This window comes from Rhinoraja longicauda, chromosome 31 (genome assembly GCF_053455715.1).
Source record: "Rhinoraja longicauda isolate Sanriku21f chromosome 31, sRhiLon1.1, whole genome shotgun sequence".
Lineage (NCBI taxonomy): Eukaryota > Metazoa > Chordata > Chondrichthyes > Rajiformes > Arhynchobatidae > Rhinoraja > Rhinoraja longicauda.
In genome coordinates this window covers 28,792,857-29,079,379 of record NC_135983.1, presented here as the reverse complement: position 1 = coordinate 29,079,379, position 286,523 = coordinate 28,792,857, and the positions used below count along the sequence as shown (strand labels likewise).

General features: G+C 45.7%; 9 protein-coding genes across 28 annotated transcripts; 3 read left to right on the top strand and 6 right to left on the bottom strand.

Annotated features, from left to right (window-relative positions):
• Positions 1-6,063: 6,063 nt before the first annotated feature.
• On the bottom strand, positions 6,064-38,994 carry prpf4 (pre-mRNA splicing tri-snRNP complex factor PRPF4). Its single transcript, XM_078426496.1, has 14 exons — positions 38,831-38,994; positions 36,325-36,558; positions 34,411-34,597; positions 32,859-32,943; positions 30,452-30,531; positions 26,705-26,798; positions 23,769-23,863; positions 20,113-20,171; positions 18,391-18,514; positions 14,777-14,866; positions 13,425-13,547; positions 11,516-11,623; positions 8,919-9,037; positions 6,064-7,345 (listed from the first exon to the last, which is right to left on the bottom strand). Exons 2-14 carry the CDS (start codon positions 36,485-36,487, stop codon positions 7,152-7,154), a joined length of 1,521 nt encoding a protein of 506 aa, XP_078282622.1. The 5' UTR covers positions 36,488-36,558; positions 38,831-38,994; the 3' UTR covers positions 6,064-7,151.
• Positions 38,995-39,307: 313 nt separating this feature from the next.
• Positions 39,308-41,690, top strand: cdc26 (cell division cycle 26 homolog). The gene is made up of 2 exons (XM_078426039.1): positions 39,308-39,432; positions 41,287-41,690. Exons 1-2 carry the CDS (start codon positions 39,352-39,354, stop codon positions 41,458-41,460), a joined length of 255 nt encoding a protein of 84 aa, XP_078282165.1. The 5' UTR covers positions 39,308-39,351; the 3' UTR covers positions 41,461-41,690.
• Positions 41,691-45,722: 4,032 nt separating this feature from the next.
• Positions 45,723-95,030, bottom strand: slc31a1 (solute carrier family 31 member 1). Of its 7 annotated transcripts, none has more exons than XM_078426468.1 (6): positions 94,911-95,008; positions 63,694-63,871; positions 58,330-58,482; positions 53,900-53,972; positions 51,635-51,803; positions 45,723-50,773 (listed from the first exon to the last, which is right to left on the bottom strand). In XM_078426468.1, the coding sequence occupies exons 3-6, from the start codon at positions 58,438-58,440 to the stop codon at positions 50,572-50,574; spliced, it is 555 nt and encodes a 184-aa protein (XP_078282594.1). In that variant the 5' UTR covers positions 58,441-58,482; positions 63,694-63,871; positions 94,911-95,008; the 3' UTR covers positions 45,723-50,571. The 7 variants fall into 7 exon arrangements, with proteins under 7 accessions (XP_078282594.1, XP_078282599.1, XP_078282595.1 ...); XM_078426473.1 differs by having other exon boundaries at positions 63,771-63,871; XM_078426469.1 differs by having other exon boundaries at positions 94,916-94,989.
• Positions 95,031-102,436: 7,406 nt separating this feature from the next.
• fkbp15a (FKBP prolyl isomerase family member 15a) lies at positions 102,437-173,948 on the top strand. 7 transcript variants are annotated; one of them, XR_013549196.1, is made up of 31 exons: positions 102,437-102,529; positions 112,762-112,871; positions 118,126-118,204; positions 123,165-123,234; positions 123,671-123,745; positions 125,684-125,782; positions 128,287-128,436; positions 129,056-129,124; positions 129,713-129,856; positions 131,467-131,609; positions 132,787-132,835; positions 134,343-134,459; positions 136,470-136,566; positions 137,441-137,535; positions 139,041-139,143; positions 142,751-142,860; positions 144,323-144,427; positions 145,108-145,202; positions 146,418-146,520; positions 150,426-150,458; positions 155,711-155,882; positions 156,301-156,437; positions 158,998-159,153; positions 159,786-159,938; positions 160,858-160,950; positions 162,135-162,257; positions 164,404-164,511; positions 165,544-166,667; positions 168,097-168,214; positions 168,849-169,006; positions 172,932-173,908. XR_013549196.1 is itself a non-coding variant. In XM_078426149.1 (30 exons), exons 1-30 carry the CDS (start codon positions 102,474-102,476, stop codon positions 168,924-168,926), a joined length of 4,155 nt encoding a protein of 1,384 aa, XP_078282275.1. In that variant the 5' UTR covers positions 102,437-102,473; the 3' UTR covers positions 168,927-173,948. The 7 variants fall into 7 exon arrangements, 5 of the variants coding, with proteins under 5 accessions (XP_078282275.1, XP_078282274.1, XP_078282276.1 ...); XR_013549195.1 differs by having other exon boundaries at positions 168,849-169,166; XM_078426149.1 differs by having other exon boundaries at positions 168,106-168,214; positions 168,849-173,948.
• lrsam1 (leucine rich repeat and sterile alpha motif containing 1) lies at positions 173,615-218,039 on the bottom strand. Of its 4 annotated transcripts, none has more exons than XM_078426156.1 (25): positions 217,999-218,039; positions 212,317-212,373; positions 210,325-210,369; positions 208,554-208,631; positions 204,808-204,876; positions 204,025-204,109; positions 202,515-202,636; positions 199,545-199,635; positions 196,473-196,603; positions 196,035-196,064; positions 195,012-195,134; positions 193,844-193,983; positions 192,488-192,532; positions 190,846-190,916; positions 188,348-188,447; positions 187,242-187,329; positions 184,429-184,503; positions 182,692-182,772; positions 181,577-181,672; positions 180,455-180,553; positions 179,362-179,493; positions 178,739-178,808; positions 177,976-178,148; positions 176,718-176,864; positions 173,615-174,991 (listed from the first exon to the last, which is right to left on the bottom strand). In XM_078426156.1, exons 3-24 carry the CDS (start codon positions 210,346-210,348, stop codon positions 176,739-176,741), a joined length of 2,049 nt encoding a protein of 682 aa, XP_078282282.1. In that variant the 5' UTR covers positions 210,349-210,369; positions 212,317-212,373; positions 217,999-218,039; the 3' UTR covers positions 173,615-174,991; positions 176,718-176,738. The 4 variants fall into 4 exon arrangements, with proteins under 4 accessions (XP_078282282.1, XP_078282279.1, XP_078282280.1 ...); XM_078426153.1 differs by lacking the exon at positions 217,999-218,039 and adding an exon at positions 217,587-217,987; XM_078426154.1 differs by lacking the exons at positions 182,692-182,772; positions 217,999-218,039 and adding an exon at positions 217,587-217,987.
• Positions 218,040-219,030: 991 nt separating this feature from the next.
• On the top strand, positions 219,031-224,544 carry rpl12 (ribosomal protein L12). Its single transcript, XM_078425781.1, has 7 exons — positions 219,031-219,216; positions 219,578-219,651; positions 219,751-219,849; positions 222,560-222,641; positions 224,093-224,179; positions 224,281-224,393; positions 224,478-224,544. The coding sequence occupies exons 1-7, from the start codon at positions 219,180-219,182 to the stop codon at positions 224,481-224,483; spliced, it is 498 nt and encodes a 165-aa protein (XP_078281907.1). The 5' UTR covers positions 219,031-219,179; the 3' UTR covers positions 224,484-224,544.
• Positions 224,545-225,933: 1,389 nt separating this feature from the next.
• On the bottom strand, positions 225,934-233,918 carry pole3 (polymerase (DNA directed), epsilon 3 (p17 subunit)). 5 transcript variants are annotated; one of them, XM_078425954.1, is made up of 5 exons: positions 233,844-233,918; positions 231,022-231,096; positions 230,432-230,517; positions 228,238-228,356; positions 225,934-226,381 (listed from the first exon to the last, which is right to left on the bottom strand). In XM_078425954.1, the coding sequence occupies exons 2-5, from the start codon at positions 231,085-231,087 to the stop codon at positions 226,197-226,199; spliced, it is 456 nt and encodes a 151-aa protein (XP_078282080.1). In that variant the 5' UTR covers positions 231,088-231,096; positions 233,844-233,918; the 3' UTR covers positions 225,934-226,196. The 5 variants fall into 5 exon arrangements, with proteins under 5 accessions (XP_078282080.1, XP_078282083.1, XP_078282084.1 ...); XM_078425957.1 differs by lacking the exon at positions 233,844-233,918 and adding an exon at positions 233,432-233,451; XM_078425958.1 differs by lacking the exon at positions 233,844-233,918 and adding an exon at positions 233,226-233,244.
• Positions 233,919-237,003: 3,085 nt separating this feature from the next.
• On the bottom strand, positions 237,004-256,609 carry LOC144608446 (uncharacterized). Its single transcript, XM_078426220.1, has 11 exons — positions 256,450-256,609; positions 254,305-254,482; positions 251,958-252,033; positions 250,407-250,528; positions 249,431-249,533; positions 247,744-247,901; positions 245,902-246,118; positions 244,954-245,053; positions 243,090-243,166; positions 241,481-241,625; positions 237,004-238,535 (listed from the first exon to the last, which is right to left on the bottom strand). The coding sequence occupies exons 1-11, from the start codon at positions 256,607-256,609 to the stop codon at positions 237,409-237,411; spliced, it is 2,463 nt and encodes an 820-aa protein (XP_078282346.1). The 3' UTR covers positions 237,004-237,408.
• A 9,359-nt stretch (positions 256,610-265,968) lies between these two features.
• Positions 265,969-275,420, bottom strand: LOC144608445 (uncharacterized). Its single transcript, XM_078426219.1, has 7 exons — positions 275,406-275,420; positions 274,433-274,486; positions 273,820-273,876; positions 272,239-272,289; positions 269,682-269,729; positions 268,005-268,081; positions 265,969-266,071 (listed from the first exon to the last, which is right to left on the bottom strand). Exons 1-7 carry the CDS (start codon positions 275,418-275,420, stop codon positions 265,969-265,971), a joined length of 405 nt encoding a protein of 134 aa, XP_078282345.1.
• Between the last annotated feature and the right edge of the window lie 11,103 nt (positions 275,421-286,523).

Genomic DNA, 286,523 nt, shown 5'->3' with positions numbered 1-286,523 from the left:
TGTATAGTCTCTTCTTGAAGACTAGATAGCATGGAACAAAAGCTTTTCACGGTACACATGACAACGATAAAGTAAACTAAAATGGAATAAATGCCGGAGGTATATTTGATGCAAAGGGAATGTTGGTCTAATGGTATCAGTTTTGTTTCATATTCAACAGAACATTGCAGCCTTTCTCAGAAATGTTGAAGGACTGGAATGACTACGTTTGTATACACTGGAATTTAGACGGATGAGAGGGGATCTTATCGAAACATATAAGATTATTAAGGGGTTGGACACGTTAGAGGCAGGAAACATGTTCTCAAGTCCAGAACAAGGGGCCACAGTTTAAGAATAAGGGGTAGGCCATTTAGAACGGAGATGAGGAGAAACTTTTTCAGTCAGAGTTGTAAATCTGTGGAATTCTCTGCCTCAGAAGGCAGTGGAGGCCAATTCTCTGAGTGCATTCAAGAGAGAGCTAGATAGAGCTCTTAAGGATAGTGGAGTCAGGGGGTATGGGGAGAAGGCAGGAACGGGGTACTGATTGAGAATGATCAGCCATGATCACATTGAATGGTGGTGCTGGCTCGAAGGGCCGAATGGCCTACTCCTGCACCTATTGTCTATAAATGGTCACGTGTACTGTACGGAGGATGTGGCTGCATGGAGCCGAGTTTTACAATTACACGTTATTTAGATGTAAAACAAATCACAAGTAGAATATTTTGGAAGCGATGTTTGAACTAATCCTATCATTGTATATGAAATGCAGCAAGACGCGAACATGAACACCATGCAGTTAGAGATAGAAAGTGTAAAGTCAGCAAAACTGGCAGCAATGGCTCACTATGGGGAAATATTAAATCGCCTTCTTTGTTAAATAGAGGGACATATTAGAAAATATTCTTAATAGCAAAAGTTGAAGAATTCAACTGGGCAGCATGGTGGCACAGCAGTAGAGTTACCGCCTCACAGCGCCATAGACCCGGGTTCGGTCCCAACTACGGGTGCTGTCTGTACGGAGTTTGTACGTTCTCCCTGTGACCTGCGTGGGTTTTCTCCGGCGCTCCAGTTTCCTCCCACACTCCAAAAATGTAGAGGTTTGTAGGTTAATTGGCTTTATATAATTGTAAATTACCCCCGGTGTGTGTAGGATAGTGTTAATGTGCGGGGATAGCTTATCGGCGCGGACCCGGTGGGCCGAAGGGTCTGTTTCCGCGCTGTATCTCTAAACTAAAAAATTCAAGAACAAAGTAATTTGCGTATCCAAGTATGCAAATCATTTTAAACCAGCAGGAAAAAGTAATCCAAACAGCAATGGTGGGTAAACCGGTAACTTAGTCACAGGATGAGGTAATGGCACATGGCAGGCCACTGCAGGACCTGCAGGCCTTCATTAAGGACATGCAACAGATTCAGACATCCACTGTGTGTACAGTGGACTCCACAATTTGAGATTTGTAATAGAAAAAAATCATATGTGGTTAAAGTGCACATTGTCTGATTTTATTAAAGGGTATTTTTATACATTTTGGTTTCACTATGTAGAAATTACAGCTGTGTTTAAACCTAGTCCCCCCATTTCAGGGCACCATAATGTTTGGGACACAAAGCTTCACAGGCGTTTGTAATTGCTTAGGTGTGTTTAATTGCCTCCTTTATGCAGGTATAAGAGAGCTCTCAGCACCCAGTCTTTCCACCAGTCTTTCCATCACCTTTGGAAACTTTTATTGCTGCTTATCATCATGAGGACCAAAGTTGTGCCAATGTAAGTCAAAGAAGCCATTATGAGACTGAGAAACAAGAATAAAACAGTTAGGGACATCAGCCAAACCTTAGGCTTACCAAAATCAACTGTTTGGAACATCATTAAGAAGAAAGAGAGCACTGGTGAGCTTACTAATCGCAAAGGGACTGGCAGGCCAAGGAAGACCTCCACAGCTGATGATCCCCAAACACCAGTCCGACAGATCAGAAGCACTCTTCAGGAGTCAGGTGTGGATTTGTCAATGACCACTGTCCGCAGAGGACTTCATGAACAGAAATACAGAAGCTACACTGCAAGATGCAAACCACTGGTTAGCCACAAAAATAGGATGGCTAGGTTTGCCAAGTACTTAAAAGAGCAACCACAGTTCTGGAAAAAGGTCTTGTGGACAGATGAGACGAAGATTAATTTATATCACAGTGATGGCAAGAGCAAAGTATGGAGGAGAGAAGGAACTGCCCAAGATCCAAAGCATACACCTCATCTGTGAAACACGGTGGTGGGGATGTTATGGCCTGGGCATGTATAGCTGCTGAAGGTACTGGTTCACCTATCTTCATTGATGATACAACTGCTGATGGTAGTAGCATAATGAATTCTGAAGAGTATAAACACATCCTATCTGCTCAAGTTCAAACAAATGCCTCAAAGCTCATTGCCCGGCGGTTCATTCTACAGCAAGACAACGATTCCAACTATACTGTTAAAGCAACAAAGAGGTTTTTCAAAGCTAAAAAATGGTCAATTCTTGAGTGGCCAAGTTAACACCTGATCTGAACCCAATTGAGCATGTCTTTTATATGCTGAAGAGAAAACTGAAGGGGACTAGCCCCCAAAACAAGCATAAGCTAAAGATCACTGCAATACAGGCCTGGCAGAGCATCACCAGAGAAGACACCCAGCAACTGGTGATGTCCAATAATCGCAGACTTCAAGCAGTCATTACATGCAAAGGATATGCCACAAAATACTAAACATGACTACTTTCATTTACGTGACATTACTGTGTCCCAAACATTATGGTGCCCTGAAATTGGGGGACTGTGTATAAACACTGCTGTAATTTCTACATGGTGAAACCAAAATGCATAAAAACGGCCTTTATTAAAATCTGACAATGTGCATTTTAACCACATGTGATTTTTTTTTCTATTACTAATCTCAAATTATTGTAGTATAAACTGTGTATAAACACTGCTGTAATTTCTACATGGTGAAACCAAAATGTATAAGAATGGCCTTTATTAAAATCTTTATTAATGTCCCAAACATTATGGAGGGCACTGTAAGTCACCATTTAGCGCATGTGAATAGTGCAATAATAAGGAACTGCAGATGCTGGTTTATACCAAAGATGGACACAAAATGCCAGAGTAACAGAGGGACAAGCAGCATCTCTGGAGAAAATGGATAGATGATGTTTTGGGTCAGGACTGAAATCTCCAGAAGGGTGTTGACCCAATACATCACCTATCCATGTTCTCCAGAGATGCTGCCTGACCCGCTGAGTTACTCCAGCACTGTGTGAAACGTCGCCTATCCATGTTCTCCAGAGATGCTGCCTGACCCGCTGAGTTACTCCAGCACTCTGTAAAATGTCACCTATCCATGATCCCCAGAGATGCTGCCAGACCCGCTGAGTTACTCCAGCACTATATCCCATGTGAACAGTGCCTGTCTATACAATGCTGATTGATCTGGACTTTGTTTCTCTCTTGTTTTTTTAATCAGACAGCAAGGACATGCTGCTCTGCAGACTGTAATAATATCCATTTATATTGAATCTGTAGAACTTTGACCAAAATTGTAATTAAAGATACTGCAAACAAACTGGTTGTGAAGGTAAATTAAAGAATCATTGGGTTCGAAAGACATTGTGGACCAGGGCATCTTCTGATCCTGATAACTATGGGGCCATTTTACCCAGGTTTGTACTTCACGTTGAGCCACGGTGACACCTATAAAATGGTCAGTGTAAAACCGATCTCAAATAACATGGACAGGTAGTGTACTCAATGCTCCATTTTCGAAGGGGGAGTTGGGTGTCGAGAACAAAGAGGAACCCGGTGTGGTGGGGGGGGGGGGGCACTGAGAACAAAGAGGGACCATCGGGGACTACACTGAAGAATTTCAGCATGGCGGCGCAGCGGTAGAGTTGCTGCCTCACAGCGCCAGAGACCCAGGTTTGATCCTGACTACGGGTGCCGTCTGTATGGAGTTTGTACATTCTCCCCGTGACCTGCGTGGTTTTCCCCCGAGATCTTCGGTTTCCTCCCACACTCCAAAGACGCACAGATTTGTAGGTAAATTTGGCTTGGTAAATGTAAAAATTGTCCCTTGTGTGTGTAGGATAGTGTTAGTATGTGGAGATCACTGGTCGGTACGGACCTGGTGGGCCAAAGGGCCTGTTTCCACGCTGTATCTTTGTAACTTTGTTGGCGCCCTTTACATGGAGACTCTTTGTATACTTTGTGTACGGTGTGGAGAACAAAGAATCTCACCGTGACATGCCACATGTGATTATAAAGTATCGTTCAATCAGAGTTCAATCAGTGTGGCAGAGATCAGAGCCCACACTGGGTGTCCAGGGGCTTCCTGCAGGAAGAGTGAAAGCTTACACACCCTTCCTCCAGCTGATGACGGGGTTTAAACCTGCACCAGCTTTGTGGGGGAAGGAACTGCAGATGCTGGTTTAAATCGAAGGTAGACACAAAAACCTGGAGTAACTCAGCGGGACAGGCAGCATCTCTGGAGAGAGGAATGGGTGACGTTTGGGGTCGAGACCCTTCTTCAGACTCTAGTCCCTTCTTCAGACCCGGTGGGCTGAAGGGCCTGTTTCCACGCTGTATCTCTAAACTAAACTTTACAGATGCACTAGAGAAAGTATTCTGACGGGATGCATCTCAGACTGGAGTGGTTACCACTCTGCTCCAGGCCTCAGAGAGCAGTGAACACAGCCCAGTCCACCACAGGCCTGCCACTTCCTTCCATCCACTCAATCTTCGCAGTACGTTGCAACAGGAAGGCTGGGAGTATCGACAAGGATGCCAGCCACCCTGGCCGTTCCCTTTGCTCCCTTCTGCCTTCTGGGAGAAGATACTGGAGCTGGAAAGCTCAGACCATCCAGACTTAAGGACAGGTTCTTTCCCACTGCTGTTAAGACTCCTGAAATAATCTCCTTCCCAGAGGTGCAACCACACACTCGTCCCCTTACCTCTCCCTCGTTCACTTATTGTACTGTCAGATTTTTGCTCCTTAATCTTGCACCATTCAACTGCTTTGCCCTTAACGTTATATTTATTGTTGTATTTACTGCATTGCTACTGTTTAATCTGAGCTTCACGTCTACAAGGAATTTCACTGCACCTTGGTGTGTATGACAAAGTCGATTAACTTTTTCTACAAAGTTCTGGTTACAAATTCCCATAATTACTTTTTGGAAGAAAAATCGCAAGGGTTCTTCTGAAGGGTGTAACTACATGACAACAAAAGTGCCTTGGTAATCTTGGACAGTGAAAACATAATTAAAAGCTAAGAGGTTTGCATGAACATGTTTAGCAATGCATTCCAACTGGAATTTATGAATAGGTGCTACTGTGTGACTTCATTTATCCGCGTGTGTGTGTGTGTGTGTGTGTGTGTAGAAACATAGAACATAGGGACAGGAACATTTGGCCCTTTGAGCCAGTATTGCCATTCATTGTGATCGTGGCTGATCATCCACAATCAGTAACCGGTGCCTGCCTTCTCCCCATTTCCTTTGATTCCACGAGCCCCTAGAGCTCTATCTAACTCTTTTAATTTCATCCAGTGAATTGGCCTCCACTGCCTTCTGTGGCAGAGAATTCCACAAATTCTCTGGGTGAAAAAGTTTTTTCTCACCTCAGTTTTAAATGGCTTCCCCTTTATCCTTAGACTGTGGCCCCTGGTTCTGGACTCCCCCAACATTTGGAATATTTTTCCTGCATCTATCTCATCCAGTCCTTTTATAAGAGTGTGTGTGTGTGTGTTTGTGTGTGTGTGCGCATATATATACAGATATAGATCTCTACATATATATACACACACACAATTATGCAGAAATGTGTTACAATCTGAAAATTAACTGAAGATTGGGGGGTGGGGGAATTTACAGGCAGAATAATAAATCAGCTCCAGAACCTAACCCAGGGGTTTGGATAGTTAGTGTGTCTGTTGTGTTCAGTGGGTGGAAATCATTCAATCTGATGCACCATCTCATGGAAACAGTTACAGAGAGAGTTATTTATCAAAATATTTATTAAAAAGCACTGCTCGCAAGGAGAGGCTGGTCACTCACATTGTTAACACATTACTCAAAGATTCCAGAGGTACTACTCTGCATTCCACAGACAAGCAGAACACTGCAGTTCTGGGTGGGAAAAAACAGCAAATGCTGGTTAAAATCAAAGGTGGACACAAAATGCTGGAGTAACTCAGTGGGTCAGGCATCTCGGGAGAGAATGGGTGACGTTTCGGTGCGGGACCCGCCCCCTCCCCTGACATCAATCTGAAGAAGGGCCTCAACCCGAAACATCACCCATCCCCTCTCTCCCGAGATGCTGCCTGACCCGCGGAGTTACTCCAGCATTCTGTGTCACACTGCAGTTCTGGCTCACTTCCAGAATTAGCCGTACACTCGTCTATGGTGCCTTTAAAGTCAGTTAACCTTGGACACCAACACCTTATAAACCAGGGGTTCTGCTTTTGTCACTTTTAAGCACTCGGCAGAAAATGAGAAGACAGAAGACAGATATTACTTATGGAAATGGAGATATCATTCAACGTCTAATTCGGAGTTCCTGCTTAATTTGGTTTAGGTTAGAGATACAGCGCGGAAGCAGGCCCTTGGGCCCACCGAGTCCGCGCCGACCTGCGATCCCCGCACATTAACACTATCCTACACACTGTAGGGGCTATTTTACATTTATACCAAGCCAATTAACCTACAAACCTGTACGTCGTTGGAGTGTGTGAGGAAACCAAAAATCTCGGAGAAAACCGATGCGGTGCGGTCTCAGGGAAAACGTACAAATTCCGAACAGACAGCACCCGTGGTCAGGATCGAACCTGTGTCTCAGGTGCTGTAAGGCAGTAGCTCTACTGCTCCGTCACCGTACCACCTAGATCTCCAGGGGCTTGTAGAAGAGGACCACTCATTGACATCAACTACAAATGACCACATTTTTTATTAACTGAAAAAGTCCAACAGCAAAACAAGCCTATAAATGACAGTGATAAAATGCATGACCAGAAGACCAAGGGAACGACTGCCCATCAACAAGTTGGCAGCTGGTGTCCAGCGGTTCGGTCATCTGATGGACAGAGATTACCTGACCCTCTCTTTCGGGTGCCTTACAGTCAGCGCTCTGCTCGATTTGGTCTACTCAGATGTCCAGAGCTTAAAGGTCCTGTCGTAGGAACACGTGGCAATCAGCTGGCCGTTTGGTGAAATGTCCAGTCCCATCACTTTGCCTTCGTGGCCGGCCATGGTTTTGAGCGGTGACCATCCAGGGTGGCTCCATATCTTTGCCGTGTTGTCGTAGGCACCGGTCAGCAGATAATTCCCATTTGTGGCTGCAGGGAGACACAAATCAGCACTTAGTTGTATGATGGAACAACTAATTAGCAGCAGAAAGGAAACTCTTCAAAGTATAATGAATCATAGAGTCACACAGCGTAGAAACAGGCCCTTTGGCCCAACCTGCCCCAAATGTTTCAATAATACGTTGCGATAATACCTGCATCAACTACCTTCTCCGGCAGCTCGTTCCATGACCCACCACCTTGGTGTGAAAACATTACCCCTCAGGTCCCTATTTACTCCCAGGATCCAAGATGGCGCCCAACCCAGGCAACTCTGTGCTGGTCACAGAAGTGGATCTGCAATCACTCATTATAATCACTCCTCTTTTAAACCTCTCCTCTCATCTGCACACTGTGGACGGCTTGATTGTAATCATGTATTCTCTCTCCGCTGACTGGTTAGCACGCAACAAAAGCTTTTCACTGTACCTCGGTACACGTGACAACCTTTCCCCCTTTACCTTAAACCTATGTCCTCTGGTTCTCGGTTCCCTTTCTCTGGGCAAGAGACTTGCCAATCTATTCCGCTCATGATTTTATACATCTCTATAAGGTCACCCCTCATCCTCCTGCTCCCCATGGAGTTGAGTAGGGTTTACCAACTGTCCCGTACGGGACCTCCCTTGTCCCGTATTAGTAGGGTTGCCAACTTCCTCACTCCCAAATAAGGGACAATGGGTGACATCACTGCCCCGCGCGACCTCACCCAGCCAGCGGCCACGTGCTCCCGCCCGGGCCGGGCGGCCGCCATTGGTGGAACGGGAGCATGTGGCCGCTGGCTGGGTGAGGTCACATGGGGCACGGGGCGGTGACGTCACCTTGTCCTGTATTTGGGAGTGAGGAAGTTGGGAATGAGGAAGTTGGCAACCCTAGAGTAGAGTCCCAGCTGGCTCAACCTCTCCCTGTATCTTGGGGCCTTGGGGGTGTTGGGATATTTGTAACATTCAGCATTCCAGAATATCCCAGAGCCGAGCGCGACCAAAAATCCCATGGGATTTCAGCACTTCCTCAACTTTGTTTTGAAAGTTCCAATGGAATCTACTCTGACCAAGGTGTGTATTCCGCATCTCAATCACTTGCTAAAAGTTAACCTTGGTCCTGCTAGTTCACCTTGAAGTAAAAAATCACATTAAAGTTGTGTCCTCTCGTTACCAACTCTTTTGACTAAAGATGTACTTTATTTTCACCATCAAAGTCTAAATACGTTGAACATGTTTATTAAAATCTCCCAGTCTTCTCATCCCTGAGAGTGGCGCAGCGGTAGAGTTGCTGCCTCACGGCGCCAGAGACCCGGGTTCGATCCTGACTACGGGTGCTGTCTGTACGGAGTTTGTACGTTCTCACCGTGACCTATGTTTCCTCCCACACTCCAAAGATGTACAGGTTTGTAGGTTAATTGGCTAATGCAAATTGTCGCTAAGTTGTAAGATGGAATTAGTGTATAGGATGATCGATGGTGGTCGCGGACTCAGCGGGCCGAAGGGCCTGTTTTCATGCTGTATCGCTAAATCTAAAGTCGCTGGTAAAGTTGCATTGGTGTGGGCCTCCTGCGTCTGATACTCACGCTGAAAGCGGACAGCTGACAGGAGGTTGTGGTGCGCTGGGATGGTGTAGATACATTTCCGCTGCCGTAAGTCCCAGACCTTGCAGCTGTTGTCTCCGCTTCCAGTTGCTGCGTGATACCTGAAAACAAAATCAGCTTGCTCACAATGAGGCCCAACAGCAAGCAAATAACCAGAACAGGGAGCTAGCTCGTATGTTGAAAGACTGGAGCGACTAGGCTTGTATACACTGGAATTTAGAAGGATGAGAGGGGATCTTATCGAAACGTATAAGATTATTAAGGGGTTGGACATGTTACAGGCAGGAAACATGTTCCCAATGTTGGGGGAGTCCAGAACCAGGGGCCACATTTTAAGAATAAGGGGTAGGCCATTTAGAACGGAGATGAGGAAAAACTTTTTCAGTCGCAGAGTTGTGAATCTGTGGAATTCTCTACCTCAGAAGGCAGAGGAGGCCAATTCTCTGAATGCATTCAAGAGAGAGCTAGATAGCGGAGTCAGGGGGTATGGGGAGAAGGCAGGAACGGGGTACTGATTGAGAATGATCAGCCATGATCACATTGAATGGTGGTGCTGGCTCGAAGGGCCGAATGGCCTACTCCTGCACCTATTGTCTATAACAGCTCCCTGTCAGAACTGTGGTGATACATCCTTATTCATGCCTCATTAACGGGGGTCCCTTTTGTTTGTAATGCCATTACCGATAGGGCATCTGATTACTTGCCCCTGTACACAATGGTCTGTGACTGTAGTGTGACACACAGCAGCACCACAAGAATTGGTAGTTTATCAAAGGGTTACGTCAAGTTTAGAGTCCCTCTAGGATACAAAGTGAATCATCAAAAGCAGCACAATAGACAGAGACAAGTAGGACAGTGGTACAGCTGCTGCCTCCACTGTCTGTATCTGTGACTCTGCCCAGACTATATGCCCTCCCTGTAACCTCAGGAGATTCCTCCTATTTCCTCCCATATCCCCAAAACATGTGGGTCGGTGGGCCGTGCAAACATGGAACTGCAGATGCTGGTTTACACAACAGGGCACAAAGTGCTGGAGTAACTCAGCAGGTCAGGCATCATCCCTGGAGAACCATGGATAGGCGATGTTTCGGTCAGGACCCTTCCACAGACAGACTGTGGAGAGTGGAAGTTGAGAGGTCATGTTGCAATTGTATAAGAGACCGTATTTAGAGTATTGTGTTCAGTTCTGGGCACCATGTTATTGGAGAGATATTGTCAAGCTTGAAAGGGTTCAGAAAAGATTTACGAGGATGTTGCCAGGACTAGAGGGTGTGAACTCTAGGGAGAGATTGAGTAGACTGGGTCTCTATTCCATGGAGCGCAGGAGGACGAGGGGTGATTTTATAGATGTGTACAAAATCATGAGGAATAGATCGGGTAGATGCACAGAGTCTCTTGCCCAGAGTAGGGGAATCGAGGACCAGAAGACATAGATTCAAGGTGAAGGGGAAAAGATTTAATAGGAATCTGAGGGGTAACTTTTTCACACAAAGGGTGGTGGGTGTATGGAACAAGCTGCCAGAGGAGGTAAGAAACAGGTACATGGATAGGACCGGTTTGGAGGGATATGGACCAAGCGCAGGTAGGTAGGACTAGTGTAGATGGGACATGTTGGCCGGTGTGGGCAAGTTGGGCCGAAGGGCCTGTTTCCACACTATCACTGTATGACTCTATGGGAGGGAGGGGATAAAAGCTGGGAGAGAGGAGAGGCAGGACAAAGTGTGTTAGGTCAAGGGTGGACACAGGCGAGGGTTTAAAAAAAAACTAAAATACACACACTTAAAGGTGAAGGGGAAAAGATTTAATAGGAATCTTAGGGGTAACTTTTTCACACAAAGATGTGGTGGGTGAGCTGCCAGAGGAGGTAGCTGAGGCGGGGACTATCACAACGTTCAAGAAACATTTAGACGGGTATATGGATAGGACAGGTTACGAGGGATATGGGTCAAACACAGGCAGGTGGGACTCGTGTAGTTGGGACATGTTGGTCGGTTTGGGCAAGTTTGGCCGAAGGGCCTGTTTCCATGCTGTAAGACTATGAAATCCATTTCTATATATTGACATTAAATTCTGCAGGCCACTTGCAGCTCATCTTATGAATTTCCTTTGCAATTTCTATTTAGTACACCACGTTTAATGTAAGGGTTAAAACAAGCTTTCTGCTGCATGGTGCCAGGACTCGAGTTCTCTAGACCAGGCCACTGTAAAGGAGACATGGACCGGAGTGCAAAAGAAAGGCACGAGATTAATTGCTACCAGTCAAAACATGTATCAGTTGTTTCTTCATCATTGATTAGAATCCTTCAAACCTGCTGATGGAGCATAATCTGACGTTTCTTCATCACACCTAATCCAGTAAAAAATCATTCATGTACACTGACAACAAAAGTCCTTTTTGTAATGAACCCTGAGGAACCCCATGGAGAAGTTTGAATAAACTTCCCTTAACTGTGCTGCAGTCCCTTCTTTAAACAATGTGCTACCCATCCTTCAAGTTTACAACCTTTCATGCTCTCTCGTATTCTTCCAAGTTATATCTTGTCAAATACTTTTCTGAGGTCCATGTCCGGTTGTCTTACCCATTGGGAGAGAAGCAGATTCCATAGATCTCCTTCAGATGTCCCTCCAGGAACATGATGCATCGGCCCGTCCGTAGGTCCCACAACCGTCCAAAGGCATCGAGGCCACTGACCAGAAGGAGAAGAACTCAAGCATAAACCACATTAGGAATATTCCGATGTGCACCAAATGTGCCAATAATAACAAAATGCCCACCCCTCCTCAAGGCAGAAAGTTTGGAAAATATTCAGCAAGTCAGACAGCGTTTATAGGACAGATGGAGTCGGAGCAAGGATTCCAGTGGATCTCCACAGTAACCCTACTGTCAACCACATCAGATATTTACTTTTTCCTCTACACTCCTTTCCCCAACTTCTCAGCACTTCACCACCTGACTTTGTTTCTCCATCCACAGGTGCTACCCGACTAAATGTTTCCAGCATTTTCACATTTCTTTTTGATTTTCAGCACCTGCAGTTCTTTGATTTTCACGTCTGTCCACATGTTCTACTGTCTCAGGATCGTGTAGACAGACCCCTCTGCTCCTCTGCAGCTGAGCGCAGCAGTACTGCATCTTTATAGCTCACACTTTATTCATCCCTACCCGCTCCTTGTTGGGTTATCCTGCCGAGATACTCACAAAGTGCTGGAGTAACTCACCGGGACAGGCAGCATCTCTGGAGAGAAGGAATGGGAGACATTTCAGGTCGAGACCCTTCTTCAGAAGTCTGATGAACTCGACCCCGAAACGTCACCCATTCCTTCTCTCCAGAGATGCTGCCTGTCTCGCTGAATTACTCCAGCACTTTGTGTCTATCTTCGTTTTAAACCAGCACCTGCAGTTCCTTCCTACACCCTAGACACTCCCCTCCATGCTCCGAACGGTTTGACCTTCATGTGGAAATGGAGATATGCTCTGTAAACAAAGAGCATTCCTCACAACAAAGAGAGTGGAAACAGTCCCAATGCAGAAAGGAAGTTTTGAAAAACAGTGCACTGGGTGAAGCACATGGACTAATAACTTCCTCCACACCATCCCTCATTCAGCCACCATTTCCAAATGCACTGTCACAACTTAGCACAAAAAAAGTTTAGAAAACAACAATGCTTGACAAAAATACAATGGTTTCAGTTGTGCACATCACACCAAGTGGAGGAGATGGTCACTCGAATGAGCAAGTTAAAAACTGAAGAATGCGTTGAATATGTAATAGAAAAGAACCAGTCAAATGATAATTTAATTCAAATAGGACTGCATGGTGGCACAGTGGTAGTGTTGCTGCCTCATAGCGCCAGAGACCCGGGTCAGATCCTGAATGTGTGTGCTGCTTGTACGGAGTTTGTACGTTCTCCCTGTGACCACGTGGGTTTTCTCTGGGTGCTGCGGTTTCCTCCCACACTCCAAAGACGTACAGGTTTGCAGGTTAATTGTCTTTGGCACAGATTGTAAATTGTCCCTAGTGTGTGTAGGATAGTGCTAGTGTACGGGGATCGCTGGTTGGCACGGTCTTGGTGGGCCGAAGGGCCCGTTTCCATGCTGTATCTCTAAACTAAACTCTAAAATGCTGTTTCATTTTCTATGCACGTGATGTGATTCAATTATATCCCTGAATTGGGGAAAAAAGGATAAGGAAACTTAAACATTTGAAAGTTTTCAACCAATTCCATGGACTATTCCAAGACTGAAGATGCAGAAACCAAAAAGGTGTTAAGGTGCGGTTGACAACGAACCTGTCACTAACAGTGGGGATAACAGTCTGACTAGCACACCAATGCCAATGGGAAAAACCTTGGTTACACTGAGCCACTGGAGTACAAAGACAGCATGCAACAAGGAAGGCCCGGCTTTCCCAGTTCACATATGTAGCAGGATATTGGGTTGGATTGAGTCCCTGAAGATTGGAAGGATTAATGGTTGACTCTACTCACCCGGTTCCCACCAGAGAGCCATCACGGTGGAAGGCAATGTCATAGACGCCCTTGCTGTGCCCTTCCTGGTGCAGGATCTCCTCCTGGGCCTGCAGGTCCCACAGTCGCCAGGAGTGGTCGTAGCTAAACAGCAGAAACAAAGGTCAGGTACCACCATGCGCTCTGGAACCACTGCTTTCCACGGTGGTGCAGCGGTAGAGTTGCTGCCTTACAGCGAATGCAGCGCCGGAGACCCGGGTTCCATCCTGACTACAGGTGCCGTCTGTACGGAGTTTGTACTTTCTCCCCGTGACCTGCATGGGTTTCTCCGAGATCTCCGGTTTCCTCCCACACTCCAAAGACGTGCAGATTTGTAGGTTAATTGGCTTGGTAAATGTAAAATATAAAAATTGTCCCTAGTGCATGTAGGATAGTGTTGTTGTGCAGGGATCGCTGGTCGATGCTGACCCGGTGGGCCGAAGGGCCTGTTTCCATGCTGTATCTCTAAACTAAACTAATCCACGTCTTATTTGCAAAGTAAGGAAACAACTGTGTGATAAGTAGAAACAAGCAACTGTAGGTGTTAGTTAAATACAATACAACACAATACAATATATCTTTATTGTCATTGTACAACGAGATTGGGAATCACAAATTGATGACTCTCATCATCTTATACCCCTCTGTAAGATCAACCCTCATCCTCCTGCGCTCCAAGGAATAAACTCAGCAGGCTAGGCAGCATCGCTGGAGAACAGGGATAGGTGATGTTTCGGGTCGAGACCCTTCTGCAGACTGATTGTGGGAGGGGGAGATAGAGAAGGAAGTGGGAAAGTGGAGAGGCAGGATCTGCATGGCAGGTAATAGGTTGACACAGATTTTAATAGGCAGTTGGTTGGAATATTTCGGGTTGGGACTGAAGAAAGTCTGAACAAAGGTACTTTATCCGAAACGTCACCTATCCATGTTCCTCAGAGATTCTACCTGATCTGCTGAGTTACTCCAGCACTATGTGGCCCATTGTGTGGTAGGACAGAGTGCAAAAGCCGCCACAAGTGTCTGAATAAGAGACAATGTTAGCGTGTTAGCACAAGAACATGGCATTTAGCTGGGCATGTGGCACCAATGTGACAGCCTGACACACACTGGAGTGTTTACACCGTTAGTATTTATATGAAAATGATGGGAACAGCTTGATATTTACAGAACATGAGGTGGTGGAAGAGAAAGCAAAGTCAAAGCCAAAACTCAATCCCATGGGTGTAAATCCTGGCAACTTTGACACTTCATGGAAGTCAGACAAAGTTAAACTTCTGATGCAAGGTTTTCATTCAATGTTAATGTGAGTAATAGATATAATAGACGTGACTTACCAGGTGGTCCCCAAGAACCTGCCGGATGGATGCCAGGCCACTCGAGCCACTCTCACCGTGTGCCCTTCGATGTTGGCTACTGGCTCATCACTGCAAAAGATCAAAGCATTGGGAAATATCTGGGGAACTTGCACTCAACAAAGACGTGCGTTTTTAGAGTGTTTTTCGCAATTGTTGGACGTCCTAAAATGGCTTACAGTCAACAAAAGTTCTTTCGCAGTCTCCATTGTAGGAAATATCGTAGCTGTTTAGAGCGCACAATGCTCCCAGAAACAATGAAACAGGTGACAATGATCTGTTTTAGTTGCAAATTCAGGACTAAAGAGGGTCAGGTCACCAGGAACGCAACTCCCAAATGAAATAGTCATACAGCGCGGAAACAGGCCCCTTGGCCCAAGTCCCTGCCTGAATTTGGCCCATATCCCTCTAAACCTATCCGACCCATGTACCTTTCTAAATGGTTTTTTTAAACGTCGTGATAGTACCGACTTCAACTACCTCCTCCGGCAGCTTGTTCCATACACCTACCAACCACTGTGTAAAAATGTTGCCCCTCAGGGCAGCATCTTTCCACCCTCACGTTAAACCCATGCCCTCCGGTTCTCAAATCCTGCACTCTGGGTAAAAAGACTCTGTACATTTGCCCCATCTATTCCCCTCACACACGAGTAATCTGGGATCTTTCATATGCATCTTGGTGGGGAGGTGGGGATCACAGCTTCCCGTCTCATCTCCAGTGACGCGGCATTCCCTCAGCGCTACACTGGAGTGTCACCATGGATTATGCCATCAATTCTCTGCAGTGCAGCCTGGACCTACAATCTGCAGATTCAGGCGAGTGTCACAAGTAGGTTTAGGCTGACAACTGAGGCTGAAGCACATGTTTTGTATAAACACATTAACCCGGTGCAGGTTAAAAACAATCAACAAACACATTCACTCAACCGAAGATAGACACAAAATGCTGGAGTAACTCAGCGGGTCAGGCAGCATCTCTGGAGAGAAAGAATGGGTGACATTTCGGGTCGAGACCCTTCTTGAGTTACTCCAGCTTTTTATGTCTATCTTCAGTTTAAACCAGCATCTGCAGTTCATTCTTACACATTCACTCAACCTGCTGGAATCAACATATTTAAATGTATTGTGTAAGGAGGAACTGCAGATGCTGGTTTAAACCGAAGATACACACAAAATGCTGGAGTAATTTCCAGCTCGAGAAGATGCCTGTGGCCATCATGTTCATAAGTTCATAAGAGTCATCATGTTCATAAGTTCTCGGAGCAGCAGAAGGCCATTCGGCCCATCACATCTACTCTGCTATTCAATCATGGCTGATCTAACTTTCCCTCTCAACCCGATTCTCCTGCCTTCGCCCCATAACCCCTAACTCCCGTACTAATCAAAAATCTGTTCATTACTGCCTTAAAAATATTCATTGACTTGGTCTCCACAGAAGGTCTGCAGCATGAATCCCACGGATTCACCACCTTCTGACTAAAGAAATTCCTTGTCATCTCCTTTCTAAAGGTACATCCTTTTATTGTGAGGCTGTGCCCTCTGGTCCTAGACTCTCCCACTAATGGAAACATCCTCTCCACATCCACTCTATCCAGGCCTTTCACCGTTCAGTAACGCCAGGGGGAAGTGTTCTCTAACTGAACGAACAGTGATATTAATACAGAATTCACACAAATATGACAGTTCCTCACACACGATTGAGTGCAAATTCATTGACACCATTCAAACCTCCAATTTCAATATCAAATCTGGCCGAGAATACACTACAGGCAACACTGGGTTAGTGCGACATGTTATATTGAATGCTTGAAATAGACCAATAAAAGACGTGTAGAAAACAAAACTGCAGATGCTGGTTTAAATCGAAGGTAGACACAAAATGCTGGAGTAACTCAGCGGGTCAGGCAGCATCTCTGGAGAAAAAGGATTAGTTTGTAGGAAGGAACTGCAGGTGCTGGTTGTTAAGGGTTGTGAAGGAGGGTTCCAACCCAAGGTGTCACCTATCCACGTTCTCCAGAGATGCTGCCTGACTCGCTGAGTTACTCCAGCACTCTGTGAAACGTCACCTATCCATGTTTCTCCACAGATGCTGCCTGACCCGCTGAGTTACTCCAGCACTTTGTGTCGATCTTTGGCTGAAACTATATTTGAAATACTGTGCACTGTTTTAGTCTTCTTATTGAAGGAGGGATACATTTGGCTATAGGCAATGCAGACGTTTCACTCAATTCATTTTGAAATAAGTTTTTTTTTAAAAAACAAGGAAAGGCTGAACAGAATAAGCCTGGAGTTTAGAAGACTGAAAGATGGTCACGTTGAAACAAGATTTTGCGAGGGTTTGACTAGGTAGATCCGAGAGGATAGTGGGAGATTTGCACCATTTACTGGGATGGAAATGTCGAATGAGGATGTACAAAACTAGTATAAACGTACAGTCTTGGTTTAGAAGTCAACCACACAAAACTGACATGAAGATAAATTTCTTCCCTCAGGCGGGTGTAAACCTTTGGGAGTTTTCGACTCAAGAGCGCTATGGTTTTTAGTCTTGAAGTAGATTTAAGGCTGAATGTGGGGGGAATCATGTATCGAATATTAATGGGGCAAGGCAGGAAAGTGCCAAGCAGTTGATGCCAAAGATCAGATCAATGTTGATCCTACTGAATGGTACAGTTGCCTGTGGTAGGCTCATATCCACTCCCATTTGATTTGTAAGTAGAACCGTATCTCTGCTCAGGAATTAGTAGATATTTTTAAGGCAGAGATAGATAGATAGATCTTGATTAGAACGGGTGCAGGGGTTATGGGGAGAAGGCAGGAGAATGGGGTTAGGAGGAAGAGATAGATCAGCCATGATTGAATGGCGGAGCAGACTTGATGGGCCGAATGGCCTAATTCTGATCCTATCCCTTATAACCTTATGACTAAACTCCAAAGTCAAACTCTTCAACCTATGTGGCATAACTGGATTGCAATAAGTAAAGTGGTTGAATATTAAATTGTTTTAGCATTTCACATGGAGGATAAATTCCAAACAAGTTCTGTGATTTGCACATTCAAAGGGTAAAGACAGCTCTGATTAATATGGATTATGTTAATGCGTGAGAAGGAACTGCAAATGCTGGTTTACACCCGAAGAAGGACACAAGATGCTGGAGTAACTCAGCGGGACAGGCAGCATCTCTAGAGAGAAGGAATGGGCGACGTTTCGGGTCGAGACCCTTCATCAGACTGAGAGTCAGGGAGGGGGACACGAGAGGTAGGGGAAGGCTACAAAACAAAGTGGAGCCGGCATTGTGACTCAGGAAAGGTGGAGCCAACAATGATCTATTGTTGGCTGGGGCTGAGCCAGCAATGGATTATGTTAATTGCGGGTTTCGTTTAAAAAAAAAAAAAATAGGCATAAGATTATTTTAATGCAGCAGGTGAGCTCAGAAAATAGAATACTTAATCAAATAACAAAGCATGAGGAAGTTGTCTGTGGGAAATGAACACTGCACCTCGAATGGCAGATTGAAAGGACCATTTAAATCCATCAGAATCCCTTTCACCTTGACGTAGGCCAATGCATGGTTAACTTGTTTGTGAAGATTACACACCTTTCCAGATTCCAGAGCTTCACTGAGCCGTCAGCTGCACACGATGCCATGTTACAGTCCTTTTCGCTCAGTGAGATGGTGGCCTGAGGATGAAACACAATGGCGCCCACATTTGTGCTGTGACCTGCAAGACACAACATCCAGCCAGTCATCACCTTCAATCTGGTTAGCTTCAGCATCCTAAAGTCACCAACTCTAACTGCAGTCTACTTAGAGTCATGGAAACAGGGCCTTCATATCAACTTGCCCACTGCCACCAACATGCCCCATCTATACTAGTCCCACCTGCCTGCGTTTGACCCATATCACTCTTATAGATATGGGTTGGACCTATCCATGTACATGTCTAATTGCTTCTTAAGCGGCATTTAGGCCATTGGTAGGTATCCAGGCCATTTCAAACTCTACTCCGTTCAGGTCCAGTAGTCTTCAGCACAGACATAACTTTATTTGGCAACTCTCCGAGCCTCCCTGGTTTTAGCTCACCAGATTTTAGGTTAAGTTTAGGGAAACAGCATGGAAACAGGTCATTCGGCCAACCGAGTCCGTGCCGACCATCGATCAAGAATAACCTGCATTCTAAGAATACAGAATACCCTGCATTTTTATTATCCAGGTGATCCAAAGCTGAATGTAGTGCAGTGCAGAAGACTGTTCACCAAATAGTCAGCAATACCAATCTTTCAAAGCCCTTCACATTCTTGATAGTACGGGGAGAAGGCAGGAGAATGGGGTTCGGAGGGAGAGATAGATCAGCTATGATTGAATGGAGGACTAGACTTGATGGGCTGAATGGCCTAATTCTACTCCTGGAGAATGTTCGAGATACTGGGCAGTTGTCATTGAGACGGTCGCTTTATTTTTCTTGGGGGCTGGAATGATGGCTTGTCTGTGAAGCAGACGAGACCAGTAGACTGTTGATGAGAGAGGCCCTCAGCAAAGACCCGTGGTCAGTTGATCGGCACCCAATTTCACAACCTGTCCAGGGACTTCATTTAGGCTGGCTGCATTCTGTGAATTTACCCATGTGAAAGCAAAACTGTATCCTGCCAGAGAAGTATGGGACAGAGCCAGTGGAGAATGGGGAGGGGGACCGAGGTGGAGTTACGTTTGCCTGTTGAAAAGGGGTGTAGACGGTGTCAAGCTGATCCAGTGGAGATGGATTGCTGCCAGAGTGAGCTGCTGACTTTGGCCTGTATCCTGCCATGATGTTTAAGGCCCTGCCAGTCACCTGGCAACCTTTGATGACATTAAACCTCCAGCTCCTTTTTGGAAGTTTATCACAAAGGTGGGAAAGGAAATATACTGTCACAACAAAAATACACCCTGGAAAACTATCGCAATACTGCTAAACGGAGATATTACAAATAGTACCAGAACACTCTTAACCTCTCCACTCCTTTATGACGCTCTGTGAAATCTAACATTTAATCAAGCTCCACCCCAAACTGTATTTGTTGGTTGACAACAAATCTCTGTTCTTTGAGACATCATGGTCCAGAACTATTAAGGTGTGCCATGCAATTGGACGTTGGTATTGCTGATGGTCCTTTCTTTATGCAGAGTAATCATCGCGAGGATTGGCGGACACAAACATTTTGCAATCAACTAGGAACAAAGAGAAAACCTCGAAAGCTGTCTAAGAGTGCCAGACGACCTTCCTCGTCTATAGGTAACCTTGAGATTTTGTGGAATACAAGTTGTGGTGTGTGAACGTCTTACCTCTCAACGTACGTACAAGGCTACAGTCAGGGATATCCCACAGCTTGCACAGCCCGCTCCTGCAGACAAGCAAGAACAAAAACATTATCAGGACATGTCATTAAATACACAAATCAAACAGAACCCATTTTTACGGCACGGTGGCGCAGCGATAGAGTTGCTGCCTTACAGCGAATGCAGCGCCGGAGACCCAGGTTTGATCTTGACTACGGGTGCTGTCTGTACGGAGTTTGTACGTTCTCCCCGTGACCTGCGTAGGTTTTCTCTGAGATCTTCAGTTTCCTCCCACACTCCAAAGACATACAGGTTTGTAAGTTAATTGGCTTGGTAAGTGTAAAACAAATTGTCCCTAGTGGGTATAGGATAGTGTTAATGTGCGGGAATCGCTGGTTGGCCTGGACCCGGTGGGCCGAAAGGGCCTGTTTCCGCGCTGTATCTCTAAACTAAACTAAACCCTATAACCATGTGGGCTTCCTCCAACATCTTAAAAAATGGGCTCCTAACGATCAGATGAGCGGTGGAATCTGGGGTAGCATTGATAGGAACGTGGGGAGAAATTTTGTTTTGGCATAGAATTATTGTAAAACTGGTGGGCAGGATTGCATGCTATATTTGCACTGGGCTAACCTAATGAACGGTTTAAGGGGAGAGGGGCAAAGTTTCAAAGATTACACAGAGGGTGGTGGGGGCCTGGAACGTGCTGATGTGGGTGGTGGTGGAGGCAGATACCACAGTGGGACTGAAGAGACTTTTGGATAGGCGCATGGATATGCAGGGAATGGAGGGATATGGTTTATGTACAGGCAGGTAAGAGTTGGTCTTGGTATCATGTTCAGCACAGCCATTGTGGGCCGAAGGGCCTGTTCGTGTGCTGTATTGTTCTATGTTCTATCCCCGGGGTATTGCACTAATTACACCTCTCCACCCATTTATTGCAACTCTGTTATCCATGTGACAGTGAGCAGTGAGCTTTCACGTTAACTAAACTGCCCAAGGCCTGGGCTGCTAAATGATGTACCAGTCTCTCGACTGCCACTTTGCCAAATGCCTTTTGGAAGTCTACCCTCATTACTTCTACAGCGTCCTCTCGATCAACACTCCTTCACATCCTCAAATAATTCAAATACATTTGTCAAACGTGATTTATTTTTCATAAAAGTATGGTGACTAGGTCATTAAAGAGTAAAAAACATATTTCCTAAATGTTTTGATTTTTCCACTTTAATGAGAGACTCTAGTATCTTGACAACTCGAGATGTTACGTCAACTGGCACATCGTTCCCTGCCTTTTGTCTTTCCCCCTTTCTGATCAAAGGAGTTGCATTGTCTGTTTTCCAATCTTTGAGTCATAGAGTCAAACAGCGTGAAAACAGCCCCTTCTCATCACTCCGACTCTAAACAACCCGAACCGTAATGCAAGCAACACATTTGATATGTCATGCTGTTCATTTAAAAATATAATTGAAATAATTCCAACATGCACTTAACGTTCGAAATTCAACATATAGAGTCCAGACGTACAAATTAATCACCAGCTCACTTCACAAGGACAGAGAGAATTTTAGGTGGAGAAAGGTGAATAAGAATTGTTAATTTTGAGCCAGACACAAGGAGGAACTTATCCAGGGAACTAGGGGATGGCAGTGAGAGAGTCATAGAGCGATACCGTGTGGAAACAGGCCCTTTGGCCTAACTTGCCCACGCCAAACAACATGCCCCATCTACACTGGCCCCACCTGCCTGCGTTTGGCACATATCCAACCAAACCTGCCCTATCCATGTAGCTGTCTAGCTGTTTCTTAAATATTGCGATAGTTCCAGCCTCAACTAGCCCCTCTGGCATCTCGTTCCATACACCCACCACTCCGTGTAAACAAAGTTAATCCTCACGTTCCCATTAAATCTCCCCCCCCCCCCCCCCCCCCATCTACTGGTACCTTCCTGGAATTTTGTGTTCAAAAATGCCAAGCACTGGGGTCAGATGCTGGGACATGACGGCTGACAATTTAAAGGAAGTGACGGCAGAGATCCCATTGATTGAAAGTTCTCCAATACTTGGGTGGTCACGGTGGTGCAGCGGTAGAGTTGCTGCCTTACAGCGAATGCAGCGCTGGAGACCCGGGTTCCATCCCGACTATGGGTGCTGTCTGTACGGAGTTTGTACGTTCTCCCCATGACCTGCGTGGGTTTTCTCCGAGATCTTCAGTTTCCTCCCACATTCCAAAGACGTATAGGTTTGTCGGTTAATTGGCTTGGAAAATATTTTAAAAATGGTCTCAAGTGGGTATGGGATAGTGTTAGTGTGCGGGGATCGTTGTCAGAGCTGACCCAGTGGACCGAAAGGGCCTGTTTTACGCGTTGTATCTCTAAACTAAACTTTATTCCGTGTGATTGGGATTATTGTAATTTCCTCGCAGATATTTGAAATGAGCTCAAGATAGACACAAAAAGCTGGAGTAACTCAGCGTGTCAGACAGCATCTCTGGAGAAAATTAGCTTGTCTGTTACCCTGGGGGTGTTGGCAGTGTCCACCACGGTGAAGAATGATGCAAAAAAAAAAACCTTTGTTTAGGACGACACAGTGGTGCAAATGGCAAAGCTGCTGCCTCGCGGCAACAGAGACCCAGGTTCGATCCTGACCTCGGCTGCTGTCTGTGTGCTTACACTTCTCCTTGTAATCATGTGGGTTTCCTCCTGGTGCTCCCGGTTCCTCCCACATTCCAAAGATGTGCGGGTTTGAAGGTTAATTGGCCCTCTGTAAATTGCTCCTAGTGTGTAGGGAGTGGATGAGAAAGTGGGATCACATGGAACTACCATGGACAGGTGGTCGATAGTCAGAGTGGACTTGGTGGGCCTGTGTCCATACTGTGTCTCTAAAACTAACAGACCTACTATTTCTTTGTTCCTGTAATTAATTTGTCAGCTTTGTTCCCCAGAGATCCCATGCTGACCTTAGCTGCCTTCTTCCTATTTATATATCAATTGAAACTCTGACTGCTTATTTTGATATTACACACGCTCTCTCTTAAAATCAACTTTCTCCTTTTACGAGCTTATCTAGTCATCACCTACTTGCACCATTCAGCACGTGTCAGCCACTTGCCTTGTGACTGACACCACTATCCCCAGACGTTACATCTCTCTGCTCCAGTCTGACTAATGCTGGCTCTGAGGCAGAGTTTCTCTCCTTAATGCTATACCACGCAGCCCAGGACTCAGTGCAACGCTTAGCAGATACATAGATATATAGATAATAGGTGCAGGAGTAGGCCATTCGGCCCTTTGAGCCAGCGCCACCATTCAATGTGATCATGGCTGATCACCCACAATCAGTACCCCGTTCCTGCCTTCACCCCAAAACCCTTGATTCCGCTAACCCAGAGCTCCATCTAACTCTATTTTGAATGCATCCAGTGAATTGGCCGATTCTCTTGGACCGATCCTGTTACTGCTATCCACATGCGCCTCTATTACATCTTTGATAATTGACTCCAGCATCTTCCCCACCACCGATGTCAGGTTAACTCGTCTATAATTCCCTGCTTTCTCTCTCCCTCCTTTCTTGAAAAGTGGGATAACATTAGCCACCCTCCAATCTACAGGAACTGATCCAGATCTCAATGTCATAACAAGGTACTACTGCTCTTAAGTCTTACCAGGAAGCCGTAGCCAGAAGCTTAGAGTTGGGGCTGAACTGACAGTAGGAAATGGGACGGTCATCACCAATCTGGCTGCAGAAGTTATTCAGGGCCTGCAACAAAAACAAAGTAAAGACTGATGTGAGCAGACGGTGGGCAGGCAGAGAGGGGGAGCGAGAGGCAGGCAGAGAGGGGGAGCGAGAGGCAGGCAGAGAGGGGGAGTGAGAGGCAGGCAGAGAGGGGGAGCGAGAGGCAGGCAGAGAGGGGGAGTGAGAGGCAGGCAGAGAGGGGGAGTGAGAGGGGGAGTGGGAGGCAGGCAGAGAGGGGGAGTGAGAGGGAGTGAGAGGCAGGCAGAGAGGGGGAGTGAGAGGCAGGCAGAGAGGGGGAGCGAGAGGCAGGCAGAGAGGGGGAGAGAGAGGCAGGCAGAGAGGGGGAGTGAGAGGCAGGCAGAGAGGGGGAGTGAGAGGGGGAGTGGGAGGCAGGCAGAGAGGGGGAGTGAGAGGGAGTGAGAGGCAGGCAGAGAGGGGGAGTGAGAGGCAGGCAGAGAGGGGGAGCGAGAGGCAGGCAGAGAGGGGGAGAGAGAGGCAGGCAGAGAGGGGGAGTGAGAGGCAGGCAGAGAGGGGGAGTGAGAGGCAGGCAGAGAGGGGGAGCGAGAGGCAGGCAGAGAGGGGGAGTGAGAGGGGGAGTGAGAGGGGGAGTGAGAGGCAGGCAGAGAGGGGGAGTGAGAGGCAGGCAGAGAGGGGGAGTGAGAGGCAGGCAGAGAGGGGGAGTGAGAGGCAGGCAGAGAGGGGGAGCGAGAGGCAGGCAGAGAGGGGGAGAGAGAGGCAGGCAGAGAGGGGGAGCGAGAGGCAGGCAGAGAGGGGGAGAGAGAGGCAGGCAGAGAGGGGGAGTGAGAGGGGGAGTGGGAGGCAGGCAGGCAGAGAGGGGGAGTGAGAGGCAGGCAGAGAAAGGCAGGAGGAAGCAATATACCAACTATTGTAAGATCTTTCTTAAAAGTGCAAGATGGTAACAACAGAGTATGCTGTAGGAAAGAACTACAGATGCTAGTTTACACCGAAGATAGACATAAAATACTGGAGTGACTCAGCGGGACAGGCAGCATCTCTGGAGAGAAGGAATGGGTGATGTTTCGAGCCGAGACCCTTCTTCACCCATTCCTTCTCTACAGAGATGCTGCCTGACCCACTGAGTTACTCCAGCATTTTGTATCTACCTTCGATTTAAACCAGCATCTGCAGTTCTTTCCTATATACCTTGAGGAGATTTCACAGTGGAGCAGACAAAATGTGTAGGAACTGCAGATGCAGGTTTACCCTGAAGATAGACACAAAGTGCTGATGTAACTCAGCTGCTTTAGGTGAGAACCAACAACATAAACTTCTCAAAAATTAGCAACATAATTGAGGTGGGCAGTTTTAGATGGAAGTAATGTAGGCCTTCTCTTGTAGGACAATAACTGCAGATGCTGGTACAAATCGAAGGTGTCACAAAATGCTGGTGTAACTCAGCAAGTCAGGCAGCATCTAGGCGAGAGGGAATGGGTGACGTTTCGGGTCGAGACCCTTCTTCAGACTCGACCCGAATCATGTATGTGATAGGCCCTTGTCTTGGACATTATTTAACCTGCTTATTATTCACAAAATGCTGGAGTAACTCAGCAGGTCAGGCAGCATCTCGGGAGAGAAGGAATGGGTGACGTTTCGGGTCGAGACCCTTCTTCAGACTGAAGAACCTGCCTTCAGTAAACATAACATTATTTTGCAATGGAACTGTGGATGTTATTATTACCGGGCAGCTTACAGGGAGACGTTGTTACTGGTACAACATCATGTATGTCATAAGGATGCCCATTATCTGACATCTCTCACATATCAAACAAAGATTGAAAGATTATTCGGAACAATCAGGCCTTTCCACTGAGATAGTCGAAATTAGTTAATTTAGAAGCAAAGAGAATTCAGTGCTGAAGGAAAGGAAGAATATTTATTCCCACTTTTAAAATATCAGGAAACATCCTCAGATTAGGTACCTGAAAGGTTATGTGTAGCAAGGAACTGCAGATGCTGGTTTAAACCAAAGATAGACACAAAATGCTGGAGTAACTCAGCAGGACAGGCAGGATCTCAGGAGAAAAGGAATGGGTGAGGTTTCGGGTCGAGACCCTTCTTCAGAATGAAAGTCACGGGAAAGGGAAAGGATATAGATATACCCAAGACGTAACGTTGCTTATGTATATGGAACGAGCTGCCGGAGAAGGTAGGTGACGCAGGTACTATCATAACGTTTAAGAGACATTTGGAGGGTAGAGGGGTTTGAAGGGAATTGGCCCAAACGCAGGCAGGCGGGACTAGTGAATGTGGCACATTTGCAAGTTGGGCCGAAGGACCGGTTTTCACGCTGCATGACTCGATGACCCTCGAAACCAATCAGAACATTTCCATGCTGGATACAAGAGGCGCTTAGTGGACTCCCCTGTGCTATCCAGTTAGTTATTCCCAGTATCATCTATTAGCGTCGAGCAAAGCTGCAGCGCCCACGCACCAAGAGATTTATTTATGTAGACTGCTCAGTCCATAGTTTATCAGTGGGCCGCATATCAAATAAAGATGAGACGGAGTGCGGGAAGGACATTGACAAACTCGTAACCTGCTGCCAAGACAACCACCTTTCTGGACGAAGGGTCTCGACTTGAAACGTCACCTATTCCTTCTCTCCAGAGATGCTGCCTGTCCCGCCTGCTGAGTTACTCCAGCACTCTGTGTCTATATTCTGTCCATCCCCAACCTGACCACATGCTGCCTGTCCCGCCCGCTGAGTTACTCCAGCCAGCACTCTGTGTCTATATTCTGTCCATCCCCAACCTGACCACATGCTGCCTGTCCCGCCCGCTGAGTTACTCCAGCCAGCACTCTGTGTCTATATTCTGTCCATCCCCAACCTGACCACATACTCACCCTCAAACCCTTGTGGAGTTCCTGTTTGCGAGCCGCGCGGGAAGCGTCTGGCGTCTCTTTATTGGCTCTCGCCTCTTCCAGTCGCTTCAAGGCCCTAGGAAATACAGCACATGAGGAGACCAGTGAAAGCACCCTCATGAAGCAGGGTGGAGGCAGACTGGTGCACACACCACTCTGTGCACACTATTCCAAGTAAGTAGTTTTAGCTTCAATAGAACGTGCTGGAAGTATTCAGCAGGTCAGGCAAGTGTTGATCATTTTCCAGTCACTGACCTTTTATCTGCACTTGGAAGAGTTTTATTAATTGTATTAAAAGATTTAATAGGAACCCGAGGGGTAACCTTTTCACACAGAGGGTGGTGGGTATATGAAACAAGGTGCAGGAGGAGGTAGTTGAGGCAGGTAAGTTGCAGCAGGAGGTAGTTGAGGCTGGTATCATCGCAACATTTAGGAAACAGTTAGACAGGTACATGGATTGGACAGGTTTAGAGGAATATGGGCCAAACGCAGGCAGGTGGGACTAGTGTAGATGGGGCATGTGTGAGTAAGTTGGGCCGAAGGACCCATTTCCATGCTGTGTGACTCAATGACCTGCAAGACTAATTCAGTTTTCCTCTTTCCACATTCACTGCCTGATTTGCCGCACTTTTTCAGCATTCTCGTTAGTTTGTTATCCAGCAGCCTCTTCACTCTGCACCTCACAGTTCCAGCATGGGTATTTTTTTGTGGGAGTAAACCAAGTGCTGGAGTAACTGAGCAGGGCAGGCAGCTTCTCTGGAGAATATGGATATGCGCTATTTGCCTTGTCTGCTCTCCCTCTATTTACACCTCTTTCAGAGAGATTAGCTGCCATTAACAAGGCCTCACCACCACCTTTAGCCGACACAAATCATAACGAGAGAAAAGACAGAGTGCTGGAGTAATTCAGCAGGTCAGGCAACATCTCTGGAGAACATGAATAGGTGATATTTTGGGTCAGGAATCGTAATCGTTAATTTTCTCTTGGTCTCCTCCTTATCGGACATCCCTTTATTTCTCTTTACCACACCCTCGCTGTACTTTAAAAATAGTTTTGTAAATTTGCTGGTTCTGGTGAAAATCATCGACTTGAAACATTAATTCACTGTCTCCATAGATGCTGCCCGACTTGCTTTTCCAGCATTTTGTTTTAATTTTGGTTTCCAGTATCTGCAATTGTTTGCTTTCTGAAGATTGTATTATTGGTCTACAATATTATCTATTAGCTCTATAAGCTACCCAGTAAGATGGTTTAAGTGCCGTGCAGTGTTGTGTATACATAGGTACAGTGAAATATTAGTGCTGGTTATTATATTGTAAATGTCTCAGTACGATGGCTTTAATCGTATGATTGTTGCATATACCGTACACTTTACCAACAAAATGGTGGCGTGCAAGTAATGCCATTTTATAGAGCACTGGCTTCCACACTGCAACACAGTTAGAAGCAAGGAACCGCAGACGTCACCCATCAGTCTGAAGGATCTCGACCCAAAACATCACCCATTCTTTCTGTCCAGAGATGCTTCCTGTCCCGCTGAGTTACTCCAGCATTTTGTGTCTTTTCTTCGGTGTAAACCTGCAACTGCAGTTCCTTCCTACACAACTGCAGATACTGGTTTACCAAGGAAAGATACAAAGTGCTGGAATAACTCAGCAGGTCGGGCAGCATCGGTGGAGAGATGGTGTTTTGTTCAGGGTGCTGTTTGCCACATCTGCAGTCATGAGCTTCAGCTTTTCCACAGTGGCACCACCCAGGTCTGCTCTTCCCATGTCTCCTGCATTCCTCATTGCACCAACGTTAGTACCCGGGTTTCACGGGAGGGGCACTGGGAGGATTATGCCCGGCCATGAAGTTACAGACGGCTGTTACTGATGATTACAGTGCCTCGTGAATGCTCAGCTCCAAGCTGTCAACTTTGTTATGTTTTTAATGATCGTTTAACGATAATGACAGTTTAATGATAATTTTAGTGCAAGGTAAAGCCAGTAAAATCTGACCAAAGATAGTCCAAGGGTCACCAGCGAGGTAGATACTGTAGTAATTCAGCATTGCTCTCTAGTTCTCATCCGACCACAACGAGGGAGCAGTCCTGAACTACTATCTACCTCCTTGGTGATCCTCGGACTAACTTTGATCAAACTTTGCTGGCTTTATCTAGCATTAAACGTTATTCCCTTACCATGTATCAATACACTGTAAATGGCTCGATTGGAATCATATATTGTCCTTCCGCTGACTGGTCAGCACGCAACAAAAGCTTTTCAATGTAACTCGGTACATGTGACAATAAACTAAACTGAAACTGAGAAGTGTTGTACAATGGAGAGCATCCTCAATGTGAAGATGGGACTTCATGTTGACAGCTTCAGTACAGAGGTCACACTAACCTAGGGCTGCCAACTGTCCCACATTAGCCGGGACATCCCGTATTTTGGGCTAAATTAGTTTGTCACGTACGGGACCGCCCTTGTCCCGTTTTAGTAGGGTTGCCAACTTCCTCACTCCCAAATAAGGGACAAAGGGTGACGTCACCGCCCCGCGCCCCACGTGACCTCACCCAGCCAGTGGCCACATGCTCCCGCCCGGGCAGCTGCCATTGGTGGCTGGGTGAGGTCACGTGGGGCACAGGGCGGTGACGTCACACTTTGTCCCTTATTTGGGAGTGAGGAAGTTGGCAACCCTACACTTACCAATGCTGTCATGGGCAAATGTGTCTAACAGGCAGACTGGCTAGATGAGCCCAGGTTGTCCCACACTCCAGTCTGGCACCCATTACCTGTGTGATTATATAGACACAAAATGCAGGAGTAACTCAGCAGGACAGAAGGAATGGGTGTCGGTCTGAAAAAGGGTCTCGACCTGAACTGTCATCTACTCCTTCTCTCCAGAGATGCTGCCTGTCCCGCTGAGTTACTGCAGCAGTTTGCGTCTATCTTTGGTGTAAACCAGCATTTGCAGTTGCTCCCCACACGTGTGATTAAGTTCAGTATCGTACAGTACCGACTGCGACTTGAAAACGTCGAAAGGACAATTCTTTCTACATCATCTCTTTTAATCCCTGCTATTCTAAAACTGCGATTTCATGTATGGAACAAACAGAATGCCTACCTACCTACATAGGACAATTTATAATCAGGTCCACTGTGGGCGGCACGGTGGCTCAGCGGTAGAATGACTGCCTCACAGCACCAGAGACTCGGGTTTGATCCTGACTACGAGTGCTACATTACAGAGTTTAAATGTACTTACCATGACCTGCATGGGTTATCACCGGGAGTTCCAGTTTTCTCCCACACTCCAAAAAGACTTACAGGTTTGCAGGCTAATTAGCTTGGTATAATTGTAAATAGCCCCTAGTGTGTGTAGTATAGTGTTAGTGTGCGGGGATCGCTGGTTGGCATGGACTCGGTGGGCCGAATGGCCTGTTTCCGCTCAGTATCTCTAAACTAAGCGTAAAGATGTGTAGGAAAGAAAACCGCAGATGCTGGTGTAAATCGAAGGTAGACACAAACGCTGGAGAAACTCAGCAGGTCAGGCAGCATCTCTGGAGAGAAGGAATGGGTGATGTTTTGGATCGAGACCCTTAAGCAAAAGGTGATTTGAAATTAATTAATACTGGAGTTCAACGATTGAATGCCTAAATCTCCACATTCTGTTCAAAACAAAACAAAAACGTAGGAATCTTCTGCATTCACAACCAGACAGTTTGATGTCTCTGGACCCACCTTGGCAGGGAAAACCGTGCAATGTAGAGACGAGCAGTCTTCAAGGAGCTGGGACCCTCGTGATACCAGGTCTGCTGATGCTGCAGAGAAATACATGGGAAAGGTAAATCAAACCAGCATCTCTGGATAGAGGAATGGGCGACGTTTTGGATCAAGACCCTACTTCAGACCCTTTCTGTGATAGATGTGTTTTACGAGGTTGTTGCCAGGACTAGAGGGAGAGGTTGAGTGGGCTGCGACTCGATTCCTTGGAGCGCAGGAAGATGAGGGGGAATCTTATAGGGGTGTAAAAAAATCATGAGAGGAATAGATCAGGTAGATGCACAGAGTCTCTTGCCCAGAGTAGGGGAATCGAGGACCAGAGGACATAGGTTTAAGGTGAAGGAGAAAAGATTTAATAGGAATCTGAGGGGTAACTTTTTCACACAGAGGGTGGTGAGTGTATGGAACGAGCTGCCAGAGGAGGTAGTTGAGGCTGGGATTACCCCAATGTTTAAGAAACAGTTAGACAAGTACATGAATAGGAAAGGTTTGAAGGGATATGGACCAAACAGCGGCAGGCGGGTCTAGTGTAGCCGGGACACGTTGTCTGTTGTGGGCAAGTTGGGCTGAAGGACCTGTTTCCACGTTGTATCACTCGATTAGATACAATGCCACGAATACATCGTTAGCTGGCTACAACCAGTTTCACACCACAACATTTTCATACAGCAAGACATTGAAATCGAAGATAGACACAACGTGCTGGAGTAACTCAGCGGGTCAGGCAACATCTCTGGAGAAAAAGAATAGGTGACATTTCGTGTCGAGACCCTTCATCAGTCTAAGAAGGGTCTCCACTCGAAACGGCACCTATTCCTTTTCTCCAGAGATGCTGTCTGACCCGCTGAGTTACTCCAGCACGTTGTCTTTTTCACCCGATCTTCGGTTTAAAGCAGCACTTTTCGGTTTAACCCTGCCATACTCTATCTTCGGTTTAAAACAGCATCTGCAGGTCCTTCCTACACAAGACATTGAAACCGTTCTTTTACATCTATACAGTGATCACAAATATAACCGGCAAGAACCATTTTCTCAAATTTACTAAAATATGCAGCCGTAAGAACTGGAATTCACGTGTCCCGTTTTTAATAACCCAAAACGAGAAAGATTCACACTCTAATTAGAAATGCAGTGCATGCTTATTGATGTTCTGCAGTGTCGGTTTATTTGCATGAGTTTTTGCCTGTGGATAGGTGAACACACTAATTTTAAGGGTTGCCAAGATTAAATGAAATAAACGAATGAGGAAAAAGAAAATAAGGTGCTGGCTCTGCCAGTTATCTCTTCCTGAAATCTGACCATTGAACCTTGAAGACAATTCTCCAGACCATTCAGAAAAAAAAATAAAAGCAACGTGTTCTTTTCCCCCTAAAAAGCTAGCATTGTACACTTGCTTTTCAGAGGGCACCCTTTTACACTCCGCCAAGCCAGGAAGCCGGACAGATTTTCACATGGTTACGGGGCAAGTTTCTTCACACAGAAGACAGTGGGTGTATGGAACGAGCTGCTGGGGGAGGTAGTTGACCCCGGTACCATAGCAATGTTTAAAAAACATTTGGACAGGTACATGGAAAGGACAGGTTTAGAGGGATATGGGCCAAACGTGGGCAGGTGGGACTAGTGTAGCTGGGACATATCAAGGGATATGGGGAAAAAGCAGGAATGGGGTCCTGATTTTGGATGATCAGTCATGATCATATTGAATGGTGGTGCTGGTTCGAAGGGTGGAATCGCCTACTCCTGCACCTATTTTTCTATGTTCTATGTTGGTCGGCGTGGGCAAGTTGTGTAACTCTGTGACATTTCCTCCCTGACCACCTCTAAAACCACTGTGCTTCACGCCATAAGCCTGCGGGAGTCAAGGTCGTCCCATCAACGGAAGACTCGAGGCCCCCGACCGCGGGAGAACAAAGAAGGGAAGAAGTTTGAACTGTTTTTCGCCTTCCATCACAGTGAGGAATGTGGAGGAGTCACTGTGGTGGATGTTTATGTTAAAATGTATTGTGTGTGCCCTGTTGCGTTTTGTTGGTATGACTGTGTGGCAAAACAAATTCCTTGTATGCTGCAAAACATACTTGGCTAACAAAGTATGATTATGATTATCTGTGTATCTCTTAAGTTCACGTGTTTGTAACAAGAGTAAAATCTGTGCTGGTGGTGGGGGGGTGAAAGAACAAGTGCTGGTGTGTGTCCCTGTCAGAACCACACTGCAGACACTCCTAGACACTCACACGCCTCCGCTTTCAGATCATAACCGTTCAAACCACAAGCATTTGCTTATTCAAACATTTCAAACCTACTCGACAATGAATAACAAGTAATGCCACACTCTAGTGCACATCGAACATTTGTATACACAGCACACCTCCTGCCGGCCTTTCTTTGCATCTTCTAGCTTCTCGGTTTTCTTTAAGGCATCAGCACCCACCACAGACAAGATATTCCGCAACCTGAAGAAAGAATGTAGAACAAACTCAGCAATCAGCCAGCGGACAGCAGCTTCTCCAACAAAGGACGTCGATGTAGGGTTGCCACCTGTCCTGTATTAGCTTGGACATCCCGTATTTTGGGCTAAATTAGTTTGTCCCGTATTAGTAGGGTTGCCAACTTCCTCACTTCCAAATAAGGGACAAAGGGTGACCTCGCCCAGCCAGCGGCCACCAGCTCCCGCTCCACCAATGGCGGCCACCCTTTGTCCCTTATTTGGGAGTGAGGAAGTTGGCAACCCCACGTAGATGACATTTTCCATGACAACCAAACTGCTGTGCCGCCAAAATTCTGAAATCACCCCACAATGGCATTCGGTTATTCCAGTAAAGCTCGGCTTAAACAAAGGAGGAAGAAAACTGGAAGTTGCTGCCCCCAAACACTGGGTGCACCCTGACCACTGCAGCACTTTAACAATGCGGTTCCTCCCCGCACTGGGAGCACCCTCACCACTGCCACACTGGGTGCACCCTCACCACTGCCACACAGCAGATTCCCAATCTCGTTGTACCCCTGGGTACAATGACAATAAAGATATATTGTATATATTGTATTGTATTGTATATTGTACCCTCACCACTGCAGCACTTTAACAATGTGGTTCATCCCCGTCTTCCCAAGGATCGGCAATAAATACCGACAGCACCAATGATGTGCAGATCCTGAAAATAAATACCAACAGAACTTTAACTCCCACTAGAGCTACAATCATACAGTGCGAAAACAGGCCTAACTTTCCCACGCCGACCAACATGTCCCATGTACACTAGTCCCACCTGCCTGCGTTTGGCCCCTATCCCTCTAAACCTGTCATATCCATGTGCATATCTAAATGCTTGTTAAATGCTGCGATAGTCCCTGCCTCAGCTACCTCCTCTGGCAGCTCGTTACATACACCCACCACCCTTTGAGTGGAAAACGTTGCCCCTCAGGTTCCTATTGCTCATTAGTTCATAGGAGCAGAATTAGGCCATTTGGCCCATCAAGTCTACTCCGCCATTCAATCAGGCTGATTCATCTCTCCCTCCTAACTCCATTCTCCTGCCTTCACCCCATAACCCCCGACACTCGTACTAATCAAGAATCAATCTATCTCTGCCGTTAAAATATCCATTGACGGCCTCCACAATGAATTCCACAGATTCACCACCCTCTGACTAAAGAAATTCATCCTCATCTCCTTCCTAAAGGAACGTCCTTTCTACATCCACTCAGCCTTTCATTATTCTGTAAGTTTCAATGAGGTCCCCCCTCAACCTTCTAAACTCCAGCGACTATTGACCCACTCATTCCTGAAATCATTCTTGGAAACCTTCTCTTCAGAGCCAGCACATCCTTCCTCAGATATGGGTCCCAAATGTGCTCACAATACTGCAACTGTAGCCTTTCACAAGCTGGCTACTTCCATCGCTAGCCACGTTACACTTCACCTTTCTCGCCGCTCCGCTGGTCCTTCACCGAACAGCGTGATGGGCTCTCCGAGCGCACGCAGACAGGCTTTCACCTCGGCATCGTCCGTGGAAACGTTAATCTGCCGCGCACGCTTTCTGCGCTCAAACTCTGCCAGCACCTCGGCCTGCCGCTCGCTGATGTGATCTTCAACATCGTAGTATTCACCTTGGCAGGGGAAGGACAGACCTTAACATGGCACTGAAACACAACCACTCCACTTTCCCCAGAACTCCAGCTTCTCTCCATTCTATTAGCAGCCCATCTCCCTCTTTAGCCACAAGATTGTGGGTTAAAGATCCAATCCAGTACCTGGAGCACAAGTCCAAGGAAGTCATTTGATAATAAACCAATTTCTCAAGTGAAGGATCCCATGGTTCTTTATGGGAGTAGATGTTTGACGGTCAAAGTTTAGTGTAGTTTAGAGATACAACATGGGAACTGGCCTTTCAGCCCACTGAGTCCATGCCAACCAGCAATCACCCATTCACACTCATTCTATATTATCCACTTCCTACACACCAGGGGCAATTTCAGACTAATTTCAGATCAATTAATTTACAAACTTGCTTTTTTGGAATGTGGGAGGAAACATGTGCGGTCGGTCACAGGGAGAATGTGCACAGTTTGAGGTCAGGATGAACTGGGGTCTCTGGCGCTGCGAGGCTGTAGCTCTATTACCAGCTGCACCCCTCGCTGCTCCAATAACACAAGACAAAAATACCCAATGACATATTGGGTCACAGCTTAAGGATAAGGGGGAAGTCTTTTAGGACCGAGATGAGAAAACATTTCTTCACACAGAGAGTGGTGAGTCTGTGGAATTCTCTGCCACAGAAGGTAGTTGAGGCCAGTTCATTGGCTATATTTAAGAGGGAGTTAGATGTGGCCCTTTTTGCTAAAGGGATCAGGGGGTATGGAGAGAAGGCAGGTACAGGCTACTGAGCTGGATGATCAGCCATGATCATATTGAATGGCGGTGCAGGCTCGAAGGGCCGAATGGCCTACTCCTGCACCTATTTTCTATGTTTCTGTTTCCACAACCGTCTGTGGCAATGAGTTCCACAGATTCACCACCCGCTGACTAAAGAAATTCCTCCTTATCTCCTTCCTAAAGGAACCTCCTTTTATTCTGAGGCATAGAGGATTCAGAACCACTGCAAGCAAATGGGATTCGCTTAGCTAGGCATCATGGTCAGCCTGGACGAGGTGGGCCATATGGACCTTCTGTCCCTCTCTCGCTGCTCCCCCTCTGTGATTTCTCCTGCCCTCCTGCTATACGCCTCTGTCCCTCTCTTCCCCTCCCCTTCCCAGTTCTCCCTCTATCTTCCTGTCTCCACCTGTATCCTTCCTTTGTCCCGCCCCCCTGACATCAGTCTGAAGAAGGGTCTCGACTCGAAACGTCTCCCATTCCTTCTCTCCTGAGATGTTGCCTGACCTGCTGAGTTACTCCAGCATTTTGTGAAATAAATATCTTCGATTTGTACCAGCATCTGCAGTTATTTTCTTACACTACCTGTTTCTGTGATGTCATTAGTGCAATTCTTTAATTCTAACACAATAGAAAAGACCAGAAAAGACTCATTTCTATCCACTGCCTGACAGTGCTGTTTGCTACTCCACCCAAAACCTGAGAATTCTGCCTGCAAAAATTAAATGATTTGACTGAATGGTATCCAGGTGTTTTCATTCACTTCATAGAAGCGATTACCATTATCGTGCGATGTTAAGATGATCTCATTGTGCCCAGAGATTGACATTAGTGAATAAAATCTTTCTAACTGCACACAAGCAATTAAAACCAGCTGATGGATACAGATCAATGAATGATTTTTTTGAGGGACCACATTTTGGAGGTGTTATTGGATGCGACATTCTCAACCACTGCCACTTACCACTGGATATGTTGATGTGCCCAGCTTCCACACCCAATTTCATGGCCTCCCTCCCCAGGTATCCTCCTTCTCCTTTGGAGATCCTCTCTCTCTCCTTCTCTTCCAGGCTTCCATAGTAAATCCGAGATCTCTTAGGCAACGGGATATCATCGTCGTCAGACATTTTTCAAACGGTAGTGTGATCAATCGCCAGTGAGGAAAATGTGCAAATCTGACCCACTAATTTGACCAATACTGAAAAATAGAAAAGAAAAAGCATTTGGTCTACAACATCCCATCTGCATAGTTTCAGATGCAAGTGTGTCAGATGCAAATCTGAATGTAATGATCAGTCGGAACAATTATATCTTTTCCCAATTTGTTTTTCAATCAAACTTAGTTGTAATTCAGGTGCAGCAACAGCACAGAGGGTGGGGGTGGGCTGAAAACACTGAGGGACCCTCAGGACTCCAATGACTACTTTTGTAACTTTGTCAGAACCAGATACTTGGCAACTCTTTGTGTATTCTATGCAAAAACAAAGAATTTCACTGTATCTAGGTACAAATGACAATAAAGTATCATTGAATTGTTGAAGACAGAGTAATTTCCTTCCGAAATAGCCTGAAACATAGAACTTCAGTCTGACAATAGGTTAGAAACAGGGCAAACCTCTGGTTCCTTATATTACAACATGCCGTAACCTGAGCCATACGAGATAAAGGCCCTGCCATTCGCATTATTGAGGAGGGGTATATAATGTTATTATCAGAATAAAGTTTTTTCAGGGACCAAAATGAATAAGGGTAGGGTTCCCAGTCAGCTTTGCTCTTCTCACCAACAGTAAAGGCAAAGTACGAGAAGCAAACGGCAATCCACAGCTTGGTCTTCACCCCGGTCACAGAAGAGGAAGCGTTTGGAAAGATGGGGGGATCTCATCAAACCTACCCGATAATGAAATGTCTAAATTGAGTGGAGGTAGAGAGAATGTTTCCAGTAGTGGGAGAGACTACAACCAGAGAGAAACAGCCTCCGAATAAAGGGATGCACATTTAGAAAGAAGTGAAGAGGAATTTCTTTAGCCAGAGGGCGGTGAAATTGCCATAGATGACGGGATTGCCCTCATGTATGGCAATAATCTCACTGAGGTCTATCTAATAATCTTACTGATATGTATGCAAAAAAAGAATTTTACTGGACATTGGTACACGTGGTAATAAAGAACCATTGGACTGTGGAGACCAAGTCATTGGTAGTTTTAAAGCAGAGGTTGATAGGTTCTTGATTAGTAAGGACATCAGGGGTTATAGAAAAGGTGTCAGAGGTTATGGGAAGGCAGGAGAATGGGGTTAGGAGGGATAGATAGATCAGCCATGATTGAATGGCCGAGTTGACTTGATAGGCCGAATGGCCTAATTTTACTATTCCTTATGGCATTAAGGCAGGAGAATGGGGTTGAGATAGATCAGCCATAATTGAACGTAGATTTGTGTAGGAAGGAACTGCAGTTGCTGATTTAAACCGAATTGATAAGACACAAAAAGTTATAGAGAAAATCAGGGCCCGATATCATCTCCAGGGAAAAGGAATAGGTACTGGCGGTACGGTAGCGCAGCGGTAGAGTTGCTGCTTTACAGCGAATGCAGCGCCGGAGACTCAGGTTCGATCCTGACTACGGGTGCTGCACTGTAAGGAGTTTGTACGTTCTCCCCGTGACCTGCGTGGGTTTTCTCCGAGATCTTCGGTTTCCTCCCACACTCCAAAGACGTACAGGTATGTAGGTTAATTGGCTGGGTAAAAATGTTAAAAAAATGTCCCTAGTGGGTGTAGGATAGTGTTAATGTACGGGGATCGCTGGGCGGCACGGACTTGGTGGGCCGAAAAGGCCTGTTTCTGGCTGTATATATATGATATGATAATGATAATAAGTGAATAGGTGACATTGCGGGTAGAGACCCTTCTTCAGACTGAGGAACTTGATGGACTGAACGGTCCAATTCTGTTCCTATGACTTATGAACCACAAAGGTCAAAGGAATGGGAAGAGGTGAGTGCTTAAGGCACTCCACATAATGTAAGAGTTAGGTATCAGGGCAGAACTGGAGGTGTACAGGCGATCTCAGACAGTACTAGCCCAGGCGGGAGTTCCTAGAGTAGGGAGGGTTGAGAACATGGGTGGAATTAAATAGTAGAATTTAATATAGAGGCTGTGGTTAACAAGGAATCATCATGGATCAGTTCAGAAGCAGGGGTAGCATAAAAACATAGAAAATAGGTACAGGAGGAGGCCATTTGGCCCATCAAGCCAGCAGCGCCATTCATTTCTATCAGGTCAGTGTGGCCAGGCTAATGTGTCGGGCTGAATGGCCTAGTGCGGCTGCTCTGCCCCAGGCTTGTGGTGTGAGAGCGGGGCCCTGCTCACCGCCTCCATTACCCGCTGGAGCCTCACGTCTGCAGACTGGGCCCATCCTTCCCCCCACAGACGCTGCCTCCCCCCGCTGTAACTGCGGCACCTTGTGTCTACCCACCGGAGGTGCCGGCCTGGAGCCCAGCGGGCGGGGGATGCGGGTCAGAGCCTGTGCCCCGGGCTCGGCAGCTCCTTCACCCACAAGCTGCGCTCTCCACGCCGGGTGACAACAACCAGCGGCACCGTCCGTCCGCCTTCGGTCTTCGCGCTCGCATCGCCCTCACCCCGCGGGCCGCCGGGACTTGGTGTTTTCAAAAGTGGACTATATCTCCCGGCGTGCATGGCTCCATCGCATGCGCGCAGCTGATTGGGCCAAGGGGGGCTGCTGGGAGTTGGAGTTCATGGCGGACATGTCATGGCGAAGCCCCACTAGCGCATGCGCGTGGCTGCCCGAGGTTACGCATGGCGCGGGGGCTGACGGGAGTTGGAGTTCTCCAATGTAATTACAGGTGCCGGCGCATGCGCGCCACCCAGCTGGGCCGACGAGGATACCGGGAGTTGGAGGTTTTTGTTACAGTGACTACATGTCCCATCGCGCACGGCGCCGGCGCGTGCGAACTACCGGCTGGGCCTAGCGGCGCGATGCTGCGGCGGAAACCCACCCGGCTCGAGCTGAAGCTGGACGACATCGAGGAGTTCGACAGCATGAAGAAGGAGCTGGAGGTGGGAGCGGCCCGGAGACCCGGCCCCGGCCCCGGCCCGCAACCCCAGCCCGAAACCCCGGCCCCGGAGCGCCGCCACACCGGGGGGAGCCAGGCCGAGGCCCCGGCAGCCCAGTGCCACCTCCCCGCGCTGGGACCGGCTCTGCGGGGCGGGGAGAGGGGGGGTCTGTCTCTGCTCTGCCCAGGATCCACCACCCTCTGGCCCCCCTGGCCCACAGCCCACCACCCTCTGCCCCCCCTGGCCCACAGCCCACCACCCTCTGCCCCCCCTGGCCCACAGCCCACCACCCTCTGCCCCCCCTGGCCCACAGCCCACCACCCTCTGCCCCCCCTGGTCCACAGCCCACCACCCTCTGCCCCCCCTGGCCCACAGCCCACCACCCTCTGCCCCCCCTGGCCCACAGCCCACCACCCTCTGCCCCCCCTGGCCCACAGCCCACCACCCTCTGCCCCCCCTGGCCCACAGCCCACACCCTGTCTGCCCCTCCTCAGATCCAAGTCCCACCACCCTCTGGCTTCTCAGATCCAGGGGCCAGTACCCTCTGCCCCTTCTGGCGACCACAGCCCACCACCCTCTGCCCCCCCTGGCCCACAGCCCACCACCCTCTGCCCCCCCTGGTCCACAGCCCACCACCCTCTGCCCTGGTCCACAGCCCACCACCCTCTGCCCTGGTCCACAGCCCACCACCCTCTGCCTCTAGCCTCAGATCCACAGCCCACCACCCTCTGACCTGGTCCACAGCCCACCACCCTCTGCCTCTGCCCTGGTCCACAGCCCACCACCCTCTGCCTCTAGCCTCAGATCCACAGCCCACCACCCTCTGCCCTGGTCCACAGCCCACCACCCTCTGCCTCTGGCCTCAGATCCACAGCCCACCACCCTCTGCCCTGGTCCACAGCCCACCACCCTCTGACCTGGTCCACAGCCCACCACCCTCTGCCCTGGTCCACAGCCCACCACCCTCTGCCTCTGGCCTCAGATCCACAGCCCACCACCCTCTGACCTGGGCCACAGCCCGCTACACTCTACCTCGGATCAGATCCCTGCTGAGGTCCACCGTGCACCACACTGCTCAGGTCCAGAGCTCACCACCCTCTGGCTCCCAACATCCTTTCATCACCTCCTCATCAATCTTCCTGACTAATTTAAATCCATAAAAGGACACAAAGAGCTGGGGTAACTCAGATGGTCAGGCAGCATCTCTGGTGAATGTGGATGGGTGAGACCCTTCTTCAGGGCCAGAGCGGCACGGTGGTGCAGCGGTAGAGTTGGGTCACAGCGCCAGAGACCCGGGTTTGATCCTGACTACGGGTGCTGTCTGAACCGAGTTTGTACGTTCTCCCTGCGACCGTGTGGGTTTTCTCCGGATGCTCCGGATTCCTCCCACACTCCAAAGATGTGCAAGTTTGTAGGTTAATTGGCTTCTGTAAATTGTCTCTTATTAGAATTAATGTACAGGGATTGCTGGTCTGTGGGCCAAAGGGCATGTTTCCACACTGTATCTCTAAACTAAACTCTCAACCTGAAATGTCACCCATCCATGTCCTGCAGAGAAGCTGCCTGATTTGCTGAGTTATTCCAGCACTTTGAGATCTTTTGTGTATTAGCCAGCACCTGCAGTCTAAGGTCCCTCTGAAGAAGGGTCTCCCATTCCTTCCATCCAGAGATGCTGCCTGTTCCGCTGAGTTACTCCAGCATTTTGTGTCTACCTGTAGTCCTTTGTTTGGACTAGTTCAAATTCATGCCCTTTTTAAAAATCCTCTGTGAAATTGAGAAGGCTCGTTTTAATTTTCCCTTGGCCTCTCTCATTATACGCCTCTTGGAGTTCTGAAAGTGATCTGGTTTTGTCTACAGAATCAGAAGAAGCAGCAGCGCGAGGAAGGGGAAATGGTGAGCTCCAGTGACGTGGAGAGTGCAAACGGAACAAGAGACGAGGCGAAGGTGCGAGAGAAGATTAACGAGCGGATTGGATACCGGCCAAACTCTCACATCAACAAACATTTCTCTTTGTTTGGCAATCTCCACTGACAGATGATAGCCAATATCATCAGAGACATGCATGAAAGACAGAGGTCCAGGATCTGCACCCGGTTAGTTTAGGATTGTGAGCTCAAGGATGTGCAGCTGGCTGTTGGAGTAAATTTGAGGCACTGATGGGGCTATCAGTGAGGATGGTCTTGTGTACGATTAAAACCATGAAAGGCATTAGGTCAGCAACTGATCTGTAAATATTTCTATAAAATGTTAAATATATTGATTTGGATCTGATTTTTATGAAATATAGTTTGATTTGAATTTCAATGGCTTGCTAATCAATGTTGGATTTTACAAACCACAGGATTATTTCACAGGTAGACACAATATGCTGGAGTTACTCAGTGGGTCAGGCAGCATCCCGGGAGAGAAGGAATGGGTGACATTTTGGGTCGAGACCCAAAAGGTTACCCATTCCTTCTCTCCCGAGATGCTGCCTGACCCACTGAGTTACTCCAGCATATTGTGTCTACCAGAGATTTTAACCAGCATCTCCAGTTTTTTTCCTATACATACGATTATTTCACACACTGGTCAATGCGCTGATTGAATTTAAGGCTCTGGAGTTGTCACTGTTTGGATTTTTCAATGGGGTCAGACCTGCACGACCAATTTCAAAATTAATCATAGAAAATTGAGAGGTTGGTTTTGTTCCCTTTACTGAACGTGAGCAATTGCTATTTGTTTAGAAATGGCTCATGTAATCAACTCTGATTATAGTGGGTCAAGGGACTTTTAAAACCAATGGCACTTTCAGGATAACATTTGTCCCCACAAATTAACAAATATGTAAACACCGGGTGAATTTGTTTTGAAGTTAAGGAATTGATGGTTGAAAAGATATATTAATCATTTGGACGAAAGCATATATGACAAGATTAGCAAGTTTGCAGGTGATACAAAAGTGGGTGGTTTTGCAGATAGTGAAGATGGTTGTGTAAATTGCAGCAGGAACTTGATCGATTGGCCAGGTGGGCTGAGGAATGGTTGATGGAATTTAATACAGAGAAATGTGGGGTATTGCATTTTGGGAAGTCTAACATGGGCAGAACCCACACGGTGAATGGTAGGGTTCTGGGGAAGTGTTGTAGAGCAGAGGGATCTAGGAGTGCAGGTGCATGGTTCCTTGAAGGTGGAGTTGCAGGTATAGTCATAGAGTGAGACAGTGTGGAGACTGTTCGGCCCAAATTGTCCACCCCGGCCAACATGTCCCAGCTACACTAGTCCTGCCTGCCTGCGCTTTATCCATATCCCTCCAAACCTGTCCTATCCATATACCTGTCTAACTGTTCCTTAAACAATGGAATAGTCCCAGCCTCAACTACCTCCTCTGGCTGCTTGTTCCATACACCCGCCACCCTTTGTGTGGAAAAAGTTACCCCATGGATTCCAATTAAATCTTTTTCCCTTCACCTTGAAACTATGTCCTCTGGTCCCCGAAAATATGGTGTCAAAAAGGCTTTTGGCACATTGGCCTTCATCAGTCAGAGTATTGAAGTTGGGAGGTCATATTGCAGTTGTATAAGATGTGGTGAGGCCGCATTTAGAATATTGTGTCTGGGCACCATGTTATAGGAATGATGTCAAGCTGGTAATGGGACACAGATAAGATTTTATGAGGATGTTGCCATGACTAGAGGGTCTGAGGGAAAGGGAGAGGTTGAGTAGGCTGGGATTTTTCCTTGGAGCGCAGGAAGATGAGGGGTGATATGGGCCAAATGCAGGCAGGTTGGACTAGTGTAGCTGGGCTGAAGGGTCTGTTTCCACACTGTATCACTGATAGGATTTTCTTCATTGTTTGTCTAAGGCAGGGTTAACTGTTCCCAACCTGTTCATTTCACTGCCTTAAATGATTGATACTGCATTTTGTGTCAACCTTCGGTGTAAACCAGCATCTGCAGCTCCTTCCCACCCAGTATTCAAATTGGTATACTTGTTGATCAGACGGAAATGTCAAAGGATGATGTGCTGGATGCAGAGGCTGGTGTGCTGGATGCAGAGGCTGGTGGTGTGAAAGGCGAGGACCAGGGGAACTCTATCCTCTGGGACACAGAAGAGACGTGGATGAGGGATCCACCCATGACAGCAGGGGGAAAACCACAATTACGAAAGATCCGAGAATGGAAAGCCACATCTTGGAAGCAGATGCAGCAGAGACGGTGAAATTGAAAATAGGGAGTAGTGCCTTTGCAAGATGTTGGGTGGGAGATAGTGTAGTCCAGGTAACTGTGGGAGTGTAGGATTCCAGTAGACATAAACTGATAGTCTGTCCCCTGTGATGGAGAGGTGATAGCCCAGCTGAACGCGAGGTCAGGTGGTCATTATGTGCCCCATGTGTTTGACTCATTAGTGCCCTCTCGTGGTCTAGCAAGTCATGCTGCATAGAGCCGGCAACATCGCCACCTGCAGGCTCCTCGTCAGGTTGCATACCAGCCCGATACAAGTTTGAGAAATCTGCTCATTAAGCACCTTCTCAGGGCAAATAGTAATGGCCAATAAATGAGTTTTGCAATCAATCTCCTGATCTCAAATATACTTTATATATATATATATAAAGTATATTTATGCATTTAGTTATAAATATTTATAAAGTACAACAGTGCTGCACAGCATTAGAGTTGCTGCCTGACAGTGGCAGATATCACCATTTGATCCTGACTACAGGTGCTGTCTGTATGGAGTTTGTACGTTCTCCCCGTGACTGTGGGTTTTCTCCGGTATCCTCCCACATTCCAAAGACATGCAGGTTTGTAGATTAATTGGCTTCGGTAAAAAATTGTGAATTGACCCTAGTGCGTGGGATAGTGCTCGTATACGAGGTGATCACTGATCCGTGCTGGTTCAAGGGCCCATTTCCGCACTGAATCTCTAAAGTCAAATACGTTTGCTAGCCTGTTTGGCCAAGAATGCTGGTTTTAGAGTTGCATATAGGCTTGACCAAACAATATCAAACCAGGTGTACATTTAAAAATCACCAAAACTGGGCAGACCTTTTGTGCGGCACGGTGGCGCAGCGGTAGAGTTGCTGCTTTACAGCGAATGCAGCGCCGGAGACTCAGGTTCGATCCTGACTACGGGTGCTGCACTGTAAGGAGTTTGTACGTTCTCCCCGTGACCTGTGTGGGTTTTCTCCGAGATCTTCGGTTTCCTCCCACACTCCAAAGACGTACAGGTATGTAGGTTAATTGGCTGGGTAAATGTAAAAATTGTCCCCAGTGGGTGTAGGATAGTGTTAATGTACGGGGATCACTGGGCGGCACGGACTTGGAGGGCCGAAAAAGGCCTGTTTCCGGCTGTATATATATGATATGATATGATAATTACTTAAATTGCTATTTAATTTGCCCTAGCTGTCATGATGCTCGAAGACAGAGTCAGAACAAATGGTTATTTTTCAGGCTGAAAAAACACAACTAGTGGAGTTCCTCAAGGTTCAATTCTTGGTCCTCAATCATTTACTATTTGCATTAAGACTTGGAAGGCTAGTAGTTCCCCAGAGCCCGATTCCCTGATCGTCTAGTAAAGTGTTGCCATACCCAAGCACATCCCCAATTAGCAAAGTGTACGGAAATAGTCTACTGAGCCTTACGCACTTTCACAGTCCAATCCGCGCTCTAGTTGTTATGAGCGGTGCTCGATCCAGGCGAGCCCCAGGCTGCTGCACAGCCTCCAGCCATCGCCTTCCTTGGACGTGCAGGTCGACCAGTGAACCCACGTCCCTCTCCTCACCCGCCCGCCCATCTTTTGTGTACCGGGTGTGCCTGTGCCTCCCTCCTGCAGCTGACCTTGAAGGCACGGTACCCTGATTCCCTCTCCTCCTGGCCTTGCTCCAGAGATGCTGCCTGACTCACTGACTTACTCCGGCAATCTGCCTTTCCAATGACCACATGCTTCAGTGGGGGGTGAAATGGGAGGGTTTTGGTCTTTTTGATTCTGAACACTGCTGCACACAGTCAGCCTAATTTATTTGGTAGTTAGAAACACTTTTTTCTTACACTGTACATTTATAGTCTAATATATAGACATAAAATGCTGGAGTAGCTCAACGGGTCAGGCAGCATCTCGTGAGAGAAGGAATGGGTGATGTTTCGGGTCGAGAGCCTTCTTCAGACTGATCATTATCTAATATGCAGGTTAACCTGACAGGCTAGTCTACACATTAGGTATCGGTCACACTTTCACCTGCCAGTGTGGAAGAATGTTCCACAGTTACTATTGAATAAAAGGCTTTGCCAATAAGAAAACAGAAGACATAGTTAAAGATAATAAAAACTAAAACATTTATTGAAAATAAGCACGATACATTTTTCCAGCAAAAAATTATAGTCTCAAAAGCACTTGTATGACAAATCGCTGCCACGGTAACATTGCAACACAAAGACGTTGGAATGGACGGGCAGTCATCGACCTTTGAGAACGAGCCAGACAGAAGAGAAACACAATGCAGGTGTAAACAGTGGAGATCATCGCTCACAGGTTGAGGAGATACCAAAGGCACTGAACTTCACGTGTACATGGAGGGTAAAATAGCAAGAGGCGAGGTAGAGCACCTTGAAGAGAAGATTGACAAAGTGAAACATTTATGAACACATGTGGTACGTTTCAGGCAGATCTTTCACAATTTATTTTCAGTTGGCCGTCCAACATGGAAATAACATGTTTATATTTTACCAACAACTTTCCATCAATGTGTAGGAAGGGACTGCACCAAAGATAGACAAAGGGCTGGAGTAACTCAGCGGGTCAGGCAGCATCTCTGGAGAGAAGTAACAGGCAATGTTTCAGGTTGACATCCAGTTGGGTCTGAAGAAGGGTCTCGACCCGAAACGTGGGCTATTCCTTCTCTCCAAAGATGCTGCCTGTCCCGCTGAATTACTTTCCAACCATTCGACTGAGCCCAACCTTCCATCAATGCCAGTTTTCTTTAAGTACACAGGTGTGAAATGTAGCAATTTACATCAATGTCAAATTTGGTAAACAGTTGCGCAAAAGCAAGACCAACATGTAGAGTCGTTTCAAAAGCTCCCAACGGCTTTTTCCATTTGTCCTTTTGGAAATTATTGCATTTTTAACAATTGTTTTAAGAAAGCAGGTTCTTCCTTCAAATCTTATCGAAACGTATAAGATTATTAAGGGGTTGGACACGTTAGAGGCAGGAAACATGTTCCCAATGTTGGGGGAGTCCAGAACCAGGGGCCACAGTTTAAGAATAAGGGGTAGGCCATTTAGAACAGAGACAAGGAAACACTTTTTCAGTCAGAGAGTTGTAAATCTGTGGAATTCTCTGCCTCAGAAGGCAGTGGAGGCCAATTCTCTGAATGCATTCAAGAGAGAGCTAGATAGAGCTCTTAAGGATAGCGGAGTCAGGGGGTATGGGGAGAAGGCAGGAACGGGGTACTGATTGAGAATGATCAGCCATGATCACATTGAATGGCGGTGCTGGCTCGAAGGGCCGAATGGCCACCTGCTGCACCTATTGTCTAAATCACTTATGAAAATGCTGGATCTGATGCAGGTCGGCGCTGAGTTCTATCCTACACACTCGGGGCAATTTACAGAAGCCAATTCACCTACAAACCTGCTCATCTTTGTGATGTGGGAGGAAACCGGAGCACCCGGAGAAAACTCACATGGTCACAGGGAAAAGGTCCAAACTGCATACCGACAGCACCCGTGGTCAGGATTGAACCCGGGTCTCTGGCGCTGTGAGGCAGCAACTCTACCCGGCCACCCGTTCACGGACCAGCCAGAAGATCATTAGTGAACAGTGATACAAAGCCGCAGCCTGCAAATCTGGGTAATTAGCTAGAGTACAGACTAATGTGAACCTCTATATCTATTCACACCACGTTAGCTAGACGTACTTTATGTCAAGATTTATAAAAACAGATTCAGAAAACATTCATGATAAAGGCAGAAATACTTTGAGAGAATTGATATAGAGGATAATTATAGAATACAAATTGATCTCTCCAGTAAGTTGTTGCAAATATAGCACAGCTACACAAGTCAAAGCTTGGACAGAATAGCATTTTCTATATAAAATCAATATTTCCATCCCTAATTGACTGGGTATAATTTGGTCATCAACAAACTGGCTGGGAATTGTAGTGTTTCAACTCTCCATAGTGAAAACCATCAAGATTTCTTCTGCAGAACGAGAAACAGACTCCACTGCATTTCCACACTTTCAAGTAAAGTACCATCAATAACTTGGATGGATCTGATTAATAAAGTGTGTAGGGAGGAACTGCAGATGCTGGTTTAAACCAAAGACAGACACAAAAAGCAAGAGTAACTCAGTGGGACAGGCAGCATCTCTGGAGAAAAGGAATAGGTGACTTTTTGAGTCGAGACTAGTCTGAAGAAGGGCCTCGGCCCAAAACATCACCCATTTCTTTTCTCCAGAGATGCTGCCTGACCCGCTGAGTTACTCCAGGTTTTTGTGTCTGTCTTCTGATTAATCAAATGTTTTTTTCTCACTCAACAACCTTATTCTTCCTTGGAAGTAAACTTCGAGAGAAAACATGGGTTGGTAAAAAGCTGGACATATTTTACAAATAACAGCACTGTTAAATCCTATCTTGCTGGCATCACCTCCATCAGCATGAGTAGGTGTGGGTTGCAGACTATTTTACTTTGAGCTCTCCTCATTCCAATAGCTAGGATCCCTATACCGTTTTATTAGGAGATGCACCAGTACAACATGTGTAACAAGAGAAGCAAGGGACAGTCAAAGCCATTCAAAACTTAAGAGGACTCCTCTCAGTGGGACAATGATTTGCTCCTCTCCCAACAAAGCCTCATAAACCTGGTTGTACACCGAGTATTTGCAGCAGTTTTTGGAATGATCAGCAGCTCAGTTGGGGAAAGCCAGCCTGGACTCTTATTTCTACTGATCAACTGGGACGTTACCACTTCTTGAATGATGCCGACCTTTAAGTTGTATCTGGTTGGAAGTACATGACCTTGCAACCAAAATAAACACTCAGCGAGCAACCACATTGCCTGCTGCATCGCTGAAGCACGGAGAAAAGTGATTTCACCGGGTGTACAGCACTGACTGTTGCAAGATGGGGTTGGGGAGAAGCCAAGCTACACTCTACCCTGGCTCCTTTACTAATAAGTTTCTACTAATACCTTACTAATAAGTTTACTAATAAGATCAGTCTGAAGAAGGGTCTCGACCCGAAACGTCACCCATTCCTTCTCTCCAGAAATGCTGCCTGACCCGCTGAGTGACTCCAGCATTTTGTGTCTACCTTCGATTTATACCAGCATCTGCAGTTTTCTTTCCTAGTTTCTAATCCTAATGGATTTGTGAAGAAGGGGTTAAAAAAATGCCGATCCAACCTTGCACAACTGAAACAGAACAAGTAACTTTAATTTTAACTTTTTTTTTTTGCTGGAAATTGAAACAGAAGAAAAAAATATCAGAGAAACTCAGCAGGCCAGGCATCATCTGAAGAGAGAGAACATTTAGGGTTAACTGTCTTGATTGAATCTGACAATTTCCTTAGCCAATGCTTCTGATATACAATGGTAGACTTGAAATGTTACTTTGAACTCTCTCCATAAATGCTGCTGGAATATTTTCAACTTTTTTTCCCCCTTCAGTTTAATGGACTGGACTGATCCTTCCTACAATGCAGACCAATTATTTAATGTAATATCATCTTGTCAAGCTTACGGTCGTCACTAATTGATTAAAAACAGATACATTTTAAAAACAAATTCAGAAGGACCGTACATTTATTCCTATTGGTCCCAGACATGCTTTATTTGTGCAAACCCAGCCACATCCAAGAAAATTAAAACAACTCTTCCAGTTCTCCAAATGAGAGCAAATTATAAATTCTCTCCATGATAATACGCAAGAAAAATCCATAAATTCCAGGTGATTCCATACATCGATCTGGAATCATTACAGAAGTTTAAAAAATAATACAATTCCATCAGCACAAGTACAAAATGTTTAGTGAATCGAGGATATCTTCAGAACTAAAGATCACACCGGACTGAACACAGGCTGATGTGGAGGCTGGATTTAAAAATGGCAATCAGATACCTATGACTTTACCCAAACAAATTAAAGTTCTTTCAATACATATTTTAAGGATGAAATGATCCAAGGTACCACACAAATGCTGACTGCCACATGACCATCAGCAATTGTCAAGTCTTGGTTCCATGAGCATTTGGGGAGAGTACATGTGTGAGACTGCCAGCACAGATTGTTGACCAAAGTTTGTAGTAATGCTGAACCTCAGTCACCAAAGATGCACATGTGAGGTGACTACTTCTAATTTATAATCAATGGGATTAAGGCATTGACATTCAATACCAGAATCTAACAAAAATGATTTGCAGAGAATTTTACAAAATTCCATCTGAGAGAAAGATAATATTGTAACTATTTTACAAGTGACTCCAGATAAAGTTATGCCTTGTGGTTTTAATTTGCTCTCACGCTTAGCTCCTTGGGTCAAAAGTGCTGCCGCCTCACCACCAAAGATACTAGAGGAACAAGATAGACCACTCGACCCTAAAAACCGTAGTATGTCATGGCGCCATTTTAGTAGGCAGAAACTTGCAGAAACATTTAAAAAGAAAAATAACACAAATCTGTGAATTGATAGATGAGATATATTCTGCATTTTAATGGCATCATCACACATACTGTTCTCCCACAACACTGATTACACTGCGAGAGGCAGAATGGACGGCGGGTTTTGCCTACTAAAATGGCGGCCGTTCCGCTCCTTTCCGTACTACGCTTCAGTATACGCGATTTCAACGGAGTGGTCCATCTTGTTCCTCTAGTATCTTTGCTCACCACCAGCTCGTCACACGTGAGGCTGCAGGAAGGGCAGCGTTCCTGACCATTAGGACATGAAGCAGAACAAAACTAGTGCAACAATCTTTAAACTGGAGTCTGAACGCACAGAAAGAGTGAGCCATGGAAGAAATTATATATTATATAATATATGTAGATGCACAAACACAGACACCTACACGCGCGTGCGTGCCTGTGCGTGTATATCCATTACTTAGATCGTAGAGTGAGGACTTTGATTCGTTCAGATTCCCCACTGCTAGCTGGCATTAATGGCAGTGTTCTGTAATGTCCACCACCACTGCCTTCTTCCAGCTAAAGAGGAAGTATCCGATACCAGCGCCCAATGCCACAGCGATGCACAGGTAACCGTTGTAGGTCATGAAGACCAGCATGAGGAAGTAACTGATGACCACTTGGATGACGTGCAGTCCAGTCTGGATGAGGTGAGGAATGCTGAGCATCTGCTGCCTGCAAGCATGAAAAGCAGAGTCAGTGAAACGTCACGGCTGTGTGCGGGTCACGCCGGGTCAGCGCAGTCTGGTGCGCCTGTTTGGAAGGCAACAGTCACTGCTTCTAAAGTAGAGACACAAAATGTTGGAGCACCTCAGCGGGACAGGCATCACTGAAGAGATGTCACTGTCCCTTCAACCAGCAATGAACCACTGGACATTTCCTTGATCATCGTCTGCTTTGATCTGTTCTTTTCACACCTTACATTACCCTTTGTGCCCTTCCCATATCTCTGGTACCCCGCTCCAGCTAAAGAGAAAGCCGTGGAAAGCCACTCTCAGTCTGAAGATGGGTCTCGACCTGAAACGTCACCCATTCCTTCTCTCCAGAGATGCTGCCTCACCCGCTAAGTTACTCCAGCACTATGTGTCTTTTTAGATGTAAACCAACATCTGCAGTTCCTTCCTACAGTCACTGCTTCTACATGTGCACTGATTCTGGAAAGTTGTTCATTTTCCGACCATCCCTGATCAGTTTTCCAGTTGCTGTAAATTGAGCCAGATAGGACAGACAGGAACGTCACACAGATTGTACTGCCACCGTCACGTTTCATCTCAACATCCCATGCCCACTGACTGTCTCCAACTACATTCTATCTCTGTACTGCCCTCTCCCGACTCTCAGTCTGAAGAAGGGTCTCGACCCGAAATGTCACCCATTCCTTTTCTCCAGAGATGCTGCCTGACTGGCTGAGTTACTCTAGCGTTTTGTGTCTGGCCCTGAATCTCTCTGCATCTGCAGAAAGCATCAGCCACAATTCACCATCAATATAGTTCTGCGGTTTACAAATCGTGCGTCTCAGCGGTTTCTCTCACTCACCCGACGGTTTTGTGCGTTTCCATCAATATTGTGCCGTTTGGTCCGGGGACGGGCATGGAGTTATAACGGACATTGACCTGCGACTTGCGGAGCAAACATTCCCGACTGATTTTTAGACCTTCATAAATGACCGCAAGCAGGAAGACAACCACGCAGGCTCCAACCATCCCTGTGGAGGCAAGATTACAGAAGAAAGGAAGATTGGACAAATTCTACAGTTTAAAGTTATTCAGCAGTCAGACACAGGACACAACCACAGGAAGATCGGTGCATTGGGATGGGGGGGAAATAGGGAAGAGAAGCAAGAGCATTTCAGTTTTTTTTTTCAAGGAATTGCCTCGAGATTTTAAATGGGATCATTAGATATTTGCCAAAAAGAATATACTGATCACACTTTGCAAAGTGCCTCAGTTATCAGGAGGTTTCCCAATTCCACGATGGTTTAGCAGCACAATGCACAACCCTGACTAACTCCACCCTCAGCCAGCCTAAGATGGACGATTCTAAGAAAAAAGACAAAAGTGCTGGAGTAACTCAACAGGCCAGGCAGCTTCTCTGGAGAACATGGCTAGGTGACGTTTCACAGAGTGCTGGAGTAACTCAACAGGCCAGGCAGCTTCTCTGGAGAACATGGCTAGGTGACGTTTCACAGAGTGCTGGAGTTCCATCCTGTCTCCCGGTGCTGTCTGTGTGGAGTTTGTCAGTTCTCCCTGTGACCTGCGTGGGTTTTCTCCGGGTGCTCTGGTTTCTTCCCACACTCCAAAGACGTACAGGTTTGTAGGTTAATTTGGTTTGAGTAAAAATTGTAAATTGTCGCTAGTGTGTGTAGGATAGCACTAGGATATTGTGTGGGGATCGCTGGTCGGCGTGGACTTGGTGGGCCGAAGGGCCCAATTTCCGTGCTGTATCTCTAAACTAAACTGTTAAGCACCATTTGAATGAATCCTTCACCAACACTATTTTATTCACTCTACATAACAGATGACAACATTCACCTGGATAGGAGGGGCAAGTTACAACAAACAATTTAGCCGTCAACCTTGAGATACGAGAAACCATGTAGGTGGCCCATGCAGTCATCGGAGGACATCCAAGTTGCACACAGATGGCACTGGAGGTCAGGCTTGGACCCAGGTCACTGGCGCTGTGAGGCAGTAGCTGAGCCACTCTGTTACCACTCCCACCCAAGGATGAGTTGCTCAAGGCAGCTCAGTACTTTAGTCAAAGGTAGACACAAAATGCTGGTGTAACTCAGCGGGACAGGCAGCATCTCTGGAGAGAAGGAAGGGTGACGTTTCGGGTGTAGACCCTTCTTCAGACTGACTCCTCTCTCCGACGAGAGTTCAACCTCCTCTCACTACTTCGTCATATGTGATAAGAGCAGAATTAGGCCATTCGACCCATCAATACTCCACCATTCAATCATGGCTGATCTATCCTCCTAACCCCATTCTCCTGCCTTCCCCCGTACTAATCAAGAATCTATCTATGTCTGCCTTAAAAATATCCACTGATAGGTACCATCCGAGTACCCGTCCAAATGTCCTTTAAATGTTATTGTATCAGCCTCTGCCACATCCCTGTCAGCACATTGCAGGCAACCACCACTAATTTACCCCTCGGATCGCTGTTACATTTCTACCCTCTCACCTTTTGTTCTAGATTTCTATTTAGAAATAGAAATGTTCCAAAATTTAGGTTTCCCAGTCCATCTAATTCTCAAAAGAAAATCTGATATATAGGTATCTAAATTTCATGAATGACCACAACCTCTTCCATCTCTGTAAACACCTCCCACATTAGATACCAAGTCCTACAGCATGCTTGCATCTTAAGTTCCTGAATGACTAAACATTGGCGCCTACTCCCCATTGAAGTCGGACCTTTAAACTTAAACTTTCTTTTGACTTTCTGACATCTATGTCACTCCACTTCAAATTTTGTTTGCCAATCATCCACAAGGCATCTTAGATCACAAGTGATAGGAGTAGAATTAGGCCATTCGGCCCATCAAGTCTACTCTGCCATTCAATCATGGCTGATCTATCTCTCCCTCCCAACCCCATTCTCCTGCCTTCTCCCCATAACCTCTAACACCCACACTAATCAAGAATCTATCTATTTCTGCCTTAAATATATCGACTGACTTGTCCTCCACAGCCGTCTGGCAAATATACATCCTGGTATACTTGTACCTGCAGGCATCACATCAACGGATGCTGGCAGTTGTGTAAACTCCCGGTCATCTCTGAATCCAGCACTCACCTCCAACAGAATTGATGAGCAGCCCCGGGAAGAGCAGCGACACGTCTTTGTACCCAAAGTAGAATGTCATTTGCTGGGGGTAAACAATTGCAGAGTGAGACGCCGATTACACCACAAACACAAGTACTAGCCAAAAAATCTCATTGCTTCAGCTCGCAAACACAGTCCCCCAGGATATAGATATACGGTGAGAGGGAGAAAGTTTAATGGAGATGTGTGGGGCAAGTTTTTTTAATGAGCACTGTAACGGGGGCTTGGAATGTGCTGCCAGGGGTGGTGGTGGAAGCAGATACCACAGTGGCTTATAAGAGGCTTTTAGACAGGCAGGTGGAAGTGCAGGGAATAGAGGGGTATGGATCATGTGCAGGCAGGCAGGCTTTAGTTCAGCATTCAACACAATAGTCCCCAGCAGACTGGTTGAGAAGCTGCTGGAACTGGGGCTTAGCACCCCTCTGTGTGCCTGGGTCCTGGACTTTCTCACCACCAGGCCCCAAGTGGTCAGGATGGGGGAACACACATCTTGCTCCCTCACCCTGAACATAGGATCCCCCCAGGGTTGCGTCCTTAGCCCCCTACTGTACTCCCTGTACACACATGACTGTGGGGCCAGGTTCAGCTCAAACTCCATCATCAAGTTTGCTGATGACACTGTGGTGGTGGGCCGGATCTCCAACAACGATGAGAAGGCCTACCGGGAGGAGGTGGCTGATCTGTCACGCTGTGAAAACGGAGAGGATGAGACGGAGTATCTCCCCACAGGCCATCAGGACTGTCAACTTTTATAACTCCAGAGACTAAATTTTGTCTATGCTATAGTAACTTTATTTATATGCTGTAACTGTAATTCTTTTTTGTGCACAATCCGCAGGCATTGCCACTTTCATTTCACTGCACATCGTGTATGTGACAAATAAACTTGACTTGACTTGACTTGGAAGTGCAGGGAATAGAGGGGTATGGATCATGTGCAGGCAGATGAGATCAGTGTAACTTGGAATCACGTTTGGCACCAACATTGTGGGCCGAAGGGCCCATTCCTGTGCCGTACTATTCTGTGTCTATGTTCCAGGATTGATTGATCACATTTTAGCCTGAATGCTTATGTAGTATTTTCCATGTTTGGGTCAGAGTAGAAGTAAATTGCTGTTTGTAGTTTAAATCAACGATTTAGATGAGAATGTGCACGTCATGATTAGTCAGTTTGCAGATGACACTAAAATGAGTGGTATTAAGATAGCGAAGATGGTTATGAAAAGTTACACCAAGATCTTGATCAGTTGGGCAAGTGGGCTGAGGAATTGATAATGGAGTTTACTGCAGGTAAGTGCGAGGCATTGCATTTTGGGAAGTCAAAACAGAACAGGACCTTCACAGTGAATGGCAGGGACCTGGGGAGTGTTATAGAGCAGAGGGATCTTGAAGTGCAGGTATATTGTTCCTTGAAAGTGGCATTGCAGTAGATTGTGGGATCAAAAAGGCTTTTGGTATATCAGTCAGGTTACTGAGTGTAGTTGGGATGTTATGATACACTTGTACAAGCTGTTGATGAGGCCGCATGTAGAGCATAGTGTTCAGGTTTGGTCACTCTGCCATAGCAAGGATGTTTAGTTTAGTTCTGGTTGTGAAGCTAGGAGTGCAGAAAAGATTTACAAGGATGCTGTCAGGACTTGAAAGCCTACCCTATAGGCAGGGTTGGGCAGGCTAGACTTTATTCCTTGGAGCGCAGGAGGCCAAGGGGTGGATCTTATAGAGGTGGATAAGATCACGAGGACCAAATGTGGGCAGGTGGGACTAGTGTAGATGGGACATCTTGATCAGCCGAATGGCCTGTTTCCACGCCGTGTGACTATGTGGCTCTAAGGTTATAATAGGACAAGCTACGACCTCATGAAATGGCAGATATGCTTGAGGGGCGTACAAGATAGACACCATAAATACAAGATAGACACAAAATGCTGGAGTAACTCAGCAGAACAGGCCGCATCTCTGGAGAGAAGGAATGGGTTTTGGCTCGAAACCCTTCTTCAAACTGAAGGGTCTCAACCCAAAACATCACCCATTCCTTCTCTCCAGAGATGCTGCCTGCCCCGCTGAGTTACTCCAGGATTTTGTGTCTATCTTCGATTTAAACCAGCATCTGCAGTTCTTTCCTACACACTTAATTATTACATCCCATACATTGGGCATTAGAAAGGCCATGCAGTTGTGAACAATGATCTCTTCCACAAAGCAAGTGATCAGAGTCCTCAAATATATCAGGTGTCCATAACGTCTTTGTTACATTTGTCTATCAACATGAATCAGCCTCTGTTCTGTACAGGTCTGAGAGAAGTCTGTAGAGGTCTGAGAGAAGTCTGTAGAGGTCTGTAGAGGTCTGAGAGACCTCTGTTCTGTAGAGGTCTGAGAGAAGCTGACAGAAGCTGTCTGAATCACTGGCTCCCCTCTTCCCTCAACAGCCATCATCTCTAGATCCGGAGACTTTCCAAAATGTTATGCTGTGTTTCCGGTTTGCCCTCCTCTTTTTGATCACAGTGCAACCTTCTGAACTTTCCCTCCAACTCAATTCTTTTCTTTTTTCATGGAATTTGAGATTTTTGAAAAAAGCCTATTTGCTTTTATGAAATTATTCATTCAAGTCTGGAGTTTTACTTAAACATACTTTCTATGCCGCAAGATGGCTCTGTGACCAGCTCCTGGACTAATGCCATCCATTCCCAGAACTTGCTCTCAAACTGATCCCCACTTCCAGAGAAACAATAACCAGAACACCAGTGGCCCATCTGACAAATGGAAATATCTTGTGAGCCAATTGTGTAAACTTGCACAGTAGTGTAAACCGAGTGTGTAAACTTGCAGTGTGGTAATAGAAACTGTGCAAATTTCCTTTCTCTCGACCTCGGTTGCTGTCTTTGTGGAGTTTGCACGTTTTCCCTGTGACCTTGTGGGTTTTCTCTGGCTGTTCCGATTTTCTCCCACAACTAAAGATCTGCTGGTTTGTAGGTTAATTGGCTTCTGTAAATTGCCCCTCGTGTGTAGGGAGTGGATGCTAAACTGGGAAAACATAGAACTGGTGTGAAGGGGTGATCGATGGTCGGCGTGGACCTGGTGGGCTGAAGGGTCGGATTCCAAGGTGCAGCTCGAAACTAAACTATGGTGATGCCCTTGTCAACAGTTTTACATTCCTCATATAAGTTAATGGATAGCTTATGGACTTCAATGCATGTGGATGAAATAATTAAGCAATGTCATATGAAAGAATTCATAATTTACAAACATGAAGGCTCCTGGTAAAGTTGATACGTTGGAGGAAGACCCTAATGTTGGCAAGCCGAGGGACTAATATTACTGCATTAGTCAAGCCTCATGGTTCAGTTTCCAGCTCCCAGTGTTGTCCCACCATCTGCTCCTTGTTCCCATCTTCTCTTTCAGATTTCTGGTACCCTATCACTAAGGCTTTCCATTCAACCACCAAACATTGTTTCATTCAGTCACAGTTTTCAGATTCCTGATGAAATAACTATTTGTAGAATGGATACATGTTGCCTTGACTCTGCATGCAGACTCAGCGAGCCACACGATGACAGACAGCAGATTAAAACATCTTTCATTCACATACAGATACCTCACAAGAATTATTAAAAAATGGTTATGAGGAGAAGCTGGCTGGGATCTCAGTAACCATTGCAACCTCCTGCAATACAAACGATTCCCTTCCCCAAAATCAGCTATTCCAGGCCAAAAACCCCCTTACCATCATTATAATTCCATATATAATGGCAGATTATTGGCAGATTTCAAGGGAGAGTTAGATTTAGCTCTTAGGGCTAAAGGAATCAAGGGATATGGAAAGAAAGCAGGAATGGGGTACTGATTTTAGATGATCAGCCATGATCATATTGAATGGCGGTGCTGGCTCAAAGGGCTGAATGGCCTACTCCTGCACCAATTTTATGTTTCTATGTCAACTGAGAGGGTGTTGCAATGCCTCACACTAACTTCAATCCAAATTAAGCTACCTCATCTGCCCAAACTCTTGTGGAATTACAAATGCTGCCATCTTGTTGTATCAGCTGAGCTTTTCACTGTACAGGTGCTCCCTGGGTTACGATGCTTCGACTTGCGATATTTCGATTTTGCGATGGTGCAAACGGCAGCGACTCGTAGCAGGCCTCCGCTCGCATCAGGCCACGTGATCGCGAGACACCGCTCGCCTCTGGTCACGTGATCGCGAGACGCCACTCGCTTCCGGCCACGTGATTACTTGTATTCAATGCATTTCGACTTACGATATTTTCGGTTTGCGATGGGTTTCTCGGAACAGAAGCCCATCGTAAGCTGAGGAGTGCCTGTACAGGTGGGAATAATAAACTAAGTGAACAGGACAGATTGCCTGCAGAGCACGAGGTAACAAGGTTGGAGGGAGTGCTCACCATCATGCCGTGAGAGCCGTGGCTTGGTGCAGCCGTAGAGTGGTGTTCATGGCCACCAGGGTCCATGGACATGCTGCTGTGATCGTGATCGTGACCCATTGAGCCGTTCATTTCCAGCGTGGACAAAACCAGCCCCCAACTCCCCGTGAATACCTGTGAAAGGAAACACACAACATCACATATCTCCAGAAAGCAAAAAGCGCACTACAAATACAAGTTCAAAATACAATAGGAAATTGTATGTGCGGCACGGTGGCACAGCGGGTAGAGCTGCTGCCTCACAGCGCCAGAGACCCGGGTTCCATCCCGACTATGGGTGCTGCCTGTATGGAGTTTGTACATTCTCCCCGTGACCTGCGTGGGTTTTCTCCGGGTGCTCCGGTTTCCTCCCACATACCAAAGACGTACAGGTTTGGAGGTTAATTGGCTTCGGTAAAATTGTAAATCGTCCCTAGTGTGGAGGATAGTGTTAGTGTGCGGGGATTGATGCTTGGCGGGGACTCGGTGGGCCGAAGGGCTTGTTTCCGCGTTGTAACTCTAAACTAAACAAATGAGATGGGGTGGGAGGATGAAAGAGTGACAGATCAGTCAAGCTCTAAATTGACGGCAGACGGTTTATTCCCCACGATATTAAAAGCAGTTAACAGATAGCATGGAAACAAACCCTTCGGCCCACACCGACCATCGATCACCCATTCACACTAGTTCCACGTTATCCCACTTTCTCACTGCTCCCTACCCACTAGGTGCGATTTACAATGAACGTACAAACCGCACGTCTTTGGGATATGGGAGAAAAAGGAAAGCCAAGCTGTCACAGGGTGAACGTGCAAACTCCACGCAAGCAGCACCTGAGGTCAGGATCGAACTGGGCCTCTGGCACTGTGAGGCAGCAGTTCTACCAATCGCACCACTGTGTTGCCCTTACAGAAATTATGATAAGATAAAACTTTATTCATCCCGGAGGGAAAATGGTCTATTCAGGAGAAAACAGGAACCGGGTACTGATTCTGGATGATCAGCCATGATTGAAGGGCTGAATGGCCTACTCCTGCACCTATTTTCTATGTTTCTAATGCATTAATGCTAAGACTAGGATGACCCAAGTTATCACTCTTGCCCCTCTCTTCCTCTCCACACACCTCTCCCCCCTCCCTCCAGCTTGGAAACTGGGGGGCTTTAGAAACGTAATATATTTTGCTCACCTGGGCAAATCTGATCAAACCAACTAAGGAGCAGACCCACATTCTAAATTTTCATCCCAGAGTGCGCAAAATATGCTTGAAAATTGGGCTCACAATACATGGAAAGTTATTTATTTGAAGGAGGGAACTGCAGATTCTGGTTTACACCGAAGACAAGACACAAAATGCTGAAGTAACTCAGCGGGTCAGGCAGCATCTCTGGAGAGAAAGAATGGGTGATGTTTCTGGTTGAGATCCTTCTTCAGACCTTTACAGACCTCCCAACATTTGATTTTACAAATTCAGAATTTTGATGACCAAAATTCAGAATTTTACAACAAAACTCATAATATGGCGGGTAATGCAACTTCTCGGCAAAAAAGGTATGCACGCCAAATGCACGCACGCGTTGTGCTACATTCATGTGTGAAAAACGACTTATTTCCAACAGTCTGTAGTTCTTGGACTACATGTACAATGTCAGGCCTATCATGAGTATATCCTGCTATTATAGAAAGGTTATTGAACAGAGATACTTTTTACAACAAAAATTGTTTTGTCTTTTCTATTTTGCTTTTTCCTTACACATCCCAATTCTCTTGGTATTGAATAAAAGAACAATGGTTATAAAATGTATGACTAAGTTATGAAGGAGTTTCATTTAAAAAACTGCACACACCTAATTTAATTGAAGACATACTTGCTCCAATTATCTTCAACAGCAAATCACAACGGTCCATGTCCCTCCCCACCCCTCCTCCCCCCCACCCTTCCTCCCCCCCACCCTTCCTCCACCCCCCCGACCCCCACTCCCTCCTCCGACTCCACTGCCCCACCCCCATCCCCTCTCAACATCAACGAGCCTCACGCTCCGCAGCGAGGCGAGGCCGGGCCAGAGGCGAGCACAGTGGCGAGGGTGGGCCAGCGGCGAGGTGGGTAGAGCAGCGAGGCCGGGCCAGCGGCGAGGTGGGGGGAGGGGGGGCGAGGCGAGCGGCGAGGCATGTGTTTTGCGGAAAAATGTGAGGCAAAATCGGAATGGCGGAAATGGAATAAGAAAGCGGAAACTTTCGGCCAAATTCGGAAGGGTTGGGAGTCTGCCTTTATTATCTTTTGCAAAACACACAATGGCAAGCAATCTATTTTAACAATCTCTGACAAAGGCCACTCCCTAATCCATTTTTGAGATGAGAACCTTGAGCATAAGATAATCTCTTAAGTTCTGTCTTCCTGACGTTATAAATGGACATTGATTCACCTGTTTGACCAAATAAGATCAGCTTTTAAGCCTTGGAGCACTACCTGACATTTGAAATTAAATCAGGTTTCAGGAGATAGCGGACACAAATTAGATTTAGTGTAACGTGATGATGAGAACAACTGGTTTACAATTGCAACTGATTTGATTACAGCACCAGCCATCCAACGCACAGACAGCCAATAAGCGCTTGTTTACTCAAATGGATTTTAAACAATTGGATTTGGAAGAGCAACCATTCTGCCTCTTTTCCACTCCACACGATCCCATCTTTATAATATTGACGGGGCTTATAATAAAAATGCAGCTTCATTGTTGGGTCTTTGGATCTGTTTCTCTGAAAGTTGGAAACATTTAGGGTACTATAATATAAATTGATGCTAATCTGCAGGTGCTATGAAAGCACTGCGATTCCCTCTCCTCAGACACTTTTGTCTGAGGTTGTACTAAATAATTCCACTGGTCCGACAGTCAGAAGCTCAGGGTTCAAAGCCCAATGTTGGGACTCGAGTGCATGACACAGTTTAATACTTCAGTGCAACTCTTCATGCCACAGTGTTGGTGCATTCCTCTTTAAGATGAGATAGTAAATGAACGTACCCCATCAGACGGATAGAAAAGAAGCTTATTTGAGAGAGCTATACGAGTTCTTCCTGTAGATAGACACAAAAAGCTGGAGTAACTCAGCGGGACAGGCAGCATCTTTGGAGAAAAGGAATAGGTGATGCTTCAGACCGAGAGACAGGGAAAAGGGAAACGAGAAATATAGTCAGTGATATGGAGAGATATAAAACAAATGAATGAAAGTTATGCAAAAAAGTAACGATGATAAAAGAAGCAGGCATTTGGGCTAGGTTAAAACGAGTTACAGACAACAAGACTCAACAAGACGACTTTGAAGCTAGTACGACTTGGGTGGGGGAGGGATGGAGAGAGAGGGGATGCAAGGGATACTTGATGTTAGAGAAATCAATATTCATACTATCCTGGCCGACATTAATCCACATAGAGCTGACTGCATTTACAACAGAGATGGCCTTTCAAAAGTAAATTGGCTGGATGTTGCTTGACAATTGCAAGCGTGGTTCCCAGCAGGAAGTGGGGTCTCATGACTTCGCCTTGCACCTCACAGTACTGCTGTCCTTAGCATTGTTAGACCTTTACTCAATCTAATTATTACGTCATTAAGTGATTTGTGATGCAGGAGAACACACGCACGTTAATGAATCTCAGCACCATCCCAACGTCAGACAGATAAATACGGCACAAACTGGCAGCTTTCCATCAAATACTTTTATGCCTCCGAGTGTCAGAAGCAAAGCATTGTTGGAAAATATTAAACAATATCACTTCATTTAACGGAGATGAGGACAATTAGAACGGAGATGCGGAAAAACGTTTTCACTCAGAGAGTTGTAAATCTGTGGAGTGTTCTCTGCCTCAGAAGGTAGTGGAGGCCAATTCTCTGGATGTTTTCAAGAGAGCTAGATAGAGCTCTTAATGATAGCTGAGTCAGGGGGTATGGAGAGCGGGCAGGAACGGGGTACTGATTGTGAATGATCAGCCGTGATCACATTGAATGGCGGTGCTGGCTCGAAGGGCCGAATGGCCTACTCCTGCACCTACTGTATATCGATATAGGGACTAGAACACAAGCAAAGGAGAACTCAAAGCACAAATGCCAAGGAGTTTGTCTGTGTGCTTTGTTCCATTCATATTTTATAGTTCTTGTTCATAAGTCACAGGAGCAGAAGTAGGCCATTTCTAACCCGCCATTCAATCACGGCAGATCTATCTCTCCCTCTCAACCCCATTCTCCTGCCTTCCTCCATAACCCCGGACACCCGTACTAATCAGGAATGTGTCAATCTCCACCTTAAAAATATCCATTGACTTTTAGCCTTCTGTGGCAATGAATTCTGAATTCAAAATCCTGTGGCAATTCAGCCTTCTGTGGCAATGAATTCCACAGATTCCCCACCCTCTGACTGAAGAAATTCCATATCATTTCCTTTCCAAACTCCAGAGAGTCGAGGCCCAGTGCCATCAAATGCTCATCAGACATTAACTCACTCATTCCAGGGACCATTCTCGTAAACCACCTCTGGACCCTCTCAAAGGCCAGCACATCCTTCCACAGATACGGGACTCATAACTGCTCACAATACTCCAAATGTGGTCTGAACAGTGCCTTATAAAGCCTCAGAATTGCATCCCTGTTTTAATATTCTAGTCCTCTCGAACTAAATGCTAACATTGCATTTGTCGTCCATACCACCAATTCATCTTGCAGATTAACCTTTTGTAAATCCTGCACCAGCACTCCCAAGTCCCTTTGCACCTCCAATTTTTGGATTTTCTCCCCATTTAGAAAATAGTCTACACCTTTATTCCGACTACCAAAATGCATGACTCCAGTTTGCCATGCTGTATTGCATCTGCCACCTTCTGCAGAGTCCCTGCTTTCTCTACACAACCTGCCCCTTCACCTATCTTCGTATCATCCGTAAACTTGGTCACAAAGCCATCAATCCCCTCGTCCAAATCATTAATATACAACATGAAGAGCAGTGGCCCCAGCACCGAGCCCTGCGGAACTGGCAGCCAAACAGAAATAGCCCCCTTTATTGCCACTCTTTGTCTTCTACCATTCAGCCAACCTGTTATCCAAGTTAGCATCCTCCCTCTAATATCACAGGCTCTCATCTTCTATCGCAGCCTCATGTGTGGCAGCTTATCAAAGGACTTCTGAAAGTCCATTTGACTATCCTGCTATTTAGTTTAGTTTTTAGTTTAGAGATACAGCATGGAAACAGGCTTCATGGCCCACTGCATCCACGCTGACCATCGGTCTCCACACACTAACACTATCCTACACACTAGGAACAATTGAGAATCATTATCAAAGGCAATTGACCTACGAACCTGTGCATCTTTGGAATGTGGGAGGAAACTGAAGCACCCGGAGAAAACCCACGTGGTAATGGGGAGAATGTACAAACCCCGGACAGACAGCACCCGTAGTCAGGATGGAACCTGGGTCTCAGGCGCTGTAGGGCAGCAACTCTACCGCTGCGCCACCGCGCCACCCCTTTCTTTTTTTCTATGGAGAAATAGGAAAACATTTACTTCCTCAAAGAATTCCAACAGATTCATCAGGCAAGATCTTCCCTTCACAAATCCATGCTGACTTTGGCCTATTTTATCACGTGCTTCTAAGCAGCCAGAAATCCCACCCTTTATAATGGACTCTAACATTTTGCCAATCACTGAAGTCAGGCTAACCAGCCCAAAGTCTCCCCTCTTCTGCTTTGCTTCCTTCTTGCACAGTGGAGTAACAGTTGCATTTCAGAAGCCTGAAAATGCAAATCAATCTGCATTTTGTGAAAAGTCTTCAAAAGCATCAGCATCTCAGGGCCGTTGGATAACTTTTAATCCACATTTTCTCTACTTTCAGCACCCGGTTTTTATTTCAGAATAGTGCTTCATGCAGCTTTCATCTCGCTATATTTGTCACAACTTATGTTCTCCAAAACACTCCAGACCTTCAGACACTTAAAAACTAATGTCTATACACCTCAAGGCACTGTTCCACAGAAAGCAGCAGGAAATTAGATTGCAGTGCTAGATTCATGCAACTGGAGGCAAAGCAAATGTGCAAACATGGCTTGTTTGTCCTCCCACGTATACAGTGGAAAGTTTCATTCAATTCGGTAGCCTGGAGCGACAAAATCAGAAACAGATCCCATTAAACTGGAAAGCGAACAACTACAATCTTGCCAGAGATGCATTTGCTCATAGAAAGCCTGCACAGATCAGTCCAGAACAATAGGGAGATACAACGCTGATACAGGCTCTTCAGTCCAATGAGAACATGCCAACCATTTACACTAAACCTACATCAATCCCATTTTAGTTTAGTTTAGAGATACATGGCGGAAACAGGCCCTTCGGCCCACCGAGTCCGTATCGACTAGCGATCCCTGCACATTAACTACACACACTAGGGATTTTTTAAAAAACATTTACACCAAGCCAATTAACGTACAAACCTGTATGTCTTTGGAGTGTGCGGGAAACCGAAGATCTAAGTAAACCCACGCAGGTCACGAGGAGAGTGTACAAACTCCGTACAGACAGCACCCTGTAAGGCAGCAGCTCTACCGCTGCGCCACCGTGCCGCCCTGCATATTTTATCTCATTTCCTCCCCATATTCTACCATTCCCCAACACAAAAGTCAATTGATCGATCAACCCTCTCATCGTTGGGATGTGGGAGGAAATTGGAGCAACAGGATGAAACCCACGCAGTCACAGGGAGAATGTGTGAACTCCACCTGGTCAGCACACAGGGCGAGGAATGAATGAAGATCTCTAGCGCTATAAGGCAGCATCACTACAAGCTGCACCTCTGCAACCTAACTGTGAACTGGAGAACTTTCATGCACTATGCATCTTTTTATTCAACCAACCATTCCCAATCTTCTTTAGAACACTAATTATAGAAAGGCTGAGGCAATGCAAATAATAAAATTATTTGCATTGCATCAGTCTGAAGAAGGGTCATGACCCGAAACGTCACCCATTCCTTCTCTCCTGAGATGCTGCCTGACCTGCTGAGTTACTCCAGCATTTTGTGAATAAATACCTTCGATTTGTACCAGCATCTGCAGTTATTTTCTTACACATAAAATTCTGTCTGTTCTCTTGGTGAGAGCACAGTGCCCCACTTAATGCCAAATTAAGATCCAAAACCCACAAACTCGCTGGAGTTTAGAAGGATTGGGGGGGGGGGGGGGGGGGGGGGGGGAACCTCATTGAAGCATACAGAATAGTGAACGGCTTGGATCGAGTGGATGTGGAGAGGACGTTTCTACTAATGGGAGAGTCTAGGACTAGAGGTCATGCCTCAGAATTAAAGGATGTTCTTTAGGAAAGAGACGAGGAGGAATTCCTTCAGTCAGAGGGTGGTGAATCTGTGGAATTCTTTGCCACAGAAGACTGCGGAGGCCAAGTCAGTGGATATTTTAAGGGCAGAGATAGATAGATTCTTGATTAGTACAGGTGTCGGGGCTATGGGGAGAAGACAAGAGAATGAGGTTAGGAAGGAGCGATAGTTCAGCCATGATTGAATGGCGGAGTAGACTTGATGGACAAATTCTGCTCCCTCACTTATGACCGTGAACCAGATGCCAATTATTTTCCCACAGTAATCAGCAACTCCCTCTGTCGTCTTCTAAACAGCTATTGTTGACAGCCCACTAATTATCAGCAGTCAATTCCACATATTTGCTTCCTGGGTTCTTTGTATTCCGTGAAGTGCAGCAACCGTACAAAGTTCCTTCTAGTGACAGAATATGTCAACCATTACTGGAAATAGGACAGAATGAAAGGACAGGACAACGTGCACAGACCTGTGTGCAGCATTAATTTAATCCTAAACATTAACATCCAGACCCTACATTGTTAATGTCTGGTATTTATTCACAAAATGCTGGAGTAACTCAGCAGGTCAGGCAGCATCTCGGGAGAGAAGGAATGGGTGACGTTTCGGGTCGAGACCCTTCTTCAGACTGATAATGTCTGAGTGGCTACTCGATTGGGTGTTGCAATATTTGAATGGACTTTTCAAAATCAAGCTCGTGACCCTGTCTGATCAGTAATGATTCATTCCCCTCACAACCCACACACCTCCTCTCCTCCTCAATATCTGCCACCCATCTACCCAAGGACTTAGCCCCCTCTTATTCTCTTTCCACATAACAATATTAAGATAGGCTGAACGATATGTTTCATACAAGACTTTAATTCTGACTTCAATGCATCAAAATGCACCGTCTGAACGTACGTTTTCATCAAAAGGTAATGTGATGTCACAGTTCGAATGTCGTGGATCAATACCAGTCGTCCAATTTTGGCCTGAAAATTATTTTTAAAATCTTCTAGTGACAAAGTACAGTAGAATGATTTACTAAAAAATGGTGACCATGAAATGCACCAGCAGCTCTTCGGTAAATAGAGTCGTAGAGTGTTACAGAATTGTACAGCGTGGAAACAGGCCCTTCAGCCCAACTTGCCCACAGTGACCATCATGTCCCATCTACACAAGTTGCACCGGCCTGCGTTTGACTCATATCCCTCTAAACCTCTATCCACGTACCTGTCTAAATGTTTCTTATACGTACTTCCCCTGGCGGCTCGTTCCATTCCCCTACCACCCTTTGTGTGAAAAAGTTACTGTACCCCTCAGATTCTTATTAAATCTTTCCCCCCTCACCATAAACCTATGTCCTCTGGTTCACGATTCCCCTACTCTGGGCAAGCGACTCTGTGCGTCTACCCGATCTATTCCTCAAATGTTTTTGCTTTTCATCCCCCCTACAATTCTTCCTTGTCAAACTACTTCAGCTTTGTAGGTGGGCGAGTGTACTGCTCCCCCTCCTTTGTTGCTCCACTAAACTCACTCCAAGTACTTTCTTCCTGCTGCACCTTCTTCATGGTTCGCGCCCCACTTTCATCTACAATTTCCTCCTTTATTTTATCTATCCCTGACACAATATAGCCTCACCCTGGACTTTGAACCCATGTCACTTTGACATAGTAGTTGGCATTCTGGGGAAAGTATGACCTGTACAAAAAGGACGGGTTGCATCTGAACCTGAGAGGAACCAATATCCTGGCGGGGAGATTTGCTAAGGTAATTGCGGAGACTTTAAACTAGTACGGTTGGGGGGAGGGACTCAAACACAGATAGCTAATAGGCAGTGTGTGAGGCAGGAGGCAGAAAAGGGAAACACTCAGACCCAATATGTAGGAGAGAAAGAAGTGAAAAGAAATAAACTGAGAATAAGAAATGATGGGTCCCTTAAATGTGTATATTTTAATGCTAGGAGCATTGTAAGAAAGGTGGATGAGCTTAGAGCCTGGATTGACATCTGGAAGTATGATGTTGTGGCGATCAGTGAAACATGGTTGCAGGAGGGTTGCGATTGGCAATTAAATATTCCAAGATTTCATTGTTTCAGATGTGATAGAATCGGAGGAGCAAGAGGTGGGGGTGTTGCATTGCTTGTCAGGGAGGATATCACAGCAGTGCTTTGGCAGGACAGACTAGAAGGCTCGATTAGGGAGGCTGTTTGGGTGGAACTCAGAAATGAGAAAGGTTTAGCAACACTTATAGGGGTGTAAGAAAGATATAATAGGGGTGTATTATAGACCGCCAAATAGGGAACGAGAATTGGAAGAGCAAATATGTAAGGAGATAGCAGATATTAGTAGTAAGCACAGAGTAGTGATTGTGGGTGATTTCAATTTTCCGTACATAGCCTGGGAATCACATTCTGTTAAAGGACTGGATGGTTTGGAGTTTGTAAAATGTGTGCAGGATAGTTTTTTGCAGCAATACGTAGAGGTGCCTACCAGAGAAGGGGCAGTGTTGGACCTCCTGTTAGGAAATGAGACGGGTCAGGTGACGGAGGTATGTGTTGAGGAGCACTTTGGGTCTAGTGATCACAATGCCATTAGTTTCAATGTAATTATGGAGAAGGTCAAATCTGGACAAAGGGTTGAGATTTTGGATTGGAGAAAGGCTAATTTTGAGGAGATGAGAAAGGATTTAAAAGGAGTGAAATGGAACTTTTTGTTTTATGAAAAGGATATAATAGAGAAATGGAGGATATTTAAAGGTGAAATTTTGAGAGTACAGAGTCTTTATGTCCCTGTTCGGTGGAAAGGAAAGAATAATAATTTGAAAGAGCCGTGGTTTTCCAGGGAAATTGGACACTTGGTTCGGATAAAGAGGGAGATATACAATAAATATAAGCGGCAGGGAGTAAATGAGGTTCTTGAGGAATATAAAGGATGTAAAAGGAATCTTAAGAAGGAAATTAGAAAAGCGAAAAAAAGATATGAGGCTGCTTTGGCAAGTAATGTAAAAGTAAACCCCAAGGGGTTCTACAGATATGTCAATAGCAAAAGGATAGCGAGGGATAAAATTGGCCATTAGAGAGTCAGAGTGGACAGCTATGTGGTGAGCCGGAAGAAATGGGGGAGATATTAAACAATTTCTTTTCTTCGGTATTCACCGAGAAGGATATTGAATTATGTGTGGTAAGCGAAACAAGTAGAGTAGTGATGGAAATTATGAGGATTAAAGAAGAGGAGGTACGGACACTTTTGAAAAATATAAAAGTGGATAAGTCTCCAGGTCCTGATAGGATATTCCCATGGACATTGAGGGAAGTTAGTGCAGAAATAGCAGGGGCTATGACGGAAATATTTATGGCCCACTGCATCCACGCTGACCATCGGTCTCCACACACTAACACTATCCTACACACTAGGGACAATTGAGAATCATTATCAAAGGCAATTGACCTACGAACCTGTGCATCTTTGGAATGTGGGAGGAAACTGAAGCACCCGGAGAAAACCCACGTGGTAATGGGGAGAATGTACAAACCCCGGACAGACAGCACCCGTAGTCAGGATGGAACCTGGGTCTGTGGCATATCCCTCTAAACCTCTATCCACGTACCTGTCTAAATGTTTCTTATACGTACTTCCCCTGGCGGCTCGTTCCATTCCCCTACCACCCTTTGTGTGAAAAAGTTACTGTACCCCTCAGATTCTTATTAAATCTTTCCCCCCTCACCATAAACCTATGTCCTCTGGTTCACGATTCCCCTACTCTGGGCAAGCGACTCTGTGCGTCTACCCGATCTATTCCTCAAATGTTTTTGCTTTTCATCCCCCCTACAATTCTTCCTTGTCAAACTACTTCAGCTTTGTAGGTGGGCGAGTGTACTGCTCCCCCTCCTTTGTTGCTCCACTAAACTCACTCCAAGTACTTTCTTCCTGCTGCACCTTCTTCATGGTTCGCGCCCCACTTTCATCTACAATTTCCTCCTTTATTTTATCTATCCCTGACACAATATAGCCTCACCCTGGACTTTGAACCCATGTCACTTTGACATAGTAGTTGGCATTCTGGGGAAAGTATGACCTGTACAAAAAGGACGGGTTGCATCTGAACCTGAGAGGAACCAATATCCTGGCGGGGAGATTTGCTAAGGTAATTGCGGAGACTTTAAACTAGTACGGTTGGGGGGAGGGACTCAAACACAGATAGCTAATAGGCAGTGTGTGAGGCAGGAGGCAGAAAAGGGAAACACTCAGACCCAATATGTAGGAGAGAAAGAAGTGAAAAGAAATAAACTGAGAATAAGAAATGATGGGTCCCTTAAATGTGTATATTTTAATGCTAAGAGCATTGTAAGAAAGGTGGATGAGCTTAGAGCCTGGATTGACATCTGGAAGTATGATGTTGTGGCGATCAGTGAAACATGGTTGCAGGAGGGTTGCGATTGGCAATTAAATATTCCAAGATTTCATTGTTTCAGATGTGATAGAATCGGAGGAGCAAGAGGTGGGGGTGTTGCATTGCTTGTCAGGGAGGATATCACAGCAGTGCTTTGGCAGGACAGACTAGAAGGCTCGATTAGGGAGGCTGTTTGGGTGGAACTCAGAAATGAGAAAGGTTTAGCAACACTTATAGGGGTGTATTATAGACCGCCAAATAGGGAACGAGAATTGGAAGAGCAAATATGTAAGGAGATAGCAGATATTAGTAGTAAGCACAGAGTAGTGATTGTGGGTGATTTCAATTTTCCGTACATAGCCTGGGAATCACATTCTGTTAAAGGACTGGATGGTTTGGAGTTTGTAAAATGTGTGCAGGATAGTTTTTTGCAGCAATACGTAGAGGTGCCTACCAGAGAAGGGGCAGTGTTGGACCTCCTGTTAGGAAATGAGTCGGGTCAGGTGACGGAGGAATGTGTTGAGGAGCACTTTGGGTCTAGTGATCACAATGCCATTAGTTTCAATGTAATTATGGAGAAGGTCAAATCTGGACCAAGGGTTGAGATTTTGGATTGGAGAAAGGCTAATTTTGAGGAGATGAGAAAGGATTTAATAGGAGTGAAATGGAACTTTTTGTTTTATGAAAAGGATATAATAGAGAAATGGAGGATATTTAAAGGTGAAATTTTGAGAGTACCGAGTCTTTATGTCCCTGTTCGGTGGAAAGGAAAGAATAATAATTTGAAAGAGCCGTGGTTTTCCAGGGAAATTGGACACTTGGTTCGGAAAAAGAGGGAGATATACAATAAATATAAGCGGCAGGGAGTAAATGAGGTTCTTGAGGAACATAAAGGATGTAAAAGGAATCTTAAGAAGGAAATTAGAAAAGCAAAAAAAAGATATGAGGCTGCTTTGGCAAGTAATGTAAAAGTAAACCCCAAGGGGTTCTGCAGATATGTCAATAGCAAAAGGATAGCGAGGGATAAAATTGGTCCATTAGAGAGTCAGAGTGGACAGCTATGTGCTGAGCCGGAAGAAATGGGGGAGATATTAAACAATTTCTTTTCTTCGGTATTCACCGAGGAGAAGGATCTGGAATTATGTGAGGTAAGCGAAACAAGTAGAGTAGTGATGGAAATTATGAGGATTAAAGAAGAGGAGGTACGGACACTTTTGAAAAATATAAAAGTGGATAAGTCTCCAGGTCCTGATAGGATATTCCCTAGGACATTGAGGGAAGTTAGTGCAGAAATAGCAGGGGCTATGACGGAAATATTTCAAACGTCATTAGAAACGGGGATGGTGCCGGAAGATTGGCGCATTGCGCATGTTGTGCCTTTGTTTAAAAAAGGTTCTAAAAGTAAACCTAGCAATTATAGACCTGTTAGTTTGACGTCTGTGGCGGGAAAATTAATGGAAAAGATACTTAGGGACAACATATATAATTATTTGGATAAACAAGGCCTGATTAGAAACAGTCAACATGGATTTGTGCCTGGAAGGTCATGTTTGACTAATCTTCTTGAATTTTTTGAAGAGGTTACCAGGGAAATTGATAAGGGCAAGGCTGTGGATGTTGTCTATATGGACTTCAGTAAGGCATTTGACAAGGTTCCACATGGAAGGTTGATTAAGAAGGTTAAATCGTTGGGTATTAATAGTGAGGTTGCAAGATGGATTCAACAATGGCTGAATGGGAGATACCAGAGGGTAATGGTTGACAATTGTATGTCAGGTTGGAGGCCAGTGTCTAGTGGAGTACCCCAAGGATCTGTGTTGGGTCCACTGTTGTTTGTCATTTACATGAATGATCTGGATGATGGTGTGGCAAATTGGATTAGTAAATATGCAGATGATACTAAGATAGGTGGTGTAGTTAATAATGAAGTAGAGTTTCAAAGTCTACAGAGAGACTTGGGCCTTTTGGAAGGGTGGGCTGAAAGATGGCAGATGGAGTTTAATGCTGATAAGTGTGAGGTGCTGCATTTTGGTAGGACAAATCAAAATAGGACGTACAGGGTAAATGGTAGGGAATTGAGGAATGCAGTGGAACAGAGAGATCTGGGAATAACTGTGCATTGTTCCCTGAAGGTGGAATCTCATGTGGATAGGGTGGTGAAGAAGGCGTTTGGTATGCTTGCCTTTATAAATCAGAGCATCGAATATAGAAGTTGGGATGTAATGTTAAAATTGTACAGGGCATTGGTGAGGCCGAATCTGGAGTATGGTGTGCAGTTCTGGTCGCCAAATTATAGGAAGGATGTCGACAAAATGGAGAGGGTACAGAGGAGATTTACTAGAATGTTGCCAGGGTTTCAGCACTTAAGCTACAGAGAGAGGTTGAACAGGTTGGGTCTTTATTCTTTGGAGCGTAGAAGGTTGAGGGGGGACTTGATAGAGGTTTTTAAAATTTTAAGAGGGACGGACAGAGTTGACGTGGGTAGGCTTTTCCCTTTGAGAGTGGGGAAGATTCCAACAAGGGGACATAGCTTCAGAATTGAGGGACAAAAGTTTAGGGGTAACATCAGGGGTAACTTCTTTACTCAGAGGGTGGTGGCTGTATGGAATGGGCTTCCGGTGGAAGTGGTGGAGGCAGGCTCGATTTTATTATTTAAGAGTAAATTGGATAGGTATATGGATAAGAGGGGATTAGAGGGTTATGGTCTGAGAGCAGGTAGATGAGACTAGGTCAGAGAGAGTGGTTGGCGTGGACTGGTAGGGCCGAACGGGTCTGTTTCCGTGCTGTAGTTGTTATATGGTTATATGGTTATATGGTTATTTCACCTTGAAAATCTTTGCTTAAGATGTTTATTTCAAAAAAAAATTTAAACTATAATTTTACTTGACAGTTTATTGCAATAGTGAGTGGATGCAGCACGGTCTGTGTTAATATCTTGGAGCAAGATTCAACAACATCCCATTTTCCCCATTGTGCACACATAGAACAGTATAGCACAGCAACGGCCCACAATGTTGGAGCCGAACATGAGGCTGATCTCATCTGCCTATAAATGATCCGTATCCCTCTAGATAGAGCTCTAGGGGCTAGTGGAATCACTAGCCTTAGATAGAGCTCTAGGGGCTAGCGGAATCAAGGGATATGGGGCGAAGGCAGGGACAGGTTACTTATTGTGGGTGATCAGCCATGATCACAATGAGTGGCAGTGCTGCCTTGAAGGGCCAAATGGCCTCCTCCCGCACCTATTTTCTATGTTTCTATTCCCTGCACTTCCACGTGTCGATCCAAATGCCCCTTAAACACCACAATTGTATTTGCCTTCAGCACCACCCTTGGCAATGTGTTCCAGGCCCCCATCACCACCTTCTTTGTGACACAAGAGAAGGAATGGCACAAAGAAACCTCGCAGAGTTCCAGCCGACAATTAACCTCGCAGAGTTCCAGCCGACAATTACACCGATGATAGACACAAAGTGCTGGAGTAACTCAGCAAGTCAGGCAGCATCTCTGGAGAAAAGGGATGGGTGACATTTCGAGTTGGGACCCTTGTTCCTTATCTTGTCTGCTAATTTGCAGGATGACCTTGCTATCTGCAAATTGTCTGACTGTTTACTCTACATAATCAAAGATTACAATTCAGAATTAAATTAAATTGGCCATGCTGCGATGTCCCGAAGATGCAAAAAATGACATTTATTTCTTTGTTTCTATGTCAGAATGGGGGAGAAGGAGGGGCTGATAAAAGAGAAAATGTACCAAAACAGGGAAAGAGAGGGAATGGAGAAAGTGAAGATAAAACACTGACCAATAACGTGAAAGGCACTAATGTTATATAGCATTAGCCTAAATAAGGGGTAGGCCATTTAGAACAGAGATGAGGAAGAACTTTTTCAGTCAGAGAGTGGTGAAGGTGTGGAATTCTCTGCCTCAGAAGGCAGTGGAGGCCAGTTCGTTGGATGCTTTCAAGAGAGAGCTGGATAGAGCTCTTAAGGATAGCGGAGTGAGGGGGTATGGGGAGAAGGCAGGAACGGGGTACTGATTGAGAGTGATCAGCCATGATCGCATTGAATGGCGGTGCTGGCTCGAAGGGCTGAATGGCCTACTCCTGCACCTATTGTCTATTGTCTAAAGAAAGATCAGTCTGAAGAAGGGTCTCGACCCGAAACGTCACCCATTCCTTCTCTCCAGAGATGCTGCCTGACCCGCTGAGTTACTCCAGCATTTTGTGTCTACCTTATATAACATTTATTTTGTTAATGATCTGGAACTTATGATTGGAAATGGTAGAACTGTCAATGGCCCTGTAACACCAGTAGAAGTTCCTACATTTACATGTGCAGTTTGGCAATGAAATCCAATGGGTGCTTCTGAATGATACCTGCATATTCTATTCAACTGTTGCTGCCTTCACTGCCAAACAACATTGAAACTCGCAACATATAATTGATTCAAAGTTGTGCAAACTACCCCAGTTCTGAAACATCAAGAGCGTTAATCATTATTAAAAAATACTTGAGAGTTTCAAAATGGTGAACAAGATTATAACTGAACAGATGTTTTTGAACCGTGAATGTATCATTTCCTAATTCCCCCCCCCAAATGCGAATTCAAAGTATCATTTTTAAGTATCACTTACTCCCATTAGCTTAACCCAATTTTTATTTTTGATTTCAGTAAACTGCTTAGTAATACTACAATAATAATTATCTTTGTATCTGCTAGTTTGCGGTGAGAATTCTTCGGTCTGAGTGGCTGTTTAACCATCTCATTGACATTTGCGTTGCTGGATGCTGGAGACTGTACACGGAGCACTCCAATCCAACTTACACACCAAATCAGAAAGCCCACTGCACACAGCTTGTTCCTGCTTAACCTTTGTGCAGATTCGTCAGCACAAACACACTACCTTTGCCACCAACATGGACATTTCAGAGCTAAGCCCCAGATTAATCCTGCCCATATCCTTCTGTACATTAAACGCCCTGAACAGCATCCTCATTACTGTTTTGCAGATGCAAAATCTCTTTAAATCTTCAATGCTGTTTACTTCTAGTCGCTGCACGGGTTGTCATATTCCATACTACACTTCCATGTGTTTTAGTGTAGATAAACACCTTTATGCCGAACATAGCTTTCCCATATCGTACTTCCCCACTTACCCCTCTCTCACACCACTTTTAATGCGTCGGAAAGGCATATTCAGACATAGAAAATAGGTGCAGGAGCAGGCCATTCGACCCTTCGAGCCAGCACCACCATTCAATATGATCATGGCTGATCATCCAAACTCAGTACTCCGTTTCTGCTTTCCCCCCATATCCCTTGATTCCTTTAGCCCTATGTGTTGTATCTAACTCTCTCTTGAAAACATCCAGTGAATTGGCCTCCACTGCCTTCTGTGGCAGAGAATTCCACAGATTCACAACTCTCTGGGTGAAAAAGTTTTTCCTCTTCTCAGTCCTAAATGGCCTACCCCTTATTCTTAAACTGTGTGACTCCTGGTTCTGGACTCCCCCAATATCGGGAAAAAATGTCCTGCATCTAGCCTGTCCAATCCCTTAAGAACTTTATATGTTTCTATAAGATTCCCTCTCGTCCTTCTAAATTCCAGTGAATATAAACCCAGTCACGATCTTCAAAATCAGACCCATTTAAAAACCTTTAATTGCCTAAGCTTATTTGAAACAGTACAACATTCCAACAAACACCTGGGATGGTCTGGATTAACTGCTCAGAGGAGCTGGGGCATTCAGGAGGGTAGTGAGAACCTCCAGGCCAGCACTGAGCCCATGCACAGGCGGAAAGGGAGACAACCACTCAACACACTAACCCATCAGCCACCTCCTGTCCCACACATGGATGAGTCTGTCGTTCCCACATTGGCCTCATCAGCCGTCTCTGAACTCAGAATGGGAAGGAAAGCAAGTCTACCTTGATCCCCAGGGACTGCCCACAAAACAGCTCAACCTTGATAGTAATGTCAATAATTTAATTTAATAATAGAACAAGATGAAAGGGAAAGATGTAATGGGAATCTGAGGGATAACTTTTTTTTACACAAAGGGCGGTCGGTGTATTGAACAAGCTGCCAGTGGAGGTAGATGAGGCAGATAATAGACAATAGGTGCAGGAGTAGGCCATTCGGCCCTTCGGGCCAGCACCACCATTCAATGTGATCATGGCTGATCATTTTCAATCAGTACCCCATTCCTGCCTTCTCCCCATACCCCTGGACTCCGCTATCCTTAAGAGCTCTATCTAGCTCTCTCTTGAATGCATTCAGAGAACTGGCCTCCACTGCCTTCTGAGGCAGGGACTATTGCAACTTTTAAGGAACAATTAGACAGGTGCATGGATAGGACAGGTTTAATGGGATATGGGCCAAATGCAGAGGCTTGGCGAAGTGAGACATGTTGGCCGGTGTGGGCAAGTTGGGTTGAAGGGCCTGTTTTCACACTGTATCACTCTATGGCCCACCAATTGGAAGGGGGGAGGGGTAAACAACTAGATGCCAAGGAAGAGCATTAAAGCATTGCAGTTCCACCGCAGTGGTGAAGACTGGGTAGCATTCACATAACATTGAGCACAAAAGATTTAGAAGTCAACAGAATAACAGTATAAGAAGGGTCTGAAGAAGGGTCTCGACCCAGAGACGTCACCCATTCCTTCTCTCCTGGGATGCTGCCTGACCTGCTGAGTTACTCCAGCATTGTGTGAATAAATACCTTCGATAGAATAACAGTATAGATATGTGGACCAATCTCTAACCCCATGGGTAATAACAAGCACGTAAAACAAGTTGGATTTTAAAAAATCCTACGAAAAACAATGAATAACGGAAATTAAACTGAAAATAAAACTGCTGGAAATCCTCAAGTCCAGCTGGATTTGTGGAGGACAAACCCGAGTTAACATTTCAGGTTAACGACATGAAACTTAATTCTGATGAAAGCTTAGTGTGGTTGTTACAGCATTTTGGCCTCCCTTGATGTTCTGTCTGAACAAATAAAGATACATGCAGGAAGGACAACATGACTAATCCAAAGATAGACACAATATGTTGCAGTAACTCAGCGGGACAGGCAGCATATCTGGAGGGAAGGAATGGGTGACGTTCTAGCTCGAGACCCTTCTTCGTACATGCATGAACCAGGGGAGCAAGATGTTTGTTAAATGCTCTGGAGAGAAGGACTGGGTGATGTTTTGAGTCGAGACCCTTCTTCAGACTATGACTAATCCATCTTGGAGCTCTTGCCACCAACTCTTGCCCTCTCCAACCTCCCTCCTGAACACATATGCAGTTTACATCAGGGCTGAAAAACCAGCAGACATGGGAAATAAGTGTGTGGACACAATCACATAATTGCACAAATTAGAGCTTTCAGATGTTGAAGAATTATGTTTCATATACATGTCCAATGCATATTTACCCCACAATGATACATGTCAAGAGTGTTTTGTTGTCATATGTCCCGGAAATGAACAATGAAATGCTTACTGTGCAGCAGCACAACAGCTACATAAACATAGTGCTCTGTAAACACCACAATAAGCAAAGAAAGTCATATATATATTTTATATATATAAAAATAATAAAAAACACTGATTAATCATTGCCAGAAAGCAACTTGATGAACTTGCCCTGTTCTCTCCCAGACTAATATGCAATGTCTATCTGGAGTAATCGCATACAATCTCCACAGTTTGATTATACTGTTCTCTTTATTCTTATTACAGACTTCATCCTGCACCTCTGGGTCACTGTGGCTCCAGACCAGTGTTCTTTGGAGTTGCCCTTACCTCGGTGCTGTTATTCATGCTTGCCTTTCGCTGCACACCACAGAAATGTCAGCAATGCTGGAGAGTGCCCACATCCACTATGTCATCTGCTGACTGGCTAATAAAGATGCTAGTTAATGTTTACTGAAAGCACACAAGTCAGGATCCGTCATCATCAATAACTCACTAATTTTATTAAAATGCAACCGATGATGCAACCATGAGCCAATGAGGCGAGCAAGAAAAACTCAAAAAGCTTTTTATATTTGCAGCATTTTGATTTTCAGGTAAGAAGGTTACTTTGAGCAGAACGTTGCTACAAGTCAGGAAAACCCTATAGATAATCGACAGCCTTTCCTTTGCAATGATCATGTTTCCATCTGAGAGTGGACATAGTTTGAACAGTTTCTTCAGATGAGCTTTCCCTCCACCCACCCTGTCCCTCAGACTCTGATAGAGAGACAGATCTCACAGCTGGTCAAGACCAAGCCAATTCCAAGGAAACAACAGCAATTTGACAATTCCCTGCCTAAGCAGATTTTTCTTTGTGAATTCAGTATTTCTAATATTATTAAATAAATAAAGGTTCAAAGTTCTAAAGCATTTTGAAGAACATGTTTATTTTTTCATGAAATGCAACATATGAGCATAGGCTTGGAAAGGTTAAAGTCAGCCGGGGCTCACAATCAACTGAAGTCTGAAGAAGGGTCTCGACATGAAGTCACATATTCCTTCTCTCCAGAGATGCAGCCTGACCCACTGAGTTACTCCAGCTTTCTGTGTCTATCAACTGTTACTTCGAGCCTCCCTGCTGTAAAGAGTGCACGTGTGGAGAGATGATGGGCGAGGTCTTAGAGGACACAAGGACCAACGTTGATCAATTTAACGACCTTTTCAAATTTGGATACCGTTATCTAATAATGCTCACATAGCTACTTTGAGATCCTATTGTCCATAGATCAGCTGTTGTCTGTCCTATAATTTTGCCGAAATTTTAAAAGCCTTTCCTTGGATGTAAACTGCCGTGAGAAGTTCCATGGCTGTGAAAATCCTACACAAACCCAAATCACCTCATAACACAGGAACAACAAATCTTTGCCTCAGAAGCCCAAGGGTCTTCATCCTTGCACGGGGCCATAACTCAATATGGCACTGACGCTTCCAACAACACGAGTCTTAAAACTACAGATTATTTATAAACAATGCCAACCAGTTCTCAGAAGATCAAGAATGTTCATGATTTAAGGTTTTTTTTGTAACTTTGGTTGCCAAATATATCTTTCATCTGTTTTTTTTCCTGGTTAAATTAGAATCTGGTTGGCACATCATGTTCCCACGTTGTTCTCATTTATGAACCTCGTTCTGCGCCAACATGAAAGTATGAAGGTCTCCTTTCTGCTGACAATGGATTGACAGGTAGGTCAGGTCAGATCTACAACTGATAGCATAGATTAAATAACAAATCATTGCTGCGTAATTGCTACTGGATTTCAGGCCAGGCTCACTCCCGACAGCACATCTTTGCTCCACACACCAAATATAATTATACATAAAGACCTAACAGCCAATCATTAACAGAAGATTGCAAAGGTCTCATACATAAAGTGATAAAACTAAACCATAATGACACCGCACGTTATAGAAAATTATATTGCAAAGACATATGTCAATGGAGGAAAGGAAGTTAGAGGCCATAGAGTTTCACACACAATAATAAGGCTATTGCAATAAGTTTATTTTTGTTACTGCAAGCTAAAGTACTAAAAGCTGCAGATTACATTGTTTAATAGATTGCACAAGTGTCAATCGAAGTGATACTTGTCGATTGCAATGGGCACAGCCGTTAAAGTAACAACCGCTCTTTAGGAGAAATGATGTCCTATTACTGCACGGAGGTTTCATGGAAACAGGACAGCTTTTTTTTAGATTGTCAATCTCTAAAGGAACTTGTAAGTGGTTGTTTGGTTCCTCATCAAATTTGCACTGTCACCAATTTGGGCCTCTTAACGAAATAGTGTTCACTAATTCATCACTCATGTTATGTCCAATTGATGTTGTGGAAATGTGTATGAAGGAACTGCAGATGCTGGTTTTACACATGGAAGATAGACACAAATAGCTGGAGTAACTCAGCGAGACACACAGCATCTTTGGAGAGAAGGAATAGGTGATCTTTCTTCACCCATTCTTTTTCTCCAAAGTCGCTGCCTGTCCCACTGAGTTACTCTAGCATTTTGTGTCTATCTTTGATTTAAACCAGCATCTGCAGTTCCTTCCTCCACCATTCATTCACTGTTGCTTGGCCACCATCCTGGAACTCCCTAGCTAACCCCGTGGTAGCGGTTTGAGGCAGCAGCTCACCACCATCTTCCTGAGGGCAATTAGGGATGGGCAATGGCATGCTGGCTCAGCTTGCAGCCTGAAGGTCACATCCTTCAAATGAGTAAAAACAAATAGGTTTGCTAAAATGTTCTGTAGTTCTTCTTTTTGACGATGACTTGCTTTCACTGCAGTGTTGTGGGTTTCAAGGTTAATGGAGGAACCACAGACCCTGTCACAAGTGAGACAGGAGTGCTGGAGGGAGCAACTGGGTAGATGGTGTAGGAAATGATGCACTCCTCCTAGTGCATCCTCCTTTTACGCTAGTCATCTGTACAGGGCAGGCGCCTGGGTTTGAGGTTGTTGGTTCTAATGCGATGCTCCTTTTACGCTGGACATCTGTACAGGGCTAGGGCCTGGGTTTAAGGTTGTTGCTTCTAACGGTGCTCCTTTCCCAGCTTCAACGTGGCCTTGGGTCAGGAATTCTTAGTAAAGAGTGGCAATGTTGCTCTTGTTCCAAGGTAGTTTAAAGAACACCCATGAATCATTTTCTCTGTCCACTTGGTAATTTCCTTCTGTTTCAGAACTCAGAACAGATTGTTTCATGAGTCTAGTGTCAAACTTCAAATTTGTTTTTAAAGCGCAATATTGACAAATGTTGAGATACTCCTGCCCTATGAACTGGCAGAGAGCACAAGCAACTCAACATTTGGCTTTGAGGCTAAGTATCTCAGAGCCATAAAAATCTCGTTAATCGTAATTCCACTGCAAGACAGAGTTTCTGCCACCCAACTCCTGTGACCCTGGTTCAATCCTGACCTTTGGTGGTGTGTGTGTGCAGTTGTCCATGACACTGTACGGGTTTCCTTTAGATGAACACATGAAATGGTCGGCCACCTGGCACTTATACCTACCAAACCATTCAAAATGACCAATTCCTCTGGTGCCAGCGCCTCTTAGGGGCGGCACAGTGGCACAGCGGTAGAGTTGCTGCCTTAATGCGCCAGAGATTCGAGTTAGATCCTGACTATGGTGTTGTTGGTATGGAGTTTGTACATTCTCCCTGTGACTGTGTGGATTTTCTCCAGGCGCTCTGGTTTTCTCCCACACTGTGAAGACGTACAGATTGTCAGCAAGACAAAGGAGATAGTGATTGACGTCAGGAAGTGTAGCGGTCCACATACCCCAGATAGCGATGGGCTTCAGGAAGTGTAGCGGTCCACATACCCCAGTTTGCATTGATGGTGCTGAAGAGATGGTTGAAAACTTCAAATTCCTTGGAGTCAATATCACCAACAATTTCTCCTGGACCACCCATACTGAAGCAACGACCAATAAGGCACACCAACACCTCTACTTCCTTAGAAGGCTTCGGAGATTCGGCATGTCCCCTACAACTCTCACCAACTTCTACAGGTGCACCATAGAAAGCATTTTATCAGGATGCATCACAGCTTGGTTTGGGAACATTTCCATCCAAGACTTCAAGAAATTGCAGAGAATTGTGGACGCAGCCCAGACCTCATTTATACCTCACGCTGCCTCGGCAAGGCCAGCAGCATAATCAAGGACGAGTCGCACCCCGGCCACTCCCTCTTCTCCCCTCTCCCATCGGGCAAAAGGTACAGAAGTGTGAAAACGCACGCCTCCAGATTCAGGGACAGTTTCTTCCCAGTTGTTATCAGGCAACCAAATCATCCTACCACAACCAGAGAGCAGCACTGAACTACTATCTACTTCATTGGTGACTGTCAGACTATTCTTGATCAGACTTTGCCGGCTTTATCTTGCACTAAACGTTAATGGAATGTGTTATTGGAAAGACTGAGTTCAATATGCATTTGTGGAACAAGCTGCATTGAGTGAAACAGTTAACATTCATGTCGATTACCTTTCATCACAGCATGACAAGTTAGAGATGTAATAAATGTTGACCTGCACAGAGGAGAAAGAGGTAAATAAAGTAAAGAAGAGGATGGTGACAGGATGGCGACCATGAAAGGCTGAGCGACACAGCAGTTGAAAGAATCTGGCAAAGACCCATGAATAATAAGGAGGAGGAAGACATAAAAGCTGAAATTACCAGAAGGGAAGAGAGAGACATGTGCAGGAAACATGATGGTGAGGGCTATAAAGGCAGGTTATCTGAAACGGCAAATCCAGGGAAAAAACCCTTTCAGCCAGCGCAGTAATGGACCAACAATGCAAGTGGTGGATTGATAGATCGCAGGGATTTGCAGAAAGATAGTGGCTGAGGAGGGACTAAACATATTGTGAAGGCAGTAACTCAAGGGTTGTATTAAATCATAAATAACAGTCCTGAATTTAGTCTCAAATCTGTAATGAATTGGTTGGTTAGTTTTATCTTAGGCAGAGAAGCAGACGAATAGTATGGCATTGCAGTGGTCAGGTGCTGCCTTACAGCCCCAGAGACCCGGGCTCCATCCTGGCAGTGGAGTTTGTACGTTCTCCCCGTGACCAGCGTGGATTTTCTCCGGGTGCTCCGGTTTCTTCCCACATTATAAAATAATCCAGGTTTGTAGGCTAATTGGCTTGGTAAAATTGTACACTGATGAGCCAAAACATTATGACCTGATAAGCCGAAACATTATGGCCACCTGTCTAATATGCTGTTGGTCCTCCGTGTGCAGCCCCATACGCAGCAGGGTGCGATGCACTGTGTATTGTGACACATTCCTCCCTTGACAACCATTAAAATCTTCTGTGACTTGTGCCACACTAGACCTTCTGTCGGTTCGGACCAGACAGGATAACCTTCGTTGCCCTCGTGCATCGAGGGCGCCCAACACCCTGTCTGTCGCCAGTTAGACGCTCCTCGGACCACTGTCGGTAGGTACACACTCACCACTGCTGACCGGGAGCACCCCACAAGCCTTGTCGTTTCAGAGATGCTCTGACCCAGTTGTCTGGCCAGAACAATTTGGCCCTTGTCAAAGTTGCTCAGATCTTTACTCCTGCCCATTTCTCCTGTATCCAACACATCAACTTCAAGAACTGACCGTTCACTTGCTGCCTAATACATCCCACCCCTTGACAGGTGCCATTGTAACAAGATAATCAATGTTATTCACTTCACCTGTCAGTGGTCATAATATTTTGGCTGATCGGTGTATATTGTACCTAGTGCATGAAGGATGGTGTTAGTGTGTGGGGATCACAAGTTGGTGCAGACTCAGTGGGCTGAAGGGCCTGTTTCCGTGCTGCATCTCTAAACTAAAAAGGCTATGTGCCAGCCTGTCACCAACAATGCACCCAATCCCAGTACACCAATCACACACCACTGTTTTATCCCTCCTGACATAATCACCAGCTGACCACACCACCGTTGGCAATTAAATCACATCCCAATTGGAATCACTACTTTTAAGATTATTTTTAAAAAAGTGTAAATTAAAGATTTGAAATAAGACAGAGGCTCCCTAAACTCTTGCAAAATTAACAACCAACCAGAGTTATTAAACGAGTCATTTTTAAAGATAGAACAAATCACCCCGAAGTGCCTTTATTTTAATTCTGTGAAAATCTCAAGGCACTTCACCATGGCCACAGCCCTGTGTACATCACAAACCAACTAAAGATGTTTACTCATTTGAAGCTTTTAATCCCTCAGCCTAGAGAGTTCACCCATCATAAATGAGGTTGCAATGACTGTTTACATCACAAACTGTTACATCACAAGTGTAGTACAATCCCACCAGTCTCAGCAAAAAGGCTGTCTGTGAACAGAACTGGAAAACAATACCAACGGGGCAGTGTGATGTTAGGGCAGAAAGCAGATTCTTTATGGTTGGGAACACAAGCACAATAGGAATGATACTGCCATTTTGCAGTAAACCCTCGTTATAATGGAGCATGGGAGGGAGGGAGGGGGCGGGAGGACTGGTGCCTGTTATAACCGAGTAATGTATTATCATTGTTTAATAGTAGAAACAAATAACTGCAGATGCTGGTTAATATTGAAGAGGAGATAAAGTTCTGGAGCAACTCAGCAATATCTCTGGAGCATATGGACAGGTGATGTTTCAGGTCAAGACCCTTCTTCAGACCCTTGGTCTGGAACTGGGCCTACAATGCAGGTGAGTTGACGGTCCTGGCCTGCGGGTGGCCAGGGGAGAGGCGAGGATCGGCGGAGTCAATGCTCACGGTCCCCTGGCGGTGGATGTGCAAGAAAGGGTTGATGATGCCAGGCGCGGCTGGGAGGTGGCGCAAACCGGGGGTGGCAAGCGGGCAGCCAGGGACAGCAGCCATTGGCTGGTCTGTCCGCTATGACCAAAATCCATTATGAAGAGGTCCATTAAAACGAGGGTTTATTGTACATCAAGTCAGGGAGTAAAACATACATTGAAAATGCAACATACATCCTTTCCAACATTGGGGCATGTACAGGTAATCAGACTGATTATATTTAAGTGTAAAGTTGTACATTTCCAAATGGGAAAATATGGTGAAAAGTTTGTTTGAAAGAAAATGGGGTTAACAGAAAAGATTGTGCCAGTAAGCAGATTCTTGAAGTTCGGAGAGAAAGTTTAATTAAGGAAGTGGGATTGTGTAATAGTGAACAGTGAAAGCATGCTTCATTGAGACACAACTTGGATTTCCCCAGTGCTGGAGTAATGCGAGCAGGTTCAAGCTCATTATATTAAATACAGAAAGCGGCATGGCAAATATAAATTGAATGAGACAGGACAATGAAGTAGCAAGGTTGTGATAAAAATTAAGGGATTTTCAAGAGATCTTAATTTAAAGGTTTACCAATCCAAAACTAGATAGATTATAAGAATGCTCTATCACAAATGCCCAAGGGTGAATGAATCATTTGTGAGGTTTTTGATAAGGAAAATATTAAGAGCAGAAAAGATGACATTTAATGTATTACAGAGCTAGTGGGAAAAACCTTGATTCTTCCTGAACCCATAAGAACTCTTATTCATGCAAATTATATTGCATCGCCAATATTATTATGCCTCGCCAACAGTCTGTCTGTCTCTTCCTTCTCTGTTGTTTTGTTTAGTATGTGTTAAAATGTTTTTAATGTTCTTTAGCTTGTTTTATATGTGTGTGTGTGTGTGTGTGTGTGTGTGCGCGCGCGTGCGTGTGTGTAAACGTTTTAAAATCTCTTACCTCGATGGAGAAGCGGTTTCTTTCCGTATCGTATCCCCGTCCGCACTGCGGCCTAACATCGAGGAGTTGGCGGCCTCTGCTGGAGACCGACTTCGGGAGCTCCAACCGCGGGAGCCTGCGGACTTACCACCGTGGAGCTGGCGATCCCTTTGCCACGGATCGTCCTCGGAGCTCCCACCGCGGTTGCCTGCAGACTTTAACATCATGGAGTTCGTGGTCTCTAGTTAGAGACCGACTTCGGGAGCTCCAGGCCGCAGGAGCTTCGACCGCCCCGACGTGGGGGCTTTGACCGCCGGCTGCGGGAGCTTCGATCGCCCCGGCTGCGGATAGTTCGACTGCCCAGACCACGGGAGAATGAGGAAGAAGATTGGACTTTATTGCCTTCCATTACAGTGAGGAATGTGGGGAATCCGCTGTGGTGGATGTTTATGTTAACTTTTATGTAGTTGTATGTCTTGTTGCTTTTTGTTTTAGTTTGGCTGGATGGTAATGCAAATATCACTGTACCTCAATTGGTACACATGACAATAAACTGACCTCTGAACTTTTATATGTTTCTATAGCGTGCTAAATATTAAACTAGAGTTAAAAGCAACAGGATTGAAGTTAAATTATTTTAATGTACTTAATACTGCTGCCTAAAGTTTCGGCCGCAGGCAACACACGCACTATACCCAACAAAGACACACTTTCTTTTAATAAATATATTCCAGATTAGTCAATTATAGAGAACCTCGGGATTTCACTTAAAACTATCGCTGCATTTTAAATAAAAGTCAGCAATATCTCATTAGCAAAATTATGAAAACTCTCAGGTCAACTTCTAAAATACAAAATACATGGAGGCTTAATGTGGGAAAGGAATGGTTAGCTTTTATTTCATGGTGCTGTCATGTCATGTTTATGTACTTACTGAATGAGTATTTGGGCATAAACAGACATGGGATGGACAATGGGTGACGGTTTCAATCAAGGAAGGTAGACCCGTCCCAGAGCCTGATGTCTGCATCCCCTCCAATAAGCCCCTGCTTCATTACAGACAATTATTGAATCATTATAATTGGTCAAGTGAGATTGGATGGAGGCGACTGGGCTGGAGAATGAAAATGCTGGAATGGCTTCAGGCTTGCAAAAGAAATAGACAAGGGTCCCAACTCAAAAACGTCACCTTTCCATGTTCTCCAGAGATGCTGCCTGACCCGCTGAGTTACTCTAGCACTCTGTTAAACGTCACCTATCCATGTTCTCCAGAGATGCTGCCTGACCCGCTGAGTTACTCCAGCACTTTGTGTTTATTTTTAACAAAAAACATTGTTTTAAAAAAAAATAGCACATGGACAGAACCAATGCAAGTTAGGGAGTTCAGGGACAGCAACCAAACAGAACCTGGTACAGGATGGGACGAGGACCTGAGAGTTTAATTTACATCAAGCGGCAAGAGAGCTAAGTGTTTAATTGTCATATAAGTACATGAGTTGTAGGAGCAGAATTAGGCCATTTGGCCCATCAAATCTACTCTGCCATTCAATCATGGCTAATCTATCTTTCAACCCCTTTCTCCTGCCTTCTCCCCATCACAGCCATACTAATCATGAATCTATCTATCTCTACATTAAAAATATCCATTGACTTGGCCTCCACAGCTGTCTGTAGCAATGAATTCCATAGATTCACCACCTTCTGACTAAATAAATTTCTCTGCATCTTTCTAAAGGTATGTCCTATTCTGAGGCTCTGGCTTCTGGTCCTTCATTCTCTCACTTGTAGAAACATCCGTACATCCTGACAACGGATAATTAAATTCTTACTTGCAGCAGCATACAAGGTTTGTAAACACATAGATAATGCATAATGAAAGTTCAATAAATGTACGAGTAGTTAGCCAGCTAGTCCGAGTGGATTCTGGAAGGCAACACTATTTGTGTCTGCCATGTCCCTCCGTGAATCCCTATTCTAGCTACCCTCTTAGATGGCTCATTTAAAACAATCACAATTCTCAATAAAATTGTCGCCTTGTAGTTACGCTGACCACAAAGCACAATATTTTATTTACCTTGCCTTGAACTTTTTTCTTGTTGAGTTTGACTCGGATGGGGCAATGGCATTAATTGCAGATTTCCTACAAGATGGTTAGTATTGATGACTTGTGCTACAACACGGCACTCCTCTCCTCCACCCCCCTTTCTCTGCATCTGCTAAACACCTTAACTTTTATTTTTCAGATATAATGAAAGACCTGAAACGTTTAGCATTTTTCTAGACCCGCTCCTTGCAGCACTGGCAGTTTCACACTGGATTTCCAGCACTTTTTGGCTGTGTTTTGCATTCCATCCATCCGCTTGGCTGCTCCCATCCTCACTAATGAGCACAGAAAAGCTCACACACTGGAAACTTAGACATCTGACCCTTCATACAATGAAGCACTTATGAAAATACACAAAACACATCTACTTTTTATCTGGTACGGAGATGAATTAATGCTATTACTAAGCAACTATTATTAAGATACATTAAATTCCTGTTTTCAACTTTTCCATTTTTCCCATGCCCACATCCTCGATCAGATCACAACATGCTAATCCACTGGCACAACAGTAATGGGTCACACATTACAATTACACATGGCCCAAAGGCTTGTTTATGCTGAAAAAAAGTTTGCAGTTCCTTTGACCCTCCGTAGTATGGATATTTGATCATGCCAAAGTGCCCAATGTCCCAGGAGTTCACATGACTGCAATTCACTGAATGAATTTAAAAGTGAGTTAGATAGAACTCTAAGGGCTAGTGGAATCAAAGGATATGGAGAGAAGGCAGGCACAGGTTACTGATTGTGGATGATCCGCCATGATCACAATGAATGGCGGTGCTGGCTCGAAGGGCCGAATGGCCTCCTTCTGTACCTATTTTCTATGTTCCGATGTTTCTATGCAGGGGTGGAGAGAAGCAGTGTGATCATGGTATGAGGAATCCGTTTCACATCACACTATCAGCTCAGTCTATCCTGACTTTTAAGTCAGAATAAACCGGAAATCACGAGCAGAAACATCTGGTTTCATTTCCCGAGTTATACACAAACTCCATATTTAAGCAGTTCCTTCTATGCTGAAATTATATTTCACCATTGCTTGCCAAATGTCTCTCCTCCAAAGAAATAAAAGAAATAATTTATTTTTCACCAGCCCCACAGCTAGCTGAGTGAGGCAGCACCGTATCGTGCTGGAAACTCTGCAGCTGCAAGCAAAGACTTTCACTGTGACTTTATCACGTGACAATAAAGTGACTACAGAATTGAAATAAAGTATTCAATTCAATGAAGTATTCAATTCAGTTCTGACTGTATCCTTTTGATCATCTTCCATGGAGGCTGTCTGACTTGCTGAACGTGTATTTCTACATGTCTCCTTTTCATTTCCCATTTCCAACATCAGTAGTTTCTTTTTTTTATTGCTTTGCTTATAATGGCATAGCACCCCACAAGGAACAGTCCAGCTTACCATAGCAGTGAGGTATTTATTCACATAATGCTGGAGTAACTCAGCAGCTCAGGCATCTCAGGCGAGAAGGAATGGGAAACGTCACTCATTCCTTCTCTCCTGAGATGCTGCCTGACCTGCTGAGTTACTCCAGCATTTTATGAATAAATACCTGCGATTTGTACCAGCATCTGCAGTTATTTTCTTACACTACTTATAGCAGAGAGGTAGATATTTCCCTTTCACATCCATAAGCAGTGGGCTATTCAGATCCTGTCATACCTTTTAATGAGATTGAATCTAGCTCCACAGACCACTTTGCCCATATCCCTTAATACTTCAAGAAAACAACATTTAGCAATCGCAGAATGCCAATTAACTGATCTTGTGTGAAATGTCACCTCCACACTTCAATATTTCCAAATTTTACTTTTCATAGAACTGGCACTAATCTTTCTCGGTCTAGTTCTAGATACCACAACTGCTGCTTAACCCTAACCCTAACTTCTGTAGTCAGTTCACTTCAAATCAGTGATCCTATCATCCCCTTAATCTAAATTCCAGGGAATACATACCGAGTTTTCCTCCTTAAAATGTGACCCTTTCTGTTGAGACACTATTCTGATTGGTCTCTCCATTATTCTTTCCAAAGTTGGGATACAGTAACATGGCACCCACATTTCTCATTATTGGTATAGATGCAACACAACCTCTGTAGGAAAGAACTGCAGATGCGAGTTTAAATAGAAGGTAGACACAAAATGCTGGAGTAACTCAGCGCGTCAGGCAGCATCTCTGGAGAGAAGGAACACAACATCTACTACTTTAATTATGAGGATTAAATATGAAGGGCAGGATGTAGTAGCATTTTTATTTATCTTCCGTGCCTGTCCATAGTATTTGAACAAATTTCTTCCTTAGATCCATTTGGCCTCCCATGTAGCTAGCTTTAAACCACCCAAGAATGCCCTGTTCTTTATCTTTGATGTCTTTTTTTCCCCTTTTTTTCCGGTCAATACAACAGATTGACCATACAGTTTTGAAAGTTAAATAGTGCAAAAAAACATTGTATCAAAAAAATAAAACAATATAATCACACATATTTTCTGACCGAAAAAAAAATAAAGGTGTAGGCAGAAGCCAAAGCTTATTATGCCTACCCATAATACTTAACAAAATATAATTTAAAAAAACACATCATAGGTCAGAAACAGATAAACAAAACATAGAAACACACATATAGTCAAGAACCATCATTTCTATCATACCAGTCATTTATCAGTGCTGATCACATATTTTATATCTTTCAAATATAATATTTTTGAACATTTTCTTGAATTTACACATATTACTACACTCTTTTAATTCATTGTTGCAACTATTCCATAAATTTACCCCTTTAACAGTCACACATCTATTTTTCACATTTGTTCTTGCCCTCATTGTTTCAAACATTGTTCTTTCTTTTGCTCGAAACATTATTTGTAGAATTTTAAAGTCTACTAGGTCCATAAATTTTAGGGCATATGATTTCATAAATAATGGATTGGTTGGGTCATTATAAGCAGCCTTATTGACAATTCTTATAGCTCTTTTTTGCAATATAAAGATGGAATTAGTGCTAGTTTTGTAGATGTTTCCCCATACTTAAGGGGTTGGAGAGGCTAGATGCGGGAAGATTGTTCCCGATGTTGGGGAAGTGCAGAACCAGGGGTCACAGCTTAAGGATAAGGGGGAAGTCTTTTAGGACCGAGGTGAGAAAACATTTCTTCACACAGAGAGTGGTGAGTCTGTGGAATTCTCTGTCACAGAAGGTAGTTGAGGCCAGTTCATTGGCTATACTTAAGAGGGAGTTAGATGTGGCCCTTGTGGCTAAAGGGATCAGGGGGTATGGAAAGAAGGCAGGTACAGGTTACTGAGCTGGATGATCAGCCATGATCATATTGAATGGCGGTGCACCTATTTTCTACTTCTACACAGTATGTAATATATGGAATAATGAGTGAGCAATATAACGTAGTGAATTTTGATTCAAGATGGCCTTATTGCAATGGATTTAGACAGTTTTGATTTGATATGTTTTATGTGAGGTTTCCAACATGTTTATGATCTATTATCACTCCCAAGAATTTATTTTCATACACTCTTTCAATTTCTACATCATTAATCATAAGTGTTACATCCAAATTTATTTTTCGATTTCCAAACACAATAAATTTTGTTTTACTTAAATTTAATGACAATTTATTAGTATCAAACCACTTCTTTGGGGTTTCCAATTCTCCTTTAACTGTGTCCAAATGTTGCTTCATGTTTTTCCCCGATCAAAATAAATTAGTGTCATCCGCAAATATAACTAAATGTAACAATTTTGACACCATACAAATATCATTTATATAGAGTATAAAGAGCTTTGGGCCCAACACCAAGCCTTGCGGAACCCCACAGGTAACCTTCATAAGTTCTGAATCAAAATTATTTACTTGAACATACTGATATCTGTTTTCAAGGTAGCTTCTTAACCAGGGGTATGATACGCCTCTAATACCAGATTTTTCTAGCTTATTCATCAGTAAACCATGATCTATGGTATCAAACGCTTTTTTGAGATCTATAAACACTCCCACAGTATATTCTTTATTATCAATTGCAGTTGAAATATTCTCTACTAGTTCCATTAGCGCTAGTGAGGTAGACCTTTTAGCTCGAAATCCATACTGGTATGTTATATTTATCAATAAAGATTTCAAGTCTTTGTACAAATAATTTTTCTAACATTTTTGAGAATTGAGGAAGCAGAGATATCGGCCTGTAATTTGAAAATAAATGTCTGTCTCCATTCTTGTAGACAGGAATGACTTTCGCTATTTTCATTTTGTTGGGAAATGTACCTGTGAGGAAGGATTGATTACATATATGTGTCAATGGTTTTACTATACATTCAATAATATTTTTGACTAGTGTCATATCAATGGAATTGTAATCAGTAGACTTTTTGTTACTGAATTTTTTAACAATATCAATGACTTCATTTTCGTGTACTCCACTGAGGAACATGGAGTGAGTATTTCTATCAGAGCTCTCATGTTCTGGACCTTCCTTGCTACTCGGTTTAGTAATCTCATTTGCTAAGGTAGGCCCAACTTTTACAAAGTAGTCATTAAATTCATCAGCAACCTCTTTTATGTTATTTATAGTTATATTATGATTTTTAACAAAGTAGCTAGGGTAATCTGCTTTCTCAATACCTGTTTTAGTTATGTTATTAATCGCTTTCCATGTTCCCTGAATATTACTTCTATTTTTTTCCAACAATTTGCTATAGTACTCCTTCTTGTTACATCTCATAATGCTTATCAATTTATTTTTGTATCTCTTATATTTATTTTCATTTTCTTTTGTTCTACATTTTAAGAATTTCCTGTAGAGTACATTTTTCTTCTTGCATGCATTCAGCCTGCAAGTCTAGAATGCAATATTACATATTTCTCTAAATGTAACTAATTCACTTTATCTAGTATTTTTATACTTACAACTGCATTGCCGATGATACAAATGAAGTTTTTATACTTGAAAACATGACTTACTCTCCCCTAATCTTGGTTATTAATAAATATGGTGAATAGTTAATACCACCAGCTTCTTGTGAGACACTCAGCAATTAAAGAACCCACTGATTGTCCCTACCATCTCAGCTTCTCTGCAAGATCAATAATTTCAGGTCGTATAACGCCAGTTTTTTATCATCTCTCTCTCAATAGTTTAGCTTTCAAAAATTCAGATGACAGTCTAATAAATCTAAACAGTACTTGTTCCAAGATACAAGCATATATATATGACAACCAAGGGAATTGTGGACTTCAGAAGTCATGAGATTTAAGTTCCCGCCCCAACATTAGTGAGTAGTAGAGTTCAACACCGCTGTAAGTAACAATATTTTGCAGTCGATTTAAATACTAAAGTGATAAGTTAATTTACTAATGTAAATTCTTTCTCTGCAAATTTCACAATGGTCCGGACTCAATCACTCGTAAAAACACACAACGCAGATGGATAGAGGTGCTAATGAAATGCTATAGGTGCTATAGTTATATTTCTGATACGTTGAGATGCTTTTGTTTAAAGATGACAGACTTAAGCTGGTCTTCAGATTTGACTCAGTAAGAAAGTATTCAGTAAACAAAGAATAAATAAATACAGCAGGAAAGTCAAGGTTTTTTATTTACACTGTATCTTGGGAGACCATAGTATAAAGTTGAACAGGTTATCAGGAATCTATTTGTGTGAGCATGATCCATATTAATTACACTCATTGAATGCTACAATGACAAGATTAGCTAGTGCACAATTCATTCTGCACCAGCCACAGAGGTTTATCGTGAGCACAACAATAAGTTTGGAAAGTGCAGGTGAAAACGTAGACTTGCTCAATCCAATTGCATCTACAATTGACAAGACCGTTCATTATCATACCTCTTGAATATTTTGAAGTGATATTTCTGAAACGCAACAGGCTTACGTGAGAAAACATAACGTGTATAGAAACGGAGTCAGTAATTAAATATAGCCTTTAAAAAAAAATCACAGGCCTGAACTTGGTCTGGAAATAAATACTTTCCCTGAATGTGACTGAATTGGGAACAATAGGGCGGCATGGTGGCGCAGCGGTAGAGTTGCTGCCTCACAGCGCCAGAGACCCGGGTTCCATCCTGACTACGGGTGCTGTCTGTATGGAGTTTGTACGTTCTCCCTACGGGTTTTTTACAAGAGCTTCGGTTTCCTCCCACACTCCAAAGACATACAGGTTTGTAGGTTAATTGGCTTGCTATAAATGTAAAATTGTCCCTAGTGTGTGTAGGATAGTGTTAATGTGTGGAGATCGCTGGTCGGCGCACACTCGGTGGGCCGAAGGGCCTGTTTCCGTGCTGTATCTCTAAATTAAAAAAATCTTCCAGAGAGTGATCCTGGGGATGATTGGGTTATTGAATGAGGTGTATTTGATGGCCCTGGGCCTGCAGTCACAGGAGAATGGGGTTGAGATAAAGAAGTCTCCTGTACAGACACTATTCCTATGCAAAAAGATAACACGCAAAACAAGTCTGATTTCTATCTTTTCTCTGATCTGATGAACAGGCCTTCAATTTGTGCTGTTAACTGTTTTGTCCTCCCACTGCTGCCTGCTTTGCCTAGTTTCTTCAGCATTTTCTATTTTTACATTTTAAAAAGTAAAAAAGTAAAAAGCAGTTTGTCCTCTGAAGACATTACATAATCCAAATGTGTAAGGAGAAACTGCAGATGTTAGTTTAAACTATAGATGCAATTTTTTGCGTCTGTCTTTTGTATAACCCAAATCAGGAGAATGTGCAGCTTCCGCCAGCCACCTCAGGCCACCTCTAAAGCAACTTTGCACCACATTCCCAGACTGAAAGCTGCATAGAGGGCAAACGGCCCGTTATGTGGAGAAACATCAAAGGAAATGACACCGGGGTGTAAGAAAATAACTGCAGATTATGGTACAAATCGAAAGTATTTATTTCACAAAATGCTGGAGTAACTCAGTAGGTCAGGCAGCATCTCAGGAGAGAAGGAATGGGTGATGTTTCGGGTCGAGACCCTTCGCCGGACCCATTCCTTCTCTCCTGAGATGCTGCCTGACCTGATGACACCAGGGTGGGCGCTTCGCCCTCCACGTAGTCAGCCATTCATTGCAAGGTCATGAGTTCCAAGAGCAGAATTAGGCCATTCGGCCCAGTCTCAAAATGCTGGAGTAACTCAGCGGGACAGGCAGCATCTGTGGAGGGAAGGGATGGCTGACGTCTCGGGTCGGGACAACTTCTTCAGACTCATTTTGCATCTATCTTCGGTGAATCTGAAGGAGGGTCTCGGCCCAAGACGTCGCCCATTCCATCTCTCCACAGTAGATGCTGCCTGTCCCGCTGAGTTACTGTCTCCAGCACTCTGTGTCTACCTTCGCCGTGTACAGTCACCGGCATCTGCACAGTTCCTTCCTACACATTCAATCTGCCTTTCCCTCTCAACCCCATTCTCCTGCCTTCTGCAACCGCTGACAGGCCGGGGCCTCTCCTGGCCCTCAGGGAGGGTCGCCTTACCTCACCTCATCCGGGCAGGGCCGGGCCGGGCCGCTCCGCTCGCTCCCTCAGCCGGCGCTCAGACCCACAGTGACCGCGACCTCCTCACTGGAGCGTCCGCGCCACATGCACGCCGTGGGGGGGGGACGTGATTACGTCACCGCGCGGGCAGCACGCTGACACCAGGGGCGGGGTTACGCCCTGACGTCACCACGCTGGGCGCTTACTCCTTTCTCACCCGAACGGCATTGCCCACGTGATGCCCAGCGTGCTGCCCGCGTAGTGACGTCAGGGCGTTGCCCACGTCAGCCATCCCTGCCCTCCACAAATGCTGCCTGAAAGAGGAAGATGGGAGGGTGGAGAGAGGAGGACAGAGATGGGGGGGGAAGGAGGACAGAGATGGGAGGGGAAGGAGGACAGAGATGGGAAGGGAAGGAGGGAGAGAGGAGAGAGGTGGGAGGGAAAGAGGGAGATGGGGTGGGAGGTGAGGAGATGGGAGATAGCAAGGAGAGGTGAGAAGGAAGGAGGGAGATGGGAGGGAGAGGTGGGAGGGTGGTGAGGGAGAGGTGGAGAGAGGGAGGGAGAGGTGGACAGAGATGGGAGGGAGATAGGGGATGAAGAAGGAGGGAGATAGGGGATGAAGAAGGATGGAGATAGGAGGGAGGTGAGAAGGGAGAAAGAAGGGAGATGGGAGGGAGAGAGGGGATGAGGAAGAATGGAGATGGGAGGTAGGAGGGAGATGAGAGGATGGTGAGAGAAGGGAGAGAGATAGGAGGGAAGGAGGGAGAGGGAGAGAGGGGATGAGAATGGAGGGAGGGAGGGAGAGGGGATGTGAAAGGAAGGAGAGGGGAGGAAAGGAGAGGGAGATAGGAGGGAGATGGGAGGGAAGGAGCGAGTGAGGGGGGATGTGGAGGGAAGGAGAAGGGATGAGGAAGGATAGAGATGGGAGGGAGAGGGGGGAATGGTGAGAGGAGGGAGAGGGGGGAATGGTGAGAGGAGGGAGAGAGAGATGGACAGAGATGGGAGAGGGAGAATATGGGAGGAAGAGGGAGAGAGGGGATGAGAAAGGAATGAGGAGGGAGATGGGAGGAAGGTGGAGGAAGATGGGAGGACGGAGGAGGGACCCAACCTGAAATGCAATCTATCCATTTCCCCCCTGACCAGCAAAATTCTTCCACCACTTTGTATTTTACTTAAGAATCCAGCTTCTGCAGTCCATTGTGTCTAAATTGTTATTTTAAAATTTGCTTAATAAAAGTACAAAGCTGAAGTTTATGTCTAAACTGGATTATTTTTTCAAGCAGCATAGTGATTTTGGATGAATGACTGCCTCATGTGCTACTGGTGACCATGTTTCTAAGTGTTTAATGTATTGTAATTGTTTTAAAGGAACAGGCAATAAATCAAATGTATTATAAATATGATGCAATTAATTGAGCAGAAAATCATTGAAAGATGACTACAAGGCACAAAATGAACAGACAAATGGTTTTATAATGTAAGAAGGAACAGCAGATGCTGGTTTACACCAAAGATACAAATTGCTGCAGTAACTCAGCGGGACAGGCAGCATCTCTGGAAAGAAGGAGTGGCTTATGGCGAGTCGTAGGCGATGTGCGTTGAGGTAGACGTTTATTGTAAGATTAACAACCGTGACAACCAACGCACCAAACGACAGACAACCATAAATCTTACTGTCTCTCTCGGAGTTCTAAACCAGACTGCTCTGTACCTTTACCTGCGCACCACCTCACCTCTTCTACCAATCAGAGGGTTCGATGGTCTGGACCAATCCCTGTGCCCCTACATGACCCCCCCCCCAGAACCCTCGGCGCAGTACCGGGCAGGTGCCCGGACCACCCGACCGGAGCCGGTGCGGAGAGGAGAGGGAGGCCCCACCGGGGGTGGGGATGGGGAAACCGGCACGGCGGGAGGAGGGGGAACTGACGGAGCCGGAGGCGGCAGTGGCAAGGCGACCGGGGGAAGAGGAGTCCCGAACGGGGGCAGCGAGGGGGAAAACTGCTGTACGGGAGCTGCGGCCGGAGGTCGGCCCCGGCGAGGAGGTTGAGCCGCTGTGACGGGCTGGTCTGGGTCCAAATAGGCAGGCTTGAGGCGGGACACCAAGACGACCTCTTGTCGTGTGCCCACTTCTAACGTGAAGGTGACTGTGCCTTTCTTCACTACCCTGAACGGACCCTGGTAAACCGGCCGGAACGGGGGACGGTGGGCATCGATGCGCTGGAACACAAATTCGCAGTCGCCCAAGGCCGCCGGGACATGTGAAGGAGGATCCCCGTGACGAGAAGCAGGGACCGGGGCCAGGGACCCCACCCGCGCTCGGATTGAAGCTAAGAGTGCTGGCATGGAGGGAGGGGGGTAGAACATTGAGGGAGAACGTCGCCTGGTACCCGCAGGGGCGAGCCATAGACCAGGTCTGCCGAGGAAGCTCCAAGATCGTGCTTCGGGGCCGTGCGGGTACCCAGGAGAACCCATGGGAGCTGGTCGGCCCAGTCGGGACCGGACAGGCGGGCAGTGAGGGACGCTTTAAGCTGCCTGTGGAACCGCTCCACCATCCCGTTGGCCTGGGGGTGATAGGCGGTGGTTTGCTGTAATCAGGACCCGCACAGCTGAGTCAAAGGCACCCACAGGGACGTCATCACTACCTGCTGTTCTAAGACTCCCCCCACCGCCACGCCGGAGGCATCGACGGTGAGGGCGGTGGGGGCAGAGGAGCGCGGGTGGACGAGCATGGTGGCGTTCGCGAGGGCCAGCTTGGCCGCCGCGAAAGCCGCGTCGGCAGCAGGGGACCACACGAGCTCGGTGGGGTTACCCGCGAGGCATTGGAAAAGGGGGCGCATGATCTGGGCTGCCGCCGGGACGAATCGGTGGTAAAAATTCACTATGCCTACAAATTCTTGTAACCCTCTGATAGTGTCGGGGCGGGGGAAGGAGCAGATAGCAGCCACCTTCTCGGGCAAGGGAACGGCACCAGCCTGTGTGATCCGATGACCCAGGAAATCGACTGAGGATAGTCCGAATTGGCATTTGGACGGGTGTAGGATCAGACCGTGGTCCTGCAACCTTTGGAATATGGAGCGCAGGTGGGACCGGTGTTCGTGAGCCGACCGACTTGCCACGAGAATATCGTCCAGATATATGAATACAAAAGGCATACCCCGACCCACATGATCCATGAGGCGTTGGAACGCCTGGGCGGCGTTTTTGAGGCCGAAAGGCATCCGCAGCCACTCAAAAAGCCCGAACGGGGTGATGGTGGCGGTCTTAGGGATGTTTGCGGGGCGAACCGGGATCTGGTGATACCCTCAGACTAAGTCCAGTTTTGAGAATACCGTGGCACCCTCTAGGCTGGCAGAAAAATCCTGAATATGCGGGATCGGGTATCGGTCAACCGTGGTGATGGCGTTCAGACGTCGGTAATCGCCACATGGTCTCCACCCCCCAGATGCTTTTGGGACCATGTGTAACGGTGAGGCCCACGGGCTGTCCGACGGGCGTATGATCCCCAGCCGTTCCAAAGTGAGGAACTCTTCGCGAGCGACTGCCAGCTTATCAGGGGGTAGGCGTCGGGCTCGGGCGAAAACAGGCGGTCCCTCCATAGGGATGAAGTGCACGACTCCGTGCTTGGCGGCAGGTGTGTCGAAACGCTGGACTAGGAGCTCCGGGAATTCAGCGAGTATCGCAGCAAACGGGTCGGAGGTCGTGGTGACAGCCTGGACGGTCGGGCTGGATGACACGGAAACCGAAGGAGCGGGGGGGTCAACGCTACTGGACGACGGCTACAGGCTCTTCCCGCGGACGTCAGGGATCAATGAAAATGCCCAAAGGAAATCCGCTCCCAGGATTGCCTGGCCTACATCTGCGATGATGAAAGTCCAGTTGTAGGTCCTGGAACCAAAGGACAGGGACATGTCCCGTGTTCCGTAGGTACGGACAGGGCTGCCGTTCACCGCAATGAGTGGGGGGCCGGTCTTACCTGATCGCGCTTCCTGGCAGGATGGAGGCACAATGCTGACAATCGCCCCGGTGTCCACGAGGAAAACGGTACCTGTATGTTGCTCAGCAAGGTAGAGGCGACAGTTCTGGCCGATCGAGATTGCCTCTACATTTGATCGGCCGAGGCATTTCCCGAGAATGTGCAGGGGCTTCTACAGTTGCGTGCCGCTGCTCCCCACCGTCTATGAAAGAAACACCAGCCGCGCTGGTGTGTTTCTATGTCGCGGGCCTGTTTCAAAATGGCCGCCGTCGACGTAGCAGCTTAGCGGGTTTTTTGAAAAGTGGCGGGCGGATGGGCGCCATCTTGGCCGTGCGGTCGGTCGCTCACCGGTGTGGAAACCCGATTTACTGAGCCGGGGCGCCTCGCCTTTGCCGCGACCAGTGCGTCCGCCTTTTCTGCGAAATCCATCGGGTCCCTGAAAGTAACGTCTGCTAGGACTACGCGGACGTCCTCTGGCAGCTTCTCGCGGAATGCCTCCTCGAACATGAGGCATTTGGTGTGCTCTCCCGCTAGAGTCATCATCCCCGAGCTCAGGTAAGTGCAGGAGTGTGCTGGCCCGCTGTTGTTGGCTGCGGCTGAAGGTTTTCAGCAGCAGCGACTTGAGGCCCGTATGCTTGCCGGTTTCTGGCGGGTCGGTGACGTACTGTGCGACCCGTGCGGACGTCTCCGACGGCAGGATGCTCAATAGATGGTAGAACCTGGTCTCGTCCTCCTGTACTCCCCGGAGGTGGAACTGTGCCTCCGCTTGGGCGAACCACAGGCGTGGTTGGTGGGCCCAGAACGGGGGCAGATGAACGCTGACTGCGTTCGGCGTCGATGCCTCCCGATGGGACATCTTGGTGATCTGTGATCACGTCGGGGTCACCACTATGGCGAGTCGTAGGCGATGTGCGTTGAGGTAGACGTTTATTGTAAGATTAACAACCGTGACAACCAACGCACCAAACGACAGACAACCATAAATCTTACTGTCTCTCTCGAAGTTCTAAACCAGACTGCTCTGTACCTTTACCTGCGCACCACCTCACCTCTTCTACCAATCAGAGGGTTCGATGGTCTGGACCAATCCTTGTGCCCCTACAGGCTACTATATATCGGCAAGATCAAGCTCAGATTGTTTTGCTGAACACCTCTAGTCCTAGGAGCCCACTAGTTGAAACACCCTCTCCACGTCCACTCTAAGCCTGTCACTATTCTATATGTTTCAATGAGGTCCCCCCTCATTCTTCTAAACTCCAGCGAATATCAGCCCAGCCGTCAAATGCCGTAATCATGTTTTGTCTTTCTGCTGACTGGATAGCACGCAAAGGTTTATCGCTGTACCTCAGTACATGTGACAATAAACTAACTAAACTAAACATTCCCATACTGACCTTTTAGTCCTGCGCCTCCTCCATTGTCAAAGTGAGGCCAAACGGAAATTGGAGGAACAGCACCTCATATTTTGCTTGGGCAGCTTACCACCCAGTATTATGAATAATCCTTCTCTCCAGAGATGCTGCCTATCCCATTGAATTACTCCAGCTTGTTGGGTCTATTTTCGGTATGAATATTGATTTCTCTAACTTCAAGTAACCCTTGCATCCCCTCTCCAAACCATCCACCCTAGTTCTCCTAGTTTCACCGTCCTGATTAATTTTACTGTTTACATGCCTCATTGTCACCTTCCCCTCAGTGGACATTGAACAATTTTACATTTCCTTGATCATCGTATGCTTTGATATGTCACTTTCACACCTTACCCTTCCATACCTAGTTTCCTTCTCACCTGACTCTCATTCTGAATAAGGGCCTTGACCCAAAATGTCACCCATTCCTTCTCTCCAGAGATGTTGCCTGTCCCGCTGAGTTACTCCAGCTTTTTGTGTCTATCAATGGTGGTATTATACTTAGTTCATTATCTTCTGAAGGCACCTGTGGTTCAGCCGAGGACTCCTGTAGGAATCTTTTGGTTCAAGTTCCATCCTAGAATCATGAACAAAACAGACATACCAATCATTGAGGGAGTGCTGTACTGTCTGTAGTATTTCAGGTGAGTTGGTAAACAAATTATTTTAAAGACGATGATCAAGGAAATGTACAATGGCTCTTTGTTGGCTGAGGGAAGAATGACAACGAGGCATACTAACAGTAAAATTAATCAGGACAGTGAAGCTAGTCAGAGAACTAGGTTGGGGAGAGACAGGGAAAGCAAGGGTTACTTGAAGTTAGAGAAATGAATACTCATACCGCTGGGTTGTAAGCTCCACATGCAAAATAAGAGAGAAACAGGAGGGAAGGATGACCGATACAAACTCCACATCGATCACCTGTTCACACTAGTTTTATGTGACCCCCCACTCTCTCATCCACTCCCTACACTCTAGGGGCAATTTACAGTTATCAAATTAACCTTCAAACCTGTAATGTCTTTGGAGTGTATGGGGGAAACCGGAGCACCCGGAGGAAATCCATGCATGTGAATGGAGAATGGAGAATGTGCTAACTTACAGACACACACACACGCACAGACACACACAGACACAGACAGACTGACACACACACACAGACACACACACACACACACACATACTGACACACAGCCAGACACACACAGACACACACAGACACACACACGCAGACACACACAGACACACACAGACACAGAGACAGACAGACTGACACACAGACACACACACACATACTGACACACAGCCAGACACACACAGACACACACACACGCACAGACACACACAGACACAGAGACAGACAGACTGACACACACACAGACACACACACACATACTGACACACAGCCAGACACACACAGACAGACACACACAGACACACACACACGCAGACACACACAGACACAGAGACAGACAGACTGACACACAGACACACACACACATACTGACACACAGCCAGACACACACAGACACACACACAGACACACACACACGCAGACACACACAGACACACACAGACACAGAGACAGACAGACTGACACACAGACACACACACACATACTGACACACAGCCAGACACACACAGACACACACACACGCACAGACACACACAGACACAGAGACAGACAGACTGACACACACACAGACACACACACACATACTGACACACAGCCAGACACACACAGACAGACACACACAGAGACAGACAGACACGGAGACAGACACACACAGACAGACACACACACACACACAGACAGACACGGAGACAGACACACACACATACACACAGACAGACAGACACACACACATACACACAGACAGACAGACACACACAGACAGACACACATACTGACAGACAGACACACACACATACACATACTGACACAGTCAAACACAGAGAGACAGACACAGAGACAGACAGACACGCACACAGACAGAAATATACACATACTGATACAGACACACACACACAGATACACACAGACAGACAGACACAGACAGTGCCGGAGGTCGGGATCGAACCAGTGTCCCGGGGGGAGGGACGGTCGCCGTCACTGCGCTTTGCGGCAGCTGGGCTGCGCTTTGCGGCAGCACGTGACGGGCGGCGGCGCCTGCCTTGGCGATGGCGATGTTCTTCGCTGAGGAGGACGACGTCGATTTCTTCTCATCAAGTGGCGGGTCAGTGTCTCCCCTTCCCTCTCCCACCCACCCCGCCATAACATGGCGCCCCCAACACCGGGAGCCGCTCGGCCCGCGGCTGCTCCTTGCCCCTGTCATCCTTCCCTCGTATTTCCCTTCATAATCTCTGTGTCTCTAATAATAACCTCCTGCTCGCCCTCTAATAACCTCTCAACTACATTGATTATCATTGTCATTATTGCACTATTATCGTTTGTTTTTTTGTGTGCATATATATATACATGTATATGTGAGTATGTGTGTATATAAACACACACACTGAACTTTTTTCTCATTTATTATATTGTTTATAGTGTGCTATGTTTACATATTCTGTTGTGCTGCTGCAAGTAAGAATTTCATCGTTGTATCTGGGACATATGACAATAAAACACTCTTGACTCATGACTCTCACTTCGGCAGTTTACAAGCCAGTGCCATGAATATTGAAGTTCGATACAAAAACCAGAGTAACTCAGCGGGTCAGGCAGCATCTGTGGAGAGAAGGAATAGGTGATGTTTCGGGTCGAGACCCTTCTTCAGACTGAGAGTCAGGGGAGAGACAGTGAGAAAAAGGAAGTGTAAGGTGTGAAAACAACAGATCAAAGAGAATAAAATACAGATATGAAACAGATATGCAACTTTGAGAGGTTGTGCGCTTGAAGATAGTTTTAGGGTCATGACTTATCTATGCCTAATAACGTTGAGTGGGCTTTCAGTGTATCACAATGTTTCATATACATACTTCCACCTACCTGATTGCATTGCATGAGTTTAGACATTTTCTGCAGTTTAATTAAAGGTTAGGACATTTTCTCATACTTGACAGCCATATTGAGATATTATTTGTAGAGTCATACAGCATAGAAACAGGCCGTTTGGCCCAACTTGTCCATGCTGGCTAAGATCCCCATCTTCGCAAGTTCCACCTGCCTGTGTTTGGCCCATATCCCTCTAAACCTTTCCTATCCAGGTACCTGTCCAAATGGCTTTTAAATGTTGTTATAGTACCTGTCTCAATTATCTCCTCTGGCAGCTCGTTCCATACACCCACCACCCTCTGTGTGAAAAAGATGCCCCTCATGTTCCTACTAAGTCTTTCCTCTGTCACCTTAAACCTTTGTCCACTGGTTCTTGATTCTCCTACTCCTGGTAAAAGACTGTGCATTCATCCTATCTATTCCCCTCATGATTTATACATCTCTCGAAGATCCCGTCCCTTACCTTATCCTCCTGCATTCCAATGAATAAAGTCCTAGCTTGCCCAACCTCTCCTTTTAGCTCAGGCTCTCAAGTCCTGGCAACATCTTTGTAAATCTTCTCTGCACTCTTTTCAGCTGAATGACATCCTTCCTTAGCAGAGTGACCAAAAATGAACACAATATTCCAAATGCAGCCTCACCAATGCCTTGTACAGCTGTAACATAACATCCCAACTTCTATACTCAGTACCCTGACAGATGAAGGCTAATATACCAAAAGCCTTCTTGACCACCCGATCTACCTGTGATGGAACTTTCAGGAAACTATGTATCTGCTCTCCCAGATCCCTCCACTCTACAACACTCCCCAGGGCCCTGCCATTTACTGAAGGGCCTGCCCTGGTTTACCTTTCAAAAATGCAAAGTCGCACTTATCTGCATCTGCAGGTAGACTGGGAAAATCAGGTTGGAAATGGACCCCAGGAAAGAGAGTTTGTAGAGTGCCTTCGAGATGGATTCTTAGAATAGCTTGTACTGGAGCCTACCAGGGAGAAGGCAATTCTGGATTTAGTGTTGTGTAATGATCCTGATCTGATAAGGGGACTAGAGGTAAAAGAGCCATTAGGAGGCAGTGATCACAACATGATAAGTTTTACTCTGCAAATGGAAAGGCAGAAGGGAAAATCGGAAGTGTCAGTATTACAGTATAGCAAAGGGGATTACAGAGGCATGAGGCAGGAGCTGGCCAAAATTGACTGGAAGGAGGCCCTAGCAGGGAAGACGGTAGAACAGCAAGGGCAGGTATTCCTGGGAATAATGCAGAGGTTGCAGGATCAATTTATTCCAAAGAGGTGGAAAGACTCTAAGGGGAGTAAGAGACACCTGTGGCTGACAAGGGAAGTCAGGGACAGCATAAAAATTAAGGAGAGGAAGTATAACATAGCAAAGAAGAGTGGGAAGACAGAGGATTGGGACTCTTTTAAAGAGCAACAAAAGTTAACTAAAAAGGCAATACGGGGAGAAAAGATGAGGTACGAGGGTAAACTAGCCAATAATATAAAGGAGGATAGCAAAAGTTTTTTTAGGTACGTGAAGAGGAAAAAAATAGTCAAGGCAAATGTGGGTCCCTTGAAGACAGAAGCAGGGGAATTTATTATGGGGAACAAAGAAATGGCAGACGAGTTAAACCGTTACTTTGGATCTGTCTTCACTGAGGAAGAGACACAATCTCCCAAATGTTCTAGGGGCCGGAGAACCTAGGGTGATGGAGGAACTGAAGGAAATCCACATTAGGCAGGAAATGGTTTTGGGTAGACTGATGGGACTGAAGGCTGATAAATTCCCAGGGCATGATGGTCTGCGTCCCAGGGTACTTAAGGAGGTGGCTCTAGAAATAGTGGAAGCATTGGAGATCATTTTTCAATGTTCTACAGATTCAGGATCAGTTCCTGTGGATTGGAGGATAACAAATGTTATCCCACTTTTTAAGAAAGGAGGGAGAGAGAAAACGGGTAATTATAGACCAGTTAGTCTGACATCAGTGGTGGGGAAGATGCTGGAGTCAATTATAAAAGACGAAATTGCTGAGCATTTGGATAGCAGTAACAGGATCATTCCGAGTCAGCATGGATTTACGAAGGGGAAATCATGCTTGACAAATCTACTGGAATTTTTTGAGGATGTAACTAGGAAAATTGACAGGGGAGAGTCAGTGGATGTGGTGTACCTCGACTTTCAGAAAGCCTTCGACAAGGTCCCACATAGGAGATTAGTGGGCAAAATTAGGACACATGGTATTGGGGGTAGGGTACTGACATGGATAGAAAATTGGTTGACAGATAGAAAGCAAAGAGTGGGGATAAATGGGTCCCTTTCGGAATGGCAGGCAGTGACCAGTGGGGTACCGCAAGGTTCGGTGCTGGGACCCCAGCTATTTACGATATACATTAATGACTTAGACGAAGGGATTAAAAGTACCATTAGCAAATTTGCAGATGATACTAAGCTGGGGGATAGTGTGAATTGTGAGGAAGATGCAATAAGGCTGCAGGGTGACTTGGACAGGTTGTGTGAGTGGGCGGATACATGGCAGATGCAGTTTAATGTAGATAAGTGAGAGGTTATTCACTTTGGAAGTAAGAATAGAAAGGCAGATTATTATCTGAATGGTGTCAAGTTAGGAGGAGGGGGAGTTCAACGAGATCTGGGTGTCCTAGTGCATCAGTCAATGAAAGGAAGCATGCAGGTACAGCAGGCAGTGAAGAAAGCCAATGGAATGTAGGCCTTCATAACAAGAGGAGTTGAGTATAGAAGCAAAGAGGTCCTTCTACAGTTGTACCGGGCCCTGGTGAGACCGCACCTGGAGTACTGTGTGCAGTTTTGGTCTCCAAATTTGAGGAAGGATATTCTTGCTATGGAGGGCGTGCAGCGTAGGTTCACTAGGTTAATTCCCGGAATGGTGGGACTGTCGTATGTTGAAAGGCTGGAGCGATTGGGCTTGTATACACTGGAATTTAGAAGGATGAGGGGGGTTCTTATTGAAACATATAAGATAATTAGGGGATTGGACACATTAGAGGCAGGAAACATGTTCCCAATGTTGGGGGAGTCCAGAACAAGGGGCCACAGTTTAAGAATATGGGGTAGGCCATTTAGAACGGAGATGAGGAAGAACTTTTTCAGTCAGAGAGTGGTGAAGGTGTGGAATTCTCTGCCTCAGAAGGCAGTGGAGGCCAGTTCGTTGGATGCTTTCAAGAGAGAGCTGGATAGAGCTCTTAAGGATAGCGGAGTGAGGGGGTATGGGGAGAAGGCAGGAACGGGGTACTGATTGAGAGTGATCAGCCATGATCGCATTGAATGGCGGTGCTGGCTCGAAGGGCTGAATGGCCTACTCCTGCACCTATTGTCTATTGTCTATTGTCTATTGTCTAAACTCCCTTCACCACTCCTCAGCCCACTGATCATGAATATGCTGCAATCTTTGATAACCATCTTCACTGTCTATGATACCACCCACTTTAGTCTTATAGAGACATTATACGTACATGTACATTTTAGACATTTTCTGGAATATTATTGAAGTGCAGGATATTATACTATAAATGACAACTGTATTGAGACATTGTTTGTAACAAACATTTCTTAACTATTTGAAAAGACAACATGTAAAACAGTTGCAGAATGTCGAGCAGACAACATGACGTTGGGGAGCAATGCAGCTGAAAAAAGGCCCTTCGGCCCACCGAGTCCGCACCGACCACCGATTCCCGTACACTATTCTACACACATTAGGGACAATTTACAATTTTTACCAAAGCCAATTAACCTACGAACCCTACGTCTTTGGAATGTGGGAGGAAACCGGAGCACCCCGAGAAAACACGTACAAGCACCCCGAGAGAACGTACAAACACCAGACAGACAGCGCCCGTAGTCAAGATTGAACCCGGGTGTCTGGTGCTGTAAGGCAGCAGCTCTAGCATTGTGCTCTGTGACTCTGAAATATTCCAGAGTTGGGCAAGGAAATGTCCAGTCCCGCCCTAATTGCATGTAACAACCTTTCTTACAGTCAAGTCAAGACAAGTCAAGTTTATTTGTCACACGATGTGCAGTGAAATGAAAGTGGCAATGCCTGCGGATTGTGCACAAAAAAGAATTACAGTTACAGCATATATATAAAGTTAATAAGTTAATATAGAGAAGACAAAATTTAGTCCCTGGAGTTATAAAAGTTAACAGTCCTGATGGCCTGTGGGAAGAAACTCCGTCTCATCCTCTCCGTTTTCACAGCGTGACAGCGGAGGCGTTTGCCTGACCATAGCATCTGGAACAGTCCGTTGCTGGGGTGGCAGGGGTCCCTCATAATCTTGCTTGCTCTGGATCTGCACCTCCTGATGTATAGGTCCTGCAGGGGGACGAGTGTAGTTCCCATGGTGCGTTCTGCCGAACGCACTACTCTCTGCAGGGCCTTCCTGTCCTGGGCAGAGCTGTTCCCAAATCAGACTGTAATGTTGCCGGACAGGATGCTCTCTACAGCCCCAGAGTAGAAGCAATGAAGGATCCCCAGAGACACTCTGAATTTCCTCAGCTGTCGAAGGTGGTAAAGGCACTGCTTTGCCTTACCCGCCAGTGCGCCAATGTGCGTTGCCCATGTCAGATCCTCTGTGATGTGAACTTCAGGCCAGTGAAGGTAGTTAATATCCCTGTCAAACCTACACACCGCATCATAACTCAAGCACTATTGTCTTGAAATGATCTGTTTAGCAATAGTTCAGCTTCCCAAAGAAAGCTGGACTGAAAACCCTGTGTTTCAACATAATTGAGAGCAATTAAAATTACAATTGTCCAAAACATATTACTCTGTAGACACACATTGAAGAGGAAATTAAACTGAAAATGGAGAAATGAAACAAAAAATAATTTCAATGAAGAAGTGTTAAATAATTAAATTTTGTTCCATGTTTTTTTTAACTTCTTTCAATTTGCAGTTATTTCATGTAAACTTGATTATGATAGTGCAAAACCCACAGTTCATAGAGTAACCCTCGAGATGCAGAGACTTTAGTGGTTCGGACTCTGCCTTAATATGTTGCTCCAAGAGTGGAGTTGTACGATGTGGTTCAAGAAACTGATGTTTGATGGGAAGAAGCTGTTGTTGAATATTTGCAGCCCACTGAGGAAGTAGAGGCATTGGTGAGCTTTCATTGTAATTGCAAAAATGTGCTGAAATCAGACAGATCATCGGGTTTGTGTTTGCTCAGGAACATGCGTGCAGCTGTTGACTCTCCCCACCACTACCCTGCCAGTGAACACTGCACCGTCCTTAGGCTTTCCCATCCTGAGTCAACAATCAGCTCTTTGTTCTTTCCAGTGATGAGAGCAAGAGTGTTGTGCTGGCACCACTCAGCCAGCTTATCAACTTCCCTCCTGCATGCTGACTCTTCCTTGCCAGTTATTCAGCCAATAATGGTGGTATAATTGGCGTTTGAACTGTGTCTGACTGTGCAGTCATGGGTGGAGAGCAGGGGGCAGCACGTAGCACCGATGGTCAGCAAGGAGGAGGAGGTGCAGCCAATCCATACTGATTGAGGTCTGCCGATGAGGAAGTCAAAGATCTAGTTGTACAGGGAGGAGCAGAGTATCAGTTCCCTAAATGTAATGACTAGTGTGGAAGAGTTGATGGTGTTGAACGCTGAGCTATAGTCGAAGAAAACAGCCTGACATACGTTTCCTATTGTCAATTTCCTATTTGTGTGGCACGGTGACGCAGCGATAGAGTTGCTGCCTTACAGCGCCAGAGACCAGGTTCATTCCTGACTATGGGTACTGTCTGTATGGAGTTTTTGCCTTCTCCCTGTGACCATGTGGGTTTCTTTGGGTGCTCCAGTTTCCTCCCACATTCCAAAGATGTGCAGGTTTGTAGGTTAACTGGCTTCTGCAAATTGTCCCCAGTGTGTAGGCTAGTGCTGGTATACCGGGAGATCACTTTAATAAACAGTTAGACAGGAACATGGATAGGACAGGTTTGGAGGGATATGGACCAAATGCGGGCAGGTGGGACTAGTGTAGCTGGAACATGTTGGCCAGTTGGGCCGAATGGTCTGTTTCCACACTGTATCACTCGAAGACTCTATGATTGATTTTTATTCAGAACTGTGTAATTTTGAACTGAACAAATTAAAAGTTGCAAGGGCAAAGGATGATGGGTGGAGGGAACAGAAGGGATGGTTTATGATAGGGTGGAGACCAGGAGATTGAAAGACACCGATGGAGCCCGCTGAAATGGTGCTAAAGATATGTATGGTGAGGTATATATGGACATTAAATTAAACGTGAAATACCCCCAGAAGAGAAAATTGGAGTGCGTGAGTGAGGGAGAGAGAAAACAAAAACAAACATTTGGAAAAATCTCATTAGACTGAAAGCATTAATTCTATATTTTCAACTATTTCCACCAAAATGTTTTGGCGTAAGTCATTTGAATACCATTAGCATTTTATGAAGACTGATTGAAGTAAACTATCTTCATGTTACAAAGAACTCATGATATGACCCAGGACTGGGGTTGTGATAGAATGAAGAATGGGATTAGTATAAATCGGAATTTGATGGTCAGCATGGGTATGGTGGGCTGAAGGGCCTGTTTCTGTGCTCTGTAACTGTGCAATGTGGTGCATGACTGAGACGGGTAATTATCTGAACCTGTGCAATTCAATATTGAATCCTGAAGGCTGTAATTTACTGAGCTGTTACATGAGATGGGCAAGCTTCTGTTCAGCTTTGTTGGAACAATGTAGGAAGCAGAAGATAGAATGGGATAGAAAATTAAAAGTAGGGTAGTAGAGTGATAGGCATGTCAGTTTATGTAACTGTTTTGTGCTGGAGTTTGTCACGTCTGCAGTTGTGTTTGGCATCCAAACTTCCGAAAGAAATGCGAGAGAGTAAAAAGACCTTGAGTTGGAAAACTCCAGTAAATGTCCCATCAGGATTGCATTAAACTGGCTTTATCACAATTTGACACCCTGTTTTAGAAATGTCTATGTCCAGTAAATGTTTCATTGTTTTTTGTATTAGTTAACCAGGGTGATGCATCAAGCCATATGTCTCAGATTTTACTGATTCCTTAGTTATGGGTTGGTACTGATTAAAGAAATTCCTCCTCATCTCCTTTCTAAAAGTACGTCCTTTTACTCTGAGGCTATGGTCTCTGGTCCTAGACTCTTCCACTTGTGGAAACATCCTCTCCACATTCACTGTACCAGACCTTTCATTATTCGGTAAGTTTCAATGAGGTCCCCCCTTATCCTTCTAAACTGCGAGTACAGGCTCAGTGCCTTCAAACGCTCACCTTATGTTAACCCAATCATTCCTGGGATCATTCTCGTAAAGCTCCTCTGGACCTTCTCCAAAGCCAGCACCACCATCCTCAGATAGGGGGCCCAGAACTGCTCACAACACTCCAAATAACTGTTCGCAATACTCCAAATAACTGTTCACAATACTCCAAATTGGCTTGGGTTTAAAGAAATGTAGGAGGCTGAAGCTTTGTAACTTAATGTTCCTCCATTACAGATTCTCCCCGCCTTATGATGCTTTGACTTACGATATTTTGACTTTGCAATGGCAAAGGCAGCGACCCTAGTGAGCCGTAGCTCGCTTCCGGCCACGTGATCACGTGTACTCAATACATTTCAACTTACAATATTTTCGGTTTTCGGATGGGTTTCTCCGAACGTAACCCCATCATAAGTTGAGGAGCACCTGTAGTGTGAGATTCTGAATGGAGTTGTGGTGGTTCTCAAATCAAAAGTGTTTTGTAATACTGGAGTGAACGAAAGCAGTTTAGTCCCATTGTGTTTAAACGTGCCTGACCTTGTGTGCAGCATTCCGTAACTCTATTAAGCGACATCTTGTGCTTTCAATTAGTTTGCGTGCAGGCAGCCATGAGGGACTCCTAGCTCGATGGACTCTTGCATTTCTGTCTTGTTTGTTTTACAATGAGGCTGTTGCATTCTGAACGACGGTGTGATATTTTGTCTTGTCGAGCTGTGGCTCTGTGCTGATATTCTGTGCGATCGTCAGGCTGAGATGCTGGGGCGTTGGAGCAGTGAGGAGTACATGTGGAATGAAACCCATGGGTCAGTATTGAACCAGCCGCTCGCTGCATGTCCACGGAAAGTGCAATGTAGACTTTACTGCTACTGGTGGGATGAACAGTTGGTCTGTGGGAGAGCTCTTTCCGTTTGGTCTTCGGTCTTTGTGCGCGAGACTTGTTCCTGAGCCATCTGTCCTAGCTACACCCGGCTTCAGCAGTATTCTTCGGCTAACTGGGAATATGTAAGCAATGGTTCAAACGCGGATAAATCACAAGCTGCAGATAAATACAGCTGGCCGAGTGAGGACTGCTAACCGGCATGGTGGATATAACATTGGATTAGACTATTTTGACTCAATGCCCTGTAACTATTCTGTAAATTTTAAATACTGTAATAGCACTTGCATTGGTGTTAGTCATCTCTATTGCATGTAGGAGAGGATTATCAGATTTCTTTCTCTTTTGTTTCACAAATCCTGCTTCCTGCATTCGCCTATAATTCCTTATTAGTGCAGTGTTACTGGTAGAGTTGAAACCTCAGACAGATAACAATGCATGCCAAATGTACAAGTTAATTACTCGGCAAAAGTGTTACGCAACCAATTTTAGGCATGGATTATTTTGCAAGTGAATATTTTAACTTCAATTGTCCAGTTACTGCTGTTACCAAGAAATTTAAATTTCATGTCCATTTTGAAGTTTGTCTTGATTTATGTGGGGGAAAATAAAACTGCAGATGCTGGTTAAAATCGAAGGTAGACACACAATGCTGGAGTAACTCAGCGGGTCATGCAGCATTTCGGGAGAGAAGGAATGGGTGACGTTTCGGGTCGAGACCCTTCAGACTGATGTCTGGGGAGGGGGCGGGACAAAGATAGGATATAGTCGGAGACAGGAAGACTAGTGGGGGTATCTTTGTCCCGCCTCCTCCCTAACATCAGTCTGAAGAAGCGTATTGACCCCGAAACGTCACCCATTCCTTCTCTCCCGAGATGCTGCCTGACCCGCTGAGTTACTCCAGCATTGTGTTCTACCTTTGTCTTGATTTAGGTTTCAGTTAGTTTAGGTTTATCGTCACGTGTACCGAGGTACAGTGAAAAGCCTGCTAAACAGTTAGCGGTAAGACTACACATGATCACAATCGAGCTATCCACAGGGTACAGATACATGATAAAGGGAATAACGTTTAATGCAAGATAAAGTCCAGTAACGTCTGGTTACTGGGTCTCTCCATTGAAGCACATAGAAGCTCAGGACCGCTCACTGTTGTTAGATGGTCCACTTGCCTGATAACAGGTGGGAACAGCTTGTCTACATTTGTACTTCAAAAAGCAAAGGCTGTTCATGGTAACACAGGTGAATGATCACCAGCAGCAGATGGGTGGTTGTGGCGTGCGTTCAGACGGGTTGCTAATTCTTGCTCTCTCTGTTCGCAGGGCCAAACTGGCCTCTCTCTTCGGCATGGACCAGGCTACCGCGGGTCAGGGAAACGAGTCGTTCCAGTACACGGCTCCCAAACAGCCAAAGAAAGGGGCACAAGCTCCAGGTAGTAAATTGGATTAGAGAAGTGTAAGATTTTAAAATGATTTGTAATGCAAACGAACATGGTAAGAAAAATCTTAAGAATTTTGTGTCAATCGTTATGCCGGTTGTGGAAGAGGTGTGTTAAACAATTCAGATGTACAGTCTACATTACCAGCTGGCATTTGTATCTATGCGTCTTCTGTGACTGTGACTGTGACTTGTTTGTCTCAGTTCTTCCATCAAAATCTTCATCTGGAAAAGGTCAGCCATTTAGCAAAAATATGGCCGCATAGTGAGAGATTACGTTGCCAATAAGCCTCCGTTCAGCAGTGAGCAGTTGTTTCTGTCTCAGCTATTTGCTTTGAATAGCGGACAACCTCACCCAGCCCCCAGGCTAAGATTTCTATGAAGAGCATAAAAACGTGCGGCTTTTCATGAAAGGTATTTACCATTTTAACTCTGTTTTATGATTTTAATTTGTTTCCCATTATTTGAGAGCTATTTATTGTGCTATTTCCCCAGCACTGCTAACTTTGTTTATTGAATCATTCCAACACAGCCTGGGCACAGGTTCTGATCTTACCTTCATCTTCAATTTTCAATGATTTCCTATTTACCCAGAGTACCTCAAATAACCTTCCATTAACAATAGAAAGGAAATCATAGAAATCAATATTCTAAAGAGAGGGTGTGTAATCTTGGCAACTTGTGGACGCCAGCTGTTTCAGAGATCTTTCAAATTAGATTAGATTAGTTTAGACATGCAGTGCGGAAACAGGCCCTTCGGCCCACCGAGTCCGCGCCGACCGGCGATCCCCGCACACTAACACTATCCTACGCACGCTCGGGACAATTTACAATTTTACCGAGCCAATTAGCCTCCAAATCTGTACGTGTTTGGAACATGGGAGAAAAACGGAGATCCCGGAGAAATCCCAAGTACAAGGTCCATACAGAGAGCACCCGTAGTCAGGATTGAACCCGGATCTCTGGCACTGTAAGGCAGCAACTCTACCGCTGCACCACCGTGCTGCCCACACGATCTTTACTTATTCTCCATATTGCTCCTTTTTCACATTTTTATTCATTTCCCTCCAGCTATTTAGAATCCGCTTGCACCACCCTTCACTACAGATCATGACATATTGCATAAAAATCTGTTTTATCTGCCATGATTTTTTTTTGCCAGTTATTTTAAATCTGTTGCAAGACAAAAAGCAAACAGCCAGAGGAATTCAGAGGGTTGAAGGAAGGAAGTCTGTTTTGGGGGGCGGGATTATCCATGTTTCAGGTCGAGTCCCAGCATCAGGATTCAGTGGCTTGCTGTTGGACAAACTTCTTACATTCAAGAGTCAGATATAGCTTGGAAGGCTTCAAAATATAAATCAATATGCCGTTCATTTTGTAGATTAAATTTTGGTGGAACAGCACAGTGTAGCAGAGTGAGGTTAAATGCAAATTGGAGGAACAGCATCTCATATTTCACTTGGTATATTACAGCCCAGTGGTATGAATATTGATTTCTCTAACTTCAGGTAGCCCCGGAATTCCCTCTCTATCCCTCTCCCACCCAAGTCACACCAGCTTCTCGTTTTCACCTAACAAACAGCCTGTTTCCTTTATCATTGTTACTTTTTTGCGTATCTTGCATTCATTGTTCTTTATCTCTCCACATCATCGCCAATATCTCTCATTTCCCTTATCCCTAATATGTCTGAAGAAGGGTCTCAACCCGAAACGTCACTCATTCCTTCTCTCCAGAGATGCTGCCAGTCCCACTGAGTTACTCCAACATTTTGTGTCTACCGTCAGCATAAATATTCTGCAGTTTCCTAGGCTTTTTAATTCTGAAAGCTGAGGGTTCTGGTTGTGTGAAGCCAGTAGGGTTTAACATAGACACTTTTGCCTTGTGTAACCTTTTCCCCTTTACTAAATGGTCAGGTTTTTGACCCTGTGTGTAAGCATTTAAACACTGGAGGAGTGAACTTTGTACGTTGCAGTCAACTTGGACTGTTGCCATTTAGTGCCATGATTGAACACTCCTTCCTTAGGTAACCCTCCCACGAATTATGACTTTCCAGAAATTCAAACACGTTATATAATTACATATTTAGCCAACGTGGAAGCAGGTGCGAGGTGGAACGTCATTTACTGACGTTTTCTTTGCTGTGGTGCAAAATGGTCAAAGCTATTGATCTGTGCTAGACACAAAATGCTGGAGTAACTCAGCGGGTCAGGCAGCATCTCTGGAGAGAAGGAATGGGTGACGTCTCAGGTCGAGACCCTTCTTCAGACCTGTGCTGTTGGAGAACTGAGTAGAAAAACCACTTGCATTTATGTAAGCACTTTTTCACAATCATAGTCTATGCCAAAATGCTACCCACCCGACTGAAAATTTATGTTCATAAGTTGTAGGAGCAGAATTAGGCCATTCAGCCCATTGAGTCTACTCCGCCATTCAATAGAATCATGGCCGATCTATCTTTCCCTCTCAACCCCATTCTCCTGCCTTCTCCCCATAACCCCTGACCCCTGTACCAATCAAGAATCTGTCAATTTCCGCCTTAAAAATACCCAATGACATGGCCTCCACAGCCTTCTGTGGCAATGAATTGCACAGATTCACCACCCTCTGACTAAAGAAATTGCTCCTCATCTCCTTCCTAAAGGTGCGTCCTTTTACTTTAAGGGGATGGCTCAAAAATACTGAGAGAGATGCAACTCTTGTAATGCAGCAAATGCAGCAGCTAAATTACAATACCAACCGTTTAGGAATCCAATAGAAGAGGATTATTTGCGGAGCTAGAGTGCCCAGTCACTCGTTCCTCATCTTCTCTGGGTTCTCTGCTGCTGTACAATCCTGGAGAGCCCAAGTGGCTTGGGATATTTTTTGTGGAAATTCTCTGAGGAATCTGTTTGCATTCTGTGTTCAGGAAGTGCTGGTGTTCCATCATGCGTCGCTTAACATATATATACACCGATCAGCCAAAACATTATGACCACTGACAGGTGAAGTGAATAACATTGGTCATCTAGTTACAATGGCACCTGTCAAGGGGTGGGATATATTAGACACCAAGTGAACAGTCAGTTCTTGAAGTTGATGTGTTGGATGCAGGAGAAATGGGCAGGAGTAAAGACCTGAGCGACTTTGACAAGGGCCAAATTGTTATGGCCAGACGACTGGGTCAGAGCATCTCTGAAACAGCAAGGCTTGTGGGGTGCTCCTGGTCAGCAGTGGTGAGTACCGACCGACAGTGGTCCGAGGAGAGACAAACCACAAACCGGCGACAGACAGGGTGTTGGGCGCCCAAGGCTCATCGATGCGCGAGGGCAACGAAGGCTATCCCGTCTGGTCCGAACCGACAGAAGGTCTACTGAGGCACAGGTCACAGAAAATGTTAATGGTGGTCACGGGAGGAATGTGTCACGATACACAGTGCATCGCATCCTGCTGCGTATGGGGCTGCACACAGAGGACCAACAGCATATTAGGCAGGTGGTCATAATGTTTTGGCTCATCAGGTCATAATGTTTTGGCTGATCGGTGTTATGTAGGCCGCTCTGGGTAGAGAATACTAGCTGTGCTTGGATGTGATTGTGAAGGTTTCCTCGTGACCTGCCTCCAACCACCTCATCCTCGAGCTTCCATATTCACACACGTCTAACCATTTCCCCAAGTCAGTCAGCAAGAAAACATTGTTGTTAACCTGGATGAATAATTCTTGTGCCAGTCAAGATGCCTTTTATCCACTATATCTGTACCTATTCAGCAAAATATTTTCAAATAAAAACAAGGGGGAGGGGGGGGGGGGGGGTGGGAGACTACATTTGTTTAATATACCCACAATGTTTCTGTTTTGTTGCTCAGATCCAGAGATAAAACTCTGATTCTTTGTGGATCTCAGGGATGGTAGGCCACCACTTCTCTGGAGCTTCTTTTCATTACGACAGATGATTCCTCGCTCACTGCACGTACAGCAGTTTAACTCCATGATTGCATTCCTGCAAGAAAGTAGTACCAGTTCTCTCTTTGTGATTCAGTTTCACAGCCCTTGTAAACATCAGCATTAGGAATGAATCTGATCCCATTTGTTATTTTAAACACTGTAATTAAATTAAAGCGATATGGTTTTGTAATGGAAGCCTGCTTTATTTAATTCTATCTCTGGACCTTAAAATGAGTTCAATCTTTCCCGATCCATTTCTAGGGCTACTATTACCCCTTGCCAAAATTGGATATGCTATTACTGTCTCAGCGTTTGCACACACCATTAATTATCACTTTACGTTTAATTACCTTGGCGATATGTTTTGATTTTGTTTTTATACCGAGTTCACAGCAAAGGTGATCGTGTATCTTCACTGAGTCAGTCTTATAAAGTCTGCTCTGACATTCTGCATGGGACAGGCTTTCTCAGAATTGTTCCTACCCAAGTGCTCCACACAGTTTTGTTTTACAGTAAAATATAGTAAAATCCATTTGTCACAAAGAAACAGCCTCTTTGTTTTTATCAACAGTTTACTTTGTGCTGTGGCTTTGGTTCATTGCATCATTCTACATTCTTCCCTGCAGTGCCAATCCATCAGACTGGTTTGCCTTTGACTGTGTTGTGAATGAGTTCTGTGTGTCCTGCTTCTCAGAGGGTTGCACGAGCTTTCAGGGAATTATATGTAAGGACAAGGATGATAATGCAGTTGCTGAGTTTGGAACACTCCAACATTAGAGCTGAGTGCAACAGGACACACCTAATACACCGACAAGTAGGCAGTTCTTGAAAGGCCTGGATAGAGTGGATGTGGAGAGGATGTTTCCACTAGTGGGAAAGTCTTGGACCAGAGGCCATAACCTCAGAAGAAAAGGACGTACCTTTAGAAAGGAGATGAGGAATTTCTTCAGTCAGAGGGTGGTGAATCTGTGGAATTCATTGTCATAGACGGCTGTGGAGGCCAAGACAATGGATATTTTTAAGGCAGAGAGATTCTTGATTAGTACGGGTGTCAGGGGTTATGGGGAGATGGCAGGAGAATGGGGTTGAGAGGGAGAGATAGATCAGCCATGATGGAATGGCAGGGTAAACTTGATGGGGCGAATGGCCTAATTCTGCTCCTATCATTTACGACCTTATGAATTGGTGTTAAGCTTGATCTGTTGACCTAAGCTCTGATATAAGTTGCTATAATTATTCACTGTAAGATTATAGTTCTACTGAAAGTATGAGCTGTCTAGTTGCAAAGGGATTGTTTATTTTAAATGCAATGTTTTTCTTCTGCAGGCGTGGGTCCACAGAAACCGCCAGCTGCTGCTGGCCCTCCAGCTGTGCTGTTTGCAACTGCGGTGCACGCGTACCAATAGTAAGTGCTTCTCGGAGGCCGGGGTGACAGAGACGAGGGAAGGGAAAGGGAGGGCTGACTGGTTAAAGCTGGCATGGGCATTGAAGCACAGTGTGAATACACTGCAGCACTGGAACGAGCTGCCAGAGGAAGAAGTTGAGGCAGGGACTGGCAACGAATAAGAAACAGTTAGACAGGTATAACATATAACATATAACAACTACAGCATGGAAACAGGCCTGTCCGGCCCTACCAGTCCACGCCGACCACTCTCTCTGACCTAGTCTCATCTACCTGCACTCAGACCATAACCCTCTAATCCCCTCCTATCCATATACCTATCCAATTTACTCTTAAATAATAAAATCGAGCCAGCCTCCACCACTTCCACCGGAAGCCCATTCCATACAGCCACAACCCTCTGAGTAAAGAAGTTCCCCCTCATGTTACCCCTAAACCTTTGTCCCTCAATTCTGAAGCTATGTCCCTTTGTTGAAATCTTCCCCACTCTCAAAGGGAAAAGCCTACCCACGTCAACTCTGTCCGTCCCTCTCAAAATTTTAAAAACCTCTATCAAGTCCCCCCTCAACCTTCTACGCTCCAAAGAATAAAGACCCAACCTGTTCAACCTCTCTCTATAGCCTAAGTGCTGAAACCCAGGCAACATTCTAGTAAATCTCCTCTGTACCCTCTCCATTTTGTCGACATCCTTCCTATAATTTGGCGACCAGAACTGCACACCATACTCCAGATTCGGCCTCACCAATGCCCTGTACAATTTCAACATTACATCCCAATTTCTATACTCGATGCTCTGATTTATAAAGGCAAGCATACCAAACGCCTTCTTCACCACCCTATCCACATGAGATTCCACCTTCAGGGAACAATGCACAGTTATTCCCAGATCCCTCTGTTCCACTGCATTCCTCAATTCCCTACCATTTACCCTGTACGTCCTATTTTGATTTGTCCTACCAAAATGCAGCACCTCACACTTATCAGCATTAAACTCCATCTGCCATCTTTCAGCCCACCCTTCCAAAAGGCCCAAGTCTCTCTGTAGACTTTGAAAATCTACCTCACTATCAACTACTCCACCTATCTTAGTATCATCTGCATATTTACTAATCCAATTTGCCACACCATCATCCAGATCATTAATGTAAATGACAAACAACAGTGGACCCAACACAGATCCTTGGGGCACTCCACTAGACACTGGCCTCCAACCTGACATACAATTGTCAACCGTTACCCTCTGGTATCTCCCATTCAGCCATTGTTGAATCCATCTTGCAACCTCACTATTAATACCCAACGATTTAACCTTCTTAATCAACCTTCCATGTGGAACCTTGTCAAATGCCTTACTGAAGTCCATATAGACAACATCCACAGCCTTGCCCTTATCAATTTCCCTGGTAACCTCTTCAAAAAATTCAAGAAGATTAGTCAAACATGACCTTCCAGGCACAAATCCATGTTGACTGTTTCTAATCAGGCCTTGATTATCCAAATAATTATATATATTGTCCCTAAGTATCTTTTCCATTAATTTTCCCACCACAGACGTCAAACTAATAGGTCTATAATTGCTAGGTTTACTTTTAGAACCTTTTTTAAACAAAGGCACAACATGCGCAATGCGCCAATCTTCCGGCACCATCCCTGTTTCTAATGACGTTTGAAATATTTCCGTCATAGCCCCTGCTATTTCTGCACTAACTTCCCTCAATGTCCTAGGGAATATCCTATCAGGACCTGGAGACTTATCCACTTTTATATTCTTCAAAAGTGTCCGTACCTCCTCTTCTTTAATCCTCCTAATTTCCATCACTACTCTACTTGTTTCGCTTACCTCACATAATTCAATATCCTTCTCCTCGGTAAATACCGAAGAAAAGAAATTGTTTAATATCTCCCCCATTTCTTCCGGCTCAGCACATAGCTGTCCACTCTGACTCTCTAATGGACCAATTTTATCCCTCACTATCCTTTTGCTATTGACATATCTGTAGAACCCCTTGGGGTTTACTTTTACATTACTTGCCAAAGCAGCCTCATATCTTTTTTTCGCTTTTCTAATTTCCTTTTTAAGATTCCTTTTACATTCTTTATATTCCTCAAGAACCTCATTTACTCCCTGCCGCTTATATTTATTGTATATCTCCCTCTTTTTCCGAACCAAGTGTCCAATTTCCCTGGAAAACCACGGCTCTTTCAAATTATTATTCTTTCCTTTCCACCGAACAGGGACATAAAGACTCTGTACTCTCAAAATTTCACCTTTAAATATCCTCCATTTCTCCATTATATCCTTTTCATAAAACAACAATTTCCATTTCACTCCTTTTAAATCCTTTCTCATCTCCTCAAAATTAGCCTTTCTCCAATCCAAAATCTCAACCCTTGGTCCAGATTTGACCTTCTCCATAATGATATTGAAACTAATGGCATTATGATCACTAGATCCAAAGTGCTCCTCAACACATACCTCCGTCACCTGACCCATCTCATTTCCTAACAGGAGGTCCAACACTGCCCCTTCTCTGGTAGGCACCTCTACTTATTGCTGCATAAAACTATCCTGCACACATTTTACAAACTCCAAACCATCCAGCCCTTTAACAGAATGTGATTCCCAGTCTATATACGGAAAATTGAAATCACCCACAATCACCACTCTGTGCTTACTACTAATATCTGCTATCTCCTTACATATTTGCTCTTCCAATTCTCGTTCCCTATTTGGCGGTCTATAATACACACCTATAAGTGTTGCTAAACCTTTCTCATTTCTGAGTTCCACCCAAACAGCCTCCTTAATCGAGCCTTCTAGTCTGTCCTGCCAAAGTACTGCTGTGATATCCTCCCTGACAAGCAATGCAACACCCCCACCTCTTGCCCCTCCGATTCTATCACATCTGAAACAATGAAATCCTGGAATATTTAATTGCCAATCGCAACCCTCCTGCAACCATGTTTCACTGATCGCCACAACATCATACTTCCAGATGTCAATCCAGGCTCTAAGCTCATCCACCTTTCTTACAATGCTCCTAGCATTAAAATATACACATTTAAGGGACCCATCATTTCTTATTCTCAGTTTATTTCTTTTCCCTTCTTTCTCTCCTACATGGACATGACAGGTTTAGAGGGATATGGGCCAAACGCAGGCAGGTGGGCTAGTGTATTTGGGACATGCTGGTCGGTGTGGGCAAGTTGGGCTGAAGGACCCATTTCCACGCTGTATCACTCTATGACTAAGACACTGGGACTGAAGTCACATTCAGTGTTCTGGCACAGGAATCATAATTTTTAACAATTTTGCATAGGCAGGGAATGAATTTTAATGACAATGCTGTCATTGGCATTTGATCTAAGCTAACCCACAGAGTTACTTGCCCAGATTAGGGGAATCAAGAACCAGTAGACCTAGGTTTAAGTTGAGGGGGGAAAGATTTACTAGGAACCTGAGGGTGACTTTTTTACACAAAGGGTGGGTGGTGTATGGAATGAGCTGCTGGAGGAGGTAGTTGAGGCAGGTATTATCACAACGTTTAAGTACATGAATAGGACAGGTTTAGAAGGATATGGGCTAAATGTAGGCAGGTGGGACTAGTGTAGATGGAGCATGTTGGTCAGAGATAGATACAAAATGCTGGACTAACTCAGCGGGACAGGCAGCATCTCTGGAGAGAAGGAATGGGTGACGTTTCGTGTCAAGACCCTTCTTCAGACGGTGTGGGCAAGTTGGGCCAATGGCCTATTCCACGCTACATGACTCTGACTATGACTCTAACCCAAGTAATCTATTTTAAGGCTGTTATGGATCATGTTTAAGTGGTGCTTGGTCTTTCTCCATAAACCTTGCTATAAAACAACATTTTATTTCTCGCCAACTCTCTGCTGGTATCTACATCCTTATGCAAATTAATTGAATCACAGGCCGATCTTGCTTTTTTTCCATATGATGAGTTTCTATGTCCACCATTTGTTCTTATACTTTTCTGAAACCCTAAAGTTTTTCTGATCATTTTTCATTCTCCAAATCGTATCAAAGACTTGATAAAAAACCACGGTGAACAGACAATGTACTAAAGACATAATTGTGCAATGGTAATGAATAAGAGGTAGCAATGTGACATGTATATTGACTTGTTAATTCCTAATGTATGCTTAACTCAATTAATTTGCACCAGGATGTATGTCTAATGTTGCTTGCCCCTGGGAGAGTGTTGCCAATCCCACGATGTACTGCCTGATCCCTGTTCTCTGCTCCTCACCATGTTGAATGCAGCTCACACCAAGACCATGTTCTTCCTTTTCATACCTGTAGTTGCCCTCTCCCCTGACTCTCAGTCTGAAGAAGGGTCTAGACCCGAAATGTCACCTATTCCTTCTCTCCAGAGATGCTGCCTGATCCGCTGAGTTACTCCAGTTTTTTGTGAATTTTCCAGGATATTTGAATCTGCCTTGATTATGTACGTCCACATAAGCCCTGGCCTGCTCCAGAGTCATGGTCAGTCGTGCACCGCACTATTGATGATGCCTTGCAGGGCTCAAGCACAGATTCCACCCGGGCCACTTTTTCACAGGATGGTTGTGATTCCTTCAAACGCGTTCAGACTCTCTGTTCCGCAGGCCTTGATGTGAACGCAGGCGCCATTGGATCAAAAGCATCTATTTCCTGCCCAGATGTGCCTAATGATTAAATAAAATTATGTCCATGCAGTAGATTGGATGGATCATTCTCACGTTTGGGACGTTGGAGTCATAGATGCCAACGTTGAGCTGTTTCTCTGAGTTGCATTAGATGAGATATTTTGTGCCTTTTGAAATCCTGCAAGACTTGGATGTCTTGTCACTAGGTTCAGAGAAGGCTAGTGCAGACATGGCATGGGCGGGCAGATGGACAGAGGGTGAGCTGGTCACTGTTCCAGGTCTGCTGCTCATTACGTTTATTGTATTGCAGCCTGAATGGTCAGTACGTGAAGCAAGGCAAGCTGGGAGCGGCTATTCTTGGAAACCATGCTTCAGGAGAGGTGGGTTTTGCATAAGTTCATTTTATAGGAGCAGAATTAGGCCATCCAGCCCATCAAGTCTATTCGATCATGGCTGATCTATCTTTCACTCTCAACTCCATTTTCCTGCCTTCTCCCCATAACCTCTGACACCTGTACTCATTAAGAATCTGTCAATCTGAGCTTTAAATTACCCATTGACCTGGCATCTACAGCCATCTGTGGCAATGAATTCCACAGATTCACCACCCTCTGATAAAAGAAATTACTCCTCATTTCCTTTCTAAAGATATGTTCTTTTATTCTGAGGCTGTGGTCCCACAAGTGGAAACATCCTCTCCTCATCCACTCTATCCATTGGACAGTATGATATGGGCGTTTCTTGTAAAGCAGATAAATGTAAGTTTGTGCGTTTTGCATGGAGGTTGATTTCTTTTCCTGTTCTCTGACCCTGAAGTTCAAGGTTCTGCTGTACGCGAGTCAACAGAAGCGGATCGCAGCTGCTCGCATTACCTCCAGCTTCACTTTTACTGTGAGTAACTTTATCTTTGAAGGTTATGGTGTTATGATGTGACTCTGCTCGTGAATGATATACCGACCCTGGTTGTTCATTAGTGTAAGAAAATAACTGCAGATGCTGGTACAAATCGAAGGTATTTATTCACAAAATGCTGGAGTAACTCAGCAGGTCAGGCAGCATCTCAGGAGAGAAGGAATGGGCGACGTTTCGGGTCGAGTCTGAAGAAGGGTCTCGACCCGAAACGTCGCCCATTCCTTCTCTCCTGAGATGCTGCCTGACCTGCTGAGTTACTCCAGCATTTAGTGAATAAATACCTTCTGGTTGTTCATTATCTTGTTCCACTGGCCATTAATCAAAGTTGAACTGAGGCATGTGTCAGACAATAATTGGAGTCCACAAGCATCAGCTATTCCCAATAGTCAGTAGTCAAACAAAAAGCTGGAGTAACTCAACGGGTCAGACAACATCTCTGGAGAAAAGGAATAGGTGACGTATCGGGTCACCCATTCCTTTTCTCCAGAAATGCTGCTTGACCCGCTGAGTTACTCCGGCATTTAGTGTCTAGCTTCAGTTTAAACCAGCATCTGCATTTCCTTCCTACACATTCCCAATAGTCTGCATGAATTTGAGGAGCAGATGTGTAGGGAGCTTGCAGATAGCTGCATGGTTACTGACTGTGTCACCTAGAGTGTAAATAGCCAGGACAGTGTGGCATTTGTTAAATGTGTCCGAGAAAGCTTCCTCAATCAATACATAAAAGGACCCAACAGGAGAGAGCACAACACTGGACTTTAAGTTAGTCTGCAGTCCAGTCTGAAGAAGGATTTCGACCCGAAACTTCACCTATTCCTTTCCTCCAGAGATGCTGCCTGACCCACTGAGTTACTCGAGCATTTTATCTATCTATGGAATAAACCAACATCTGTAGTTCCTTCCTACATGCTTTAAGTTGGAAAAGGTGCAGAAGGGATTGTCCGGGTGTTACCTGGGCTAACGGGCTTGAGTTATAGGGAAAGGCTAGATAAGCTGGGATTATTGTTTCAATGAAGTGCAGGAGGCTGAGGGGTGACGTTATTGAGGTGTGCAGATCCCGAGGGGGATGGATGCTTACAATCTTTTCCCCAGGACAAGAGATTAAAACTAGAGAAGATAGGCTTAAGGTGAGAGGGAAGAGGGTTAAGAGGGACCCCGGGAGCAACTTTTTAATTCAAAGGGCAGTCCATATCTACTCCAAGCTGCTGCGGGCCAAGTCAGATTTGTGTTCCTGTCCGACCTCTGTGGGGCCTCCAGCGGCACCTGACCCAAGCCATTTCCCCCTCCCTCCCCCCTGGCTGCTGCAGGGCGTCCAGCCACCCACTCCACTGACACGTCGACTTGCAAACACACCGTCCTCTCGCCTCCTGCAGACACGGCTCCATTTCTGTGCCCTGGGCTCCTTCCAGAGCTGACCTCGGAACCCCTAGAGCGTGGGAGGCGACCCCACGGCCTCCACATGGCACTGATCTTCTCTGCCCATCTTCCCCAACCCTCATGGTCAGCCCAGTGCTGCTGACTGGAATTGGTTCAGCCAGTGGTGTATCGACTCCTTCTCCCATCGTAGATGGCTCTTCTTTCTCCAAACATCTGCACTTTAAAATGCTGAACCGTAGAAGTCAACCACGTCACTGTTAATGCGGCAAGGACATTTATCTCGTTGAATGTCCATCTCCACGAGGCAAGCGTCAATCTGTGGAAGCAGCTGGCCAACAATTTAATTGGTTTTCCCGTTCAACCTTGAATTTTGTGAACATGAGACCAATTCCAGAACCTGAGTTGGCGCATTAATTGAAGTTAATAGCAAAAGGGCGACTTGTGAAGTTAGCCGTGCCCATTCCACATGAGGTAGTTGATCAAATATACCATTGGAGGCCGTTCTGAAATATCTCAACTCATAATATTATTTCCTTTCAGGTTCAAGCCAATAATTATTGTATGTTTTACGACGATCAGAAGCAGAACTGGTCAATCATGTTTGATTCTGACAAGGCTGTGATAGACTTCAGCAAACAGGTAAAGTTCACGTGCTCATTGATGGTTGGAAGGTTTTAATTTATGTTTTAAATTTCAATGCACGGATAATTGTAAAATGTAAAAACTAAAATCACCAGTTTAGTTTATTGCCATGTGTACCGAGGGACCGTGAAAATCCTGCTATCCAGTCAAAGCAAAAACTATACATGACTCGACCAAGTGGACCCGTTGGGCCCAAACCTCTCCTGCATTGGTGCAGCACCCTTCCCTCCTCCCCTCCCCAACATCCCCCCAACCCATTTCCCCCTCCCCCTCCCCTTCTCTCCATCTCCCCCCTCCCTCTCTTCCTCTCCCCCTCCCCCTCCCCTCTCTCCTCCCCCCTCCCCATCCACCCCTCCCCCTCCACCCCTTCCCCTCCCCCCCACTCCATCCCCCTCAACCCCCCTTATCCTCCCTCTTCCTCTCCCTCCACCCCCTCCCTCCCATGGAGATAGATTTAAACTTTAAAATGTGAATAAGTTTAAAAACATAACACCAATTTCAAAGAAACTTCGTCCATTAGCACCAAAGGGACGACAGTGAGTAAGGGGGGGCCTAAAATTGTTGCGCTATCATGTACCGGTTTGGCTGTAATTCAGGAACAACAAACAAACAAATGAGAGTTTTGGTATATAGATAACAATCAAGCTGTCCACAGTGTACAGATAAAGAGTCCAATATTTAGTGCAAGTTAAAATCTGAAAAAACATAGTTCAAAGGTCTACAAATGAAATGAATGGGAGGTCAGGATCACTCTCTGACTGAGCTAGAACATTTTTGCAAAAAACACCAAGAAATATAGAGCATGGGAACTGAAGTGAATAGTTTTGCATATTCATACAAAAATGTTGCTGAAGAATTTGGGAGGTGGCAAAAAGTCATTTTCTGAAACCTCTGCAGAAAATCTGGAGTTTGATCTTGTGCTCCTAGTTTTTAACATGTAGTTTCTGGATAACCTTGCTTGTCCAATAAATAATGCAGTACCTAGTGAATTGCGGGTGAATTATAACTTTTTTGAATGGTTTTAAACCTGTCTATTGGATCTCATTAATATGGTTGTCAATTTTTTTGTATGAAACTCACTGCATGGAGAGAGCTAGAAGCTTTTGGAATCATGCTGAGGCATTGAGAGCAGTTTAGTCAAGGGTCTGGCAAGCCCATTTGTGATCTCAGTGATATCATTGATCACCAAGAGACTCTCTCCCTCAGCGCAGCTCCTATGGCAACATCAGCTTGTGAGCGATTTGGCCAAGGAGTCGATGCCACAGGGCTATTTCATTCCATAGTGAATTCTGTAGAGCAAGGGAACGATGTCAGGATAAGAGCAATTTGCATTTCAGGAGAGATTTACAAATCTTTGATATTCTAGAAGCGTAGAAAATAGGTGCAGGAGTAGGCCATTCCTCCTCCAGCACCGCCATTCAATATGATCATGGCTGCTCATCCAGAATCAGTACCCCGTTCCTGCTTTCTCCCCACATCCCTTGATGCCGTTGGAATCTCTCTGCAATAGAGAGCTGTGGCTGCTCTCAAACATTATGGTCAGGGAGGAGGCGGTTGGATTTTCGGGCATCAAGGAAGTTGGATAGATGGACGAGGAACAGCACTAGGTGTTGAATGGCAGATTAGGCTTTTTACTGTGAGTGTGCTCCCTGCATTTACTGATTCTGTGTATACATCAGAACATTGATGTGCAGATACTCCTGTTCTCTTTAAACTAGTTTCTCTTTGAACTGGTTTAAATTGTTCTCTTTAAACTAGTTCTCTTTTAATACAAAAAGATGGTTATTCCGATCTCATATGTCTGGCCTATCTGGAAGATTATTCTAAGAATGTTGCTTTTTGAGGAAGTAAAATTTCATAATGTTTTTAAACCTTTTGATGGTTCATATAATTTTGTGACATTCTGAATTTAGTTTCCTGGAGTGATTATATAATCAGGCATTGTCTTTTTGATTCCTTGGAAACCTGACTTGTTTTATCAGATATGAGTTTTTATCACTGATTTGATGAGACTTCTTCAGCCCACAATGCCAATTAACTTGTTGCCTCGTCTGTAAGTGACTGCAAGATAGTGTCGTCATCTTTTGCTGTTTGTAGCAGTAATTCAGAATTTTGCCCTTGCAAATTATTGTAACTATTGTTTAATTAAACCACTGTTTAAGGTGAGGGGGGAGGGGGAAGATTTAATGGAAACCTGAGGGGTAATTTTATTCACATAAAGGGTAGTGGTTGTATGGAACGAGCTGCTGGAGGAGGTAGTTCAGGTAGGTACTATCGCAACGTTGAAGAAACATTTAGACAGGTACATGGATTGGACAGGTTTAGAGGGATATAGGCCAAACGTAGGCAGGTGGGACTAATAATATAGATGGGGCATGTTGGCTGATGTGGGAAAGTTGGGCCGAAGGGCCTGTTTCCATGCTGTGTGATTTTATGACTCTATTGTTGGGATGCATACCTCTGAGGTTTTCCTCTTTTTGTTTACGTTTGTTCCTGTGCAGGTGTGTTTGGCAAAATGCAACTGCACCTCATCGTTGGAGTCTGTGCTAGTCCAGGATCTCAGCCCAGGTGAAGGACCGGCCGTTGAAACAGGTGACTCTCTGGAAGTGTCGTACACAGGGTGGCTTCACCAGAACAACACCTTTGGACAGGTAGGGCTAAATGAGCTCGTGAAACTAGATTGCTGTGGGCTGACTAACATCCATCTCAACACCCCTGCCTACATTTTGAAAGTGCTGCAATGGCTAATTATTACATTTTGCTGGATCCCTATTCGGTGAAATTAAGTGATAAGTTCATCAATTATTCAAAATAAAGCCTGCATGACATAACGGCAGCCTTTGATTGTTGACTGTAAGCGTGCCCATGCACGGCAACCTCGATTCACTTCTTACACTTATACAATGCTTATTGAATTGAATAATTCATTGCAAAGATCGTAGGATGGCTGATGATGAAAATAACTAAATAAAGCTTGTCCTTTAGTGGCTGAGAAATGGAATGAAACCGAAATCTCTTCAGGTGCAGGAAGGAACTGCAGATGCTAGTTTAAACCAAAGATAGACACAAATATATGGAGTAACGCAGCAGGACAGGCAGCATCTCTAGAGGGAAGGAATGGGTGATGTTTCGGGTCGAGACTCGTCAGTCCGAAGAAGGATCCCCACCCGAAACGTCAACCATTCCTTCTCTCCAGAGATGCTGCCTATCCCGTTGAGTTACTCCATCTTTTTGTGTCTATCTTCAAAATCTCTTCATTTTGTTTTGCAGATGTTTGACACGAATGTCAACAAAGACAAATTGCTGCGACTGAAACTGGGATCGGGGAAAGTGATCAAGGTAGCTCACAGGGTGATTCCAAACTGCTTGCAGCTTATTTGGCTTCCGTGTCATTTGTCATGTCATGAAATTCTCTTAGAAATATGATTTCAGGTGCTGATTAATTTCTAGGTATGGTTTGCAGCATTACTAACCCACCAACCATGGATACTAATTAGGAAAATAGTGATTGGCCAACCGGCTTACATTTACTGTCTTTTTATCAATAACCCCTGCCACTCCTTTTTTTTCCTCCTGCCTCTTCTTGTGACTTGCTTCAGCCAGCCCTCAGCAACTACTACGGTTGTTTAACACTGGCATTAATCACACACTAATTGTGGCTAGGTAGACACAAAATGCTGGAATAACTCAGTGGGTCAGGCAGCATCTTGGGAGAGAAGGAATGGGTGAAGTTTCAGGTCAAGACCCTTCTTCTGACTGATTTTTTCCTACTAATTGTGGCCAGACTGGATAAGGCGTTAATAAATTGGCTTTTTATGGCTCCCAAATAGCTTTGTGACCATTTTGTACTGTTAGATTTTTAGTTTTATTTGCACATTGCTTTATTGTGGAGATTTTGTTTAAGTTTACAACTATCCTATTTTGCAGGGCTGGGAAGTTGGGATGCTGGGAATGAAGAAAAACTCCAAGAGGCTACTGATTATACCCCCGAGTCAGGCATACGGATCGCAAGGAATGCCAAACAGAATTCCGCCTGACGCCACACTTCTCTTCGAAGTGGAGGTTAAAAGGGTGAGTGTCACCTCGAAGTGAGGCAATTGGATGGACTGACATATAAATGGCTCTTTAATCTCTGAGATTAAAATGTCATGACTCGAATACGGTGGCGCAGAGTTTGAGTTGCTGCCTCACAGCGCCAGGGACCCGGGTTCGATCCTGACTACGGCAGCTGTCTGTACGGAGTTTGTACGTTCTCCCTGTGACCTGCGTGGGTTTTCTCCAAGATCTTCAGTTTCTTCCCATACTCCAAAGACGTGCAGTTTTGTAGGTGAATTGGCTTGGTATAATTGTAAATTGTTCCCAGACTGTGTAGGATGGTGTTAATGTGCGAGGATCGCTGGTTGGTGTGGACTTGGTAGGCCGAAGAGCATGTTGCTGTGCTGTATCTCTAAACTAAACTAGTAGAAACTTCCTCTGTTCCTCACTTTAACCTTGCTAGATCATCATTAGCAAAGCTTTAGGTATGTTTGAAGTAACCAGATGAGAATGCTTCTGTTTTAATTGATGCGAAATACAGGGATTTGGGAAATAAACATTTATGTAAATGTGGGGGATGATGCATTTAGAAGCATGTTTTTTAAAAAGATTAATATTTTAGATGTAGTGTGACTTGTTGACATGGAACATAAAATATCGGACAGTCCAGGAGAAGAACTGGCCCAAGACCACGTGCGCAGGAAGGAACTGCAGATGCTGGTTTTAATCGAAGCTAGTCTCAAAATGCTGGAGGTATTCAGTGGGACAGGCAGCATCTCTAAAGAGAAGGAATGGTAGACGGCGAAACGTCACCCATTCCTTCACTCCAGAGATGCTGCCTGTCCCGCCCCCCTGACATCAGTCTGAAGAAGGGTCTCGACCCGAAACGTCACCCATTCCTTCACTCCAGAGATGCTGCCTGTCCCGCCCCCTGACATCAGTCTGAAGAAGGGTCTCGACCCGAAACGTCACCCATTCCTTCACTCCAGAGATGCTGCCTGTCCTGCCCCCCTGACATCAGTCTGAAGAAGGGTCTCGACCCGAAACGTCACCCATTCCTTCACTCCAGAGATGCTGCCTGTCCCGCCCCCTGACATCAGTCTGAAGAAGGGTCTCGACCCGAAACGTCACCCATTCCTTCACTCCAGAGATGCTGCCTGTCCCACTGAGTTACTCCAGCATTTTGTGAATAAAATCTCCTTCATTGTCACTATTGCATCGGCCTCCACCACCCTGGCTGTGCAATCCAGTGTATAAATAAAATACTTGCCCCACTCATCTCCTTTAAACTGTGCCCCACTCACTTTACAGCCCTGCCCTCTGGTCTTTGACATTTCTACCCTGGGGGGAACATGATTCTGACTGTCTACCCAATTTATCTCTCTCATAATTTAAAAAACTGCTATCAGGTCTCCTCTCAGCCTTCGATGTTGCAAAAAAAAAATCCAAGTCTGTCAAATGTCTCCTTATGTTTAAGAATGTTATATATGTTAACATTTTGGGGTAGAGTGGAATGCCAATTTTCATTGCATAGATATATAAATGGATTTTTAAAAAAAAATCGCTTTATCCATTAATGTGAGTTGATGGAATTATGTTTAATGTTCGCCTTGCAGGAGCTTTACTTCATTATTTTTATCTTGCAGGTAAAGTTTTTAAAGGAACCTGGATTCGACAGGCAGAGTAATGGGTCTCGTGATTCGGTGGCATCGTCACCAGCTCCAAGTGTTGAAAGCTTGGCAATGGAAACTTCAATCCCAGCTCCAGTATCTGTACCTCCAAAACCTGGGTAGGGAAGAGCTGAATGCGACCTGTGCCACTCCTAAGTATCCTATTTGTAATTTGACTGAGATTGTGTTTCTAGTTGAGATTCATATTGAGTTTGGAGCTTGGTTCTAACGTGGTTGTTGTGGTCCATTATCCATCCTCCTCGCAGCTCACACGACCACCCAGCTTTGTGTCATCCGCAAACCTGAAGGCCTTTCGGAGTATCGGAAAATGAGTTGTGCTTGTCGGATGCCAAGCTTTAGAACTACGCTTAAAGCCACTATATTTGTGTCCTTTGTCCAGCTGAATTTCTTGGTCGGTCGTGATCCCCAGGTTGTTCATGGTGGGGATCCTGATGGGAATGCATTGAAAGTGTCAGCTGGGCGACTAGACACGTTCCTGTTGGAGATGGTCATACCTTGGAATGTGATGGGCAGGTCAATGTGCGCTGGATGGTTGAGGTTGCATGTTGTCTGGACTCTCGCCACATGCAATGGGTACTTCATCTCACGAGGAGCTGTGAATGGAATTGAGCATTTTGTGCCAACATGAATGAACACGCTGCTTCTAAGCATGTGATAGAAGGGAGGTATTATGACTCACGTAGTTGGAGTTGGAAGCAGGGGCTCATCATTTTGATCTCCGGAGCAGGTTATCTTCTCTCCGGAGATGCTGCCTGTCCCGCTGAGTTACCCCGCATTTTGTGTCTATCTTGAGGATTTATTTCTAATCCATGAATGCTCATGAGAAGGATGTGTAAAGCCACCTAGAATGCTGTAGCTTCTTTGTTCAAGGGGTACATTGTGGGATAAGTGTTTGGGCAGCACGGTGGCGCAGCGGTAGAGTTGCTGCCTTACAGCCAATGCAGTGCAGGAGATCCAGGTTCGATCCCGACTACCGGTGCTGTCTGTACGGAGTTTGTATGACCTGTGTGACCTGTGTGGAATTTCTCCGAGATCTTCGGTTTACTCCCACACTCCAAAGACGTGCAGGTTAATTGGCTTGGTAAATGTAAAAATTGTCCCTAGTGGGTATAGGATCGTGTTAATGTGCGGGGATCACTGGTCGGCGTGAACCCGGTGGGCCGAAAGGACCTGTTTCCGCGCTGTATCTCTAAACTAAACTAAACTAAAATTTAAATGGCTGTTTACTTTGTCACCAGTAAGCATAATTATATTTCAATTATTCATTCTTTTCAGGGAGCATAATGTACGGGCAAAGTCTAATTCAATAAGCGACATGCTTTCTGTAAGTATGGGGGTTGGTTCATAGTTATTGAAGTATAATTTCTTTTGGCTATTAACATACTATGCCTTCTGTCCTAATAATATTCTATTATTTCTGACGTCCTTTAAGTGATAAATTGATTAGACATCAACTTTCAGTTAATGTTCAAGCATAATAATATGTACAGAAGCTTGGCTCATCTCTAATACATTCTGCAAAGTTCTTGTAACAATGGCTGAATGTTTTATTTCTCTACTCACTTACGGGAGTTGATGTTGCTGGCAAGTCGAGGATTTATTTCTGTAGGAAGGAACTGCAGATGTTGGTTTCAACCGAAGATGGACACAAAATGCTGGAATAACTCAGCGGGACAGGCAGCATCTCTGGAGAGAAGGAATGGGTGTGACGTTTCGGGTCGAGTCCCGAAGAAGGGTCTCAACCCAAAACGTCACCCATTCCTTCTCTCCAGAGATGCTGCCTGTCCCGCTGAGTTACTCCAGCATTCTGTGTCTCCCTCTGAACTGCTCATATGGTCTCAGTCTTCAAGTAGCAGGTCAAGCCAATGGCATTTCTGGTGATCCGTGTGTGGCTGTGGCCAACTTTGTAATGCTGCCAAATGTAATGGGCAGGTGGTTGGACTCTGCTGTGGGAGATACTCACTGTCTGATACTCATGACACAAGGCCTTTAGGTGCCCCTGCATCGAGACGGTCAAGATGGGTGTCAGAGGTTGTGAGGCGAAGGCAGGAGAATGTCATTGAGAAGGAAAGATAGATCAGCCATGATTGAATGGCGGCATAGACTTGATGGGCCGAATGACCTTATTTCTGCTCCTACAACTTATGAACATATAAGATCTGGGTGCATGCAGGCATAGATTGTTTCATTTCAAATAAAAGAAGAAAATTTCTGGAAGCATTCTGCAGATTGGGAAGCTTATGGGAGAAAGAGCAGGCAACATTTTGGGTTGAGGATTGTTTTGTTGGAATTGTGAAAGAAGGAAGACAAGTTGGTTTTAAGTTGCAGAGAGAGAGTGGGAGGAGGATGGATTGGTCAAGGGAATATCTCTGATTGGGTGAAGCTCGGGATTCTCTGGTGACAAACTCTTGATGGGTTAATGAGGGCAGTTGGAAAGAGACAAAGAGAAAGAACACAAAGAGAGGAAGATGCCTAAGTTTTGAAATGCAGAGCTGTAGGTCATGTCTGGCAGGTTAGGCAGTGCTGGAAAGGAGAGAATAATGGAGCCGTTACTGAGGATGGGAGGCCTTCAAAAGAATCTCACTGCACCTTGGTACAGGTAATAATAAAGGAACCCATGAGTGACGTGGCTTAATCTGCCAGTGCTTTCACATGTCCACGATTTTATTTCTGAAATTGAAATATTAAAACTTGAACATTCCCCTTTTCATTAACAAACTGATTCTCCATCCTGTTGCTTTTGATTGTTGGATTCTCTTCTTAAATCATAGGGCAGTTACTGTATCCTTGCATATGGTTCCACTTATTTTTCCTGTTCCTTTTTTTCTTAGAATCCTGGTACCACTAAAGCCAAGCTGATTTCCCGAATGGCAAAAATGGGACAACCAATGCCATTTCTCGCAGGGGCTCTTTCTGCACAGCCTGACTCCAGCGACTCTGAACTTGAGGTGAGATGTTGGCAAGCCTACCCTGTTCTGTGAGCCAGGTTTAGAAATAATTGAATGGATCCATTCAGTGAATTGTACTATGTTTGGTTTTGAGAGCAAAATGAATAAACGATCACACATATAGGACAAACTCCATTCTTGGCCACTAAAAGGTTTAGTAAATGCAAATCTAAATGTGGTTTAAATCCAGCTGGGTGTTACCATGACTTGACAGCATTGGGCCTGCACTCGCTGGAGTTTAGAAGGTTGAGGGGGGACCTCATTGAAACGTACAGAAAGGCATAGATAGAGTGGATTTATTCACAAAATGCTGGAGTAACTCAGCAGGTCAGGCAGCATCTCGGGAGAGAAGGAATGGGTGACGTTTCGGGTCGAGACCCTTCTTCAGACTGATGTCGGGGGTGGGACAAAGGAAGGATATAGGTGGAGACAGGAAGATAGAGGGAGATCTGGGAAGGAGGAGGGGAAGGGAGGGACAGAGGAGCTATCTGAAGTTGGAGAAGTCGACGTTCATACCACCGGGCTGCAAACTGCCCAGGCGAAATATGAGGTGCTGCTCCTCCAATTTCCGGCGGGCCTCACTATGGCACTGGAGGAGGCCCATGACAGAGAGGTCAGACTGGGAATGGGAGGGGGAGTTAAAGTGCTGGGCTACCGGGAGATCAGTTGCGTTAATGCGGACCGAGCGCAGGTGTTCAGTGAAGCGATCGCCGAGCCTGCGCTTGGTTTCGCCGATATAAATAAGTTGACATCTAGAGCAGCGGATGCAATAGATGAGGTTGGAGGAGGTGCAGGTGAACCTCTGTCTCACCTGGAAAGACTGTTTGGGTCCTTTGATGGAGTTGAGGGGGGAGGTAAAGGGACAGGTGTTGCATCTCGTGCGGTTGCAAGGGAAAGTGCCCGGGGTTGGGGTGGTTTGGGTAGGAAGGGACGAGTGGACCAGGGAGTTACGGAGGGAACGGTCTCTGCGGAACGCAGAGAGGGGAGGGGATGGGAAGATATGGCCAGTGGTGGGGTCCCGTTGTAGGTGACGGAAATGTTGGTGGATGATATGTTGGATCCGCTGGCTGGTGGGGTGGAAGGTGAGAACGAGGGGGATCCTGTCCTTGTTGCGAGTGGGGGGAGGGGGAGCAAGAGCGGAGCTGCGGGATGTAGAAGAGACCCTAGTGAGAGCCTCATCTATAATGGAGGAGGGGAAGCCCCGTTTTCTGAAGAACGAGGACATCTCGGAAGCCCTAGTCTGAAACACCTCATCCCGGGCGCTGATGCGGCGTAGACGGAGGAATTGGGAGTAGGGGATAGACTTTTTGCAGGGGACCGGGTGGGAAGAAGTGTAGTCCAGATAGCTGTGCGAGTCGGTGGGCTTGTAGTAAATGTCCGTCACTAGTCTGTCTCCTGTGATGGAGATGGTGAGGTCCAGAAACGGGAGGGAGATGTCAGAGATAGTCCAGGTATATTTAAGGGCAGGATGGAAATTGGAGGTGAAGTGTATGAAGTCAGTGAGTTCTGCATGGGTGCAAGAGGTAGCACCAATGCAGTCGTCGATGTAGCGGAGGTAGAGTTCGGGGATGGGGCCAGTGTACGTCTGGAACAGGGATTGTTCGACGTACCCGACAAAGAGGCAGGCGTAGCTAGGGCCCATGCGAGTGCCCATAGCTACGCCTCTGTTATGGAGGAAGTGGGAGGAGTCAAAGGAGAAGTTGTTGAGGGTAAGAACCAGCTCTGCTAGGCGGAGGAGAGTGTTGGTTGATGGGGATTGGCTGGTTCTACGGTCGAGGAAGAAACGGAGGGCTTCGAGACCATCCTTGTGGGGGATGGAGGTGTAGAGTGACTGGACAAATTTGGATGTGGAAAGGATGTTCTAGGATGGGGAGAAGGCAGGAGAATGGGGTTAGGAGTGAGAGAGATCAACCATGATTGAATGGTAGAGTAGACTAGATGGACCAAATAGCCTAATTCTGGTGCGATCACTTATGACCTTATGAGACCTCTTTTCTACTGTTCCTGCAGGATCATTCGTCGAGAGGAGCGCCTCCTGCTGCCCCGTCAGCAGCCCAGCACCCTGCTGCTCCGGTTCCCAGTCTACCTGCACACCATCCTCCACCAGGTCAGGTGCAATTGTCTTTGCCCCTCATCGCTAAATCGCTCATCACATTTTAATCATCATTTGAACTGTACAGGCTGCATTTCAATTTGATACGTGCAAATTAACCCTGATGCATTTGGCATGGCAGCTTATTGTAATACCACCTTTACAGATGTTTTCGGGCTGTGTTGAAGCAGAGGGAGCTTCCTGCCTGGGTTTGGTCTGGGTTTTTTTCAATTTGCCACCATATTTCTGTTATGGGGGCTGGTTGACAAAAATGTTCAGTCTTACATTTTTAAGCATCTAGTTTCATTTGAAACTTTTTAAAAAAGTTAATTGTTAGTTAATAAAGTTATAAATAGTTATAAAAAGTTATAAAGTTAATAGAGAAATTGCAGTGAATTGTGGACACAGCCCAGACCAGCACACAAACCAACCTCCTTTCCATTGACTCCATTTGTACCTCACGCTGCCTCGGCAAGGCCAGCAGCATCATCAAGGACGAGTCGCACCCCGGCCATTCCCTCTCCCATCGGGTAAAAGGCACAGAAGTATGTAAACGCACACCTCCAGATTCAGGGACAGTTTCTTCCCAGCTGTTATCAGGCAACTGAACCATCCTACCACAACCAGAGAGCCATCCTGAACTACTATCTACCTCATTGGTGACCCACGGACGATCTTTGATCGGACGTTACTGGTTACCTTGCACTAAACGTCATTCCCTTATCGTTTATCTATACACAGTGAGTGGGTTGATTGTAATCATGTACAGTCTTTCCGCTGACTGGTTAGCACGCAACAAAAGCTTTTCACTGTCCGTCGGTACACGTGACAATAATCTAAACTGAAATAGAGAGTTTTGTTTCTGACGTAATTTGTTTGACATCAACAGTGCCAGTTTCTATGCTTCCGACATCATCTGCAGCATTAATGCCTGTTGCTTTGCCCGCTCAGCAAGGACTGCCTGGCAGTGCCCAATCATTCCAGGTACTTTGCTGTATCTTTCATTCATTTCAAACAGAATGTAATGCGCAAAACTTGTCAACGTATACTTTCAAGTAGATAGACACAAAATGATGGAGTGACTCAGCGGGTCAGGCAGCATCTCTGGAGAGAAGGAATGGGTGACGTTTCAAAGTGGAACCGCCCCCTCCCCTGACATCAGTCTGAAGAAGGGTCTCAACCTAGCACCCATTCCTTCTCTCCAGAAATGCTGCCTGACCCGCTGAGTTACTCCAGCATTTTGTGTCTCCCTTCGATTTAAACCAGCATCTGCAGTTTCTTTACCTATACTTTCACATACTTTAGTATTTGAAGCTTGATTCGGCCATAACTCGTAGTTGTCTTCATTGTCAAATAAAATGTACTGAAGCCCTTTGAGATTATCAAGATTTGACTTAAAAGCTACACAAATGTTGGGGCAGGTCACCAATGCTTGGTCAAAGGAATGGGTATTAAGATACATCTCAGAGATCTTTGATCAGACTTTATTGGCTTTATCTTGCACTAAACGTTATTCATGTTATTCCCCTTATCGTGAGATGAGTGATTTCTTTAGTCAGAGGGTCAAAGAATGTGGAATTCTGTGCCACAGAAGGCTGTGGAGGCCAAGTCAGTGGATATATTTAAGGCAGAGATAGATAGATTCTTGATTAGTACGGGTGTCAGAGGTTATGGGGAGAAGGCAGGAGAATGGGGTTGGGAGGGAGAGATAGATCAGTCATGATTGAATGGCAGAGTAGACTTGATGGGCCGAATGGCCTAATTCTGCTCCTATCACTAATGATCTTTTGACCATTTATCTGTAAACTGGGTGGCTCGATTTTAATGTGTAGGAAAGAACTGCAGATGCTGGTTTAAATCGAAAGAGGACACAAAATGCTGGAGTAACTCAGCAGGCCAGGCAGCATCTCTGGAGAGTCTGAAGAAGGGTCTCGACCCAAAACGTCACCCATTCCTTCTCTCCTGAGATACTGCCTGTCCCGCTGAGTTACTCCAGCATTTTGTGTCTATGCTCGATTTTAATCATGTATTGTCTTTCCGCTGATTGGTTAGCACCCAACAAAAGCTTTTCACTGTACCTCGGTACACGTGACAATAAATAAACTAAGCTGTAGGAGAGGAGTGAGGTGGAGAAATTTTGTGAGTGAACTCCAGCTCCTGGGAGCAAGGACTCTGCTGTTCAGTCAGAGTTCACGTCCACAAATAAAGTGACAAATGAAGTACCATACCAAAGGCCGTGGATTAAATTCTGCACATCACAAACCTAGTTTGTATCAACTTTAATGGAATCACCGTTTCTCATGTGTTCAGCCTGTGGGAGCTGTTACTCGTTCGTTTGTGCCGTTTAAGGTGGTGTGTCGGCTTGTCGTGTAGCCTGGGAGGAGGGGTGATTGAATTCCTGAGTGGACTGATGAACAGTGGTGGAAAGCACATGATAACATTTTTGTAAAACTTTTTCACAATTGATTGCAAATGATTATATTCCACAGCCGTACACAGGAATGCACTATGGTTACGCACAAGGTCACGGGGCTCAGACACAGATTCAGTCAATCACACCGATGTACCCAGCTCAAGCACCCCAGTACCAAGGTACGTGTGCAGTTTATTTAATAGAGGTTCAGTGTGGGTCCAGCACACAAACCAACCTCCCTTCCACTGACTCCATCCACACCTCACGCTGCCTCGGCAAGGCCAGCAGCCCAGACCATCACACAAACCAACCTCCCTTCCACTGACTCCATCTACACCTCACGCTGCCTCGGCAAGGCCAGCAGCCCAGACCATCACACAAACCAACCTCCCTTCCACTGACTCCATCTACACCTCACGCTGCCTCGGCAAGGCCAGCAGCCCAGACCATCACACAAACCAACCTCCCTTCCACTGACTCCATCCACACCTCACGCTGCCTTGGCAAGGCCAGCAGCATAATCAAGGACGAGTCGCACCCCGGCCACTCCCTCTTCTCCCCTCTCCCATAGGGCAAAAGGTACAGAAGTGTGAAAATGCACACCTCCAGATTCAGGGACAGTTTCTTCCCAGCTGTTATCAGGCAACTGAACCATCCTACCACAACCAGAGAGCAGTCCTGAACTACCATTTCCTCATTGGTGACTTTTGGACTATCTTTGATTGGACTTCACTGGCTTTACCTTGCACTAAACGTTATTCCCTTATCATGTATCTGTACACTGTGAATGGCTCGATTGTAATCATGTATTGTCTTTCCGCTGACTGGTTAGCACGCAACAAAATATTTTCACTGTACCTCGGTACACGTGGCATTAAACTAAACTAAAGTGAACTGAAACAGGCCCTTCGGCCCACCGTCCATGCCGACCAACAATCACCCGTACACTAGTATCATCCTGCACAATAGGGATAATTTTACAGAAGCAAATTAACCTACAAACCTGCGCGTCTTTTGGGATGTGGAAGGAAACTGGAGTACCCGGAGAAAACCAACACGATCACTGGGAGAACATGCAAACTCCGTACAGATAGCACCTCAAGTCAGGATCGAACCCAGTTCTCTGGCGCTGTAAAGCAGCAATACTACCACTGCGCCACCATGCTGCCCTATTTGCATCAGGCTCTATGCGGTAGAGTTGCTGCCTTACAGCGAATGCAGCGTCGGAGACTCAGGTTCGTTCCTGACTACGGGCGCCGTCTGTATGGAGTTTGTACGTTCTCCCCGTGACCTGCGTGGGTTTTCTCCGAGATCTTCGGTTTCCTCCCACACTCCAAAGACGTGCAGGTTTGTAGGTTAATTGACTGGGTAAATGTAAAAATTGTCCCTGGTGTGTGTAGGATAGTGTTAATGTACGGGGATCACTGGGCGGCGTGGACTTGGTGGGACGAAAGGGCCTGTTTCCGCGCTGTAGAATCTAAATCTAAAATCTAAAATCTAATAATATTGTATTGAATAGTTGTTGTGAATAAAGCTGAAGAAATTCAAAGCCTTTAAAACTGGCGTGAGCAGCAAGTGTATTGCAGTCTGTTGTTTTATAGTAATCGAGATAGGGAAACGAGGAACTGCAGATGCTGGTTAATACTCAGAGTGCCGGAGTAACTCAGCAGGTCAGGCAGCATCTTTGGAGAACATGGGTAGGTGACGTTTCAGGTTGAGACCCTTCTTCATGTTTCAGGGTTTGAAGAAGGGTTCCAAAGCATGGATAAGTGATCCGAAACGTCACCTATCCATGTTCTCCAGAGATGCTGCCTGACCCGCTGAGTTACTCCAGCACTCTGTGAAACGTCACCTATCCATGTTCTCCAGAGATGCTGCCTGACCCGCTGAGTTACTCCAGCACTCTGTGAAACGTCACCTATCCATGTTCTCCAGAGATGCTGCCTGACCCGCTGAGTTACTCCAGCACTCTGTGAAACGTCACCTATCCATGTTCTCCAGAGATGCTGCCTGACCCGCTGAGTTACTCCAGAACTCTGTGAAACGTCATCTATCCATGTTCTCCACAGATGCTGCCTGACCCACTGAGTTACTCCAGCACTCTGTGTCCTTTTGTCCTGTAGATGTACTTGGTCATTTGGGTTGAAGGAGAGTGTTGTGCATGTACCAGTTCCATGGGAAGGGGGGCCATGGTGGTAAACCCCCAATGACTGCCCCCCTTGTATACATTGAACAAAGTAGTGTGTCTGGTGTGCAGCGTTGATGAGGATTGGAATGTTGATATGTTTGTTTAGTTACATAATAGTCTGACATCAGTGGTGGGGAAAATGCTGGAGTCAATTATAAAAGACGAAATTGCTGAGCATTTGGATAGCAGTAACGGGATCGTTCCGAGTCAGCATGGATTTACGAAGGGGAAATCATGCTTGACAAATCTACTGGAATTTTTTGAGGATGTAACTAGGAAAATTGACAAGGGAGAGTCAGTGGATGTGGTGTACCTCGACTTTCAGAAAGCCTTCGACAAGGTCCCACATAGGAGATTAGTGGGCAAAATTAGGGCACATGGTATTGGGGGTAGGGTACTGACATGGATAGAAAATTGGTTGACAGACAGAAAGCAAAGAGTGGGGATAAATGGGTCCCTTTCGGAATGGCAGGCAGTGACCAGTGGGGTACCGCAAGGTTCGGTGCTGGGACCCCAGCTATTTACGATATACATTAATGACTTAGACGAAGGGATTAAAAGTACCATTAGCAAATTTGCAGATGATACTAAGTTGGGGGGTAGTGTGAATTGTGAGGAAGATGCAATAAGGCTGCAGGGTGACCTGGACAGGTTGTGTGAGTGGGCGGATACATGGCAGATGCAGTTTAATGTAGATAAGTGTGAGGTTATTCACTTTGGAAGTAAGAATAGAAAGGCAGATTATTATCTGAATGGTGTCAAGTTAGGAGGAGGGGGAGTTCAACGAGATCTGGGTGTCCTAGTGCATCAGTCAATGAAAGGAAGCATGCAGGTTCAGCAGGCAGTGAAGAAAGCCAATGGAATGTTGGCCTTCGTAACAAGAGGAGTTGAGTATAGGAGCAAAGAGGTCCTTCTACAGTTGTACCGGGCCCTGGTGAGACCGCACCTGGAGTACTGTGTGCAGTTTTGGTCTCCAAATTTGAGGAAGGATATTCTTGCTATGGAGGGCGTGCAGCGTAGGTTCACTAGATTAATTCCCGGAATGGCGGGACTGTCGTATGTTGAAAGGCTGGAGCGATTGGGCTTGTATACACTGGAATTTAGAAGGATGAGGGGGGATCTTATTGAAACATATAAGATAATTAGGGGATTGGACACATTAGAGGCAGATAACATGTTCCCAATGTTGGGGGAGTCCAGAACAAGGGGCCACAGTTTGAGAATAAGGGGTAGGCCATTTAGAACGGAGATGAGGAAGAACTTTTTCAGTCAGAGGGTGGTGAAGGTGTGGAATTCTCTGCCTCAGAAGGCAGTGGAGGCCAGTTCGTTGGATGCTTTCAAGAGAGAGCTGGATAGAGCTCTTAAGGATAGCGGAGTGAGGGGGTATGGGGAGAAGGCAGGAACGGGGTACTGATTGATAGTGATCAGCCATGATCGCATTGAATGGTGGTGCTGGCTCGAAGGGCTGAATGGCCTACTCCTGCACCTATTGTCTATTGTCTATTGTCTATTTGTCTGCAGAGTGTTACATTGAACATTTGGCATCTTTCCCAAGTAAAGCATTTTAAGGTGATTTTATTTGTTCCCTTTTTTTGCAGCTAGTGGTGACGTCACCTCGTTCATGATGACTGAGGCTCGCCAGCACAACACTGAAATTCGATTGGCCATTAGCAAGGCATCAGATAAAATTGACCACCTTGCTCTTAAGGTGAGCTGAATTTGAGATTCTGCAGGTTTGCTTTTTAAAGAGCTACCTGGAGTTACCTGGATACAAACTGGGCACTAATCTTAACTGGATTAATTTTAGGCATGATACAGTAAGTCAAAAGGCTGGAAGAGAGAGGGGTGAGGTGGGGGGGAGTGGGGGTGAGGTGGTGGGGGGGGGGTGGGAGTGGGTGAGGTGTGAGGGGGTGAGGTGGGGGTGAGGCGAGGTGAGGTGGGTTGGGGGGGGGGGGAGTGGAAACCCAGAGTCTTAATGAATTCGACATTGCTAGAAGTATTCACATGCGGATATGTATCTAGTCAATAAACTCAGTCAAAGGCAATTATTTAACGTATAAATAAAGAAACCAGGAGTAGGCCAAAGATAGACAGAAAATGCTGCAGTAACAGCAGGTCAGGCAACATCTCGGGTAAAAGGGAATAGGTGTCAATAGTCAATAGTCAATAGTGGTTTATTTCTCACATACACATAAATGTGTAGTGAAATGAAACATTACCCGCAGTTCAACAATAAGACCAATAAGAATAATCAATAAAAATGCAATAACACATACAATCACAAACTAACATCAAACAAAAAGAAACATCCATCACAGTGAGTCTCCTCCAGTCCCTCTTCACTGTGATGGAAGGCCACAATGTCTTTTCTCTTCCCCTGCCGTCTTGTCCCGCGGTCAGGCTGTTGTAGGAACTGCAGATGCCGGTCAAGAATCCCACATGTTTTAACTTTATGCACACACCTCTTACATGGGACCTTATCGAAACCTTCTGTAAGTATTCAATTTCCACTGATATTCCCTTCTCTAAAAATTATATCCTCAAAAAAACTCCAGTAGATTTTTTAAACATGAATTCTATTTCATAAGACCATGCTGACTTTGTTCGGTCACGATAGTGTTTTAACCCTGGATAATACTCTATAGTAAGCGTTGCTGATGAATGTTGATGTCGTTTGCCTGGCGTAAGAATTATTATTAATTCTGGATGAAGGGAATTAGGCTTGAGTTTTTAACATTGTACACCTCGTTGTCACCTTCCCCTAGCTAACAATGATCTATTCTACATTTTTGTTGAGTTTTGCCCCTTTGATCTCTCGTTTTCACACCTTGCCCTTGCATATCTCTCGTTTCCCTTGCCACTAATTCTCCTTCTGAAGAAGGGTCTCGACCCGAAATGTCATCCATTTCTTCTCTCCAGAGATGCTGCCTGTCCCGCTGAATTTCTGAAGAAGGGTCTCGACCCGAAATGTCACCCATTTCTTCTCTCCAGAGATGCTGCCTGTCCCGCTGAGTTACTCCAGCACCTTGTGTCTATCAAGGGGATTTGGATGCAGTTTTAGAGGATGTAAATGATGTGAACAGATTGTGCTGGTAAAAGATGATAATAGGACTGTAACCAAGAGTGGATTGATGCATCTTATCGAAGCTGAGATCTGTCTTTTGTCACAGATGGAAGACTTGCAGAAGCACAGCACAGGGCCCTCAGTCCCAGGCATTTCATCGTTCACCATGGAAACAAGCATGATAATGCATAATATCCAGAGAATCATACAGGTAAGTGCAGTCACTGTGTCTGTTTGCTACCTTTATTCAGTTAAAGGGTGTGACCGTCACTGACGAGCCTGGCGTTTAGTGCTCTCCCACGTTGCTGTAGACGAGGTACTGAGCTGCCTGTTTGAACCATCACAGCCCATTGTATTGTTGAGAAGGGAGTTGGGTGATTTAGAGCCAATATTGTTGAAACAGGTGTAGGAAAAAAACTACAGATGCTGGTTAAAATCGAAGGTAGACACAAAAAGCTGGAGTAGGCAGCATCTCTGGAGAGAAGGAATGGGTGACGTTTCTGGTCGAGACTCAAAACGTCATCTATTCCTTTTCTCCAGAGATGCTGTCTGGCTTACTCCAGCACTTTGGGTGTCTCTCTTATAGGTTCACAAGTTATAGGACCTTTTAAGTTCTAGGAGCAGAATTAGGCTATTCGGCCTCTCAAGTCTACATGGCCATTCAGTAATGGCTGATCAATCTTTTCCTCTCAATCCCATTCTCCTGCCTTCTCCCGATAACCCCTGACATCCATACTGATCAAATGATGGACTAAAGGTCCACAGTGTAGCGGTTTGTTGTGGTCATGCTTAGGATCCTGTCTAGAGAAACTCTTGCAGTAAAGTCCTAGATCTAAAGAGGTTGTCTACAGTTTTTTTGTTTCGTTTCATATCCACTACTTTCCTCTCTAGGAAAATGAGAGACTGAAGCAAGAAGTGTTTGATAAAAGCGGTCGGATTGAAGAGCAGAATGGAAAGATCAGTGAGCTGATCCAGAGAAACCAAAGGTATGGGGAAGGAATCAAACTGCATTAACTCTGAGCAACGTGAAGGATGCTTTTGCTTTGGTTCAGCTGATTTATTTTTGTAAAAATCATTGAAAATTAAAACAATGCAGATGCTGGAGATGAAAATACCAAATGCTGCAAACACTTATATTGGGCAACATTCAGGGACAAATAAATTCTTTAGTCAGAGGGTGGTGAATCTGTGGAATTCATTACCACAGAAGGCTGTGGAGGGCAAGTCAATGGGTATTTTCAAGGCAAAGATCGATAGATTCTTGTTTAGTACGCGTTGTCGGGGTAATGGGGTGAAGGCAGGAAAATGGGGTTGAGAGGGAAAGATAGATCAGCCACGATTGAATGGCGGAGTAGACTTGATGGGCCGAATGGCCTAATTTTGCTCCACTCACTTATGAAAAATGAATTTGCGTTTCAGAGCCATTACTCTTCCTCAGAACTGGGAAAAAGAGAAGTGTGTAGGAAGGAACTGCAGATACTTCAGGCGAAGGGTCTCGACCAGAAACAGCACCCATTCCTTCTATCCAGAAAGGCTGCCATGACTAAATATCCTGGTTTAGATTTTTTAACTTCCCACCCTTTGCGTTTTAACTTCCCACCTGAAGATATAATTTTGCTTTCTTATAGATTCATAGAGTCTTACAGCGTAGAAACAGGTCCATCGGCTCAACTTGTCCACACCGGCCAACGTCCCATCTACACGAGTTCCACCTGCCTGCATTTGGCCCATATCCCTTTAAACCTGTCCTATCCATGTACCTGTCCAAATGTTTCTTAAACGTTACGATAGTACCCGCCTCAAACACCTCCTCCGGCAGCTCGTTTCATATACCTACCACCCATTGTGTGAAAACGTTACCCCCAGGTTCTTATTAAATCTTTCCCCCTTCACCTTAAACCTATGTCCTCTGGTTCTCGATTCCCCTGCTCTGGGCAAGAGACTCTGTGCGTCTACCCGATCTATTCCTCTCATGATTTTGTACACCTCTATAAGATCACTTCTCATCTGCCTGCGCTCCTAGGAATATAGTCCCAGCCTGGCCAACCTCTCTCTGTATTTGGTATCCTGTTGTCTCAATTCGTAAAGTCTGTTCAATGTGCCATTTTGTTTTTACATCTAAAGACAGTCCTTATTCTCATTTCCCATGTCTCACGACCCATATTTCATTTTCATAATTGTGGGTCTCTTCCTGCTTGCAGATACGTGGAGCAAAGTAATTCGTTGATGGAGCAGAGGAACGACTCTCTGATGTCCTCAACAGAGAATAACCAAGCCCGCATCCTGCTTGCAGAGCAGGAGAAGGTAAGCTTGGGGTTATTGTGCACTTGCTGTCCTGACTGTTACAGTCTGACACCCATCCCTCTGTGCATCCCTGCTTCTGTTTACATTTGGCATTGATTTTGGACTGGGCCAACTTGGCCCTCAGTCTTACAGCATGTTATTGTTAAGTTGATACATTTTATGTTTGTTTTAATGATCTTTTGTAGCAGGAGCAATAGCACAACAGTAAGACCACTCAAGCACTTTTAGATGCAAGCTTTGATATTTCAAACATTACACTCTTGTGTTAAGTTTATGGTTATTTTAATTGTGCTGCAAACAATTCTTTCCAACCTGTTATATGTCATGGAGCATTAGAATGATAGAATGGACAGGACATGTTTAGAGGGGTGTGGGCCAAACGCAGGCAGGTGGGACTATTGTACCATGACATGTGGGTCGGTGTGGGCAAGTTGGGCCGCATGGCCTGTTTCCACTCTGTATGACACTATCACATGGTCTTCACATCCTGCTTGTGGAGCAGCAGAAGGTGGAGTCATAGAGTGATACAGCGCGGAAACAGATCCTTCGGCCTAACTCGCCCACACCAGGCAACAGTGTCCCAGCGACCCTAGTCCCACTTGTCTGCGCTTGGTCCATATCCCTCCAAACCTGTACTATCCATGTACCTGTCTAACTGTTTCTTAAATAATGGAATAGCCCCTGCCTCAACTACCTCCTCTGGCAGCTTGTTCCATACACCCACCATCCTCTGTGTGAAAAAGTTACCCCTCGGATTCCTATTAAATCTTTTCCCCTTCACCTTGAACCTATGTCCCTCTGGTCGTCGTTCCCTTACTCTGGGTAAAAGACTGTGCATCTATCCGATCTATTCCTCTCATGATTTTGTATACTTCTAATAAGATCTCCCCTCATCCTCCTACGCTCCATAGAATAGAGACCCAGCCTACTCAACCTCGCCCTGTAGCTCACACCTTCTAGTCCTGGCAACATCCTTGGAAATCTTTTCTGAACCCTGTCAAGCCTAGGCTTGGGTTTCTTGCACCCGTGTACGTGGGCCCGTGGTCTGGTGAAGCTGAGGTGGATTCTTGTGAGGAATGAGGATTGGGACAGAAACTCTGGGATAATCAATGCAATCACCTCAGGAATACTCGATTAACAAGGGGGTGTGGCGTGCAGGAAGAAAGGCAAAAGGAATGTGGGCAGAGTTACCCAAGTGCAGCCGTGGCCTTGCTGAGAACGTAGCTGGGTTCCCATCAGGCATTTACTTCACCTCAGGGGAAGCATCTCTGCTGCAGTACATTTGAATCTTAGTTTCATAGTTTGGAAGAAGATTGTGATAAATCAGGCTTTCACTGTTGATATTCCTCACTGCAAGTGTCAGTGGACTTGACAAAGAATGTGTATGTACATCTTTTCAAAAAAATAGTCTTTAAAAACACAGTTGCACATGTAAGTAAGTATTCTTGTGGTCCAATATTTCTCATGTTCTGTATTATCAAGGAGATCTTGGTCCACACCAGTTTGGATATCAGTGTGTTGAGTCCCATTGCAACACCTGGATCCTTTACGTTATGTTTCTTAATTGCTGTTTCACGCAAGATCATTTTTTCTGAACGCACCACAATTTGTTCTGTCTCCTTTGGTTTTATTGCTAGTTGTATCAACTAAGTTCATTAATTCCTACGGTTGACACAAAATGCTGGAGTAACTCAGAGGGGCAGGCAGCATCTCTGGAGAGAAGGAATGGGTGACGTTTCGGGTCTCGGCCCGAAACGTCACCCATTCCCTCTCTCCAGAGACGCTGCCTGTCCCGCTGAGTTACTCCAGCATTTTATGTCTACCTTCGATTTAAACCAGCATCTGCAGATTTCTCTCCGACTCATTAATTCTTACTGTCTCTTTGCTTTTTGCAAATGTCTTCTACTTTTCTTTGCACAAAATTGTTTTAAAGTTTAATTGAAAAGTATATTAGAATTATATTAGTTCCAGGATTTGTAACTGAAGTACCTCCATTCTGCCAATTTAAGACAGGATTATTCTGCTTGTTAGTCTTGATCATACTACTAAGTAGTTTTTGTATGAAACAGCGGCGAATGAAGATGATCATAGAATGCAGAAATATAGAATTGTAGGTGCTGGTTAGTACACAAAAGGACACAAAGCGCTGGAGTAACTCGGCAGATCAGGCACATTCAGGCTGTGCAAACTCTGTCAGTTTTACTTGTTTGCCACTACGGGACAGATATGTTGCTGTCAGTGCGACAGATTTATTAAGTAATTTACACGCGGTACAAAAGTAATATTGAACAGGTGGCCGTCACAGTCTGTTCTTTCAACCCTTGTTGGTCCTCCAGCAGGTGATTGTGGTGCAGAATTTAGAAGGATGAGAGGGGGCCTCATAGAAACTTATAAAATTATAGAAGGACTGGACAAGCTAGATGCAGGAAAAATGTTCCCAATGTTGGGGGAGTCCAGAACCAGGGGCCACATTAAGAATAAAGGGGAGGCCTTTTATAACTGAGGTGAGAAAAACCATTTTCACCCAGAGAGCTGTGAATTTGTGGAATTCTCTGCCACAGAAGGCAGTGGAGGCCGATTCACTGGATGAATTTAAAAGAGAGTTAGATAGAACTCTAGGGGCTAGTGGAATCAAGGGATATGGGGAGAAGGCAGGAACGGGTTACTGATTGTGGATGATCAGCCATGATCACAGTGATTGGCGGTGCTGGCTTGAAGGGCCAAATGGCCTCCTCCTGCACCTATTTTGCATGTTCTTTGTTTAGTATCCATTCCTCTGTCTTCTGTTGACTGCTGATTCTCCTGTGTTTGTGAACAGCCTCTCGCTCTCCCTGCTCCCTCTTACCAACTGTTCTGAGTCCAGTCCTTTTATGCCTTTCCTCTTTGATCTTGTACAGTAACTAATAATCTCCCGAGTTCTTTAACACATTTTTAATACTGGACCTTGTGTTTTACTTTTCCTTTCTGAAACTAAATCATTCCATATTCTTGCTTAGGCAGGACCTGCAGATGCTGGTTTCAACCGAAGATAGACACAAAAAGCTAGTGAGTCCGCACTGACCAGCGACCTTCGCACACGTACACCATCCTACACGCACTAGGGACAAATTACAATTATACCAAGCCGATCAACCTAATTCGGTGAAAATTGTAAAGTGTGTGTGTGTGTGTGCGTGTGTATAGGATAGTGTTAGTGTGCGGGGAATGCTGGTTGGCGCGGACTCAGTGGGCCGAAGGGCTTGTTTCCGTGCTGAATCTCATTTCTAAACTAAACAAAAGTGAAAGCATCTCTCGCACGCAGCCTCTGTGCTCTTTGTTGGTGGGAGGGCTTTGGGCGTAGAGGTGATTTTGAGGTTTTCCAGATAACATTAGTGAGTAAGTGGCATCTTTGCCTGTGTGGTGGGGCTCAGTGGCTGGATGAGCAGCTACATCAGCTGGGACCAGTTGCTTTGTATTTGATTGCTTACTCAGCAAGACTGATGTTTAAGCACTAGTCGGTGGATGAAAGCTACAAACGTTTAGGGAAAGCATCATGTTTATAAGTTGATAGGAGCAGAATCAGGCCATTCGGCCCATCAAGTCTACTCCGTCATTCAATCATGGCTGATCTATCTTCCCCTCTTAACCCCATTCTCCTGCCTTCTCCCCGTAATCCCTGACACCTATATTAATCTATTTCATAGCAAGTCTAACTGTTCTTGGGATTCGGGGACGGAGTGCGTGTAGGTGCAGGGGGTGTGTAAGTGGAGGGAGCATGAGTTTCTGCAGTGTACGGTCAAGTCATGAACCTGTGTGAATTATGTTTGATGTTTCAAAGTGGCAATGACTGTCTCCATTCTTCCTCTGTACGTGTGCCTCATTTAGTACGTGCTGCACTTGACTGTCAGTTTACTTTCTCTTCCTAGCTTGCATTGTCAGGGGAGTTGGCAAGAGCACAGGTGAGGGTGTCCATCTTCTGCGTGAGTCTGTGCTTGGTATCATCTTCTGCCCTTTCTCCTTGGGTAATCCTTGTAATTAAAGTATTAACCCGCCAGCCTTTCTGCTGAATAAGAGCAACAAAATCCACCTGCTGCTTAATTTGTCCTTTTCAAACTATTGTTTCCCTTCATCTCTCTGCAAATCCTCCCCTAACCCTCCCCCTGGAGCATGCATGTCCTCAAAGCCACAGTGAAATGCCCCCAAGCTGCAGCCTTGCCTCTCAGATTGCTTATTCACTGCCTGCCACCCACCTACCCACCCACAAAGCTCGTAGTGCTGCAACCGTTAGTTTTGGCAGTCAAGGTCCGTGGTGATAGTAAGGCTCAGCTGTGGAGCTGCTGCCTCATAGCGCCAGAGACCCAGGTTCATTCCTGCCTAAGGGCGCTGTCTGCACGGAGTTTGTATGTTCTCCCCGTGACCTGCGTGGGTTTTCTCCGGCGTCTCCGGTTTCCTCCACGCTCCAAAGACGTGCAGGTTTGTAGGCTAATTGTCTTGGTGTAATTGTAAATTGTCCCTAGTGTGTAGGGTAGTGTATGTGTACGGGATCGCTGGTCGGTGCGGACTCAGTCGGCGAAGGGCCTGTTTCCGTGCTGTATCTCTAAACTAAATAAAACTAAAACCTGAGGCAGGAGAGGAGAGGAGAGGAGAGGAGAGATCCCATCTTGCTCCTTACCTGAGATTGCGCTCGGCATTATTTGCGATGTTCAATATCATCATTGTAGTTTCAAGATCTCCTTGACACTCTTAATCTGCTAAAAGGAGAGTTTCCATTAAATTGTTTGGAGTATCTGACTTTTTTTGTAAACAGCCATGAGGTGAAGGCTTGGTGTCCTTCCCCTTCCTCAAGAGGGTCAGTGATCTTTTGGACTGGGGAGATAGAAACATAGAAAATGGCCATTTGGCCCTTCGAGCCAGCACCGCCATTGTGATCATGGCTGATCCTCCACACTCAGTAACCCGTGCCTGTCATGGTTATTCATATGTTCGTAAGTGATAGGAGCTTATTAGGCCATACGGCCCATCATCTACACCATTCAATCATGGCTGACCTATCTCTCCCTCTCAACCCCATTCTCCTGCCTTCTCCCCATAACCCTCGACACCTGTAATAATCAAGAATCTATCCATTAAAAATATCCACTGACTTGGCCTCCACATCTTGTTTTTTAACGTCCATGAGAGTAATTGATCTTTCGTGACTGAGGAGGTGGCTGTGCTGGAAAGCAGGCTGTCTGTCATGTAAGAATAAGGGGTAGGCCATTTACAACGGAGATGAGGAAAAACTTTTAAAGTCAGAGAGTTGTGAATCTGTGGAATTCTCTGCCTCAGAAGGCAGTGGAGGCCAATTCTCTGAATGCATTCACGAGAGAGCTAGATAGAGCTCTTAAGGATAGCGGAGTCAGGGGGTATGGGGAGAAGGCAGGAACGGGGTACTGATTGAGAATGATCAGCCATGATCACATTGAATGGCGGTGCTGGCTCGAAGGGGCGAATGGCCTCCTCCTGCACCTGTCTATTGTCTATTGTCATGGGTGTTCTCGTCGTAAACATCATGTAAGGCCACCCGTGAATTGTTTCACGTTCTTTGTAGCTGGTTATTCTTTAAAGTCAGTGAGAGAGGTGTATGAGACCTCGAGTCCATTACTACTTTCCCAAACAATTTGATATACCGGGTGTTTTCCACGGAGTTAATTGATTTTTTTTCCTAATTATTCTGTAATATCAGCCAGTACAATCTCACAACAGTTAACTCTGCTGTTGTGCACTGTAACGAGAATATAACTAGAATCAGTCTGAAGAACGGTCTCGACCCGAAATGTCGCCCATTCCTTCTCTCCAGAGATGCTGCCAGACCCGCTGAGTTACTCCAGCATTTTGTGATACCTTCAATTTGTACCAGCATCTGCAGTTATTTCCCTATATAACTAGAATGGATAACCATGGACAGAAGCACAACTGGAGCAGATTACTTGTTCTGTCTTCTTTCTCCCTTGTTGTTCCCCACAGCCGCCATTGTTAAAGTACATTGAATTAATGACCCCATGAGCATTATGACTCTCAGACAATAGAAGGTCATAAGTTCTAGGAGCAGAATTAGGCCATTCGGCCCATCGAGTATCCTCCACCATTCAACCATGGCTGATCTATCTTTCCCTCTCAATCCCATTCTCCTGCCTTCGCCCCGTAACCCCTGACTAATCTTGTTGCTTTTTACTTAGTATATGGCTGTATGGTAACTCAAATTTCACTGTACCTTAATTGGTACATGTGACAATTAAATTGAATCTTGAATCTAATCAAGAATTTATCAATATTCGCCTTTAAAATATCCATTAATGGCCTCCACGGCTTTCTCTGGCAATGAATTCTACAGATTCACCACCCTCTGACCAAAGAAATTCCTCCTCATCTCCTTTCTAAAGGTATGAGAATGTGGAATGTTGCAGCACACTTGACCCCCTGTTAAAGTGGTTCTGCCGTTGCTGTGTTAAGGCTGGGCAACATGTTGCAGCTGAGTGATGCCGACTTTTAGTGTCTGTTTTGTGTTGATATTTCAGCCAGTTCATGAGGTTCACTGCCTTTCATGTGGTACTCGTGTTGGGCACATGTTGATTCTACCATTGGGCTGGAGTTACAACTTGAGCCTCAAGGCACATTGTTAAACATAGCTGTGAAATTGGTAACCCGGATATAAAATCTGATTGCTTATAAAGCATTGTAAAGAACACCACAGATAGCTAAACTCCTTTGTTCACAGTAAGTTTATTTGAAGTTATTTCCTTGCAGAGCACAATCTTGTGAACATCTTCCTGCCTGTGACAATTTAGTTTTAACTTGAGATTCTCAGCTGAGATTCTGTGTAAGGCTCTTTCAATAGTCGAGAGTCAGGAGTGTTTACTAGTCATAGGACGGAAAAGGAGCAAAGACATTTGCAATTGCAGCAGCATAAACGATCTGTAAACACAGATCTCAATAAATAACATTATAAAACACACAAAAAATAACCAGTAAATGTTCTTAAAAAAATTATTTACCTCTTCCAATTCTTTGTAATCCTCTGAGCGTCCCTCCTGCAGGTTTACCATTAGTCACCGACAGTGTATACAGATGTGGATGTGACAAAGGTGACATCTGATGTAGTTCTGCGGATCTATGCTGGCACCTGCACATTGCACTGCCCCAATCTTCCTACAGGAAGGAGATTTCTTTAGTCAGAGGTTGGCGAATCTGGAATTCATTGCCACAGACGGCTGTGGAAGCCAAGTCAATGGATATTTTTATGGAGGAGATTGGTAGATTCTTAATGACTACGGGTGTCAGGGGTTTTGGGGAGAAGGCAGGAGAATGGGGTTGAGAGGGAGAGATAGATCAGCCATGATTGAATGGCGGAGCAGACTCAATGGCCTAATGCTGCTCTTATCACTCATGAACTAATGTTGGGTTTGTCAGATTCTACTTGCATTCAACTGTAGGCCTATTATTGAAATAAAGAACATCACTTTTTAATGTATCCTATTGAGCCTGGTCTGGTTAATGGTAGAGAGCTTTGTGTGGTTGGTGTGGAGTTAGTTAGTCAATGCTGTGCTGAGTGATTGAGTTGTGAAGTAAAAGGGTTGTGTAGATGGTGCACTATGATGCCCACCAAGTCCGTGCCGCCCAGCGATCCCCGTACATTAACACTATCCTACACCCACTAGGGACAATTTTTACATTTACCCAGCCAATTAACCTACATACCTGTACGTCTTTGGAGTGTGGGAGGAAACCGAAGATCTCGGAGAAAACCCACGCAGGTCACGGGGAGAACGTACAAACTCCTTACAGTGCAGCACCCGTAGTCAAGATCGAACCTGAGTCTCCGGCGCTGCATTCGCTGTAAAGCAGCAACTCTACCGCTGCGCTACCGTGCCGGTAGTTAATAGCGGGGATAGGTTCAGAACTCTTCATGGCATTTTGTGCATGGGTTTTTGTGGGGCAGGTTGTCCAGTCATGTTAAAGTACAGGGCTGTTTTATTGCACTGTTGGCGTCTTTTCTGGCGGGTTCGATAATGAGCGGTGTTTGTGGGATTGTGCAGAGTCCAAGGTATCGTGCGGGCTTGGTGCAAGTCAAAGATAATGAGAAAAACTGGGGGAAAGATAGCCATGCTGCTGTGTTGACAAGGTGGGGAAGAGTGGATAGAAATGTGGCTTAAGGAATGGTGTGGTAAAGAGGTAAACCATTCCATGGGATATTGGCATCAGCATAAGGAGCTGATGTCAGGGGTTATGGGGAGAAGGCAGGAGAATGGGGTTAGGAGGGAGAGATAGATCAGCCATGATTGAATGGCGGAGTAGACTTGATGGGCCAAATGGCTTAATTCTGCTCCGATCACTTATGATCTTATGACCCATTCTTGAACTAAACGCGTGAAAATAATCTGTAGATAACATAGTTGAAAAGCAAGTCTCCTACTTTATGCTTGTCATCTGTTGCATTGCCAATTGGTAGGGTAATAATAATAGAACCTGGTATAGCACCTTAAAGTTAGAGTTATGTCTAAAGGGATTTAGTTGTCAACCACTTTGTCCCTGAAGAGGTAATTTTATCATGTATCTATACACTGTGGATGGCTCGATTGTATTGTCTTTCTGCTGACTGGTTAGCACGCAAAAAAAGCTTTTCACTGTACTTCGGTACACTTGACAGTGAACTCAAACTAAAACTCTGAAGTCCTATTTACCTGGAGGCATTTGGTGAAGAGCCAGATTTGTGTTGTGGAGCTGCTTTGGCAGCATTGCACCCAACATGACAATAAAAAACTGAAACGTTTTGTTTTGAAAAGCTACTGAGATTCATGTTCAAAGTGATAGGAGCAGAATTAGGCCATTCGGCCCATCAAGTCTACTCCGCTATTCAATCATGGCTGATCTATCTTTCCCTCCCAACCCCATTCTCCTGCCTTCTCCCCGTAACCCCTGACACCCGTACTAATCAAGAATCTATCTATCTCTGCCTTATAAATATCCACTGACTTGGCCTCCACAACTGCCTGAGGCAAAGATTTCCACAGTTGACCATGTTGAATGCCTCCTCTATATCCAGGGGTTGCTCCCATGTGTGATGTATTGGTCATCTGCTCTGTGAAAGGAGAGTAGCTGGGGCACCATGTTTGAGGCCGTCCTGGTCCCATGAAGTAAAGGCTGGATGTTTGTTTGTCCCCCTGTGCCGCAGGTGAAGGTGACGGAGGAGCTAGCGGCAGCCACGGGCCAGGTGGCCAGGCTGCAGTTGGAGCTCACCGCCCACCAGAAGAAGGAGATGGAGCTACGCAGCCAGCTGGCATCGGCACAGCAGAAGGTAGAGGACCAGGGACTGAGCCTCAGCAGCGTGGAGATCCAGTTATCAGGTGCACAACTGTCTCACAACTTCTCCAACTTGCACGCCAACTCACAACTTGTTTCTTTGCCTGTGTTACAGTTTGGGTGGGTGTATTGTGGCAATTCAAAGGTCTGTTTATTGTCACGTGCACCAATTAACATAGACATAGAAAATAGGTGCAGGAGGAGGCCATTTGGCCCTTCGAGCCAGCACCGACATTCATTGTGATCATGACTGATCATGTATAATCAGTAACCTGTGCCTGCCTTAATTAAGGTACAGTGAAACTCAAATGTCAGACGGACGTTGCTGTGAGTCCGCGAGGGTCCGCGTGTCAGACGGACGTTGCTGTGAGTCCGCGAGGGTCCGTGTCTGGCTGTCTCAGCCGTGTCTGGTTTGGGTAGACGCAAGGCCGCTGACTTGCTCCGTCTGTTTGTCCACCTCAGAGCTGCAGGAGGCATCGGAGCGAGCTCAGGCCAAGTGCAAGGCAGAGAAGCAGAGCCGCAAGCAGCTGGAGGTGAAGGTGGCCGGCATGGAAGAGGAACTCATGGACCTTCGAGCCGAGAAGGACAACCTGGAAAAGGTGAGATTGGCCGCAGCTGTTACTCATCCCGAGTGCTTCCTTTGTGAAGCTCTATGCTGTGTGTCACATCGCAGCTCGTTGATGTGCCCTAAGGTTCTGGTGTGCAGCTTCTACCAACACATTCCTGCTGATGTCCACTCTACTCAACCTGTAGATAAGGTCACAGAGTGCTGGAGTAACTCAGCGGGTCAGGCAGCATCTGTGGAGAACATGGATAGGTGATGTTTCACAGAGTGCTGGAGTAACTCAGGGGGTCAGGCAGCATCTCTGGATAACATGGATAGGTGATGTTTTGGATCGAGCCCCTTCTTCAGACTAGACCCAAAACATCACCTATCGATGTCTGGCTTAATTACTCCAGCACTTTGTGTCCTTTTGTGTAAACCAGCATCTGCAGTTCCTTATTTCTACTGTTTGAAGATAATGATCTTTTCTCTCACAATGTGACCAGGGATGAACTGCGTTATTCTCAAGCCAGTGACCTGTGCAACCTGTGGAAATGCTACGGCACTATACTGTCAGGGGTGTGCATTACTCAAGTTCAGTGATTGTTGACATTTGTTGAAGGAGCTTGACACCAAGATTCCCTTGATGTATTTGTGGAAGAGAACATGTAAAGAGTCAAAAAAACAGTGAACAATTCGTGTGATCAAAATGTTTGGTTCCAAAGCAACTTTGATGAGCTAGCGCGGTTTAAGAAATAAAAACAAGAAGTGCTAGAAATAGTCATCAGGTCAAATATCATTTTTGGAGAGAGACAAAGAGAGAGTAAACATTTCATCAGAACCTTTATCAGAATTGATGGTCTTTCTGATAAAAGGGTCACTAAATGGCTGTGCATTCACCTGATCTATTCCCTCATCACCCCTTGGCCTCCTGCGCTTCAAGGAATAAACTCTTAGCCTGCCCAACTCACTATGGCTCAAACCCTCAGGACCTGGCAACATCCTCGTAAATCTTCTGTGCATTCTTTCCAGCTTAATGACGTTCTTCCCATAGCAAGGTGACCAAAACTGAGCACAGTATTTATTCCAAGTGCAGCCTCACTAACGACTGTTAACATAACATCCCAACTTCTATACTCAGTATGCTGACTGATGAAAGGCAATGTACCAAAAGTCTTCTTGACCACCCTATCTACCAGTAACACTACTTTCAAGGAAATATGTAGCTGTACTCCTAGATCCCTCTGTTCTACAACACTCCCCAAGACCCTACTATTCACCGAAGGTCCTGTTCTTCTCCCCAAAAAAATGTCCCGTACTTCTCTGTATTAAATTCCATTGGCCTTCATCAACCACAGTATTGAGCATAGAAGTTGGGAGGTCATGTTGCAGTTGTATAAGACGTTGGTGAGGCCACATTTAGAGTATTGTGTTCAGTTCTGGCACCGTGTTCTCGAAACGACGTTGTCAAGCTGGAAAGGGTACAGAGAATGTGTAGGAAAGAACTGCAGATGCTGGTACAGCGGGCACAAAGAAGATTTACGAGGATGTTGCCAGGACTGGAGGATCTGAGCTGTAGGCAGAGGTTGAGTAGGCTGGGACTCTATTCCTTGGAGCGCAGAAGGATGAGGGGTGATCTTATAGTGGTGTATAAGATCATGAGAGGAATAGATCGGGTAGATGCACAGAGTCTCTTGCCCAAAGTAGGTGAATTGAGGACCAGAGGACAGAGGTTTAAGGTGAAGGGGAAAAGATTTAATGGGAATCTGAGGGGTAACTTTTTCACACAAAGGGTGGTGGATGTATGGAAAAACTGCCAAAGGAGGCGGTTGAGGCTGGGACTACCCCAATGTTTAAGACACAGTTAGACAGGTTCATGGATAGGATAGGTTTGGGACTAGTGTAGCTGGGACATGTTGGGTGGTGTGGGCAAGTTGGGCTGAAGGGCCTGTTTCCACACTGTGTCATTCTATGACTCTAACCGTTCCTCAGCTCACTTGCCCAACTGATCGAGATCCTGCTGCACTTGTTGATAACCATCTTCACTATCTACGATACCACCTACTTTGGTGTCATCTGCAGCTTTGCTCACCTTGCCTTGAACGTCTCACCCAAATCATTGATTTAAACCACAAACAGCAATTCGTAAGTTCTAGGAGCAGAATTAGGCCACTTGGCCCATCAAGTCTACTCCGCCATTCAATCGTGGCTGATCTATCTCTCCCTCTCAACCCCATTCTCCGGCCTTCTCCCCATAATCCCTGACTCCCAGACTAATCAAGAATCTGTCAATCTCCGCTTTAAAAAAAAACGTAAAAAAGAAATGGCCCCAGCACCACTCCCTGAGGCACCCCACTCATCACAGACCCCCGGCCTGAAGCACACCCTTCCCATACCACCATCTGCTGCCTTCCATGAAGCCAACTCGGTATCTAGTTTGCTAGCTCTCCCTAGATGATTATTTTCTCTCTTAGACTTGTTTCGCTAGAACTTCAATACCAGGAGACAGTTAACTGCAGGAGGGGAAAGTCTGGAAGGGTGTGGTTTGATGGAAATAAAATGATTTCTTCAGCTGTTTGGAAGATCTTGTGGTGACTGAATCTTCTTGTGGTCAGAGTTCAGCAGAGAGGAAGAGGAAAGCAGTGTCGGAGCGGCAGCGAGCAGAGCTGGAGATGGAGGAACTCCGGAAATCATACGAGGAGGAGCTGGGGAACGTGCGGTCACTGCTGAGGAATGCTCGGACATCCACTGACCAGGCTGCAGCTGAGCAGGTAAAGGACATGACAACACAGCATGGAAACTCAGCTAGTACTGCTCTGACCATTGTCAAGCTGAATGAATGAAAGAATGGAGCAGGCAGACATTCAGTTTACAAAATGCTGGAGTAACTCAGCGGGTCAGGCGGCATCTCAGGAGAGAAGGAATGGGTGACGTTTCGGTTTGAGACCCTTTCATCAGACCGAGTCTGAAGAAGGGTCTCGACCTGAAACATCACCCATTCCTTCTCTCCACAGATGCTGCCTGACCCACTGAGTTACTCCAGCATTTTGTGTGTACCCTAGAAACAAGTAACGTATGAGGATTTCAAGAGCAAATGAAGTTGGTGGAAGACTGCTTATGGAGGTGGGAATCGGTAGGCTGGATGTTATGTGCCACATGTAGTGTGACTTGTTTGATTAAGGAGATGTCAGCTGTCTGATTGGGGATCTTTCACTTAGCATGTATGATAATTGGCAATTAGATTGCTGCCAGCTTCATCTTCATCTTGTTGGCGTCCATATCAGAATGTGGATGCCACTGGGCATGTGCTTTCAGTGAAGATGTTTATTCATGCATATCATGAGTGGGTCCTGTTTGGTGTTTGAACGTGTTTGCTGAGAGATATTCCTTGCTTTTGCTGCAGGTTTCAGCGATGCAGGCAGAGCTGGAATCGCAGTGGCAAGCCAAGTGTGACCGCATGCTAGCATCAGCCAAGGAGCAGCACAGCCTGCAGTATCGCGAGCTCTGTGAACAGAGAGAATCTCAGCAGCGTAGGAACTCGCAGCTCGAGGCAAAGGTGAGCTTTCCAATTCACCCGCCTTCAGTCTGAATCTCTCCTTACCTTCTTCCTCCCTCTTGTAGTACATCTTTAGTCCTGATACTCTCCCCTCTTGTAGTACATCTTTGGTCCTGATACTCTCCCCTTTCCATTCTCTGAGGATTCTTCATTTTAGTTTACTTTAGACTTTAGAGATACAGCGTGGAAACAGGCCCTTCAGCCCACTGAGTCTGCACTAATCTGCTGATTTGCACTCGTTGTTGTATTTAGTATTATATTTATCATTAATGTGTGTGTATTGTTTACTCTGTGAGCATGTGAACAAGGAGTTACATTGCCCGCTGCTATATATGACAATTAACTCATCTAATATTAATGTTCTGCGTTATCATACCCTTCACACAGAGGGTGGTGGGTGTATGGAACAAGCTGCCAGAGGAGGTAGTTGAGGCAGGGACTATCCCAACATTTAAGAAACAGTTAGACAGGTACATGGATAGGGCAGGTTTGGAGGGATAAGGGCCAAAACGCAGGCGGGTGGGACTAGTGTAGCTAGGACATGTTGGCCAGCGTGAGCAAGTTGGGCCGAAGGGCCTGTTTCCACATTGTATCACTCTATGACTCTATTAGTTAGGGGTTGAAGGAGCAGGGGGTGGGGTACATGTGAAGTACTGCAGGCTGGTGAATCTGGAATTCATTGCCACAGACGGCTGTGGAGGCCAAGTCAATGGGTATTTTTAAGGCGGGGATAAACAGAATCTTGATCAGTACGGATGTCGGGGGTGATGAGGAGAAGGCAGGAGAATGGGGTTGAGAGGGAGAGATAGATCAGCCATGATTGAATGGCAGAGTAGACTAGATGGTCTGAATGGCCTCATTCTGCGCCTGTCACTTGTGAACTTGTGGATCTGATGTTGTGGCTGTTGTTGATATCTAGCTGACTGCATGGAAGGAGAGTCGTGTCACCGAGGAGGAGAAGCTGGTGTCTCTGCAGGAACAGGCCGATGATCTGCAGGCCCTGAAGGAGCGGGTAAGATGCTTGCACCCACCCTGTTAATGTACCTCAACTATTCACCTGGACTCTGTGCGGCCCTGTCGTGGGCAGGGGGATGGACAGCAGGTGCCTGCAGGGACAGCGGCCTCTAACCATCATGTGGGCGGGCGACAAGAAGTCAAAAGACAAAAGAATCTGGTTTTGCATTGCAGTTTCTCCAAACTTTGGTCATCTTACAGTGCTTTCCTAAACGATTAAGGACCCTCTGGAGTGTGAGAGCTGCGTGATATTCTTGATTAGTACAGGTGTCAGGGGTTATGGGAAAAGGGCAGGAGAATGGAGTAGAGAGGGGAAGATAGATCGGCCATGATTGAATGGCCGAGTAGACTTGAAGGGCCGAATGGCCTAATTGTGCTCCTGGAACTTATGAATACAGGAACTCCACAGCTCATTTGTTCACAGCACGACCCCACACACACAGGTATGTAACGGCCCAGGTCAATTTTAGTTACATTGATTTTTAGTTATTTGTTGGATGGGGATAAAGAGGAGCATCTCGCTTCAACCCAGAGAGAGTCAAGATGGATGGCACAACCATAGGTTGCCCCATCAAGAAACGTCGTCAAAAGGACACAGAGTGCTGGAGTAACTCAGTGGGTCAGGCAGCATCTGTGGAGAACATGGATAGGTGACGTTTCACACAGTGCTGGAGTAACTCAGTGGGTCAGGCAGCATCTGTGGAGAATGTGGATAGGTGACGTTTCACAGAGTGCTGGAGTAACTCAGCGGGTCAGGCAGCATCTGTGGAGAACATGGATAGGTGACGTTTCACAGAGTGCTGGAGTAACTCTGGTCGGTCGGGTAGAATCTCTGGAGAACATGGATCGATGATGTTTAGGGTTGGGGCCCACTAGGGACAATTTTTACATTTAGATTAGGAAGATTAAGTATTGTGCTTGGCTGAAAAGCCATTTCTCAGACGTTAGGGTTTAAAAAAAATGTCTCTAAACGATTAAATGAAGTTGTGTACTCTCTTCAGGGTTATTTAAAGCTTTTCATTGTACCTTTGTACACGTGACAATCGCAAACCTAAACGCCTGGCTGACTCCCCGCGATGGGAACAGGTGGTGTCAGAGTCACAATGTCATGCTGGGTTTGCTCACCAGCTAAGGGGCAGTTGTGGCAGCGATGTACCTGAGTGCTGTGTCTGTATGTTACAGTATTCGTCGTTGGAGAGCAGAGCTGTTGCAATGAAGCAGCACTACGAGGGGCGGCTCCTGGAGCTGCGGCAGCAAGCCCCAGTGATGAGTGACGCACCGGGCAGTGGCAGCACTGTCGACGAGGTATGCAGAGTGAAGTCTCATTGCATCTATTACACAGCGTGGAAACAGCCCCAACCTCCCCACACCGACCAACATGCCCCATCTACACTAGTCCCACCAGCCCACACCGACCAACATGCCCCATCTACACTAGTCCCACCTGCCCACACCGACCAACATGCCCCATCTACACTAGTCCCACCTGCCCACACCGACCAACATGCCCCATCTACACTAGTCCCACCTGCCCACACCGACCAACATGCCCCATCTACACTAGTCCCACCTGCCCACACCGACCAACATGCCCCATCTACACTAGTCCCAACTGCCCACACCGACCAACATGCCCCATCTACTCTAGTCCCACCTGCCCACACCGACCAACATGCCCCACTTACACTAGTCCCACCTGCCCACACCGACCAACATGCCCCATCTACACTAGTCCCACCTGCCCACACCGACCAACATGCCCCATCTACACTAGTCCCACCTGCCCACACCGACCAACATGCCCCATCTACACTAGTCCCACCTGCCCACACCGACCAACATGCCCCATCTACACTAGTCCCACCTGCCCACACCGACCAACATGCCCCATCTACACTAGTCCCACCTGCCTGCGTGTGGCCCATATCCCTCTGAACCTGTTCTATCCATGTACCTGTCCAAATGCTTCTTGAACATTGCGATAGTCCCAGCCTCAACTACCTCTCCGGCAGCTCGTTCCATACGCCCACCACCCTCTGTGTGAAAAGGCTACCCCTCAGGTTCATATTTAATCTTTCCCCCTTCACCTTAAATCTCTGTCCTGTGGTCCCCTATTCCCCTTCTTTGGGCAACGTCTGTGTAGAACTTGTACGTTTGCTGATTTTTGCTTTTTAAAAAAAATGTAATAGTATTTCTTCACTTTGAAGAAATGTTAATTCTGGTTGTTTTTGTCTTCCTATGCAAAACTTCCTGCAGAATTCTCAGGAGATTATTCTGTAGTTAGTCACTAGGAGCTGCATGAACAGAGCTGAGGTTTGGTAGTTTTTATCCCCCAAGAGCAATATCCATGACACAGAACACGTCCACAATGTCAGTGCAGAGCATGATGCCAAACTAGGCCAATCTCCATTCCCTGCACATAATCCATATCCCTGCATTCCCAGCATATCAATGTGCCGATCTGAAAGCCTCTCGATGGCCTTCATTGTATCTGCCTCCACCACCACCCCATTGGGAATTGGACCACCCGGTGACAAAAGACTGTCTGTGATAGACACAAAAAGCTGGAGTTACACAGCGGGATAGGCAGCATCTCTGGAGAGAAAGAATGGGTGACGTTTCGGGTCGAAAGTGTGACAATCTGGGGGATTTTCCAGGGGATCAGAGGACTATCTAAGGTGGTTCCAGGCTGTAATTGTACACGGAGTTTGTACGTTTTCCCTGTGACCGCGTGGCTTTTCTCCGGGTGCTCTGGTTTCCTCCCACCTGCAGGTTTGTAGGTTAATTGGCTTCGGTAAAAAAATAGTAAATTGTTCATAGTGTGTAGGATAGTGTTAGTGTACCGGGTAATCAGTGGTCAGCGTGGACTCGGTGGGTCGAAGGGCCTGTTTCCACACTGTATCACTAAACTAAAAACTACGTGCACTGCCCTGTGGGGAGAGGTGGTCCTCTGAGCTTGAGTTACAGATTTCTCTTGGAATGAATGAATTGAATAAGTTTCTTGGCCATGTATATACACATACAAGGAATGTGCCTTGGTGCTCTGCTCACAAGTAACAACACGAACATACAGTAAACAATTAAGAATAAAGCATAAAACATTAAAACATTAAGAATAAAACATTACGGTTTAAACATGTGAGTGAAATAAACCAGAGCAAAAAGAGACGACAGACAGACTTGGTTATTGAGTAGAGCCACTGCTCGCTGCAAAAAAGCTGTTTTTATGTCTGGCTGTGGCTGCTTTGACAGTCTGGAGTCGCCATCCAGAGGGAAGTGCTTCAAAGAGTTTGTGGCCAAACGTTGAGATGTTTTAGTGGGATTTGCTGTGAATGCTCGACACTGATGTTTGCAGCATTTATGGATGTGCCACCTTCCTACTGAGCCCTTGCTAAAGGTCTTGCAAAATCAGACTCGAGACCCATGTAACGGATGACAAATCTTCTCGCAGGTGAAGAAGATCATGAATGGCGTGTTTCAGTCGCTGCGAGGAGAGTTTGAGCTCGATGACACGTACAGCGGGAGGTCGGTCCTTGGGATTATCGTCAGCACCATCAAGGTACAGTCTGGCAGCAGATCCTCACACTAGGCTTGTGTCCCTGACACCTGTGAGTAAGCTCAGGCATTGTCAACGGGCCCTGCATTGTCAACGGGCCCCTGTATAGACAACGGGCCCCTACATTGACAATGGGCCCCTACATTGCCAACGGGCCCCTGTATAGACAACGGGCCCCTGTATAGACAACGGGCCCCTACATTGCCAACGGGCCCCGGTATAGACAACGGGCCCCTGTATAGACAACGGGCCCCTACATTGCCAACGGGCCCCTGTATAGACAACGGGCCCCTGTATAGACAACGGGCCCCTGTATAGACAACGGGCCCCTGTATAGACAACGGGCCCCTGTATAGACAACGGGGCCCCTGTATAGACAACGGGCCCCGGTATAGACAACGGGCCCCGGTATAGACAACGGGCCCCTACATTGCCAACGGGCCCCTGTATAGACAACGGGCCCCTGTATAGACAACGGGCCCCGGTATAGACAACGGGCCCCTACATTGACAATGGGCCCGGCACTGACAACAGGCCCCGGCACTGACAATGGATGTCACTGAATATACAGAGCGTCACCACGTAAAGGGCACCTACAACTTGTCAGGAACAGTCCTACGTCAGACCGGGGCGTCACGGTGGCACAGCAGTAGAGTTGCTGCCTTACTGCGCTTCCAGCGCCAGAGACCCGGGTTTGATCACAACTATGGGTACTATTCGGTAGGGAATTTTTACATTCCCCCCGTGACCTGCGTGGGATTTCTCCGAGATCTTCGCTTTCCTCCCACACTCCAAAGACGTGCAGGTTTGTAGGTTAATTGGCTAGGTGTAAACGTAAATTGTCCCAGGTGTGTGGAGTGTAGTGTTAGTGTGCGGGGATCGCTGGTTGGTGCGGACTCAGTGGGCTGAAGGGCCTGTTTCCGCACTGTATCTCTAAACTAAACTAAACCTCGTGGTCTTCACATTCCTCCAGGGACCCTATGCATCATGGTGCTAATTTTACAGGCTTCCTTTCTTACTCTTCTCCCCAAACAGGCCGTTACACTTCAGCTCTTGGTCCAGGGTGAAGGGCAGGCCCTTGCAAGAAGCGACGATGAGGGTGAGGAATCTGAGGGCGAGACTGAAGAGAAGGCAGCTTCTCCAGTCAAGAGTGGGAACACCAACCTCGCTGAAGGAGCAGATGGAGCAACGTGTGAAGAGGATGCCGCAGTGTTGGCAGCTGGGCGGCCATCACCCAGCCACCCTCCCACGGAGGCTGAGCCCGATGAAGATCGAGCTGAAACCCAGGAGCCCAAGCTACCCGAGTTGGAACAATCAGAGGCAGCTTTGTCCCTTGCTCCCAATATTCCCGCTGAGTGGCGGAACCCCACCGCGGGAGAGGGTGTACAGGACATGGCAGAGTGCAGTGAACTATCTGCGGGTGAAGGAGAGGAGGATGTGGCAGCACCTCCACCCAAGCCAGCAGGTCTCCCTGACAGTGGGAGATCTGATGAAGGTGCACCTCCACCCAAGCCAGCAGGTCTCCCTGACAGTGGGAGATCTGATGAAGATGCACCTCCATCTGAGCCAGCCGGTCTCCCTGACAGTGGGAGATCTGATGAAGATGCACCTCCACCCAAGCCAGCAGGTCTCCCTGACAGTGGGAGATCTGATGAAGATGCACCTCCATCTGAGCCAGCCGGTCTCCCTGACAGTGGGAGATCTGATGAAGATGCACCTCCATCTGAGCCAGCAGGTCTCCCTGACAGTGGGAGATCTGATGAAGATGCACCTCCACCCAAGCCAGCCGGTCTCCCTGACAGTGGGAGATCTGATGAAGATGCAGTAATGCAAGAATGTGAGAGGACACCAGAGGAGCAACACAATGCGGCCAGTGATTCGGTCACAGGGAGGATGGCAGCCGCTGAACAATTTGGCGAGCAATCTCCGCCACAGGGCGGCAGTGTCTCTGGAGGTCAGCATGTGTCTGCTCCTCCCGAGAGCTTGATAGGGTCAGCTCTTCATGGAGAGGATGGGAGCCCTGCCGTTCCAAACCATTCTCCACTTCATCAAAGCCCGGCTTCGCCAGAGCACAACGCACTGCATGTGGTTGAACATGGATCCAAGGCTGCAACAACAGCTCCAGAACCCAGAGCTGGCTCTTCACCAAATACCTCCAGGTAAACAGCACCTCAGGGTATTGACTTTGGTTTAGTTTATTGTCACGTGTACCAAGGCTTTTGTTGCGTGCTAACCAGCCAGTGGAAAGACAATACATGATCACAACTGAGGCATCCGCAGTGTGCAGATACAGGATGAAGGGAGTAACGTGAATCACATCGAGTGCAAGATTGCCTATGACCACCGCAAGTTTGTATGGGAAGGAACTGCAGATGCTGATTTACTCCGAAAATAGACACAAAATGCTAGAGTAACTCAGTGGGTCAGGCAGCATCTGTGGAGAGAAGGAAGGGGTGACGTTTCGGGTCGAGACCCTTCTTCAGACTGATGCTACTGTTAGTTTGTTGGTCCAGGTTGAAAAGACAAAACGAGAAGAGGAAATGAAGAAAAGAATTGAGGGCAAAGAGGTGATAAGTGATGAGATGCTGGCAAAAAGTCACCCTAGAAGTCTTTAAGACGGGTCAGTGGTGCAGCAGTTGAGTTGCTGCCTTACAGTGCTTGCAGCTCCAGAGATCCGGGTTCCATCCCGACTGTGCACGCCGTCTGTACGGAGTTTGTACGTTCTCCCTGTGACCGCGTGGGTTTCCTCAGAGATCTTCGTTTTACTCCCACACTCCAAAGACGTACAGGTATGTAGGTTAATTGGCTAGGTGTATGTGTAAATCGTCCCCAGTGTGTGTAGAATAGTGTTGATGTGTGGGGGGCGTTGGTCGGTGTGGACTCGGTGGGCCGAAGAGCCTGTTTCCCACGCCGTATCTCTAAACTAAAATTACACTAAATGCTCTTTTGTTTGTGAGCAGTTAACATCGCAGGTGACCGATGCACTGCCTTCCCACATCACAGGGCTGTCCTAAAGTCTGATTATTGGAAGCAGCAACGAAAGCATTAGAAACCAAACACCAGCAACTAAAAGGGAGACACAAAATGCTGGAGTAACTCAGCGGGACAGGCAGTATCTCTGGAGAGAAGGAATGGGTGACGTTTTGGGTCGAGACCCTTCTTCAGGCTGATGTCAAGGGAGGAAACGTCACCCATTCCTTCTCTCCAGAGATGCTGTCTGACCCGCTGAGTTACTTCAGCATTTTGTGTCTACCTTCGATTTAAACCAGCATCTGCAGTTTTTTTCCCCGACACGTCTGTTTATCTACCATGGGGTGGGCTTGAGATGTTTTGTTGTCTGTCTTTCTGGGGGGGGGGGGGGGGGGTGCATGATTTATAATTGTTATAAGACCAGTCTGAAGAAGGAAAAAAATGCTTTTGTGCCAGCTACAGTAAACAAGGCATCAAAGGGGGATTCTGTACATAAGGAGCAGATGAATCTGCCAGTGATCATTGAATTTGATGCTCTTAAATGAAGTTTTGACTGCCTTGCACAATCTTTGTGGTGTGTTGCAAGGTTTTCTCTAACAGTGACTTTAACTGCTTTAGTCTTTTCAGTGATGATGACGATGACGGCTTGTTCAAATCAGCGATGCCCAAAGGGGGGAAGACAGTGAGGAACTTGGCCGAGGAGGAGGAAGAGGAAGAGGAGGAGGAGGAGGAAGTGGTGAGTGTGGCACAGAGGACTGCAACAGTGTGGGGTAAAGGGTACATTGCCATGGTGATGATGTGGGGTAAAGGGTGCGAGTCTTTTCATCCATTAGTACATAAACGTGTAAATAACGGGTGGGACCTGTTCACCTCCAAAGAAGTCAGGAGCTCAGCATACATCCCCTGGGTGAGGGACAGTATTGAGAAGAGGAAACCATTCACATTTGAGGTTGTGTGGGCCAGTGATTGAGACCCTTCCTCCTGTCTGCCCTCCATAAGGAGTTCTGCTAGTTGGGTAGACACAAAGTACTGGATTAACTCAGCGGCTCAGGTGGTGGGATAGAAGGAATGGGTGACGTTTCGGGTCGAGACCAGACTCAGGGGAAAGGGAAACGAGAGATATGGAAGGGTTCATTGTTGGCTGAGGGGCAGGTGACAATGCCAATGTGTGATTCTAGGAGTAAGTTGAATCTGATTTTGGATATCCATTAGCTGTATATGAGCTTGAGTTTGGTTAAGTGTGGTTTAGGTAAGTGTGGAAGCCTTTTCTATTCTCCTGCCCCAGATGCTTGTTTGATGTGCTGGGAATCTGATGCAACAGGACCATTGTGAGACTTGTCATTGTACTTTTTTTTTCTTTCTGAACTCAGAGCATGAAGGGTCGACCTCCACCAGCCCCACTGTTTGGAGATGACGATGACGAGGATGACTTTGACTGGCTGGGCTGAGGCTGGGGCTGGGGCTGCCTCTGGTGTTGCCGTGCAGTTACTGAGCAGGGAGAGGTGGCTGGTTGGCAAGGAAGGCCAAGGTGAATCGAGCACCGATGTGGGACAGGCAGCTTCTGCACAGATTATCCCCATGGAACTGACATTCCAAGAGTCTTTGTTTCTATCCTGCTGGTCAGAAACCCTTCCCCAGGCAACACTGAATGAACCGAGATGAATCTGCACTAACTCTGATCATCACTGGTATTGTCCTGAACTATATCTACCTGTCATACTTTAGTTTGTTTGTTACTCCCTGCCAGATCTCAGTGGATTCCCACTGCTGTGACAGTGTGCTCACTGGATGTTAGGCAGCCTGAATTAGGGTTGCCAACTTCCTCATCCCCAAATACTGGACAAGGTGACGTCACCGCCCCACCTGACCTCACCCAGCCAGCGGCCACGTGCTCCCGGCCCGGGCGGCCGCCAACGATGGAGCGGGAGCACGTGCCGCTGGCTGGGTGAGGTCACGCGGGGCGGTGACGTCACCCGTTGCCCCTTATTTGGGAGTGAGGACGTTGGCAACCCTACTAATATGGGACAAACCAATTTAGCCCAAAATACGGGATGTCCCGGCTAATACGGGACAGTTGGCAACCCTGGCCTGAATCCACAACAGGCCCTTATTGAGTGCGTAGTAATGCTATTACTGTGCCTGCCACAGTGTGGTTGTGAATATTCCTCCTCCTGTTTGCATCATGTTGAATTATCTGCGTAGTATTTGTAAGGGACAGAACCTTGCCCTTGTGCTGTGTGGTGGTAGAGTACAGCCCTCGTTCAGAATAAACTTCTTCCTGTGCCTTAACCTTGGTCAGCCGGGCCAGCCCTTCCAGTTTGACCGCTCCTCTCTAATGCCACTTGCATGTACGAGACTCACGTTTGGAACCTTCATTCTCAGTAGGTTTATAAGTGATAGGAGTGGAATTAGGCCATTCGGCCCATCAAGTCTACTCCACCATTCAATCATGGCTGATCTGTCTCTCCCTCCTAACCCCATTCTCCTGCCTTCTCCCCATAACCCCTGGCACCTGTACTAATCAAGAATCTATATATCTCTGCCTTAAAAATATCCATTGACTTGGCCTCCGCAGCCACCTGAGGCAGATTTCCACAGTAGACCATGTTGAAAGCCTCCTTTATATCCAGCGGTTGCTCCCATTTGTAATAAATTGGTCAGCTGCTCTGTGAAAGGAGAGCAGCTAGAGAAACATGTTTAAAGGCCAGCAATATACCATTTACCCAAATTAATTAGTTTGGGGCCCTCACTGCTGAAGAGGGAAGAGAGATCTTTGTTTCTGCTGTCCCTCCATTTCCATTAATGGCATTCATTATTTCCCTCACCTGCCTCCTGCCTGCTCCTGTTTGTCTGGCATGTTCCAGGTAAGGGAGCAGCAGCAGGGTGGGAGGGCCAGGCTGGGGGAGGATGCTCTGCGTTCACCTGGTACTAGGTGACCCTTGTCTCTTAGTCCAGCATCATGAAGCCCACATGTCAAACAAAGTGCGACTTCCATTTCTGCTGCATTTGTTTTATAGATGGAAAATACACTGCCATAGTTAGTAGAAGCATATGTGGGTGGAATGGTTGTTCATCAGTTCTAGGAGCAGAATTAGGCCATTTGGCCCATCAAGTCTACTCCACCATTCAAACACGGCTAATCTATCTCTCCCTCTCAACTCCATTCTCCTGCCTTCTCCCCATAACCCCTGACACCCGGACTAATCAAGAATCTATCTCTACCGTAAAAATATCCATTGACGAGGCCTCCACAGCCTTCTGTGGCAAAGAATTCCAGATTCACCACCCTCTGACTAAAGAAATTTCTCATCTCCTTCCTAAAGATATGTCCTTTTATTCTGTGGCTGTGGCCTCTGGTCCTCGACTCTTCCACAAGTGGAAACATCCTCTCCACACCCACATTTTGTAGGATTGTGGAAAATGAAGTTTATTAGTAAAGTCTGAATTCCAAACTTGTACTTTGGTACCTAACGTGACAAACACAATGAATAGTGTAGTGGCAGGTTTTCATGAGCAGTGACACGTGCTGTTCTGTCCAACTAAAGGCTCGGCTTCCAATCTAATTTTTTCTCATTAGACACAAAATGCTGGAGTAACTCAGCGGGACAGGCAGCATCTCTGGAGAGAAGGAATGGGTGACGTTTCGGTCGAGACCCTACTTCGGACCTGACCCGAAACGTCACCCATTCCTTCTCTCCAGAGATGCTGCCTGACCCCCTGAGTTACTCCAGCACTTGTGTCCTTTTGAATATTATGTTTGATCATCCTTTTCCGTTACTACTTTACAACTGATGTGATTAAGATGAACAACATAGGAATGATCTCAGAGTTTGGTATAGGACTGAACAAATTAATTGAATCATGATGAATTGAATGAAACTTTTCAATTGGTACTGAGTGTTGTGGGAAGTCATTATCTCTTTGAAAAGTGTTGTTCATCTGTAGTCATACCTGCTACCAACCAGGGGGTTGTGTGTGTAATCCTGTAACATTACAAATGCCACATAAGATGCAGAAGAGGCTGATGCACAAGTTAAGAGCTCAAGATCTTGGAGGAAGTGTGTTAGTGTGGATTGAAAACTGGTGCCAGATGGAAAGAGTTGGATTGTATGGGTCATTTTCGGGCTGGAGGGATGTAATCAGTGTAGTAACCCAGAGAGAGGGTCTTACTATTTACATTACGACATGAAGGAGGCAACAAAATGCAAGGTTCCCAACCCACACTGACAGATGAAATGGCATGTTGTGATGAGGATGTAGTGATTCTCAAACACAATTTGGATAGAATGAGTGACTTCTGTTGAGGTTTAAATAGTAAAGATGAGGGAGGAGTGGTGGCCTGGAAAATGGAAGTCATTGAAGAGACGAAGAGTGTGTGAGGTGAGGTGTCTGAAAAAAGTCTCGGCCCAAAACGTCACCCATTCCTTCTCTCCAGAGATGCTGCCTGTCCTGCTGAGTTACTCCAGCATTTTGTGTCTATCTTAGATTAAGTTACTGACCGGGCAAAATCCTGCAAATGAAATTTAATGTGTGGAAGTGTAAGGTCTTGCTTTTGGTCAGAGAAAGCAAAAAGTCAGATTATTGTTGGAATGGAGAGAATTCTAAATGAGTGCAGTTCGGTAGAGTCAACGTCTTCCAGTGCATGAATTGAGAGGCTAGACAGTCTGGGTTTGTATTCCGTGGGAGTTTGAATAAGGTAGCCCTCATTTTACTAGACATACCAAGATCCTTCCTGAGCTCGAGGCTTGATGTTTAGCTGTTTTCACTGGTTGGATAATCAGAAATAAGGAGACAGCTACGAAATAAAAGGCTGGATATTTAAAATGGAAGTGGCATGAAACATGTTGAGAAGGTGATGAACCTCTGGCATTCTCTGCCCCTAAAGGTGGAGGTCAGATCATTGGATAGTCACGGCAAAGTTAGATAACTCCTGTATTTGAAAGTTTTGAGGGCTAGGAGAAACTGATACAGAAGAGATGAGGGCAACAGTAATCAGCCATGATCATATTGATCGGGGCAGGCGTGAAGGGTCTGATGGACCACTGTTGTGTGCTTATGTGACAGAGACTAATTTTGAGCACAATTCTGTTTAGATCCAAATCTCAACCATTTTAGTGTCACTGGATTCCTTCAGTTCCACTTAATTTTTACTCCTTCACTCCCCTTTTTGCCTTCCTGGACCTCAGATCCACATGGACTCAATTATTGACTATTCATACCTTGGTTTCTCTTAAACCTGTCAGGAATTTCTTCAGTGTCCTTCATAATATCTCCCCCCTTCATCAGTATCAAGGAAACAGGTGAGACTTTGCATAAATTAGTTGCCATCATGTCTTAATTCTGTTTGTGATGTACCTGGACAGCAGTTGCTGCAATCCGTCTGAGAAGTTTATGAGTCGAGAGTGTTTTATTGTCATATCTCCCAGAAAGAACAATGAAATTCTTACTTGCAGCAGCACAACAACAGAGCAAAGACGAGACTGACCCTGCACTGCTGGAGAGTTTAATTCCGCCACCATCACGACTGGTCCCTTTCCTTCCGCAAGTAAACTGCATTCTTCATCAGTCATAGTAGATGTAGACCATTCGGCCCATCATGTCTACTCTGTCATTCAATCATGGCTGATCGATCTTTCCCTCTCAACCACATTCTCCTGCCTTCTCCCCATAACCCCTGACACCCAGAATCTATCAATCTCCACCTTAAAAATAGCAATTGACTTGGCCTCCACAGCCGTCGATGGCAATGAATTCCACAGAATCACCACCATCGGGCTAAAGAAATTCCTCCTCATTTCCTTTCTAAAGGTACGTCCGTTTATTCTGAGGCTTTGGCCTCTGGTCCTAGACTCTCCCACTGGTGGAAACATCCTCTCCACATCCACTGTATCCAGGCCTTTCATCATGCGGTAAGCTTCAGTGACATCTCATTCATCTGTCAGTCTCTCTCACAGCTGCTGGTCCTCTAACAGATCAGCTCATTTGAAATTAATGCTTAAGGTTGGATTCATTCATTGCAACTGTTACCTCCAACACATCGACAGCATCACATCCAACGCCCCACGCCCCATTCTAGGGCCAAACCCCCCACTGCAGGGAAAAACCAACAGGACAAAGAACAAAGCCCGTGAGGGAAAAGTGACCTTTAATGGGACAATTTCCACAAAGATCACTCAACATGTATAATTGTAGGATGGGAATTTATAGCACACAGCCACACAAGTGCAAATGTTCTGCATAAGACATAATAAATTAAACATCTAATTTAAAAACATGTTTTACATTCATCTTGTATCTGGTTTTATGTAACATGCAAGTATAAAAGTAAGTAGGAGAGTAGCAGCAATGGGTTGTTGAAACCCTTGAAAGCTCAAAGCACAGAGGGTGGGAGAGGGGAGGTCTCACAGGACATTGTGGATGGGAGGTGGGTCTGGGAGCAGCTGGACTGAGTGGGGAAAAAGACCAGCAATGTTGACCATTACATAATGATGACAATCAGTGTAACTGTTCCACTGAAGCTACAACACCAAACATGGAAGATGTTCATGGATAAGGAACCAAAGCTACACACTGCTGTTAAGCCACACTGAACAACTACCTTTTCACAGAACTGCAGCAATGGGAGCTGGGTCTGGGGGGGGGGGGGGGGGTGACCCAGTGCTGCTGTTTCCACAGCCCTGTCAGCTTCAGCTGCCGCCTTCCCCCATCTACGCTGGGGCAGGGGAATCCTGTGGAGAGACACTGTCACCTGCACAGTTCTGTGGTGCACAATGAGGAAACGTCAAGTTTGCATTGAGTGAAACCGTTGAGCAGCATGAGATTAAACTTGCTTGTTAGCACGTTGAACAATGAAAGATTGATGGAAGGAGCAGCAGATGCTCTATAAACAGGGGAAGGCTAGCATTACACATTTTTGCACAACTACATTAAACTACAATTAACTACATTAAAAGATTTTTAAAAGTAGTTTACTGTCTCAAACCCACACGTTGGAATCATTCAGCCGCCGTCTGACTGCCTTTCCCCCCTGGAGCTCGTGTTACACACTGAGTGATGGTGCCCACAAGCACCGTAGAGTACGGGTCAGGCGAACAGTTTAGCCTGACCTTGCCAAGTATCAGTGTGGATACAACGCTCCAGACCCGCTGTGATGTTGATCGCCACGGGAGACAAGAGTTTGCTGCACATCTGTTGTCCAGCGCCCGGTTTCGTTCCAAGGGGACTGGTTCACGTTCAGCACCAGCCAGAGGATTCACTCTCCCATCCACTTCTCCGCTGGTGTGTGTGACCGGTCGGTGTGGGGCTAATCCATGGGAGCTCAACAGAGGCCGACTCATGTCACGGCCGACAGTTCAGCCTGGAGCTGCTGGTGGGATCTGTCCAGGAGGATCTCCAGCCAGCAGAGTGGCAGGCCATGCCACTGTTTTACCGAGAGTAAACGTATATTTGTGGTGGGGATATAGAGGAGGTGCAAGGCACTGACAGGCTGAGATGCAGGAACTTGCAGGCGCATCTGTGTGACAAGGAGACACAGTTAATGATTCAATGATACTTTATTGTCACACGTACCTAGGTACAGCGAAAGGCTTTGTGTGCGGTAAAACCGTCCACCTGGGCCGTACACAACGAGCCGCCATGTTGCAGGCACCGACCGTTACAAAACATTCATTGAACATTTTTAATCTTCTGCTCTGAGCGGTGAAGCAGGCTCACCACATGGCCACAGTTCCCCCCCCCCGGCTGGGATCCCCCTACAATCTCCCCCCCGCATCAGGCAGCTGAAATGTACTGACGCATGCTTCAAAAGCAAACCATTGCCGATGGCTGCTTATCTGGGAACACAAGTTCAATCAACTATAGACACAGAATGCTGGAGTAACTCAGCGGCACAGGCCATGGCCCCAACAGTTCATCAGTTAAACCTGTGCTCATGGTACAGGCTAATGGAGCAGGTTGAAATGTTTAGAGTCAATGCAGAATTATTCAATGGAGCAGATGACACGTTGGAACTCATCGCCAATGCCTGTTTTGATGACCACAAATAATTCCAAACTGGTTTACAGCCATGGTATAGACCTCCTAGATTTTTAGATTTAGAGATACAGCGCGGAAACAGGCTCTTCGGCCCAGCGAGTCCGCGCCGCCCAGCGATCCCCGCACATTAACACTATCCTACACACACTAGGGACAATTTTTACATTTACCCAGTCAATTAACCTACATACCTGTACGTCTTTGGAGTACAGGTAGTCACTACTGATGAGGGACAAGGGGTGTAGGTTAATTGACTGGGTAAATGTAAAAATTGTCCCTAGTGTGTGTAGGATAGTGTTAATAGTGTTAGTGTGCGGGGATCGCTGGGCGGCGCGGACTTGGTGTGCCGAAAAGGCCTGTTTCCACGCTGTATATATATGATATGATATGATACTGCAAGTAGGGTTGCCAATATCCTCACTCCCAAATACGGGACAAGGTGACGTCACCGCCCTGCGCCCCACGTGACCTCACCCCGCCCGGGCGGCCGCCATTGGTGGAGCGGGAGCACGTGGCCGCTGGTGGGGTGAGGCCACATGGGGCGCGGGGCGGTGACGTCACCCCTTGTCCCTTATTTGGGAGTGAGGAAGTTGGCAATCCTACTAATACAGTACAAGGACGGTCCCGTACGGGACAAACTAATTTAGCCTAAAATACGGGATGTCCCGGCTAATACGGGATATTTGGCAACCCTGCAAGCCAGACCAAGCCAAACACAACCATATCTTCCACAAACCTGGGCACTAAACCCCTACCCCGGGTCAAAGTGGCTCCACAGTATTTATTCACATCATTGTGAGACCAGAGGCCAGGTGTATAAGATCTTGAGAGGAATAGATTGGGTAAATGCACAGTCTCTTGCCCAGAGTCGGTGAATCGAGGATCAGAGGTTTAAGGTGAAGGGGAAAAGATTTAATAGGAATCTGAGGGGTAACGTTTTTTCACACAAAGGGTGGTGGGTGCATGGAACGAGCTGCCAGAGGAGGTAGTTGAGGCTGGGACTACCCAACATTTAAGAAGCAGTTAGACAGGTACATGGATAGGGCAGGTTTGGAGGGATATGGACCAAATGCTGTCAGGTGGGACTAGTGTAGCTGGAACATGTTGGCCGGTGTGGGCAAGTTGGGCCGAAGGGCCTGTTTCCACACTGTATCACTCCGTGACTCTACCAGTACGCCACCGTGCCACCCCCAACAATTGCTTACACTGAAGAGGAGCAGAACTCGTCAGGATGTGCGATATATGCGAATCTTCTGTTGGATGTCCCTGCGGCAGAGAGGGCAGGTGTGCAGCTCCATCGCACAGGTGGAACAACAGCAAACGTGGCCACAGTTCAGGAAGATCATCTGGCTCTGCAATGGACAGAGAGAAGTTTCGTTTAGAGATGCAGCGCGGAAACAGGCCCTTCGGCCCACCGAGTCCGCGCCGACCAGCGATCCCCGCATACTAACACTATCCTACAAGCACTAGAGACAATTTACATTTACACCAAGCCAATTAACATGCAGACATGTGCTGGCTGCAGGGGGCAGATTCGACCCGCCGATCAGTCGTGGAAGTCCCGATGAGGTCGTGATCGGCAGCTTCACCCGCCCTGCCACATTTTCGGGGAGACTTCCGGGAGAGGGATTCAAGTGCGCGCTCATAGCATTGTCCAGATTAAAGAAGGTGCCGGAACACCAGTAAGTCGGTGCTGGGCCTGCACACAATTTAAGGTATGGTCTAGAAGTGTTCAGTACTGCTGAACATCTGATATTCCCACACAGAAATTACACAATAATTTCACTCTGATGAATGTAAAACAATTCCAACTCATTGGTTTTAGCTCCATGTAGTACAAGAGGAGGTGACCTGGTGAGGACTGTGTTACCACTTGTGCAGTAGCGTGAGCTGAGTGTGGGAGAGCACCTGATATTGTCTTTAAACCCAGAGGTTCGGCACCTGTCTGAGATCTGGGTCCAGTTATTCAAACAAGAAATAGACAAAAAGCTGGAGTAACTCAGCGGGTCAGACAGCATCCGTGGAGAAGAGGAAGAGAAGACAATTTGGGTCGAGACCCTTCTTCACTGAGTTGAACAGAACCCCTGCCTTCACTGATTCTGATGAAAGGTTCACACCATTCAGTAACAGAGAGCAGCAAACCTTCCATACTCCTCAAATTCTTCAGCCAAGCACCTTAGTACTGTTTTAAAGAAAGCTACTGACACGTGGCGATGCAATACACTAATGTTCACCAAGGCCGATTACAGCTGACGAAGTCTTTAGAATCTGAAGAAGGGTCTGGACCCGAAACGTCAGCCATTCCTTCTCTCCACAGATGCTGCCTGTCCCGCTGAGTTACTCCAGCACTCTGTGAAACGTCACCCATTTCTTCTCTCCAGAGATGCTGCCTGACCCGCTGAGTTACTCCAGCATTGTGTGTGTGTGTGTCTCGGGCTGTTTGTGCGCTGTGGCTGTGCTTACCTCTCGCTCCATACAGATGACACACTCTGCCTGAGCCACCACCTCCTCAGAGACGGGCGCGCTGGGCTGTGGTGGAGCAGAAGGCCCGGCCTCGTCCTCGTCAGGTGCACTGGGCTCAGCCTTGTCCCAGTCTGCAGCGACATCCTTGGCTGGTACAGCCGGCAATCTCCAGTCTATGGGGAAGTCACATCACAGGAGCAATCAGGCCAGGGTTGATTTTACCAACAGCAGTCGGAAGGCCCCTGTCTGTAATGGAGTCAACTGTGCAGATACAATCCCTGCCCACCCCCCCACAAGTCTGTCAGTCTGCCACACCTTCTGGAGATGCAGCTACCGGCAGACGGTGCTTCATGCACCTCATACCCAACCCAGAGCAGAGGAGGAGAGCGAGTGGGAAAACAGAATTACCATTCCACCTGTGATGCCTGCGCCCACAATCCTCCCCCACTGAGGCAGCTTTGTCCCTGTGTGAGTGTCACAGAGCAGTGGGCTTGTGCTTTTCCCAAAGATAGAAGCTGGAGTAACTTAGCGGGACCGGCAGCGTCTCTGCAGAGAAGGAAAGGGGGACGCTTTGGGTTGAGATATGAGACGGATCTGAGGAAGGGCCTCAACCCGAAACGTCACCTATTCCTTTTCTCCAGAGATCTGCTGAGTTACTGCAGCTTTTCAGGGTGTATACTGAGCAGGTCCACACCATTAGGGAAAGGTTGTGCTCGAAGGAAGTGGGAGGGAGACTGGCAAACCTGGGTCTGGGTGTAGTTACCTCCGTCAGGCAGCAGCTCCTCTACGCGGCCCAGGATAGCGCGCTGTAGCCTGCTCTCCTTCACCCCCATCTGTGGACAGAGGACAACATGGTGGTCAGGGCACTCACTCCACCTGCACCAGCTGGAGAAGGCAACTGTATCACACTCCCCGTACAATGAGGAGACTTCCTCTCCCAGTGGGGCTGCCTGCACAAGGTGCTTCTGAAACACTAGGTCCGTTTAGAGATACAACATGGAAACAGGCCCTTCGGCCCACCGAGTCTGCACCGACCAGCGATCGACTTGTAAGTTCTCTCCGAGGGTTTTCGCCGAGATCTTCGGTTTCCTCCCACACTCCAAAGACGTACAGGCTTGTAGGTTAATTGGCTTGGTAACTGTAAAAAAGAAATTGTCCCTAATGTGTGTAGGATAGTGTTAATGTGTGGGGATCACTGGTCGGCACAGACTTGGTGGGCCGAAAGGGCCTGTTTCCACGCTGTTTCTCTAAACTAAGCAGTGCCTACACCGTCTCAATGCGTTCCCCTTTCCCCACGCCGCTGGATGAGGGGGTAACCTCCCTCCCCACCATCTCTCCAGTGGTGTGGCTCCCACATCGCCTCCCGTCCAGAACCGGCCCACCTACCTTCTCCAGATCGTCCATCGTCATGTAGCGCAGCATCTTCAGGGTGATCCGCTGTTGGGCGAAGAGTGGCAGGTACTGGTCAGCCGACAGCGCGGACAACAGGTCCACCAGCGCCTTCTCCACACCCTCCTCCTGCACACAATCACAGGGCTAAAGGTGAACCGTCTGACCAGAGAACAATCCGGGACAACAAGCACAATGCTGAGGGTGGGGACGAGGGAACTGGCATGAGAGTTCTTGCATTATCTTATATTGCACTAAACGTTATTCCCTTGATCTAATAAAGATGCTCCCCGACTTACGATGCTTCAACTTACAATATTTCGATTTTGCGAAGGTGCAAACGGCAGCGACCCGTAGCGAGACGCTGCTCACTACCGGCCACGTGACCGTGAGACGCCGCTCACTTCCGGCCACGTGATCGCGAGTATTCAATGCATTTCGACTTACGATATTTTTGGTTTGCGATGGGTTTCTCGGAACGGAACCCCATCGTAAGTTGAGGAGCACCTGTATCTGTATGCTGTGAATGGTTCGTTAATGTGGGTGTGGAGAGGATGTTTCCACTAGTGGGAGAGTCTAGGAGCAGGGATCACAGCCTCAGAATTAAAGGACATTCCTTTAGAAAAGAGATGAGGAGGAATGTCTTTAGTCAGAGGGTGGTGAATCTGTGGAATTCATTGCCACTGAAGGCTGTGGAGGCCAAGTCAATGGATATTTTTAAGGCAGAGATAGATAGATTCTTGATTAGTACGGTGTCAGGGGTTATGGGAAGAAGGCAGGAGAATGGGGTTGAGAGGGAAAGATAGATATGTCATGATTGAATGGCAGAGTAGACTCGATGGGCCGAATGGCCTAATTCTGCTCCTATGTCTTATGAAAGTTAAAATTTAGTCACAGGTAGTGAAGGCTGGGTGAACAGGTCAAGCAAATGTTCGGGGTCAACCTGAAAGGTCACCTATCCATGTTCTCGAGATGCTGCCGACCCGCTGAGTTACTCCAGCACTCAGTGCCCTTGTGTGTATTAACCAGCATCTGCAGTTCCTAGTTTCTGCATGTTTGAGGGGTCGGTGCCTAATCAGCAGACCCATACCTGTGCCCGAAGAGACAGGGGCTTCTTGTCCATCAGCCGCTGGTACTGAATCAGCCAGTAGTTCTCCTGACTGGTCTCGTGCTTCTTCTCCATTTCCATCTGAAAGGAAAACAAAACTCAGCAAACCGCAGATACTCACTCCCTCACTCACTCCCCATCCCAAACCATCTCACTACCCCTTATAATCCAGCCCCTAACACATCTGGCATTTCCAAATCAAACCCCCTTCTATATTGTACCAGACATTGGTGAGGCCACATTTGGAGTATTGTGTTCAGTTTTGGTCACCCCGTTGCAGGGTGGCGCAGCGGTAGAGTTGCTGCCTCACAGCACCAGAGACCCGGGTTCGATCCTGACTACGGGTGCTGTCCGTACGGAGTTTGTACGCTCTCCCCGTGACTGCGGGGGTTTTCTCCGGGTGCTCCGGTTTCCTCCCACACTTCAAAGACGTACAGGTTTGTAGGTTAATGGGCTTGGTAAAATTGTAAATTGTCCCTAGTGTTTGTAGGATAGCGCTAGTGTGCAGCGATCGCTGGTCGGCGCGGACTCGGTAGGCCTGTTTCCACTGTTTCTCTAAAGACAAATATTGTTAAGCTGGAAAGAGTACGGCAACATGCGCTGTATCTCTAAAACTAACGTCCAGAAGAAGATTCACAAGGATGTTGCCAGGGCCCAAGGCCCTGAACCACAGGGAGAGGTTCAGCAGCCTGACTCTATCCATTGGAGCACAGGACCACCACATACACACGTACCTCACACACACACACGTAGCACACATGTACCACACACACGTACTACAAACACACGCATAAACACACGTACCCCCACACACACACACCCCCACACCCGTACCACACCCGTACCGCACCCGTACCGCACACACCCCCCACACGTACCGCGCACACATGTACCACACACACACAAACCCCACACACCCCCCACATCCGTTCTGCAAACACGTATTATACACCCCCCCACACATGTACCATACACACGTACCGCACACACACGTATCACACACGTATCACACACACACGTATCACACACACACACACGCACCACACCAGCACATTTATGCCACATACACGCACGCACACGCACACGTATCACACACACACGTACCAGTAGGTCCTGGAGCTCCTCCTCGCGCAGATTCTTCTCCTTCAGCAGCTGCTGCAGCAGGTCGCCGAGTGCCAGCCGCTCACTTGCCAGCGACTCCTGCAGAGATAGAGGGGCACAACAAGCACAGCGGTGGGGGCGGGGGTGAGCCTCTGTATCCACCACCAGCACCGGCACATCTGCCGCAACGATCGTACGTTAGCGGTGACACTACAGCTACAGGTGGCACCAGAGGTTGGAGCAGCTGTGGTCAGCCACTCCTGGAAACATGAAGGGAAGGGCAACACTTTAGATGCCAGTCAAAGAGCAAAGGCTTCCTTGTGCAGGAAGCAACTGCAGATGCTGATTTAAACCAAAGATAGACACAAAAAGCTGAAGAAGGGTCTCAACCTGAAGCGTCACCCATTCCTTCTCTCCAGAGATGCTGCCTGACCTGCTGAGTTACTCCGGCTTTTTATGTCTATCTTAGGTTTCCACTGTGGTTGGGTGAGAGGATGGGTCAGAGGTGCAGTCATCCAGGATGGGAAACTAACAGGTTCACACAAAATGACAGAGTGCTAGAGTAACTCAGCAGGTCAGGCAGCATCTCTGGAAAACATGGATAGGTGACGTTTCAGGTCGAGACCCTTCTTCAGACCAACCCAAAACGTCACCTATCCATGATCTCCAGAGATGCTGCCTGACCCGCTGAGTTACTCCAGCACTCTGTGTCCTTGTGTGTACCAACCAGCATCTGCAGTTGTTTGTTTCTACGTTTCAATAGGTTGACGCAGCAGCAGTGAGAAGCAAGAAGTTATGAACTGTGCAAAGTCTGCACAGCCTGGGTGGAGATGAAAATGGGGAGAGAGGAGGCCCTGAGTGAGCGGGTGATGAGTGAGCCGGTGAGGAGTGGAGGTGGTAGCATGAATACTGGAGGTGGTACAGGAGGGCGCTCCTTTAGATCTGGGCGCTCCTTTAGATGAACAAACACAAGCTGCAGCTAGGCTGCAGGCACACTGGGAGAGAACGGTAGCCCAGAGGGTGGCAGCGTGGGCAACCACCCAATATCCCAGCCCTGACGCTACATTACACAGGCTTGTGATCACCCAGGCTGTGCTGCTCGGGGATCCCCCGCCTACCTGCAGGTTCTCCAGGGCACTCTCTCTTCTGTCTAACTCGACCTGTGTCAGCTGCATTAACTCATTCTCAATCAATATGATCTGAATGGTGCAAAACAAAACAAAACAATGGGTTGATTAGACAGGCGGATGGTATGAGTTTGCTTCACAACTCACCAGCATCTGCTGGCTGACTAAACAATGGCAAAAATAATCACAGCGTATGCAAGATGGGATGAAGGATGTGCCACTGCTGACATTCCGCAGAGAGAGGACACTGGCTCCGACGTGGAGCCATTCATTTAGTTTAGTAGTTGTGAACACTGCCCAATCCATGACCGGCTCTCACCTCCCCACCATCAAAGGGATCGACAGGAGTCACTGCCTCAAAAAGGCAGCCAGCATCAGAGACCCACACCACCCTGGCCACGCTCTCATCTCACCCCTTCTCCACAGATGCTGCCTGACCCGCTGAGTTACTCCAGCACTCTGTGAAACGTCACCTATCCATGTTCTCCACAGATGCTGCCTGACCCGCTGAGTTACTCCAGCATTGTGTCCTTCCCCAACCTCTTCCCTTTCCCCAGACTGTAGTCGTCCTCTGTCATTGAAATCGTTTTTCCTTGCCAAGAACATTTGCTTCAAAGGCAACTGACATTAACACAGATTGTTGTTGATCAAAGCAAAAAGAAAGAAAAATAAGAGGAAGGTTTAGAGATACAGCAGCATGGAGACAGGTCCTTCGGCCCACCGAGTTCATGTTGACCATTGATCACCCGTTCACCAGTTCTATGTCATTCGTATTTACATCCAATCCTCACACACCAGGGGCAATTCAGTGGGGCAATTCAGTGGGCCAATTAACCTACAAACCTGCACGTCTTTAGAAAAACTGGAGCACCCGGAGAAAGCCCACGCGGTCACAGCGAGAACGTACAAACTCCGTAACAGACAGCGCCGGTAGTCAGGATGGAACCCATGTCTCTGTGGTTGTGAGGCAGCACCACCGTGCCACACCAGTGGAGAACAACGTCGTTTATGAAAGAAGTCAAATGGAACAAAGAGGAGAAAGACAAGGAAATGGAGAAAGAAGAAATACCACCAGGTGCGTGGGTGTTGTGGATCCAGTGATGTGCAGTTAGTGGGGGCGAGTGTCCAGTGTGGCTGTATGTGACTAGCCCTTGCCCATGCACCTGGCAGTTCTGGTTCACGCAGGGGGTGCTGAAACCTGCTCGATCCTCACTGGGAGCAGCACTGCATGTGCGACAGGGTGACACCAGGGGCTAGTGCCTGCGTGAAGCCAGTGTTCCATCCCCCAGCACGGCTCTCTGCCAGAGCACCCTGCTCACCTGTGCCAGGTGTACCCTACTCACCTGTGCCAGGGCACCGTGCTGACCTGCGCCAGGCGCACCGTGCTGACCTGCGCCAGGTGCACCGTGCTCACCTGTGCCAGAGCACCCTGCTCACCGGCACCTGTGCCAGGTGTACCGTGCTCACCTGCGCCAGGTGCACTGTGCTCACCTGCGCCATGTGCACTGTGCTCACCTGCGCCAGGTGCACTGTGCTCACCTGTGCCAGGGCACCATGCTCACCTGTGCCAGGTGTACCGTGCTCACCTGTGCCAGGTGCACCGTGCTCACCTGTGCCAGGTGTACTGTGCTCACCTGTGCCAGGGCACCGTGCTCACCTGTGCCAGGGCACCGTGCTCACCTGTGCCAGGTGCACTGTGCTCACCTGTGCCAGGTGCATCATGCTCACCTGGTCTCTGATCCGTGTGTGCCTTTTGTCCTTCTTCACCTGCAGTGTTTCAAATGCAATCTTCTGCATATCAGCCTAAATATAAAAACACAGAACATCTTTAAAGATACAGTGCCCTCCATAATGTTTGGGACAAAGACCCATCATTTATTTATTTGCCTCTGTACTCCACAATTTGCGATTTGTAATAGGAAAAAATGATATGTGGTCAAACTGTCAGATTTTATTAAAGGCCATTTTTATATATTTTGGTTTCACTATGTAGAAATTACAGCTATGTTTAAACCTAGTCCCCCCCATTTCAGGGCACCATAATGTTTGGGACACATGGCTTCTCAGGCGTTTGTAATTGCTCAGGTGTGTTTAAATGCCTCCTTAATGCAGGTATAAGAGAGCTCTCAGCACCTAGTCTTTCCACCAGTCCTTCCATCACCTTTGGAAACTTTTATTTCTGTTTATCAACATGAGGACCAAAGTTGTGCCAATGAAAGTCAAAGAAGCCATTATGAGACCGAGAAACAAGAATAAAACTGTTAGAGACATCAGCCAAACCTTATCCTTACCAAAATCAACTGTTTGGAACATCATTCAGAAGAAAGAGAGCACTGGTGAGCTTACTAATCGCAAAGGGACTGGCAGGCCAAGGAAGACATCCACAGCTGATGACAGAAGAATTCTCTTTATAATAAAGGAAAATCTGCAAACACCTGTCCGACAGATCAGAAACACTCTTCAGGAGTTAGGTGTGGATTTGTGGACTGGTTAGCTGCAAAAATAGGATGGCCAGGTTAGTTTGCCAAGAAGTACTTAAAAGAACAACCGCAGTTCTGGAAAAAGGTCTTGTGGACAGATGAGACGAAGATTAACTTATATCAGAGTGATGGCAAGAGCAAAGTATGGAGGAGAGAAGGAACTGCCCAAGTTCCAAAGCATACCACCTCATCTGTGAAACACGGTGGTGGGGGTGTTATGGCCTGGGCATGTATAGCTGCTGAAGGTACTGGCTCACTATCTTCATTGATGATACAACTGCTGATGGTAGTAGCATAATGAATTCTTAAGTGTATAGACACATCCTATCTGCTCAAGTTCAAACAAATGCCTCAAAACTCATTGCCCGACAGTTCATTCTTAAGCAAGATAATGATCCCAAACTGCTAAAGCAACAAAGAGGTTTTCAAAGCTAAAAAGTGGTAAATTCTTGAGTGGCCAAGTCAATTACCCGATCTGAACCCAATGGAGCATGCCTTTTATATGCTGAAGAGAAAACTGAAGGGGACTCGCCCCCAAAACATGCATAAGCTAAAGATGGCTGCAATACAGGCCTGGCAGAGCATCACCAGAGAAGACACCCAGCAACTGGTGATGTCCATGAATCGCAGACTTCAAGCAGTCATTACATGCAAAGGATATGCAACAAAATATTAAACATGACTACTTTCATTTATGTGACATTGTGGTGTCCCAAACATTATGGTGCCCTGAAATGGGGGGACTGTGTATAAACACTGCTGTAATTTTTACATGGTGAAACCAAAATGCATAAAAACAGCCTTTATTAAAATCTGACAATTTTTTTTTCTATTACTAATCTCAAATTATGGAGTACAGAGGCAAATAAATAAATGATGGGCCTTTGTCCCAAACATTATGGACGGCACTGTACAGCATGTAAATGGGCCCTTCGGCCCGCATCAATCATTGGTCATCCCTTCACTCTAGTTCTATGTTATCCCATTTTCTCATCCATTCTCTGCACACTTTCATCCCCCACCCCACTCTCTACAATCAGTCTGAAGGATCTTGACCCAAAGCATCACCTATCCATATCATATCATATCATATATATACAGCCGGAAACAGGCCTTTTCGGCCCTCCAAGTCCGTGCCGCCCAGTGATCCCCGTACATTAACACTATCCTACACCCACTAGGGACAATTTTTACATTTACCCAGCCAATTAACCTACATACCTGTACGTCTTTGGAGGTCTCCAGAGATGCTGCCTGACCCGCTGAGGTACTCCAGCACTCTGTGAAACGTCACCTATCCATGTTCTCCACAGATGCTACCTGACCCGCTGAGTTACTCCAGCACTCTGTGAAACGTCACCTATCCATGTTCTCCACAGATGCTGCCTGACCCGCTGAGCTACTCCAGCACTCTGTGTCCTCTCCTGAAAATCTGCCGGACTGTCAGATGTTTAAATGAGGTCTATTGTGCCCTCAAGTTACAAGAGACTCTATTTTAAATAACAGGGAAACTGATTATGAACACAAACAAATGTCTCCTTTATCTCATTGCTGTTAAGAGAGATAACTGCTGTCTTGCATTTTACATTCAAACAATTATTATTTTGAATCCTTTCAAGATGTTTTAGCTGTGATAAGGCATTGTGCAAATACAATTCTTGGTTTAGTTTAGTTTAATTTAGAGATACAGTGCAGAAACAGGCCCTTCAGCCCTCCGAGTCCATGCCGACCAGCAATCACCCCGTACACTAACACTATCCTACAATCTAGGGACAATTTATCAAAGCCAATCAACCTACAAACCTGTCAGTCTTTGGAGAATGGGAGGAAACCAGAGCACCCGTGGAAAGCAGTCACAGGAAGAACTCCGTACAGACAACACCCATAGTCGGGATTGAACCTGGGTCTCTGGCACTGTGAGGCAGCCCGAACCATAGTGCTGCCACCATGCAGCGTTGCAAAATGACTTCTCTTCAAAGCTCCACTTGCGTCCTCAGTTCTATTCAACCCAATCGCAAGGAGGATGGTAAACAACTCGGTGAGATACAGACAGCCACGTACCTCAGTCAGGATTTGCCCAATGGTCTTCTGATGATCCATTTGATGCAAGCTCTGAATTTGCTGAAGTCTCCCATCCATTTCGGCCATGCTGTAAAACAGAAGGGCAGCCGGGGTTAGCGTCGCTGGAGCTGGCCACTGAATCACTCACACCTCACATACAGCATCTGTGGAGGAAGTGGGCGGACTAAGCAGTGTGTCCCTTCATCAGAGCCTGAACACTCGAAACATTGGCTGTTCCCTGCATGGATTCTACCTGACCTGCTGAGTCTTTTCAGCATTTGGTGTAAAAAAGAAGAAAAATAAAATCACAGGGAGATAGGGTGCTCAAGAAGGCTTTCAACACACTAACCTACACCACTCAGAGTATTATGCATAGAAGTTGGGAGATTATGTTGCAGTTATAAAAAACGTTGGTGAGGACACATTTAGAGTACTGTGTTCAGTTCTGCGTACCATGATAGAGGAAAGATGTTATCAAGCTGGAATAGGTATAGGGAAGATTTACGAGGACTCGAGGGTGTGAGCTACAGGGAGAGGTTGATCAGGCTGGGACCCTATTCCTTGGAGTGCAGGAGGATGAGAGGTGATCTTACAGAGGTGTACAAAATAATGAGAGGAATAGATCAGGTAAATGCACAGAGTCTCTTGCATAAAGTAGAGCAATCGACAACCAGAGGACATAGGGTTAAGGTGAGGGGGGAAAGATTTAATAGGAATCTGAGGGGCAACTTTTTTTGTTACACTAAGGGTGGTGGGTGTATGGAACGAGCTGCCGGTGGAGGTAATCGAAGCAGGTACTATCACACGTTTAAAAAATATTCAGATTGGTACATGGATAGGACAGGTTTAGTAGGATTTGGGTCAAACGCAGGCAGGTGGGAGTTGTGTGAATGGGACATGTTGGTCGGCATGGGCTAGTTGGGCCGAAGGGCCTGTACGACTCCACTAAGCCATTTAATTTGTCTCAGGCTACTTCACTACTGTGCCATGATTGAATTGAATCGATGGCCTGAATGGCCTAATTCTATTCCTACCACTTACGACATGAATTAATGAAGGAAGCTGAGAGCAGCCATGGCAGTGGGAACTCTGTGCTTACTCTATACCTGGAGCTGGCTTCATCCACCAACTGCTGGCGCCTTGTCTCGTAGATCATGTGCAGGAGCTTGTTCATGGAGCTTTCAGACAGCATCTCCTGCATAGCAGCTGCAAGAGCAAAGAGGAGACTGGGTACAGGAGAACACTCAGGTATTCCATAGAAACATGGGTGCAGGAGTAGGCCATTCGGCCCTTCGAGCCAGCACTGCCATTTAATATGATCATGGCTGATCATCCAAAATCAGTACCCCGTTCCTGCTTTTTCCCCACATCCCTTGATTCCCTTAGACCTAAGAGCTAAATCTAACTCCCTTTTGAAAACATCCAGTGAATCGGCCTCCACTGCCTTCTGTGGCAGAGAATGCCACAGATTCACAACTCTCTGGGTGGAAATGTTTTTCCTCACCTCAGTCCTAAGTGGCCAACCCCTTATTCTTAAACTGTGACCCCTGGTTCTGGACTGCCCCAACATCGGGAACATTTTTCCTGCATCTAGCCTGTCCAATCCTTTAAGAATTTTATATGTTTCTATGAGATCTCCTCTCATCCTTCTAAATTCCAGTGAAAATACAAGCCCAGTTGACCCATTCTTTCATCATATGTCAGTCCCACCATCCCAGGAATTAACCTGGTGAACCTACGCTGCATTCCCTCAATAGCAAGAATGTCCTTCCTCAAATCAGACCAAAATTGCACACAATACTCCAGATGAGGTCTCACCAGGGCCCTGTACACCTGCAGTAGGACCTCCTTGCTCCTATACTCAACTCCTCTCACAATGAAGGCCAACATGCCATTAGCTTTCTTCACTGCCTGTTGTACCTGCATGCTTACTTTCAGTGACTGATGTACAAGCTCACCCAGGTCTCGTTGCACCTCCCCTTCGCTAATCTGACACCATTCAGAAAATAATCTGCCTTCCTGTTCTTGCCACAAAAGTGGATAACCTCACATTTATCCACATTATACTGCATCTGCCATGCATCTGCCCACTCACCCAACCTATCCACATCACCCTGCAGCCGCATAGCATCCTCCTCACAGCTCACACTGGCGCCCAGCTTTGTGTCATCCACAAACTTAGAGATGTCACATTTAATTCCCTTGTCTAAATCGTTAATATATATTGTAAATAACTAGGGTCCCAGCACCGAGCCTTGCGGCACCCCACTAGTCAGATGCTGGTTTAAACCGAAGATAAACACAAAAAGCTAGAGTAACTCAGTGGATCAGACAGCATCTCTAGAGAAAAGGAATAGGTGACATTTCGGGTTGAGACCCTTGTTCAGTCTGAGGAAGGGTCTCGGCCCGAAATGTCACCCATTCCTTCTCTCCAGAGATGTTGTCTGATCCGCTGAGTTACTCCAGCTTTTTGTGTCTGTCTTCTGTAAACTGTGCTGAGACCTCCAGACTGATATGGCTACCAGCTTTATTGCCTTCCATTCTCTCTTCCCCCCCTCTCCCATCAGACGAGACACACAAGCTTGAAAGTACGTATCGGCAGATTCAAGAACCGCCTCCCCCGGTGTTATCAAACTACTGAATGTTCCTCTCATAAGCTAAGGGTGTGGGGCTCATCTCCAAACCACCTTTGTTGCCACCATTTCTGCACTTTCTCTGTAGCTGTGTCAGTGCAATGATGTTCTACCGTCTGGTTAGTTTGGGAACTGTTGGAGGGATAAGTTTATAATTTCTTGGAGCAGAATTAAACCATTCGGCACAAATAGTCTACTCCGCCATTCATTCATGGCTGATCTATCTTTCTCTCTCAACCCCATTCTCCTGCCTTCTCCCCATAACCCCTGACGCCCTTACTAATCAAGTATCTGTCAATCTCCACTTTAAAAAACACCAATGACCTGGCCTCTGCAGCCGTCTGTGGCAAAATCCACAGATTCACCACCCTCTGGCTGAAGAGACTCCTCCTCATCTCCTTTCAAAAGGAATGTCCTTTTATTCTGAAACTCTGGAATGCCATCCTAGTTTCCATGCTCTGAGGGTTGGAATGGGAACTACAAGCTTGACTAATGATGAACACGGTAGGGCGGCACAGTGGCACAGCAATAGAGTTGCTGCCTTGCCGCTCCAGGGAACCGGGTTCGATCCTGACTACAGGTGCAATCCGTACGGAGTTTGTACATTCTCCCCGTGACTGTGTGGGTTTTCTCCGGGTGCTCCGGTTTTCTCCCAGACTCTGAAGACGTACAGGTTTGTAGGTTAATTGGCTTTGGTAAAAGATTGTAAATTGTCCCTGCAGGATTGTGTTAGTGTGCGGGAATCGCTGGTCGGCATGGACTCGGTGGGCCTAAGGGCCTGTTTCCACTCTGTATCTTTAAACTACACTAAAACTAAGCCCTGCTGAGAACTTGCACCTCAACTCCCCCTTTCAGACGGTGCTCCATGCAGCAACTCAGCAGTAAAGCCATCTTAGCAAATGGATTGAAAAAAATATATTGGCACACAATGCTGCAATCTCAAATAACAGAGAATACATCTCAGTGCTTACATGCCACCTCTTTCTTTCGCAGTCTCTTGTTATCCTCCTGTGTTATTGCCATCAGCTGTTCCTTTTTTACCCTGTAGATGGTAGAGAGGAGGCAATGTTTACAACACAAGTTCACAAGTTCTCGGAGTAGAATTAGGCCATTCGACCCATCTACTCCCCCATTCATTCATGGCTGATCTCTGCCTCCTAATCCCATTTTCCTGCCTTCTCTCCTGAGATTCTCAATGCACCACTGAACATGGTAATATTTCCCATTTGATTGTTTTATTAACAAAGAACGGGAGAACAGGAGGAACGTGCACCGTGGCGCAGCGGTAGAGTTGCTGCCTCACAGCGCCAGAGTCCCGGGTTCCATCCTGACTAAGGGGGCTGTCTGTATGGAGTTTGTACATTCTCCCTGTGATCGAGTGGGTTTTCACCGGGTGCTCCGGTTTCCTCCCCCATCTCCAAAGATGTGCAGGTTTGTAGGGTTAATTGGCTTCAGAAAAATTGCAAATTGTCCCTAGTGTGTGTAGGATAGTGCTGGTGCTGTGCCATGCTGGTGCTGTGCCGGTGCCCTGGTGCTGTGCTGGTGCTGTGCTGGTGCTGTGCTGGTGCTGTGCCATGCTGGTGCTGTGCCGGTGCTGTGCTGGTGCTGTGCCGGTGCCCTGGTGCTGTGCTGGTGCCAGTGCTGTGCTGGTGCTGTGCCGGTGCTGTACCGTCCTGTGCTGGTGCTGTCCTGTGCTGTGCTGGACGGCGTGGACTCGCTGGGTTGAAGGTCCTGTTTCCGTGCTGTATCTCTAAACTAAACTAAAACCAAAGTAACTATTCCTTGGAAGTGTACGTGATAGAATAGGCTTGGCAGAACAGACAGCATTTCATACTGGGGTCGACTGTTCTTACTGGCCAACACAAAGCCCAAGACCTAATTACTACTGCCATGGACACCATCGAGTCACCATGCTTTCAAGAGAGAGCTGGATAGAGCTCTTAAGGATAGCGGAGTGAGGGGGTATGGGGAGAAAGCAGGAACGGGGTACTGATTGATAGTGATCAGCCATGATCGCATTGAATGGCGGTGCTGGCTCGAAGGGCTGAATGGCCTACTCCTGCACCTATTGTCTATTGTCTATTGTCTATTGTCAGATGAACCATCTCAGCAGCACAGGGTGCCAACCACGAGGAATACACGGACCAGCGAAACCAGGGAGCTGGATCACTAAACGTGGTGGACACTGCCCAGTCCATCATGGGTACTGACATCCCCACCATCGAAGGGATCTACAGGAGTCGTTGCCTCAAAATGCCAGGCAGCATCATCAGAGACCCGCTTCCTGGCCACACTCTCATTTCACTCCTGCCGTCGGGAAGAAGGTACAGGAGCCTGAAAACTATAACGTCCAGGTTCGGGAACAGCTTCTTCCCTACAGCTGTCAGGCTATTAAACATTATAAACACCCACTAAACCGATCTTCAAAATGTCTTGGTTGCACGAGTGATTTTGTTATGTTTTGCACTAATTTAGGGCTTAAAAAAACGTCTCTTTTTGTTTGTTTTATATGTGTTCTATTAAATACCGTGTTACAGACCTGTCCTGTTGTTGCGTACACATTTCATTGTTCCGTTTCAGTTCAGACAATTAAATGCTCGACTAAACTCTCACCTCTCTTTTTCCAGTGATTCTATCAGCATCGAGTTCTGCTTTCTTCTGAAAGAGAAACAATTAAGATTTTAAAAAATCTTAATTTTAAACTTTAGCTTAATTTTTAATCTTATTTTGATAGTAAGATGTATAGGGAGCAGAAGTCCAGGTACATCCACACCTTTGAATTAAGTTGAGTTTATGGTCACGTGTACCGAGGTACAGTGAAAAGCTTTTGCCGCGTGCTAAATAGACAGCGGAAGAACAACACATGATTATAAATCGAGCCGTCCACAGTATACAGATACAGGATGAAGGGAATAACTTAAAAGGAATAACCTCTCTTCTCTCTCTCTCCTTCATTGCCTATAAAACTTTTCTTTTTAATTAAGAATACAAATCAGAGTTTAAGTACTTCCAACAGACTCAACAGTTCTGATAAATTTAGGCTGGGTCTCTGTTCAAAGGTCTGGTTCAGGTCACTTGACAACTTCGAGGCCCAACGACTACCCAAGCACCACTATCCAAGACTAAGATCCAATTTTGATTAGTATGGAGTGAAGGCAGGAGAATGGGGTTGAGAGGGAAAGACTGAATGGCAGAGTAGACTTGATGGGCCGAATGGTCTAATTCTGCTCCTAGAACATATGAAACAGCACAGCTATTTTGAGCCATCAGTTCAGCAAGTGGCGATCCAAACACTTGAAGAACTCAATGTGAAACCAACCCTCGACGTTTTCAGTGTGGTTCACTGGTCGCATCCCCACCTGTACTTAACTAGTTCAAATACGTGTCCAGCAACAATTCTGGAGAAAGGCAAAGATGATAGGTCACAGAGACATTGATCAATGATGACTTATTTTTAAAATGTAGAATCTACAAGTAACTGTTGTGATGTGAGACTATAAAATGCTGTAGGTACTGTGAATCTTTGAAACACTTTGGGTTTTCTCAGAGTGTTTCCCAGTGCGCACTGCACGGGCCTACAATAAACCATCTTGTTCCAGAAATTCTCCACAGTTCTACAAGGTGTATTATTTTGGGTCTGTTCCTATCCCAAGTAAAGCCAGATTCAGGTTACAGGTATAACACAAAGTTCCCTCCTACAGTTACCAATCCAATTACCCATCACAATCCTGGCAGCAAGCACTGGTCAGAGAGTACACTTGAACAGGTACATGGATGGGAAGGGTTCAGATGGCAACGGACCAGCTTAGATGGGGCATCTTGGTGGGCATGGACGAGTTGGGACAGAGGGACTGTTCCACACTGTATGATTCTACGACTCTACAGCATTGGAAGAGGGTTGGCATCGTACCAGGAACACACTGGTCACCCACGCTGCCCCTCCTCTCCACGCTACCCTGACCCCCTCACCTTTCACTGTCCACCAGCAGGTTATGGATAAGGCTCATGGCTCCATCCTCTCCTTGTTTCAGCTGCTCCAGCAGTCTCTGATGCTCCTCGTCCATGTAGCGCTGCTGGTCTCGGACACCCTGGTCCAGCTTCCCCTGCATCTGTGGAAGAGAGTCAGTGTAGACGTGGGTGGATGTGGAGCACAAGACGATAATGACTTAACCACATCTGAAACCGCAGGGCAGCAATATCCAGCAGGCAGACACAAAATGCTGGAGTAACTCAGTGGGTCAGGCAGCATCTCTGGAGAGAAGGCATGGGTGATGTTTCGGGGCGGGATCGCCCCCTCACCTGACATCAGTCTGAAGAAGAGTCTCGACCCGAAAGGTCACCCATTCCTTCTCTCCCGAGATGCTGCCTGACCTGCTGAGTTACTCCAGCATTTTGTGTCTGCCTTCGATTTTAACCAGCATCAGCAGTTTTTTCCTACACAATATCCAGCAGGCAGTAAACTCTGGCCAGGAATGCCAGCAAAGAACAGCTTCATTTATTTATTGTGTAGGAAAGATCTGCAAATGCTGGTTTAAATCGAAGGTAGACACAAAATGCTGGAGTAACTCAGTGGGACAGGCAGCATCTCTGGAGTGAAGGAATGGGTTCTCTCCAGACATGCTGCCTGTCCCGCTGAATTACTCCAGCATTTTGTGTCTATCTTCATTTATTTATTCCTGTCTTTCCACAACTTGATCCACCACCATTCATCCAGAGGAAGGTTGCAACTGGCCACTCCCTCCTCTCCCCTCTCCCCTCTCCCCTCAGGCAAAATGTACGGAAGTGTGAAAACGCACACCTCCAGATTCAGGGACAGTTTCTTCCCAGCTGTTATGAGGCAACTGAACCATCCTACCACAACCAGAGAGCAGTCCTGAACTACTATCTACCTCTTTGGTGACCCTCGGACTATCCTTGATTGGACTTGCTGGCTTTACCTTGCACTAAACGTTATTTTATTATCATCTATCTGCACACTGTAAATGGCTCAATTGTAATCATGTATCGTCTTTCTGCTGACTGGTTACTTTTCACTGTACCCCGTGACAATAAACTAAATTGAACCTGAAACACCTTGGGAGTCTGCAGCAAGTGGCCCAGTGGCCACTCTTCCAGCCCTGCTTCTTGTCTTGCTTACCTGTTTGACATCCTGCAGGACCTGCTCCTTGTGGCTGCTGTTCTGCAACATGAGCTGTGTCCTTTCCCGCTGTTCCTCGTCCAGCCTCCTCTCAAACTCCAGCTTCTCCTGCTGCTTCTGTTCCTGTGGACGAGAGGCAAGATGGACTGAGGTGCCTTCCCTTCTCACCCACGTCTCTCCTTGCTCTGCCTGTGGCCTGGCACAGTCCAGCGCCGCTGTGTGGCGTCACAGGGGGGCTCCTTTCTCCCTACACTTTCCTCTTATATTTCACCCCCTCATACTGCAACATATCACAATAGCCCAGATTATTCTCCACCTGCCATTTCTCTGCCATATTTCAACTGATCTATACCTTGCTGAATCCATTGACGATTTCAGTACATTCTGAGAGTGAGAATGGATTTTGACACTGGAATTTAGAAGGATGAGAGGGGATCTTATTGAAACATATAAGATTATTAAGGGATTGGACACGTTAGAGGCAGGAAACATGTTCCCAATGTTGGGGGAGTCCAGAACCAGGGGCCACAGTTTAAGAATAAGGGGTAGGCCATTTAGAACAGAGATGAGGAAAAACCTTTTTACTCAGAGAGTTGTGAATCTGTGGAATTCTCTGCCTCAGAAGGCAGTGGAGACCAATTCTCTGGATGTTTTCAAGAGAGAGTTAGATAGAGCTCTTAATGATAGCGGAGTCAGGGGGTATGGTGGGAAGGCAGGGACGGGGTACTGATTGTGGATGATCAGCCCTGATCACATTGAATGGCAGTGCTGGCTCGAAGGGCTGAATGGCCTCCTCCTGCACCTATTGTCTATTGACCGTGAGGATGCTGCACAACAGGCAACACTGGATTAGCATTTAGTCTCTTGCCAACAGGTATTAGACATGTGATTGGATAGTAGATGTTCTGTGCAATGAGGCCAAGTGTGTGCAAGTCTGCAAAGCTGTGCTCTAAACCCAAATCAATTATTAAATGCAATCCAATTAAATTTATCGTTAAATAATTGTCAAACATGTTTTCTTACCTTCCTCTTTTCATAGTCCATAAACTTGCTCTGCAATGAAACAAAACTCTTGTTAATTCAGGCCACAATAACATATCAGTTTGCATTGATGACATCTCAGTCACTGACTAACACAAGCAGCTAATGGGGGCATACGAGGTTGTCCACCACTCTGTCGCAGATAGAGTTGCCATAATTAATCGCTGAGCTTAGATTGTGGGTCGAGACCACATCTCGCATGCAAGATAGACACAAAGCGCTGGAGTAAGTCAGTGGGACAGGTAGCATCTCTGGAAAGAAGGAATGGGTGGCGTTTTGCGTCGAGACTGAGGGAGGGTCTCAACCCGAAACGTCACCCACTCCTCTCCACTGCTGCCCATCCCGCTGAGTTACTCCAGCGCTTTGTGTCTATCTTCGGTGTAAACCTGCATCGGCAGTTCTTTCCTGCACACCCCTTACCTGCCACATCTCTGCCTCCAGCACTCGCTGTTGGAACGTGCCATCGACATCGTCATTGCTGGACACTTGCCCGTCACTCTCCAGCACGTGGAGCAGGCACTGGGATGGATGCAGGTACTCGATTCCCAGCTCTAGGGCAGAAGCACAATCAACAGGCTTACATCCAAGTACCACCCACTGGCCAGCACCCAGCCAGGGCTAATCCAGACCCATGATAGACACAAAATGCTGGAGTAACTAAGTCGGTCAGGCAGCATCTCTGGATAAAAGGAATAGGTGACGTTTCAGGTAGACCCATAATCAGACTATGAATCTGATAAAGGGTCTCAACCCGAAACGTCACCTATTCCTTTTATCCAGAGATGGTGCCTGACTGACCCACTTAGTTACTCCAGCATTTTGTGTCCATCTTCGGTGTAAACTAGCATCTGCAGTTCCTCCTTCCATTTGTTAGACCCATGCTTTATCCAGATATCTTTTCACACACTGTTGCACCATCATGTATGTGTGAGCACACCATTCAGCTTCTTGCTTCTCCTTCACTGAATACTAAAATGTTCTCAATCTTCATGCCCCTCGTTAGGGGTCGAGCTGCCTGTCCGTGGGCATGGGGGAAGAGAGAGGAAGTTTTGTTGCCTTCCATCACAGTGAGGGGGTGTTTGGAGTCACTGTGATGGATGTTTGTGTTGGGGTCGTGTGTCGTGTTCTTTTTTTTTGTGTTCTGTGACTGCTGGAAATGTAATTTTGTTTGGTATCTCGGTATCGAATGACAATAAAGCTCTGTATTCTGTATCTCTGGTAACTTTACAGCCTCTTAATTTGATCAAACGCAAGATTACAATTTTCTCTCGTCTTCTCTTGTGCTTCTAAGGAACATTTACTGTTTCAAATTCTACATTTACAGATATGATCTATGAGGATGTTGCAGGACTGGAGGGCCTGACCTATAGGGAGAGGCTAGGACTTTATTCCCTGGAGCGCAGGAGGAGGAGGGATTAATGGTGTACAAGATCATGAGAAGGATAGATATTTTACCCAGAGTAGGGAAATCCAAAACCAGTGGACATAGGTTTAAGGTGAGGGGGATTAGATTTAATAGGAATCTGAGGGGCAACTTTTTATTTTACACACAAAGTGTGATAGGTATATGGAACAAGATGCCAGAGGAGCTATCACAACGTTTAAAAAAACATTTTGACAAGTACATGGATAGGACAGATTTGGAGGGATATGGGCCACACGCAGGCAAGTGGGAGTAGTGTGAATGGAACATGTTGGTCAGCATGGGCAAGTTGGGGTGAAGGGCCTGTTTCCATGCTGTATCACTCTGACATTTTCAAATGCTACTCATTGCCGGTCCACTGCCACCCCTTTCCGTGTAATCTCCCAAAGAGTTACAGCTAGCTCTCCTCACAGAACTTCACAAGTTTCCTGTCTTATGATTTACTTCTGCATTCAACTGCATCAACTTCAAATTCCTTGCGAAATTTTAGTGCATCGTTTACAGAGTTGCACAGCAGTGCATGGGAATGGGAAGAGGAATTAAATTGGTTAGCAACCGGGAGATCCAGTAGGCCTTGGCAGACCGACCGAGCGCAGGTGTTCAGCGAAATGGTCGGCGAGCCTCGGCTCATCTGCTGCATCAGGTCTTCCTGTTGTGGCCTCCGTCACATCAGCTTGGGGTAGACCAGGTGTAGACTCGTACCAAGCACTCGGTCTGCCAAGACCTACGGGATCCTACGGGGCCTGCGGCTGGGGCCTGGGTCTGTGGGGCCCGCGGCTGGGGTCTGTGGGGCCCGCAGCTGGGGCCTGGGTCTGTGGGGCCCACGGCTGGGGTTTGTGGGGCCCGTGGCTGGGGTCTGTGGGGCCCGCGGCTGGGGTCGGCTCCACAGAGGCGTCTGGAGAGGACCCGGCAGCGTTAGTGGAGAGGTCGTGCGGTGGTAATGATGCCGCCGACCAATGGACAAGGATGGACATGTGGAAGTAAGGATGCCGCTGGCGAGGGAAAGAACAATGGGGACCTGGAGTGAGGGAGGGGAGAACATAGGGGGAACTGCCGCGCGCGGGGGGGGGGATTTGTAACTTTGTCAGCGCCCTTTATGGGTAACTATTTGTATACCATGGCATGGTATGCAAGCAAAGAATTTCACTGTTACTTGGCACATGTGACAATAAAGTATTCAAATCAATTCAATTCAATCCCCATGTTGCTAACCATTTTAACTCCCCTTCCCATTCTGATCTTTCTGTATATACTGTTATCAATGCAAAGGGAAAACAAAATCTAAATTTGAGAAACTTCCATCTTGGAAGTGAGACGTAACAATGGCTCAGCATAAAAAGCAGAGAAACTGGGATAACAATCTAAATACTGTTTAACATGATGCTACTGATAAACCAAATATTATTCTTTACTGCCTGCTTCCTCATATGAAATAATCAAAGCAGGTATGACTGGTTCTTCCTGGGTTAGTCAAATAGTCAAAGTTTAGTCTCATCACTGGACTCCCCACTATTTTTGGAATGTTTTAGAAAGGAGATGGGGAGGAATGTCTTTAGTCAGAGGGTGGTAAATCTGTGGAATTCATTGCCACAGACGACTGTGGAGGCCAAGTCAATCAATATAAGTCCATATTATAAGAGCAGAATTAGGCCATTCGGCCTGTCAGGTCTACGCCTCTATTCAATCGTGGCCTATATTTCCCTCCTAACCCCATTCTCCTGCCTTCTCCCCATATCCCCTGGCATCTGTACAAATCAAGATTTTTTTAAGGCGGAGATTGACAGATTCTTGATTAGTAAGGATGTCAGGGCTTATGGAGAGAAGACAGGAAAATGGGGTTGAGAAGGAACGATAGATCAGCCATTGACTTGGCCTCCACAGCCTTCTGCGGCAATGAATTCCAGATTCACCACCCTCTGACTAAAGAAATTCCTCCTGATCTCCTTGCATTAGTTCCTTGCAATATGCGATGCCTTCAATGCGCCAGGCAGTTTAACGTGAAGGAGTTGAGAAAGTGCTCAGCTGACAAGACGATGCCAATGAAGAGAGGTCACGCCCGCCAAGCTTACCATTGCACAGGAACTGTTTGATGGCTTCTGTTCCATTGCTGCACACGCTGGGCGGGGGGTAGGTCATGTCCTCTGCATCTAGACTGAGGGACTATCAGAGGTCCCAGCAAGTAAATGGTGAGGAAAAGAAGGCAAGAAAGACCAGTTAACACAGAGTGGAGAAACAGCAAAGCAGAGTTTTCAGAATACGTACACCATAAGGGCGGCAGGGTTGTGCAGTGGTAGAGTTGCTGCCTTACAGCGTCAGAGTCCCCACTACGGGTGCTGTCTGTATGTTCTCCCCGTGACCTGCGTGGGTTTTCTCCGGGACCTTCGGTTTCCTCCCACATTCCAAAGACGTACAGGTTTGTAGGTTAATTAGCTTGGTATAATTGCAAATTGAACCTAGTGTGCGTAGGGTAGTGTTAGTGTGCAAGGATCGCTGGTCAGTGCGGACTCAGTGAAGGGCCTGTTTCCGCTCTGTATCTCTAAACTAAACGAAACTAAATGTGACAGAAACTAGATTGTGGCAATAGCACAGCATATTTCTGCAGAAACTCGAACCAAGGGCTCGATAGTTCAACCCATAACTAATGATACCCAGAGCGCTTTACAGACCGACAACTAATCCAAGAGCTCAGGTCATTTCTATACAGAACAATGAATAAGCAGGAATTAATTAGAAACTGAAATCTAATCAAGGAGGAATGGGTGGTGTATAAAAGAATAAAAGAGCAGGGAATCAGTTACAGATGAGATTGTGCCATTTCAGTGAAAGCTTACACTGGTGCAGCTGCAAGATGTTCATTAATCTGAACCCTGAGCCAACTGGACTGGCAGAGAGAGATTGGGTTTCTCTCGCTCTGATGTTTCTCAGCTGCAATCCTATATCTGCAAACTGCTGACAATGTCGGAGCGGCGAGTGCCAATTACACGTTAATAATCTGGAGCAGCTGGGATTTCCACCGCCTCAGCAGCCAAAACAGTGGCGCAGCGGTAGAGTTGCTGCCTCATAGCGCTACAGACCCGTTTCCATCCCGACTATGGGTGCTGTCTGTACGGAGCTTATACGTTCTCCCCGTGACCTGCTTGGGTTCCGTTTTTTTCCCCACACTCCAAAGACGTACAGGTTTGTAGGCTAATTGGCTTCTGTAAATTGTCCCTAGTGTGTGTAGGATAGAACTAGTGTGTGGGTGATCAACGGTTGGGACGAACTGCGCGGGCCGAAGAGCCTGTTTCCACACTGTATCTCTAAAAACAAAATCAAAAACACAGCTCAAAGTCCCAAGAGCAACCCAGGCAGTACACAGTTACCACACTGTATCTATTAACTAAACATTGGCACCTAAATGACATTGACTAAATGGGTTTTATTCAAAATATAAGTGGGTCGATAATTGTTTAATTTAAAAGAGGTAATAGAGATTGCTTATCAAGCCATGCCCTTGGATCACTGAACCTCCAGTGCCCCACCTTGTTCCCTTCGAAAATACAGAGCAATACTTAGCAACTGTTACCACCTCGCCACGCTAGGCCAGAAACACACTAGGGCACTAACTATAGTCTCATATTACACTTGGGCAGCTTACACCCCAGCGGTATGAACAATGACTTCTCTAGCTTCAAGTAACCCTTGCTTCCCCTCTCTCTCCGTCCCCTCCCCCTCCCCAGTTCTCCAACCAGTCTTACTGTCTCCGACTACATTTTATCTCTGTCCCGCCCCCTCCCCTGACATCAGTCTGAAGGAGGGTCTCGACCCAAAACATCACCCATTCCTTCTCTCCAGAGATGCTGCCTGTCCCGCTGAGTTACTCCAGCACTTTGTGTCTGACTACTGCCAGCCTGTTACTTTAGTCATTATGCACTATCCACATCCCTCCATTAAAGCTCTCTTACAGCCGAGCTATTATCTGATTAAATGATGGCACATCAGTTGTGATACACACTGTAATCTTCTGTCACTATGAATCCACACCGAACAAACCAGCATTTTAAACTGCTAAGTGACCGAATGAGATTCAGCTTGTTATAGGAAACAACTCAATAAATGAAGACTGCTTAAATAACACACTTAGCACTGACGTGATCATTTAGTTTAGTTTAGAGATACAGCATGGAAACAGGCTCTTCGGCCCTCCGAGTCCGTGCTGACCCCGTACCTAGTTCTAGCCTACACACCAGGGACAATTTATAGAAGAACATTAACCGACAAACCTGTACATCTTTGGAAAGTGGGAGGAGAAAACCCACGTGGTCACAGGGAGAACGTACAAACTCCGTACAAACACCAGTAGTTAGGGCTGCTGGTGGTGTAAGGCAGCAATTCCACCGCAGCGCCAGTGTGCTGCCCTTGTTTTGGTGAGTGGTCAATGCTGCTCCAATGTTTATGTTCTTCTTAGGAAAGGTATTAATCTTTTAATTTAGTTTAGTTTAGAGATACAGCGCAGAAACAGTTCCTTCGGCCCACCGGGTCCGCGCCGACCAGCGATCCCCGCACATTAACACCATCCTACACACACACTAGGGACAATTTACATTTATACCAAGCCAATTAACCTACAAATCTGTACGTCTTTGGAGTGTGGGAGGAAACTGAAGATCTCGGAGAAAACCCACGCAGGTCACGGGGAGAACGTACAAACTCCGTACAGACAGCACCCGTAGTCGGGATCAAACCCGGGTCTCCGGCGCGGCAGGCACTGTAAGGCAGCAACTCCACCGCTGCGCCACCGTGCCGCCTTTTCTACACCAAATGAGTGTCAAGTATGGAAGATACTTAGAAGGCACAGGAACAGGCCCTTTGATCCAGAATGCCCCTGCTGAACATGATGCCAAGTTAATCGAATCTCCTCTGCCTGCATGCAATCCATATCCCTCTAGTACCTGCATATCCACGTGTCTATCTAAAAGCCTCTTGGATGGCACTATTGGACCTGCCTCCAGCACTGCCCCAGGCAGATGACTAGATCACGGGCAGGCCACCAAGATTACCTCCAGTGTCCTGATGTACGCCAGCTCAGGGGGCAGAGATCGGATTCGATTCTGACTGAGGTCCAGTGTGCGCAGGCTCTTCAATCCGCTCAGAGACTCGGGCAGCTTCTGGATCCGGTTCCCTGGATCAAACGGGGGGAAAGGGAGGAAAGATGAATGGGATGGCAACATCCCACCCCAATCAGGGGCAGCCACAAATCACCCCCAAGCTGAAATGCCAGCCCTCTCTGACACCAAGTCTGGGCTTCTGCCGATCAATACACCTCACCTCGAGATGGGGGACTCCGACCAGAGATGGGGGCAACACCCCCCCCCCCACCCTAACCCCAGCTTCCCACTGACCCAGACATTGCATCTTCAGGGGACTTCCTCATAGCTCCTCAGTTTAGTTGAATTGTGTGTGTTACTGAGAAGGCGTAGGGGAATGGAGATTTTTGAGGGGAGCTGCAGAAATACTTGCAGTGGGTATCTGTAGGTGTGTTAATGAAAGAGAGCTCAAGGTGTCAAAGCACTAACCTGGCACATCTTGTTAGGTCCTGGATGTGTTTACAGCACTTCTCCAAGGTTTGGAGGGCCTGCTGAAGGCCATCACTGATCAGCTTCCACCAATTGTACCTCTGCTTTAGAGACCCTTCTAAAGTTTAGTTTAGTTTATTGTCATGTGTACCGAGGTACAGCGAAAAGCTTTTTTGTTGCGTGCTAACCAGTCAGCGGAAAGACTATACATGATTACAATCGAGCATTTACAGTGTACACATACATGATAAGGGAATAACGTTTAGTGCAAGGTAAAGCCAGCAAAGTCTGATCAAATTCCCATCCAGTCTGACTGAAACCACACGACTATTCCCAAGGGCCTTGGGAGCCTGTACTATAAAATCGTTACTCAACACAGAATTGTTTCCTGTGACAGTGTCAGCAAACGTAGTGTGGTGGTGCGAGCTTATGGTGACATAGAAACACGTGTGTGTATCTGTGTTTGTGTGTATGTATGCGAATGTGCATGTGTGTGTATATGTGTGTGAGTGTGAGTATGTGTGTGTGTGCACGCCCGTGTGTATGCTAGTGTGCGTGTGTGTGCACGCACGCTGTTTGCCTCCACTATCACGGGGTCACATACACCAGATGCACCCTGGGCTTCCACACTGCAGGGAACTCCATTCACTAAGTCAATCTTGCTATTCCAACCCAAAACCTAAACACACTTTGCTCCCAAAGATAGACACAAAGCGCTGGAGTAACTCAGCAGGGCAGGCCATCCTTTGACTCCCAGAGTTGCTGCCTGACGCGCTGAGTTACTCCAGCATATCGGTATAAAACAATATCTGCAGTTCCTTCCTACTACTTAAGTCCCATTCCCAATAGAATTAACAAAAGGCTTGGAGATATTGAAGAACAATGCTGTAGAGTGAGTGGGAATCCAGTTCGCCCACTCAGGAGCGTAGCTAGATGGGAGCTGTGAACTGAGCGGTCTCCACAGAACACACACCTTAAAGTCAGGCTCAGTTACCTTTTAGATTTAATGTCTGAAGCTGGGCCAAGGTGGTAAGCGAGTTCGGGACAGATTTCAAGTGATTCTGCTCCACGTTGAGCACCTGAAATATTATAAAAGTTAGTGGATGAAGAATAAGGCAGGCGGGCCAAGCAAACAATCAATCTACAACTGTACTCAGGGCAAACAATAGCAGGAGCGATTTGCGTGGAGTTGTGAGGAAATGTTGTGAGACAAGCTGGAAAGGGGACAGAGAAGATTTACAATGATGTTGCCAGGACTCGAGGGTCTGAGCTATTGGGAGAGGCTGAGCAGGCTGGGACTCTATTCCTTGGAGCGCAGGAAGATGAGGGTGGATCTTATGGAGGTGTATAAAATCACGAGAGGAACAGATTGGGTAGACGCACATTGCAATGAGTCTCTTGCCCAGAGTAGGGGAATCAAGGACCAGAGGACATAGGTTTAAGGTGAAGGGGAAAAGATTTAATAGGAACCCGAGGGGTAACTTTTCCACACAAAGGGTGGTGGGTGTATGGAATGAGCTGCTAAAGGAGGTATTTGAGGCAGGGACTATCCCAACGTTTAAGAAGCAATTAGACAGATACATGGATAGGACAGGTTTAGAGGGATGTGGACCAAACGCAGGCAGGTGGGACTAGTGTTGGTGGGACATGTTGGCCGGCGTAGGCAAGTTGGGCTGGAGGACCTGTTTCCACGCTGTATGACTAATATCTCAGTGTTATGTGCTGGTAAATTCACGATGGGTCTTAAAGCTTGGAATTTACTGAAATGGATTGTTACCTGCAGGGCTGTGAGCTGCCCCATGTCCTCAGGCAGTGAGGAGAGCTGGTTGTCATGGAGATCCAGAATCTGAGAGCAAGGAGAACAGAGTGTAGAAAATGCCAACAAGCCCCGCCAGACCAAACAGAACCGATACCATGCGATAAAACTCATCCCTGGAGGGAAACTGGTGTGCCGACAGTCACAACACACAAGGTACACAAAAACTTGTTCCCCCCCCCCCCCCCCACGTCCCCATTGTTCACGGCCCCCCCCCACGCTAGGTCCCCACTGTTCACGGTGCCCCCCCCCCACGCCAGGTCCCCATTGTTCACGGCGGTGTCGTCGTCCCCCCACGCCAGGTCCCCATTGTTCACGGCCCCCCCCCCCCACGCTGGGTCCCCATTGTTCTTCACAGCGGTCCCCCATGCCAGAGCCACATACGGTCCCCCATTCAGCACAGAGCCCTGCGATCCCATCAACAGCGACTCCTCATTCCCCACCACAGGCAATCCCATTCACACCAACAACAACCAATAACAAAAACAACAACAATCTTTAATGGGCTCCAAAACAAAAGGACGCAGAATTTCTGAACTGAAAATAACGTAACCAATGTTTGGTTTCTTGGAGGTTTAAGACTCTCTAGCAAGGAATTTACTGCCCAGACCTCGCTCCCGAGATGGATGGCTTCTTTAACCTGTTCACTGCCAGGTTTGTTTTTCACTATTGGTCATGGCCAGAGTATACTCAGGGGTGGCACTTTGTGCGGTGTCAGCAAGTCAACAGAATGTTGTTCCAGGAATGTAATCTAATGATAACGAAGGAATGGTGATACATGCCAGTCCCTGCAGCCTACAGCCATTAGGCTATTAGCCACGACAACCTCAAATAAGCTCTGAACTACATAGACGATTATTGTTATTATTGCACTATTATTATTTGCTTGTTTTTTATGTGTACGTATGCATGTGTGTGCGTGTTTGTGTATATATGCACACACTGAACTGTTTTTCTCTCATTTATTAAACTGTTTAGAGTGGTGTTTACATATTGCGCTGTGCTGCTACAAGAATGTCATTGTTCTATCTGTTGACAATAAAACACTTGACTCTTGACGTCAGTGTCAGTGTGAATGTCAGAAGTACGTGCAGCTTGGGAATGGAAGGAAGAAGGGCCGCCCGCTGTTCCCGTGACTCTCAGTAGGAAATGCTGCAGTGTAGCAAGGAGTGAAATTAATAAAAATATATAAATCAGAGACAGAGTGACCAATCATACAAGGGCCTCGCTGTGAATCAGTCACTTATTGTCGATGGAATCAAGGGTCAATAGTTTTATTGTCACGTTGCCCAGATGGAACAATGAAATTCTTACTTGCAGCAGCACAACAGAATGAGACGGGAAGTACAAAGTTAGGACCACACGTACGCTGAACAATAATCATCTTTCATTAAAATAGCTCCATTAGAGTCACTGAATTTCCTGTATTTACATATCATAAGACCATAAGACATAGGAGCAGAATTAGGCCATTCAGCCCATCCAGTCTGCCCCGCCATTCAATCATAGCTGATCTATTTTCCCTCTCAACCCCATTCTCCTGCCCTTTTCCCCATAACGTTTGATGACCTTCCTATCAATTACCTATCAATCTCCGCTTTAAAAATGCGTACAGCCGTATGTGGCAATGAATTCAAGATTCACCAACCTCTGGCTAAAGAAATTCTTCCTCATCACCATTCTTAAGGTACATCTGGTCCTAGACTCTCCCACCACTGGAAATATCCTCTCCACATCCACTCTACCTAGGCCTCTCATTTCATCCTATCTTCATATTTCATCTTTTCTCCCCATATTGTTTTATTAGTTACTTGCTGTTGGTTTTCAAAATCTTCCCAAACCTCTAGCTTCCCACAAATCTTTGCCATGATATCTATCATGTAAACAGTGGTCAGAAACACAATCAGAGTAGCTGTGCGAGTTTTGTGGTAAATGGAGACCTGGCAGCTCCCATGTAAGAATAATAAAGTGTAGATTCACTATTTCTCAACAACTCTCATACTTCCTATGCTGTGATGATAATCAGAGCAACTAATCTCCTGTTCCCCAAAGCCCATCCCACACTGTCCAAGGTAAAAGTAAAGAGTAGGCAATGAAATACTCTCACTTTTCAGCTTATTCGGTTACAGCATGGAAACAGGCCATTCAGCCCACCAAAATCCACCTTACCATTCTACAGGTACGTCCTGTTATTCTGAGGCTGTGCCCACTGGTCCTTGACTCCACGAATCCATACAAACCATCGATTACCCGTTCACACTAGTTCTAAGTTATCCCACTTTCTCATCCACTCCCTACACTCTAGGGGCAATCTATGATGGCCAGTTAAACAATAAACCCGCCCATCTTTGGGATGCGAGAGGAAACTGGAGCACCTGGAGGTAACCCATGCAGTCACAGGGAGAACGTGCAAACTCCACACAGACAGCACCAAGGTCTCTGGCGCTGTGAGGCAGCAGCTCTACCTGCTGCGCCACCGTGCCACCCTCATACATGGCAGATGCAGTTTAATGTAGATAAGTGTGAGGTTATTCACTTTGGAAGTAAGAATAGAAAGGCAGATTATTATCTGAATGGTGTCAAGTTAGGAGGAGGGGGAGTTCAACAAGATCTGGGTGTCCTAGTGCATCAGTCAATGAAAGGAAGCATGCAGGTACAGCAGGCAGTGAAGAAAGCCAATGGAATGTTGGCCTTCGTAACAAGAGGAGTTGAGTATAGGAGCAAAGAGGTCCTTCTACAGTTGTACCGGGCCCTGGTGAGACCGCACCTGGAGTACTGTGTGCAGTTTTGGTCTCCAAATTTGAGGAAGGATATTCTTGCTATGGAGGGCGTGCAGCGTAGGTTCACTAGGTTAATTCCCGGAATGGCGGGACTGTCGTATGTTGAAAGGCTGGAGCGATTGGGCTTGTATACACTGGAATTTAGAAGGATGAGGGGGGATCTTATTGAAACATATAAGATAATTAGGGGATTGGACACATTAGAGGCAGGAAACATGTTCCCAATGTTGGGGGAGTCCAGAACAAGGGGCCACAGTTTAACAATAAGGGGTAGGCCATTTAGAACGGAGATGAGGAAGAACTTTTTCAGTCAGAGAGTGGTGAAGGTGTGGAATTCTCTGCCTCAGAAGGCAGTGGAGGCCAGTTCGTTGGATGTTTTCAAGAGAGCTGGATAGAGCTCTTAAGGATAGCGGAGTGAGGGGGTATGGGGAGAAGGCAGGAACGGGGTACTGATTGAGAGTGATCAGCCATGATCGCATTGAATGGCGGTGCTGGCTCGAAGGGCTGAATGGCCTACTCCTGCACCAATTGTCTACTGTCTATTGTCAGCCAAGGCTTCAAACCCACATCTTTTCACAAGTTATAATAGTAGAATTAGGCCATTCGGCCCACCGAGTCCCACTCCGCCATTCAATCATGGCTGATCTCTGCCTCCTAATCCCATTTTCCTGCCTTCTCCCCATAACCCTTGACCCCCATTCTGATCAAGATTCCAGGTTTTCTAGATTTAACCGTTCTAGGTTTTCCCACCTAGAATGTAAAAAGAGCAGCAGGTGAATGGGAACAAAACTATCTGCAAGTTCCTTTCCAAATCACACATCATCCTTATTGCTGTTCCTTCTGCAATGCTAGTTCTCTGGTCACAAGTCATTAGAATGAACATAATCCAGGAGCAACCTGATACCAGGCTGTGACCTCGCGATTTACCTTCAGCATCGACAGGTCCTGGATGTTACATGACCGGGGCTGCAGTGTTGTCAAGTGATTGGAGTGAACGATTAAAACCTGCAAAGCAAACACAGCACAGAGCTCCTATATGACATGCTTTAGTTTAGTTTATTGTCACCTGTACCGAGGTACAGAGAAAAGCTTTTTTATGTTGCCTGCTATCCAGTCAGTGGGAAGATTATACCTGATTACAATTGAGCCGTCCACAGTGTACAGATACATGATAAAGGGAATACTCTTAGTGCAAGGTAGAGTCTGATTAAAGATCGAGCAATGAGGTCGATGGCAGCTCAGGACCACTCACTAGTTGTTGAGAGGACGGTTCAGTTGCTTGATAACAGCTGGGGACTTATATCAACACAAGCTTGATAATTATTCTGCAAATGGCGCATGAAGGAGACAAACAAGGAGGTGAAATGGAATTAAAACATTAACAGCTCATGCAGCATTTTCCATCCCTGCTCAAAGATTATAATCAGTACAACCTTGATTCAAATAGGAGGAGGTGCAGTTTCTCACAAAATAGAAATCCAGGTATTGGTTGGAGAATTGGAAGTTTCTAAAGGTCATAAGTGATAGGAGCAAAAAATAGGCCTTTCAGCCCATCTCGTCTACTCCGCCATTCAATCATGGCTGGTCTATCTCTCCCTCTTAACCCCATTCTCCTGCCTTCTCCCCCTAACCCCTGACACCCGTACTAATCAAGAATTTATCTATCTCTGCCTTAAGAATATCCATTGACTTGGCCCTCACAGCCTTCTGTGGCAATGTATTCCACAGATTCACCACCCTCTGACTAAAGAAATTCCTCCTCATCTCCTTCCTAAAGGAACACCCTTTAATTCTGAGGCTGTGCCCTCTGGTCCTAGACTTTTCCACTACTTGCTGGAACCTGAAGTACATCATGGCTTCATTCTGCATGGACAGGTGCAGGCCGGGGTAACCAGCAGCAGTTGGCACCTTTTCTCTCTAGGCCGACCCACTCTGCAATGTGATCACGGCTGGTCTGCTGATCTATAGTCAACAGTGTCTAGCCCAGTTGTCAAGGTACTTCAATTTAATTAGTAACCAAGATAATTTCGATTACTCTGAAATGTAAAGTTATTCTGCATATAGAAGCAAGGAACTGCAGATGCTAGTTTACACAGAAGGATGCAAAATGCTGGAGTAACTCAGTGGGTCAGGAAGTTTCTCTGGAGAACATGGATAGGTGAATCCTTCTTTAGACTGATTGTGTGCGTGTGCGTGCGTGCGTAGCAGGGAGAGAGGAGGCAGGATAAAGTGTAGCACCAAACCAAATGTTTTAAATGTTGTGGTAGCCCAAAATACAAACCTACTGTCCATGCCCACTGTAAATTAGATGACCAGGGCTGGCTCAGTGGCTCAGCGGTACACTTGCTGCCTTATAGCACCAGAGACACGAGTCAATGGTGACTACGGTGCTGTCTGTACGGAGTGTGTACGTTCTCCCTGTGATCGTGTGGGTTTTCTCCGGGTGCTCCGGTTTCCCCCCCACACTCCAAAGACGTGCAGGTTTGCAGTTTAATTGGCTCTGGTAAAATTGTAAACTGTCCCTAGTGTGTAGGATGGTGCTAGTGTAAGGGGTGATTGCTGGTCGGCACGGACTCGGTGGGCCGAAGGGCCTGTTTCCGAGCAGAGTGGGGGAGAGCACGGGCACCAGAGCAGGGTGAGAGCAACATCATGAAAGGCAGGGGGTGGAGGACAGCAAGTACCCACAGCAAACTCTTACCTTCTTCTGCAAGACTCTGCACATGGAAAAGACACCGGCTGGTATCTGGCGAAAGATTGAGAAATAAACATTATCACTGCAGAATCACACCGAGAAACATTAACTCAGATGGAGGTCAGGCACACACACAGTCACAAAGTACTGGATGGCCAGCCACCACCCAGGCTGGGGATCTGCTGTGACTGGAGGTTCAGGTTTAGCTGATGCTCCACACAGCAGCAGTGCAGTTAAACCACATTCATATTCACCTACACGATGAAAAGCATATTCACCAAACTGTGCTGACCTTCACATTCTATTCCAAACACACCACAGTCTGCAGGTGAGAAGGAACAGAGGGTGGGTGGGGGAAGGGCGGCTCCTACAGAGCCTAGATCTGATAAACTAATACCCAACACCCATTATGTTACTTGCCAAGTCTCCCTACATCACAGTACCTCTGCAAGTACTGCCTCTCAGCTTGCCTAACGCCTGTTCTGCAGGAGACTACCCACACAGATGGCCCAGGTGTTAGCCGTGCCTCCATGAGGACACTCCTAGCTCCACCTCTTGCCTCTGCATCAGACCCCCTCTGTGACGTGAGCTGAGACTATGTGTGCGGTATTCCTACACCGCCAGAAGATGCTGCCCTTATCAGCTGAGGGTCTTGTCTGCTCTTTCAAGGGCACCTATTGGATTCTGTCATTACTCAACATAGAGCAGGAGAGTTTTCCCTGGTAACCTGGACAAAAATTTATAACGCCATAAAACCATTAGATATAGGAGCAGAATTAGGCCATTCAGCCCATTGAGTCTACACCACCATTCAATCATAGCTGACCTATTTTCCCCTCTAACCCCATTCTCCTGCCTTTTCCCCGTAACCTTCGACACCCGTACTAATCAAAAAACTATCAACCTCTGCTTTAAAAATATCCATTGACTTGGCTTCCTCAGTCATGTGTGGCAATGAACTCCACAGATTCACCACCTTTTGGCTAAAGAAATTCTTACTCATCTCCATTTTGAAGGAACCCTCTGGTCCCAGATTCTGTTATTACTGGAAACATCCTTTCTTTGACTAACCTGAAGATCAAGTAATCTTCTTTTCAATTATTTTTGTTTATAGTTTGCAGGAAGGCTTTGTGTTTAAACTGGATGCACCCTTTTGAAGTGATATGAATGACACCAGATGGTTGTAAGAATTAAAAGCCAAGTACTTCCCTATACAATTAAGAAGCAACAGTATACCTGTATCTCATTAGTGCAACCTACTAACGGGTCATGGCCAATGTTTCGCTATCAAGTGGAACTAGTAGTAGTAGTAATAAAAATGAACTGCAGATGCTGGTTGGTACCAGAGTGCTGGAGTAACTCAGCGGGTCAGGCAACATCTCTGGAGAACATGGATAGGTGACATTTCAGGTCGGGACCATTCTTCAGTCTGAAGAAGGGTCCCTACCAGTAATGCCAACTATCCATGTTTTCCAGAGATGCTGCCTAACCCCCTGGGATACTCCAGCATTTTTTATCTACCTTTGGAACTAGTAGTTACATCCATGCACTGGGCCTGTACTCGCTGGAGTTTAGAAGAATGAGGGGGGACCTCCTTGAAACATACAGAATAGTGAAAGGCCTGGATAGAGTGGATGTAGGGAGGATGTTTCCACTAGTGGGAGAGTCTAGGACTAGAGGTCATAGCCTACGAATGAAAGGACGTTCTGTTAGGAAGGAGATGAGGAGAAAGTTCTTTAGCCAGAGGGTGGGGAATCTGTGGCATTATTTGCCACAGAAGGTTGTGGAGGCCAAGTCAGTGGATATTTTTAAGGCAGAGATAGATAGATTCTTGATTCGTACAGGTGTCAGAGGTTATGGGGAGAAGGCAGGAGAATGGGGTTAGGAGGGAGAGACAGATCAGCTATGATTGAATGGCGGAGTAGACTTGATGGGCTGGATTGCCCAATTCTACTCCTATTCCTTCTGATGTAATAAGGGGGTCTTGTCACAGCTTACCTCAGGCAGTTCACACTTTGAGATGTCCAGGATGTCGTCTGCACCAGCTTCACGGGCCTGTCCAAGAAGAGAGGGGAGCGTTACATGTTAAGGCCTTTTAACATTTGCTCAACTTGCAGTGAGACTATCAGACAGAAGAGCACACGGCAAAATAAACTGTTCCTCAAACTTTGGTTACTTAGCAGGAACGAGGGAGGGCGGGGACTGTGAGAAGGAAGGAATGGATGGGGGGGGGGGGAAACAGGGGGATGAGGGGGCTAAAAAGGAAGGGTGGAAGAGTGAGACAGTGAGGGACCAATTTTGTTCCCGTGGACCAAGTATACAAAGGGAAATTGAGGGGGCAGGAGAACAAAGAGCGAAGTTTAGGGGTGCCAACTATCTCACCCCCAAATACGGGACAAGGTGACGTCACCGCTCCTCGCCCCACGTGACCTCACCCAGCCAGCGGCCACGTGCTCCCGCTCCAACAATGGCGGCCGCCTGGGCCGTGTTTCAGGTTGCCACGCAACATCCATTAGGCAAACACACTCCGTTAGCCTACACTGTCCCGACTGACAGCGGCCTGCGGGCGTAGCAACCCGCCCCCCCCCGGCCAACAGCGGCCCGCGGGCTGAACACGGGACAAGGGCAGTCCTGTACGGGTCAAACCAATTTAGCTCAAAATACAGGATGTCCTGGCAAATACGAGACAGTTGGCAACCCTAGCGGAGATACACCAAGGCAGAGATAGTGGGTGGGGGGATAGGGGAGTGGTAGAGAGGCAGAGTGGACAGAAAAAAAAATGCAGACACTGTGGGCCCAGGATGAGAGAGACAGAGGCGGACAAAGAGAAGGGGGGGGACGGGGGGGGGGACACTGCAGTTACATGGACCGAGAAAGAAAGAGAATGTGAGCAAAAGAGATAGAAGTGAAGAAAAGAGACGAAGGTGGAGATTGGAAGATGAGGGGGAAGAGTCAGCTGGGTAAAGATAGTAGAGATGCTACAGGTTTAACAGGATGTGTGAAGCCAGGGTGGAGCGATTCAAAAGCAGCTTCTGGTCGGCCCACGGGGGGAGGGGAGGAGCAAGAAAGCGGGAACACACCTGGGAGGAAAGAGGAAGTAGTTGGAGCATGGATCAGTGGGGTGGGACGAGAGTGGTAAGAGAGAGAAAGGAGAAAGCAAGGACAGTGGGGTGGGAAGGGGAACAAGAACAAACAAGTGAAAAATAAATCATGGCTCTCAAAAGGGAAGGAAGGGAAAGAATCGAAAAATGAGTTGTACGGTGGTGCAGCGGTCGAGTTGTTGCTTCACAGCGCCAGAGAGCCCCTTCGATCCCGACTACAGGTGCTGTCTGTACAGAATTTGTACGTTCTCCCCATGACCGCGTGAGCTTTCTCCGGGTGCTCCAGTTTTCTCCCACACTCCAAAGACGTGCAGGTTTGTAGTTTATTTGGCTTCTGTACATTGTAAATTGGCCCTAGAGCGTAGGGCAATGCAAGTGTATCGCTGGTTGGTGCGGCCTCAGGGCCAGGTTCCACACTGTATCTCTAGTCAAGTCATTGAACTTTGAGCGATAAGTGAAACATGGGTACGTACATGCATCGGGTGGTGATGTGCTGCGGGGATGGGGTGAGCTGGGCAGGAATGATGAAAGAGGCAGCTAGTACACGTTGGTTGAAGAACAGGAGAAGGGTTGTGGCCAACATGGCACAGGCCTGTTGGGCCAAATGGCAGGTCTGTGAGTGTTCACAACTGCTGCAGTGCGGGATCACCCACATCCCAGCACTGCTTGGCACCTCACTGTCTCAAACAGCAGCTGTGATGTAGAAGGTAGACACAAAATGCTGGAGCAACTCAGCGGGCAGGCAGCATCTCTGGAGAGAAGGAATGGGTGACGTTTCGGGTCGAGACCCTTCTTCAGACTGTCCCCCGCTGTGATATAAATGTACATTAACTATCAAAAGAAAGCTGAAAATCTTTGACTACCATCTCCCCACCTTGCTTGTGCTGAACTCCATCTAAATGTTCAATTTTGCATTATCCTACGCTGTACAATCCTACACAAGGCACGAGATATGAAAGCTTCACCTTTTCTTTTAATGGGTATATGTACCTTTGCTCTGAATCCTCACTTTCTCATCCTGCACACTGATTCCAAGTAGCCCTGTCCAGTCCACTATCCCTGAACCAGACATCAGCAGTTATATTGGCCCAGCTCCAATTTGTACATGTTATTCCCAACATACCTTTGTTTTGTTTTTTTCCACACTGCCTTCTACTTACTGAACTTCATCTCCTACAATTAACCCAGTCTACTATCACGCCCTCTTTGGCTTTGCATGGTTTCTACTGATTGAAATACATAACGATAAGAAATTGAAGTATGCCACTTGACCATTTGGGCTTGCTCTGCCTTGAAGCAAGACCATGTTTGATCTTCTACCGCAGCACCGTTTTCCCACGTCATCCCCTTATGACAATAGACAATAGGTGCAGGAGTAGGCCATTCGGCCCTTCGAGCCAGTACCGCCACTCACTGTGATCATGGCTGATCATCCACTATCAGTTCCTTCCTTCTCGCCATATCCCTTGACTCCGCTATCTTTAAGAGCTATATCTAACTCTCTCTTGAAAGCATCCAGACAATTCCACAGATTTACAACTCTCTGAGTGAAAAGGTTCTTCCTCATCTCCATTCTAAATGGCCTACCCCTTATTCTTAAACAGTGACCCCTGGCTCTGGACTCCCCCAACATCGAGAACATGTTTCCTGCCTCTAGTGTGTCCAATCCCTTAATAATCTTATATGTTTCAATAAGATCCCCTCTCGTCCTTCTAAATTCCAGTGTATACAAGCCCAGTAGGTCCATTCTTTCATCATATGTCAGTCCTGCCATCCCGGGAATTAACCTGGTGAACCTACGCTGCACTCCCTCAATAGCAAGAATGTCCTTCCTCAAATCTGGAGACCAAAACTGCATTCCTTGAGTCCTTGATTCCTCTAAAAACCAGGAAATCACAGACCGTTAGGATAGAGAATCGCAAAGATCCCACCCTTTGTCTGATACAATTTCTTCTCAGCCTGGTCTCCATTGGCTAGCCCATTATTTATAGAGCATGACTCCTCATATTGGTTTTCTGATCCTTCCTGTGTCTCCTCTGCTCATCCTTCTAAGTGTGAGGTCACTTCTTATATTTCTAAACGTTAAAGAATGAAGGCCAGCCTACTTAACCTCTCCTCATAGTACAGAACCGCCACCCCACGAAGCAGTCCTTCTAAGTCTATCCTTTTCTCAGGTAAGGTGGCCGGAAGTGGATATAATACTCTAGGTTTGGTCTCACCTAACCTTGTATCAATGTAGTACACCTTTTCAAGGATTCTCTATATCCTTTGTCCGGTTAGTCTCCCAGTGGTTATAATCGCTAGATTACTTTGCTCAGACATTAGCTCACATTATTCTTCTATCTCTCACTCTCCCACAAATGTGGAGTAGACTTGATGGGCCAAATGGCCTAATTCTGCTCCTGTCACTTATGAAATCCAGATTGCCCTTTCTTGTTCCTCTATCCAAACCATTTAGCATGGTGGCACAGCGGTAGCGTTGCCGCCTTACCGCGCCAGAGATCCAGGTTCGAACCTGACTACGGGTGCTGTCTGCATGGAGTTTGCACATTCTCCCCATGCCCTGCATGGGTTTTTCTCCGGGATCTCTGGTTTCCTCCCACATTCAAAAGACATACAGGTTTTGTAGGCTAATAGGCTAAATTGTAAATTGTCCCTGGTGTATATGATAGTGTTAATGTATGGGGATCGCTGGTCGACATGGACTCGGTGGGCCGAAGGGCCTGTTTCCTCGCTGTATCTCTAAACTAAACCGTATTTGTTGATCTCTCCAGTGCAGTGCCCTTCCACCTCCCCAGCTAATACTAGTAAACATCCCCGCAATAATATTTGTCCCGTACCTCTTGGGATGCAAGCTGTCTGTCTAAAATAGGCGCCACCTTTTCCCAATGTGCCCACTATCTAAGATAATTGCAACATCTCTTAACCGAATGTTAATTTACCCCTCCTTCTGCACTCATTAATGTACAGTACGAGAAGTGACCAAGAAATCAAACTAACTTTGAAGAAACATTCCCTCCAAACCCGTCCTCTCTAACCCATTCGTAAATTTACAACATCGATGGATAACATACTAGCCTTCTCTTTGATTTAAAAAAATGCCCTAACTAATCCACTCTTCCCCGATAGGGGTGAACAGCTGGATTTACTGAAATATAGACTGTGGACAGCTACAATGTTGGATTTAGAACATAGAAAAGTAAAGCACAGTAACAGGCCCTTTGGCCCACAATGTGTGTGTTGAACATGAATGATGCCAAGATAATCTCATCTACTTACACATGATCCATATCCCTCTATATCATTAAACATAGAACAGTACAGGAACGGGTGCCTCGACCCACGACGTCTCTGTCATATTAATGTCACCTGCCTGCCCATGATCCATATCCCTCTACCAGGGGTTCCCAACCTTTTTCGTCCCGTTTACCCCAGGCAACTTTACCCCCCACCCTGTAAATTTACCCCCCACCCTGTTTTGTTCAGTAATTTGAGTTTACACTTCCACCATAATAAAGCAGCTGACATTTAAAACACTGTTTTCAACATTATTATTTTGTTCAAATTTCACCCCCCCCACCCCCGGGCAGGGGAAATGTACCCCAGATGGGAACCCTTCCCCACACTTCCATGTACCTGTCTACCCGCCACAGCCCCCCCCCCTCCTCCCGCTGCCCCGACACCCCCAGCCCTCTCCCCAGCCCCCCCCCTCACCCCGACACAGACCCCCCCCTCTCACCACACCCCGTGTCTCTCACCCCCCCCCCCACCCCAGCCCCCCCATCGCCCCACTCCCAGCCCCCTGTCACCCCGACACACAGCCCACCCTCTCCCCAACCCCCCCACTCACCCTCAGCCCCCCCTCACCCCACACCAGCCCCCCGTCAACGCCCACCCCGTGTCCCTCACCCCACACCAGCCCCCCCTCACCCTCACCCCGACACAGCCCCTCCCCCCCCACACCCCTCACCAGCCCCCCCTCACCCCACACCAGCCCCCCCTCACCCCACACCAGCCCCCCGTCAACGCCCACCCCGTGTCCCTCACCCCTCACCAGCCCCCCGTCACCCTCACCCCGACACAGCCCCTCCCCCCCTCACCAGCCCCCCCTCACCCCACACCAGCCCCCCCCCCACACCCCCCCCTCCCCCCCCCCCCACCCCTCACCAGGCACATCTGATATTCCAGGCGTTTCCGCGCCTCTTCGTTCTGCTTCTTCTTCGACTTGGAGAAGAGCATCATGTCGGTGCCCGGGGGGCAGGGGGCTGTGTGTGTCGGTGCCCGGGGGGGCAGGGGGCTGTGTGTGTCGGTGCCCGGGGGGGCAGGGGGCTGTGTGTGTCGGTGCCCGGGGGGGCAGGGGGCTGTGTGTGTCGGTGCCCGGGGGGGCAGGGGGCTGTGTGTGTCGGTGCCCGGGGGGGCAGGGGGCTGTGTGTGTCGGTGCCCGGGGGGGCAGGGGGCTGTGTGTGTCGGTGCCCGGGGGGCTGTGTGTGTGTGTGTGTGCTGGGGCCGGGGGTCTGGCGAGGGCGGGCGGGCGGTGGGAGCGGGGCCCGGACCCGGGGTCGGACGGACGGACAATCACCCTGCGCGGCCTCTCCCTCTCGCGCCTCCCTCCCGTCCGCGTCCGCGTCCGCACCCACGCGCCGTCACGCAACGACAAGCGCGGCTCCGACCAACCAGCGCGATGCCGCAAACCCGAGACTAAACCCCAGACACAGAGAGCGCTGGAGCAACACACCGTAGAGTGATGCAATGCACAGAGCATCACAGCGTAGAGTGATGCCCAGGAGCAACACAGCATAGAGTGATGCCGTGCACTGCTGAAGCAACACAGCGGCTCATGGAGTGTGGAAACAGCAGGCAGGCAGCATCTGTGGGGAACATGGATGCACAGAGTGCTGGAGCAACCCGTAGAATGAGAGTGTGGAAACAGCAGGCAGCACCTGTGGAGAACATGGACAGAGCAGTGGAGCAACTCAGAGTCAGGCAGCATCTTTGGAGGAGAGGAATATATGAGTATGGGTGTGTATATATACACACACGTAACTTTTTTTTCTCGTTTATTATATTGTTTACAGAGTACTATGTTTACATATTCTGTTGTGCTGCTGCAAGTAAGAATTCCATTGTTCTATCTGGGAAACATGACAATAAAACACTCTTGACGTTTCCGGGTCGAGACTCTGCTTCAGTGATGGCTGCCCCGACCTTCTCTGCCTCGCTCAACATGGCTCCCGCGACCTTCTCTGCCCCACTCAACATGGCCGTGGTGACCTTCTCTGCCCCACTCAACACGGCTGCCGTGACCTTCTCTGCCTCACTCAACATGGCTGCCGTGACCTCTGCCTCATTTAACATGGCTGGTGTAAGTAGGAAGGAACTGCAGATGCTGGTTTAAACCGAAGATAGACACAAAATACTGGAGTAACTCAACGGGACAGGCAGCATCTTTGGAGAAAAGGAATGGGTGGCATTTCGGGTCGAGACCCTTCTTCAGAGTTACGACCTTCTCTGCCTCACCCAACATGGCTGCCACGACCTTCTCTGCCTCACCTAACATGGCTGCCGCGGCGGGCCCGCCCGGAAGCGTGGTGACGTTGGCCCGGGTATATAAGGCGTGAGCGGGGAACCTCGTCCCTCTTGGCTGTCAGCGGCGACGGTGCAACTCTCCCTCGGTCGTCCCGAAGCCGGGCTCATCCGACACCGTACCCGCTCTAGCTCTAGCTCTAGCTCCAGCTCCAGCTCCAGCTCCAGCTCGTCGCCATGCCTCCTAAATTCGATCCCAACGAGATCAAAGTCGGTGAGTGGAGGATGCGGGGGTTAGGCCTCAGGCCTGGGCCGCGTGTTGCGCGGGCGGGCGAGTGATGCCCGGCCGGGGAGCGGGTTGTTCGGGCTGGGCCGGGCCGGGCCGGGCCTACAGTACAATGTTTACAAACCTATTGTTGCAGGAAGTAACTGCTGGTTTAAACCGAAGATAAGCACAACATGGTGGAGTAACTCAGCGGGACGGGCAGCCTCTGACTGTGGAGCGAAGGAACCAGGAGAGAGTTAGATTTGGCCCTTAAAGGGATCCAGGGATGTGGGTGGAGCAGGGACGGGCCACGTCAGGAATACCAGTCTGTGGTGTGCGCTGTAACATGTGTCTGTCTGTGTCTCCACAGTGTGCCTCAGGTGTACAGGTGGTGAAGTGGGTGCAACCTCTGCTCTGGCCCCAAAGATCGGCCCACTGGGTCTGGTGAGTCTCCACACCCCCTGCCCTTCAAATGCAGCTCTCACGTAATTCTGTGGCTTCTTCCACCAAACTCTTTGTCTTTCTCTTTCTGCTCCTGTGTAGTCTCCCAAGAAAGTGGGTGATGACATTGCCAAGGCCACCGGTGACTGGAAGGGTCTTCGTATCACCATCCAGCTGACTATTCAGAACCGACAGGCACAGGTAAACATTGGTGTCCACGCTTATCTTTATAAAAAGATTGGAGTTTTTGGTTAGCTACAGGAAAAAATAAATGGAATTTATTTGTGGGCAGCGGGTAGAGCTGCTGCCTCACAGCACCAGAGACCCGGAGTCGATCCCGACCACGGGTGTTGACTATGGAATTTGGACGTTCTCCCCATGACCTGCATGGGTTTTCTCCGAGATCTTCGGTTTTCTCCCACACTCCAAAGACGTGTAGGTTTGTAGGTTAATTGGCTTGGTGTAAATGTAAATTGTCCCTGGTGTGTGTGGGGATCGTTGGTCGGTGCGGACTCGGTGGGTCGAAAGCCCTGTTTCAGTGCTGTATCTCTAAACTAAACTAATACCCTGGGATCACGGGTGTTACGAATGCACAGAACAATGGGTTCGTTAGTTCAATAGACAATAGGTGCAGCAGTAGGCCATTCGGCCCTTTGAGCCAGCACCACCATTCAATGTGATCATGGCTGATCATTCCCAATTAGTACCCTGTTCCTGCCTTCTCCCCATACCTGCTGATTCTACTATCCTTAAGTCAAGTCGAGTCAATTTTATTTGTATAGCACATTTAAAAACAACCCACGTTGACCAAAGTGCTGTACATCTGATTAGGTACTAAGAAAAAAAAAAGAAACATACAGTAGCACGCAAACAGTTCACAGCGCCTCCTCAATGAGCCTCAAACGCTAGGGAGTAGAAATAGGTTTTGAGCCTGGACTTAAAGGAGTCGATGGAGGGGGCAGTTCTGATGGGGAGAGGGATGCTGTTCCACAGTCTAGGAGCTGCGCTAAGAGCGCTATCTAGCTCTCTCTTGAAAGCACTCAGAGAATTGGCCTCACCGCCTTCTGAGGCAGAGAATTCCACAGATTCACAACTCTCTGAATGAAAAAGTTTTTCCTCATCTCCGTTCTAAATGGCCTACCCCTTATTCTTAAACTGTGGCCCCTGGTTCTGGACTCCCCCAACATTGGGAACATGTTTCCTACCTCTAACGTGTCCAACCCCTTAATAATCTTATACGCTTCGATAAGATCCCCTCTCAACTTCTAAATTCCAGTGCCTAGTCGCTCCAGTCTTTCAACATACGACAGTCCCGCCATTCCGGGAATTAACCTAGTAAACCTACGCTGCACGCCCTCAATAGCAAGAATATCCTTCCTCAAATTTGGAGAACAAAACTGCACGCAGTACTCCAGGTGCGGTCTCACCAGGGCCCTGTACAACTGCAGAAGGACCTCTTTGCTCCTATACTTAACTCCTCTTGTTATGAAGGCCAACATACCATTGGCTTTCTTCACTGCCTGCTGTACCTGCATGCTTCCTTTCAGTGACTGATGCACTAGTACACCCAGATCTTGTTGTACGTCCCCTTTTCCTAACTTGACATCATTTAGATAATAATCTGTCTTCCTATTCTTACCACCAAAGTGGATAACCTCACACTTATCCACATTAAACTGCATCTGCCATGCATCCGCCCACTCACACAACCTGTCCAAGTCACCCTGCAACCTCATAACATAACATAACAACACTTTATTGTCACTCGGCACAAACACCGAACGAAATTTCAGCAGCCACAAGACACAGCAAAAAAGAAAAGAACACAGGACACCGGACCCCAACACAAACATCCATCACAGTGACTCCAAACACCCCCTCACTGTGATGGAGGCAACAAAACTTCCCCTCTCTTCCCCCCGCACCCACGGACAGGCAGCTCGACCCTTACCGAGGCAAACGACACGCACAGCCCCCGCAAGGGGATGGAAGGCCCCGCGGCCGAGCCGCCCCGGGCACCGAAACGTTCCGCGGCCGAGCCGCGCTGGCGATGCTAAGTCCAGCGGCCAAGCCGCGCCGGGCACTGAAACGTCCCGCGGCCGCACCGGGCGATGTTAAGTCCAGCGGCCGAGCCACACCGGGCACTGAAACGTCCCGCGGCTGAGCCGCGCCGGCGATGTTAAGTCCCGCAACCGAGCCGTGCCGGGCGATGGAAGGCCCCGCGGGCGAGCTGCGCCCCGGGGAAGAGACCTAATAAAAGAAAGGTTTCCCCCCACCCCCACCACACATACACAGCCAAAAACAGAAACAAAAACCATCCCAACACCGACACAAACAAAAAAAAAAGAAAAAAAGACAACAGACTGCCAGAGAGCCGCAGCTGTTAAGCGCAGCCAACTCCTCACAGCATCTTCCTCACAGTTCACACTGCCACCCAGCTTTGTGTCATCTGCAAATTTGCTAATGTTACTTTTAATCCCTTCATCCAAGTGATTAATGTATATTGTAAATAGCTGCGGTCCCAGCACCGAGCCTTGCGGTACCCCACTAGTCACTGTCTGCCATTCTGAAAGGGACCCATTTATCCCCACTCTTTGCTTTCAGTCTGCCAACCAATTTTCTATCCATGTCAGTACCCTACCCCCAATACCATGTGCTCTAATTTTGCCCACTAATCTCCTATTGATGCATTCCTAAGTGGGAGGGCACAGACCTCCTTTGCTACTAAACCAGGCTAGTGTGCAATCATAGGTGCATTGTCCCTCATTGATACATCGAGCACAGCTAATCAGTGGTTTTAAATACAGTTCGACAATATGTTCCGTGTTCTATTGTAGCAGGTGATTTTGCAGGGTATGTTTTGTTGTCCTCACTGCTGTAACTGGTACTGATAGCTGCCTCTCGTTCACAGATTCAGGTTGTCCCATCAGCTTCTGCCCTCGTCATCAAAGCCCTGAAGGAGCCACCCAGGGACAGAAAGAAGCAAAAAAATAGTAAGTGGTGATATGGAGAGCATCAGGTACTCTGACGTTAAATGTTCCAGATGGAGTGGTGGATGTTCATTTGATTTTAGGCACAAAGAGCTGGAGTAACTCAGTAGGTCAGGCAGCATCTCTGGAGAAAAAAGCATGGGTGACATTTTGGGTTTAGATCCTTCTTCAGACTTCATTTAATTTTATTTCCATTTGGGATAAATGGGTTGTGTGGAATTCATCCTATCCTCAGAGTTATTTACTGTGGATTGGAATGCAAGAGGATTGGACCTCCAGCTTTTTTGCATGTTATGAGTGGCGATGTTATAGTATCCTGCCATGATTTACCTGCAACACAACCAAGCCCAAATAGTCTTCATGACCTGGACCATCACCTTGAAATCGAGGATATCTTCCAATCCAGTCATGTGGATTGTTAGAGTGAGGACCGTCCACTGTTTGTGCAGAACTTCTGTATGATCCTGATACATGGCCCCAGGGTTCCTCAGAGTGGGCAGGGGCTGCAGAACCCCAGCGGTCGGTGAGGACGTGGATTTCATCAGAAGATGGGCTCTGAGCATGTCTTTGAATCTTTTCTTCCATAAGTGTTAACCTCTTCCAATGTGGGAGCTTGGAATGGTGCTTGTTTCAGTGTCTGATGCTGGGTGTGTGAATGATGTTGCTGTCTAATGAAAGTGATTAAACATAGAAAATAGGTGGAGGAGGCCATTCGGCCCTTCGAGCCAGCACCGCCATTCTTTGTGATCATGGCTGATCATCCACAATCAATAACCTGTGCCTGCCTTCTCCCCATATCCCTTGATTCCACTAGCCCCTAGACCTCTATCTAACTCTTTTAAATCCATCCAGTGAATTGGCATCCACTGCCTTCAGTAGCAGAGAATTCCACAAATTCACAACTCTGGGTGAAAATGTTTTTTCTCGCCTCAGTTGTAAATGGCCTCCATTAAACGATAAAAATGATGGAGAATGAATGGTCTCTATGTTGGTGCATCTGTACTGTCTTGAGACACGTGCTGCAGGTAATCCAGATCTCATCAGCAGATGGGAGGGCTGGATCACATTTTGCCCAGTAGATGAGTCAACTCACTGCCCACTCTGACGCCTTGTTCTTCATGTGTCCTTGCTTTCCGTTGTCCAAAGGCTGTTCCAGTGTATTAGGGGTGATGCTGAATTTCACATCAGTGGTTGCCTCCACTGGAAGTGTGGGAAGTGGTGTGTGTGGTGGGGGAGCAGTGCACTGGAGCTTGCTTGAAAAAAACACTTGCTGGTCAATAGTAGAGCTATAGCCATTGGTCTTGAATTGGGCATGTGGATGTAAGACGGATGGCCGTGCAGTTGATCTTTCAATCAGTTAGGCTTCTGGATATATCTGTTTGTGATGCAGGTGCCTTATCAGGTTATGAAGGACAGTCTGTGTTATTTACTAATGCTTCTCCATTTCTCTCCAGTTAAACACACTGGCAGCATCACCTTCGATGAGGTGGTTGCCATTGCCCGACAGATGAGGCATCGTTCTCTCGCCAGAGAGCTTTCAGGTGAGTAATCCTTGCAATGCAGCAAAGTTTTGGTGCCTGCTGTTTACTTGTGCCAAGTCTCTAAAAATGGTGTTGAGGACTTTATTCTTGAATTATTGCAGGAACTATAAAGGAAATCCTAGGAACTGCTCAGTCCATCGGCTGCAACATTGATGGCAAACATCCTCACAGCGTGATTGAGGAGATCAACGAGGGCAAGGTTGAGTGTCCTACTGTGAGTATTGTCATCACTGTGTATTGCGTTGACCTTCGATGCATTATGAACCAAGCCACTCATATTTTGTTTTATTTCCAACAGGAATAAAGAGGAAATGCCGGAAATCAAGCTTCCAACAACGTAATAAAATACAACCTGTTGAAATCAACCTGTCTGATTTCTGTAGTTTTTCTTCCTTGGGTGTCTACACTGTCGAAATCTTCCCAAATCACTGATGCTGGGCTAATAGCTGTAGTGCTTCTCCTCAATAATTTAGAGGGAACAGGGCCCCTCAGAAGCCAAAATGATGGTCTGATTACAGAGCCACAGAAGTTGGGCAGGATCCTCAATGAGTATTTCACCTAGAAAGGTATGAAGACTGGGGAACTTAATGAACATTTCTCAAGGCAGTTGGCATTATGGTCAAGGAGCTGCTGGACATTGTAAGCCATATGAAAGTAGACAAATCTCCAGGGCTTGATCAGACACATCCAAGAACATTGGGAAGCTAGAGAAGAAATTCGAGGAACCATGGCTGAGATATGAATACTCATGAGATGCAGGTGAGGGTCTGGGACACACGAGGGTGATGTTGTGCCTTTATTCAAGAATGGCTGCAAGGAAAAGCCTGGGAACTGTAGACCAGTGAGCCTAACATCTGTGGTAGGCAAGACCGGTTTGGAGGGATATGGGCCAAATGCAGGCAAGACTATGGGCTATAGCACATGTATCGGATGTCCATCTAATTTACTGAATACTCTAAGCCTAAGTAACTACACAAGCTTCACTGTTCCCTTAGTTTGGGAACAGATCCATCCAGGACCTGCAAGGAATTGCAGAGATGCAGCCCAGACCATCATGCACACCAACCTCCCTCTACACTTCACACTGCCTTGGCAAGGCCACCAGTGTAATCAAGGATCAGTCTTCATCCTGGCACCTTCCTCTTCTCCCCCTCCCAACAGGCAAGAGGTGCAGAAAGCACAGCGCCAGGTTTGGACAGTTCCTTCCCAGCTATAATCAGGCAACAGAACAGTCCTCTCATTAGCCAGATTGCAGTACTGACCTCCCATCTGCTTCATTGGAGACCTTTGCATTAGCTTTGATTGGAGACTTGTGCCCTTTATCTGTACACGGTGGACAGCTTTATTGTAATCATGTATAGTCTTTGACTGGATAACACGCAAACAAAACCTTTTCACACTACCTTGGTAGACATGACAATTAATAAACTAACCACAGCCCAGTAGTGTAGGAAAATAACTCCAGATACTGGTACAAATCGAAGGTAGAACAAAATGCTGGAGTAACTCAGGTCAGGCAGCATCTAGGAGAGAGGGAATGGGTGACGTTTCAGGTCGAGACCCTTCTTCAGACTGATGTAACTTCAGTCTGAAGAAGGGTCTCGACCCGAAACGTCACCCATTTCCCTCTCTCCTAGATGCTGCCTGACCTGCTGAGTTACTCCAGCATTTTGTTATAGCCACAACCCAGTAGTGATTATAAGCATCCTCATGTACAGATATTGTACAGAAATAAGGTCAATTTCTTGGAACCATTTTAATAATGTAAAGTGCAAAAAAAAAGCCCTTTTTCGTGCATTATTAAAACATTGTTTTACAAAGTAACTCAAATGGTAACAAAATAAAAAAGGTTTCAATTTCATCCAACTGTACAAAAACAGAAAAGGTTGTTCCATGAATGCTTCTTCAATGGTCGAACACACTGAACCGGAGCTGTGGAGCTGGACCGTAATAATCCCTGCCAATTTCCAAAGACGCCATCCCTATTTTAGTGGCAATGAAGGCGAGTGTGAGTGCCTCAGTTTTCTACATCCTCTTCCTCGTTTTCAACTTCCTTCTGCTTGTCATCTTCCACCATCTTCACCTCTTCTGTATCATCCTCATTCTCGTTTTCCTTGGTCTTGTGTTCCTCGTTCTCGGGTTTCTTTTCTTTCTTCTTTTGTTCCGAAGCTTCTTTCTTTCCTTTCTGCTCTCGCTTGTAAGCTGAAAAGGAAAAGATCATCTTTGATCAGACTGGCATTCCCTCTCTCTCCATCCTCCCCCACCCAAGTCGCACTAGCTTCTCGTTCTCACCCAACAAACAGCTAACAATGGCCTGTTTCCTTGATCATCATTACTTTTTTTACATATCTTTTATTCATTGTTCTTTATCTCTCCACATCATCATCTATATCTCTCATTTCCCTTATCCCTAACCAGTCTGAAGAAGGGTCTTGACCGAAATGTCACCCATTCCTTCTCCAGATTTGCTGCCTGTCCCGCTGAGTTACTCCAGTTTTTCGTGTCTGTCTTTTTTTGTTTTCAAGTATGAGAAACCTGTGGGATTGGTAATTCCCAGGATTAGGATCACTGCAAGCCTTCAGTAGGGAAGGTGAAAGCGAACTAAACCGAACACAAATTGAAAACCGAGTCAGGAACAGGACAGAGAGCATTACAGGACAGAGGTGGACTGCAGTAATCCTTGCGATCACTGGCAATTTCCAAATACATCATTCCTATTTTAGTCTCATGAAGGCATTTGGGAGTGTCTGGATAGAGAGGATGTTTCCAGTAGTGGGAAAGTCTAGGACCAGAGGGCACAATCTCAGAATTAAAGGATGTACCTTGAGAATGGAGATGAGGAATTTCTTTAGCCAGAGGATGGTGAATCTGTGGAATTCATTGCCACAGGCATGTGTGGAGTCCATGTTATTGGGTATTTTTAAAGCAGAGATTGATAGGTCCTTGATTAGTAAGGGTGTCAAAGATCACAGGGTTGGGAGGGAAAGATAGATCAGCCGTGATCAAATGGCACAGCAGACTTGATGGGCCAAATGGCCTAATTCTGCTCCTATATCCTATAGTCTTATTGCATAGTTTAAGTATAGAATAAACAAAAACAAAGTCACTGGAGAGCACGGAAATTATTCAAAATGTTTTCAGCGATTGGAGTAGTTAGAATCAAGAACATTTAATAACATATTCGTTGCAGTTTTACATTAACACAACAAACAGTTAATAAAACAATCCAATAAATTATCAGTGATTATCTGTAACCAGACCACCGAGCAAGCTGAAGTAGGTACTGCAGCTTATAACAAGTCCATGGTAGCTTATTGCTGTTGTAGGTTTGTGGTTAGGGATGTGCAGTGATTGTAGATGCTCTGTGCAAGATTCCAGCATCTACAATCACTGCACATCCCTAACCACAAACCTACAACAGCAATAAGCTACCATGGACTTGTTATAAGCTGCAGTACCTACTTCAGCTTGCTCGGTGGTCTGGTTACAGATAATCACTGATAATTTATTGGATTGTTTTATTAACTGTTTGTTGTGTTAGGCAGCATCTCATGAGGACATGGATGGGTAATGTTTCAGGTCGAGGCCCATCTTCCAGCTGGGTAATAGTTGGTGCTATGAAGCTGGAGGTAATGGTTTGCAAGCTCCTGTACTGATGATCGCAGAGGGAGGGGGGCTTCCACAAGGAATCACAATTGGTATCTGTATCACCCCTGTCATTTGAACTTCACCATGTAGTTCTCAACTAACCTTTAGTTAGGGAGCCATTAACATGGTATTCATCGTGCAATCTTATGCAAGAAAATAATTGCAGATGCTGGTACAAATCGAAGGTATTTATTCACAAAATGCTGGGGTAACTCAGCGGGTCAGGCAGCATCTCAGGAGAGAAGGAATGGGTGACGTTTCAGGTCGAGCCCCTTCTTCAGACTACAGCAATCTTATGCTGTAACTATGGAATAACTAACTGTTAATTTGTTAAAACTCAGACTTTGTGTTAATTAAATAATGCAATTTCTAAAGTTGAACAGTCTGGAGAGTACCTCCAACATCCTTACCTTCCAAAGCATCCTTCAGTGGAGTGATGAAACGATCGAACTCCATCTCCTCCATCGCTGCCAGCACATCGGCCGCACTCAGTGTTTTCCTCTTGCTTTTCATCGCAAAGTTATTTGCACTGTCAGAGAGTCCAGAGAGTCACACAGCGTGGGAACAGGCCCTTCCGCTCAACAAGTCCCATCTACACTGGCCCCACCTGCCTGCATTTGGTCCATATCCCTCCAAACCTGTCCTATCCATGTACCTGTCTCACTGTTTCTGAAACATTGGGATAGTCCCAGCCTCAACTACCTCCTCTGGCAGCTCGTTCCATACTCCCACCACTCTCTGTGTGAAAAGGTTACCCTTCAGATTCATATTGAATCTTTTCCCCTTCACCTTAAACCTATGACTGAAGACACACGGGGTTTAGTACAGCTCATGGCAGCACTCCAACCAAAGGAGACAACTCTCAGCATTGCAAGCTGTTCACTGTTCTTGGTCTGAAACACATGCCCTAAATTTTTCACCCTCTGAAACCATCCATACCCTTTTATTAGTTACTCAAGAATCTTGGGCCAATCTGCATTTCTCATCCTAATCTCATCCTTTCTTACATCTGCCCGTTAGGCTCCTTGGTATTTCCTTACATTACCGATGACCGAGACAGCTTATTTCCCTGCTGCCACAGACCATCTCCGACACAAGATACTGATGGGAAACAAGGATGAGAATGGCATTCCTCACTTGATCCTCGAGGCAGATTTACAAGGGAACAACAAAGCCTGCTCATACTTAGACTTGATGGGCCGAATGGCCTAATTCTGCTTCTAGAACTTATGAGCTTTCTTCCCATTTCTACAACAGAACAAAACATTGCATATACAGGTGATTTGTATTAAAAAATAAGACATTCAAAATGATCTGAAGGTCAGGCAGCACCAATTCAAAACTACAAAGAAGTCGATGATCCGGGTTTGAGAGATTAAGAGTATTTAATTGTCACATGTATCAAAAACAGAACAGTGACATTCTCACTTCCAGCAGCATAACAGGTCTGTAAACACAGTCCTCATAGATAACCCAAACAAAAAAAAGAAAGTTCAATAAATACTAATAATATTAATGCAAAAGAAAAGCTCAAAATCCCTCATGCAAGCAAGATATGTTGTGGTGCAGATAAGCAAAATAGGTTGTAGTTCAGTATAGATAAGCAAGATAGGTTGTATGTGTCGAAAGGAACTGCAGGTGCCGGTTTAAACCTAAGATAGACACAAAAAGCTGGAGTAACTCAGCGGGACAGGCAGCATCTCTGGAGAGAAGGAATGGGTGACGTTTCGGGTCGACAGATAGGTTGTAGTTGAGTACAGATAAGAAGCAACTGCCAGCACAGCTATTTACATAGAAAACAAAGTACCAGTGAACTAGTGAAATGCAGATGATTAGCATCTGATAAGTGATAAGCAAAGAAGATAAACTAATACAAATCTTTGAAATATAATATATTCATATCAAAGAATTAACAAAGAGGGATGAATAAGTTTGCAAAGTAGGTGCGCCAGAATTAAAACCTGTCTTAAAATTCCAAAGAAAGGAACAAAATCTTTCTGGTAATTGTTGGGAGTTTATGTGAAATAAGTTCAAGTAATCTCCACACAATTCCCAGAAAGTCTAAGTCCACCATGACCAACCTACTCATGAAGACTGGTCCCACCAAGATGCACCACAGGAGATCCTTCTTCCCTGTGGCTATCAAACTGTACAACTCCTCCCCCTTCTGTCGTGGGGTAGACTGAGACTGACTCCCTCCCTCCCCTGCCCCATCCCCAATCTTTGCACATCCCCCAATCCTTTCCACTCGTCACTTTAATTTCATGTTCCACGTGTTTTTATGACTGTTGATAGATCAATTTTCCTCCTGGGATAAATAAAGTTCCATCATATCGAATCGTATACTGGAAAATTCACACAAATATCAATTACAATGAGGCAAAGCGCAGGCAGATTTATTAGTCTACAACCATGCACCTCCTCAACTTTGTGTTTTGATCCAATGGATGTCCCAAGATCATCACATCAAGTTCTCTTTCACTTCCATGAGCACAAAATTCAATAAGACCTTGCCACTTTGGTAACTCTTCAATTGAAGCCACTAAAGATGACATGGTGGAACTTCAAGGCAACAGGCGTTACAGCTTAATTGTAGTTGCTTACCAGGAAGTTGCATAAAGAACAAAAACACTGGCTGCTCGAGAGATGGCACTGCGGGCTTCTTTTGACACATTCACTCCATCCGGCAGCTGGAGAGAAGAGGTAGATTCATGCAACGACATGCTCTCAGATGCAGAGAGAAACGATAGAAGCAACACAACAGTACAGTTACAATGGCTTATCTCCATCTTTCTGTGCCTTTCTCCAGGAAGTATTGACACAAAGTGCTGGAGAAGCAATGGGTCGAGTCTGAAGAAGGGTCTCGATCCAAAACTTCACCCATTCCTTCTCTCCAGAGATGCTGCCTGTCCCGCTGAGTTACTCCAGCACTTTGTGTCCATCTTCGGTTTAAACCAGCACCTGCAGTTCCTTCCTACGCATTTATACACTGTACTAACCCATTTTCACATTTAAAAAATAATTAATGACAAAAACACATTTAATTTTTTTCCCCCCCAAACTACACACTAAACATTCTCACCCACATTAGGTACACAATTTACTAAACCTATAAGGTATTTGTCCCCCTGTTCTACCACAGCTAAATCATCACAGGTCCTTCTCTGAACAGTGACAAAGAGTATTGTGCTCACCGCTTCTTTTATAATCCTGGTGATAACTGCATTTGGCAGATTCAGGTCCTCTGGTCGCTCGGCCATTGTTTATCCCTAAAAAAATAAGTACAGTTCAATGTAAACTTGACAAACGGCATCTCATAAGTGAAAGGAGCAGAATTAGGCCATTCGGCCCATCGTCTACTCCGCCATTCAATCATGGCTGATCTATCTCTCCCTCCCAACCCCATTCTCCTGCCTTCTCCCCATAACCCCTGACACCCGTACTAATCAAAAATCTATCCATCTCTGCCATAAAAATATCCATTGACTTGGCCTCCACAGCCTTGTGTCAATGAGTTCCACAGATACACCACCCTCTGACTAAAGAAATCCCTCCTCTTCTTCTTAAAAGAACGTCCTTTTATTCTGAGGCTGTGACCTCTGGTCCTACACTCTCCCACTAGTGGAAACACCCTCTCCACATCCACTCTATCCAGGCCTTTCACTATACAATAAATTCGATAAGTTTCAATGACTTCCCCCCTCATCTTTCTAAACGCCAGCTCGTACAGGCCCAGTGTTGTCAAACGCTCATCATACGTTAACCCATCTCTTCGTTCAATAAAACGAAGATAGACACAAAATGCTGGAGTAACTCAGCAGGTCAGGCAGCATCTCTGGAGAGAAGGAATGGGTGACGTTTCGGGTGGAGACCCTTCTTCAACGGCTTACAGCTTTCTACATTCAATGTTGGTTCAACAATTTCAACTCACATCTACTGAGCACTTATTTTGTTCATACCGGAAAGTAAAATCTCAGTAGCCAGAAATACGAAGATAGTTAAGTTGGTATTGCTATTTTTATTTCTAGTCTCGACGCTTTTAAAACATTCTTTACAGGGGCACCATGGTGGTGCAGTGGTAGAGCTGCTGCTTTACAGCGCCAGAGACCCAGGCTGTCTGTACACAGTTGGTACGTTCTCCCTGTGACCTGCGTGGGATTTCTCCAGGATCTCCAGTTTCCTCACACACTCCGTATTTTTATTATTTAAAAAAAATATTTATTTTTATTGAAGGAAAGATACAATACGAAAAACGTAATGCATTACATTCCCCTCCATTTTGTTCTTTATATATAACAGCAAAAATAACCCTCACCCACCCTCCCTGGACACCCCTTTGCAGCTGATGTGTTCACAATACATCATATCACAAATACAAATGCACAATTTGACAGCAAAACCTCTACATTCTTCCAAGGCGCAGGCCCATACTTATCTACAACATGACCTGCTGAGTTACTCCAGCATTTTGTGAATAAAAATCATATCTACATGTCAGATGGTTCAGGATTCTCTCATTCATTATGCATCAGCCATCCTGTGAGGTAATCGGCAATTGTGTAAACAAAAATAAGTAAATAAATAAAAGTAAAACATAATTAAAGGCAGATCCCCAACTACAATCAAGTGCCCTCAGTCAGTGGGTAGTTCTTTTAGACTCTCAAAGTATGACAGAAAAGGTTCCCATTTTGAATAAAACATTTTCACAGACCCCCTCAGTGTAAATTTGATCTTTTCTAGTTTTAGAAAAAACATTACGTGCTCTAGCCAAGCGGCAGCAGATGGAGGAGTTGTAGATTTCCAGACCAGCACACACTCCGTATTAATGTAAACTGTCCATCGTGTGTGCCGGATAAAACAGTCTCTGCGGTAGGCGGAAAGGGTTGGGATATAGCGATTAGTGGTGGGATCAAGTTGAAGGTGGTGGGAATATCTGGAGCATGGCGTGTTGGATGCAGAGGCTGGGGGTGAAGGATGAATTTTACATATAAAATTCTTAAGGGGTTGGAGAGGCTAGATGCGGGAAGATTGTTCCCGATGTTGGGGGAGTCCAGAACCAGGGGTCACAGCTTAAGGATAAGGGGGAAGTCTTTTAGGACCGAGATGGGAAAACATTTCTTCACACAGAGAGTGGTGAGTCTGTGGAATTCTCTGCCACAGAAGGTAGTTGAGGCCAGTTCATTGGCTATATTTAAGAGGGAGTTAGATGTGGCCCTTGTGGCTAAAGGGATCAGGGGGTATGGAGAGAAGGCAGGTACAGGCTACTGAGCTGGATGATCAGCCATGATCACATTGAATGGCGGTGCGTACAGGCTTGAAGGGCCGAATGGCCTACTCCTGCACCTATTTTCTATGTTTCTATGAGGATCAGGGGATCTTTATCCTTGTCATAGTAAACCTGGAACTGATGAACCAGGTGATCGATGGTTGGCATGGACCATGTCCCTCCCTCACCCAACACCTCTGGTCCCAACCCTCACCCCCCCCCCCCCCCCCCTCCCTTCCTCGTTCACCCCCTCCCTCCCATCCACACCTCTCCCCTCTCCCTCCCCACCCTCCCTCACCCCCTCCCTCACCCTAAACACCTCCATCATTCACCCTTACACTCTCCATCTCTCCTCCTCACCACCACCTCACTCTCCCTCACACTTCCATCTTCCCTCCTCACTCTCCCTCACAATTTCTCCCTCATTCATAACCCATACCCCCTCCCCTCATTCAGGCCTCTCCCTCTTCCTCTCCCCATCCCTCCCTCCCTCTCTCTCCCTCCCTCTACCCACCCCCCCTCTCTCTCCCTCCCTCCTCATCCCTCCCTCTCTCCTTCCCTCTCTCTCCCTCCCTCCTCATCCCTCCCTCTCTCCTTCCCTCTCTCCACCCCTCCTCTCCCTCTCTCCCTCCTCCCACTCTCTCCCTCCCTCCTCATCCCTCCCTCTCTCCTTCCCTCTCTCTCTCCTTCTCTCTCTCTCCTTCTCTCTCTCTCTCTCTCCTTCCCTCTCTCTTTCTCTCCTTCACTTACCCGCGCCTTCCCGCCGTGTGACCTGTGACCGCTCCCCGCCATTGGTCGCCGCCCGCGCCGCTGTCTCTGTGTTTCACTGACGGCGCGGCCCGGACAGCGGCGCGGGCGGGCGGGCGGGCACTGCAGACACTGCATGTGTGTTCCTTCCTACAGTTACTGCATGTGTTCCTACAGATACTACATGTGTGTTCCTACAGATACATGTATTCCTACAGATACTACATATGTGTTCCTACAGATACATGTATTCCTACAGATACTACATATGTGTTCCTACAGATACATGTGTTCCTACAGATACTACATATGTGTTCCTACAGATACAACATGTGTTCCTACAAATACTACATATGTGTTCCTACAGATACATGTGTTCCTACAAATACTACGTGTTCCTACAGATACAACATGTGTTCCTACAGATACTAAATGTGTTCCTACAGATGCTACATGTGTTCCTACAGATACATGTGTTCCTACAGATACTACATGTGTGTTCCTACAAATACTACATGTGTTCCTACAGATACTACATATGTGTTGCTACAGATACTACATATGTGTTCCTAGATACATGTGTTCTTACAAATACTACATGTGTTCCTACAGATACTACATATGTGTTGCTACAGATACTACATATGTGTTCCTACAAATACTACATATGTGTTCCTACAGATACTACATATGTGTTCCTACAGATACTACATGTGTTCCTACAGATACTACATATGTGTTCCTACAAATACTACATATGTGTTCCTACAGATACTACATATGTGTTCCTACAGATACATGTGTTCCTACAGATACTACATGTGTTCCTACAGATATCACATGTGTTCGTTCCTAGACATCAGTCTGAAGAAGGGTCTCGACCCGAAACATCACCCATTCCTTCTCCCCTGAGATGCTGCCTGACCCGCTGAGTTACTCCAGCTTATTGTGATACCTTCGATTTGTACCAACATCTGCAGTTATTTTCCTACAGGCCTAGATATTACATATGTGTTCCTTCCTACAGATACAACATGTGTTCCTACAAATACTACGTGTGTTCCTTCCTCCAGATACTGCATGTATGTTCCTAGATGCTACATATGTGTTCCTACAGAAACTACATGTGTTCCTACAAATATTACATGTGTGTTCCTTCCTCCAGATACTGTATGTATGTTCCTAGATACTACATATGTGTTCCTACAGATACTACATATTTCCTTCATACAGATACCACATATGTGTTTAATTTCCTTACTCCCCCAATATCATTGTCCTTGTTGCAGCTTCTATTTATTTAGTGAATTTAACTCAACAAAAACACTTTAGTGGAATGTAATCAAATAAAGAAAATATGGTGGCCAAACCAGTAGGGTTGATAAATAAAGGCACAAAGTGCTGGAGTAACTCAGCGGGTCAGGCAGCAGCATCTGTGGAGAGAAGGAATGGGTGACCCTTCTTCTCTCAACCCAAAACATCACCCATTCCTTCTCTCCAGAGATGCTGCCTGTCCCGCTGAGTTACTCCAGCATTTTGTGTCTATCTTCGTGGTAAACCAGCATCTGCAGTTCCTTCCTACACATTTTGTTGTCTCTCAGATACAAATTGTTGAAAGTTAACATAGTGTAAGAAAATAACTGCAGATGCCGGTACAAATCGAAGGTATTTATTTCACAAAATGCTGAGAAGGAATGGGTGACGTTTCGGGTCGAGACCCTTCAGACTGATGTCAGAGGGGCGGGACAAATGTGTTGAAAGTTGAAAGGTAACAAGTTGAAAGAAACAAAAGTTGAAAGTTAACAAGTAGTTTCAGCATGCAAATGGATGTGAAATGGGATATTGGCCTTTATTGCAAGAGAATTGGAATATTCAACTTGCTGCAATTGGGAAGATCCTGTGGAAATCTGTCCCCTCCCCCCATACATCCCCAAGATATGATATACATACAAGAAGGGTGTGCAGCAAAGTTTCACCAGATTCATGGTGGAATGGTGGGGAATTGAACAATAGAAGCTGGAATAGACAGCCATTGGACTCTGCTCCAATCTGCTCATTAGGATCATGGCCAAGTGTGAAGAGAAATGATGCAGACTGGGCTTGTACTCTATTCACTTCTGAAGAATGAGAGTTGAACTTAGGGAAATGTACAAAACTCTTATGCGGCCTGACTAGAGTAGATGCAGGGTGATTTTTCTCCTGGCTGCTGGATCTAGAACTACAGTCATTGTCTCAAGATAATGGAAGATAGACATAAAAAGCTGGAGTAACTCAGCGGGTCTGACAGCATCTCTGGAGAGAAGGAATAGGTGACGTTTCGGATCAAAACCCTTCTTCAGAGTGAGAGTTAGGGGAAAGAGAAACATGAGACACAGATAGTGATGTCGAGAGATATAGAACAAATGGATGAAAGATATGTAAAAAAGTAACGATGATAAAAGAAACAGGAGCAGGAGGAATCACAGAGGGGGAGCAGCGAGAGAGGATGTGGCAGAAAGAACTCTCGTTGGATTCATGCTTCATAGAAACATAGGAAATAGGTGCAGGAGGAGGCCATTTGGCCCTTCGAGCCAGCACCGCAATTCATTGTGATCATGGCTGATCATCCACACTCAGGAACCAGTGCCGGCCTTCTCCCCATATCCTTTGATTCCGCTAGCCTCTAGAGCACTATGTAACTCTCTTTTAAATTCATCCAGTGAATTGGCCTCCACTGCCTTCTGCGGCAGAGAATTCCACAAATTCACAACACTCTGGACGAAAAGTCTCTTCTCGCCTCAGTTTTAAGTTTTTAAATGGCCTTCCTGCAGCAATGGTTGTACAATCAGGACTGAGCAGTAATTACTTGATCCAGAGGGTAGTGGTTCGGTGGAATTCCCCACCCTAGAGGCTTTGTGCCTAGACATTCAGGACATTCAGAGATCAAGATTCTTTTTTAACTATGAACGGAATCAAGGGATGTGGGATTGCTGAAGAAAGCAAAGCTGATGTAGAACATCAGCAACCATTGTGATGAAGTCAAACCAAACAGGGACCAAATGACCTAGTTTCAAATTTTTATGCCATTAAATAAATAGAACTAATTGAGGATTAAAAAAAAAACCAGATAGGAAACCATTAAAATAATATAAAAAATGATTTTTATAATGTATTTAACGGGACAATGAAGGGATAAAAATGTTGAGCACATTTTAGAAAACAGATAGCAAGTACAGAAAGCACTGGTGTTCATAACCCAGAACTTTTCTGATCCATAATGGATGGTGAATTCCAGTTTTCGTGCCTGAGTGTGTATGGACTGGACTTTGGCCATTGTTTGACTGGTCTGCCTCTGGTCTTCGAGGATCTAAAGCAGACGATGAAATGTAAGAATGTTTTGGTTCTCTTGCATCACCAGCTTCCAGGTTGATCACCACATTCCTTGCAAAGTTCGCTGTTCCTGAATCATGGTGACTCATTTGTAAAGTCAATACCTATGTTGTAAAATTTTAAGTGTAAAAATGAAGAACCAGCTTGTGTCGATAATTCTCCTTTCTATTCATAATGTTAAATCTCAGTCCGTCACCATTTAAACGGGAGCTTCTGAATCTTGCCCTTCAACACTTTTAGCAATTGTAAACTCATTCTGAGGATCTTCAGACATCTCATGGTCCCCCTGTTCCCCGATCAAAGCTGTGGTTTCGGTGGCAGCTCCCAAATCTTGCTCTTCATTTCTTTCTGCAGTCGGAAGAGCTCTCTGGTCCTCTGCACCTTGGTCCACTCTTGGAGATTCCGTTTCAGCGGTGGCACTGAGGTCTTCCTGTTCATTCATCCCTGCGCCTGCCAATTCCTGCTCTGGCAGTTCATCCCTTTCAATGGTTGGAAGATTGCTTTGCTCCTCGGAGTCTCCCCGCTTTGTCATTGGAGGTGCTGCCTCAGTAGCAGCGCCGAGGTCTTGCTGATCCTCAGGTTTGGCAATTGGAAGTCCACCCTGGTCCTCAGACCTTGCTTGTTCCATCGCTGGAGGTCCTACTTCAGCAGCAGCCCTGAGGTCTTGCTGATCATCAGGAAGTCCACCCTGGTCCTCAGACCTTGCTTGTTCCATCGCTGGAGGTCCTACTTCAGTAGCAGCGTTGAGGTCTTGCTGATCATCAGGAAGTCTACCCTGGTCCTCAGATCCCACTTGTTCTGTTATTGGAGGTCCTACTTCGGTAGCAGTGCTGAGGTCTTGCTGATCATCAGGAAGTCTACCCTGGTCCTCAGGTCCCACTTGTTCTGTCGTTGGAGGTCCTACTTCTGTAGCAGTGTTGAGGTCTTGCTGATCATCAGGAAGTCTACCCTGGTCCTCAGATCCCACTTGTTCGGTCGTTGGAGGTCCTACTTCAGTAGCAGTGCTGAGGTCTTGCTGATCATCAGGAAGTCTACCCTGGTCCTCAGACCCCACCTGTTCTAACGGAGGTCCCACTTCAGAGGCAGCGCTGAGTTGCTGCTGTTGATCTTGTCCGCCAACTGGAACGCTGCTCTGGTCCGCAGAGCCTGCCTGTTTCAATGTTGGAGTTACCACTTCAATAGCAATAGCAAAGCTGCGGTCTTGCTGTTTTCTCGGTGTGTCAACAAAAATGCCGTTCTGGTCCCTGGAGGCTGTTGGTTCCATTGCTGAAAGTCCCGTTAGAGTGATATCATGGGCCGTTTGATCTTTAATCCTTTGTACCTTGCCTGCAGATTGAAAGTAAAACAGCATTAAACATTACAACCCAGCAGCAATAAAGATGGAAAGTCACTTAAAATTGCGATTCGTGGAACTTTGCTACTAATTTGCTCCTTTACACATGGTTATCATATACACAAAACATTTTTTTGATTATCATATGAAGTATAATGGTAAGAACTGTAGCTATTTCTTCAAAATGTTAGTCTTTGGTCTGTGACAGCCCCCCCCTCCCCACATCAGATAGTGGACAGGTGAGGTTTTGGGTCAAGACCCTTCCTCAGACTGATCGTGGAGTGGGGATGAGGGGGAGAAGAATGCTGGAGAAGGGGTGAAGCATGGTGACAGGTAACAGGTCGACATAGGTGAAGGAGGGCATTGATAGGCAGATAGTTGGAACAGAAGCCAGAGATAAGATCAGAAGGTACGAAGATAGACACAAAATACTGGAGTAACTCAGCGGGACAGGCAGCATCTCTGGAGAGAAGGAATGGGTGACGTTTCGGGTCGAGACGCTTCTTCAGACTGATGTCAGGGGAGACGGCGGGACAAAGATAGAATGTAGTCGGAGACAGGAAGACTAGTGGGAGAACTGGGATGGGGCATGTGATAGAGAGGGAAAGCAGGGACTATCTGAAGTCAATGTTCATACCGCTGGGGTGTAAACTACCCAAGCGAAATATGAGATGCTGTTCCCCCAATTTGCGCTGGGCCTCACTCTGACAATGGAGCAGGCCCAGGACAGGAAGGTCAGATTGGGAATGGGAGGGGGAGTTGAAGTGCTGAGCCACTGGGAGATCAGGTGGGTACTCTCCGACAACAGAAGGTACGAGTCAGGTTTGAAGAGTTGTAGATTGTGAAGCCTGAGGGCGGAAAGTTGCAAGGAGGGGAGGGGGGAAAGAAGGGGAGAATTAGGTGGAAGTCCAGGGTGGGGTGGGGCACAGAGGAGGGAAGGGGGTGGGTGGGTTTGCAAACTCTCCCTATTCATGTTCTGGAGCATCCACGAATTCTAGGTTAATTTAGGCAGTAATGATGCGGCCCAGGCTGAAAATCTTTATCAATATAAGTAACCAAAGTCAAATATTCGGTAAAATAAGGGGAAGGCACGGTGGCGCAGCGGTAGAGTTACTGCCTCACAGCGCCAGAGACCCGGGTTCGATCCTGACTACGGATCTTGTCTGTACGACAGAGTTTGTACGTTCTTCCTGTGACCTGCGTGGGATTTCTCCAGGACCTCCGGTTTCCTCCCACACTCCAAAGACGTACGGATTTGTAGGTTAATTGGCTTCGGTAAAAATGGTAAAATTATCCCTAGTGTGTAGCATAATGCTAATGTACGGGGTGATCGCTGGTCAGTGTGGACTCGGTGCGCCAAAGGGACTGTTTCCACGCTGTATCTCTAAACCTAACTATACATGCAAAAAGAAACATGGTGATGAACAGGAACAAGGTGAAAGAGACAAATTCTAATCCAGTGGTCGAGGCAGGCAGAAATCATTCAAATTATTCTAGAGAACAGACACTGAATCAGAGAATAAAAGCGCAAGAACTCAAATTCTATCCAAAATACTAAACCCTACTTTTGACCCCACCATGGAACAGTCGTGAGCTACGATCTACCTCGTTGGTGACCCTTGGACCATCTTTGATCGGACTTTGCTGGCTTCACCTTGCACTAAACGTTATTCCATAATCATGTATATACACAGTGAATGGCTCGGTTGTAATCATGTGTTGTCTTTCCGCTGACTGGTTAGCACGCAACAAAAGCTTTTCACTGTATCTCGGTACACGTGACAATAAACTAAACTGATGCAAGCTGTCCTGTTGGATATTTCATGGTAATAATTTCAGTAATAGGGCAGCACGGTGGCGCAGTGGTAGAGCTACTGCCTTATAGCTACAGAGACCCAGCTTCGATCCTGACTACAGGTGCTGTCTATACGGAGGCAGAAGCAGATATCTAGAGCTAATATGCACACATAGAAATAGTTTCGTAGAACCAAAACACATGGACATAAATGGATGCATTATGTGGAGGTGCTGACAGTTTTCTATTTCCTTCAGCTGTCCTAATTGAAGGGCCACATACCGTCTATTTACAAGTGGAGACCACTACATAGAAATAAATGTCTTTGTTGACACTTTACGAGAATGATCCCAGGAATGAGTGGGTTAACATAAGATGAACATTTGACGGCGCTGAGCCTGTACTCACTGGAGTTTGCAAGCTCTCCCCATGACCTGCGTGGGTTTTCTCCGAGAGTTTCAGTTTCCTCCCGCACTCCAAGGATTTCTTCACACATTTCTTCACACAGAGAGTGGTGAGTCTGTGGAATTCTCTGCCACAGAAGGTAGTTGAGGCCAGTTCATTGGCTATATTTAAGAGGGAGTTAGATGTGGCCCTTTTTGCTAAAGGGATCAGGGGGTATGGAGAGAAGGCAGGTACAGGCTACTGAGCTGGATGATCAGCCATGATCATATTGAATGGCGGTGCAGGCTCGAAGGGCCGAATGGCCTACTCCTGCACCTATTTTCTATGTTTCTAAGGACGTACAGGTTTGTAGGTTAATTGGCTTAGTATAAATGTAAAATTGTCCTTGGCGTGTATAGGGCAGTAAAATTGTCCCTAGTGTGCGTATCTCTGAACTAAACTACACACAGAATTTTACTTCATGCAGTTCTACTCAATAACCAAAGTCTGTAGTCTCTTTTTTGCTCTGGTTTATTTTCACCCACATGTTTAGATCGTAATGTTGTTTTGTTGTGGTTATGCTTAATTCTTAATTGTTAACTGTATGTTTGTGTTTGCCATTTGTGAGAGGAGCACCAAGGCACATTCCTTTTATATGCATACTTGGCCAATAAACGTATTCATTCATTCATTCATTAAGACATAAATTCAGTGAACATTTACTAGAATACATTCCATTAACGAGACATGCTACTTCACCTGTAGACACTGTCAAGAGACCATTCTTCTGTGGATACATGGGGCTGGTTATCATTGAGGTTCCTGGGAGGTTCATCAATAGGTCCACCTGTACCCTACGGAAGAACCTGCTGTCCACAGCGTGGACTGAAATACTTCTCACAGCCTGAAATTAAACAAGCGCATGAATTATGTAGGAAGGAACTGCAGATGCTGGTTTAAGCTGAAGAGAGACACAAAAAACTGGAGTAACTCAGCGGGACAACAGGCAGCGTCTCTGGAGGGAAGGAACGGGTGATGTTTTGGGTCGAGACTCTTCTTCTTCTGAGGAAGTGTCTCGACCCAAAACGTCACCCATTCCTTCTCTCCAGAGAAGCTGCCTGTCCCTCTGAGGCATTCCAGCTTTTTGTAATAATGCTGTTAGGATGCAATGCTTTCATCTGAAACGCTTGACTGATTGATTCCTTAGAAGATTGTCGTCAACCTCATTGGTCCATTGCAGTATTTCTAAAGCTAAAGCTCTTGGACATATGCAGATATATAGTGCTAATATAATATGGACATATAGAAATAGTTTTGTAGAACCAAAACACATGGACATGGATGGATGCGTTATGTGGAGGTGCTAACAGTTTTCTATTCCCTTCAGTTGTCCTCATTATACCGTCCATTTACAAGTGGAAACTACTACTTTGAAATAAATGTCTCTGTTAACACTTTACGAGAATGATCCCATGAATGAGTGGGTCAACATATGCTGAGCGTTTGATGGCATTGGGCCTGTACTCGCTGGAGTTTAGAAGGAAGAGGGGGGATTGAAACTTACCGAATTGTGAAAGGCCTGGATAGAGTGGATGTGGTGATGTTTCCACCAGTGGGAGAGTCTAGGGCCAGAGGGCATTGCCTCAGAATAAAAGGACATTCTTCTAGCAAAGAGATGGGGAGGAATTTCTTTCATCAGAGAATATGGAATTCTTTCCCGCAGAAGGCTGTGGAGGCCTACAATGGATATTTTTAAGGCGGAGACAGACAGATTCTTGATGGGGGAACAAGGGCTTATGGGGAGAAGGCAGGAGAATGGGGTTGAGAGGGAAAGATAGATCAGCCATGATGGAATGGCAGAGTAGATTTGATGGGCCGAATGGCCAATTTTCTTCTATCACTTTTGAGCTTTAAGATGAGAACGCTTCTATTTAGGGTTGCCAACTATCTCACTCCCAAATATGGGACAAGGTGACGTCACCGCCCCGCGCCCCACGTGACCTCACCCAGCCAGTGGCCACGTGCTCCCGCTCCAACAATGGCGGCCGTCCGTGCAGCGAGGCGGGTTGCTACACAACCTCCGTTAGGCGAACACACTCAGCCCCTGTCCCCGAACACACTCTGTCAGCCTACACTGTCCCGGGCAACAGCGGCCCGCAGGCTGAATACGGGACAAAGGCGGTCCCGATCGGGACAAACCAATTTAGCCTAAAATATGGGATGTCCCGGCTAATACGGGACAGTTGGCAACCCTACTTCTATTCCAGATCTCCAGAATCAGTACCAAGCACACCCAGGTCAAAGACAATGGTTGTTGTAAAGACAGCGTCACGCCTCTTGCCATCACAGACCAGGAGCGGTCACTTACCAGTACATCAGAGCATTGTTGGGCACATTCATCATTTATGGAAGAGGCGGGAGAAGGTGGGTGCACAACCTCCTTTCCTGTGAAGAAATTGTAGCAAATTGTGGACACAGCCCAGACCATCACACAAACCAACCTCCCTTCCATTGACTCCCTCTATACCTCACACTGCCAGCAGCATAATCAAGGACCAGTCGCACCCCGGCCACTCCCTCTTCTCCCCTCTCCCATCAGGCAAAAGGTACAGAAGTGTGAAAACGTTATCACTTCACCTTACACCTCCAGATTCAGGGACAGTTTCTTCCCAGCTGTCGTCAGGCAACTGAACCATCCTACCACAACCAGAGAGCAGTCCTGAACTACTATCTACCTCATTGGAGACCCTCGGACTATCTTTGATCGGACTTTGTTGGTTTTACCTTGTACTAAACGTTATTCCCTTATCATATATCTGTACACTATAAAAGGCTCGATTGTAATCATGCATTGTCTTTCTGCCGACTGGTTAGCACGCAACAAAAAGCTTTTCCCTGTACCTCGGTACACGTGACAATAAACTAAAACTGAAACTAAAAACATACTTAGGATAGATTATGACTGTTCTCAAATAATAACGCCATGTAGCCCAGAATGGCATCAGGCTCTTCAGCCTTTCGAGTCCATGCTGACTAGTAAACACTGATTTACACTAATTTTTCATGAATCCTTTTTAATTCTCCCTCACGTTCCTTTAGACTTTAGAAACACAGAGCAGAAACAGACCCTTCGGTCCACTCAGCCTGCACCGACAAGCGATCACCCCATTCACAAACACTACCCTACACACACCCCATTCACAAACACTACCCTACACACACCCCATTCACAAACACTACCCTACACACACCCCATTCACAAACACTACCCTACACACACCCCATTCACAAACACTACCCTACACACACCCCATTCACAAACACTACCCTACACACACCCCATTCACAAACACTACCCTACACACACCCCGTTCACAAACACTATCCTACACACACCCCGTTCACAAACACTATCCTACACACTCCGTTCACAAACACTACCCCACACCCCGTTCACAAACACTACCCCACACACACTCCATTCACAAACACTACCCCACACACCCCGTTCACAAACACTACCCCACACACACCCCGTTCACAAACGCTACCCCACACACACCCCATTCACAAACACTACCCTACACACACCCCGTTCACAAACACTATCCTACACACACTATGGACAGGTTTTAACCAAACCCTATTATTCTACAAACTTGCACATCTTTAGAATGTGGGGGGAAACCGGGGGCACCCGGAGAAAACCCACGGGGTTTCACCTACCTTTCACCTTCATTCCACGGGCAACTTGCATTGATAATTAACCTACCATTCTGCACTTCTTGAGGATGTGAAAGGAAACATAGCAGTTGGAGGGAGCTTAGTGGCACAGCACGAGAGTTGCTGCCACACAGCGCCAGAGACCCGGGTTCGATCCTGACCACGGGTGCTGTCTGTACGGAGTTTGTACGTTCTCCCCGTGACCCGCGTGGGTTTTCTACGGGATCTCCAGTTTCCTCCCACACTCCAAAGACGTACAGGTTTGTAGGTTAATTGGCTTCGGTAGGAATTGTAAATTGTCCCTAGTGTGTGTAGGATTGCATTAGTGTTGGGGGATCGCAGGTGGGCCTGGTTCCCCGCTGTATCTCTAAACTAAACTAAACCTAAACTAAACCTGAAGAACTAAATTAAACCTGAAGGTCAACTACATCTACTAAACCATGCTGAAGGGGCACAATTTCTCTTCCTACCAGGAAATGTAAAATAAATGAATAAAGGTAAATAGTAACCTTGATCTGATTCTATGTTATCTTGGAAGGCAGAAAGATTGTTGTCAATGCACTTTTGCAGCTTCAGACGATTGATGCCAAAATATTTGCACTCCAAATGCTGGAAGAAAGAAAGAATAGGTCTGGTAAGCCACCAAGACAATACCAAGACAACACATCATACTGGCTGCCCGTCCCGCTGAGTTACTCCAGCTTTTTGTGTCTATCTTCGGCTTAAACCAGCATCTGTAGTTCCTTCCTACATAACACACCGTACTACGTTCTACGATCAAAATACCGCAGATGCTGGAAGTCCGAAATGAAAAATATAGTTGGAAATACTCAGGTTTGGATAGAATGAATATGGAGAGGATGTTTCCACTAGTGGGGGAGTCTAGGACTAGAGGCTATATCCTCAGAATTAAAGGACGTTCCTTAAGGAAGGAGATGAGGAAGAATTTCTTTATTCAGAAGGTGATGAATCTGTGGAATTCTTTGCCACAGAAGGCTGTGGAGGCCAAGTCAGTGGATATTTTTAAGGCAGAGATAGATTCTTGATTAGTACGGGTGTCAGGGGTTATGGGGAGAAGGCAGGAGAATGGGGTTGAGAGGGAAAGATAGATCAGCCAAAATTGACTGGTGGAGTAGACTTGATGGGTCGAATGGCCTACTTCTGCTTCTATCGCTTATGGCCTTATGAGGTGGTAACTGTGTCACAGTTAATGTTTTGGCTGAAGATAGACACAAAATGCCCCCCCCCCCCCCCTCCCCTCCCTCCCCCCCCAAATCTTTGCACATCCCCAATCCTGGACATTCCATTCATCACTTAATTTCATGTTTCATGTATCTTGTTGTGTTTTATGACTGTTGGCAGATCAATTTCCCTCCTGGGATAAATAAAGTTCTATCGTATCATATCGCATTTGTTAGCAATAAGTTCCAAATCGCTATTTCACTATTTCATTTTACCTGTTCTTTCCTTCTGGATAAACCTCTAAAATAACCAGGTGACCGAATTTGTTTCTGCTTCTCGGTGAAATGATGCAGGGTGACTTTCTTACTGACTGGCATCGGCATAATGTTAGCTGGTATTTTTTTAGCATTTTGGTACTCATTGCGATTATATGCAGGTTGGCTCTTGGCTGCTGAATACTGCTGTGTTAGACCTTGCTCTGCCACAAGGTCACTGTAGATGGTAGAAACAGAAACATAGCTTGTTACAAAGATGGTTAAAAGCAAGAAAATAAATCACCATTAAGCTGCAAATCATACAATCATACAGAGAAGTGTGAGGTGTTACATTTTGCGATGTCTAGCAAGGGCAGGACCTACACATTGAATGGAGGGCCTCTGGGAAGTGTTGTGGATCAGAGGGATCTAGGAGTACAGGTGCATGGTTCCTTGAAGGTGGAGTCGCAGCTAGATAAGGTGATCACAAAGGCTTTTGGCACATTGGGCTTCATGAGTCAGAGTATAGAGTATAGAAGTTGGGAGGTAGACACAAAATGCTGGAGTCACTCAACGGATCAAGCAGCATCTCTGGAGAGAAGAAATGGGTGAGAAGAAATGATTTAGGGGCGAGACCCTTCTTCAGACTGTTGTAGTTGTATAAGATGTTGGTGAGACCGCATTTAGTGTTGTGTTCAGTTCTGGGCACCATGTTATAGAAAATATATTGTCAAGCTTGAAAGGGTTCAGAGAGGATTTACGAGGATTGTGCCAGGCCTAGAGGGTCTGAGCTATAGGGAGAGGTTGAGTAGGCTGGGTCTCTATTCCTTGGAGCACAGGAGGATGGGGGGTTATCTTATAGAGGTGTTTCGTATCATGAGAGGAATAAATCGGGTAGATACACATAAACTCTTGCCCAGTGTAGGGGAATCTACGACCAGAGGACATAGGTTTAAGGTGAAGAGGAAAAGATTTAATAAGAATCTGAGGGGTAATTTTGGGTGGTGGGTGTATGGAACGAGCTACCAGAGGAGGTAGTTGAGGCAGGGACTATCCCAACATTTAAGAAAGTTAGACAGGGACATGGATAGGACAAGTATGGAAGGATATGGACCAAACACAGGCAGGTGGGACTGGTGTAGCTGGGACATGTTGGCCAGTGAGGGCAAGTTGGGCCAAAGGGCCTGTTTCCACGCTGTATCACACTATGACTCTATGAGCAAGGAAACAGGCTCTTCAGCACAACCCAACCAAGATGCTCATCTAAGATAGTCCCATTTGCCTGCATTTGGCCCACATACTTCTAAAACCTTTTTATCCATTACCCGTCCAAATATCTTTTAAACGTTGTGATTGTATTCGCCTCTACCACTTCCTCTGGCAGCTGGTTCCTTACACCCTTCACCCGCACGTGTGAACATGTTGCCCCTCAGCTCATCTTTCCCTTCTCACCCTCTAGTCTCAGGCTCTCCCACTAGTGGAAACATCCACTCCACACCCACTCTACCCAGGCCTTTTGTTTATTTAATAAGTTTCAATGAGGTCCCCCCTCACTGAAGATTTCATTCCTTCAGTGTAGAATTACTCAACCCTCATTACCTGTGTAGGAGAAAAACTGCAGATGCTAGTTTAAATAGAAGGTAGACACAAAATGCTGGAGTAACTCAGCGGGTCAGGCAGCATCTCGGGAGAGAAGGAATGCATGATGGTTTCGGGTTGAGACCCTTCTTCAGACCTTTCTTCTTCCCTCCCCTGACATCAGTCTGAAGAAGGGTCTCGACCCGAAACGTCACCCATTCCTTCTCTTCTGAGATGTTGCCTGACCCGCTGAGTTACTCCAGCATTTTGTGTCTAGCTCATTACCTGTGGTCAGGTTGCTGCGCCATTTCCATTGGTTCGTTGCTGTGCTCTTTATACAATTGCTTCTGTGTGTCTTTCCATCTCATGAGGCTCTGCTGTTTTCTGGCAAGGAAGGTATATGGCTGTCCTCCTGTTGGTGCCTTCGTTTTGGCCTTTTTTCTCTGAGGAGCAGAAAAATAGTGATGTCTATTCTACAACTCTAGCCAAGGAGGCGGTCCGGGCAATTTTGGAGAATGGCAGTGAGAAAATTGGGGAAGCAGCCTTTTTCAGTTACTGCCCCAAGCTGTGGAATATCCTCTCTCCCCAGGGCCATGAGAGACAGCCACTCAGTTGAGATTTTTAAAAGGCAGTTAAAAACATATCTTTTTACTCACGCTTTTAACTGATTTTACTTCCTTTGTTCTTTTATTACATTTTATATTTTTATATAAATCTGTTGTATTTTTGTTTAGACATGTATTTGTTTTTGTGGAAAGCACTTTGGGCTGCATTCAATTACATGAAAAGTGCTATATCTATAGTTATTATTATTATTATTATTATTATTATTATTATTATTATTATTATTATTATTATTATTATTAATGTACCATTCAAGTTTTGGCTGGACAGGCCATACAACACAGAGTCTCTTGCCCAGAGTAGGGGAATTGAGAACTAGAGGTCCTAGGTCTAAGGTGTAGAGGGAAAGATGTTATCTCTGGAGAACATGGATAGGTGACGTTTCACAGAGTGCTGGAGTAACTCAGCGGGTCAGGCAGCATCTGTGGAGAACATGGATAGGTGACGTTTCACAGAGTGCTGGACTAACTCAGCGGGTCAGGCAGCATCTGTGGAGAATATGGATAGGTGACGTTTCACAGAGTGCTGGAGTAACTCAGCGGGTCAGGTAGCATATCTGGAGAATATGGATAGGTGACGTTTCACAGAATGCAGGAGCAACTCAGCAGGCGAGGCAGCATGTCGGGAGAGAGGGAATGGGTGACCAAAATGTTGTCTCAAACATTTTGTCTCGACCCGAAACGTCACCCATTTCTTCTCTCCAGAGATGCTGCCTGACCTGCTGAGTTACTCCAGTAATTTGTGTCTACCTTCAATCTTCTACTTAATCATTATCCCACAATTAACATCACTGAAAGCGGTTGTCTGGTCTTTACATCAATATTGTCCATGGGAATCTGCAGTGTGAAAATTAGCCACATGTTTCTTTGCATGTTAACAGTTTTAAAAAAAGGCACATTATTGATTGCAAAGCATTGCAACATGTCTAGGACCAGAGGCCACAGCCTCAGATCAAAAGGATGCATCTTCGGAAAGGAGATGAGGAGGAATTTTAGTCAGAGGGTGGTGAATCTGTGGAATTAATTGCCACAGATGGCTGTGGAGGCCAAGTGATTGGATATTTTAAAGCAGAGATTGATAGATTTTTTATTAGTACGGGTATCAGGGGTTATGGGGAGAAGGCAGGAGAATGGGGTTGAGAGGAAGAGATGGATCAACCATGATTAAATGGCGGAGAAGACATGATGGGCTAAATGGCCTAATTCTGCTCCTATGAACGTTTGAACATTTTGGATTTGAAAGGAGCAATACTAATGTGATTTTTGTTTAAAAGCAGCAGCAGATGTGCAGTTGCAAATATACCAGTTGTGCTGACAGTAACAGTAAGTCCATGTGAGGTGACACTCACCATCTTTTGTCTTTCCTTCTGTTCCACTGATAGTCCTTCCAGTTCATCATATGGCTGACCCTGGAAGCTAATTTCTTTGATGGAGACAGACTTTGGCGTTATGCTGATATGTGAAAAATTGGAAGAAAACCTAAATAAACATCTATACCTTTCGTTCTATTTAAACAACGCTCTCTGCAGGGCTGACTTTCTTTGTTATAGCACAGTTTCGGTGATGGAGCAGACCATCACACATGATTTTATTTATTCAGATTTCATATTTGGAAACTCAGTTCTAGTCACTAGTTCTGAGAGGCTGCAGCTTCACCAGCGCCATTACGCTGCCTCCACTTCTTTCATCTTTGCATACTGAGAGAGTGTAATTGAGAGAGACATTTTACTGAATTGGCCCCACCAGAATAAATAATTTATCTCCATATGAAATCCTTAACTCCTCACTTAAGTGCCATAGTAATATTCCATAGGAAAGGGAATGCAAGGCACCCTGCTATGATTTAACCTTTGCTGCTCAGAATTATTCCACCTCTAAGCTGATTGATGGTTGCTGTGGGCAGTGAGATTTAGTTTAGCTTAGAGTTTAGAGATACACGGGGAAACAGGCCCTTTGGCCCACCGAGTCCGCACCGACCAGCGATCCCAGCACATTAACACCATCCTGCACTAGGAACAATTTACACGTACACCAAGCCAATTAACCTACAAACCTGTACGTCGTTAGAGTGTGGGAGGAAACTGAAGATCTCAGAGAAAACCCTGGCAGGTCATACGGAGAACGTACAAACTCTGCACAGACAAGCACCCGTAGTCGGGATGGAACCCGGGTCTCTGGCGCTGTGAGGCAGCAACTCTACCGCTGCACCACCGTGCAACCCGAGATCGCTCTGATAGTTTCTGATAATATCAGATCACTCTGATAATTTCCCAGTGACCCCTCTGTGCATCCAGTTCAGAGCAATCATTTGCTGTTCTTCCTTACGATTTTGCCTGCTTCTTCTGCCACTTCCTCTTGTTCCTTGGGTTTGGAACCCAGAAAAACATGGTCTTCCCCATGTACTGGTCACAGGTCGAGGGCTGTTGATGCAAATCTATCATCTCAACCTACAAGCAGAGGGAACATTGTCAATGGGACCTGCTGCTACTTTTACACAAGTCAATATACACTACTGTAATAAAATGCCCAATACTAACTTATCTCATTTTAATTGTCAACCTGACTAAGAATAAATGATCATTGCAAGGAGACAGTACATCAAGCCTCTAGGGTCAGTTCATGTGGTACTGGACAGAAGGACATGGATGGATTGGCATTATTCTGCCTTTCTCTCTCAGAAAAATAACTCCATCTATAAAAATACATAGAAACATAGAAAATAGGTGCAGGAGGAGGCCATTTGGCCCTTCGAGCCAGCACCGCCATTCATTGTGATCATGGCTGATCATCCACAATCAGTAACCCGTGCCTTCCTTCTCCCCATATCCCTTGATTCCACTAGTCCCTAGAGCTCTATCTAATTCTCTTTTAAATTCATCCAGCGAATTGGCCTCCACTGCCCTCTGTGGCAGAGAATTCCACAAAATTCACAACTCTCTGGGTGAAAAAGTTCTTTCTCATCTCAGTTTTAAATGGATAGTAATCAACACCAATAAAATAGATTATTTTGTCACAAAATGTAGTTTAGTTTAGAGATACAGTGCGGAAACAGGCCCTTCGGCCCACCAAGTCCACACCAACCATCGATCACACGTACACTAGTTCTATGTAATCCCAGTTTCCCATCCTACACACTCAGGGCAATTTACAAAAGCTAATCAACCTACAAAACTGCATGTCCTTGGGATGCAGGAGGAAACCGGAGCACCCAGAGAAAAACCCATGAGGTCACAGGGAGAACACTCAAACTCCGTACAGACAGCACCCGTAGTCAAGGTACAACCCGGGTCTCTGGGGCTGGGAGGCAGCAGCTCTCCAACTGTGCCACCGTGCAACGCGAGACATAGGTAAATCATTGTGTGCAAACTGGTTGCTATTTTCTACATTACTGCAGTCACTTTCTTAGAAGTATTTTTCTAGCTAGAATGTATTTTGTTGGATGTACAACTATACTCATCATCTCCTGGATCTATCCCCATAACCTTTATATTTGTAATTCTCTTTCTTCCTTGCTAATAAAAATTAAAATAAAATATATTTAAAAAAAGAATGTATTTTGTTAGCATCCTGAGGTTGTGAAATGTGTAATTATTAGCAGTGCAATTATTTTTTACAGAATCACGAGAGCAATAGATCGGGTAGACACAGAGAATCTCTTGCCCAGAGTAGGTGAATGGAGGACCAGAGGACATTGGTTCAAGGTGAAGGGGAAAAGATTTAATAGGAATCTGAGGGGTAACTTTCTCACACAGAGGGTGGTGTTGGCCGGTGTGGGCAGGTTGGGCTGAAGCATCTGTTTCCAGCCTATAAGACTCTATGACTCTATGTATAAACCTACAACAGTCCAGCCCTCACCACAAGCCCCTTCACACCAACCTTTCTGACACTGACAGGTCTGTCCCTGCTTGGAGGAGAACAAGAACGACTTCTGGTAAAGCGCTCACATTCCATACTGTAATAGCAGAAACCAGGCGTTAATATCAAAGAGACAAGGTACATGCCAAACTAACAACATGGGTAAATATTAGACCAAAATAAAATCTGCTCATTGCAAAGTTCCAGGTTACTGTTTTCTGTTACTGATTACTCAGGGATAGATATTAATGTTCCCAGGACTCCTAAATTAGATTTATAACTCTGCTCCTATCAGACCCTGTAGTTATGATTGCCAATGATAATCCCACAGGAGGGAAGGAATGGGTGATGTTTTGGGTCGAGACCCTTCTTCAGTCTGAAGGAATGGGTGACGTTTCGGGTCGAGACCCTTCTTCAGTCTGAAGGAATGGGTGACGTTTCGGGTCAAGACCCTTCTTCAGTCTGAGGAAGGGTCTCGACCCGAAACGTCACCCATTCCTTCTCTCCAGAGATGCTGCCTGTCCCGCTGAGTTACTCCAGCTTTTTGTGTCTACCTTCGGTTTAAACCAGTTCCTTCCTAAACATTACAATCACCCCGTTCTTCTAGATCTCTATTTCAACTGCAGCTTTCATTGCTCTGCTTTTATCCTTATCTGTACACTGTGGACGGCTTGATTGTAATCACGCATAGTCTTTTCTTTGACTGGATAGCATGCAACAAAGAAAGCTTTTCACGGTACCTAGGCACACGTGACAATAATAAACTAAATTAAACTAAATATAAACTGAAACAACAAAGTGCAGAGAATGGTTTACAAAAATCGACACAGAGTGCTTGAATAACTCAGCGGGTCAGGCAGCATCCCTGGAGAACATGGATAGGTGACGTTTTGGGTTGGGACCATTCTTCAAACGGTATTGAAGACTGTTTAATTGTGTGAGATGGTTTAGGTGAGAGAAGCCACTTTTGTTTTAAACTGCTACACTAAGGTAGGTAATCTTGCAGCACTTTTGGGGAGTGTTGAATGTTGAGTGTTCCAGTAAAGGAACAGTTAGTCACGTGCATGTTTACGGGTGGTGCATGATTTGGAGAGGTGTTTCTGTGTGAGCATGTGACTGTGTTCTCCTGTGAGGAGTGCCAAGAGTGTGGTATTTCATATATGAGAGAATATGGAATATGTGAGACAAGAATGACTGCTACACGGATGTGAAGGTGAACGCCACTGCAGCGTAGGCTGAAGAACACAGTCACTAATCGCACGGTCATAAGGGATAGGAGTAGAATTAGGCCATTCGGCCCATCAAGTCTACTCCGCCATTCAATCATGGCTGATCTATCTCTCCCTCCTAACCCCTTTCTCCTGCCTTCTCCCCATAACCTCCGACACCCATACTAATCAAGAATCTATCTCTGCCGTAAAAATATCCATTGACTTGGCCTCCACAGCCTTCTGTGGCAAAGAATTCCACAGAATCACCACCCTCTGATTAAATAAATTTCTTCTCATCTCCTTCCTAAAAGAACGTCCTTGAATTCTGAGGCTACGACCGCTAGTCCTACACTCTCCCACTAGTGGAAACACCCTCTCCACATCCATTCTACTCACATCTGTGAGTGGGTAGGATAAAGACATTCACTACCACTAAGTGGTGCAGTGGTAGATTTGCTGCCTTACAGCGCCAGAGACCCGGGTTCAATCATGACTATGGCTGCTGTCTGTACGGAGTTTTGTATGTTCTCCCCGTGACCTGCGTGGGTTTTCACCGAGATCTTCGGTTTCCTCCCACACTCCAAAGACGTGCAGGTTTGTAGGTTAATTGCCTCGGTATAAATGCAAAATTGTCACTAGCGTCTGTAGGGTAATGTTAATGTGCGGGGATTGCTGGTCGGTGCGGACTTGGTGGGCCGAAGAGCCTGTATCTGTAATGTATCTCTAAACTAAAAAAAAACAAACTAAGATATGAAAAACATGATGAATCTCTGTTCTGATCTCTGATCAAATTTAGTCCCAGCCAAATGGCTGATGATATTTTAGTCATGGAGTCATAGAGTAATACATAGTGTGGAAACAGGCCCTTCTACCCAACTAGCCAACACCGGCCAACATATCCCAGCTACACTAGTCCCACATGCCTGCGTTTTTATCCCATATCCCTCCAAAACTGGCCTATCCACATGCCTGTCTAACTGCTTCTTAAATATTGCCTCAACTACCTCCCCTGGCAGCTTGTTCCATACACCCACCACCCTCCGTGTGAAAAAGTTATCCCTCAGATTCCTATTAAATCTTTTTCCCTATGTCCTCTGGTCCTCGATTCCCCTACTCTGGGCAAGAGGTATTTTGTTGGGTTCTCTCTCAGTCCTCACCTGCTTCCAAGGCTGGTCCCCATCACACTGGTAGGCCGCAAGATATCTGGATGGGATGATTTATAGGACTGCGCGCTAAGAGCTGTTTTCCTTGAAATTATAGGCGCAGATGAAACATCAACAGCTTTATCTGCGCTCCACTGAGGGAGCTCCAGGATATTCAGAGGTGGAAGATCAACTGCAAATGAAAGCAGACAATCACTGATATGCATGTCTTCAGAAGCCAAGCCCTGCTCCAACTATCATTTACAACAAAATATACATCAAAGTACATCATAGATTTACGAGGATGTTGCCAGGACTCGAGGGGTTGAGCTTTGGAGAGAGGTCTGGGGCTGGGACTCTATTCCTTGGAGCGCAGGAGGATGAGGGGTGATCTTATAGAGGTGTGTAAAATGATGAGAGGAATAGATCGGGTAGACGCACAGAGTCTCTTGCCCAGAGTAGGGGAATCGAGAACCAGAGGACATAGGTTTATGGTGAGGGGGGATAGATTTAATAAGCTGAGGGGTAACTTTTTCACACAACGGGTGTTAGGTGTAATGAACGAGCTGCAAGAGGAGTAGTTGAGGCAGGTACTATCGCAATATTTAAGAAACATTTAGACAGGTACATAGATAGGACAGGCTTAGAGGGATATGGGCCAAATGCAGGTTGGCGGGACTAGTGTAGCTGGGACATGTTGACCGGTGTGGGCAAGTTGGGCCGAAGGGCCTGTTTCCATGCTGTATCACTCTATGACTCTATCAGGGTAATTGTAAATGGGAATTAGCAGTCACTGTGAAATAAGACATCCGAATAATCTCACTCCTTCACTTACCCAGAACCTTGCAATTCTTTTCCCTTTTCAAGTATTAATCCACTTCCACTTTGCAGGTTATGATTGAATCCTCTTCCACCACCCCTTCCGACGGTATATTCCGTATCATAACCAATTATTAAAATTAAAAAAACATCACACTGGCGGACTTCCCGCCATTAACTCACACGGAGTGTTCCGGAGAAAACCCACGCAGGTCACGGGGAGAACGTACAAACTCCGTACAGACAGCACCCGTAGTCAGGATCGAACCCGGGTCTCTGGCGCTGTGCGGCAGCAACTCCTCTGCTGCGCCACCGTGCCACCCTACTGATATTAATCCAACTTCCTCACATTGATACACTGGAAAGCTTGTGTAACTGACTGTACCTTCGATCTAAATTCAGCTGAAATCTTGTTGTGTATTAACCAATCTGCGATGGTAGTGAATTCTTGGACCATCAATGGAATCACTTCACTTACTCTCAACCTCACCAAGTACAAACTTGAGTTTAGTTTATTGTCACGTGTACCGAGGTACAGTGAAAAGCTTGTGTTGCGTGCTAACCAGTCAGCGGAAAGACAATACATGATTACAATCGAGCCTTCCACAGTGTATAGATACACGATAAAGAGAATAGCGTGAATAGCGTTTAGTGCAAGATAAAGTCCAGTAAAGTCCGATCAAAGATAATCCCAGGGTCTCCAATGAGGTAGATAGTAGCTCAGGTCTGTTCTCTAGTTGCGGTAGGATGGTTCAGTTGTCTGATAACAGCTGGGAAGAAACTGTCCCTGAATCTGGAGGTGTGCGTTTTCACACTTCTATACCTTTTACCTGATGGGAGAGGGGAGAAGAGGGAGTGGCCAGGGTGCGACTGGTCCTTGATTATGCTGCTGGCCTTGCCGAGGCAGCGTGAGGTGTAAATGGAGTCAATGGAAGGGAAAAGTTGGTTTGTGTGATGGTCTGGGCTGTGTCCATAATTCTCTGCAATTTCTTGTGGTTTTGGATGGAGATGTTCCCAAAAGCAAAGTACACCCCTTTATGAGCGGCACGGTGGCGCAGCGGTAGAGTTGCTGCCTTACAGCCCTTGCAGCGCCAGAGACCCGGTTCCATCCCAACTATGGGTGCTGTATGTGCCGAGTTTGTACGTTCTCCCTGTGACTGCAAGGGTTTTCTCCGAAATCTTCGGTTTCCTCCCAGGTTTGTAGGTTAATTGGCTTGGTGTATGTGTAAATTGTCCCAGGTGTGTGTAGGAGTGTTAATGTGCGGGGGTCGCTGGTCGGCGCGGACTCAGTGGGCCGAAGGGCCTGTTTCTGCGCTGTATCTCTAAACTAAAACCAATTACCTGACTTTTCCGGAGAGAACTTGCGGATAGGCTGTATTCTGATGCGTGGAAGGCCGCGCTCCAGGCGTCTGAAGGTTGCCCAGCACATTGGGTGTTGACAGACGACATGATCACACAGAGTCTCATCCACAACACTATAGAATCGCTGCCACTCTGCCATGGCTCTAGGAGAAGAGTCAAGAGTGTTTTATTGTCATATGTCCCAGAATATGGAAACAGCACAACAGAATATGGAAACATTACACACTGTAAACAGAGGAGTCCAACAGCACCGGAACGTTCCGCCTAGACTGCCGAGGGCCCGCGAAGCCGGCCGCAGAAGTTGGCGATGGGAACGGATCTGCCGGCTCCAGCCGGGCCGGAGGTCCAGAGCCCCGGCCCCAGGGGGCAAATTTGACCCGTCGAACAGGCGCGAAGGTCCTGATGGTGTCGGGATTGGCCGACCCACCCAGCCTAGGCACCACATTTTCGGGGGGGGGGGGGGCTTCTGCGGGGGGATTTCAAGTGCGCTCTAGTAAATTGTTCCGCATTAATGGAGCTGCCGGACCACCAGCTGCCGGAAAAACGGTGGTGGGCCTGTAGAGGACAATCTGGGCATACTCACCACATCAGACTTTATCCATGGGGAGAGTAAAACAGAGATGATGATTATCTATCTGCATGGTCAGTGACCTACCAGGAATGTAAATTCTGTTTCTTGTCCAATAGACGCTACCTGACCTGCTGAGTATTTCTGGCATTCCGTTTTCATTTTGCATTTCTCACTTGGCAGTGTTTTCCTTTCATTACAAGGATATAGAGTCATCATCACACAGCATGGAAACAGACTGATTTATTCACAAAATGCTGGAGTAACTCAGCAGGTCAGGCAACATCTCGGGAGAGAAGGAATGGGTGACGTTTCGGGTCGAAACCCTTCTTCAGACAAACCCTTCGGCCCAACTTGCCCACACCGGCCAACATGTCCCATCTGCACTAATACCACCTGCCTGTGTTTGGCCCATATCCCTCTCAACCTGTCCTATCCATGTACCTGTCCAAAAGTTTCTTAAACATTGCGATAGTACATTGCCTCAACTACCTTCTCCGGCAGCTCGTTCCATACACCCACCACCCTTTGTGTGAAAAAGTTACCCTTCAGATTCCTATGAAATCTTTTCCCCCTCATCTTAAACCTATGTCCTCTGGCCTTCGATTCCCCTACTCTGGGCAAGAGACTCTGTGCGACTACCTCATCTATTCCTATCATGACTTTATACACCTCTACAAGATCACCCCTCATCCTCGTGCGCTGCAAAGAATAGAGTCCCTGCCTGCTCAGCCTCTCCCTTTTGCTCAGACCCTCGAGTCCTGGCAACATCCTCGTAAATCTGCTTTGTACTTGCCAACAGGGGGCGTATCTGCGGAAAATAGCGCCTTTGGCAGGCACTGAAATTATATTGTCTATAAAACAAATGCATAGTTATCATGAGCACCAAAGGTACGTAAAAGGTGTGTGGCACATCGTTCCTTTACGGTGGCGCAGCGGTAGAGTTGCTGCCTTACAGCAAATGCAGCGCCGGAGACTCAAGTTCGATCCTGACTATGGGCGCCGTCTGTACGGAGTTTGTACGTTCTCCCCGTGACCTGCGTGGGTTTTCCCCGAGATCTTCGGTTTCCTCCCACACTCCAAAGACGTACAGGTATGTAGGTTAATTGGCTGGGCAAATGTAAAAAAAATTGTCCCTAGTGGGTGTAGGATAGTGTTAGTGTGCGGGGATCGCTGGGCGGCGCGGACCTGGTGGGCCGAAGGGCGTGTTTCTGCGCTGTATCTCTAAATCCAAAAAAAAATTATTGCGAGGAAATTCTGCAATCCAATAATTACTTGTTTGGGGATGCAAAAAAAAAATCAATTAAACGTGCCGCTTGTGCTGGGCTTAGATGCGGAGTTGGAGCGCGGACGTGGAATCGTACACTGATATGGTGCAAGTGGTATTCACTTGTTTAAATACAACTGCTCGTGATATTTATTAGTATACATCGCTCCCCCCTCTCCCCTCAATACTTCGCAAACTACTTTCCATTACAGTTACGCCACTACACTTCAGAAAACAAATGTCCTCGACGAGGATGGCTTGTCTGACTTTAATAGAAACGGCTCTGTGGAGCCCCCTTCAAGTGGCGCCCAGGACCCGAGATACGCCACGGCCTGCCAACTTCGAGTCTCGGCCTGAAATGTCACCGATTCCTTTTCTCCAGAGATGCTGCCTGCCCTGCTGAGTTACTCCAGTTTTTTGTGTCTACCATCTAACTTATTGGAAACCCTTGGACATTATTGCACTGAACTTTATTCAATTTCTCCTGTATCTATACACTGTGGAGCGCTTGATTGTCATCATGTACAGTCTTTCTGCTGACCGGAGAACAGGAAACATAAAAGCTTGGCACTGTACCTCGGTACACGTGACATGTGACTTTCTGTCCTGGGACTCCTCCATTGTCAGAGTGGAGCCCAGGGCAAATTGGAGGAACAACACCAACAAAACAATATTGACTAATCGATAACTTCAAAGATCCTTTGCTTTCATCACTCCCAGTACTTCGACCACAGTCTGACTGTCCTTGATTATATTTTATCTCTGTTTGCTTTGTTGTTACCTCCGCCTAGCTACATTTTTTTTGATCTCCATCCCCTTGTCCCGTTTTCACACCTTACACTTCCTTATCTCTGTATCTCCCTCTCCCCTGACTCTGTCTGAAGAAGCATCTCGACCCGAAACGTCACCCATTCCTTCTCTCCAGAGGTGCTGCCTGTCCCGCTGAGTTACTGCAGCTTTTTGTGTTTATTCTCTGTACTCTTTCCAACTGTGTTCAATCTTTGTTTAAATTTGGATAATTGAATTGAATGATTTGAGTCACTGAAGAGTTGACCAATATTGGAGTTTGCCAATATTTTCAAGGGCTCCCAGAATATACCGATAATTGTGGGGTTTCCCTCTGATTGTGTCAATAAATGCAGGGGTTCCATTGGAGTGAGCACATGCTGTGTAACTTGATGGATATATGCAGTGTTTTTACTGTGTATTGCAAATGTCAGGTTGCCTAATGGAATAATTTAATGTGCATAATTACTCATAATGACTAACTCACTGGCCGTGGTAACATGCTTCAGCAACTGGGCTATTGTGGGCTCAGTGCCAATGTGAGTAATTAAGTGGGCCAACCCTTGGCGCTTGTCAGAATTTGCAGGACCCCTGTGGAGTGCAGGAATATTTCCAGGAGGTTTTATTGGATTGTTTCAGTAATTGCACGGATTCCAGAATCTGCCAGTATTTGCAGGGATTTCCTTTGAGTTTAGCAATACCTGCAGGAGGTCCTTGAAGTCTGGAATATTGGCCATGGTTCTGGAGAGCACCAGTATTATTAAAAGCCCCTGGTCGGTGCCAGTAGTTTCAGAGCTCCCTTGTGGGACTGCGTCATTATTTGCAGTGGTGCTTGCCAGTCTGTTGGGAAATGGTACGGACCTGATGGGCTGAATAGTATCTGTACCATAATCAATTAATAAATGATAGCGATGAAAGAAACTGTTACTGGACTGGTTATTTGGCAGAAAAGTGACTAAAGAGATTCAGTGCAGAAGTATGCTATAAATGATTGGAAATACTAACAAGCATTTGGGGTGTCACAATGTCTGCATGATGTCACAGACACTCTCGCTTTCAATAGACAATAGGTGCAGGAGTAGGCCTTTCGGCCCTTCAAGCCAGCAACTTCATTCAATGTGATCATGGCTGATCATTCTCAATCAGTACCCCGTTCCTGCTTTCTCCCCATACCCCCTGACTCCGCTATCCTGAAGAGCTCTAACTAGCTCTCGCTTGAATGCATTCAGAGAATTGGCCTCCACTGCCTTCTGCCATTATTACCACCGTGAGAATGCGTATGTGTGGCAGTGTCAGAGAGCCACACTTTTGAACATTAGAGTTTAAAAAAAATCGATTTAAGCATAAATCGCCCCTGACTCCGCTATCATTAAGAGCTCTATCTAACTCTCTCTTGAAAGCATTCAGAGAATTGGCCTCCACTGCCTTCTGAGGCAGAGAATTCCACAGATTTACAACTCTCTGAGTGAAAAATAGAAGGATAGACAATACTGTTGAATGATCAGTAAGGAAGCTCTCCCAGAGGTTCTGGCCAAAAGTTACCATCAACCAACAACACTAAAACTGTAAGAAGGAACTGCAGATGCTGGGTTAAACCGAAGATGGACACAAAATGCTGGAGTAACTCAGCAGGACAGGCAGCATCTCTGGAGAGAAGGAATGGATGACATTTCGGGTCGAGACCCTTCTTCAGACTGAAGAAGGGTCTCGATCCGAAACGTCACCCATTCCTTCTCTCCAGAGATGCTGCCTGTCCGCTGAGTTACACGAAGACTGATTATTTGGTCATCATTGTGCTCTTTCCAGAAGTTGTACTCAAAGTTCCATGCTTCGCATTAGTGACTACACATCAGGGCATGAGAACGCCCTGAGATTGTGCGGGAAGACTACAGCCATGGACGTTCACAAGTGATAGGTGCAGCATTAAGCCGTTTGGCCCATCAAATCTATTTCGCCATTCAACCGTGGCTGATCTATCTTTCCCTCTCAACCCCATTCTCCCCATAACCCCTGACACCCGCACTAATCAAGAATCTATCTATGCCTGAAAAATATCCACTGACTTGGCCTCCACAGTCATCTGTGACAATGAATTCCACAGGTTCACCACCCTCTGACCAAAGACATTCCTGGTCATCTCTTCCCTAAATGAACGTCCTTTAATTCTGAGTGAGGCTGTGCCCTCTAATCCTAGACTCTCCCACAGCACAGACGTTCTTCCTCTCTTCTGGTTGTACAGCAGGCAATTAATTGTTTGTCATCGAGGGTTTAAAGGAGATAGAAAAAGCCCACAAAGGGCGAAAGAATTCACTGAAGCTGAAGCAGCGGCGGCGGCTGGAGTTGCTGCACTTACCGGGAGCGGGCGGTCACCGCGCACTAGGCCTGGGCCGTCGCCTAGCAACGCGCCTGGGGCAGTCACCGCGAACTAGGCCTGGGGCCGTCGCTCAGCAACGCGCCTGGGGCCGTCGCCCAGTAACGCGCCTAGGGCCGTCGCCCAGCAACGCGCCTGGGGCCGTCGCCCAGCAACGCGCCTGGGTCCGTCGCCCAGCAACGCGCCTGGGACCGTCGCCCAGCCCTCGAGCATGCGCGCTCCGACGCCCTGGCAGGGAACTCCTCTCCTCCTTCCACTAGAGGGACACAGGCGGCGAGGGAATCCCGCAGTGACACACTGGCGTGTAAACAGCAGGGAATCCCAACACTAAAGGGTATATAGGCGGCAGGGAATCCCTCAACGTGACATGTGTGTGTAGGCGGCAAGGGAATTCCTCACTGTGACATGTGTGTGTAGGCAGCAAGGGAGTTCCTCACTGTGACATGCGGTTGTGTAGGCGGCAGGGAATCCCTCACTGTGACACACTCGTGTGTAAACGGCAGGGATTCCCAACACTAAAGGGATACAGGTGGCTGGAAATCCCTCACTGATACACAAGTGTGGGCAGCAGGGAATCCCTGTGACAACAGGGGATTCACTCACTGTGACACGTGGTGTAAGCAACAGGGAATCTCTCTACTAGAGGGGTACAGGCTGCAGTGAATCCCTCACTATGACACATATGGCTCGTGTGTGGGCTGCAGGGAATCCCAACACTAAAGGGATACAGGCAACAGGGGGATCACTCACTCTGACACACATGTAGGCAGCAGGAAATTTGTCCACTAAAGGGATACAGGCAGCAGGGAGTAATTCAGTCACAAATGTGATCAGCAGGAAATCCCTCTGTGACACACGTGTGGGTCATGGGGTATCGCTCAGTCCCACATGTATTGGCAACAGGGATCCCTCCGCTAAAGGGTGCATGCACGAGGGAATCCCCCTCACCGTGACACGAGTGTGGGCAGTAGGAAATCCTTCATTATGACATGAGTGCAGGGGCAACAGGTGATCCCTTACTGTGACATGCCTGTGAGCAAGAGGGAATCTCTCCACGAAAGGGATACAAGCAAGAAGGAATCTCTCCCTGTGACACGGGTGTGGGCAACTGGGAATCCAACGCTGTAGCATGCCTGTAGGCAACAGGGAATCCCTCATTGCAACTGCTGTAGGCAACGGGGAATCCCTCATTGCAACGTGTGTAATCCCTCATGGCGCAGTGTTCAAGTGCAAACACAAAGTACGACACTAATGAATGTATGGATGCTTCAAATATCAGTTCTTCAGCAGTGTCTGCTTTGTATATATATTTTTAAATTCTGAATAAAAGTTCATTTTTGGAAAAAAAAATTTTAACAAGAGGAATTGGGCAACCTCTCATCAGTGTATATGCAAAACTTTATCCATGTTCTCCAACGGTGCTGTGAGCCGCTGAGTTACTCCAGCACTTTGTATAGTTTCTCTCTACACGGATACAGCCTGGCCGACTGCATATCCACAGCATATTATTTTTTATTTCAGGTTTTCAGCATATGGTTTTCTTTTGTTTTCCGTTTGATTCCCCTGGGAATATCTCTATCCAATATAGTACAGGTGTAACATAAAAACACAATAAATAAAAGCAGAGTTTGGTACTTTGTGTTCTACACAAGATTCCAGCATCTACACTTCCTGTGTGGCTCCTGGTAAAGGATAACGTTAAATTGAAATGTAAGCTGTACGAAGTGCTAAGGGTTAGTGGTAGACCATAGGACTGGGAACATTTTAGGATTTAGTAACAAATGCCTATAAAGCTCATAAGGTGGTAGAAGATGAATTTTGAGAAAACTTAGCTGCGCACGGCTCGGCCGCGGGGCCTTCCATCGCCCGGCCGCGAGACGTTTCAGCACCCGGTGCGGCTCGGCCGCGGGGACTTCCATCCCCTTGCGGGGACTGTGCGGGTCGGTCGGGGACGAGCTGTCTGTCCGTGGGCGTGGGGAAGAGAGAGGAAGTTTTGTTGCCTCCATCACAGTGAGGGGGTGTTTGGAGTCACTGTGATGGACGTTTGTGTTGGGGTCATGTGTCTTGTGTTCTTTTTTTTTGTGTGACTGCTATGTAATTTCGTTCGGTACCTTGGTACCGAATGACAAATAAAGCTCTGTTGACTGTTAACTTACACCGACGACAACAATAAAGGTTTGGATATAGAGGAAAAAGGCAGCTAAGGTAAGCAGAGGGCTTCTAAAGAATGAGGCTAGTAAATTAGTAACAGCAAACAAAGAAATAGCAAACATGTTGAATACATTTTTGCATGTGTTCATCGTGGCAAACATTGCTCATATCACTAAGATATCAGGTGGGCTAACTTCAAATAGCATGGGAGAACATAAAAATTTACCAAAAGGCCAGTTTCCATGCTGTATCTCTAAACTAAACTATATTTGCTCTAATTATTTGATGGTGTAACATGAAAAGTTACAGAGAACAGTAGAGTGCAGGAACAGTCCCAGTGTCCCTCAGTTCATCTGATGTGGCTATCAGCATAAGGTTTATCACAGGAAAGAACTGCAGATGCTGGTTTAAATCGACATTTGTGCTGGTTTATCACATTTCGTTCATAGTCCCTATGTGTTTTCAACAGATAACAGTTCAACTGAAAACTAGCATAGCCTAAGATGAAACAAAAAATGCGGTGACAGGTACTATGGAAATAATGTTTTTATTAAAGGTAGCTTAAAAGTTATAACACAGCAGCTAAACGTATCAACAAGCAAAACAATTTACAACTTTTTTTGTGGAACTCCACTTATTATAAAACAGGTCAATAGCTCCATTTGAACAGATCTCTACAGGCACAAAGTTATCTATCAAAGAAGTTGGAACCCTGTTGAAAAACAAAAAAGTTCTGTTAAAGGTGAATTTGGATATCATATCATATATATACAGCCGGAAACAGGCCCTTTCGGCCCACCAAGTCCGTGCCGCCCAGCGATCCCTGTACATTAACACTATCCTACACCCACTAGGGACAATTTTTTACATTTACCCAGCCAATTAACCTACATACCTGTACGTCTTTGGAGTGTGGGAGGAAACCGAAGATCTCGGAGAAAACCCACGCAGGTCACGGGGAGAACATACAAACTCCTTACAGTGCAGCACCCGTAGTCAGGATCGAACCTGAGTCTCCGGCGCTGCATTCGCTGTAAAGCAGCAACTCTACCGCTGCGCTACCGTGCCGCCCTTATCTTACTAATCACCTTATCATCTTACTAATCACGTAATTACTGATATAGTAAACCTCGGTAAATCTGACAAGGTTGAGACTTTGATGGCATCTGGTTAACAGATATTCTGGGCTATTAGATTAATTTTCTGAACTAGTCTATTAATACTTCAACATGCTTTTAATTCACTTTTTTATCAGATGTTACCCAGTAGAATAATGATATTTCCAGTAAACCTGGTACAGTTAAAAGGAACACGAAAACAGGATCCCAATAAAGTTTCAAGGAAGTGTGTAGGAAGGAACTCCAGATGCTGGTTAAAACCGAAGATAGACAATAAAAGCTTGAGTAACTCAGCGCGTCAGACAGCATCTCTGGAAAAATGGAATAAGTTACTTTTCTGGCCGAGTCTGAAGAAGGGTCTTGACCCGAAAATTCACCAATTCCTTTTCTCCAGAGATTCTGTCTGACCCGCTGAGTTACTCCAGCTTTGTATGTCTATCTTAAGTTTCAAGGAAGCGTAGGAAACAAAACTAGGTTAATGCAACAAAAAGGAGGTGCAGAGACTGGGGCCCTGGTGAGTGAATGGTAGTGGGGAAATTAAAGAGAGCAAGGAAAATGGCCCCCAAGTGAAAGGGAGCAGCAAAACCTGTACTCTGTGAACCAGATGCTAAATCATCAGGATTTCTGAATAATCATATAGCTGATTATACTCGAGATTTATTGCATTGTTGCACACAATGATATATTAGCTGGAAATTTCAAACCCTTACTCGAACAGGAATAAATACTTAATAAAAGAACTTACGAGAAATAAAGGTAATTTTACAAAAACAAATGTTTGCCTGTAGCTCACCTTCTGCTCTTTCTCACGCTTATTTCTCCTTCTCCAACATAAGAATGGTAGGCACAACATTGTTCTTGTCTCTCTAAAAACACACAAAATTGTGCAAAAGAAAAGTACACAAGACTAAATTCAGTTAGTACAAAGGACTTTCCTCAGACCTCACAAAATGATCCCCCCAAAGCTTTAAATGGAAAAGGATTAACCAAATTCCCAATGCATTTAGATGAAAGAGGCTGTATACAAAAGGTGGTCACGGTGGCGCAGCAGTAAACTTGCTGCCATACAGCGAATGCAGTGCCAGAGACGTGGGTTCAATCCCGACTACAGGTGCTAGCTGTGCCGGTGTTTGTACGTTCTCCCCGTGGGTTTTCTCCGAGATCTTCGGTCTCCTCCCACACTCCAAAGACGTACAGGTTTGTAGGTTAATTGGCTTGGTAAATGTAAAAATTGTCTCTAGTAGGTGTAGGATAGTGTTAATGTGCGGAAATCGCTGGTCGGCGTGGGCCGTGGGCAAAAGGGTCTGTTTCCACGCTGTATCTCTAAAAGATGGAACAACCTAGAAGCCGCCGTTTTGTTATTTAACTAATATTTAAGACCTATTCTATTTTACATATCACAATAATAACATAAGTAATAGGAACAGGAAAGGCCAACGGACCCTTTCAGCCCGCTCTGTCTTCGTCGAGATCTTCATTCAGACCATTTTTCTGCATTATCAACATGTCTCTGGAGGCTCTTATATCCAAGAACCTCTCAATCTCAGTTTTGAATGAATGCAACAGCAGTATCCAGGGCAGAGGATTCCAAAGGTTCACCGCCCTCAGAGAGAAGAAATGTTTTCATCTTATTCAGCCTATCCCTTATTTTGAAACTATGTCCCAAGTCCAATATCCCTCAGACAAGTGAAACATCCTCCCTGCATCCAACCTTTTAAACCCTTCAAGACTTAAAAAAGTTCTGATGAGATCGCCTTTCACTTTTCTAAACTCTAGAATGTACAGTCCCAGTCTATTTAAACTGTCCTCATGCAGCAAACGCACCATCCCTGAAACTAGTCTATTGAATGTTTGGTAAGGAGACCAAAGCAGGGCTCAATAATCCAGATACGGTCTCTCCAAACGCTATAAGACTTCCTTATTTCTGGAATCAAACACTATTGTCATCAAGACTAAAACACCATTTGCCCTCCTAATTACCAGATACATGTTGGCCTTCAGTGACTTGTGTACAAGCAGATCCAGGTCCTTTGAAACATCAACATGACCCAATTTCTCACCGTTTCATAAATACTCTGCTTTTGTGATATATGGATGATCCCATTTTTTAATATATATTTCATCAGGCAGATTCCCACTCTCTCCTTCAGCTCAATAATCGTTTATTTCTCACATACACATAAATGTGTAGTGAAATGAAACATTACCCGCAGTTCAACAATAAGACCAATAAGAATAATCAATAAAAATGCAATAACACATACAATCATAGACTGGTTCACCTTCGGCACAGTCTATACCCTTTCATCACATAATCCTACCTTGTGTGGTGTTGTCAGCAAAGATGGAACTATAACATATTCCCCACAACAATATTATTGATATAGATTGCTAACAACTGGTTCCCAAGCACCAAACTCATCAGTGCCCACATCACAACCTGTTACACCGAGAAGATATTCTTACTTATTGATTTCCATCTGATTACCAACTTCTCAATCGACATCAGTGAACTCTCTCCAATTCCATATATGTCAACTTCCTGTAAAGGGGACCACGTAGAAAACCTTCCAAAAATATACCAGACCCACTGCATCTTCCTTATATATTCTATGAGTCACTTATTCAAAGACTCCAAAAGATCAGTCCAACACGAATTTCTTGAGGTGCAAAAATAATAAATTCACATTATTCTTCTTGCAATGTTGTTACTTCACCTTTCAATATAAACCCCTGCATTTTTCTTACCAATTACTTAGGCTAACAGGTATATAGTTCCCTCTTTTCTCTCTCCCTCCTTTATTAAACACTGCATTTGTTACCTTATAATCTACAAGAGGTTTGTGAATCTGTGGAATTCTCTGCAAAGGAGGCAGTGGAGGCCAATTCACTGGATGTTTTCAAGAGAGAGTTAGATTTAGCTCTTAGGGTAACGGAATCAATGGGTATGGGGAGAAAGCAGGAACGGGGTACTGATTTTAGATGATCAGCCAGGATCATATTGAATGGTGATGCTGGCTCAAAGGGCCGAATGGCCTACACCTGCACCTATTTTTCTATCAAGAATATACATTTGTTCTTCTCACCATTTTGCCCTAACAATCATGCTGTTATGTAGATGGTTGGACACAGTTCTTCAAAGGCTCTGGTGGACAGCACTTGTATCCTTGTATCACTCAGTAGCAGGATAGGTTCTTGCTTGGTGTGCAGTAAACATTGCTTTTGAACTATGCTCACTTATTTATACATCTTAAATGACATTATGGTACTTACATGTTAGTACTGTCATCATCATCATCATTGATTTCATCAAACAGCTCCTCAGAATATTTAATGCCCTCATCCAATCCCTAATTGAATAAAATTCAGAATTTCATTAATTTGTACCCTTATTTCCCCCACATCACAAGTTCATTGTGAATATACTTCACTGCACTTGGTTTTGAAGGCTTATGCAGACCTCCCAACATTTGATTTTACAAATTCAGAATTTTGATGTCCAAAATTCAGAATTTTACATCAACATTCATAATATGGCACATAATGCAACTTTTCAGCAAAAAAGGTATGCACTCCAAATGCACATACGCGTTGCGCTACATTCATGTGTGAAAAATGACTATTATTTCCAACAATCTACATGTACAATGTCAGGCCTATCATGAGTATATCCTGCTATTTAGAGAAAGATTATTAAACAGAAATACTTTTTACAACACAAAGAAATAATTGTTTTGTTTTGATTTCTCTATTTTACTTTTCCCTTACACAAAATGAAGAAAGAGTTTCATTTAAAAATGCACACACCTAATTTCATTGAAGACACACTTGCTCCAGTGGTCTTCAACAGCAAATCACAACAGTCCATGTCCTCCCCACTATCCTCCACCCCCACCCTCCCCCCACTTCCGACTTCCCCCCTGCTCCCCTTCCCCCCCCCGACTCCCGCCCCCTCACTCCCGACTCCTGCCCCCCCACCCCCAACATCCACCCCCCCACCTCCACCACTCCTGCCCTCCCCTCCCCACCGTTTCCCCCCACCTCCACCCCCCCCCATCCTCTCCCACACCCATTCCCCCATCCCTTCCTCCACCCCCCGACCCCCACCCCTGCCCCCCCATCCCCTCTCAATATCAACGGGCCTTGCGCTACACAGTGAGGCGAGCCCAGCGCCAAGGCGAGTCGGGGCCAGCGGCGAGGTGAGTCGAGGCCAGGGGCGAGGTGAGGCGAGCCCAGCGGCGAGTCAGGGCCAGCGGCGTGGAGAGGCCGCGCCAGCGATGAGGCGAGTCAGGGCCAGCGGCAAGGTGAGGCCGGGCCAGCGACAAGGTGAGATCGGACCAGCGACGAGGTGAGACCGGACCAGCGACGAGGCGAGGCGAGACCGGGCCAGCGACAAGCCGAGGCCAGCGGCATGGTGGGGCGAGAGGCAGGGCTAGATGTGAGATGAAATCGGAATGTGAGATGAAATCGGAATGGCGGAAATGAAATAAGAAATGCGAAACTTTCCGCAAAATTCGGAAGGGTTGGGAGGTCTGCTTATGGAGAATGGACTGACAAATGTTTCTGAAAAAGAAACCAGTGTGGAAACCACTGCACCAGTGGGGTACATGATATAGATTGCTTCATTGTACAAGGCTATCAATTTGAATGTATATGTGTAACAATAGTTCTTGTCTAGACACGAAGCAGTCTGATGGCACTACAAATGAAAACTCAACATATTGAAAAATTCAATTTGATCCAACCTATGATGCAACCACATTCCAGATATTGGCTGTCCTATCTTGATTTCACTCATCTCTAATTTCCTTTAAAATCCTTGTCATTCATTAACTTCTCAAAGCATCAACTTCAGCCTTTCAACTAACGGACATCTTTGGTGATTTCTGAGCTCTAGTGTCTTCCATGGTTGAGTCACACTGTTGCAAGATACTGTCTTGTAAAGCTTACCTGATAGTGCTCTAGAGAAAATTTAGTTTGTTGGTTCTTGCAATCGATCTGCATTAAAATAAAAGAGCAGTTCATGTTTGCTTGATGGAACTACAACCCACATCAGATAAAGTTTAAAATCAAGATGTGTATCAGAAAAGATAAGTACAAATTGTAGGAAATTTATAAGAATCATGTGAATCCAGCTACTCTTTCTAGAGGATATTAAATTACATTAGCCATTTTAGATAAGCAATGGCAAGTTTTTCTTCTGACAACATATTATGGAGAAATAATTTTAAAAATGAAAAATATTGCAAAATTGCAAATTTAGAGATTTACACAATTGATTGGGTAAATCGATGTTAATTGATTATCTTGATTGCAAATATATTAGAGGCTCCTGATTATCTGTTTTTATCATGTTTAAAATATTCGTATTATTACCTCAGCCTTATCCTTCACAAGTTTCATTTCCTCCTCTGCACAATACGACTATATTAAAACAAAACAACGACTTACAAATTAGCTATAATTTAAAAAAAACGTTATGTACCAATGGTGTTTGCAATTTAAACCCCAAAAAGTGACAGAGGCTAGGGGTATATTTGTGTGGGAGTGAGCAAGCACTGTACACATCTTCTGGTCCAAGCTTTAATGTATATTACAATTTATGGGTACTAGGATAAAAAAAAGGCCCTGTCCCAGTTAGGCGTTTTTTAAGGCGACTTCCAGCGACTCTCACAGTCGTAACAGGTCGCCAAAAAAACAGTGACTGGACCCCCCCCATACGACATTCTGCATCTACGACAAGCTACAACAACCTACCACCTAGTCGATGTCAAGCTACGGCAAGCTACCGAAAACCGGCGACCTAATCGTCGCAAGTAGAACGTCCACCTACGACCGCACCTATGACAACCTATGACAACCGAAGTCAACCTACGTCCACCCGCGACAAGCTACGACAAGCTATGACCCTGAAGACTGAAGACAACTAAAGACAATTCACGTTTCACCAACTTTCCCTATAAAAGGAGGTGTACGGCAGGGTTTCCAATCATTCTGCATCATGACTATTTGAAAGTAATGCCATGAGAATTTCCTTTATTGATATACAAACTAAATTTTTTTAAAGGTTGATAAGAACATACAACAGTACATACAAAAATATTGTAATAAACTTAAATCAACTTCAAACTTTAAAATTCAAACAGAATACAAGTGCAAAAACATTCAAAACCTAACATCATTTATGAACACATTACACTGATGGATGATCAGATCACGTCCACACTTGGAATTCGCCGAAGTCAGCACCGGCGACAACCTTAATCACCAGGCGACAACCTACAACAGCGCCTACGTCAGGAGACGTCAAGCTACGCTCATTGGCGTCAAACCAACAGTCGCCGAAAATTTTCAAGCCGTCACAAAATCCAGCAATGACCAGAAAAACGCTACGACTCTGGAGACTAATCATGACCATGCCCGCGACATCCCGGCGACAGCCTAGTCGCCTAAAAAAAATAATCGCCAAACTGGGACAGGGCCTTAAAGCTTGGCTAATTTCTTGACACTCCTATGATGTCTTGTGCTAATATCCTCATCCACATTGAAAACAACCATTCAGTTAAATTAAAACATATTTCAGCGATCCAAATTCTGTTTAGTGTAATATTGTTTAATTTGAAGTAAACAGGTGAACACGAGAATAATAGCGCAGTGCTCGTTATTGGACCAGAAGTGACAGTTCTGGAACATTGATTGCCATATTCCTCCTGCCACAGACTCAATGCTTCTTTGCTGCCATGCAGAGCAATCCCATTCCATTTCCCCGTAATCTATTATCACACACGTTTATTAACACTTCCTCGATTTTCCTGCCATCCAACTGCGCTGAGTGCGATTTATAGGGGCCAATTAACGTACCAATCAGCACATCTTGAGGAGGTGGGAGGAAATGGGAACACCCAGGGGAAACTCACAGCTCACAGGGACAATGTGCAAATTCCACAGGAATAGTGCAGGAGATCAGAATCAATATGACAGCCGAAACTGTGAGATAGGATAATAACTTACATTGTACCAATCCAGGGTGTGAGCTTGAATCCTATTATGCCATGTGTAGAATTTAAATTCAAGTAATTAAATAAATCTGGAATCTTTAAAAAACGGCTAGCCTTAGCACAATATTGGTAAAGCTTGTCTGGTTCTGACATCGTTCAGAAGAGAAAATCTGCCATACTTAGTCAGTCAAGCCTATATGTGAATCCAGACAACCAATGTGACAACCAACTAATACTTAACTTCAGATAGACACAGAGTGCTGGAGTAACTCCAACTTCAGTATATTCCAGGACTTTGCATCTACCTTCAGTATCAACCAGCACCTGCAGTTCCTTTCAACACAACTCTTAACTCCATCCCAATTATGGGGCAATGAGGGAAGGAACATAAAGCTGGCATTCCACATTCCATGAACAAATAAATTGAGAAGGTGAAAAGTCTTCTGAAAGACAAAAGAATGAAAATATAAATGAGCAGTACTTAAATGACAGCAAGCACGGATAGTTACCTTTCTTTTAGATTTAGTGAAAGAATATTCAAATGTCTCCATACTTCCAATCTGAAAGAAAGAAGTAATGTAATTCCTCTTAAGAGTCAATTTTTCTTTAAAATGGAACTTCACTTGTTTAAATCTTTTTAAGTCTTTAAAACATTTAAAATTTCTGTTCACAGGTCAAGATTTGCCCAATTAAAAAAGTTCACTACAGTCTAATCAGACATGCTATTGAGGGTTGTGGCCTTTGTTACATTATCGTGTGTTAGTAGGAGGAGGACCTTCCTCCAGTTTCAGTGGAAGTGCCTGTTTCTGTTTGTTGCTTCAGGTACCTGTTGTGGGCAACTTTAACCCAGAAAATAAAGGGAAATTGGTGTCTGTGTATGTTTGATCAAGAATTGTGTGTGTTACTGAGAAGGCATAGGATAGTGGAGATTTTTGAAGGGCAGCAGCAGAAATACTTGCAGGGGAGAAAGGCTGGATCATAACTACCTTTTTTCCCCATGAATGTTCTATCCATATCTAAATGAACATATGCTGGTCAATTAATTGAATCAAGAATACAAATGTTCTTTGCTTTCTCTATTGTTAATAGAATCCCAGGAAACATTATCCGTCTAGCAAAGAGCAGTAACTCTCTTCAGAGGTGATCCTGACAGCATGAAGCTGGTTGAGTATAAGGTTCAATGAAGAAAACTGGAAAGATAAGTCAACTGATGTCAGTGCGCATTCCCCAGCCAACTACACTCGGCATGAGTGAGAAATGTATCTGCTATGCCAGCTACCTAGATTGCAGGTTTGTACTATGGCTGTTGGAATTGCACGTCAATCTATATCTCGTTATTCCGTCTGTTTGTCAGAATACAAAGGATGTCAAGGTGCGAGGAGGTGCTATCTCCAATAGTTTCCCTACCACGGATTATGAGGCTCACGACCTAGAGTTTCCTGGATTATCTCTACTTCCTTTCTTAAACAAAGGAACAACATTGACAATTCTCCAGTCCTTTAGGACTTCACCTGTGACTAGAGAAAATACAAAGATCTTTGTCAAGGTACTGCAATTTCCACTTGCCTCTCTCAATAATGCCATGAGGCCATGGGATTTATCCACGTTAAAGCTCAAGAACCCCAACACCACTCCTCAATCTCAAACTGCCCTCAAATCTCGTGTAATGTTCCTCAATGATCTCATTGTTTTCCATATTCCTCTTCAGTGAGTACAGATGCGAAGTACTCATTTAGTACTCGGCCTACATCCTCCGACTCCAAACATAAACTCCCTCCTTTATTTTTGAGTGGTCCTATCTTCTCCCTGGTTACCCTCTTGTTTTTAAGGTACACATAAAAAACCATGAGATTTTCTTTACTCTAATTCACTTGGTTAAAATCTTGGACAAACTTGCGGTGAAGGGAATTATCCCAAATATTGTTTTAATTTAAAACAACCTGCATCTTGCCTTCTGTGGAAGATTGTAGTGTTTCCCTAAATTGTAATCTGCTAGATAAAGTACATACATTTAAAAGAAAATCAAACATTCAGATTCATGAATGAAGAAAAACTGATACAAAAGCTTTTTATCCTTGCATCGTATTTACCTGTGCAAGATGTTCAGGTTCTGCAGCTAGTTCCATCTGTTGGAACGCTTGATCCATCTGAAAAACATGTTTTGGTCTGCTATACTTAATATTAACGCAAAGAAACATTTGATCTTCATGCTGGACTAGGGCAAAGTCAGCAGATCTGCTCTCAACTTGGAATCCATTGTTGCTATAATCAGCTCCCATGAAGCTCAGCAATTGAGCTTAGAGTAACTAAATTCAAATGCAAATTTGATGTGATGAATATTATTTTCAATTAACTTGAATTTTTGAAGTTAAGTTTAAATTGAATTTTTCAATTAACTTGAATTTTTAAATTTATAAAACATATATAACATGTATCTGATGTGATGAATATTATTTTCAATTAACTTGAATTTTTAAATTTATAAAACATATATAACTTTAATCTACAACAGTTTGCTAATCCAATCATGAAACTAATTAACTACTTTCCATTATCTTAATAGTTCATATGAATGAACAATTAAAAAAACAAACTAGTAGACAGGTTGTTAAACGAACAGAAGAGTCATGATTTCTAGCAAGATTAGTTTTTTTTAGATGAAAAGCAGCTAACAATCTATAAAGTATTTTATCTTGCATTTACCTCAGCGATATCACATGTTGTATTAACTCCTGGCACCATCTCTTTATATTCAGGCTGTAAAGCACAAAATAATTCTAAATTAAAATAAAATATACCGCAAGCTTAAAGTGTTCATGTTGACAGATTTAGTTATGTACCAGGAAGCAGAGCAACAGCAAAGGCTGCTAACTAACTAAAAGATTACGAAATAAAAGATCAGCCATCATCTCATTCAAAGGCAGTACAGGTATTAGCGGGCTGTTTCAGTTTCACATGTTCTTGCTCAAGCTTTCTAAATGTCAGGTCCTAAACCCTGAGAAGCAAATCATTGATTTTTAACAGTGACAAACTGTAAATAATACTTAAAACAATTTGTAGAATTTAGTCATAACAATCTGTAAATTAAATCACGACCAACCTCCTTCATCGTGGCAAAATATTCTGAATGGAAGTCATTAATTCCTGTCTGTAAATGAAAAATAATGTGTATTAAAAGCACATTCCCATTTGAAAATATTTTCTGAAAATAAGTTGAGTAAACCAGAAATTACTCCGTTTTTAAATGAGCAAGTTGCAGGTTGTGTGATTAGCAACAGGTCTGATGGCCTTTCTCTCATCATTCATTTGCACATCTATCCATTTAGATTAATTTGCACATTATACAACAAAGAACCTTTGTATGATTAATTTTATTTTGATCTGGATGATAATCTGTCTTTTGAAAAAAATCATTTCAGATTGTATTAATTCTTTGACCTTAACTGACTTTAGGTTTCCAAAATGCGAACATACATCTTCTTTAATTTCAGAATATATTGAAACAAAATGTCCTAGTTTCAATATGAAATTTCTGTGAAATGCGAAATTTCCTGAAATTCTTTGCTTAGTTTAAAATGAAAAACAAATTCCAAGGGTGAATTCTACCCAGTTTAAACTCCAAAGTGCTGAGAGACGGGTTTTTTACATTTGATCAGACAGGTTAGTAAGCACTTACTGGAGTCTCCTCCATGACTGCGGGCCCAGCATTTGTTCTTTGAGTCACCTGAATAATGAAAAAGAATCACTCAGTCATTTCACTGTACCTCAGTACACGTGACAATAAACTAAACTGAAATATAATAACATGCATATAAAAAACCTTAAGATAATAACAAAGTCATGCTAACATTTGTCTCCAAACCCCAGATGACGTATAGCCATTTAAAGGTTATATAATTAAATCCCATTTCATTCATAGTTCTCTTACTGGTAAATTTTCCATCAAAGCTTCTCATTACATAATGCATTATGAAAAAGAAGTGGTCATGGTGAGATGCTTTCTTGCCTCTTGGAAATTCTACAAAATGAGCAAATTAGGCAAGCAGCAAAAGGAATGCAAAATGCAATAATAGTTTATGAGCTTGTACAACAAATGCACAAATCAGGGTGCAAGAACAACTAAGAAAGAAAGACTTCTTACAGTATCAGTGAGTAATCAACGCTGGAGCTGCTAACATCTTGACATTGAAAAGATGTAACTATTCATGTGGCTAATAAGTTTCTGATCAATGGTGCCTTCCGGGATGTCGAAATGTGGGATTCTTCAAAACGTAATGTCAATGAAAGTAAAGAGTACATAGTTAAGTTCGTTCTTGTTGGAAATAGTCATTATTTGTTGTGGTATCACTTAGCTCTATATAGCATGTTATTTTGCTGTTATCATGAATGCAGTCCTGTGCTGTAATGTTGGCAAGTATGTACAGGTGCTCCTCAACTTATGATGAGATTACGTTCCGAGAAACCCATCGTAAACCGAAAATATCGTACGTCGAAATGCATTTAATACACCCGATCACGTGGCCAGAAACGAGCTGCGGCTCGCTATGGGTTGCTGCCTTTTGCATCATCGCAAAGTTAAAGCATCGTTAGTCGGGGAGCATGTGTACCTCATTTTAGGTATATCTGGTGCCCTTCCTGTCATGTCCTTCTTTAACCAAGATTGGGGGTCTGCATGCTTGATTGCATTGGTAAATCAAGGAATATACCCACAAGAAGATTTGTTTCTGGTGAAAGTTGGGGTATGGCACAGAATAGGGGTTAACACAGCCCATTTAGGTAAAGTGAAAGGGAAAAAATGTGGGGTCAGATGGGAGAAGAGATTATTAAAAAGTCGTACCGGTTTAGCAACAGGCACCGCTGGGCTAAGGTAGTCATTTTCCAAAATCAATCCTTCCTTTTCTTCCACCGCAAATTCTTCAAAACCTCGATCTTTAATATTTGCCTTTTCAGCTCTAGAAATAGAACTATGTTCATTATATGTAAATCTCAATTATTTTTCATACAGTGCAGGAAAATGGTTGTGTGTGTGTGTGTGTATATATATGTGTGTGTGTGTGTATTTATATATATAATATATATATTATATATAGCCTATTTCTCTATTGCCACTGGTCAGCTAATGAAGTAGCAACACTCTTTCCTACAGCACAGCTGCAGTAGCAACACTGTAGTGTCTTTCCGCTGACTGGATAGCATGCAACAAAAAGCTTTTCATTGTACCTCGGTACACGTGAATAAACTAAACTGATAAACGAAGCTAAATTAATACAAATCCATCTGGTGTGTTCCATTTACTTTTGGAACTCTTACTCAACATCAAAGGCAAAGAGGATTTCACTGTTCCTACAGAGTACCATCCAGAATTTGGAGAGCGGGATAATTGAGTACAGTGAAGGAAAAGAGATATTCTGGAATTTTATTAATCAAGAAATGAGAGTGGTACATGCGAACCAAAGTCCTGGTATTAATTAAAATTACATTGTAATGATGTAGTAACTTCATTTTAAAAAGGGAATAGAGATTTTCTTTAATTATTGGTGAGCAGTTGAGAAATGCTCAGAAGGGCACAAAGTGCAGGAGTAACTCAGAGGGTCAGGCAGTATCTCTGATATCTAGGTGGCATTTCAAGCCTGGACTCTCTGCAAACTGATTGTGTGGGGGGGGGGGGGGGGGGGGGGGTAAGGAAAAGGAAAGAAAGCCAGTAATTTCCACTGGAAATTAGATTGGCAGTTGAAATATACTTGAAGGACCATGAGGATAGTGGAAGAATAGCGAAACGTTGATGGAGTGCAGTTCATTATAAAACAAGGGACTGCAGACAGCAGAACAGTAAAGCACAAGACTGCAGTTGTTATATTAGATTCTACATATAAGGGACTAACAGACACTTTAAAAAATTATCACATTTGCAATTTTTGACCAATATATGTTCTTTGACTATCTAGGAAATAGGCATTTTTGGAAATGCTGCTTGAGAATGAAGTGGCAAAGACATAGTGGGACAACACATCAGTAACCATGATCAATGCTTCAGATTAGTAATTAAAAACAAACAAAATTCTAAAGTAGATTTTTAAACTAGGAAAGACTGAATTTCAATTGGACAAGACAGGACCCACGGAGGTAAAGTGGACGAAAAGAGACAAGAATAATTTAAATGGAACAATGGGACATCTTCAAGAAACGGGTGTTTCCAGCAGAGTCTAGCTACATACCGTGAGAGATAAAGGATTCAAAGCCAGGACTCACAGGATGATGAGTTAGAGAATTTAATAAAATAAACAAAATAGCTTGCATAACTCATGTTAAATAGATTCTTCAAAAAAGAACTAGGATAAAAACAATAAGTTGAGAAGGGAAGTAACAACATAAATGAAACCGGAGATCGGTTTGATCTGAAAATAAAGAAAGTTTGGCAGAATTTTTGTGGAGACATAGTTAGCAAAAGAATTGCTGTGGTATTAGTTGATGAAACAAGAATTGGGGAAAACAGAATTAAAGTTTCGGCCAAGATATTATAGGGAGGGATGCGAACAACAGGTTTTTTAATTTGGTGTGTGGTACACATTTCATCAGTCATTATAATCAACGCCATTCTACATGAAAGTTTTCTAAACAGCGAGAAAAGCTACAGACACGAAGACAACATTACCTCTCCAATGCCCAAGAGAAAAACTCATCATTCTGATCTGGCATTTTACTGTTATTATCTGTACGTTGTGCTGATTCCATAGCAAAGGCATCCTGGTCCGTAGCTAACCTGAAGACAGACAAGCTGACCTTTTAAGATTGTAGAAACACAGATAACAAGCAATACTGGTTCCTGTCTTTCTTAATTTGCAATGTTAACAAAAACATTTAATACTAACTCCTGAATAAGAGTACTCCAATATGTAGAATGTGAATAATATATCTCATTCTTGAATAACAGGCTGCCCTGACAAGTGAAGCATGCCTTTGAGGCAGGTTTATGCACAGATATTCAGTAATTTTCACTGGAAATTAGGTTAGCAGTTGAAATAAACATGGACTATGATGACAGAATGGAAGAATAGGACTGATTGCATCACTCTAGAGAGACTGGTATGGAGTGAATGGCCTCCATTATGGCTCCATTACGCTCACTACTTACATCTTTTATCGACTAGTTTAAAAAAAAAATTCTCTACCCATCTAAAACATATCACTCTCTGCATCTTATCCTCTCAATCAAAACCTCTCAATTTTAAAGAGTTTGAACAGGTTACTTCATAGAGTTTTCTCAAAAGAGATCCAGTTTGTTCAGTGAAGAAAGCGAATGGTATGTTGGCATTCATAGCAAGAGGATTTGAGTATAGGAGCAGGGAGGTTCTGCTGCAGTTGTACAGGGCCTTGGTGAGACCGCACCTGGAGTATTGTGTACAGTTTTGGTCTCCTAATCTGAGGAAAGACATTCTAGCCTTAGAGGGAGTACAGAGAAGGTTCAGCAGATTGATCCCTGGAATGGCAGGACTTTCATATGAAGAAAGACTGGATAGACTAGGCTTATATTCGCTGGAATTTAGAAGACTGAGGGGGGATCTTATTGAAACATATAAAATTCTTAAGGGGTTGAAGAGGCTAGATGCGGGAAAATTGTTCCCGATGTTGGGGAAGTCCAGAGCCAGGGGTCACAGTTTAAGGATAAGGAGAAAGTCTTTTAGGACCGAGATGAGAAAACATTTCTTCACACAGAGAGTGGTGAGTCTGTGGAATTCTCTGCCACAAAAGGTAGTTGAGGCCAGTTCATTGGCTATATTTAAGAAGGAGTTAGATGTGGCCCTTGTGGCTAAAGGGATCAGGGGGTATGGAGAGAAGGCAGGTACAGGTTACTGAGCTGGATGATCAGCCATGATCATATTGAATGGCGGTGCAGGCTCGAAGGGCCGAATGGCCTACTCCTGCACCTATTTTCTATGTTTCTATCCTTTCCTGATTTTTATACTCTTATTTCTTGCATCATCCTTAAAGATATCTTTGCAACCCTTTGCATGGTCTCCAAGTCCAAAATGTAGAATCTTATCCACTGACTAATTGTTCCCCATTGTTCAAGTTTATTATGCCCCCTAGGAACCTGTTGCAGTCCTCATTATTAACTCAATCCCCAATCTGTATCATTTACAATTGAATGAGCAAAGGCTAATAATACCTTCTACAAAAACCTGAAAGAAAAAAAACGCTAAACGAAAGGATCTAACGTCCTCTGCTTAATGACCCTTACTTAATTATGTAAAAAACATGTCATTTCATGGTGCATTTGAGTATAAACTCTTCTCTTCTAATCTACCCCTAATAACATCAATATTAATACTGAATTCTTATATCTTGAGGATCAAATTGTCATCTATTTTAGCACCAAATCTGCAAAGGAGTGAAAGTGATATAATTATGCACAGAGAAAATAAAAGCCACATATATATCGTGTCCAGATAGAAATCTGTCTTGTTTAGTCGCACAGATTAGTGTAATTATAACATAGGATTTTTTCCATCTGATAATGACCAACACCATCCACATGTCCCAGCATTAAAGTTTCAACTTACTGATTCGTTTCCTCACATGAAACAGCTTCAGGTTGATTGGTAACTCGTGGAAATTCTATGAAATACAAGTAATAGGTTAAACTGCACCAGTGTCATGCCAATTCAGATATCTAGAGACTTGTAGATATCCCATGTTTTTATTTATTTCAATGTAATTATTTTGAATTAACACAGAATTATCTGCATCAATGAGTGCAGAAAAGTTAAGTCAGATCAGTCGCTCGAGAGGACTGAAGTATTGTCAGGCAAAGAACACACACTAACAAAAGGGCGAGAATGACAATTAGCAAGCTCCAATCTATAATGGACATAATCCCATGTAAGGCAAGAAACCATTTTGTCCCACGAGCTTGTGCCTAATTGTTACTAGCAGGTGAGGCAATTTCTTACTACAATAAAGTCTAAATCTTCATCTAACCTTCAGAATGAGATTGAACGACACTATGTACTACACAGGCAGATGTTTCCAGCCTGTACACAAGCGATGGACAGCTCCTGCTAGTTGTCAATTTCCTTCTCGATTCCAAAAAATGGTCTTCTCCGTGCTGATGAAGCAGAACCTCCCATTTTGTAAGTGGCACCGTTGGTAGAGATGAAGGGAGTAAAGTTTCAACTGTATCATAATCTGGAATATCTCTTAGTATCCAGTTGGTGGAATGCAGTAGTGTATCCATACTTTTACTTTTTCTCAATAATTTCACAGCCCTATCTGCTGATTCGCTATGAAATCTTGCCCACATCGTACTGTGGCTTTTATCAACAGATATCGCCATACTGACACTTTCCTGTTCAAGGAAGAAATGAAACAATTTGTACAGAACAGATAATAATACATTTTTTTTTTAAAAACCACATCTGATATGTACTAGCTTAAAATTAGGTTAGCATTTGTACTAGGATAGAGTATGATAAGATTTGCCTAAATAGAGTGGATGTTTCCATTAGTAGGAGAGTCTAGGTCCAGAGGTCATAGTCTCAGAATTAAAGGACATTTCTTTAGGAAGGAGACGAGGAGGAATTTATTTAGTCAGAGGGTGGTGAATCTGTGGAATTCATTGTCACAGAAGGCTGTGGGGGCCAAGTCAATGGATATTTTTAATGCAGAGATAGATTCTTGATTAGTACGGTTGTCAGGAGTTATAGGGAGAAGGTAGGGGAATGGGGTTAGGAGGGAGATAGATCAGCCATGATTGAATGGCGGAGTAGACTTGATGAGCCGAATGGCCTAATTCTACTCCTATCACTTATGAACTTAAGGGTGCAACATTGTACACTTTAAGGTACAAATTTGAACGGTGTCCTTTGGCTAGAAATGTCTGGTCCTTTAGTAGATAACGTGTATTCAAAGATCATATATACATCCTTTAAAACTTTCCTTGGGAAATTGGTACAAAACAGACCACCTTAATTTCATATAATTGAATCGTAAGCAATTCAGCCATCAAATGATAAAGACAAATAATTAATTAATAATCCATTTCTGATAAGAAATAATTTTTTAGATGCTTCTGCTGGAATGGGAACAACTTTCCTTATTCATCTACTTTTGTCCAAAGTTGAAGACAAAGCATGACTACCCTGACATCTATAGGCATTGCTTCGACACTTTTGGGAGAGGAAGGGAATGCACAGATTTTAAAGTTCTTTTAAAAATTGACAAATGATGAGGCTCTAACTTGTAAAATTTGTCAGGGAACTAACTGCAAAGGAAAAAAAAAAAAGTAAACTTTATGTCCAGGATGAATATACAATGCTGCACAAAGTAGCCACTGAAGCATTGCATAGAACATTACAAGATCTTAGATTCAATGGGAAGGGTTATTGTTAGCTGGAGATTTTCATCATGCAGAGCCAGCAATTCTAGATTGAATTCTAGAATTGAAAGCTTGCATTAAAGCATCATTTTAGTTTGAATTTCACTGGAAAACCAATATATGGCATCATTTGATAAGTCAATCCATCTGCAACAGAGTCTGCTTCAAATTAGGTCATGGAGAAATAAACAAGCAGGCCGTAACAGGGATAATTTGGATGAAAACATGGGCCAAATTATTACATCGCTTCATGATCTGATGCAAGCTGTCTTCCAAGATGTAATTCAAATAAATTTGAGTGACCAATGGTTACGCAAAAGAATAATTTTAGTACCTAAACAATGACTCACAGCAGGTCAGGGATAAAAATCTTCTTTCAAAATTTCATGGTCAACCTGTGCCATATGATCTACAGATACCGTGACAGACATTGATGAGGCTGTACACTTTCCTGTTTCCTGTCACCTCCTGGTGTTGCATTACACAATCTTGAAAAGCCAACATGAAAAGTAGACATGGAGAAAATCTGTTCATCCTCGACTTAGCTGAGTAGAAAATGTTTGCCGTCTTTGCCATCTGAGAATGAGAAGCTGCCGTTTAAAAACGTAGCAATTATGTATTTTCTGAATAGCTTGAACACGGCCTTCAGAATAATCAGCAGATCCTTTTCCTTGTATTCTTTCACCCAAAACAATGTTGGCAATCTTAATACAGATACACATCGTGGTGGTATAGTAGCTTAGGGATCAGTTACTTGCCTAACTACCAGACAACCTCAAGAGCATTGATCCAGTTACATGAGCTTGAGTTCCACTATGACAGTTGTAGAAGTTAAATAAAAGTAAATAAATCTGGAATTTAAAAATTGCTGCTGATTCTTTGTAACGATAATCATGAAACCACTGGATGTTGGTGAGGACCCTTCTGGTTCACCAATGCCCACTTGAGAAGGAAATATGCCATTATGTTATGCTAGATTATTATACAGGTTGATTGTTAATTGTTCAGTTCAGGAGAAATAGTCAACAATTTCAATGGTTCAATGGTTTCTTTATTTCATGCAGCACGGTACAGCAAAATACTTTTTTGCATACAGCTCAGGAAAACTATCACCATACATAAGCACAACCCCGGTTAGTACAGATTGTACAGAACAGCCCACTGAGTCTATGTGCAAGAGGCACCATTTTACAGTCCCAGCTGCAGCTGTTGCCTCCATTCCAGTCGCGCCCCTCTTCAGCCCTTGTTCCGCAGGGAGCGCTTCAAGCAGCCGACCTTGAGGGTGCAGAAGGTAAGACCCCCAGGTTCTTCTTACCGGGGGGCCATTTGATGCACCATTGATGCCGATTGGGGCGAGTACACCTTCTCACCTTCATTGAGACTCGATGCTACTCGGATCTCTATCTCCTTTGTGCACTCTGTCTCGTCGTTGATCGAGATCTGACCAGACTATAGTGGTGTCATCTGAACACTTGTAAATGGAGGTAGAGCAGGATTTTGCTGCACGGTTTTGAGTGTGTTGGTGGTATTGTATAGTAAGCGATTGAAAATGCATCCTTGCAGGGGCACTGGTGTCGAGATTATCGTGGCGAATGGTTTGTCACATTTCCTCACTGACTGTAGCCTATGGATCAGGGAGTGTAGCTTCCTGGTGCAGAGGCGGTGCAGGAGTTTAGAGATGAGCTTGGCTGGGATTATAGTTTTGAAAGATGAGCTATAGTTAATAAATAGAAATCTGACATTTGTTTGACAAAGCTGCTGTTTTTTTTCAAAGTGCAACTAGCAGAAAAGACAAGCGGGAAAGAGTTTATGTGGATATGGATTTACATAAAGCCAGAAAGATACTATACAAGGGATTACTTAACAAAATTAGAGAGCACAACGAGGGGTGATTTAATGGTATGGATTGAGGTAAGGTTAATGGTCAGAAAACAGAAGGAAATAACTGCATCTGGAATATCATGTACTGATCTAGTCTTTCCACGTGTAGAATCGATTCCTAAGATGGCTTGTTTGTTGTATGATTTAATGCAGACCATTTGAAACTCCTCAGAATTCTGGATTGATATGACGTTAGTTCTGTGTTCGTTCCATTTATCGCACCAATCTTCATCCCACCATCAGAAGTCTGGCTGACAACTCTCAATTCATTTCTCTGCCAAGACCCAACAGCCCTTCATAACATTTATCTCTATGATCAGCATGTGCATCGACTTTTCAATATTCTTTGGGTTCGCATTTATATTTGTTGAATTATTCCTCCAAAAACGGTGGTTATCTTTTCCTACTAAAAATTAAAGTCCGAATGCAAATTCTTGTAAAACAGCATTACAAAACGAACAACTTTTTGCCTTAAAAACAATCAAATTACTTCTGCCCAAATCCCTTTAAATAAATTACTACATCTTTTGCAAGCTAAGAGATGGGGATCTTCATGCATCTCATTGATTACTAGTGATGGTATCTGATAGTGGATACAGTAATCTTCCGACAGACCTCAGTGCTTTTCAGAAAGAATCAAGAATGTAAAAATATAAGGATGAGTAACATATTTCTCTGAATAAATTGCTTAAGGTGATACATATTTAGAAAACAAAATTTGCTTAAGTTCACCATAAACTGCCACACTAGCAGGTATCTCCAACTTTGAAAATGAATGCTGTGGCTCGATTGCCAAGGTTGCTTTATGTGTACTTTACAAATTTAAAATATTTTTTTGAATTTCTGAATTTTGCTATCACAAAATTGATCTACCCATCCATGCTGCAACGTTAATAGTAATTATGTACTTTTCAGAATCTTAGAAGCATTAGATAGGAACAGATTGTTGAAATTACAGGGCTCGTGAAAGCTTTCAAGTGGACCACTTGCTACTAAAACAATTCCCATTATACTTTCCAAGTATTTGGTGTAAATATACAGTCTAGATTAGCATTTTGTCAGCGATCAAATGACAGCTAAACATTTTTGGAAGAGTCAAGAGTGTTTGTCATATATTGCAAAATGGAACGATGAAATTCTCACTTACAGCAGCTGTAAGACTGGCTTGCAAACACAGTACACATGATAAATCAAAGTTGAATTAAAAAAAAAAATAGCGCAAACACTATAAAACGCAAAGTCCCGAGTTCAACCGAGGCAGTTGGTAGTTTAGTTTATAGTTTGTAGTGTGTAGTGTTGGTAAGGAGCTGAACCTTGAGATTATAGTTTATTTAATTGTCAACCCAACCATCACTTTAGTTTCACAATTCCAACGACTTTCGTCTTGTTCCCGAGCAGCTGTTCCCACCTCACAGTTTAATAACACGCGGAGCGACGGCCGCCTGCGAGCGCGGGAAGGAGAGAGCACGAGGGTCCACTCTCTCTCCTCTCCCCTCCCCACCCGCGAAACTCACCTCAGGCGACGGATTAAAATCCCCCCCCCCCTTCACCGAAACACGACGAAATTATTGAAATACAATCCTCGACTCCGTGTACGAAGTCGAGTAATTGAGCAAATGTGGGAGCGGAGAGACGCCATGACAGTCCAGCAGCGCCCACCGCCGCCGCCGCCGCCTCCTCCGCCCTCGACAATTTACCTCAGGGAATGGCCGAGTCAGCGACAGAGTGGAGCGGTGGATTGTTTAGGCGACGCTACCCTACCGTCAGCAAGGCCAACGTGGCCCTCCCCCCCCCCAGGTCGGTCTCGGTCGGTCCTCGTCCGCAACCACCGACATCGACGACGACGCCGCGCCTCGAGTTGCCTCACCCGCCCGCCGGCAATGGCGCCGCCATGCAGCCGCTGACTGACGTCACAGGGGCGGGCGGGCTGGCGGGCCCGCGCGTTCTCGCCTCCCTGCAAAGACAGACCACTCGACCGCAGTCGACCATGGTTAAGGTCCAGCGCCATCTTAGTAAGCAGATTCACCAACGCCTTCAAAGCAGCAGAGGTGGGCTTAATTGCAAGCAACTTTTTTTTCCCCTTTTTAAAATTACATTTATTTTCTCACTTTGGCTAAATTACAAATTTGTATCCACAATTGGTACTGGTACAATATGTAATAGCATGTATGGTACTTCTCTTTTCATTTGTGAAATGTTCACAAAGCTACAATCACACATAAGGCCACACAGAGGTAGGCTAATAGAATGTGTACTTGTATTTAAAACAGCCATTTAAAACTTCCTCACGCATAATTTAGACAACATTTAAATTATTTAATGGGACTTCAAAAATATGTGTTGTTGGTCAAGGGATGGCGGCTTGCAATTTCTTGCGTTTCACAGCTGTGGCAGCACGTGAAGGAAAGCGCAGACGTTTGTTTTCTGTTCACACCTCGGCTTAATCAGGATATTGTTGAGAATTTGTACTCTACTGTTCGGCGAAAGGGCGGATTCTGAGACAATCCATCAGCGAAGGAGTTTCAATGTGTTTTTCGA

Bases quoted from the DNA above. Each gene is read 5' to 3' on its own strand.
- lrsam1 (XM_078426153.1), bottom strand. From the start codon at position 217,661: ATGATGCTCTTCTCCAAGTCGAAGAAGAAGCAGAACGAAGAGGCGCGG. The intron at 181,673-182,691 runs GTAGGCGGGGGA...CTATCTCTGCAG, and splicing joins GTGCCCTGGAGAACCTGCAG to GAGTCGCTGGCAAGTGAGCG. The intron at 178,809-179,361 runs GTAGGTGGGCCG...CTCTGTCCACAG, and splicing joins CGATGGACGATCTGGAGAAG to ATGGGGGTGAAGGAGAGCAG.
- slc31a1 (XM_078426467.1), bottom strand. The intron at 53,973-58,329 runs GTGAGCACTCCC...GTTTACCCCCAG, and splicing joins ACGGCTCTCACGGCATGATG to CAAATGACATTCTACTTTGG. The intron at 50,774-51,634 runs GTGAGTGAGAGA...TCATGCTTGCAG, and splicing joins GAAACGCACAAAACCGTCGG to GCAGCAGATGCTCAGCATTC.
- LOC144608446 (XM_078426220.1), bottom strand. From the start codon at position 256,609: ATGGCAGAGTGGCAGCGATTCTATAGTGTTGTGGATGAGACTCTGTGT. The intron at 245,054-245,901 runs GTAAAATGAAAT...TCTTTCTTCCAG, and splicing joins TATCCAGAAGGAAAGAACAG to CATTTGGAGTGCAAATATTT. The intron at 243,167-244,953 runs GTTACTATTTAC...ATTTCTTCACAG, and splicing joins TAACATAGAATCAGATCAAG to GAAAGGAGGTTGTGCACCCA.
- cdc26 (XM_078426039.1), top strand. From the start codon at position 39,352: ATGCTGCGGCGGAAACCCACCCGGCTCGAGCTGAAGCTGGACGACATC. The intron at 39,433-41,286 runs GTGGGAGCGGCC...TTTTGTCTACAG, and splicing joins GCATGAAGAAGGAGCTGGAG to AATCAGAAGAAGCAGCAGCG.
- fkbp15a (XM_078426148.1), top strand. From the start codon at position 102,474: ATGGCGATGTTCTTCGCTGAGGAGGACGACGTCGATTTCTTCTCATCA. The intron at 118,205-123,164 runs GTAAGTGCTTCT...ATTGTATTGCAG, and splicing joins GCGGTGCACGCGTACCAATA to CCTGAATGGTCAGTACGTGA. The intron at 144,428-145,107 runs GTAAGTGCAGTC...TTTCCTCTCTAG, and splicing joins ATATCCAGAGAATCATACAG to GAAAATGAGAGACTGAAGCA.
- prpf4 (XM_078426496.1), bottom strand. From the start codon at position 36,487: ATGTCTGACGACGATGATATCCCGTTGCCTAAGAGATCTCGGATTTAC. The intron at 11,624-13,424 runs GTGAGTAGAGTC...CCTTCTGGTCAG, and splicing joins GGCTCTCTGGTGGGAACCGG to TGGCCTCGATGCCTTTGGAC. The intron at 7,346-8,918 runs GTGAGTATCAGA...GTCTCCCTGCAG, and splicing joins GTCAGCTGTCCGCTTTCAGC to CCACAAATGGGAATTATCTG.
- LOC144608445 (XM_078426219.1), bottom strand. The intron at 268,082-269,681 runs GTAAGCTTTACA...TTATTCAATTAG, and splicing joins TTTCTCTAGAGCACTATCAG to GGATTGGATGAGGGCATTAA. The intron at 266,072-268,004 runs GTAAGTACCATA...GGCGGCTTCTAG, and splicing joins GATGATGACAGTACTAACAT to GTTGTTCCATCTTTTAGAGA.
- rpl12 (XM_078425781.1), top strand. From the start codon at position 219,180: ATGCCTCCTAAATTCGATCCCAACGAGATCAAAGTCG. The intron at 219,652-219,750 runs GTGAGTCTCCAC...GCTCCTGTGTAG, and splicing joins AGATCGGCCCACTGGGTCTG to TCTCCCAAGAAAGTGGGTGA. The intron at 219,850-222,559 runs GTAAACATTGGT...TCTCGTTCACAG, and splicing joins TTCAGAACCGACAGGCACAG to ATTCAGGTTGTCCCATCAGC.
- pole3 (XM_078425954.1), bottom strand. From the start codon at position 231,087: ATGGCCGAGCGACCAGAGGACCTGAATCTGCCAAATGCAGTTATCACC. The intron at 230,518-231,021 runs GTGAGCACAATA...TCTTCTCTCCAG, and splicing joins CCAGGATTATAAAAGAAGCG to CTGCCGGATGGAGTGAATGT. The intron at 228,357-230,431 runs GTAAGCAACTAC...ACTCTCTGACAG, and splicing joins GTTCTTTATGCAACTTCCTG to TGCAAATAACTTTGCGATGA.